Here is a 249,640-nt window from a genome sequence, read left to right as displayed (position 1 = left end):
TTTCCTAAGTAAATGCTAACTATTGTGCTCCATCATACATGTGCTGTGCTTTGTTCCACAGAGAGGCACCCGTTACCGCCACAGGTGAGATACCAGCACACTTTCTCTTGGTCCTCATTGAACTAGGATCTGAAGGCAGGTCTCGGCAGGTAAAGGGGTCAGACACCAAACTATCTCCAGCCCAAACGTTCCATTCGTGAGCAGCCAATTCCCTCAACCCTCGGATACATTAGATCTGGACCCATGGACTTGTGTATGGCCAGTTATTCTAAATAGTCCTTAACCCATTCTTCCACCACTGAGGGCTGCTCTCCTCCTCCGCATAACATGTTGCCCAGGACAGCAGTGGGGGAGCTGACCTTGTCTGCGAAGACTGAGGCAAAAAAAGCATTGATTACTTCAGCTTTTTCCACATCATCTATCACTAAGTTGCCTCCCCCATTCATTAAGGGTCCCACACTTTCCTTTGTCTTTTTCTTGTTGCTAACATACCTGTAGAAATCCTTCTTGTTACGCTTCAGATCCCTTGCTAGCTGAAACTCCAGTTGTGTTTTGGTCTTTCTGATTACGCCCCTGCATGCTCGAGCAATATTTTTATACTCTTTCCTAGTCATCTGTCCAAGTTTCCACTTCTTGTAAGCTTCCTTTTTGTGTTTAAGCTCACCGAAGATTTCACTGTTAAGCCAAGATGATTGCCTGCCATATCTGCTATTCTTTCTGCACATCGGGATGGTTTGTTCCTGCGCCCTCAATAAGGCTTCTTTAAAATACAGCCAGCTTTCTTGGACTCCTTTCCCCCTCATATTAGCCTCCCAGGGGATCCTGCCCATCAGTTCCCTAAGGGAGTCAAAAAGTCTGCTCTGCTGAAGTCCAGGGTCCATCTTTTGCTACTCTCCTTTGTTTTGTGAGGATCCTGAACTCAACCATCTCATTGTCACTGCTGCCCAGATTGCCACCCACTTCTACTTCCCCTACCAATTCTTCCGTTTATAAACAGCAGGTCAAGAGGAGAACCGCCCCTGGTTGGTTCCTCCAGTAGTTGCACCAGGAAGTTGTCCCCAACAGTCTCCAAAAACTTCCTAGATTGTCTGTGCACTGCTGTATTGCTCTCCCATCGGATGCTAATATCTACATTAGCACTTGTTTCACATACTGCCATTCCATCAACTGTAATGCATATATATCCGTATGAATCTGGACATTCAGCTAGGACTACTGTGTTTAAGTCACATGTGATAAGTGGTCAGACTAGGGCTAGACACTGGCAGCAGGGAATGGGGGAAAATGGGAAGACTTGGGGAATTGGAGCTTTTTTTTTTTGTACAAGCATTATATGGCTCCCTCAGGGAAAAGAAATGATACAAGACTGGATTTGAAGACAGTAAAGGGATTAACCTCCAAAACAAGATAAAGGAGGACTGTCATAGGTATGACCAGATTAGCAATGAGCCCCACTGAAAATACTTTGGGCAATGATGAGAAACTGGCTGTGACTAATACCTATATCACTGCATTGTATAAAACTGCAAAAGCACGGTGAAAATGTACAGTAAATATTGCCTGAAGACTATTTTACTTCTTCTCACAGCTATGTCAGTATATTCTTTTCTCGTGTGGTTTTATCAGTCACATGCAGTAAATATTAGAAAAAAGATTCCCATTCTATATGAATGGACTTTAGAAGTTTCAGTGTCCCACCTCTGAATGTCTGATATATAGACTGAGAATTAATTTTTTTTTTAAAAATAGGGGACCTGTGGTTAGATACAGTGGAATAAAATGGACTATGCCTTCCATTGTACTTGCTCTGGAAACTGCAGGCTATTCCTTGCACACTCATTTCAATAAAATTTTAAAGACAGATACTGGGTGAATATTGTTTAAAAAAATATTCCGCAAAACAATTCTCCATTTCTGTGTCTGCTTTAAAAACCACACAGCAGAACAACCAACCTAAAATTATTTCTGTGAATTGAACAGGAATGCTCACATAATCACTGGAAATGCCTTTAATTGTGAATCATTTGCCGCTCTGGAACTCCTTTCATATCCTGGCACTCGTGGTCCAGCCAGCCCTTTGTTTATCATATTCAGTATGAGTTTCCGGATCTCCAACAAAGTGGTATTTACTCCAAGGAGGGGAAAACTACAGTAATCCAATAAATTCCCATCAGCCTAACATGCAGAAACACCTGCTGGGCATTGAGCAGCTCACTGACCATTGATGAGCTGAGGATCAGCTCCACTTGCATATAGCATGCACAAAGACTTTCGGGGGGTTGGAGGGGAGAGGAAAAGAGAGAGACAGACAGGCAGGCCACAATTCTCTCTGTGGCTGCAGTCCTTTATGTTCCACCAGTGACATAAAGAGAATCTTTCCCACCCCATCACAGAGAGCCTGAGGAGGCAGAGCTGAAGTGTGCTGCACTCCAGCTACACCCAAAAGCCTCCCAGCACCTTTTGACTGTGCCTCATAAGAGAGCTATCCACAAGGAAGCAGACGGACGTACAAAGCAGGAGACCCTGGTGCAAATGACTGTTGGAACTAGTTAGCTTATGTTTTCCAAAAACAGAATGAAAAGCAACTGTAAGAGGTCTAAAGATAGTTCATCTGGTTAGCAGACTGCTCAAAAACTTATCATGATTGTACCTCTGGCCTGGCAGATGAACACCTAGACATTAGCAATTTAAGATAAACATGAACAAGAGGACTGTAATAGCTCAGATGGGACAAGCCTAAAGTATTGTGTGAATAAAGATTTAAGGGGAACATTCAAGGGAAAGATGAATTGCATCAATTTTCCAATTCCCTAAATAATAAACTGGAAAAAAACCTTTAATGCTACAGCTCTTGAGAATCTGTTCATAATACTAGCCAAGCTCAGCGCATTTGACCTGAGCAGATATTCTTGACAGTTCAAGAAAAGGTAAGAGTCATGAATTATGTCTATTGTTCTCTTTCCTAGTGGAGCTCAGCTACATTATTTATCTAATGGTTGGCAGAAGCCTATTCAGTCACCTGTACCACACTCAGTAGTCTGACTGCCTGACATGAGGCTGAGAATGACCAGTAGGCAGTGACTTCATTTGGACATACTGAGCAGACACTCCCATACGTGTTATGTTTTGTACACACCCTTTTGATCACTCCGCTGCAGCAAGCCTCCCACTATGCTCACAGTATAGATAACTGCTTCCTGCAGCGCTAGCAAGGAACTACTACCCCAAAAGATTTACAAATCCCTCATACTTAGAGAGACTGTACACATTCAGTTACTTTGGATGAGAGAAACAAGCATTAAATCCCTATGTATTAATAACCTGATTGCTTCACTGGGTAATTTATCCACGAAAGTTACACCTATACCTATTTATTTATAAACTATTGCTTCTGGCAACTTGGAACAGACTTATTTGGTTCATCTAACATTTACTCACATAAGACAGAGTATAAAGCCTAAGTGTAGTTCTTTCCCCCCTTTGTTAAGATTACATAGTCTGTTATGTGTAAAATAAATTACACAGGAAATATTATTCCAAGGAAGCAAATACCTTTGCTGGGGCATTAGAGATTACTGGGTCATGAATTGTGGCTAAACACCTTTTGTGGAGAAAACAGGACTTACAACTATGAGAACACAGTTCTACTAGGAAGTAGAGCTATTATTTGCTTTCCCCTTTTTGATGATCTCCTAGTTCTAAGATCATTGAAACATCTCCTTCCTAGCCCATTGGTAATTTATTCCCCTCGTTTATTACACTATGCTCCCTATAATCTCAAGTTTCAGACTCTGCTCTAGCTTCATTTCATGCAGCTATTACATACTGTGAATCTCACTTTCAAAAAAGATACGAGCTCTGCTGTGAATCACGTTGAACTATGAAACCACCCAATCTCATCTGAGAAGGAATAAATGCCTGGAGATAAATTAGACTTGCATGTTCTTGGAAGTGGACTACTGCCAAGTTCACTGCTCAGAATCCTCTCCATTATTTCCATGTTAAGGCTGCTCTATTCTTGATAAACTATTGTTTCATGGGTCCAAAGTGGCATCAGGATAGTAATATGATTTAGGAAGCAAAACAGAACACCACCACTGCTACCACATTTAATTATGGAACAAATATGAGCAAGTGCATTGAGGCAAGAGCATTTGTTTTCTGGATACTAGACTGGTTCTTCTAGGATGTCAAACAAAATCTGTCCCCAATTCATGCATTTTTTTTTATTTTGTGCCCTCCCCCCCCTTTTTTTAAAAAAACTTGTAGTTTTTTTAAAACTTTCAAAGAAAACACCATCTAAAAGATAAAGGACATTAAAATCTACTGGAACATCCCAATGCCAGGCTCCAACTCACTTCTTCCACAAGACCCACAAATATCAATATAGCTATCTTTTCTGCACTTAACAATACTAAGGGACAAAAGGTAGAATTCCCATCATGGGATTCAAACTATAGTATGGATTTTGTGCTAATGAAATTCTACTCCTCTACATTTGCTCTGTATAGCTGTATTTTAGCTTTCCTCCCAGTTCTATTTGACCCTGTGCTGGACTTGGAAGGGTTAATGGCACAAGATTCCCAGGACAAACTGTTTCCTTTATCTCACATGCCAGTTACAAAACTCCTTTTGAAGTACCCCGCTACTTTTAATCTGTCTCACTACTTCTGAGTATCAGGTTTGGACTCAGTGTTTTCATGCTGGGAATCAAACCGCAGCAAATTAGCTGACCTAGTTTAAATGTAACGGTCTAACTAGATGCATTTATGTGAGAAAATAATCACATTCTATTCTTTGCTGAAATGTGGCAGATCACATTTATTGGCGTAGACCTAAATAGCTATCCAGGATTAGCTTCCTCAGTCTGACTCCAGACAAACAGGTCCTTATCCTCCCTACACTGATTCCCCCCCCCCGCCCCAACATGGCTATCCCTCATTCTTTCTATGAATGCCTGTTGCATTTCCTGTTGATGAAACAAAGTAAAGAGATTTAATTTAGTCTAAAAGTGTCTACTGATGGAATTGCATGTTCTCTTCTCTTGTCCACTGAGCAGAATTTGGATGCTTCAGAAATTAAAAGATTTCTGTAAAGCTTGATTCAATGTCTTAAGATAGGACTCCATTACCTCTTAGCACAGAGATATGCTGGCCATATCTGGACTGTTTCACAGAAAAACAAGAATCAGTTACAAAGTGTCAACCTGTGATATCCCATAAGCAACTTTTCATATGAATGATAAGCTCGGGGCTGGAGAGGACTATCAAAGGAATGGTGCGTTTGAGAGGACTAGGCCAAGCATCATCTTAAAAGTCCATCAGTGGAGAGAAAGAAGAGCCATATAGGTTCCCTTATTTCCACTCTACACTGCCATTTGACAAAACTATATTTCTGGGGGGTGGGGAGGGGGAAGAGTTGTAGGGCAACAGCTTACTAACATGTTCTTCCAGTGAACTTGGTTTTACACAAACTACGAAAAAAATTAGGTTGTGGATAAAACTGACTAGAGCCAGCTGAAACTCTGCCCTTAACTACCTCTCCTAATCCCCCAAATTGCAAAGAGCAGGCAGAGCTTTTTTTTACATAACACGTACTGAAACCATTATATAAAATTGGGATGGCTAAGCAAGAGTTTCCATCTAACTGGTAAATAGTTTTAGTCATTGAAATCCATTGTGCAAATGTGAAATCTACATTTGTTTAGTTTAAGAAGGCAGTATACAGGAGTTGACTATGCAGGGAGATGGACTAGCATGTTAATACATATATTTCAAAATCCTTTGATTTTTTTAAAAAGTACCGGGACCTTTGTATCAAGGTTTATTGGATAAATAGTATTTTGGCACATACACTATACTGATAAAGATGCAAGATTGTTTTAAACTTGAACACAGCCTATTTCAAAGGAAATAGAGACTTTTGACTGGCCAAGTATAAGACTAATACCATAAACACCTTGAGACTCACCGAATAAAGGAATTATGAAGTTTTCATTTCTCCAGGGGTTTCTTACCAAAGCTATTAGATTATAGATGTGTCTTGTATAGGTTCACCGCACAAAAGAATTATAAAAGCACCATAAATTGGATTTTTGGTCTTTTTCACAAAGGTTAAAAGAAATACCATTAACTCTCTGAAGAAAAGTTAGTGCTTTAGAGACTCACTTAGGATGAGCAGGAGTTAAAGGCACAGGGACAGATGAATGGTGATCACCCTAACCTTGAAAAGCATATTAAACCAACACATTTATTATGTAGGAACTCATCTATTCAGATTTCCACCCATCAAAAAAGAGAAGCAGTTATTAGCTGATGATCTGCCAACTTGTGGCCACACATAGAATTAAGTAGTTAGCAAAGTCCTCCATCCAGTGGTCAGTTTCCGTAAGTGAATCCTTCACATTTCTACAGCAGGTTTCAGAGTAGCAGCTGTGTTACTCTGTATCCGCAAAAAGAAAAGGAGGACTTGTGGCACCTTAGAGACTAACAAATTTATTTGAGCCTAAGCTTTCATGAGCTAAAGCTCACTTCATCGGATGCATTCAGTCAGAGACTACAGCACAGACTCAAACAGAGACCCCTCTTTGAGTTGTAGGCATCTGTAGTAAATGATCCATACTGCCATCACCCAAGAACAGTGCCAGCTGGAGCAGTGAAAAGCATTGCTCAGGTGGGAACTGCTCAGCGTACATCCTACAGTTTTAGTGGAATAAGCAGTACCAAATGAATAGTTTGAAAGAATAACTTACCGGCCCCTCTGAAGTTTTACTGCAGTGGAAGCCCTTCAGAGGATATCAAAATGATGCATAAGAAGAGTCTTAGTGGCTTTTATATAGTGACTTCCCATCCAAGGCAGTGTTAGAGTTACAATAGATTTATGAAAAGTGATGCCAAAATAAGAAAAAACGCATGAAGTCTCCTTCCCAACAACTTTTTCAAAACAAACAAAACAAAAAACCTCACATCTTGTTGGCTATTTAGTCATGGCCTTCACGTTCAGTTTTCCTCACATCCACCCTCTTTTACATGTTACTACTCATACCCAGCAATGACCGCCACTCTGGACACTTCAAATCACACTTGCCAAATCAAAGACAGCAGCTGATAAAGACTTTCTGATATATTTTTTTTCTCTTGAGTGATGAACACACATTTTAACCCTAATCTAGAACACCTCAATCCAGTTTTGCTTCCCCATACAAGTATGCCAACACATGGCAACTGCTGACCTGATGCCACCCATTTCCCCCTTCCAGCCCTAACAAGAATGACTTCTGTCCATGGTTGTAGTTGCTGTGATATAAGCCCACAGAGCTAAAATTTGAATTTGGTTCTCAAGAGATGAAATGCTAGAGACCTAAACCCCCCTGTACTATGAAACTAGTTTAACTATTAGGGGTTAGGATGAGTCCTTAATGAGGGGCAGATTAGCCCACTTCTGCCAACTTTGGCATTTCTTGCACCTTCCTTTAATGCATTTGGTGCTGTCCACTGTTGGAGCCAGGATATTTGACAGAACAGACCATGGCATGATTCACAATGGCAATTCCTGTACATTAATTTTTGCATCAATTAAAAACAGAGCAAGACAACTATTGAAAATTTAGAAATCCAGGTTCAGAAATGGTCTATTCTTGCTCCTGCCTTGCTGAACTATCCTTCTTTATGCAGATTAATAGATAAAAACTTTAGAGCTAACACTGAAGAGCAGGACACGGTAAAGTTAGGGCACCAGAGTATAAATAAAACAAGTTCTACATGCCATGGATTATTTGATCCCTACATGCAACAAATCAACAAGAAATTAAAGCTGCTCAAATCTGTTTACAGTGTTGAAGACACGGCAGCATTCTTAAATTTTAAGAATTCCTTAGAGCTTTGGTGGACCAGAAAAAGGAACAAATTAATGTTAAAACAAGTAAACTTGTTTTCTTTAAAGAAACTAATTTAAAGGCCCAGACTAACAGGAAGGAACTACCTACAAGAATCAGAATGATCTGTGTGTCTGTTCTTTGCAAAACAAAAGAGAATTCAGGATGAAGTTTTATTACCATGAAGGACAAACTTGAAGGGCTTAAGAACAACACTGTGAGGAAGTGCAGAAACATGAGAGAGAGCCAGGGGTCGGGGGGGCGGGGGGAGAGAGAAGGGAAGAAGAGGAAGATGCTCTTCACCTAGAGAGCTCTGCTTGTTTTACAGCAGGAAAACAACAAATCGGACAGACACATCTTAACTCCAGATGAACAAACCTGCAACAATACAAAGCAAAGCGTGGGACCAATGTTGCAGTGTAACCTCCACAGACAGAATTCCAAGGGTGGTGGACAAAGGTCATGAAATAGTTGACTACAGATTTCTACCCACAAAAATAGACAAGACTCTAGTGTACAGAAAAATTCAAAAATTCTAAAAGGTATGTGCGCTAATTTGTGCTCATACCTGCTTTTACAAAGTAAAGTTTGTCTAATCCATTTCACCTATAGCAAGAGTTCTCAAACTGGGGGGGTTGGGACCTCCAGGGGGTCACAAGCTGTCAGCCTGCACCCCAAACCCTGCTTTGCATCCAGTATTTATAATGGTCTTAAATATATTAAAAAGTGTTTTTAATTTATAAATAGGGGGGTGGGTTTGCACTCAGAGGCTTGCTATGTAAAAGGGGTCACCAATACAAAAGTTTGAGAACCACTGATCTATAGCATTCTATATGTAACATTTTCATCAACAAGATGTAAACTGTCACCTTAAAACTACTAGAAAGTCCAGAGTAGTAAAATTGCCAATAGATGGACTTAGCTTTAGAGTTTAGAACAGAGAATATTGCACTAATTGGTCATTTGGCATAGTGTTGGACAAGCAGCACATAATAAACTCCTTTTCGATTAGTACATGGTCCTAAATTGAGTAGTATGCTTCCTAGTGACTTGATAACAGATTAGCCCATTGTAGCTGCTGTATGGCAGAGACATGTGAAGGCCTCCTGTTGACAGCCCTAGATTTAAACTTGAGAACAGCAGAGGAGGGATTTTAGAGAAGTCTAATGGCTTAGTGGCTAGAGCCTTTTTTTCCCCCCTCCATGGATCCTTTAAGCCCCCCTTGTACTAGGCCCTGACAGAAGGCACCCTCCTGAAGAGTTGGCTGCTCCTGGGTGAGTTTCAATACCCAGAATGGGCAGTAGAGATCTTAGGGGGGAGCATGAGACAGTGAAACAGAGCAGCTCTGAACGGTGCTATAAGGAGGACAGACCTTTCTGCAGCAGCTTTTATACATCGATTTCCCATACAGGACATGATGCTGTAGCTTGCTCCATTAGAAAAGGCTTGTAGAAAGTAATAATGTGGAGAAACAGGACAGTTCAGGAAATAAAGTTTATTTTTCATTCATGTATATTAAAACGGCTCCGGGAAATTGTACACAACCTTCTCCAAGACCTGGCATGAGTGAACCGTATAATAAGGCCATTAGTGACGAGAGTAAGTTTCAGAAAGTTAAATCTCCTTCCAAACAAAACTTAACCTAATACAAAAGAAAAATACTAAGATACAGAACAAGACTTTAAGCATGAGATTTTTAAGCTTTACCAAACACAATATTACAGAGAAGTCAGTGATCAGTTCCCCCATTCAACATCCTTTGATTTAACTACCACTTAGAGCGACAGCCATCTCTCTGGACTTTTCCTCTTGCTAAATTGCAAAGGAAAGGGGTGATCAGACTTCCTGCTGCACTTCCTCACAGAATGACCAGTGCACATGACATGAGCTCAGGCATCCCTCTTGCAGGCTAATGTCAATAATGCACAGTCCCACACACATTTGGTCCTGCATCTACATATTGACACAATGACCTTTGAGCCACATTTCCCTTGGGAAGAGATCTCTTGCCCTGCTGCATTGAAACGACACACAAGGAACACAAACAAATTGGATGGGTGTACTAAATTTGTCAACAGTAACATTTCTTAGAGCTCTTACTCCACATTTCAGCATTTAAAATGACCTAGCAATGACAAGGAGCTTCCACAAAGGATGTAGGGCTGGGGGTTTGAGTCTACAGTGGACTCATGCCACATTGGTTCAGTTATAAAAATGCTCCACATCATAGCTCATGAATGTTTTACAATTATATAACTGAGGAAATGTATGATAAAGTTACCAGGCAGATGTCCTTAACTTTAGTCTGCTTTTTTGTGCAAGCTCCTTGGCCTTGGTTGAGCATCTGCAGGCATTCAAGTCACTGAGGAACATTTCAAAGCTAATCGAAGTACCAGTGTTTCAGGGTCTCTATTCCATGAGTCTCTTCACAGACTTTTTGGTTATGCAAAGAAACTTCCTTACTGATTTCAAAGGACAGGTCCTGTACTTGCTTGAAGCTCCTGTAAACAAGTCAGACAGACTGAAGCAATTATTGTGGCTAACTGTAACTTAATTAGATGAGTAGTAAAGTGGTAGAAAATGTGGGTTTGCTTTCCAATATAGCAAGAACTTGGGAGTGTTGTAGAGGGAGAGGTCTCTGGGTTCAGTCATGAGCGGGCCTATGAGTTTTTCCATTTCATGTTATTTCTAGGGCTGTCAAGCGATTAAAAAAACTAATCATGCTGTTAAACAATAGAATACCATTTATTTTAAATATTTTTGGATGTTTACTACATTTTCAAATATATTGATTTCAATTACAACACAGAATACAAAGTATACAGTGCTCACTTTATTTTTGATTACAAATATTTTCATTGAAAAATACACTTTTTACAGTTCACCTCATACAAGTACTATAGGGCAATCTCTTTATTATGAAATTTGAACTTATAAATGTAGAATTATGTACAAAAAATAACTGCATTAAAAAACAAAGCAATGTCACATTTTACAGCCTACAAGTCCATTCAGTGCTACTTCTTGTTCAGCCCTTCACTCAGATAAACAAGGTTGGTTACAATTTGCAGGAGATAATGCTGCCTGCTTCTTGTTTATAATGTCACCTGAAAGTGAGAACAGGTATTCACATGGCACTGTTGTAGCTGGCGTTGCAAGATATTTACGTGCCAGATGCGCTAAAGATTCACATGTCCCTTCATGCTTCAACCACCATTCCAGAGGACATGCTTCCATGCTGATGATGGGTTCTGCTTGATAACGATCCAAAGCAGTGCGGACTTACACATGTTCATTTTCATCATCTGAGTCAGATGCCACCAGCAGAAGGTTGATTTTCTTTTTTGGTGGTTTGGGTTCTGTAGTTTCTGCATCAGGGTGTTGATCTTTTAAGACTTCAGAAAGCATGATCCATACCTTGTCCCCCTCAGATTTTGGACGGCACTTCATATTCTTAAACCTTGGATCAAGTTCTTCTGCTATTTTTAGAAATCTCACATTGGTACCTTCTTTGCGTTTTGTCAAATCTGCTGTGAAAGTGTTCTTAAAACTAAGATGTGCTAGGTCATCATCCGAGACTGCTACAACATGAAATATATGCAGAATACGGGTAAAACAGAGCCAGAGATTTACAACTCTCCCCACAAGAAGTACAGTCACAAATTTAATTGTTACATATTTTTTTAATGAGCATCATCAGCAAGTCCTCTGGAATGGTGGCCAAAGCATGAAGGGGCAAACTAATGTTCAGCAAATCTGGCATGTAAATACCTTGCAATGCCGGCTACTAAAATGCCATGAGAACGCCTGTTCTCACTTTCAGGTGACATTGTCAATAAGAAGGAGGCAGCAGTATCTCCCATCAATGTAAACAAACTTGTTTGTCTTAGCGATTGTCTGAACAAGAAGGAGGACTGAGTGGACTTGTAGGCTCTGAAGTTTTACATTGTTTTGTTTTTGAATGCAGCTCTGTAGCAAAAAAAAAATCTGCATTTGTAAGTTACACTTTTACGATAAAGAGATTGCACTTCAGTACTTGTATGAGGTGAACTGAAAAACACTTTTGTTCATTTTTACAGTGCATATATTTGTAATGAAAATATAAAGTGAGCACTTTGTATTTTGTGTTGTAATTGAAATCAATATTGAAAATGTAGAACATCCAAAAATATTTAATAAATTTCAATTGGTATTCTATTGTTAAATAAGCGTGATTCATTCTTTTAATCGCAATTAATATTTGAGTTAATTGCAATTAATTGACAGCCCTAGTTATTTCAACTCTAGTCTGCTTCTTGGGGGAATATTTACCCTATTGCATTATGTCCCTTTCTCACCTCTGGTGGATGTTCCAGCAGCAAGCCTTTACGGAAGTGGTGACTCATGGGGTATAGCAGGGGAAAGGAATTGGGTTCAGGATACTCCCAGGGATACACACTGATGCAGAGGGGAGGTATAATCCATTACTGGAGCCTCTTTGCAAAGCCATATAGAAGAATAGGAGAGCAGAGTCATGGTCTTCTTTGCATTATGTTCTTGAAGACAGAGTGCTGTAGCCCACACCTCCAATCCCTGGTACTTGCTGTTGTCCTGTCTTTCAGGACTTTAGGACTGCTAGCCTTGGTTGAAATTTGTTTATGGGAGTCAGAATGTGTCACATTAACCACCCCCTTGTGTGATCCTTTCCTCATTGCCTTCTGTGTAGGTAGACCTTTGGGGGTGGGAACAAGGAGAGTAAATGGGTGTGTGTGTTTCTTGCTCTGTAGGGGAGGGGTGAAATCTGGCCAGTCGTGGCCAGCTCTAAACTAGGGTACAGGAGGTAAGCTTAGTGGCACTAGCCATTTCATATACGGATTGTCTGAAGAGGTTGTAGGACCCGCAGTTTTTTTTTTTTTAAAACAGATTTTAAGATCCATTATAGAACTCGGGAGTCTTCAGCATGATTTTGTAAATACCTTTCAAGTTCTGCATCCATTTTGAGAGCAATTTCCTTAAGTTCTTTCAGTACTGGGAATGCCTTTGAATTTTCTTCCAAGTAACCAGGTGCAGCTTCCACCAAAAGACTTTGTGTGACAGCTAAATGCTTTTGTACGTCCTCTACAAAAGAGCAAATGTTACAGCTATTATCACTGAATGTACAGTGGCACCTGTTAATAATATACATTTTAAAGATGTCAGCAGCTTGAGTGGTCACCCAAGAGCTTGAAGAACATCTGAGCATACTGGTGAACACTCAGCCTTCAGGAAAAGACAACAGGAGCATATTACTATGAGAGCAAAATTGTCTTGCATTATATTAAGACTAATCACAGCAGGAGACTAGGTAACTTGCTCAATTCAGTTTGTGAGATTAGTAGGTTCCACAGAAAGTTTACAAGCCAAGACCATGTATTGCTACAACAGGAGCGGAAGCTTCATTTATTCAGACTTCCTTGGCTAGCTATATGTTGCTATTGACACACTATCCAAATGTCAATCCTTGCAGATACTTTCAATAATAATGAACCCATAAGAAATCTCTTATAAATGCTACACAAGTGTTCTTAGTTTAGAGTGCTCTGCTCTTCTTACAGAAAAAGAAACTGGATGGATGCAGCTTATTAACTAGAGATGAACAAATATGCAGACAATACAAAGCAAAGCTTGGGACTAATGTTTCAGTGTCTCCTCCATAGAAAAACCCAAGGGCAGCGAACAAGAGTCATGCCATGGATTTAACAAGGTTAGAGTTACATTTCAATTCAAAGAAGTACACAAGAGTCAAGTACACTGAAAAGTGCAAAATCCTGTTAATTTGGAGTTTTCATACCCAAATATTTGTGTCTATTTCCTTCCATGTGAATGTTCTTCATGGGAAGCTCGTGTCTAGTGGTGTCCAGGGCAGTTGCAAAGGTCTTATACTCCTCCTTAAACTGTTCACAGACAGTAAGAAGAGGAGCAAGGACTTCAATCTGAAAACAAAAAGGGACATAACCCAGCACCTCAATGCAGAGAAGCCACTCTGAAAGAACAGTCAGAATTTATCTGGTTTGTCTTAAAGAATAAAGTGAGATTGGAGTTCAGTATTACTCCAGTATTAAAAAGTATTAAAAAGGCCATCAATAGTATTTAAAAAAATCAACAAATTCTGTGGCTGTATCATCACATACTCCTATTTTCAAAAGTGCCCCCCCTCCATCTTTGAGGAGGCCTGCTCCAATATCTGTTTCTTTACTTCCTCTGTTTGGAAGCACTGCCAATGTACAAAATAAACTGGAAAAGATGAGAACGTTTTGTTCTAACCAGTTGGGGTAGTTTTAAAGGGATACTTAAATTACTATTAGTAAGGCTCTTGGTGTTTGGTTATTATAGTTCTACAATATGTTCCCATTAAGTGATTTTTTAAAAAAGTTCCCTCAGGTACCAATGCCAAGATGGAGCTGCTGCCACCTATCTCAATGCATCAAGGTCCATTGCAGTTTTCCTTATGCTGATCCCATGCCACAAAACAGAAAACACACAGCAAGGAGATGCCATTGTGTCACACCCCAGGAAGTGATCAGTGCCTCTGCTCTGGCCCGGATATCTGTAGTAGTCCAGGATGTTTGGGGCCAGATGCTGTGCTTTCGCAAGTGGTGTACCACAAAAGACTAAAGGATGTTACTATTGCTTTAAGCCTTACATGCCTTAGATTATGAGCTGCTCTGGTGACTGGTGCACTATCACCACCCCACAGCTCAGAATATGCTCTTGCTCTTCCTTCAGACCTCCATGTGTTTCCTCCAGTCCATACACGAGAGGCCACCAAAGCAGGTGCTGCAGATATTCTACCTCCTTTACGTTGGCTGAGAAGCATGAAGTGTCACAGCAGGGTTCAAATTTGATGCTTTTTTGTTTGAGGCACAGAATGTACCAAAAGGCCAAAGGTTGCTTCTTCAGAGCAATTGCAAACTGCAGGAGAAACATGAAGTGTGATAAACTAACCTGTTTATCCAGCACTTCTTCAAGATTCTGCTCTCTCTTCTTGAGCAATAGTTGGCGTTTCAGCTCATACAGCTTTTTCTGCTGTTTTTCCTTTTCTTCACACAAGATTGATAAATTTCTTTCACCTTTCTCCTCCAGCTGGGCAATATTTTTTTCTATCTGTGAAATCCAAGAATGTATTTGGAGCCAATATTAAACCACAGCTAAGTACTTTAGGGGTTAAGTTATTTCCAAAATATTTTGAGAGAGAAGAGAAATTCAAACTTGTTTGAATTCAGAAGTTAACTCACTGTATGCAGTGATTTTTCTGTACCTTATATAGTTACTAAAATGCTATTATATTCTGTAAAGGAAGATTCTCACCTCCATGATCATTTACTAGAGCTCCTTGAAGTCAAAATGGCATCTAGTCTATAAAAGGGAAAACTTAGGAAGTGTGCAAGGGTAGAGAAAAAAATTTATCTGAGTTTTCAGAGGGAGATGTGTCATATGCCTTACTCTGACCATGACCATCTCTTCTTCAAATGTTTTCAGCGATTTCCCCTCATCTTCTGTATCATATTTGACCAGGTCTTCAGGATCCTGTACCAGTCTAACTCCCCATCTTGTCCATTTCACTCCACCCAAGTCAAACATTTAACCACTCCCTATATCATCTGGTCCCTTATTTCCTCACCTTCCATGCAGCTTCTAATACCAAATCCTCCTCCCCTCCCCATTTGACTCTACTCTCGCCTCCAAATTTCCCCCCCAAACATACCTCTTCCATTATAGTATGATGGCTTGTAAACCTAACAACTGTGTAAATCTGTATCATTAACCTCAGTGAATACCTAAGCAGATTGCTGAATCGCTTGTCATCCCATCCCTGTATTCCCCTCCCACTATGTTGCTCTCCCTCCTTAAATAATCCTAATTTAGATTGTAATCTCTTGGGAGCAAGGGCTCAAAACTTTTATCTATAGTGTACCATGCACACTTATACCATTGCAAAAATATAAGAATGGTCAAAGTGTGCACTTCATCTGGAAATTGGAGGCTCCTCCCAACTATCTCAGAAGCTCTCTCAGCCCTGATCATTGTTTAATGAAGTGCATGAAATGCTATATATGAGGTGGGGGAGGAGAGAAAATCTTTTGTAGTGGTAAACACCCATTTTTTCCATGGTTTGTGTGTATAAAAAGATCTTCTGTACTTTCCACAGTATGCATCCGATGAAGTGAGCTGTAGCTCACGAAAGCTTATGCTCAAATAAATTGGTTAGTCTCTAAGGTGCCACAAGTACTCCTTTTCTTTTTATATATGAGGAAGTGTCTGAAGTCACAATTGCATAACCAAGGCTATCTGAAGCACAAATTTAACTTGTGTGGGGCAGAAAGGTTGTTTCAATTATATTTAGAAAGTTTTCCAATAGGCTATGTTTTTTGTAGCTCTGGAATACCAAACATTTGACTATTTGCATCTTACCTTCATTGATACATAGTTTAATAACAATGCCTGAGATTCCAACATCCCAATCACATCATCAGGATCAGAAGATTTCTTAAGGAAATTGATTTAAAAAAAAAATTTAATGGTAGCACATATACTTAGAAATTAAATACAAACAAGTATTTCTAAACTAAAGTTTGAGTCTGTTCAAAGCAGCATCTCTGATCATTACAAGTACGTTTGTAAACAAAGCCCACCCTGTTATCACCAAGTGTCAACTACACACAGACTATTGTTTTTTCAGATGGGTGTATTTCTTAATAATGGAGCATTTCTCACCTACCAGCATGGAGGCTGGTTAACTTTGGGTTATTGTTCTTTTATCCTGTCACTCTACTTAGTGTAGTGTATTCTCTGAAGGATTCACAATACCACTAGAGGATATGAAGTTTCTATGCTGTGTTGGATGAATCGTTGTCAATGTAAAAGGGACCTCAGTTTAATTTTCAAGTACTGTACTATACAAATCACGGGGTGCAAGTATCCTTCATGCATATTTGTGAACATTGGGACACCATTAGAAAGCATGGGTAAGAGCACAACAAGATGAAGAACTAACTTGAAGACTAGCCAAAGTCAGAGTAGGGTCTAAGAAGAAATGGAAGCTGGACTCACAATGGAGTGCTGGTGGTACACAAATCAAATCCCCACCAGCAGAGACCATGTGAGCCTTTAATAATTGTACTTGGTCACACTTTAGAGGACAGATATGCTTGGTGACACACTAAGGAGAGGCCTCCATCCCTGCAGTGACATGAAGAAAGCACCATACTGGATTATACATTCTCTCTTCCTCCATTCAAAATGATATCGGATACTCAAGGTAATACTTCACTATACAACATGGCAGCTGGCAGAACAAAGGATATTTTGATAGAAATTTTAGAATGCTTAGGATAGGGTGCATTTCACTAGCAAAATGCAGATTTTTTTCCTTAAAAAGGAATGTAAAATTTTACATATAGAGCTGAGGTTAGCCCAGTATAAGTAGGTCCAAATCTATTAAGCTTTACAGCCGTGGCTAAATTTGATCTACTACATTTCCTTTTGTGAGCATTTATCATGCTATTTTTAGCAAAGCTGCTTGTACCCAATGCTTTTAGTTTTATTGGCAGATTCTTTATTCTAGTCCTTTGGGAACTACTGCATGCAGCATTAGCCCACAAGCCCTACAGCAGCTCTTCAGCCCATAATAGTCCTTAGTGCTTTCAAGATGACGACACTCTCACCAACACCACACACTACAGAAACACTTGTTACCACATGGTTTCTGGGTAGAAGTCTTAACTCTGGCTGACAAAGTTAATGATGAACAAAAATCCTTATTCAGTACATTCCCAGTAAATATAGCTGTGTCAATTTCCAGCTAATTTAAAGTGTCACTTACTGAGTTCTGGTCTTTTTTTCGTGTTCTTGATTCTGCTCTGAAGAGAGACTTTGAACCAGAAATCTTTTTTAAGAGACTTTTGTCTAAACCACAAAAGAAAAAAATATATAAAAAAAATAAAAATCTCTATGCACAGCACTTCTCTGCCAAAATGCTTTGAGTGAGACAATCAGCAGCTTATTAAAAGCCAGTTTTAACATGATTTTATGCAGGGCGGATAAAATTGATTTAAATGTTTTTAATCAGATTTTTTTATTTTGTTATTTAAATTAAGTTCTTTTTTAAAATGACATCTGAATTTAATACAAAATATGTTAAGATCTAAAATTATAATCTCTTAAAACATTTAAATAAAAAAAAATGCTGAATCCATGAGCCTCTAGCAAAAACTGAGTTAAAGGCTATTTTTCCATGTAAAGAAAGAAGTTTTTCTCCTGATTCCAAGGTCAAGCTTTATAAATATGGCACAATGGATCATTATATTATATTAAGGGGTTGTTTTGTTTAACAGAAAGACATTTGACATACTGTCTTGTGTGTTTAATTAAATTCCAGTTACCATCCTAATGCAGCTCGACAAATCAAGAGCAAAAAGTTAATCACCATTTTCTAACATACTAAAAATGTACAATTAATAAGAATCTGAAAGTACTCAGCTACACATTTACTTAAACAAACATATATAGTTTAGTGTACCTTCCTAAGCAGCAACAATACATATCAAATCTAGTGTAAAGGCCCCATTTAGTTGTAAAACAACATATTTTAATGGTTATATCAAGGAGAATGTACCTTTCTTTAGAAAATAAAGTACAAAATGGAAGAATTGATTAAAATCCATTATTTAAATCAGGTCTTTCCACTTGGCAATTTAAATTGCTGATTTTAAATTGCCTTGGTTTAAATCAATCCACGCTGATTTTATAAAGGGAAGAAAGAGCCCAAGCAGAAACATTCTATTTTTGGCTCTGATACTGACTCGTATGAACATGGCCATGCCAACTTTTCAAAACTGGCCTCTAATTTTAGGTTCCTACCTTTGAATACATAGGGCATAATTTCCAGAAGCGGTGAGCGCTTACAACAAATTCAGCTTGTTACTACTAATCAGAGTGGTGGATGCTCTGAAAATCAAGTCCTAGGAATCTAGAAGTAGGGCACCCCAAAAATTGGGGATTTGAAAAATAGAGGTCATTTAAAAATTTAGGCCTCACCTCACTATGTCAGTTTCTTCAATTCTAGAATGAGAGTAATAGTTTACCCTCTTTTGTAGTATGCTTGAGATCTTCAGAAAATCGTTAAATACCATTAACATACATTCTAATTTTTGATTTAAACAATGATGTTAAAAGGAGAGAGTTAAAGGAGAAAACTTACCATTAATAGCTGAGAGATCGAGGTCAGGTCGAGCAATTTTATGGCCCTCTAATAAAGTGGACTGCAAGTCATCTTTTCCCAAGACAGTACGATTTAGCGTGCTAGGAGCAGTGCCTGTAGAAACGTGTTATTTTAGTGTGGTAAAACATAAGTGAGCAGCCCAGAACACCTAGCTCTGCAAGTTCACAAGTGTTTGCACAATAGCTCATTAAAAAAACCCAGAAAAGTCTCATCTGGATATTTCCACCTTTATCGTCTTCCAAAAGTCAACAAACATAGCAGGTGTAACTTGCTGCAAAGTTCCTTTTAGTTGGGGTTTAACTTGTTCAGAATGCTGCTATCTTAGCCATTTCATAGCTTGCCACCATGAGCAGAACCCAAATGAAGGAAAAGGTAAAGCATAGGTGATTAAAGTACAGAAGTAATGCTAAATTAAAATCATTTTAAAATATTCCTTTCCCACATTACCAGACTAAACTGGATAATCACCTGGACAAGTGCTCAGACACTGAGAGTCACATACAGGATCATTGTATAAACATGTAGATTTGCAACATTACTAGTGATTTATATATTGTGGGGGTTTTATTGTTCATTCCTCTAGATCTATTAAAAATTAGAGAAGTATTTTTGGGTATTAAAGTAGCAGCCCAATCCATCTACAGAATGACAGATATCTGCTTATTCTAGAGAATTAATGTGGTGTTTCATTTCCAGACAGAGAATGTAGAGCTAATCTACACATAGTACTATATATTTTAATGTAATAAGTATCAATGACAGGAGTCACAATGCTGCTATAACGTCAGATGGGGGGGGAGGGGGAAGCTTTTGTAGGCCTATAGACTACCTAGTCTACGATCTTTAGATCAGTGGTCTCCAACCATTTTATGCCCAAGATCACTTTTTAAATTTAAGGGTGACCAAGATCTATCCCACCTCTTCTGAGGCCCCACCCCTTCCCCAAAGCCCCACCCATTCCAACCCCACCCTAGCTCCCTCTCCCCAACCCTCATTCACTTTCACCCGACAGGATAGGTGGTTTGGGTTCATGAGACGGTGCAGGCTCTTGGCTGGGACCAAGGGGTTCACAGTGTGTGTGGGGGGGGTCAGGGCTGAGCCTGGGGCAGGGGTGCAAATTCTGGGAGGGGGTTTGGCTCCAGGAGAGGGGTCAGGACTAGGGCTGGGGCAGGGGCTCAGGAGGGGGCTTCTACCAGGCAGCACTTACCTCCAGCAGCTCCTGGTCTGACTACCGCTACATCAGGCTCTCTGCCTATCCCAGCCCCACACCACCCCTGGAAGGGCCCAACACACCCCCTGGGAGGGCACATGACTCCACACTGCCCCTCTCTGCAAGCCCCGCCCCTGCAGCTCCCACTGGCCAGGAGTGAGGAGCTGTGGCCAATGGAAGCTGCAGGGGCGGGGCTTGCAGGCAGGGGCAGCCACAGAGGGAGACCCCTGCCAGGCCACACTGGCCACTTCTGGGAGTGGCATGCTGCTGGGCAGTCAGGAAGCCTGCCTTAGCAGCAGCCTCGCTGCAGATCACGATCGACTAGAAGACCCTCTAGGATTGACCAGTTGATTGCGATCTACTGGCTGGTGACCACTGCTTTAGAGAATTTCACAATAGTCCCTGCTCCCTCAGTGATACTATGGCAGCACAGGTTGAGAGACGTCCATAAAGAATTGTTCTGATTGTTTTGCTAAACACACACAAAAAACCCACTTACCTGTGGTGGCTTTGCATTTCTGAAAAATGCCTGCTCTTCCAGTTGGGGTTTCCCCCTTTTCAGATCTTTTCACACCAGAAACTACAGATGAATTTGTTGAGGTACTCTGCCAACCAGAAAACAGAAAATATTCAAGATTAATAATGATTAAGAGGTGTAATGCCTTGTCTTGACTCCTACTTCATTACAGAATTTCACTGATAGACAGATAATTTAAAAAACAAAAAAACACTGCCTTGGAGCATCACAATGCTTTGCAACATCACATAAGAGGCCTGGGCTTGGCTTTAATTCTTTATCTTGATTTCTCTCTCTGGGACTTGGTAAGAGCTCATAAGAACGGTGGGGAGAGAAGAGAGAAAAACTCTTACTGACTGGGATTAGAGAAACCCATATTGTCTAACCAATAGTACTAGGCAGCTCCTACAGCATCAGAGGCTGCCAGGCATATTTCTAAGCCATGTTCTAGTCTCTTTAAAATATTTGTTTTTCAGTTGAAGCGGATATATATTTTCAATGTTTAAAACTGCGTTCTTCAATCAGCTTTCATTTTATTATGTTAGAGGCCAGCATTTCTTTTTAAAGCAGGTCATTTGAAACCATACTTCACCTTCCCCAGAGCTTTTCTATCATATTGAAGGTAGCGAGCCTTCACAACTCTTCCCCCTGACAGGAAGGAAAGAAAGAAATGAAAATTGACCAGCAAGAAGACTATTTATCTCCATCTAAATTACGCTAGTCTCAGCACTGTGGCGACGAAGCATTTCGCAAATGCAACACACAACGACATGCATTATAACAAATGAATATTTTACTAGTGATGTTTCCGGCTCATGGGGATGACTGACCCCTTATTTAACAGGGGGAGGAGGCAGGGAGGGGCTGTACACGGTGGGGGGAGGGGTGGATGAACTCGGGGGCGGCCAAATTTCCCTGGGTACAACGGCGGCGGGCAGAGCTCGTGAGGGGGGCGGGCGGCGGCGTGGATCCAACGCAGGAGTCTCTGGGGAAGGAGAAATCAGCGGATTTCTACCTACCTACGGGCCCACCCGGCCCCGGCCCCGCCCCAGCGCCCCGGCCCGCCCCCAGCCCCTACCTTTCGGCCTCGGCCCCGCAGCGCCCGCGCTCCCGTCCGGTCCAGCAGCTCCCTCCGCCCCCGGGGGCGCCCTGCACAAACACCGGCACCAGGTCAGCGCGCGCTGAGGCGAGCCGAAGGGGCCCGCTCGGGCCCTGCCCCGGGGAGAAGGGGCAATAACGGGGATAGCGCCCCCCACTCACCCCGCCGGGCTTCCCGCCGCCGCCGCCGCCGCCATCGCCGTCAAACTTCCCGCGCAAGCGCTGCGCGATGATCTACTTCTCCAGCCTCATCATCGAGTTTATCCGGGAGTAGCTAGAACGCCCACTTCCTGGTCGCTCCCCCTGCCGGCTTGGAGGGGAAAGGCGGACGCAGCTTTTTCCAGCCCCTGCCGCCCCACCCCAAATCCTTGCAGGGGCCTTGTACATTTGCCCCCACGGGACCAGGGCCAGTAGCTCGGGAGCCAATGTGGGCCGTAAGCACAGGACAATACATTCACTGGGACCCTTCTGCCAGCCCGCTCATGGCCTCGCTGGGGCACCAGAAACCACCCACTGGCTTATACCCTGCCAGTCAGGGTTGTCTTTCTGTAGCAGGCCAGATCTAGTGGTTCCTACCCTAAATGTTCAAAATTATGAGTCAGCAAACCACCATCACCCTGCCAAATCATGAGCTAGGCTTAAAAATCATGAGCTAAAATAATAATTGTTTCTTTCTTTCTTTCTTGTTTCTGAGTCTTTGGGAGTAGGGGTAATATTGTCAAGGGTTATCTGCCATCACAAGTACGAGGGGTTTACCTTTTTTTTAAATTAAAGCTCAGATTCTCATGTATTAACTTGACTCCAGGATCTGGGACTTTAAGGAAAAAACCCTAATTATCATGAGATTCGTGTTAAAATCCTGAGAGTTGACAACACTGCTGATCTTTTAAGGCTCCTGATTTTGGCCACCCTTTCCTGCAACCGGAACCTCTCCTATGTAGCAGAGACTTAAAAGGATGGAAATGAGGACGAGACACTCCACTCCACACATACCCACATACTGTGGTCTCAATGGGGTGATGCTAGTCTACAGGTGAGATCAGAGTGGCTGGGAATGTGCCTGAGGGAAGGAAAGGTATCAGTTCTACCTCCTTTTTCATGCTGCCTGTCCAAATGCAGAGGGAGCAGCACGGACCTGCTTCTTGGTGCTGAGCTGCCACCTGGCACACTAAGTGCAGCTGGGCACAGAGCAAACCCACTGCTTAATTTGCAATGAAAGAGGTGTTGGGGCTCAAGCAATTTTTTTACATTCATAACTGATGCAGCAAGCCCAGAGGTGCCAGACTATGAACTGCCAAGCCTAGAGGTGCTGGGGCTCTGCCCTGGCACAAATTGAGCACCATGAAAACGCAGAACCTGCTGCCCCCTGCCACCCACTACTCCCAGTCCAGTGCCTCTGGCTACCCCAGATATTGCCTTCCCTGTCTAGCGGGATGGGTGGGCTGTTTTTCACATAATTTTAGGGATCGGGTGACCAGATGTCTCGATTTTATAGGAACAGTCCCAATATGTGGGGCTTTGTCTTATATAGCCGCCTATTCCCGATTTTTCACACTTGCTGTCTGGTCACCCTAGGTGTGTAGGAAACTGATGATAACAGCAAGGATCAGACATTTGCAATGCAATAACAACAGTTTAGTGACATTGGCTTTGCTTTGTAGCTACCTAGTCGCATCACAATCTACTCCCCCTGCCTGTACAGCAGCAAAGAGGCTGCGTGGCTAACATGGAATTTTTCTTTGTTGGCCCATATGCCCTAAGCATGTCCCTGCAACTGAGCCCAGGCTTCCCAGGCACCTGGCTACTAACATCTGATACCGCCAGGGTTCTCAGACTTTTGTACTGGTGACCCCTTTCACACAGCAAGCCTCTGCGTGCGACCCCCCACCCCCGTTAGACATTAAACACACTTTTTAATCCAGTTAACACCATTGTAAATGCGGGCGGCAAAGCGGAGTTTGGGCTGGCGGCTGACAGCTCGCGACCCCCCAGGGCTACCGCCTTGAACCCACCGCTGCCGCAGAGAACCTGCTACCGGGATGAGAGCAGGAGCCGGAACCAGAGCATTTCATGGGGAAAGCAGGCAGCTCTGCAGACGGGATGACGCAGCCCGACCCAAACGGACACGCTCCTTGGCGCATCCCCCTGGATTTCTACCCGAGGCGCGCGCCCAGGCGCCGCCTCCCGCTGCCAGCTAGCAGCGCGCATGCTCAGCTCTCGCACGCAGGCGCACTAGCGGCTCGGAGCTCCTCAGGCTTTGCCCGGCGTTGCCCTGTCCCTTCCCCGCAAACGCGGAAGTGAGCGGTTCCTCGGCGGGGCCTGGTAGGAGGGGCCGCCGCCGGGCTGGGAGTGATCGACCAACCGAGCCGCCGGAGGAGCGCGATGGGGAACGGGCCTTTGCCCCCCTCGTTCCTCTCCCTCGGTGGGTGAGCGGGAAGGGGCTGGTGTGGGGAGAAGGGGGGCCGGATGGGGAGGCCGGGGGCGGTTTGCGAGGGCGTGGGGAGAAGGGGGGCTGGGGGGGAGGATGGGGAGGGCGTGGGGAGAAGGGGGGCCGGGGGGGGAGGGCGTGGGGAGAAGGGGGGCTGGGGGGGGCGGTTTGCGAGGGCGTGGGGAGAAGGGGGGCCGGGGGGGAGGGCGTGGGGAGAAGGGGGGCCGGATGGGGAGGCCGGGGCGGTTTGCGAGGGCGTGGGGAGAAGGGGGGCCGGATGGGGAGGCCGGGGGCGGTTTGCGAGGGCGTGGGGAGAAGGGGGGCCGGGGGGGAGGCCGGGGGCGGTTTGCGAGGGCGTGGGGAGAAGGGGGGCTGGGGGGGGAGGATGGGGAGGGCGTGGGGAGAAGGGGGGACGGGGGGGAGGGCGTGGGGAGAAGGGGGGACGGATGGGGAGGCCGGGGGCGGTTTGCGAGGGTGTGGGGAGAAGGGGGGCTGGGGGTGCTGCAGCACCCCCTGGATTGAAGTGGTTTCCATTATATACAGGTTTTACAATTTGGTTCAATGGTTCTAAGAACCCCCACCATACAAATTGTTCCAGCACCCCTGGTTGGGGGGAGAAGGGAGCTGGTTTGATGGGGGGGGAGACATGGTTGGGAGAAGGGGTGTAGGATGGTTTGTGGAAAGGGTGGGGAGAATGGAGGCTGGTTGGGGGGAGAAGGCGATAATGCTATACAGAGTTCTTCATATGGGAGTTGCTTTGTGACGGGTAATGGAGAACTGGAGGATAACATATGGAGTGTCATACAGGGGGCGATGGTGGGAGGAGGAAGGGCAGGAGGGCGGGTTGAATCAGATCTTCTATAAATACACAGGGGGATCTGTAGCTTCCAGCCCTCTCAGATGGTGCAGGGCTTGCCCATGGGATTTGGGAGGTTACAGGGAGGAAGACACATTCTGGTTGCCCCAACTTCCTAGATAAGGTCCTTCAAGGTTTGCTTGGGGAATCCGAACTACACTACTTGGAACCATTATTGGCAGTGGAGTTGGGTTTTTCCAGCTCACAGCTATTTCCTAAGACCTTCTGGTGCCTGGCCTTTGAAAATAAACCCAAGCATGCAGCTGTGATTGTGGGTGCTCTCTGTTCCATGCTCTACGACTAAGCCAGTGAGCAGGAGGCACTACAGACCCATCTACTGCACAGGCTGCCTCAGACTCCTATTCTGTGCTCAAGTTTTAAGAGAAAGTGCCTGTAGGTTGTATTATGCTATGCTGCATCTATCTGCATTGATGTGTTTAGCAGACAGGATTGCAATGTGGTTACTATTGGCACTCTGTCTTATGTCCAAAGAATGTTAAGGTCTTAAAGCTAGGAAGCATACTTTTTTTTTCTAGGTTCCTCTATTTTGACTAGAAAAATGGCTAGAGACTAATATCGATATCGTAACTGGTTCCATTTGTGAGCATCATGGGGAATTCACAACTCAGAATTTCTGAATTTGGTGAGAAATAAGCAGTGCCCACAACAGTTCTATAATTGCTCATTTCCATCTTCTGTAAGACAGTAGTAGAAGTCACGGAGGTGGTCTTAGACTTCTGACATGTGACCAGCTTTTCAAGGATGATGGCTTCAGCACCCTCCCCACACAACACTTCAGAGTGGATTAATATCAGTTTGCCTGCTTTCCTATCTGCAGATAAGGTATTTATTGCAAGCATTCAGAAGGGTCTAGGGATTTCAGACCTATTACTGGGCCAACAGGAGCAGTTGTCCTAAAATTGTCATGAGGCAATCCTACATTCCAATTAGCACATGAATATTCACACCTGTTGACTTCAGTAAACCTTTGGTTTCTTTATGTTGCATGTCATCAGGAACAGATTTATATAGAAAAAACTGAAGGAAAAACAAGATGGCTGTGTTTTATAATTCTCCACAAGCTTTGAATTTTGTGGAGAGGGTGTATATATACTTATTTGCCTAAAATTATTATTCTTCAGAAGTTTTGACTTTTTCCCTTTAAAGTTGCATGATGCTATTATCCAGAATTTATATAAAATAGCACATCTAAAAATGCAAAGTTTTAACATATCCTTGCTTTAAGAAAAGGAGTAAATTCAGTCACTGTAATTGGGTATGACATACACAACAGCGTATCACATCTGGTTGCAGCGTACCTGAATGATTAATAGACTTTAATAAAAGCAATTGTTGCTTCATTTCAATGTATCAGCTCTTCTCTTGTTATGCTCACACTGTAATCCATGTTAATCTCTGCCGTTCCATTGACTCTGGCAGTGTGCTCTAGAAGACAGAGCACTGAACTGGGATTCAAGATACCTGGTTTCTTTTCCCAGCTCTGTGTTTGGCCTGGTGGGTAACCTTGGGCAAGTCACTTTCTGCGTCAGTTCCACCATCTGTAAATGATTGGCCACCTTTCTGAGCTCTATTGATGAATAGTACTGTATAAGAATAGGTAGTGACGGTGGGGGTATTAATCAGCATCCTGTATTGAAATGCTTTTCTTTTTCACTAGTCATTCACTTCTGTACTTTACCCAGATGAACTTCAGTGTTGGAGTGGGTAATTCCCACTGGAGACAATGTGGGAGTGCCCCCTCCCCCCCCAGCAACTATTGTGCCATTGCTGCACCGGTGTGCTCCCTTCTTGTCCCATTCCCAAAACCCAGGGAAACACCTAAATGTTAAGTGTTGGTGCTTAGGCTTACTCCCAAGCACGGGAGAGCCCACAGTGCTATGTACTAGAATGGTTCTGCATAGCTTCCTTACTGTATCAAGTGGAACCATGCTTTCTTGCTATACTTGAGAATGACTGGCTTAATAAAGAGCTTTTTCCAGAAGTTGACTCAGTAATGCTATACTTCAGTGAAATGGGGCAGCCCAAAAACTCAGATGTTCTAACCAGCATAGGAATAGGGGGGTTCTTAGGTCTCTGTTCCAGTTTTGCTGTGGAACTTAAAATGCTTGTAGGGCTGAATAATTTGGAAACCGTAAATGCAGCTGATGAAAAATTTAAATGAGACCTATCCATAATTGAAACTTCGTAGAAACTGAGCTTTTTGACAAATAGTGATTCAAGCATTAGACCTGTTGAACAAGCTGATGTATGAATAAATTGTTTGTCTGACTCATATACTTATAACACAAGTCTGCCCACCTTAAAAATGACCTATTAGTTGTAAGGACAAATGTCTTGTTTCTCATATCCTTGGAATTCAGAAAGAAAAAACCCTTACTTATGTAATCTTGGTGGTCTCAACTCTTGATAACTTTTAACTGATTTTATTTAAAGATCCCAGGATTTGGTACTTGTTCTTACACATTTATAGTGTGGAAAGTGTGTAATTTTTAAATAACACGCCAAGAATTTCTACAGATACATTGCTTAAATCCCAAATACAAAATATTTCTCTTTAACATTGATTTGGTATTACATACTTCAATACTAACAGTGAAAATTGGCATTTATTTTGTCTGATTTAAGGTATAGTTGATGTTTATTTATAAACTGATCAAAGTATTCTCCTTGCTATTATACAAAATAGATACATATTGCATTTCTAGGGACTTAAAGATTGTAAAAAGTGCCTCTGAATAGATATTGTTTGATTTATTTTTAACTAGACATTTCATGTCTGTGTAGAATTCCTTTCTAGCATTTAGCCATGATCTTAAAAATAGTTTATTTTTACACTGTTAAAATGGAGGTAAAAGGGGAACCTCTGGCCATATATGGAAGCAACTTTAATTTCAAGAACAATGTCCAGTACTACTCCAATAGGTAATTTGTATATGTGATCCTCATGTGTGGAGGAGATACTTTTTACCCCTCCGCCTCCGGTAAAATGCAAGCATCTATTTAAAATAGACTTGGGCACCGTATTCCTCAGGTGCCATGGACTTTAGCTGCAAGAACTGTGCTTCAAGGCCTGATTCTACCAATCCTCAATTTGCAAGTACAAGCATAAAAGAAAAAGTAGATTGAAAACTTTCCAGAAGTCCCCTGCCTCAAGCAGAGAGAGCACCCTATGCACCGTATTTAAAATTCTTCCTTGTATAAAAAACTAATGAAATAATAGTGGGTTGCACATTTGTGAAAGGATTAGCAGAACCTCTTTGTTTTGGTCTTCTACTTTACTTGCCTCCTCACTGAGGTCAATTTCTCTTGTCTGCTTTGTTTTGTTTACTAATTACGTCAAGTACCTTTTTAATAATGAAGTGGAGCATGCAGAGTTGGATTTACCTGGGCTTTATTATGCTACCATATACAATATTGAACTTTGATTGGTAACATGATGCAGCTCTTTGCAGAGATAATATGCTCTACTACTTCAACGAGCAGTGGTCTTTATCCGCACGGTGTTTGTAAAGCTGTTTCAGATATGTCTAGATTATGGTATGGCTGCATAAATTATTTTTAAACCCACATAAAACTTAGAGAAAAAGTACCTTAATCATGGGTGTAATTATAGTACCGAGGACAATGGGGACCCAGCCTCCTTCAGGAAAGTAGGCCCTAATGGAGGAGTACTACTACTAATCGAATGAAGAACTGAGGGAGAGTCAACATGGCTTTTGTAAAGAGAAATCCTGCCTCACCAATCTATTAGAATTCTGTGAAAAGGGCCAACAATTATGTGGTCTAAGTGATCCAGTGGGTACTTGAACTTTCAGAAAGTCTTTGACAAGGTCCCTCACTGACTCTTAAGCAAAGTAGGCAGTCATAGGATAAGAGGGAAGGTCCTCTCATGGATCAATAACCAGTTAAATAAGAAAGGGTAGGAATAAATGGTCTGTTTTCACAGTGGAGAGAGGTAAATAGCAGGATCCCCCAGGGACCTGTACTGGGACCAGTGCTATTTGACATATTCATAAATGATCTGGAAAAAGAGGTAAAGGGTAAAATGGCAAAGTTTGCAGATGATTTAAAAAAAAATCATTCAGATCCAAAGCTGACTGCAAAAAGTTACAAAGGGCTCTCACAAAACCGGATGACTGGGCAACAAATTGGCAGATGAAATTAGATGTTAATAAATGCAAAGTAATGCACATTGGAAAGTATCCCAATTATACAAAACAGTGGTGGCTAAATTAGCTGTTACCACTCAAGAAACAGTGGATAGTTCTCTGAAAACATCTGATCAATGTTCAGCAGCAGCAGTCAAAAAAGCTAACAATATTAGTAACCATTAGGAAGGGAATAGATAAGACAGAAAATGTCATAATGTCACTATATAAATCCATGGTATGCCCACACCTTGAATACTGCATGTAGTTTTGGTCATCCCATCTCAAAAAAGATACATTAAAATTGGAAAAGGTACAGAGAAGGGCAACAAAAATGATTAAGGCTATGGAATAGCTTCCATATGAGGAGAGATTAAAAAGACTGGGACTGTTCAGCTTGGAAAAGAGATGACTGAAGGGAGATATGATAGAGATCTTTAAAATCATGAATGGTATAGGGAAGAGTTATTTACCCCTTCACATAACACAAGAACCAGGGGTCACCCAATAAAATTAATAGGCAGCAGGTTTAAAACAAACATAAAGAAGTATTTCTTCACACAATTCAGAGTCAACCTGTGGAACTAGTTGACGGGATGTTGTGAAGGTCAAAAGTATAACTGGGTTCAAAAAATAACTAGGTGAGTTCATTGAGGATAGGTCCACCAACGGCTGTTAGCCAAGATGATCAGGGACGCAACCCCATGCTGTCCTTAAGACTCTGACTGCCCGAAGCTGCGTCCAGAGGACAGGGGATGGATCACTCAACAATTGCCTTGCTCTGTTTGTTCTCTCTAAATCATCTGACACCTGCCACTGTCAGAAAACAGGATACTGGTCTAGATAGACCTTTGTTTCTGACACTATGGCCATTCTTATGTTCTTAAGAAAATCACCAGGTAAGGCAACATTAACATCCAGGCCACCCTGATACATGCACTTTGCCGCACAATGCTCACACTATCCAAACAAGCTCCGACTCTGCCTCCACAGCTAACTCCATTTCATTTCCACCATACAGCCACGCACATCTGATTCCTCTCAATCTCACTTAATAAGCACCATAGCCTTAACTCTGCCATCAGATTAATTTAGGTAATAATGCATTATCGGCTTTTGAAATAAACTTGTGTCCAGTAGAACATCTTAATTTTGCTGAGTTCAGAACTAAGCTGTGCATCTGAGTATGATTCAGAGGAATTGGATGTGTGGATTGTATGTGATTTGTAGGGACTTTGGGGCCTGGGCAGAGTGGGGCTGTGATGCAGGGGCTTGAGGGGCAGTAAGGAGCAGAGCAGGTAGTTGAGAGGGTGAGGAATACCTCCTCTGCCTTATGCACCACTGAGCAGCAAAGCTGAGGTTGGGGTGAGGATAGGGTGAGGTAAGGAGCATGCTTGCGCCCTTTTTATTCTGCAGCCTCCCCTACTAGAGTCCAGCTTGTTCTGTGTTAGGAAGCCCATGGCAAAGACACTTTGTCTCTTGGTTTCCTTGATGACAACAGCTAAGAAAAATATAATAACATTTAGCCATCATATACTTCTTTCAAAAAAAACTTTGATGGTGTTTGATTCAGAATTAACTAAAATTACAAGTGGAAAATTACAAGTCTCAGAGCATTAAAATAAAGTTATAGTGAATCCAATAAAATCTTACATTTGTATGTAAAATATCCAGTAAGAAGGATTTCAAGTTGCTTAGACTTCTCAATCTGCAGCTGATTGTAATATGAAAATTTGCAAGAGAATTCAAGTTTGTTTTTATTGAAAGTAGTAGTACACGTTTGGGAAGCTCAGTGTTAATTTAGGGGATTTAAACCTTGCTTTAAGTGGAAAAGCTCAGTGCAGCCTTGGAGTTGTTGGGGCACCTCTATAATATCCTCTCTTATGGGAGATGGAGAATTTCTCCTTTTCAGTTTAAGAAACAGCCCTACTGTCATAGTCAGTAATTGCATGTTTCTGAAGCAAAGACATAATTGAAAATTGGTGTTTCACATTACTCAGGGACACTAGTATCTTGCAAAGTCTGTGGTTTGAATTAAATATTACTGAACTGTATTTGACTTTGGAGATCAGTCATGTATTGTTGCTATTTTCATGTTGAAAAATACATGACCATGAACACTGCCAAAATAAAATCATAAACTTGTTATTAGGAAAATATAGTACATTGCATGAGATATATGTATTCAGATAACACATTAGTCTGTGTGGATATGCAAAGCTGCCAGTTGAAGTAAGGCTATTTAGTAGTCTAGAAGATACACACAATAAACAAACAGGCATGCATGCAAGCTCTGAAGTGCATGCACATCTTACTCCTGGGGAAATTCTGCACCAAAAATAAAAAATTATGCATACAATATTTTAAAATTCTGCATATTTTGTTTATCAAAATAACACAATATAATCACGCTGGTTTCAATTACAGTATTTTGGTAACTTATTTAAACTACAATGCAATGGATGGAGAATGGGAGTGGGGAGTATTGAAGAAAATCCCCAAACCCCCTTGCCTAATAAAATGTAGCTTGGTTTGACCCTTTATTTCTAGTTATTAGTCAACAAATATATGCAGCCATATGCTCAGTGTTACGTCATAGGCAACTGAAGAGCAAGTGATGGCTGGGGAATCAAACTCACAATTTATATTGGCTACTGAGCATCTGCAGAAAGGTCAGTAACAAACAGTTGATGGAGCACATTTTGATAGGAAATTTTTTCAGTCCAAAAATTTAGTTCAGTTCTAATCACTAAAGCACCGTAAACATTTATAAGGCTGTACTGTCCTTTACACCACTCTGGCAATGTAAAAGAGCCTTAAAACGTTTACACCTGTTTTATACTACTGGGGGAATTCACAAAGACAATGGGAACAATTCACTAAGCAGGCAGGCTGCTACATTTGCTCTGCCTGAGGAGGCAGAGCCTGCCCCATGCCGGCCTACCTCAGAAACACCCTGATACCCTGCCCCTCCATGCTGAGCGTGCTGCAATAGCAAGCAAGAGGGACAGTGTCTCTCACACACACGACTGCCCAGTCCCCCGTCCTCCCCCCACAGCAGTGATTTTCGTCTCCACCGGGTGCTCCAGTTGTCCAAACCGACCTGCCTGCACTGCCAGGGTGGGGGTGTGTGACCACTCTTTTGGCTTCCCTTTGTTTCCCCATCAGAATTCATTTTTCTGTAGGGAAACAAAGAAATCTGTGGGGGACATGCATTCTGCGCACATACAGTGACGCAGAGTTCCCTCAGGCGTAGCATCTGAACATACTGATGAATCTCACGCCCCCCACATACACTTTTCAAGCTATTAGCTGGTAACAGTTTAAATATTTGACACACTAAAATGGGAAGAAAACAAAAATCTGTATCAGAACACAAGGAAGTATTTGAAAGTTTTAAAAAAACAAAAACAGGAGGAAAGGATGAAGTTGAGTGTATGCGCTGCAAATGGTGTGGCCCAGTTATTAAATGTAAATATTTATAGGCTAATGGTTCTAAGTCTACAATAGTAAACTGTTTATTCAAATGAAAAGTTTCATTTGGAGATTAGAGACACATTGTTTTCTTAAACCCAGAGGAGGCATTATGTTTTGAGTTCTGTTTTAGTTCTTCAACAACCACACTGAATTCCACTCATCAAAGCATTAATCTACTGAATACTTTTTCCCCTGTCCTTCCATCCACTAAAATAAACCCCTATGTTTACCCAGAAAAATTAATAGTTTTTTGCACTGATTTTCACCTGTTTTTGTTGTTGTAGTAATAAACACAGATAAATTCCCAGGGAAAAAAATAAATAAAATAAAACCTGAAAACTAAGGGCCCTAAGGATGAGGCAGTCCAAGTGTACATGGAAATGAAAAGAATTGAAATATATGATCAGTTCTTCCTGCACATTTTTGTTGTAATGTTAGCTTTCCCTTTTAGCTTCAGTATGATTCACTGGATAAATATGCAGCTTCAAATTATGGCCTTATTTAAACTAAACAGCTACCCTGTGCTGGTTGAGGCACTGTCCTGTTTTCCAGTAGCTTACCAGATCGTAAAATAGTGTGTTCTTATGTACTTTACAAAACATAATTGATATTATTGAGGCTCAAGAACAGTTTGAAACTATCTACAGAATTACTCATTGAAATTTGCTTGTTATCCTACTTTCCCAACTCCAATGTCTTCCTCTTCACATTGTCTGTCTGTGCAAGAAGAGAATATTAAAAAGTTCATGCTAATTACTTGGTAAAATTAAAGCATGTTGCTTCCCCTCGCTTCCACCCAGAGAGAATGATTGGTGTTCTGGGACGTTGCTCTTCTCCAGTGATGTAAATGACAGCTACTCCCTTCTTCTGTGATGGAGTGAATGAGACACTCTCATGTTGAATAGGTTATTGTTTGAGAAATCTTTAGTATACTCAGTGCTGAGCAATTTGCATGTACTTAGCATAAAAATGAATATTGGGTTAAGCGGTGCTCCTTAACAAACTGATTATATTCGTGCTACTTGTAAGTATTCTGTTAATATTCTGTATATCATATCGGCAGAGGGGAAGGGTAATGAAAACTGAAACAGAAAAAAGAATAGATTTCTTGCACTCCCTGTCTGTCTGTATCCATCCGTTATCTCTTGTCATATACTTAGATTTTAAGCTCTTTGGGACAAGGAGTTTTTGTTCTGTTTGTACAGCACCTAGTACAATGCGGTCCTGGTTCATGACTAGGGCTCCTTGGATACTACTGTAATACAAATAATAAAAAATAACATTGCTTGGGTCATATGGTAAATGTCCTACTTTAAATCAATGAGGCAATCAAGAGAGGCGGAAGAAGATAAAATTATCTGAAAGTCTGGTTTGGTTTCTATTGTACCAGCCTAGAGATCTAGTAGTTCTCCAGTAGTACATCATGAATTCACTTCTGTAATGTACTCTACTAGCTCTAGCAGACTGCTTAGGCATACTATTTCCGTCTGAAATTCCAGTAATAGCCTGTGGCAACAGACATTCATCTTAAGAGTCTAATTTTCTTCTGTGTCCAATGTCTCTGCTACAGCTGACCTCAGGTTTATGTAGCATTTAGAGCCCTGTTTACACTGAAGCGATAAAGGTTCTGAACCAGCTTATAAAACTATTATAAGCAAATTCAGCACAATTTTTAAATATGGTTTACCTGACCAGTGTTGGCTAGTTTCTACCTAGTCTAGAACGTGTTCCAAAAGGTTATTTCCTCAGCCACACTGCTCAGGCCAGTATTTTAAAACCTCAGATAGGCCTTTTCTGCACAGTGGTGGGAGGAGACTATCTGCTTGGGCACTCCTTGGAGCTGTCATTGAGCAAAATATGAAAAAAAGCCCACCAAACCCCTTGCTGGGTCCAACAGGGCTGTAGGGTATATATCATCTTGGCTTCAGGCCTAGTTTTATTGAAATGTTTGATTTCTCCTGTTCAAGTGATTTTAAATGTTTATCCCAAGAGAAATGTATTTCAGCCTCGAGGTTATGATTTAGTATAGTTTTTGAACTTGTAGGCAGAGAAGTCCTCAGCTCATTAACCTGCCAAATCGTGGCCTTGAGCTGTTGGGGTGAATAGTGGAGGCATCTTCTGCTGGGATCTGTAAGCAGATTGATGGGTAGACCAGAAGATATTTACATCTTGTTTTGTTTAATGCCTATTGCTTCACAGAACATCCATGTTCATTTCTGCTTTGCTTTTGAAGATTTCGTGAGACTACTTTAGCTCTTTTTAAAGGGATACTGTCAAGGTAATTAGACCTAACAATTGATGTGCTTTAAAGTTTCTAATTTTATGACACTGCACTGAGGTTCTCCTCCTGTTTGTATCTGAAGTGGATTATTGCAACGTTGCATTTCAGACTACTCCGAAGTGAACTTTAACAATTAAGTTTTAATGGTTTTGGTCACCTTCACACAAATTATTGAATACTTTCATCTGGATTTTTCAAAGGCAAATCAATTCAAAAAGAATTCATTGAAAGCTGGGTATCCAATTTCCTTAGAGTCCTTTGAAAATCCCAGCCTTTAATATTAAAATAACCTTTAACATCAATATTAAATAACTCTCTAAATGTTTTACGTGAGGCAGCTGATCCACAAGGAGGAAGAGGGCCTCTGAAAATTCAGCAGTGTTAAAATAAAGCAAACCGCATCTGGATTTCGTATTTGGTTGAAGTGAAGCAACCATTATGGTGACTCTTCCTATTTTCTCCTTCAGTGAATGTATGTAGTAATCATGTTACAGCAAGTTCTTTTCACTGAAGGCTCTGTGCCCTAGACTATCCCAGTGAGGAAACAAAACTGCGTTGTCTGTTTGATGTCCCCTAAAGCAGATGCCTGTGATGACTGTATGTACTGCAAATCTGTGTCTAGCATAAATACTCTCAGGTTGATGTCTACCATCTGCATGTTGCTTTGTCGGTGATCAGCCTTCCCCAGGATGGGAAATATTTCTTTCCTGTTTCTCAGTCTTGGAAATCTCCTGAGCTCAGACCACCAGCTGTCCCCTAAACAAGCAGTATATTATGTTATAATGGGCCTCTGTCTTCCATGAACAGAGCTGAGACTACTAGTGTTCCATTTCCCCCAGCAGATATCCAAGACTTTAGTTTTGGAAAATGTGATGGATGAGTGAAAAATGTATCAGACAGCCTTTATATGAGCTAGTAGATGAGGTTGGGTAGGCTTTATCAACAAGGTCAATGCCTAGGTAAGAAAAGCAGCCTCCAGCCACCTTCAGCAACTGGGAAGTAGAAGGCTGCTGAGGTTTCTGTGGGAATGCTGCCTCTGGACTCTGCTTGGGTCCATCTTTCATACCAGTCTCTGGCTAGTAAGTGTCTGAAACTTCTCGCTGCTGGAAGAGAGCAGAAATTCTGTGATTGGGGAGGGTCTAAGCTACTCTACTTTTTTCCCAGAACTGCCTGGCTGAGGAGATAAGATGAAGTGGTCTTTGTCACTCTTTGTCGTCTGTAGCTTTAGTGGTTTTTTGAATCCTCTTTTCCATGAATAAGTCCAGGGTCCCTTCTGCTTTTAGCTTTCCCAAGCAGCAGTAAGGTGAAATTCTGTTTCTTGATAGTGTCACTGCTGACTGGGGTTCTGAGTAGCGGTGGTGAAAGTAGCAGAGTCTTGTAAATTTTACTTTGCTGTTGCCTGACAAAGCTTCTCCCGCTGACATAGCTACTGCCTCAGGGAGGGTGGATTAACTACACTGACAGGAGAGCTCTCTCCCGTTAGTTTAGAGCATCTTCATTAAAGTGCTACAGTGGCACAGCTGCACCAGTACAGCTGCACCAATGAAACATTTTAAGTGTAGACTTGCTCTTATGTAACCCCTTTAACCTTTAAAGAAAGAAAAGGAGTACTAGTGGCATCTTAGAGACTAACCAATTTATTTGAGCATAAACTTTCATGAGCTACAGCTCACTTCATTGGATGCATTCAGCTGTAGCTCACGAAAACTTATGTTCAAATAGATTCGTTAGTCTCTAAGGTGCCACTAGCACTCCTTTTCTTTTTGCGAATACAGACTAACATGGCTGCTACTCTGAAACCTTTAACCTTTGTGGTTGAGTATCTGCCATGAGTCAAAAATCAGTGATAATTATAGATTTAAGAAATGGATGGGACTTCCTGAGTCGTCCGATCCAACCGCCTGTGTGAGTGTTACAACAAGCCTCTTAGAAGTGATAGACTTAATTTTTATGTAGAATAAGGAACCATTCTGCAGGGGATCATATGGATTAACCAGAGAAGTGCCATTATTTGTCCCACTGTTTGTGGTTCATTCTGCCTCCCGTTTGATAAGGATGAACTGAAAATAATCTAAAAAACTTGCGTAACAGAAAATGTTTCAGAAACTCCTGCTTCTACACAGAATTGCTTAGAAATGAAGTTCTCCATTCTTAGACTATGTTCAGGAGTGGCAGAACTGTCGTGTGCATCTCGGGAGTAATTCATTGACCGCCTGTGGTGGAAATGCCAACAAAATAATGTTTCCAACTCACTGTAGATCTTATTTGTGGAACCCTTTGGCCTAAAATTGTCTGCCATTGAAAATGACTGCATGTTAATTTATAACTTGAATTGACTTTCTCATATTGTACTATGTTTTGATTTAACTTGTGACTTGTATTTGGGTCACTTGTTCAAGTATTCTGTACTTTCCACAGTATGCATCCGATGAAGTGAGCTGTAGCTCACGAAAGCTTATGCTCAGATAAATTGGTTAGTCTCTAAGGTGCCACAAGTACTCCTTTTCTTTTTGCGAATACAGACTAACACGGCTGTTACTCTGAAACTTGTTCAAGTAGCATCCTCTGCGTATACTGTTATAGAGCACCTTAAATTGAAGAGAGCAAAGATAGAGCTTTATTGTCCATCTGCCTAAACGGCAAGATTTCCCTTAGGAAACTGCTCTCCACTTAGAAGTTAATAATAGAGGTCACTGAACTCAGTGTACCACAGTCATAATGGTTTGGACTTGTTGTGTGACTACCCATAGAACATAACTAGGTGGAGGTTGAATGCCTGATGAAGCACCACACTGAACGAAGGACAGTGATTCAGAGTGGATTGCAAATCAGAGGAATACAGACCAGCATCTTTTAACTTGGCCACAAAAAGGTGTTGGTTGACTTCCATAAGATCTGCTCTCTCTACTCCCATGAAACTGAAGCTCAATTGCAGGGGTCCAGTAGGGATTGAGGAGGGGAAATCAAGGTAGTGGGAATCAATGACAGTACAGGAGCTTCATGTATGAGGAACTTGAATGCAAATGGGAGGAGAGAGATGAAGCAATAGTTAGAAAGACAAAGGTAAAGGAATGAATAGGGGGTTCTTTAGGTGTGGAATGAGAGTTGTGAATCCCAGATGAGCTAGTTACAAAATTTATCGCTGAAATGTGCTACAATTTAGACTAATTTTAGTTGATCACTTCCTGAAATAGGAGGCGAAAAGCAAAAATACACTTTGGAGCATTAAGGGTGTGGTTGTTGGTTGATTGATAGTAATGAAATTAACTCTAAATTGTGTTTCTTTTCAATAATTGTTGTGAATTTTATGAAAGAAATAGCCACTGTGCTTAAGTGAGGAGAGAACTATCTCAGGCTGGAAGGAACAGCTTGTGAAATCTAGATGCTCAAACTCTTTCCACCCCAACCTCTGCCATCTGAGTCTCACTCATAAAGAAAATCTTTCCATTGCGAGATCCTAAGTAAAAATGGGCAGTTTGTTTGAAATAACATCACTGATGTTCAGGAAAACACCTTACTTTCCATAAATTTGCCTGTGTAATAACTTCATCTTATATTTCAGATAACTTTTTATTTTTTGGTTCAGTTGCTTTTGTATTTCAGGGAAACCGGTTGAACAGGATACCTTTAAACATCTGACTCTCTTCACTCTCCTTTTGCAGATAATGGGCACTGAGCAACAAGCTGGGGCGGTATGCTGAAGTCAGGTTGGGGGCAGAATGAGTTTAAAAGATGCTGGAAGTGCAGTTTGCCAGGAGAAGGCGGCCTATAATCTTCATATTTACCCCCAGCTCTCGACAGAAAGCACCACCTGCTGCAGTGTGACTGCAACTAAGGACAGCACCACTTCAGATGTAATCAAGGATGTGATACATATTTTGAACTTGGATGTTTCAAAGCATTATGTGCTTGTGGAGGTGAAAGAATCGGGAGGTGAAGAATGGGTACTTGATTTGAATGACTCTCCTGTTCATAGGGTTTTGCTTTGGCCCCGCCGTGCTCAGGATGAGCATCCACAAAACGATGGGTACTACTTTCTTTTGCAAGAGAGGGACACTGATGGGACCATCAAATATGTCCATATGCAATTGGTGTCCAAGGAGAAGGATGCTCGACGATTGGTTGAAAGGGGTTTTCTTCCATGGCATCAGGAAGACTTTGATGACTTATGCAATCTCTCCAATTTAACAGAAACGACACTCCTAGAGAATCTCAAACGCCGCTTTCTAAAACACAAGATTTATACGTATGCAGGAAGCATTCTGATTGCCATCAACCCCTTCAAATTCTTGCCCATTTATAACCCCAAATATGTCAAGATGTACGAGAATCACCAACTTGGGAAGTTGGAGCCCCATATTTTTGCCATAGCTGATGTGGCTTATCATACAATGCTTAAAAAACACGTTAACCAGTGCATAGTCATTTCAGGTGAAAGTGGATCTGGAAAAACTCAAAGTACAAACTTTTTAATTCATTGTCTCACCGCACTGAGTCAGAAGGGGTACGCAAGTGGTGTGGAGAGAACTATTTTGGGAGCTGGACCAGTACTGGAGGTAAACTTAGGCTGAAATGTTTCTTTGCACAAATAACTTTTTAAAAACTTTCTGAATAATTGCTGGTATGTGTCATTTTTAGGGAGGATTTTGAAGGCCTTTCTCCTGCGGAGGCATTGAAAATCCAAGTCTGTGTTGATCTGCTACTTTGAAGACAGATTTTTAAATTATTTCTGTTTTTAATCTCTAATCTTTCTTTGCAACTAACTTTCTGCATAGATGAAATAGACCATTTAGTCCTCTTTTGAAATAGGCTATTTCTCTATGTTTCCTTTGCAAGTTATATTCTCGTCTTCAGAGATGTCAATTTTGATCAGTTATATTTTCACGGCCAGAGCTCAATGTGCTGGGGTGAAGGATTCATTGGGTGTCTCTCATTAGGACACTGTCAGTATTTGAGTCTAGGGTCAAATACAACCAGTCACTTGGTTCCACTGAATAAGGAATACAGTGAATGTTTTCATAAGTAAATAGCTCTCCATTGAAATAGTTACTGCTCTGAGTCTATTGGTGCTTTTTTGCATGGTGAGGATGTCTTTAGCCTTTCCATTGTGAACTCCCTTTCGCGGGGATTTACTTCTCTGGTGTAAATGTTTGCTTCAGGCAGAAGCATGTTCTCAGCTGGGGAGAAATTTTGATTAACCCGTAAGAGTTCTGAGCAAATTCTGTCTTAATTACTACATCATTTCCAGCAGAAGGAAAGACAACAACCACCAGTCTTATACAGGGGTGTTAGTGGATTACAGATTGTTGTAATAAGCATTAAATCCAGTGTCCTTATTAGGGTGGCCTCTCATATATACCTGGAATACTGGAGATTCTGGTATTTCTGGGAATGATGTGGGAGTGATCCCATCCCTGTCAGTGTGATGTGCATGTAGGGTCACGCCACATGGGGGCGCCATTTGGAAGATTGTGTCATCTTGCCCCCACTGGTGTGACCATGCGCATGGTGTGTACAAGGTCATGCTGGTGGTGGTGGAGTGGGGCACTCTCCATTATGGCATCCCTCATCAGATACTGCATAAAACCATATCTGGTTTTGTCTCAGTGCTGGATAGGGAACAAACATTACAAAAGCAGAACAATTCGTTTAAAAACCAGATGAGGGGCCTGCCTGGTCCTTATTGAGTTTATGATTTTTAGTTTCTAGAAAAGTTATGAATTTAAGCTCCCACACTCATCTTTTGAAGGTGTTGTGCAGGTTTCCTTTGAGGATGAAGGCTGAGAGGTCCGATATGGAGTGATCACTTTGTGAAAAGTGTTCAATCACCAGTGATAAGGGTTTTTTGCCATATCATTTTTCAATGTGAGTCACTTAGGTGCTTTTGAAAATTTTACCCATGATGCTTTACAGAACAGGGAGCACATGCAAGCATTTTGCCTTGCTTTCTGCTACTTGAAAGCAGAAGTAGAATTTGAGGTTTGCTAGTTGCTGGAGCTCAAGTTTGCAGTTTAGAATAGAAAACAGGAAGGGGTCACTGTGGAAAGCACTATTCAATCAGCTGATCTTGCTGTGTCTGATACCATTAACTCTTTTGGACTCTAATTTGCAAGATGTGATACAGCATAATCAAATCAGATAGAGGGGCTTGAAATCACATGTTATATTTTGCCAACTGAATGAGAAATGCAAATACTCCAAACTTCACCAGCTAGATTTGTAATTATCTGTTATGCAATAGAAAATGAATGCTGTTTTATTCAAGCATTCTTAGGGCATGACTACACTTGCAGATGTAGAGCGCTTTGAGTTAAACCAGCCTTCGGAGAGCGCAGTAGGGAAAGCGCTGCAATCTGTCCACACTGACCGCTTCAAGCGCACTGGCGTGGCCACATTTGCGGCACTTGCAGCGGCATTGGGAGCGGTGCATTATGGGCAACTATCCCAGCATGCAAGTGGCTGCAACGTGCTTTTCAAATGGGGGGATGGAGTGTGTTGTGTGTATCTGAGGGGAGAGAGAGTGGGGTTTTTGGGGGGCTGAGAGCATGTCAGCATTCTGTCTTGTAAGTTCAGACAGCCGCAGACCCCCCTCGCCTCCCTGACCCCCCCTCACAGCATTCCACATTAATGGTTGCTTTGTCTCGGAGCATATAAGCAGCGGGCTGTCAGAAACAGAGCTTTCAAAGGGCATTTCCGCATTCCTACAGCCAATTCCAAACAATGACAAGAGTGGCCACTTGACTTAAGGGGATTATGGGATGTTTCCGGAGGCTGATCAGAGCGCAGGAAAGCAACACTTCGTTCACACTGGCGCTGCGGCGCTCCAGAGAGGGCACAGCAAACGTTATTCCACTCGCCAAGGTGGAGTACCAGCAACGCTGTAGCCATGGAGTCAGAGCGCTCTACATGCCTTGCCAGTGTGGATGGGTAGCGAGCTAGTGGGCCCGGGGATCCTTTATTGCGCTGTAACTCGCAAGTGTAGCCAAGCCCTTAGAAATTGATACACCTAACATGGAAGTCTGAATCATAAAGAACCACTCCTAGCTAAAAATATGAGTAAAGATTGAAACCTAAACTTGGGAATTTTCTAAATAAACCTTCACATAAAGAAGACATTTCAACATATACCATCTAAAATTTAGGATTTGATAGTTTCTTTTTATGAGTATTTCAGTCAAGAACTTTTCTCATGCTTTAAGGGTCTTTGTCCATCACACATTAATTCAACCTAAACTCCTATCTGGGGCTGTACTTTCGAAAATCCCTTTGTTTGCTTCTTAATAAAAGTAACAAAATGCAGTACAGCTGTATCCCAAAATGTCTTGCGGAGCTGAGCACAAGTTTGTATGAAGGGCGCTACTTATCAGCTTGAAACTAAAAAGGAGGAAATAAAGCATTCATAGATGCATGAAAGTTAATAAGGCAGTACAATCCTGCATGTAGAGAAGTTATGGAGGCACCTGTGACTCTAACCAAGAAATATGAGTAGGGTTATGTCTGCATATGGGTTAGGACCTATAATTCTCCAAGAGTTCAGCTTGAGTATCAGTGGGAGCAGTGAAGGTTTGAAGTATAGACAACTCACATTTTTACAGTAGGGTTAGATAACACGGTAATAACTGTTCAACTCATGTCTGCGCTACTGCCTCCATTATTATCACAGCTGGAGCTGATGAAGTGGAGAATTATGGGTCCCAGTTTTCTTAGGGTAGATGTCCTCTTAGTGGAAATTCCGATTCTGTTAAGTGATGATGAATACTTAAGTCAGTTGTGAGTTTAATAGGAGAATGCAATGAAAACTTTGTAGCAAACGTTCTGTCTTACAGAAACTGAATTGTTCACAACCAAAATGTCCTGTTTCAGAGTTGGTGATTTGGCTACAGTGAGAGTCACTTGGGCTTTTCATTTAATAGAACCAAGCACAACAAGGAATCTTCCTTTGAAAATGAGTTTTCCTGAGGATTTTTGGGGCAGAAGAATACTTTGAAATGTGTTTTAGTCATTTGGCAATACTCTATTTCGTTTTTGCTTTATATTTTGAGTCCTCCTAAAATGTGAAAGACTTAACGTTATTGAAGTCTGCTTGATTGCAGTAAGACTATAAGAGCCTTTAGGTATTGGCTTAGAACTTCCCCCATTTTTGGTGGCCTCTTATTTTAGTGATACCTGGTTGCCAGGCATCTGCTAATGGGCTGACCTTTTCATAGAGTTCAAGTGAGTCATAACAACATTTCTCATATAACGTAAAAAAGGTGAATGGCGGCATAGTACTGGCAAGTTGTGTTTGTAATTAAAAAAAAAAAATCATATATTTTAAGAATAGCCTGTCAGGAAACCTGAAACTGCACGTTCTTTGCTACGTGAAGACTAGTTAGCCAAAGCTGGTAGCTCAGCTTTCCTCAAATTAGTGGAAAGTGTTGAATCATCTAATCATTTGCTCAGAATAACCAGACTCTGGAAAAAATTATAACCACAACTACACCTTGCCATGGGATTAATTTAAATGCTGCTTGAAATCACCTTCTCCAACTTCTGAGACATTAGATCTGCCAAAATGATTCATAGATGTCCTAGTTAACTATGAAAGATATTGTATATCAAATAAATCAAAAGAAGAATCAGTCCTGGATTAATATAGACTTAGCGCATAAAAGATCATGGATCTTGGAAAACTAAGGTGGTCAGAAAATAGACTGCTGTTGCTTATACTTCTGCAACACTTGACCAAAGGAAATACAGCTTGGGTCACTCTCTGGCATTCTGACTTCATGCATAATTTTAGCAAGGTCTTTTTTCTGCTACAGATGATAATAGTATAGCAATCACATGCAATATCATAATAGACATGAAAAGCATCTCTTGTTACGCTGTAGCTTCCACATGTGTCTGTTTATGTATGGGAAATTGTCAGGTGCCACAATGGAACATTCTAATAAAATCTCTAACAGTAACATCCCTGGGACGGGTATTTTGTTGAATTTCCAGCTTCCAAGATGTAATTTTTAAAAGCTGTTTAAAGACTGCAAGGGGACCAACTGAACATTCAGGATATAGTAGCTATCTTAGTAATAGCTGCTAGAGAGGAAAAGCTATTCAACTGGAGTGTTTAGTGCTAAAAAATGTAGCCAGCAAGCTGCTGAATAAACTAGGAAGTAGTTTGGGGGCTAATTGAAAGCTTTTTCTGCTTAACTCACTTTCTCCCTCTTCATAACTCCGTCTTGAGCTCTGAGAATAGTTTTCTGTTGGTGGTGTTTGCCCCTCTTTTCTGGGACAGAACTCACCTGACTCTGCAACTTGCAGGCAGCTTTGCCTAGGTAGCTTTTTTGGAGTTTTCCTGCCAGCTCCTGATCTAGAAAAATAGATTGTGAAGACTATTCATTTTCTGTGGAAGACAAAACTGTAAAAGTGACCTAATCTAACAGAATTCCTCAGGGAGAAAAAACAGACTGAAATATTTTCCTCCTAATTAAGTGATTTGCCACTGCACTGCCCTTGTTAATATATAAATGCTAATAAAACACTGTAGTTAAAATAAACTATTACTTTTTTGGACTGCAGTAACACACTGATTTCAGCATATTTGTATTAGGAGATTATGGACTATTTATCATCCAAAGTGCTTTTTCCTTCCCCTCCCCACTCTCAAATTGGTGAGTACATGTGTGAAGATCATTTTAAAACTGTTTTGTGCTAATCTGCAAGACACTGGTTTGAAGGCAAATTTAAGAATTCCCAACCTTTAGACTGGATATGACCCACTGTCTGTCTGATGAATCACCAGTGTCTGACGTGTTACGGGGATCCACCCAGCAGCGGTAGTTGATACCTTTGGGAGTCACTTTTTCTTTCTTTTTCTTTCTTTCTTTCTTTCTAACAAAGGAGGGAATGAAAGAGAGGTAAAAGATGGTACAGCAATCATGGTTCATCTTAAAAAAAATTTCTTTTTCAAGTTATGTAAATGCGAAAAGAGAGTTAAGAAATGAAACTGTTGCTGTTTTAACTATAGAGTGGTTGTTACAGGTGTCCTTATTGATACACTAGAACAGTATAGGGAATCTGCAACAAATGGCAGGGACATGTTTTGGGTGGGTGCCAGAGGATGGATAGGAGCGTAAAGTTAGGCTGGCTCTGTTTTCCTCTGCACAATTTAAACAATTTAATCTTTAAAGTGTAATCTCTTACTGAAGTGGAGGATTGCCTTCTGGTATGGGCAGTGCTTAGGAAAACTAAACTATGGCTGGGCATAGGGTTTAGAAATTTTTATATGGACTAAGTTATAAGAACATAAGAGCTGCCATACTAGGTCAGACCATGGTCCATCTTGCCCAGTATCCTGTCTCTGACTGTGTCCCATACCAGAGTTTCAGAGAGAGTGTACAGAAGAGGGCTATTATGGAGTGATCTATCCCTATCTCCCTCTGAAGGAATTAGCATCTCCTGGGAGCTTTTTAGAAGGACAAAGTTTGGGTTGGTTAAACTTTTGCACTAGTCCTGTAGAAACTTATGTTCCAGGCTTATTCCACATGATTGGGAAGGCTTTACTTCACTACATAGTTTTGGAACGCTCCAAGAATTCTGTATGGTCACTTTGTCAAGGAAAAATGCGAAGTATTGAATCTATTTAAAAGACACACAGAATATGTGTTAGAGATTTCGTAAGATTGGTAAAAAGATAAATACTGGCCTTCTAAAGTGCTGATAAACTTCACTGGCAGTAGTTTCCAAATAAGAGCCATTCTTGGCAAAGCCACTTGCATAATTTGGGAGTGGTAGAAATTCATTGTAAATGTCTACTTTTGAAAGACTCAGCTAAAAATCCAGCCAGCTTCTGAAACCAAATATTGGTACATGTGAATATCTTGGATTCAATACAGCAATGGCCTTCCTAATCCACTGAAATAATAAAGCATGGTGCCTCTGAAGTGGAAGATGGTAGCACAGACTGTGGAATAGATTGGGGTACCTCTTCAGTTGTGGAACAATTTTGATTCTTGTCTCAGTTTGATTTGGCAGGAGGATTCCAGGTTACTCAAGGATATTATAGAGATGATAGGTGAAATAAAAACAGCACTAAGTACTCTTCTGCCATTTGGATAATGTATTCCTGGAGGCGTCTTCATGAAACTTAATTCTCTTCAAAGGATGGTTCCAAATAAGAGTGGCCCAAGCTATTAATACTGCCTGTTAGTGTTTCTCTTGTAAGCTGCATTCCTTAATAAGAAATTGCTAAAAATGAATTAATATGACAGCAGAACCCCAAAGGTAGAAAAAGTGAGGCTTTCCCAGAGCCCAGCCAATTCATGCTAGGGAGAAGCTGCTAAACTTAGTTATGGAAAGTAAAGTTCTCAATTTGCTAACCCGCTAGAAATGGAAAACGGAGTAAAACAGTTTGAGCTTGCTGCCAGCCCTCAGTTTCCTGTATTACAGATCTGCTGAGCCTGTGATGTTGGTATGAGGTGGGCCAAGTCTAAGTGGTACTTCAGCTCTGGTTTTCATTCACATTTGCCACAAAAGCCTGCATAATATATTTAGTGGGTGTAGACTATGTTCTATTTAAAGTAAATGCTGTTCTGAGGACATACGCTTTATAAAATGATCATAGTCACAAAAGACATGGCAGTTCCCTTTTTTTATTCACTTAAACCTTAGTATCTTCTAGTTACATGATGTCAAATGTGGCCTGACATGTTGGGGTTTTTAGCCTACTGATAAAATACTTCTTTGCTCTTAAGTGTACTCACCACATGGCTTGTCCAGAGTTCCCCAGACATTCAGACACCATGCACTGGTTGTGTCATTAGCCTTTACAGACCAAGACTGCACTATTCTCTCTAGTTAAGAACATAAGAATGGCTGTGCTGGGTCCGACTGACAGTGGCTAGTGTCAGCTGCTTCAGAGGGAATGAACAGAACAGGGCAACTTATCAAGAGATCCATCCCTTGTCGTTCAGACCCAGATTCTGGCAGTCAGAGGCTTAGGGATACCCAGAGCACGGGGTTGCATCCCTGACCATTTTGGCTAATAGCCAGTGGTGGACCTATCCTCCATGAACTCATCTGATTTCTAATTTGAACCCAGTTATAGTTTTGGCCTTCAACATCCCGTTGCAACAAGTCCCACAGGTTGACTGTACATTGTGTGAAGTAGTACTTCTTTATGTTTAATACCTTGATTGTCCATTGGCCCCACTGATTGTTTGGCAGGCATCCTCCTTCTGATGTACTTAAAAAAAACCAAAACCCTGGTGTTAGTTTGTGTCTTTTGCTAGTTGCTCTTCATATTCTTTTTTGGGCTGCCTAATTATCCTTTTATACTCAACTTGCCTGAGTTTGTTCCTTTCTATTTTCCTCAGTAGGATTCAACTTCCAATTTTTAAATGATGTCTTTTTCTCTCTGCCTCTTTTACGCTGCTATTTAGCCATGGTGGCATATTTTTGGTCATCTTACTTTTTTTTCCTTCAATGGGGGGGGGGTATAAAATGGGTTAAGCCTCTAATTATGGTGGGTTTTTTTAGTTTCCATGCAACTTGTAGGCATTTCACTCCTGTGAATGTTCCTTCTACAGAATTTCACTTAACTAATCTACTGGGTGGGGTTTTTTTTTTTTTGGTTCCCCTTTTTGAGTTAAATGGTGCCATAGTGGGTTTCTTTGGAATTCTCCTCACCCCCACACAAGGATGTTAAATTTAATTACATTTAAGTCACTATTACTGAGCGGTTCAGTTATACTCACCTCTTGGACCACATGCTGTGTACTTTGTACTAAATCAGGAATTGCCTCTCCCCTTGAGGATTCCTGGACTAGCTGCTCCAAGAAGTGGTCATTAATGATATCTAGAAATTATATCTCTGCATCCTCCCTGAGGTGACATGTTCCCAATCAGTATGAGGCTAATGGAAATCCCCCATTATGATTTGGTTTTATGTTTTCTGTAGCCTCTCTAATCTCCCTGAGGATTTCAGAATTACTGTCATCATAGAAGTGTAGGACTGGAAGAGACCTTGAGAGGTCATCTACGCTAATCCCCTGCACTCAAGCCAGGACTAAGTAATAACTAGACCGTTCCTGATAAATGTTTGTCTAACCTCTTAAAAACCTCCAGTGACGGAGATTCCACAACCTCCCTAGGCAATTTATTCCGGTGCTTAACTACCCTGACAGGCAGTTTTTCCTAATGTCCAACCTAAACCTCCCTTGCTGCAATTTAAGCCCACTGCTTCTTGTACTGTCCTCAGAGGTTAACTAGAACAATTTTTCTCCCTTCTCCTTGTAACAACCTTTTATGTACTTGAAGACTGTAATCATGTTTCCTCCTTCCCCTCTCCCATCTTCTCTATTCCAGACTAAGCAAACCCAGTTTTTTCAATCTTTCCTCATGGGTCATGTTTTCTAGACCTTTAATCATTTTTTGTTGCTCTCTTCTGGACTTTCTCCAGTTTGTCCTCATCTTTCCTGAAATGTGGCATCCAGAACTGGACACAATACTCCAGTTGAGCCCTTATCAGCGCAGAGTAGAGCGGAAGAATTACTTCTTATGTCTTGCTTACAACATTCTTGATAATACATCCCAGAATGATGTTTGCTTGTTTTTGTTTTTTTGGTTTGGTTTTTTGTTTTTTGTTTTTTTGGTTTTTTTTTGCAACAGTGTTACACTGTTGACTCATATTTAGCTTGTCATCCACTATGATCCCTAGTTTGCTCTACCCCAGTATTCTTTCCTTGGCAGTCATTTCCCATTTTGCATGTGTGCAACCGATTGTTTCTTCCTCAGTGGAGTACTTTGCATTTGTCCCTATTGAATTTCATCCTGTTTACTTCAGATGATTTCTTCAGTTTGTCCAGATCATTTTGAATTTTAATCCTATCCTCCAAAGCATTTGCAACCCCTCCCAGCTTTTTATCATTCGCAAACTCTGTAAGTATACTCTCTATGCCATTATCTAAATCAGTGATGAAAATATTAGACAGAACTGGACCCAGGACCAAGACCTGCAGTACCCCACTCAATATGCGCTTCCAGCTTGACAGCGAACCACTGTTAACTACTCTCTGGAAAGGGTTTTACAACCACTGAACCCACCTTGTAGTAGCTCCACCTAGGTTGTGTTTCCCTAGTTTAAGAGAAGGTCATGACCATCCTGGTCAGGTTGTCAGTAGTGTATTATTATTGCTATACTCAGAAATTCCATGCTTGAATAGTGTATCTGTAAAGGGTTTATGATACAGTTTCATTCATTTAAGACTTTTTAATATATTTGACTCTATGCTTTTTTTTTTTTACATATAGTGCCACTACACTACTAGTGCAATCTGCTCTGTCGTTCCCATCTATTTTTCCCCCTGGTATTACTGTGTCCCAGTGATTCTCATTGTTACGCACGGTTTCTGTGATGTTTGTTAGATCAATATCTTCATTTAACGCCAGGCACTGCAGTTCACCCACCTTAATATTTAGACTTCTTGCTTTTGTATACAAGCACTTATAAAATTTGTCAATATTTAGTTGTCTGTGTGATGCAATTGGATAGGACTCTTTATTTTATTTGACTCTTTCTCTTCAGTTTCTAACTATGCTTTGTCAACTTCTGTCCCCTCCTCTTTACTAGGATATAGAGTATCCCCATTAATAAATCCTCCCCTGAGGGATGTCTCTGTCCAAACCGTGTGCTCCTATGCTCCTGCCAGCTTTCCCTCAGCCCTTAGCTTAAAAACTCTTCTACACTGTTTTTAATTTTACATGCCAGCGATCTTGTTCCATTTTGGTGTATGTGGAGCTCATCCTTCCTGTATAGGCTCCTCCTGTCCTAAAACATTCTTCAGTTCCTAATAAACCTAAATCCCTCCTCCAAATGTCGTTGTCTCATGTACTCGGTGAGACCCTGCAGTTCTGCCTTTCTAACTGGCCTCGTGTGTGGAACTGGCAGCATTTCAGAGAACGCTACCATCGAGGTCCCGGACTTTAATCTGTTCCTTGGCAGCGTAAATTTGGCCTCCAGGAGCTATCTCCTTCTTTACCTATGCCATTGGTACCTACAAGTACCACGACCACCAGCTCCTCCCTAGCACTGTACATACATCTGTCTAGATATCTCAAGAGGTCCACAACCTTTGCACCCAGCAGGCCATTCTCCATGCAGTTCTCCTGGTCATTACAAAACCAAATATAGATATTTCTAATAATCAAATTTCACAGTACTTTTACCTGTCTCTTCCTAATAACTGGAGTCCCCTTCCCTTCAACATCTGATGAAGTGAGCTGTAGCTCACGAAAGCTCATGCTCAAATAAATTGGTTAGTCTCTAAGGTGCCACAAGTACTCCTTTTCTTCTTCCCTGGAGAGGTATACTCAGTGTAAGATGATACCATGACATCATGTGGAAGGAGGGCCCCAACTACAGGATGGTTCCATCTTAATGTTATCCTGCCCTGAGACTTTCATCCTCCTCACCAGAGTGGTGGCTGTCAGATTGGGGGTGGGGCTGGTCTGTTGTCTCGGAAAGTCTCATGTATGTACCTCTCTGCATCCCTTAGCTCCTGCAGTTCACCCACCCTGGTCTCAAGAGCCCATACTTGGTCTCTGAGGGCCATAAACTGCTTGCACCAAATGCACACACATGCCTTCAGCCCACAAGGTAGGTAATCAGACATGCTGCATTCAGTGCAATAAAATGATACGCATTCTACCTCCCACCCTGCTGCTGGACTTCTGCCTGCACTGTTTTTACTCCTGCAGGGTCTTTTGTGTGTGTTTGGTCTTTGTGTGTGTGTGTGTGTTTTTGCCCTGTGTGTGAGGGAGTTATTAGCCTAAGTTTAGAGAATATTTTTAGGTATATCTAGCTCTCTTTCTCCCTCTCTTAAGTCCCCCACTTGCTTCTTCAGTTCACTCGCTTTTCTAGTTGCTTACTAGCTGGCATTTTAAATGCTCGTTCTCCCTGAGTTAGACCCACTCTCTTGTTAAGGGATTCTAAAGGGATTAGGATAAAAGGATAGAGCTTCTTAGGAAACTATGCTAGGCTCAGCATACAGGCCCCCACCACTTCCCAACAGACCACATTATACATTTCTTTCAAGCAGGCACACAGCGGACAGCAAACTCACCCTAAAGGTCACCTAGTCACTTCTCCTTCACCTGGAGAACTTCCTCGCAAAACTCCCGTTTGCCACTCCTGTTTGCTAGTTGGGTGTGGATGTCTGTCAAGCACTGAATCCAACTATGGTTAGCTTGATTCACTGGGTTGCTTTATCTCCCAGAGAAAAGAAACTAGTTCACTCTTGATAGTAATTAATAAATATGCATAATCCCATAAAACTGGACAGTTCTATAATTAGAAATGGACACCGTGGACCTAATTCTGGCTTTGGTCCTTACATACGCAGGGGCTCCGAATGGAATTGTAGAACTGTTGTGATTCTCTGACTGTGGAGGTGTTTCTGCATGTTCCTCACCCCACCCCAAAATCTCTGTTTATCCTCTAGTTGTCTTCTCATAATTCTACATTTTGAGCTCTAGGCTTGCACTGTCTTTGTTTTATCTGTATGTGCAGTGCCTCACACAATGGGACCCTGACCAGGTTAAGGCCTCTAGGAGTTACCATATTGTAAATGTTGGGTTCACGAACCAGTGCTTTATGCCTATACACAATCCTCTCCCAATGCAGTCTTCAGTTGTGTCATAATATTTCTCACTTTTGTAGTTGTGGCCAATGATATCTTATTTATAAGGCAATCTGGGGACTCGGTGTGTTCCTTTGTGGTTCTACAAGTCCTCATTAAATGTGCTTTAATAGCCAGCCACAGTGTCTACTTTATGACTATCTAGGTTTCCTTTCTTGTTACTTTCACTTCAGGAGGGTTTTGTGAGCAGGGATTGTTTTCCTTTATAGACCCTTATTTTCAGTTACCTGGGGTCTGCACACAAACTTGCACTGAAATAATTAAATTGGCATTAATTCACACACCTTATTTCAGTGCGAGTCTGTATGGATACTTTTATTCCGAAAGAAGTGTGTCCACACACAGACTTGCACAGAAATAACTAAACCTGTGAATTAAAACTTATTTAGGCCTTGTCCACACACAAAATTGCACTATTTTAACTAAAGGTGTGATTTTTAAAAAAATAGACTTTGATAAATTGATGAAACTTTGTGTGTGGACCCTCTTAAATTAATTTAGACCTGGCTTAATTTGGTGTAGCTTGCACCTGTAAATCCTGTTAAAACATTGTTCAGCCTAGCTGGTTTTAAGAGGAAAATGTAACTTTGTTTTTAGTAACCTCACCAAATTCTACAGTAAATAATGCTCAGTCCTGTTCTCTATGATATAGAGCACTATGACGTAAGGGGTAAAAAACATGCTGAAGTGGTATTTGCTTCTGATTTGAGTGCAAGGTCAAACATTACTCAGTATTTTGAAATTTTTAGCTATTTGGAATATGTAAAAGGGAGTAATGGGTGTAATTGACAATGAGACAAAACCAGTAAACACATTTCAAAGAGTATATAAAACAGATATATTTTACATCATCTTTTGAGAATTTGCTATGTACTTAGACTAAATACCAGAGGTGAGGTCATCTGAGCCATTGGATAGTTTTTTAAATCATATGCATTGCTTGCATGAGTAATAAGTAAAAAGTCTTTTAGCAAACAAGGCTTATGGGATTTCTTATTAATTAACTCCAGGATGTCTGCTTGCTTGTAAATAGATTATACTTGGGCAAGCCTAGTACACTGTGGATTTTTTAGTAGGTGGCAAACTGACAGCCTTAAGACCAATTTTTTGCATATAGTTGATTCTTTGCAGAGTAGGTCTGCGAATCCTTTACAGGGGGTCTTCCCTCGTTTGCAGTTTGGTGAGGTTTAATACTGCTGATTTTTTTTTTTTTTTTTTACTCTAAATGAGAGGTAATTGGTGACATTCTCTTGAAAGCCATAGCTAAGCCAGTACCTGGTGGAGAGGGGCAGATTTAACTTCTTGTGTCATGGATTGTTCATTGTTCTGATGTCACAGGAATTCCTATTTATGGATTGGCATCTGTCACGGAGTCCCTGGGCGATGCTCTGGAACTGCTCCCCATGAAGCCAGTCAGGACTCTGGGGTAGTCACCTTTCTGTGAGCAGCCTGTCTTCAGGACACACAGCTCACACAGCTTCCACCTTCCTGGGTCTGACCTCGGAGCATTCAGCATCCTCTGCCCCTCCGTGCGCTTCCCCCCAGCGAGTCCGCTCAGGCGGGGCTCCTGGGGAAGCCAGAGGGTCCTGCACCCCAATTTCGCAGTCAGACGTGACTCTCAGCCAGCCAGCCAGTAAAACAGAAGGTTTATTAGACGACAGGAACATGGTCTAAAACAGAGCTTGCAGGTGCAGAGAACGGGACCCCTCAGCTGGGTCCATTCTGGGGGGGAGTGAGCCAGACAACCACATCTGCCCTTCACTCCATGTCCCAGCCAGCCCCAAACTGAAAACCCCCTCCAGCCCTCCTCCTCTGGGCTTTGTTCCTTTCCCGGGCCAGGTGGTCACCTGATTCCTTTGTTCTCCAACCCTTTAGCTCTCACCTTGCAGGGGGGACAGGGCCCAGGCCATCAGTTGCCAGGAAACAGGGTGTTGGCCATTCTCTGTGTCCAGACTCCTGCACACACCTGCCCTCTAGGGCTCTGCAATGATCATACACCCTTACCCCACCCCCTAGATACTTAAGAACTGCCTAGGGGAAACTGAGGCACCCCCACACTATTCAGAGGAAACATTAAGAACAGTCCCACTTCGTCACAGCATCAGTTCCATTAACTATAAAATTGATTAATCAACCAGGGTTTTCTGAATATACCAGACATATCCAAAATGAGTTATCTGTGTGTTCCCTCAGAGATCCATGCCTGTGAGTGGAGTAAAATCAAAGAGATAACATTGAGAATTACTTGTTAGGTGGCAGTTACAAGAATACATTAAGGAATGCTGGTGATATAACAAAAGCAAAGCAGTAATCAAATCCATAGCTAATGCGCAGTATCCTAGTCACTGGTGTGTAATATGAAATGTACAAGGATGTAAACATTCATTGACTGCAATCCTGAAAATGTGTCCTTGAACATGTGTGTTCAAATGCCTTACAGTGTGTTCTCAGAAAGCTAGCAGAAAACCATAGAAATCTTCTCAGAAGAGACTGTTTCAGGGATCTGTGCTGAAGTGTGGGACAGTGCAACTGCAACAGTATAGTGTACTCTAGTACAAGTATGGATTCCAATGAGAACTGCAAACGAAACAGCGTGATTAGCGTTGATGCAATGTGCCACTATTGATGCTTACGCCATAACTGTCCCAATGGTTTGTTTATGGCTGTCATTTTCAGGGTGCTGTCATACATGGCCTTTCGGTGAAATCATTCCATGGATTTGTTGTATTAGGAAACAAATTTCATCTGGGAATTCATAACTGATGCTGCTTGAAGTTTGCATGAGAAATGCTTGTGGCAGAACTTTCTGCAGATAAAGTTCACACTTGGAGGTGTAATATTTTCTAAACTGCTGCCTTTCCACACTGACTGCATGAGGTCATTTCTGTGTGCATTTTAATCAAGTGACAAGATCCCCTTAAATATACCTCCGCTATAATACCTTTGGTTTGATTTTTGTCTTGACTTCTGGCTATTTTTAAGAAATGTATAAAGGATCTTTATTAAGATTTAATACAAAATGATAAACATTTTAAAAAGTCACAATTAAATGTTAGAGATATGGCAACATTAAACAGTTTTCAGTGCTGTCTATTAAGTTGCAGCAAGTGTTCCTGTTAAGAATTCCCAACTTACAACTTTAAGTATAGGATAACAGAGGTTTCAGTAATGATTTCTTCCTGTGCTGGGGCTGTTGGTATCTTCAGATTTGGTGCACTCCATTAAAACACAGAAACACATCCTTCTTCTTCAAGTGATGGTCCCTAGTTTATTCCACTTGTGTGGAATACAGATAGGGATCACACATCTTGAAGAACCTCCAGTTACAGTATGTAACCTCCTATTTTTTTGGCAGACTATGCATCCCAGAGCCATCATAACCTGAATAATCATGAAATCCATGGGCACTTCTAGGGTATAGATTCCACAGAGAGACTGCCTGGCATGGAATGCATCTTAAAGTCTTAACATTGTGTGGCAGTTACAACAAAAGGGAGTCAATACCTTCCAACTCTTGGAGACAAAACCTAGCAGATTCCTTTTTAAATAAATGTGTGGTCATTTACATTAATTTGCATAAAGTACATATATCTGTAAATACATATTGCCTATTTATCCTAATTACCCACTCCACACATATGACACACCCTCTTTCACTTTATACCAACTCATTACACAGACAAAATTCTTTCTGCATCTACTTCCTTTCAGTTGTGCAGCCTCTAATTCTGCACCCACTCATCCACTACTTTTCATAGATATAGCCACTCATTCAGCTCTGATTCACCCATTCCATGTGCACCATATCTATTCCACACACCTTTCATACACATCCTTTCCACCTGCTCATTCTATATACACATTGCTCATCCCAGGAACCCCCACTCCAGAAAGCTCATCTCCAAATGACCATCCCTAGCTTCCTGCTCTCAGCTACTCCTAAATTAACCCTTTGGCTCTTCCACCAGGCTACTGTAGGAGGGCTGCCAGTCAGGAGTTTTCCGTAGAGTCCAGTGAGAGGGGTGAAACCCCATGAAGTGTATGGCAGAAAATTAATTGAAGGCAGGCTGGTATTCTCACATTTTATATCTTAACTCCCCTGAGGCTAAAGGCAATAAAATTGCTGCTGAAATATTTCAAACTGAAAGTCTGGCTATCAAGGTCAAGTAAATGTGCTGCTGTCTGGTCCATAAACTGGCCCACAGAGGGAAGGTTGTTCAAATAGTTTTAGGCCAAAATTGATCTATAATCTGTAACCGCAATACAGGCAGAGCTTGAGTAGGTGGGATAATGACATTTAAATTAGAACCCTGCGGATGGGGCATGCCAAGCTGAACAGACATGTCATTGTGTCAAACTGTGGGTCAGGACCCCAGAGTGGGTTGTGACCCTGTTTTAATGGGGTCACCAGGGCTGGCTTAGACTTGCTCGGTCCCATGGCTGAAGCCTGAGCCCCAGGGCCGAAGCCCAAGAGCTTCAGCCCTGGGTGGCAGAGCTCAGGTTACAGGCCTCTTGTCTGGGGCTGAAGCCCTTGGGCTTCATCTTCCCCCGCCCAGGGCCGTGGGGCTTGAGCAGGTTTCCCCCCAGGGGGGAGGGATAGCTCAGTGGTTTGAGCATTGGCCTGCTAAACCCAGGGTTGTGAGTTCAATCCTTGAGAGGGCCATTTAGGGATCTGGTGCAAAAATTGGGGATTGATCCTGCTTTGAGCAGGGGGTTGGACTAGATGACCTCCTGAGGTCCCTTCCAACCATGAGATTCTATGATTCTATGTGGGGTCATGTAATAATTTTGGGTCTCAGAAGGGGGTTGTGGTGCAGTGAAGTTTGAGAACTCCTGTGTTAGAGGCATTGGAGGTAGAGATCTGCTGTCTTTAGTGTCATGGCTACAGTATTTGTTGTTCCTCTTCCATCCTTCTCTCTGACTCTGGGGAAAGTTATTCATTAAAGTGAGAAAAGAGGAAACAAATTCTAGCAGCTAATTATTGTTTCTCTGGAGAGAGATTTTAGACTGTCAGACTGAAATCTACTCCTGAAAGCTGCTAATGCAAGTCTCTTCATGACAAATACTAATGAACCTAAAATTCACTCATTAGTTGAAAAAATGTTGAAAGGACCAGTTCACTCTGAGAGCAATTCCAAGATGAATTTCTGCTAACAAAAGCCATATCTGTGAACTTCTGTTTTTTCATACAAGATTAGTTTGATTAACCCTCAGAATTCAAATAGGCTAACTTTGCAAAACAGACTTTTGCTTTGTCTTTAAAGAGAAAATATGAAATTACTTTTATATTACTTTGTAACATAGAGGGTGGGATTCATTTTTGGAAACAGGAAGCTTGCTCACTTTGTGGTTTTGACTACGGAGAGGTACTTCCTTGGTAGTTGCAGCTTTCTTCCCCTATACAAGATCCTTCTCTAAGGTCATACTTGCTTTCTAATGAATTCAGGCTGTTTTAACTGTGGTTTCCTTTGTTAAGCTTTTTTTAATCTTGGCTGTTCGTGTTAAATTTATTAGAAATTACTTTAATATAGAAGTGTCCCCTTCCTCAAATCCTGAAATATCATCTGAGCAAAATGTACTGATATATAACAAATAAGAAAGGAGTCTTAGCAACTGTTCATTCTTATAGCACATGCATCTTACTCTTTCATTAGGATTTTGGGTGTTTAGTGCCAACCAGTAGTTGGATAAACAATGAACAGTGGAAGCTATGTACCAGCTTACTCTGTTTCACTGATGAAAATATAGACTCACCCTGTTCTTTGTTACAGGCTTTCGGAAATGCAAAAACAGCACATAACAACAACTCCAGTCGTTTTGGAAAATTCATTCAAGTCAACTATTTGGAGAATGGTATTGTCCGAGGGTAAGTATGGCATGAAGTTCTTTCTGGAGATAAACTGTATGTTCTTAAAGTTTTGTGCAGACTTGATAGAGTCTGAAATAGCTTTTCATTTAAGCATTCCACATATGTGAATGATCTGTTTCTGTGGGTGGTGATTTCAAAGATACATAACTTCATTTTGTTTGGATTTTTCATAGCCCACGTAAAAACAATACCTAGTACTTTTCCTCAGTAGGTCAGAGGTCAGTATCCGTCTCATCCCCAGTTTGCTGAGGTGCACACAGAGGAAGTGGCTTGCCCAAGCTTACCCAGTATGCTACTGGCAGAGCTGGAAGTAGGGCCAGATGTGCTGAGTCAGTCCAGTGCTCTGTCTGCTAGGCCACATTGGTCAAGATAATTAATTTCATTTGAATATATCCCTACAGAGCCATCTTTTTAATAAGAGTTTAAATTAGTAATACAATTAACAATGTAATTAATACAAGTTAAGATTTTGTCCAAACAACAAAGGAAAAGAAGCAGAGGCAAAAAGGGATCCTTTTAAAAAAAAAAAAAAAAAAAAAAGGAAGTTAAATCCTATTGAGGAAAATAGAAAGGAGCATAAACTCTGGCAAGTGAACTGTAAAAATATAATTAGGAAGGCCAAAAAAGAATTTGAAGAATGGCTAGCCAAAGATTCAAAAAGTAACAGCAAAAATTTTTTTAAGTACATCAGAAATAGCCTGCTAGACAACCAGTGGGGACGATCAAGATGCTAAAGGAGCACATAAGGAAGATGAGGCTATTGCGGAGAAACTAAATGTATTATTTGCATCAGTCTTCATGGATGAGCATGTGAGGGAGATTCCCACACTTGAGCCATTTTTTTAAGGTGACAAATCTGAGGAACTATCCCAGATTGAGGTATTATTAGAGGAAGTTTTATAGCAAATTGGTCAATTTAACATCAGTAAGTCACCAGGACCAGATGGTATTCATCCAAGAATTCTGAAGGAACCCAAGTGTGAAATTGCAGAACTACTAACTGTGGTATGTAACCTATCACTTAAATCAGCTTCTGTACCAGATGACTGGTAGATAGTTAATGTGATGTCAATATTTTTAAAAGGCTCCAGAGGTGATCCCAGCAATTACAGGCCGGTAAGCTTAACTTCAGTACCAGGCAAACTGGTTAAAACGATGGTAAAGAACAGAACTGTCAGACACATAGATGAACATGATTTGTTGGGGAAGAGTCAACATGTTTTTGTAAAAGGAAATCGTGCCTCACCAATCTACTAGAATTCTTTGAGGGGGTCAACAAGCGTGTGAACAAGAGTGATACAGTGGAGAGAGTATACATAGATTTTCAGAAAGCATTTGACAAGGGTTGCTCACCAAAGGCTCTTAAGCAAAGTAAGCTGTCATGGGATAAGAGGGAAGGTTCTCTCATGGATCAGTAACTGGTTAAAATTGGAAAAGGTACAGAAAAGGGCAACAAAAATGATTAGGAGTATGGAACAGCTTTCATATGAGGAGAGATTAGTAAGAGTGGAACTCTTCAGCTTGGAAAAGAGACAACTAGGGGGGAATATGATAGAGGTCTATAAAATTATGACTGGTGTGGAGAAAGTAAATAAGGAAGTGTTGTTTACTCCTCATAACACAAGAACTAGGGGTCACCAAATTAAATTAATAGGCACAGTCAACCTGCAGAACTCATGGCTAGGGGATGTTGTGAAGGCCCAGACTACAACAGGGTTAAAAAAAGAACTAGATAGTCATTGATGGATCTGTCCTCCATGAAGTTATTAGCCAGGATAGCAGGAATGCAAAACCATGCTCTGCAGTGTCCCTGTCCTCCGTTTGCCAGAAGCTGGGAATGGGGAATGGGATGGATCACTTGATGATTACCTGTCCTGTTCATTCCCTGTGAAACACCTGCCATTGGCCACTGTCAGAAGACAGGATACTGGGCTAGATGGACCGTTGGTCTGACCCACTGTGGCAGTTCTTAAGATTGTCACTGTATATTTAATTTCCTGCTAAACGGTGGCTGTTCCATTGTCCTCTCCATGTTGTAATTTAAAATAGTTTCAAATCTACTATTTGAAGAGAGTTTGGGGAGAAGTGAAATAGAAGTGAGGAAGTTTTGTTTTTTTTAGAGAAGTCACACACCAGTTGAAAGACAGGTGCAGAAGAAAATGACACTAAACAAGGTAGTTAAAACTATGTACACATGCATTAGCTATTGCTTGGGCTTAATGTAGCTGAAGAGGAGTGGAGAATTCAATGTGTGTTGGTAAAAAAAAAAAAAAAAAATGTTCCCAAATGTAGATTCATTTTAGCTGGGGCATCGTAGTTACAAAACGCATTAAAAAAATCAATATGATGGTGTCTAAATAGAACTTGAACTCTGCAATAGACATTAAATGTTGCAGGTTCTTCTTTAGGAGTGCTCCGATCCAAAAGTGGAGTAACTTTATCAGTTGTACGAAGTGATTAAAGGTTATTTACTACAGCAACAATTAGATGTTATACTGGATCTTTCATTACAAGTAATAGGTTTTGTCCAATAATGGCCTCCTATATGATGTCTTTGCGCTTAATTATCCATCTAATGTCATACGCTGAAATCTGTTTCTGTCTTGGTGTGTAAACTTTGTAGTATGTATGCAGAATACATAGCAGCGTCACACCACACATTTCTGTAAACACATTAAGGTTCTGCTTTCATGAGGTGGAATGAGATAGCTTAGAACATTAAAAAGGAGTTCTGGTCTATGCCGCAAACCTGTCCGTGTTATTCCAGGTACTGAAATTGTAACAGTTAACTGTTGCTGGGGTTTCAATGCAATGTCCCATTGAAAAGTCTTATTTATATCATTGCTGTTTCTTAAACACTTCAGAGATGAACAACAAGCCTCCACTCTGTTTCAGTGCTTTGATTATTATTCTGGATAAATCTGGCATCTTTACAGATGAAGTCACCCCAACTCAGGAGATTGGTACCATGTGAATTCATTTGTTTTCTGTCTCCAGCATGAGAAAAGGCTACTTCAGCTCTGGCTTCATTCTTTGTCCATTTGTATCCCCTGTGGAAGAGTAGATTGTTCTGTTGCTTACTCGCCATACAGTTTCCAACATAGAGTTCCCTGCTTTCTGGCCTCCCTCTGTGGCTGGTGGGGTGGTCCAGTGTGGGCCAGCAAATTCAGGAAGTCTGGCAACAGTGTTTTTGTTATATTCTCTCTGCATGTTGTGGCCTTTGCTTGAGTCCCTAAAGTGATAAGCAGCTCTAGTGGTAAAATCAAGTTGTGTACAATATTTATGGTTTTACAGCAACAGTTAATCTTGGTTTAATGTTTTTCTATTCATATCTACCAAGATAAAGCACCAAAAAGATAAATGTTCCTCAGGGTAGTTGCCCATTTCAAGCATTCTCATTGTATCCTCTCAAAGCCAGCACAATATGACTGAGTTTTTTCGTCTCAAGCTAGCAGAGGTGACAACGAGGCCATTCTACCCTGAGCTCTAGGGCATATGAAATCTTCATAAACTCACTTGTAGCTAGTTGCTTTTTTGTGTCTAATATCCAGATGCTCTATTTGACTGTGTTGCCCCATTCATGTTTTATTTCTTTTGGGGGATTGCAGGGCTGTTGTTGAAAAATATCTGCTTGAAAAATCTCGCCTTGTCTCTCAGGAGAAGGATGAAAGGTAAGAGGAGATTCGTATTTTGTACTATCTGTTTGATTGTGTCTCCCACAATCAGTGATGTTCACCTTTCTAAGCACAGTTTTTTTGATATAAAAGAAATTCCACAATTGTCTAATTCTCCTGACAAGAGAGTAGATCACAATGAGAAGAGTTTGGGGTGAATTACTGGTTCATGTAGGCAGGTCATCGGCAGTTTGTGTAGCTGTCAAAAGGCTGGACTGCACCTGAATGAATACTGGCTAAATCTGTACTGATCAGTGCTCTCTAGAAATATACTCCTAGCATGATGGTTGCCAGTCCTGGTCAGATAACAAGGATTATTTAGAGTTATGAAAATAAATTTAGCTCAGTCATGTCATGGTGCCAGTATTTCTTAGAGCTAATAGACATTAAACGTTTTAAAGGTGACCCGCACAAAGTTGTTCACGAATTGGTTTGTTTGTTTTTTGTTTTTTGTTGTTTTTTTTTGCTGCTATGACTTATATAGAAGTCCTGAAGGTTTTCCAGAGAACTTCTCTGCTTGTTTGGGGTTTATTTTACCTTAAATATCTGTAGTATCAAGCCTGGTTTTGGTGGAAGAACTGTCTCGGATCACTTGTGAGCTGTATGATAATGGGAGTGGGAGTACAAAGACCTTCTTTATCCAACATGTTAACTAGTAGTTGAAGTTAAAATGCTGTTTCTTGACACTAGTTTTCCAGACATCATAAAAACAAAAAGGACGCCAGCCCAGTTCTTTTCCCTTTGCAAGTCACCTTTAAGCACCTTCCCTTTGTGCACTCGGACACTGCTACATACAAATGAATTTATGACAGTGGACCCAGAAGGAGGAAATACTTAAGCCATTTTGAGATTTCATATAAAGGTTTCTTCTTCTCGAACCAGTGCTGCTTATCTGGATGTACATTCTGGGAAAACAGATTATGCACTTTTACTTTTTCTAAGTAAATTCTCTACAATAGACGTACAATTCTTTATTTATTACTTTAATAATAAAGAACAAATGAGAGGATGAGTAATTTTCTTCCTTGGGATTTTTTTTCTAAACGCTGTGTGTGTCACTAATGATATGTAATGTAGTAATTATGGCAAAGGTGCCTTTTTATCCATTTGGAAGCATGTAAGGCTTAAAGAGAAACCAATATCATATCTTCATTAAGTAGAAATATGTTTCACTCTATAGGAACTACCATGTGTTTTATTATTTGTTACTTGGAGTCAGTGAGGAAGAACGTAAAGAATTTCACCTCAAGCAGCCTGAAGATTATTTCTACCTCAATCAGGTAAACGTTGGTACTCTGTGTGTAACTTCAGTGATGAAGATGCTGTGTCCCTCTTTGAGGTGTTGTAGTGATAAAGGACACCAGAGCAGAGAATATTTGTTTCCTCTTGTGTCCTGTGATGATTCTCTATGTAGAAACTAGTTCAAATGGCAAAGGTGGCTTTTTGACAAAACATTGCTTCTTAGCTATGCAGCAACATGAGCACCAACAGCACAAATCATGGTATGAACCACTCATTACTCTTCTCTCTGTGGATGAGATTTAACCCTCACCAAACTTGTCCATGCTTCAGTGGAATGCGTTGCCTAGGGAGGTGGTGGAATCTCCTTCCTTAGAAGTTTTTAAGGTCAGGCTTGACAAAGCCCTGGCTGGGATGATTTAATTGGGGATGGGTCCTGCTTTTGAGCAGGGGGTTGGACTAGATGACCTCCTGAGGTCCCTTCCAACCCTGATATTCTATGATTCTTTGTGGGCCCCATATTAGAGATCTCGGCAGGTCCTAAAGACGAACCTGTGAGCACCATATTGACATGTCATAAAATTCCCTTTGTAGAACGATTTTAGAGATGTTCTCAGCCTCAATATCAGTAATAAGACTGCACTTTCCATTTGAAGACTCAGGTGACTGTTGATTGTGCTTATAGCATCATTCAGCTGGAGAGTGGTTGGGGAAACAAGACGGAGTATGCATTTGAAGTAAGAGCTTAGTCTTGCAGTTGCTGTAAGAAAATTGAAATAAATGAAATTCTGGACTTTGCCAGAGCAAAACAAAAGTTGCTTCAGGCCTGCACTTTGGATGGTTCATCTTCCTTCATTAGAGTGCTTGCATAAGAGTTGTGCCAGCACCTCTGTTGTTCAGTGTGTTTATGTGAACTGAATTATTGTGGGGCTTTTCTGTAGCATAACTTGAAAATAGAAGACGGGGAAGATCTGCGCCATGATTTTGAAAGATTAAAACAAGCCATGGAGATGGTTGGCTTTCTTCCAGCAACTAAAAAACAGTAAGTAGAATTGTTTAGCCTCTTTCTGCAGACAGCAGGTTAGTGTTCATATATTGCAGGGAAATTGATGCGAAGTAGTCTGTATTGCTATCTGTGCTGTAAAAATGCATTATGAACAGAATGGTGTAGTGTGTGCTAATTTGTAAGACGTCAAAACTATATTTACTTTGCTAAGCCCATTACAAAACAGGGAAAGTAGAGGGCTACTTTTGTGGGCTGCTCTAGGCCAGTTGTGTTGTCCACATCTCTTCAAGTAGATGTGGCTGTGTTTCTGTTATGCATTCTGGCTGTATTAACCTGTTAACTTCAATTAGAACATTTAAAAAAAGTCACTATTGTTTTTATTCTTCAGGATCTTTTCAGTACTCTCAGCTATTCTTTACTTGGGCAACGTTACCTACAAGAAGAGAGCCACAGGTCGGGATGAAGGGTTGGAAGTGGGACCCCCAGAAGTATTGGACACCCTCTCTCAGCTTCTAAAGGTAGAGTTTTGCCATTAATGTGTTCCATAAACATTAAACCACTGTCACGGTCTGCCTCAATAACTTTTTGGGAGCATTTTGTTGCTCAAGTTCAGCATGCCCCAGAACTGGCATAGGAGTATTGTAGGGGTATCTTCTTGGGGAAGGGAGCCAGCTTGCTATACTGACTAGGAATGTGCACGCTGTGAGTGACTTTTTTGGGAATAGGGAGAGATAAAGGGGGTAAAATACAACCCAAAAGATGGGAATGGTAAAATCTGGTTACTCTGTTAGCTCTTCAGCTCGGTATCAGGAGCAGAGAAGTAGAGCTTAGCTTGTCAGCACTGGGGCCTTTCCACCACACAAATCAATCCTAACTGCATGTAAAACTTATTCAGCCACAGCTGTAGTTGTCCTAAGGGTTTGACTTGGGTATCTGAGGAATTAGTAACTACTGCTGTCACCATATTGCTGTTGGTCAGGTAGCTAACATTTAAGGTTGTCAGTAACTCTTGTTTTTCTTGCTTTTTGTGTGAAGGTCAAACGAGAAATTTTAGTGGAAGTACTGACAAAAAGAAAAACGGTGACTGCTAATGACAAACTTATCCTGCCATATAGTCTCAGTGAGGTGAGTGTCTAAAGGCATTAGAAGAAGGAACTTGGCCATTTACCTATAGCTGACCTGCATTGTGAATCTGTTGGTAAAAATGCTCGAACAGTTGTCTTGGGCTTTTCTTACTCTTTAAAATCACTAACGAGAAAATAGCCCCTGATTACATCTGAGCTGTGAATAACATGTGAATATCATGTTGTTGGATTGCTGTGGGATTTTTACTTCACTTAAATACATATTTTTAATAGACATGGCCAAAATCCCATTGTCAGCTGGTGGAAAAAGTTATGTATTATACATTTAGTGAGTCTATACAAATGAATGTTAAAATAAAAACAAATTAAACCAAAGCTAGGGCACTGAAAGCCCTTATACTGTGCCAGAGAAAGGTTCAACAGTGGAGTAATCTTATTTTTTCTGACACTGCACCACTGTAGGAAAGTCCTCATATTTCAGGCCAACTTAATGAACTGTTTTTTATCTGCAGGCTATAACAGCTCGTGATTCAATGGCAAAGTCACTGTACAGTGCCCTGTTTGACTGGATTGTTCTGCGAATTAATCATGCGCTTCTTAATAAGAAGGATATGGAAGAATCTGTTACAGTAAGTTCTTCACCAGAAATAATACCCTCTAAACTTAGCTCTTGCACTTGTGCACATAACGCTACCAAAGATCACCCAATAAGACATTAGGCTCAAATATCTGGAGTGAAATCCTGGCCCAGTTGAAGTTAGTGGTAATATTCTCAATGACTTCACTAGAGCTGGGATTTCAACATAGGTGTCATAAAGGCAACGATCTTCTATCATCTTGAAAAGTGTTTGTTAAAATTTTAAACATGTCAGTCATATTGGAATAGACACTATTACTCATGCTTAGTGCATGGTCAACAACCACGACTGTAATTGTATGATTAGCTCACTTTCACGATGGCCTATCTAACAGGGTTTCTGTATCATTTTCTTAGTGCTTGTCCATTGGTGTGCTCGATATATTTGGATTTGAAGATTTTGAAACCAACAGTTTTGAACAGTTCTGCATAAATTATGCAAATGAGCAGCTTCAGTATTACTTCAATCAACACATTTTCAAATTAGAACAGGTAAGAAAGCGCATGTTGAAGGAATGATCTCCCAGCAAAAGTTTAAGGATGGGATAATAAACCCTTTTATTCACATATTGATATGTCTTGCTTTATAAAGCACCTAACCATTGCAGAAAATTAAAAGTATCCCCTCTCCAAAAAGCTTACGCTGTAACATTATAGTTGTGAAACTATTTAGTTAAAAATCCTGTTTCAGGTCCTAGTTTATTTTGTGGAGTGTGTTTGTATTCTGGTAGAGGCCCCATTTGGGTACCAGGGTCCCATTGTACCAGGCACTGTACATGCACAACAGACAGCTGCGGCCTCCAAGAGCTCAGTCTAAATAGAAGATGGGCTACAACACCAGAATACAACCTAGATAAGGCGAGCACAAGATAACAATGAAACTAAGTTACAAATTTTGGGACTGAAAGTTCATCAACTTCCTGTAGCCAAAAAGGGAATTAGTTTGGAAAGGTTTGGCAAAGCAGTTGAGGTTCGTTTCAAATTATTTCATCCGTTCATAAATACTTTGATTTAGGTGCTTGTACCTGGGGTATCCTGTAGTGAATTAGTCTTAATCCAAGTTAAAATAGGTGGGTCATGCTTTTGGGTTTGTGCATATAGGGTGAAATTACCATTCTGGGGCATATGGCACTGGAGTCACACAATGTGCATTTATTTTATGGTACTGGATTCACATGTGTGCACTGGCATATTTTTATTAAATACGAGGTACCTGGTAAATGTAAAAAAAATCTGGCCGATATTCTGAGAGAATAAGAATGAGGAGATTCAAAGTGATGTTTCTCAGCATGTCCATAATTTGTTTACATTGCATGTAGATGTGAAGGCATTAAAAGCCATTATTATTACCATAGCAGGTAGGAGCCCTAGTCATGGACCAGGACCCTTCCCCCACCCGCCGTGCTAGGCTCTGAATAAACATAGAACAAAAGCCATATACAATAATAGTAAACCAGACTATGTATAAGCAAGAGGGTGTTTTATGGTTACCACAGAGAATGTAAACTTTTCTGTGTCTTTAACCTTTCTGTAACAACTTGGCTGGCAAGAAGTCTCTGTACAGGTGTTTCCTCAATTCCTGTGACTTCAGAAGCTAACTATATAAAACGGGGCTAGCCAGCTGTCTCCCTGTGGGTCCAGTTTCTTTATTAACTTGTATTTAACTGCAGTAAAGTGCTTGAGAGAAGTCTCATTTGTTTGCTCAATGGGATAATAGAGATTTATCTTTCTGTGCTCTGGCTTTAACTGGTTCTGGGTCTGGAACCAAAAATTATTAATCTTTCAGTTGTGAAATCTCTAGAGCACAGAAACAGAAATAGCATCCAATAATAAGGTACGCTGCATCTTCTGTTCTGCAATCTGGGAAAAACCTATCACTTTCCTCATTTTAAATGTCCTCATTAACACATTCAGTATTTAAAATATTCAGTATTTCTCATTGCTTCCCCCTCCAGAGAATGTACTTAATGCATGGATACATATCAATTACATGCTGTGTGTCCTGTAAAATCAGCTAGTGCACTTTGTGTGTGCATGGTATTTGATTTTACGTGTTTTGTGTGGTGCAGCATTCGAGATTACAATCTGGTCTTGTGTCCCTAGGCTTAGGCTTGTTGTTTCTTTGTTTTCTTGCTGCTGGCTTTAGAAAAAAACAAAAAACAAAAACTTTTCTAGATCATGACAAAATAATTTGTCCCATTGTCAATCTGCATGAGGGATAAATTGCTCTGTATTATGTATCTTATGAACAGTGTGTAAACAGCTCTAAGCAAAAAAGTAAAGGAAAAAGTTGCCCAAACGTAAGTAAACACAGCAGAGAGCCAGCAGCATAATAATTTAGGACAGGCATTGTTATCCAGACTAACCAGAGTAAATAGCTATATGCTGTTTTTGTTTTTCTAATTCTGTTTTCCCAAACAGCCTTAATCCTTAAGTAATTCATTTCTTGTATCTCTGTCTGCATGGGTTCCTTCGGGGATTCTTTGCATATCTTTTTTTGAGTAGGGACTTGTTCATAGAACTTAAATATCATTTTTTGTAGTGTATTGTGCATATAAATCAGAGTAGATAAATTGGACAGATTTAGTTCCACCCAATTGAAAGGATGCATTTTCTAACATCCATCATGTAGAAAGCACCTCCACTTCACATTCTGCTGCTTCTCTCTTTTTAAACATGTGGTTCTGTTTTTCACCAGGGTGTAAATACGTTACTCAGAATTGTAAGTGTATTATCTCCAAACCAGTTTGCCTCTGGCTTTCACAGCATAAAGAAAAGCTGGTTGTGGAGCTGGCACTGCAAGGTTGTTTGGCACAAACCTGTGTGGAGGTGTACTTTGCACAACTTTATCAATCAAAACTCCAAACCTTCTGAACCAAGGCAATGCTTACCGAAGGCAAGACATATCCACCATCGCCCTTAGAGAAATGGGTTCCATGTCTCACTCCCCAGTGTTTTGTAGGCCTGGTCTGCCTGGCTTACGGAGTTTACCATACAGAGATAGATTAATATTTTATTTAGAGAATCTATGCTTTAGTATCTATAAGTGAATTTTTTTTTTCTGGTTCTGACTGCCCCTGTATGAACTAACAAACTTGGAACCTGGCAGTATCTATCTAAGGAAGCCCTGATGTGGGATGCGTGTTTAGTTAGCAGGGCTTGACAGGCTGCTGTGGTGATATGGAAATTTTCTTGAGTTGCACAGGAGGAGTATCAAAGTGAAGGGATCGCTTGGCACAATATTGACTATACAGATAACGTGACCTGCATTCACTTAATCAGCAAGAAGCCCACTGGCCTCTTCTATCTGCTAGATGAAGAAAGCAAGTAAGTATCAAGTTTCTTCCTCAAGACTTGCTGTTTGTGTCATAAGGGAAAAGGTTATAAATAGATGAAGTTGATGGTTATGGTAGATAACAAATTAAGGGGAGGGAGGGATCTTTGTATGTACAGTGTACAGCTAAATCAGATTCCTTTCTGAGAAATTACGCCAGTATGTTGATGATCTTGAGTGCTGCTGTAAACGAAACTTGGAGTTTTCACTGTGTAATTATGGAGCTAGTATGAAGCACATACCTGTGGAATGTAATTATGAAAGTGCTGTAAGACATAGCTACTTAGTACCAGTTGTTACAAAGCTTGATAACGGAAGGGGTGTGTGAAATAACTATATGTACAATAGATGTTTCTAAATATTCTGCTTTGTTGTGGACTGCTTTCTGCTTAAAAGTTAACTCTGTAACTCAGCTCTCTAAGTGCCAAAGCGGGGATTATAAGCTGCTTACCCCTGTATAGGGCATAGTTATCCAGTTTGTCACTGCTAGTGATATCTCGGACTTGTACCAGCTCACACCTCTCTGTATGAGCAGGCTTACCTTCATTCATACTTGGAGTGCAAGAAGCTGATATTTCCCACTCTGTTTCCTACTTTGTCCTTAGCTTCCCACATGCCACCAGCCAGACACTACTTGCAAAGTTCAAGCAGCAGCATGAGGAGAATAAATTCTTTGTTGGGACACCAGTGAAGGAACCTGCTTTTATCATCCGGCACTTTGCCGGGAAAGTTAAATATCAGATAAAGGTATGTAGTAGATTTTGAATAGTCACCAAAGGCCCTTTCCTTTCCTTTTCCCTTTCCTATCCTACAATTCAGTATAAACAGAAAACTTGTTGGGTCTGGGTTAGACTTGGTGTGTCACTAGACTTAGATTAGTTTTTTTGTGAAAGTCTTGGAGTGAAGACCAAGACCATGTTAAGAATTATTCAGGCTGACATATCCCCTTAGTCAAACATAGTTCCATAGGAACCCTTTCTGATGTACTGTTTCGGGCCTGGTGATTCTGTTCTGCAGGATTTCCGAGAGAAGAACATGGATTACATGAGACCGGATATTGTTGCTTTGCTGCGAAGTAGTGACAGTGCCTACATTCGGGAGCTGATAGGAATGGACCCAGTGGCTGTGTTCCGCTGGGCTATTCTGCGGGCAGCAATTAGAGCGATGGCTGTCTTCGCAGAAGCAGGACGTCAAAGAGCCCAGAAAACTGCAGGTACTGAGCACACAGAAACCACTCTGGAAATATTTTTAAATACAAGCAGTTGCTGTTCTTTATATCAATAGATCTAACAGATTTACATCTGTAGGATAGAAAGTATTAAAGCTTAATGCTGAAGGGGCAACTGTGTCCTACAGTTTAAATAATTTGTCCAAGGCCAAGAAGGGCATAGATATTGTTATACCTGAGTTCAGAAGTCAGGAATTCCTGCCTTTAAGCCCTGTGTTATGGCTACACCCAGCATGAAAGCCTGTTGCCACCAGTGCATGCTTTAGAAACAGTGTGTGAAATATGATAAAATATTTTGTAAAGCTAGTTGTGATGCAGGCAATTCTAATGCATAGCAGGTATTGTCTGCCTGTCACTGATTATTTAATGGCATTTTGTCAGGCTTCCCAAGCCCCCACTGAGATCCCAGTTTTATAAACTAGATTATTTCATCTTTAATATTAATACTCAGTCTTAAGAGTTTTTTGAATAGATGAGTTTGCCAGCTGTAGTTGAAGCAAAACTTTAGACCCTCAGGTATATTTCTGCAGTTGTGATTGAAATGCTGTATGTTCCATTGTGTGAATAAATTTGTCAAAATTAACAAGCGCTGTCCTTTACTTTCCACAACAGGTGTGGTGCGTCACGGACCCCGGGTTCCTCTGGGAGAACTCCAGAGAGCAAACACACCAGTTGAAAAAGTTTATCGGTGAGAAACATATGCTTGGCCTCTAAATCAGAGCCATTTACACAGAACAATGGGCAGTATCCTAAGGATAGTAGGGAAGAGTTAATTTGCCCTGTGGGGAAGGGCCCTACACTGCCAGGCCATGTTGTCACTGCTATCCACACGCTTGGTTGACAATTCATTTATTTTTTCAGTATCTTGGCAATTGTGTTGAGTTCTTCCAGTTGTTGTTTTTATTAATAGGAAGTAGTACAAAAAATAGGAGATTCGCTAGATGAGGCATAATTGCTCTCTACTTAGTATGCTTAGGCTGTATAAATTGCGATGAGAGACTCAGAATAAGCTGTTCACTTGGAATATCTATCTTTAATTACCCTTCTTCTAAAATGTTCAGAGGCCAAGGATGCCTGAATAACGTTGAATGAATGTGCGTGGGCCTGTGGAAGAAGTGGGGTTTAGAAGGGATTTGGAAGAGGACAGTGGGGAGGATGCTGTGCTGTCATTGGGAATTACGGTAGAACCTCCGAGTTGTGAACACCAGAGTTACAAACCAACCGGTCAACCACACACTTCATTTGGTAGTGGATGTACACAGCAGCAAGAGACGGGAAAAACAAGCCAAAAAAAAGCGCCAGTACAGTACTGTGTTAAACGTAAACTAGAATGTTAAAAACAGAAAAAATAAAGGGAAGTTTAGAAAAAAAGATTTCATAAGATAAAGAAACTCTTTGCTTGTTTCATTTAAATGTCATTTAAATTGTTAAAATCAGAATTTTTCTTCTGCATAGTAAAGTTTCAAAGCTGTATTAAGTCAATGTTCAGATGTAAACTTTTGAAAGAACAACTATAACGTTGTGTTCAGAGTTACGAACATTTCAGAGTTACAAACAACCTCCATTTCCCCCATGTGTGCGTAATGCTGAGGTTCTACTATAGCTTCATGCATAGAGAGCAGCATGGAGAAAAGGAACAGAGGGAACGTTGCCTTGTTGTGAAGGATTCAGTAAACAAGATCCAAGGTGTTGGGCAGGGAACCTAGATGAGTTTTGTTACTTATACACAGTAGCACCCTCCATTTGCTAGCCACTTTCCAGACACTGTGGAAGATGCAGTCCCTGCACCTCTGAGCATGCAGTCTAATTATTTGTGTTACAGTAGTGCCTAGAGGCTTCAATTAAGGATTAGGGTCCTCTTGTACTAGGTACTATAGAAATATCTAAATAAGACAGTCCTTGACCCAGGGATTTGGCAGCATAGGATACCGATGTGATGCAAAAGTACACTGTGAAGAAAACTGGAGCTGTCTATATGCTCTCTCTTGTCTAGATATCACTTCTGTGTCAACTTTCTCTCATTCTGTTACTGCTATGGAATTTTAAGATTTTGCTTTCTGGAACATATCCACTTTTCCTACTTGTTCCCAATTTGAAGTATTAATCCAGATATTATCCAATTTCCCAGCCTCTGGCTGGGATACCAGAAAAGTCTTTTTTCAGATGGAAATAAGGAGCAGATAAACGCATATATTCTACTTTACTTGAAATGCTCTGAAGAAAGGAAGGAAAATAAAGATCTGTCTGCGTGTAAGAAAGAATTGTTTATAAAGTCTTTTTAAGGAGATGCTCCAGCTGGTTGTTAAATAAGAAACAGTGCTACCGAATATCACTGATGTAAACTCTGAACCTAGCCTTACCACTAAGTTTCTAAACTCTCCATCTGTAATTACTGTATGTTGCTTTCTATGTTGTACATTCTTTCCTGTGCTGTTGGACCCTGAAAACTGAAGAATCCATACAAGTCCCCATACTTTTGAAGCCTTTATTTCTAGGAGTATGGCAGTGATCACTGAAAATGCAGTGGTTGGGAGCAGGGAGATTCCTTACAGAGCTAGTTCTGATCATTCCTCTGTCTCTGCATATTTACCTTTCCATACAATATTTAGGTTCTATACATGGTTCTGTGGATGAAGGGAAAGCAGTGGATGTATTGTTTCTTGACTTTAGCAAAGCTTTTGACACTGTCTCCCACAGTATTCTTGACAGCAAGTTAAAGAAGTATGGGCTGGATGAATGCACTATAAGGTGGGTAGAAAGTTGGCTAGATTGTCGGGCTCAATGGATAGTGATTAATGGCTCCATTTCTAGTTGGCAGCCGGTGTCAAGTGGAGTGCCCCAGGAGTCGGTCCTGGGGCCGGTTTTGTTCAATAACTTCATAAATGATCTGGAGGATGGTGTGGATTGCACTCTCAGCAAATTTGCGGATGATACTAAACTGGGAGGAGTGGTAGATACGCTGGAGGGCAGGGATAGGATACAGAGGGACCTGGACAAATTGGAGGATTGGGTCAAAAGAAATCTGATGAGGTTCAATAAGGATAAGTGCAGGGTCCTGCACTTAGGACGGAAGAACCCAATGCACAGCTACAGACTAGGGACCGAATGGCTAGGCAGCAGTTCTGCGGAAAAGGACCTAGGGGTGACAGTGGACGAGAAGCTGGATATGAGTCAGCAGTGTGCCCTTGTTGCCAAGAAGGCCAATGGCATTTTGGGATGTATAAGTAGGGGCATAGCGAGCAGATCGAGGGACGTGATCGTCCCCCTCTATTCGACATTGGTGAGGCCTCATCTGGAGTACTGTGTCCAGTTTTGGGCCCCACACCACAAGAAGGATGTGGATAAATTGGAGAGAGTCCAGCGAAGGGCAACAAAAATGATTAGGGGTCTGGAACACACGACTTATGAGGAGAGGCTGAGGGAACTGGGATTGTTTAGTCTGCAGAAGAGAAGAATGAGGAGGGATTTGATAGCTGCTTTCAACTACCTGAGAGGTGGTTCCAGAGAGGATGGTTCTAGACTATTCTCAGTGGTAGAAGAGGACAGGACAAGGAGTAATGGTCTCAAATTGCAGTGGGGGAGGTTTAGATTGGATATTAGGAAAAACTTTTTCACTAGGAGGGTGGTGAAACACTGGAATGCGCTACCTAGGGAGGTGGTAGAATTTCCTTCCTTAGAAGTTTTTAAGGTCAGGCTTGACAAAGCCCTGGCTGGGATGATTTAATTGGGGATTGGTCCTGCTTTGAGCAGGGGGTTGGACTAGATGACCTCCTGAGGTCCCTTCCAACCCTGATATTCTATGATTGTATGTTCCTTTTGCAGCTGCTCAGTGCTTGATTTCTCATTTGATTGCTCTGAGGATTTCGATATAAATGCTTTTGAAGACATCATTGCTTTTTATGAAAGCAAGAAGTAAGTAGAAGTGAGAAGACTTTGTAGTTGGAGACCAGGGAGGCACATTCCTGGGCAGATGCACCTTCTGAGCATGGTCAGGGCAGAAATCAAGCCTCAGAGAGTGTTACACATCCTAAAATAACTGGTTCATAGCAAATTGGACACTTTCAGCCAAGCGCAAGTGAAGTCCACACTGAACTCTTAGTAGGCCAATAAAACTGATCAGCCATAGTGTCACTCATTTCCTTTAGATATTTTAATGAAAAAAAAATTAACAGCTTTCTTAAAAAGAACTGCCAAAGGAACTAGAGACAATGAATGAATACCTTTTTTAAAAATGGTTGGTGCTGCTTCACTGAGCAGCTTAGAATGGCGATGGCATTTTATGGTCAGAAGTGACTTCTTACACTTCTGTTATATTTTTGGTTTGTGCCTCTCTGGAAAGTAAAGAAGGTAAGTTTTTTGCCAAGATGTGACACTCCCAAGCATGGTGCATGGTTAAACTGATTGATTGAACCACTAATTAGAGACCATCCCAGGCTGACTTTTAAAAGCTAAACATGAGTTTAAAAAAATAACTTCAACTGGAAATGGGAGAAGTAAAACTTCACTTTGATGCAGTTTCAAGTAATCCTGCAACATCTAGCTTTCTGGTCTACTTCTTCATGAGATTGTGCTAAGCAGACATACTGTAACATTCAGACATATTGAAGCTATTCAAAGAAATATTTATATTTATTGCTAGATTAAGTGCAAAAAAGTCTCAAATATTGTCTCTAAAGACCATTCAAATAGCACACAGAATAGCTTCTTTGCACATGTTAAGCTATTTAAAATTGTATTTCTCTACAAGGGAGGAATTCCCACTTTTGGGTCATTTTGCTCCTAGCTAGTTGTTTGCAGAGTTTTCCTTGGACATCGCATTAAGGACTTGTTGACTGTGTTGACTTCTATTGGTGAAAAGCTGTGATCCTCAGTGCATTCAGAATTGATGACCCAAAAGCGTGCATCAAATGGACACTAGGCCTAGAAAATAACTTGACACTTGACCCTGATATTTAAAACATGGAGGCACTAATTGATATGTCAAGCCAGCACTTTCTCTTCCAGAAATGTTCATGTTTAGGGAAAAGTAGCCTTGGATGGACCTGCTGTTTAGAACATACTGGGTGATGGGACTTCCTTTTTATCTCCTTGTTTTCTCCCTCATGGCTGTCTTTGTCTGGCTGTGGATCGTTTAGTGACTTGCATGACCAAATCATCAAGAGCATAAAAGGACTTCCCTGGCAGGGTGAAGATCCCTGTAGGCTGCTTCGGTCACTCAGTCGACTTCAGCAACCTCACTTCCATTTTCTGTGAGTTTTGGTGCTCTGGGCATTGCTTTGCAAGTGTAACAATAATGAAGCAGTTATTACAGTCCAGAACAAAATGGTTATTTTTGTGACAGTAGAGCAAGCCGCTCTTAAGATTAATTTAAACAAAACAGAAATTTTGAGCAAAATATTTCCTCTGTAAAAGTGCACTACCTGTAGTGGCTGCAGAGAATGTTACATTGCTTCCTTTGCACGAGCTAATGCTAAATTCTGCTTTTGATACCAACTGGCCTCCAAACACCAAATTGTATAGAAAATCAAGTTTCACAACATATAAGTACAATTTTTATAGTGAGGGTGCTGAGTGCCATTGAACCAAACTATAAATCCTGTATATGATGGAAATCGCTTTAAGGCATGGGGTGCAGCAGCCCCCCTAGTTCCAGCATCTGTGAAGATAAGGAAGTGAATAGTTTCCCAAAGTGCAGGACATAGGCTAACCATACATACATTCCTAGATCCAGTGTCTTTAACTGTCAGGTGTAATTATGTATGAAAATGAATCTATAATAGGTTGCATAATAAGGGGATATTAATTGCCTGACACTGATCTGGGACACACCTTACACCAAAGGGTTAACACTGCAGGAATTAGCAGGGAGTGAAATGCAGCCCCATTCCCGAGGGATTCGTTTTCCAATTCACTACCTCATTCCATTTGGTATCTTTGTGCCCTAGCCTAGGAAGTCCTGGAGATGATCCCATTAGTGAGGCCTCAGAATTCCTAACTGGCATGTGCTGTTCAGCTGTGAACAGCTCCCTGCTCTCACAGAGTGATGCTGGGACCACCAGAGATAGCCTTTTGGCAGTACATAAGTGTAATAAGGAGACTTCCAAAGACTGTACAGTTGGTTGTATAGACTAATAGCATGTGTTTTGTTTTTGTTTTTTTAAAGCAAATACAGCATATGCACCAATTAAAATTTCTCTAACAGCTGTGAATTTTATTTGTAGACAAAACATTTCCTTTTTGCTAGTACTGCAGGTATTGGAAATTGGCAAAACAGTCTCCTTGCAAAGTCGCTTGCAGTCCCTGCATTAATCAGTTATAAGGAACTCCTATGTATGCATGAACACCTCCTGAAGCTGTTGCACTCATTCTCTTCTGCTCTGCATCTTAGCATGGTCTAATTTGCAAGGCATGGCTAACACGCTGAACTAACAAAAATCATATTATGTATTGTTTCTTAAACAATCTTTAATATTTTAACAGGAAGAGTAGAGGTACCAAACAAAAGCAGATCATTCCCAAGGTAAATTTATTCAGCACATTTTATGATGTCTTGGTTTTGCAAGTAATGAATATGCATCGTGCGTCAGGAAAACTGTTCGAGAAGACAAAAAAGTGTTCATCTCCCTTTCACATCCAAAAGATGATTTTGCTGTATAGGTACAGTTTCTTCTTTTATCTGAAGAGTTACGGAAATATTTCTTGAATCCTCTTTCTGTAAAGTGATGTGCATGTAACTGGAAGGCTTATGGAATAGCTAAATATGTGGAGAAAGCACATTTCAGTGTTCCTAGAAGCCAGGAACACTCTTTTCTAGATACTACATCTGAGGTAAACCTACTGAATTCTGGAGCTCAAGTAGAGTTCACAGATCATCTGTGACTCATCCAGGCAGTGGAGACTAGTTGTGGATGAACCTACCTGCATTAGGATATGGGAGGAGATGGCACATGTGCAGAGCCACTGACTAGCCCACAAGGGGCAGAAGTATTGGGGGGAGGCTGTGTGTTTTCCTGTCCTTGAGGAAGAAATGGTTTTGGTATTTGGAAGAGAATGATTTAGGTTTAAAATAAAAATCATGAGATTCACTGAGGGCTTCAACCATTTTCCGTATTACAAGTGTGATCACAGTTTATATAGATGTATATTGACTGAGTGAAAACGGCAAATCTCTTTGTTCTAGAACTTGCTGGACTCCAAGTCTTTGAAGCTTATAGTGAGCATGACTCTGCATGATCGGACTACAAAATCCCTCTTACACTTACACAAAAAGAAGAAACCACCTAGCATAAGTGCACAGTTTCAGGTAAATGAGTGAACTGGAGAGAGATTGATATTTCAGCCTTCATAGAGGATCAGAAACCACTGCTATGCCATGGAGCATGCAGTGAGTGCACACCACTGAGGACCTATCCCTGAACAGATCTGACTTCTGGTTTATTTCCTAAACCTGTTTGCACATTCTCTATATAGATCTGGGGGTAGTGACCCCTCAGGGGGTCACAAGGTTATTACATGGGGGGTCACGAGCTGTCAGCCTCCACCCCAAACCCTGCTTTGTCTCCAGCATTTATAATGGTGTTAAATATATTAAAAAGTGTTTTTAATGTATAAGTGTGGGGGGGGGGGTCGCACTCAGAGGCTTGCTGTGTGAAAGGGGTCACCAGTACAAAAGCTTGAGAACCCCTGATATAGATGATCAGCTCATTCTCCTAGCTCTTATGCAATCTTCTGACACTTGTGGTCTGCCCTGTGTCACCAAAAAAATAGGACCTTCTGGCAGTCAGCACCCATGGGGTAGGCTGCACTAGGTCAGTCATAAGCTACACAATTAGTTGTTGCCATTGTTTGGAGTATCTCCAAGGATTAGAGGTGAAGGTGTCTTGATGTTTCTGCCAGAGAAAGGAAAAAACTAACACAAAAGAGATGAAATGGTGGCACCTAAGGCCCCCTATCAGATCAATTGTTGTTTGATTAGCCATAAGACTAGAGAGGCCTTGTACTCAGAGGAGAAAGGTCTGCTATTGCCAAAATATCATCATCATCATCAAACACACACAGTGTACTAAGGACCGTTGTGTCAACCAGAGTGACCACATTTGACAGCATCGCACCAGGTGGTATGAAGTTCCTAGATCTGGCTTTATCCTATGAACACCAATCTCTGGGCAGCCCCGTGGTCAGTGCCAGGTATGATCAGGGTGTGCACCCCTTTGTGCGTTTGATGGAGAGTGAGAGCACAGTGTGTGTAGGGTGTTTTTGTCCATTTGAACAACATGACTGAAGAACATTCAAAGCTATTGCTAAAGGCAACTCAAAATAGTGATATTTGAAGAATGAGTGTATTGAATGTCTCATTCCAGAACTCCCTCAATAAATTACTGGAGACCCTGGGGAAAGCGGAGCCATTTTTCATCCGCTGCATCCGCTCCAATGCTGAGAAGGTAGGTCATTCTGCCTCCCAGAGCTAAGTTGGTCTGATTAGTGGATGTACAGAAAGGGCATCCCCATCAATGTACATTGTCAACATTTTAGATTTGACTTTGCTTTAAGGCAGCCTGCAACTAGCATGTGTAAAGGCAAATTGTGTTTTCTCTGATACTTGATAAAAATATAGTAGTGCATGAAATAATTCTTAGCCCTTTCTTCAGTTTTTGAAGAGAATGTAATGAAAGCAAGAGACTCCTGTGTGTTGTGGGGAGGGGTTCAATGACTGATGTCCTCCTCAAATGGCTTTTGTCAAAACAGCCACAGCAGCCCTCTTATAAAACTTGTGTCATCACAGCAAGCCTTGGGGATTATGGTTCTGGCAGGTTCAAGGGACTGGCAGCTAGTTCTAGCTCTACTCAGGTTTGGAGTTACAGGATGCAGTTACCATAAGAGAGCTGTTTGGTGGCATGTGTGGAATGAATTAGTGGGTCTCAGTACAGTTCTTTGTGGATAGATGTCTGCACCTCAGGAATGACCATTTTGGCGCTAGTTGCTCCGTTGTTCTACCAGAAGTACCAAGAAGAATGCAAAGATGAATAATAACAAACACAATTCTTTATATTATTTGGTTACTCTGGTTATTTTTTCTGCTATGCCACGTAAAGTGCTGTTGCTCTTCTGTCAAGTGGTAGCAGATGCTAGGGTCTTGCTGGTTGCTGATTTCTCCTCCTCCAAAGGGAAACCAATGTGGAGTCTGGGTACTTTCTTATTGCAGCTTGTTCATTTACACTGTAGACACCAGTCCTCAAAGAGAGGAGGTCATAAACTGCATGTAGGTAATATGCTTATTCTGAAATCTTAGTCCAAACACCAATGTCCAATTTCCAGGAAGCAGTTCTGTCCCAAGAACTCTAGTTAGAGAAATAAAGGCAGAGAGCAAACTTCTCCAAGCTTCCTCAAAGAACCTACATCACAAAATTAACAGTATACAATAGAACCTCTGAGTTATGAACACCAGAGTTACAAACTGACCAGTCAACCACTCACCTCATTTGGAACTGGAAGCACACAATGGGGCAGCAGCACAGGCCCAAAAAAAAGGAAATACAGTACAGTACTCTGTATTCAATGTAAACTACTAAAAAATAAAGGGAAAGTTTAAAAAAAAATGACAAAGTAAGGAAACTTTCTATGCTTAATGACAGGTTTCAGAGTAGCAGCTGTGTTAGTCTGTATTTGCAAAAAGAAAAGGAGGACTTGTGGCACCTTAGAGACTAACAAATTTATTTGAACATAAGCTTTCGTGAGCTACAGCTCACTTCATTGGATGCATTCAGTGGAAGTGAGCTGTAGCTGATGAAAGCTTATGCGCAAATAAATTTGTTAGTCTCTAAGGTGCCACAAGTCCTCCTTTTTTTTTCTATGCTTGTTTCATTTTAATTAAGATGGTTAAAAGCAGCATTTTTCATCTGCATAGTAAAGTTTCAAAGCAGTATTAAGTCAATGTTCAGTTGCAAACTTTTGAAAGAACAACCATAACGTTTTGTTCAGAGTTACCAACATTTCAGTTACCAGCAACATCTCTTCCTGAGGTGTTCATAACTCTGAGGTTCTACTGTAGCATTTCTTTAAGAATTCTACACTGCTCACATGCTAAAAAGAACTTTAAAGATTGTATGTAATAGTGCCATTTTTTGACTCCTGCCATAAAAATACTGTCTCCAGCTGTGTGGATCTGAAGGGAAGAAATGTAAATATTTTGGGGTAGCGGGCTTTAGGTGAGTAGGAGAAAGGTGTCACTGACAGAAAATCAGTGTAAATTCTCAGTAAGAGATCTTGTCTTAGAGGAGATGGTGTAAATTGTGTCCTGTGTTTAGGTCTCTGTTGCCCTGTGTCTCTTTCAGAGGGAGCTATTCTTTGATGAGGGATTAGTGTTGCAGCAGTTGAGATACACTGGCATGTTGGAGACTGTGCGAATCCGAAGATCTGGTTACAGTGCCAAATATACGTTCCAGGTACTTGGGGTGCAGTGGGATCAAACCAGTATGATTTGGGAAGCATCTGCTTCTATTAAAAAAAAACAAAAAAAAAACACACCACTTATGAGACGCACAGGTGTCTTCAGCTGTGTGTCTCTATAATATATGCTGCTATGACCACTTGGACTCAGTTTCAATTTCTGTGCTAGGAAGTATCTGCTTAATCTAGCTCTGAAACCTCAGTGAAATGCTATCTAAAAGCATGTGTCATTAACTTAGACAGGTCCTGTATATGCTGACAAGGCACAATCTGAACTGCTCTGAGGTTTATCTGTGCTGTTCTAGTTATTGCATGTAGAGAATCTTAATGTCTCAGCTATGTATATGTCAATAGGCCTATCCCATTATAAAGTAATATACTTATAGCCTCTGCATATGGCAAATATACACACACCTCCATATACTAAGCATTAACTTGGATGTGAAACTGGAAGGAGCCAGCATTTTACAGGTTAAAAAATATTAGTGCAACTTTGGAATATTGATATTAGTAATATTAGTACTTCCTGAAATTAAGCTAAGTTATTTGGGCTGCAATGATTTGGAAGCTAGAGCTAGTTAGAACTCCAGACTCCTGAATTGTCTGCTAACTCTGGTCTCTCAAAAGAAAAGGAGTACTTGTGTTATAGCTATAGCTCACGAAAGCTTATGCTCAAATAAATTGGTTAGTCTCTAAGGTGCCACAAGTCCTCTTTTTCTTTTGCGAATACAGACTAACACGGCTGCTACTCTGAAATCTGGTTTCTCACTGTCTCTGTTTGTTACCGACTCAGGATTTCAAAGACCAGTTTCAAGTGTTACTACCCCAAAATGCTAAAGCCTCGAAGGAAGAGATCTCAGCTCATCTGAATAAACTGAAACTGGACAAAAACAACTACCAAATAGGAAAGACCAAGGTCTGTAAAATGTGTCCTCCACTTCAGCCCCTGTAAGAAACACTAATGTGCTGAGTCTGCACGTTTTGCTGGGAAATCCCAACATATATTTGAATTTCTTTCTTCTCCTATCCACAGAAAAATGAACTGTTTTAAAAATTTGACTCTGTCTTCTCCAGGATATCTCAATTGCTTGTAGCTCCTCCAATCCCTTATTAAGACAGCTAACGGCAGCATCCTGGACTTGGTGCAGGGCTGTACCCTGCAGCGACAGCCTTTATACTTTAAGAACATTGGCTCTGTGGACCATGAGCACCACTGGCTTTTATCACAAAGATCAGTGTTTCCATTTAGAAAGAGATTTGTGCTGCCTTCAGAGTAGTGTGTGGTGGAATCTGAACATGAGGGTTTAGTTAGTAAAACAGAATTTAAAATAGATTTTTGGGAGGAAGAATTCATGATGTTGGGCTTTACAAGTGAACCATATTCCCAGCCCTGTGTGGGACAGAATTGTGGCTATCTATCCTCCATTTATGTTTAATACCCAGAAAACTAGGAAATGGGATGGAAAAACTTATTAATGTATCAGATATAATGAACAGATGTTATGTGGCAGGAGGCAGCCATAGCTGTTTGAAAAATGAAATGCAATACTCTTATAACTTGAAAGCAAAGTATATGCATACCCAAGTATAGTATCCCTGGAATATATCCTTCTAAGAGGTGGAACAGTCTGGTAGTGATTAATGCTCATGTGACCTTTTTTACTGACTAGGTGTTTATGAAGGAGGCTGAACGACAGATGCTACAGGACACACTACATAAAGAAGTGATCAGGAAGATAGTTCTCCTTCAGAGCTGGCTCCGGATGGTTTTGGAGAGGAGACACTTTCTCAGAATGCGGCAGGCAACCATTACTCTGCAGGTATGTGTAACTTGATTTTAGTGTGAGCTGCAAATCTCTGCCAAAAACATTTCTGTGGTTGCCTCTGACCAATGAAATCTTGCTTCTAGACTTGTTGGCGTTCATACCGTATTAGGAGGGCATTGGAGAGGACTAACGCTGCCATTTACATTCAGTCGGTATGGCGAGGATACAGGGAGAGAGAATCCTACCATCAGCAGAGGAAGAGAATCTCCCTTTTGCAGGCTCTTGTCAGGGGACACCTACAGCGCAAGAGGTAAAGGAAAAGGAGTGATCTGGTTCAGCCAGGCCTAAATTCAGATACCGCTCAGGCTGTTTCAGAGCTAGCTTGCTATGGTTGCAGGAATGAATTCTTCATTATGGTGCATTGTCACCAGGTATTGGTAGAGCTAATCTGATCATGTGACCTTATGATATCTTAAGGTATCGTCCCTTAAGAAAGAAGAGTAAAAGCTGCATGTGGCCAGATTTAAACTGGGAAGTGACAGCCCAGGCACTGAGTTTTTGGGTTAAGCCAGAGTGCCCAAGCAGGCTACAATGGCAGCTTGCCCAATGTGCAAGGGTTGCACCGGTGTGGAGCAGGTTGTAGATGTCCTAATCATACTATAGAGCTGAAGCTTGCAGAGACTACAAAGCTCCAAGCAGCCATGCTGAGACTTCAAAATTGAAGATACCCACTGGTTGTACTCTGTGAGCCATATTTAACCCACACCCATGCTTCTTGCCCACTTCTGGGTTAAGCCTTTACACATGCTGTCTTTAATGTGTTTTAACCTAGATTTCAACAAATGATTGTGGAAAAGCAACAGGAAATGCAACAAGCTCAAGAGGGAGAGGCTAGTGTAAGCCCAGAAGATGGTAATGAACTGGCATTGGAGCAGTTGGATGTAAAACCTGAAATGCAGCCGGATCAAGGTGTTGAACAGATGGCAGCAGGAGTAGATGGAGCTCAGAATGATCGAGATGAAAAACTGAGCCAAGCTACTGAAAAGACCATTCCTTCTCAGAAGAGCATAACAGATGTCCATGAGAAGCTCACAAGCAGTCGGGAGAAACGGGAATCTCGCCGGCAAAGGGGTCTGGAACATAATAAATTACAGAATAAGCACGTCCTGTTCCCCTTAGAGGAGCAGTCTTTAGTATGTCATGAAGAAAAAACCTCTGAAAAGGAGACTCCAGAAACTGTCCAAGAGCCAAACAAATTCACGGCAGAAGACACAGTCCTTCCAAAAGGTACAGAGGAAGAGAGAATCTCAGTGGAAGAAAACAAAACCCCTTCAGACACACAGGTCCTAGGTGAAATACTGGACAGTGAGGTCTCCTTTCCCAAGCAATCCAATGACTCAAAACAGGAAATACTAGATAAGGATATTGATAAAGTGAAAATTCAAGAGAACCAAAAGAATCAAGTAAAAGGCAGCCAAAGCTTCACCTGTCCTGAAAGGCCGTCGGATCTCTCACTGAACGTTAAAAAGAATCTTGCTCCCACCAGAAGCTTTCAAACTGCAGATGAGAATTATGGAAATAAAAATAAACACCGAATCTTGAAGGTGGACAAAGATCTGGACAGCCCCCCCTCTTTCCAAATTCAGAGGTATCTGCATGACCCGGGAGAACTGAGGGACAAGCGGGAGAAATGGAAAGGAAAGAGGCAGTCAGAGGCTGGTCAGAATGATGTACTCAGCCAGTCTTTGGATGAAAGAAACCGAACTGGCCAATCCCCTCAGACCCTACTAGCGTAAGAACAGCTTTCCCAATTGCTTTGACGATTCTGTGGTCAGTAGCAGCTGGCTTTAGAGAAATCCATTATCAAAAATATTTAAAATAAAGGCTGGGAGGGGAGGAAGTATTGTGGCAGCCTGTTCACCTGGCCCCAGTGTGGGGTAAAGAAATTCTGTCTGTGCTTTAAAATTCCTGGGTTCTGAGGCCCTAATCCTGCAGTTAGATCCATGTGGATAAAACCTTGTACTCTTGCTGAGCTTCCTTGAAGCTAATGGGGTTTTCTAAAGGATCCAGTGCTGCTGTGTGGATCCAGTTTGAGGACTGAGGCCTTAGCAAGTACATTAGTACTTGCTGATTGTCTGCATCTCTCAAAGAACTTTCTTTCCTACATCACTGGATAAAATGTTGCTCCAAAATGGCCAATCTCTTCAGATCCCCAGCATTGGCTCCATGCTTATGGTAGACAAAATTTAAAGTAAAGAATCTTTGACTTTTAAATGTAAATATATTGGAAGAGTGGTGGATTACAATAATATGTGTCAATTAAGATTCTCCTACACAGGTTAAAATCAACAGGTGGGATTTTTTTAAAATGCTTAAATCTGAAGGATACTTCTCAGTAGGTTATAACTCTTTTATGGGAAGTAAGATTTTGTCCTGAACTATCTGACAATATGAACTTTGATTCTTAAAATATAAAATCTGGTTTTTCAATGCAGAGTAATACTCTTCTAATCTTATAGAAAGAAGGGGACTATTTCTTCGCTGGATGATATCGCTAACCTTGCTCAGTCTGTCACCAGGATTCAGGTATTCACACTCTTCAGAAGTGTATTTTCTTTTTTCCTTACTTGCCTTATTAGGAGTGTGACGCATAGGACCTTGTGTATATTTGAAATGCAGTGTGTACTGTAAATGCAAGTTCCTGTTAAGTCAACCTTTGGCTTAATTTCCATGTAATATGAAAAGTTTAATGTGCCAGCTATTACACAGCAATTTGTCCATTGAATTTTATATGCTTTCACAAATGGAGTCCCAGATGAGGCATTATATATAATAGGGCATTATCTTGCCACATGAGGGAATCTACAAATTGAGTGAAGTGGATTCTTTCGATTGTTGTACAAAAACAAAACTTGGTAGATTTCTTAAAAGATAAAACTTAAATACGTGAACTAGCACTTCCTTCATGGACTGGATTTTAAAGATCGTTCTATTTCTTTAATATTCTGTAGCCATCTCTGGAAACAATGGCGGAGGAGAAGAGCAACAAGAAACAGACTGTGCAAAGGAAGTCCAGTGAACAGTTATCGCCCTTGGATTCAGCTGTCTCAGTTCAGCCACCTAACCAGCCGATGGATGCCAAGTACGTGTTCTGTGTGTGTCTATGGGATTGACTTCAACCAAGCGAACCAAAGAACATGCCCTTTCTATAGCATGCCCTGTTATGCCCAAGTATTGCACATGTCTCTGTGTATGATTATAGTGCTGTGGGACAAGGTAGGGAAAAACAAGAAATATTTTTCTCAGCCAATCAGCAAAAACGTGTTAGTACCAATGATAGACATGTATTGCATTTTTTGTGCATCCGTTATCCCTGGAGCTTTGGTTCTACCAATAGATTTTTGGGAAAATACTCTATTATATACATCTATAATTAATTTATTGACTGACTGACCATTTCAGATAATGTGTCATGCCCTCTCTCTCTGCATTCTGGAAAGTTGTGAATTAGTATATGTAGTAAATATAATCCAGGTAGACACTCCCTCCTTCCGTTCCCTTCCCTTCCCTTCCCCTTGTCTCAGGCTTTACCTTGCTAGTGCTTGGAACTTATGCTTTGAAGATTTACTTCTCTCTATCATGGCTGTTAATTGTACAGTTAAACACACCCTTTCTCTTAAAGCCTGTCTGTGTCTGTATAAAACAAGCTTCCATTACAAACATATAAAAGAAACATGCAACCTGCTTTTACTTTCAGATCCACATTTAAAAGTCCTCTGCGCAAGCTGCTGGGAAAGAAACCAGACAAGAAATACATTAAGGAGAGTCCTGATGTAATGGAGGAAGGAGAGAATCTCCCTCTTCTATCGTGTATTCTGATGTCAGAAGCAGTGGAGTCACAAAAATTATCAGAAGGTGAGTTTCCTCTGCTCCGTTTCAGCCAAGAATGTGCAAGGAGTAGAAATAAAAAAAATGGGTTGATTGCAGAACCTTCACAGCATTAGAGCCACAGTGAACATCTCAAAAATTGTCCTTTTCAAATTCCCAGTGGTGCCTATGGATGGCAGCTTACCCTCGTGTTCAGTGAAATTAAGTTTCTGCAAGCATTAGAAATGTTCTGTGATCAAAGTTACCTTCATTTTTCAGAATAATCAAATCATATGTGACTAAAGTAAAACTTTAGATTCTGTTCTGCTTCCCATTGAGGCAATGTTTCTCAATAAGCCTTCTAATTTTACTAAATAAGCTGTATGTTCCTATGGAAAAGGGAAGTAATCTACGCAGAGTTTCAGACTTAGTTTGTCCTCGCGGCTTCTTCTCTTGTGTAGTCTTAGGGCTTGTCTACACTTACCGGGGAATTGATGTGCGGCGATCGGTTTAGTGGGTCTAGTGAAGACCCGCTAAATCGACTGCAGATTGCTCTCCTGTTGACTCCTGTACTCCATGGGAACGAGAAGAGTAAGGGGAGTCGATGGGAGAGCATTTCCCACCGACACAGCACAGTGTGGACCCTGCGGTAAGTAGGCCTAAGCTACATCTACTTGAGTTATACTATTCACGTAACTCAAATTGCATAGCTTAGACAGACTTTCCCCTATAGTGTAGACAAGGCCTTAGTCTTAATGCTATATTTGGCCAGACTTTGTCACCAAAATTATAGATATGGAAACAGTAATTCTTAAATGTGGTTGGCATGTCTTAAGTGCAAGAGTTTTTGTTTAGAAAGGTGAACTAAATTTATACATTTTAAAATCTGAAGCTGTATGCATCTCAAACTCACTCTTGGTGGATATTGCATTAATATATTCCATGCAGACATATCCACTCCAGCTAGATGCAATTGGACATGTTCAGAATAGTGTTCTGAATTTCTGGCTTCCTTGTGTTTAACCGTGGTTTCTTTGTAGTTTTAACAGTATGAATGCCCAGACTTGATCGCAAAGGGAAAACTGCAAGGCTGGAGTCTTGTCCAAGTCTTGTCTTGGAATCCAAAAATCTCCAGAAACTGCATTATCCTAAAAGTTTGTGCAGAGAATAAGATAATTGTAGATTTCTTTTGTTTACTTTAAATATTTCTGGTGATATGTATTTGACTTGGCCTTGTGTTAACTGGACATCACTATGAAATGAATTGTTTAAAAGCAGCTGCGATGATTATAAAATACAATCGTGACCCTTCCCATATTGTTGGTGCCATGCTTTCCATTGTGCAGTGCAAGGGAGCTGAGCGAAGTAAAGCTGCAGAATACTATCTTCTCTAGAATATATACTGATTCTTTTCCCCAGCTCCTTCTGGACAGCCACGTCGCCCCCAGGCAGGAGAGCGACCTGTGAAAGAAACTAGCAAAGGGAAAAGGAACCGTAATATTAAAATCAGCAAGGTTTCAGCAGTGTCTGAGAAGTGGCCACCTTCTGTGTTCCGTGAGATCACAAATGCCAATGAGCTGAAATATCTTGATGAGTTCCTTCTAAACAAGGTGAGATGAATGGAATGCAGATCAGTGTTGTAGGACCAGTTATCTGATTATGGTTCTTCTCACTCCATTTTTACTTCTTGTGAACTAATATAAATTGGAGTGGAAGCTTTTCATGATTTATATTTTACGTTGTATATTTTCTCACCTTTTGAGATGTCTTTATGCCCAGACTTCCAAGGAAGGTCTGCTTAGAACTGTTATATGAACGGCCTTGGGACATTTCTTTCAGCCCTGTTCTGTAGCTGCTGTATGTGGGGATGTCCTTTGACCAGGAATTCCATGAGCAGGAGTTCCATGGCCATGGAACTGGGTCTTTAGCTATATCATTCAAAGTACTATTGCTCATCATGAATTGCCACTGAATAAAGTGCTGTGTCTTTCTGGTTTTCTCAAAATGTAAATATGAAATTGCTGCTAGTGTGATTTTTGTGCAAAAGTGCAAGTGCTGAGTAGAAATGTCAGATTGCTTTGAACGAATGTTGTTGCCACTCCTAACAACCTGGAGGTGCCCAGTTCACCAGCGTGGGATTCGAAAGATTATTCTCCCAGGCATCGGCTTCAGTGATGATTTAAGGGGAGGAGGGAAGTGATTTAATAACTTGACACAAACTAGATCCTGCTGGATTTTTTCTCAGTCCAGGTGTTTCTAATGCATATGGTGTTTACCTCCCTTGGCAAGTCGCCTTCATACTTGAATGCAGGCAGCAAGGTGATATTAACAAGAATGTATGGATAAGAAGAGCACAGTCATTGCAGAAGGAGGCATAGACAAGTATTATCTTTCCATGTGTGACAGAACCTCTTAGTATTATCAAGATGCATCAGGAAATCCCATTTTGGGTAATTAGAAGCTTCAGACATGTCTGATCCAAAACGGTTAGCTTAAACATAGTACAGACTGGATGTTCTCTCCTTAAATATGATTGTGACAAATACCCTTGCCTTTCAGATAAATGACTTGAACTCCCAGAAGTCTGCTACTGAATGTTTATTTTTTGAAGCCACAGAAAAGTTTAGAGGAAATATCAAAACAATGTACTCTGTTCCTGTAAGTAATATACCTTGTTAGCCCTAAAAGTGATGTGAATATCACACGGATTTTGCAAAGAGCTGAAGTTAAACATTTAAAATGAATGCTCTAGCTTTACTTGTTCGTATTATCCTGAGTCTTTCAGCATCCAAGTAGGAATTTCGAACACTGATTAAATATTTCAGTACTGTTTTATTTCAGTGATAAAATTAGGGTACAAATGTCAGATCCTGCAAACTTACTCATACAAATAGATGCATTTCTTTCTTTCCCTTTCTCATCACCTCTCTGACCACTTGTTACAGTGCTGCAGCAAAGATGGCAGGACGTTATTGTCATCAGCTCGTCCATGTTGCTGCATTAGTTACCCAGTGGGTGACCATTAAAAATTATCCATCAGTGTTTCAACATTAAATTAATGGCTAAAAAAAAGAATGATGCACTTTATTGCACTGATTGTTCAATTTGAATCATGCCTTTACTTCCACTAGAACGGGCAAATCCATGTCGGCTATAAAGATCTGATAGAAAACTATCAGCTTCTAGTTATAAATCTTGCAAAAGAGAGGGAACAGAAAGACGTCAATCTGGTTTTAAATCTCTTCCAATCCCTTCTCGATGAGTTTTCCCGAGGATACGCAAAAAAAGAAGTGTCAGAGCAGCACAAGGTATAGTACTTCCTTTCCACTAGTCGTGGTGGTTGAAAAAGTTGCTTTAAAAGTGTTTAAAGAATTAGAACCACATTTTTCCCAATGTCATTGACGTAGTCCATGTTACTTCAGAACATTTTCCCACCTTGGTGTTCTTTTCGGAAACTTTTTTTCTATTTATTAATCCTGAATCCAGCACCTGGTACTAGATTTTCACAGACTTTGGCCAATTTATTTGAAGGTATTTCTCATTATTATGCATTTTTCAAGATACTGAAAATACTAAGATCAAGTTGGGAAAAATATTTTAAAACCTCCAAAATTCTTGGTAGGGTTCATCAATTCCAACGCTTTATCCCCAGACAGCAACCCCCCTCCAGCAGATTCAGGAGATGGTTTGAACTCTGAGAGGAACCTTATCCAGCTATGTTATGCTAGCAGGTAGAGGCTGCAATGTAGAGCCTCAGATGAAGCTGGAGGTGGAATGGGGGCTGTAAAGTTGTGAGGGAGAGGAAATCTTTGGATTTCACAGATTAATATACCTTTGTGTATCTCACTGCAGCAAAGCAAAACCCAGAAGAAGAAACGAAAACAAGAGCGTGCAGTGAGTATTATTTTTTTTTAATTGTGGTCACGCACGAAGTCCCCCGCCATGGTTGAGGTCACACAGTACTAGGTGCCACAGGATCCTCCTCCTGCAAAAAACTGCTTATACCTATGTGGCTTCTTGGTTTTCAGACCAAACTAACATAATCTCTTCATCACAAAGCTTTATAGCTGTCATTTTCCACAATGCAGCAAAGTGTGCAGAACCATTCCCAGATATGTGCTGGGTACTTCCAGAGTCACTTAAAATGTTAGATAATCACCAGCCCTAGCACACTATCTAACAGATGTAATTCACCATAGACAAGTGCAGTAATGCATGCTGAAAGGAACCATTGAAACTCCAATAATTGCTGTTGGGGTCTGAATGTCAAGTAATCTCTCAGGGAAAAGATCAAGGCATTGTTGTGGATGGCTCCATGAAAATATTTGTAGTGTGCACATGAGCCACCAGAAAAGGGAATAAGATAGCAGCTGCATTAAAGGGTAGAGAAAAATATCACACCAAAAATAATGGCGATTCCTTGCCTCATAGATTTGGTCCCCTCCTCTCAGAAATTATGTAGAAGAAATATGAAAGGTCCAAGGAAGAGCATCAAGAATGATTAAGCATTTGGGAGTATTCTTGAAAGAGCAGGGCTATTTCTTCTGGAAAGTAAAGGTGTCCTAGGAGATAGCTCTCCCAGCATCACCAGTTGTTTTATATCCCTCTAGCCTATCAGGGTTCTGTTTGTTCCTGTCCCATTAAGCAAGCAGGGAGCACTTAATGAAACTGAAAGGCCACAATTTTAAAACCGCATGTAATTGCACTGTGGAACTTGCAGTGGTGGGGTGTTGCTGAGCCAAATCTCATTGTGCAATTCATAAAGGATTAAACACTTCATATAACTACCGTAATGAAGATATAAATTAAGGGCTGTAGATGCCTGTTTGTAAAACATAAGCTGATTGCTATCTGGGTTCAAGCAGAACCAGAAAAGTAGGCGTCAGTGTGGGTTTTCACCACTTGCATCAAAGTTCTAGCATTGGCTTCTGGATTAGAAGAATCACTGGTCTGTCGTCGTGTGCAGCCTGGTGTGTTCCTAAATGCATACATCTCACCTCACCTGGGGTGCTTTTTAGGACAGACTGTTTTTTTTTTTAAATGAGGAAATTGTTTAAAGGGGAGGAGTGACTGCTCAATGTTAGTAGCAGACTGCATCTAATGGGTGACTGGGTTAAAGTAACTCTGTCTAATAAATGCCTTAATTCTGAAATGGACCAACACCAATTATCTTGGGTTGAGAGCAGTGGTTCTCAACCAGGGGTACGCAGGGGTCTTTTAGGGGGTACATCAACTCATCTAGATAGTTGTCTAGTTTTACAACAGGCTACATAAAAAGCACTAGCATAGTCAGTACAAACTAAAATTTCATACAGACAATGAGTTGTTTATACTGCTCTATATATGATACACTGAAATGTATGTACAATATTTGCAAAAAGAAAAGGAGTACTTGTGGCACCTTAGAGACTAACCAATTTATTTGAGCATGAGCTTTCGTGAGCTACAGCTCACTTCATCAGATGTTTACCGTGGAAACTGCAGCAGACTTTATATACACACAGAAATCATGAAACAATACCTCCTCCCACCCCACTGTCCTGCTGGTAATAGCTTATCTAAAGTGATCAACAGGTGGGCCATTTCCAGCACAAATCCAGGTTTTCTCACCCTCCACCTGGATGAAACCTGGAAAACCTGGATTTGTGCTGGAAATGGCCCACCTGTTGATCACTTTAGATAAGCTATTACCAGCAGGACAGTGGGGTGGGAGGAGGTATTGTTTCATGATTTCTGTGTGTATATAAAGTCTGCTGCAGTTTCCACGGTAAACATCTGATGAAGTGAGCTGTAGCTCACGAAAGCTCATGCTCAAATAAATTGGTTAGTCTCTAAGGTGCCACAAGTACTCCTTTTCTTTTTGCGAATACAGACTAACACGGCTGTTCCTCTGAAACCTGTACAATATTTATATTCCAACTGATTTATTTTAATAATATATGGTAAAAATGAGAAAGTGAGCCATTTTTCAGTAATAGTGCACTGTGACACTTTTGTACTTTTATGTCTGATTTTGTAAGCAAGTTGTTAAGTGAGGTGAAACTTGGGGTACACATGACAAATCGGAATCCTGCAAGGGGTACAGTAGTCTGGAAAGATTGAGAGCCACTGGTTTAGCCTTACACCAGAAGCCAGATTTCCCTCTATCAGTTTTAATTGTGGAAGAGAGGAGAAAAAGTAAGGTGAAGATAGCTCAGATTGTTTCTAAAGAAAATAAGCAAAGGGAGCCATTAACTTCTCCCCTTCCCCCACCCAGATTGAGGAGCACAATGGCCATGTGTTCACGAGCTACCAAGTGAGCATTCGGCAGTCATGTGAGCAGTGCTCGTCCTACATCTGGCCAATGGAGAAGGCCTGTCTTTGCAGTAGTAAGTGGAAATGGCTCATTCTTGCCACTTAGTTTTTAAAAATTGCAGATCCTTACAAGTTTGGAGGGCACAGGCATAGCCTTGTTGGTGGGGGTCTGAGCTGGGAGCGCTTTGCAAGTGGTGGAGCCAGGGCAGGTAATACCTTGCATGTAGGGTGGCACCTGAACAAGTTGCCATGGGGGTGCATGTGCAAGTTGGCTGGCACAGGTGGCAGGTAGGATTCTGGCAATTCTTGCCAGGCACTTCATGAAGCAGCAGCAACACCACCACTCAAAGAAACTACATGTCCCTCTTCTGTGGCTGAAGAGTTCGGGATGAGGTGAAATGAGGGAGGAAAACCTCATGACCAGCTGGCTTTCCTAATGACTTGAAGTGATATTGTCATATCCCAACTGGAGCAGCCCTACAGCTAAGAATATTTTTCCATCTCCCATGCAGAGGGTAATTTGTGTTTTGGGGAAAACTCCAGTATGCAGCATATTCGGACTATATAGAGACTAATAGCAAATGGGAAACTGAGGAAACTTTGCATTTGAATCTGCTTTGATCTGTTAGTAACAGTCCCTCTCCTCTGTAGTCTGCAAGTTGATTTGCCACAAGAAATGCATGTCCAAAACTCAGAGCTGCTGCACATCGCCCTGTGGAAAAAAGGTAAGAGAAGTCCTGCCCTCAGAGTACACATGTGTAATGTGTTAAACCAGCTGTTAGGCAGTGATGGCCTGATTGTATCAACAACTGAAAATCTTGCCCAGTGCCACAGCCCAGACGCCATTCTCGCCAGTGGGCATCTTGTGACCAAAAGTTAGTAACAAGCATGGCATAAAACATTCAGCTTTCATTTAGGTGTAACAGGAGGTCCTAACTTAAATGAGTTTGGTAGCCTGGAAACAGGAATCCACATGACACTTGACCTGTATCAATTCCAGAACGACCAAGGTGTAGACTCCCGTCACTTCGGAGTGTGTGTGAGTTCCTTAATTAGCGATAAGAATTCAGTCCCAGTTGTTATGGAGAAACTACTAGAGTATGTGGAGATGCATGGCCTCTACACAGAAGGAATCTACAGGAAATCAGGGTCAGCAAATCGCATGAGGGAGCTGAAACAGTTGCTGCAGACAGGTATGTCTGAATAATGCTGTCAGCCTTTCCTGCTTCCCAGCACACAGTTCAGCTGCCCTGCTATTCTGAGAGCATCTGTAAGACTATTTCTTATCAGAAATACTGCTCTGCACTAACTTGTGTAGTATGGAGCCTGTATTACTGATTAGCTTGCTAATCTGTTCATGCTCATAAATACATATCTCGCAGGCACATTTTGAGTAGTCACGTGGGCTCCAGGGGAGTAGATACGCTAGTGCTTGAATTGTTTGTAGGCTCCCTTCTTTGGGAGCTGATTGTGTGTATCAAAGGAATCAGATGGGCTAAATCTAGTAACTCTTTTCAGATCCAAATTCAGTGAAACTAGAGAATTATCCCATTCACACCATCACTGGCATCCTGAAGCAATGGCTGCGAGAGTTACCTGACCCACTCATGACTTTTGCACAGTACAGTGACTTTCTCCGAGCAGTAGGTGGGTTTTGTCAACAATTTGTAGAGCAATAGGAATGTTTTCACTTGTTCTCTGTCTTAGAGAAGGATTTAGTGCCCCGGCACTAACTCTGTTATATGGCCTCTTCCTAGTAATCTTTACAGCAGTCACTCTAAAATTTGCCCTAGGAAACAGAAATTCCTGGGGTAAAATCCATTTTTGGGCTTTCTGATGTCAAGATTCCAGAATAGCAGCATCTATAATGACACTGCTCTTTCTCGTGGGGGGAAAAATGTTAGTATATTGAGTGCAAAAAATGTGAACAGACCTGGAGTCTGACATTCCTTGCATTTGTCACTCTGTCCTTACCATGCTGTTACAAGCATGTGAAAAGATGGGGAACTAATACCATCTGGTGTGTGCTGTTGTCTCTCACTATAGTAGGATGAGTAAATGAAGTGACAACCAAGGCTTCTAAAGTACTAAGCAACAGGAGAGGTTCAGAAATGGTTTTAGCTTAAGATCCCTAAACCCCTCCAAGAGCATTCAAATGTTCTGGCGTTAATTGACTGGTGCTTTAGAACTGCTGTGAGCTCCTGAGTGTCTTGAGATCTTGCTGTGCTCATCTCTTCTTATGCAGAGCTACCAGAAAAGCAGGAGCAACTCGTTGCCATTTACAGTGTCCTTGAACAGCTTCCACAATCCAATCACAACACCCTGGAGCGACTCATCTTTCACCTTGTCAAGTAATGATCTTTCCTTTCCTTTGGGTTTTATCTGCACTGAGTCCATTCTCCCTCTGGTGTCACTTTCCAATTACTGTTAAAAAAGCCATGTAAACCAGAGATCAGTATATTCATCTTGTGATTGAATTTTGAATTCAAATTTTGAATTCAAATTTTGAATTTGTCTTGGAAGCTTTCTGATGGCCTGACCCATTTTGGGATCTGAGTGGGGATTTTACTGCTTTGTGTGAAAGACTGATATGACAAGGGTGAGAATTTAGGGTTGGCAGTTTGTGTGCATGTGTGGCTCTCTCTTTCCTGCAAGCCAGTCTAATTGTGTCAGGTGAGCCAAGCAGCATTAGCTCTGAGAGCATTGTAAGTTCTGGTTGAGTGGTGGTGGGTTTGAACAGCCTAGAATGCAGGGATTAGTGTGGTTGGATGGCAGATACTATGAGGATGTTAGCACAGCTGAGTGGCAGAGGCAACATGAGCACTGTAAATGCTTGTAAGTGTTCTAGTGATAAGCTGGGTACTGCTGGCAAGGGGGCATGAAGTGGAAGGATCTGCTTTCAGCTGAGAGGACCTAAGTAGGAACCTGAAAACAGAGTGATAACTGACTCACGAGAGGGGACACAGAGTGGCTGGCCAAGGTTCATCTGGGCTACCTCAGTCTGTGTAGATTCATATTCTCTTTCGTGCAACAAGATGTAAAATTCACTTATTTAAAAACAAGTTTCCATAACGTCTTGCATATATTGAACCCTCTGGAGCTTCCTCCATAGCTGCCATGCCGAGACACTAGCAAAGTTTGATCAGATCATTTGTTTTCTAGCAAGATTTACTAAGAAACTTTCATTTTGTTCCAAACATTGAATTTCAGAGTGGCTCTAATAGAAGATGTCAACCGTATGTCACCCAATGCTCTGGCCATTGTCTTTGCTCCATGTCTCCTGCGCTGCCCTGATAATTCAGACCCACTAACCAGTATGAAGGACGTCTCAAAGACAACCATGTAAGTCTCGGTGCTTGGTTTGCTGCAGAAGTCTGTATGGGGTGAAACTGCCCTTTCAGTTGGTGCGTGTCTCTGGTGCTGTCATGTGCACCTCATCCACCTCTTGCAGTTTGATCCATGTTAGAACTATCCAATGTAAACTTTGTTCGAGCCCTGTTGGCAGGACAGGCTGGAGGACTGAGTGCAGAATTAGGAGCCAGTAAATTCTAAGTTCTGATCCTGGCTCTGGCACTGATTTCTGTGGCTTTGGCACAACAGGCCCCAATCTTGATGAGGACATCAGGGTAGTACTGTAACTATTAATAATTAAGGGTCCTTTATTTGTTTTGCAAGCAGCGCTTGGATGGATGGAGGGGGATATGTACAGCGTGGTGGTATTAATCTGTATGTGTAAAATAAAAATAATGGGCCAAAATGTAGCACCATTCCTGTATAAACAGCTGTCCTATAGCTGTATTGAGATAGGAGCCATTACTTACATGGTATGGCATAGAAATTAAACACTGTCACTTGCCTACTTGGGAGCCCTTCAGCCTTTACCTCTGAGCCTCTCTCAAGTTGACAGTTGTGCCCGTATCCTCTTTGTGCTAATCACTAGCATCGCTTGCTTTACTGCAGCCTCTCTAGCTCTCTGTGCTTATCCCCACCCTTCCTATGTTGCTGGCCTTGGACCTGCCTCAGTTATCTTAAATAAAGAGCCAGAGCAGAAATGAAAGAAGTGTTTGAAAAATAATAAAGCAGTGGCTTTTTCCAACTTCTGATTCAGTTTGCTCTTCCTGTGGGGCTGAAAAGGTGGAGAAGGGCAGAACCCTCTATACCCTCCAGTGTCTGTGCCGGAGCAGGCAGAGGACAGCAGGTAGAAGAAATAGAAATAGCTAGCAGCGTGGGTGATGCTTGTTCACTTACCATTGTTGCATGGAGACACAGTGTGCAAAGGTTCTGGTTATCCAAGCAAGAACATGTATCATCTGTAGCACTGCTTTTGGTTGCGCCCAGTCTTGCTTGTTTGTGTAGACTCTTCACCCTGCACTCGTACAGCACCACCCTCTAAAGAAAGTGCCTCTGGAGACTTTGGTTTGAGAGGGGGCCATCCACATGTGTGTCTAACATCCCTAAGCTGGGTGTATTCATGAGCAGTGTGTTGAATATCTGTCCATATGTTGGTGACTCATCCCATCCCCCATGGCTGTCCCCAAACCATGTGTAGGTATCCAGGGAGCAGGCTGCTGAATTAACTCTTGTACTTTCACTCACACAGGTGTGTGGAAATGCTAATAAAGGAGCAGATGAGAAAATACAAGATTAAAATGGGTGAAATTAACCAGCTGGAAGCAGCTGAGAGCATTGCTTTCCGCCGACTCTCATTGCTCCGGCAGAACACGGTAAGTGCTACAATGAGTAACAGGCCCCACATCCCAACAGGGGCTGTATCACAGTCTCCTTGGGGTGGGGGAAATGCACAATAGCCTTACCGTTCTCAGCCTGTCAAAGGCCAAATGCTGGTTACTGACCTTGGATTATAATGAAAAGGGAGTTGGCCCAGCCCTGTGTTGCACTGGGAACTAGGCCTCTGCCACGTGGAAGTCTGAGTTTGAATGAGCTCAGTGTGCTGGGGAGGGAGAACCTCTTGATGATGTAAGTACAGAGGGCATCTGGGCAGCAGCCCAGCAACTCCGTAAGTAGGATTGTGAGGTGGTTGTGTCTGTTCGGTGCCAGGCAACCTAAAGGGGTTCCTTCATTTCAGAGGCTATGGTGATTCACTTGTTCAAAGTGTGCTTTCACTTCAGTCTCTGGTACTTCCATGAAAAGCTCAGCTACGCTGACTGTGCCAAAGTCACACCTCTGGGCTGGCTCTGCAATGGCACGGACTGTGATCAAAAGCATAATGTTTGGGGTGGGAGCAATCATAAATTATGTATATATTTGTGCATAGTACAAAGAACTGGTATCTTTTCTCTAGGGCACGGTGGTTTAGTATAAAACATGAGACACCCACTCAGAGATCTAGATTCTGTGTCTAGTTCTGCAACAAACTCCGTGTGTGTCTTTAAGCATGTCATGTCACCTCTCTGGGACTCAGTTAACTCTTCTTTCAAGCAGGGGCAATTGTATTTGCCTCCCAAAAGGCATAGGTGCTGGAACTAAGGGTGCTGGGGGTGCTGTGGCTTCAAATGGTTTCCGTGATATACAGGGTTTACAATTTTGTTCAATGGCTCTCAGGACCCCCACTATACAAATTGTTCCAGCACCCCTGCCAAAAGGAGTGGTGTGAGGCTTTCCTAGGAAGTTGTGGAATGCAGAGAATTAAGGTCTGGGATGGAAGAAGTGGGCCTACAACTTCTGGCTCCTAGCCCCAGTGTTCAGTCTTCTCAGCTGAGGAGGCAGTTCAGAGAGATCAGAGGGACGAGCATCCCTTTATCAGATCCTGGTTGACTGGGACCAGGGGACTCGAGAGATGAGTGTATAGCTTCAAGTGTGCATACAGTACAGGCTGCCACACTGGGATTATTGTCAGAGTAGTAACTCCTACCCATGCTACTGCCCATGTAAGAAGAGCAATTTCCAAATGTGGCACAATCAAAACAGAGTGTCGCCAGGACACTTTCCTTTGTGAGGGCTATTTCCCTCCTTTTTTGGCACTAGAGTGGCTTTAAACAAAGAAATTTTTTTGTATAATTACATAAGAACATAACAGCCAGATTGGGTCAGACCAAAGGTCCATCTATCCCAGTATCCTGTCTTCCAACAGTGGCCAATGCCAGGTGCCCCAGAGGGAATGAACAGAACAGGGAATCATCAAGTGATCCATCCGCTGTCACCCATTCCCAGCTTCTGGCAAACAGAGGCTAGGGACACCATCCCTGTCCATCCAGGCTAATAGCCATTGATGGACCTATCCTCCATGAATTTATCTAGTTCTTTTTTGAACCCTGTTATAGTCTTGGCCTTCACAACAATTAGTAAAAGTGAATTAATTTCCAGCTGTCTGTCTTAAATGGCTGAATAATTTGGGGGCAGGGGAGAGGGAGTCAAAAACACAAAATCCGCTTTAAACAGGAACCAGGCCTGGAAAAATTTCAGCCCAGAAGGGGGGAGAGTTTTATAAAGCTGAGTGACTGAAAATGGTGGTTATCATGGAAATGCTGAAGTAACCCTAACTATAGTCGCTCTCATGCAAGTGGTACCATAAAACTTCCTAATTTAAAATGCAAAAAAAAAAGCTCTTTGGGAATGTATCTGCAGGCCAGAGGTAGAAGTGTAGAGAGTGAACAGGAGTTGTCCATGTGGAGCTAGGATTTGAGTCAGCCCAAGTGAGAAGCTGACACACACCACTGTGTGCAGTTCCAGTGCTTTACAAGAGATTCCATCAGTGTCAGACATGTGACCACCCCTACCCCAAAGGACTTGCACTCTAACTGCACAATCAAAGGCTCTCTGTATCAAACAGGACTTGCACTGAGTGAGATTTCTTCACAATTCTTTGGCCTCATCATGCCATTGATTAAAAAAAAAAAAAAAATTAAAGCAGAACTTCCCTGCAGACTTCATTGTGGAGTTTGGCTTTAAAATCAATGGGATGAAGAGAGCCTTTTGTTTGGCAGTTAAACAGTGTTAGACCCCTATGTGTTAAGCTTGCATGTCTGTTTTTAATCCTGGATGTAAGAATTGTGACAGCCAAGCAATGAGGTTCCACATATGGACCTCAGGATAGTGGCCTTGTGCTTGCTGATTCAAAACCTGATACAGCTGGTCTGTGTGCCCTAGAAATCTGACATAAGTGAAAAATCAGAGTTTTTAAAAAAAAAAAAAAAAAAAAAATGTACAATGGAGCAAGAAGGTCTTTGATAAAGAAAGATCCAATATCTTTGTGCTTGGGTAGATCAAAATGTTTTTAAAACCTTAAATATTGCTTTTATGGAACCTCCAAACACATACATTGCAAAATATCACAGTGATAGAACTATCGAGATTACCATTAAGTCTGACACATGAAGTTTTAATGTAACTGTTCTGATCAGAAAAAACTACTTTCTGAAGTTATCATGATGTAGTGAATTTGGTCTTCATCTTTCTCTAGCTCTGGCCTGTAAAACTTGGGTTTTCTTCTCCTTATGAGGGGGTGCTGGTATGTACAAGATCTGATGTGTTTATAGTGCATGGTTAATTCTCCTATGGCACCACAGCATGATGGGACATTTGCTGCTTATTATAACTTACGTGGTATGAAATAGATTTCAAAACATTCCAGACTGCATGCATCACTGCAGCCCTTTCCCCAAAATGCATGCACTGCTACTGTCCAATTCCTTCCTCACTTCACCATATCTTATTAATGAAGTTCTAACCTGTGCTCATACTGAATGGAACAAGAATTTGTAGTTAACTCTCACAGCTAAACAAGTGTTGGCAAACTTACTCTCTTCATTGAAAAATGTGAAAAAAGAAAAATGTTAAAACAAATTAGGTGAATTTAAACTTTCAAGGCAAATTAAAGCTACTGTGTGGCCTATTCAAAGATACCTGTATATATGGAATGGATATCTAACACCCCCCTTCACTACTTCTGTGGGAGCCCTTCACTTGCCCTACCTTCACCTGCCCACCTTTTATAACTAACTTTCTGTCCAGACGGTAGTGTGAGATATCCTACTCCTGATCATGAAGCATAACACATCCAACTTTCTTACAGAGTAAAAGCCCCCAAGACAGGGGAAATGACAACAGCTTCCCTGAGCTGGGATCACTGCAGGAGGAAGACGAGGTGTCTGATGTTGATAATCGGGAAAAGGAGATTCTGATAGAACGCATACAGTCAATAAAAGAGGAAAAGTGAGTCCCAGCTTCATATTTCTAATTAAATCCATTGAGCTTATGCCTCGTGTCCTGGGAGGCAACACAGCATGCTGCTTTACTTCTGTGTTGCATTTCAAACATAATTTGCAAAGTCAGAATGGAGAAGAGGCAGTAAAAGGTAACAGGCAAAGGAAATATTTTCAGGTGAAATTTGGTGACGTATAGGTGCAGGACTGCTTTGCTTCTAACGTCTGCTCTACTTAGAATAGTTCATGTCAGCAACATTGGTAAATATTGTAAGTCAATGACTTTCTGGAGTGCTATGATCTATATGTGTTTGATGCAGGGAAGACATAACTTACCGATTACCTGAGCTTGACCAGCAGGGCTCTGATGAGGAAAATCTAGACTCTGAGACCTCAGCGAGCACGGAGAGTCTGCCAGAGGACCGAACAGGGCGGCTGGATACTGAAGGTCAGTATTAAGGTAGTATGTGCTCTTTTTTTTACCCTCTACATTATTTCATATTTTACATATTTTGTGACATCTGGTCAGAACCAGTCATGTCAATTTACATTTTTTAAAATGCACTTTAACTTCCAAGTTGCTTTTACTTTCTTTAAAGGAACCATGCTGTCTGAAATCCACTGTCATGGTCGGAGCCGCAGTGTGCCTGCCAAAGACTCTTGCGGAGGGTCCAACGTTTCTCTTCCACTGGCCTCCACAGTCTCCTCAGTTACAAGGCGCAGACCATCATCAATGCTGGTCAAGATGAAAGTCCCCTGCCGAAATCCAGTGATGCCGACAGCAAATATAAAACTTCCGTATGGGATTACCAAAATGACAGAATCCCAGGGCAGAACACTGGCTGAAGAGTCTCAGCCAGTGGTGAGACGGAGGGACCGGCTAGCGAGGCGAACTGATAAAATTCACTCCATATACATTGCACAAGGGTCTGTGGTGGCCCAAACTCAGGAACCTTTGGACGAATATGAACCAACAGCAAAAGTGAAGCGGAGGTTTTCAGACCCTTACTCACACATTTCATGCATAGATGAATAAAATATTTAAAATGTTGGAATTTTTTAAAAATTGGGACCACAACTTTTAGCTCTGACCCTCCGTTAAGGACTGTAAACTTGTGCACTTGCGCTAAGCAGTCACTGGAGTCGCAGTCTGGAACTCTCAGCACTCTAAGGGTTAAGCATGGTTGCGTAAAACAAACAATATCCTGCTATTTGTAAACAAATTAAAAGAAACTGGTGGGGGAGGGGGAAAGTAGAATCTAAATCTGCTTGGGTCAGAGTAAAATACAGAGACTTGAGTCTGCAGGAAGTGACCTTAGTTTCTCCTGCTGTGCCTTTTTGTATTTGCTTACGATGGGCTCTAATAGGTCCGAAGGTGAGTTAGAGTCCCTAGGTTTTGCCTTACTCCATTTTTTTGTATGTTTTATGACAAGTTCCTTTGTCGTTTACAGAACTGTTAATGTAATAGCCTTAACTCAGACCAAAAATATATCAAAATGTTTATTAATACATTGCACTTTTTAAAAATACATGTGTTAGGTTATCAGTGTCCTATTGCTTAAGTGTCTGCCCTTTCCAGAGAGCCCTTTAAGTAGGAGAGAAGACACTTGATTCTGACCAAAAGTGGATCTGCTTCCCTGAGATTTGGATGCCATTTCCCACCACTTCCATAAAAGGATTTGGAGATGGTTCCGCAGGGTAAATACTGATCATCAAAGGCCATGTAACCATGGAATGTTTCTGAGAGTTCAGTGTTTTGTGTACAAGTACAACCGCATTGCTAAGCAAATGCAGATGTCGCAGTGGGCAACTCTGTGCAAGGCTTTGTTCAGCATATGTTGTGTATCACAATGCTGCAATAGTCACTGAGGGTCAGGCATGAGAACATGCAAGCACAAACAGTTTCTAAAACTTGGGCCACGTGAGTTGGGCTTAGTTTACCATTCAGTCTCTCCTCTACCAATGTGAACTGGGAGTGTAGATTGGGCAGCAGATTTTCTGGCTGATATATGAGGAAGTCTGCTTACTGGCTCTAGTCAGGAATCCCCTCCAGTCTCCTCATTGAAAATTTTGAAATTTTAGCCCCCCCATCCCCCAAAAAAACAACCACCTCACAACATTTTGATTTGGAAATGCTGTTATGGTGGTTCACGGGAATTATAGTTTGGGTGCCTCAGTGCCCTGCTCCTTAAAGACTGATGTGACTATATCTCCTATGATATACCAGGATGTCTTGGTGGGAAAGGTCATGCATTACAGCAGTCACATAGCTGTAGGGCATCACAGGAGAAGTAGTCTAACTGGAGAGCCTGCCCCAGATTGAAGAATGGAAGCACAGGGGACCTAGGGTGACCAGACAGCAAGTGTGAAAAATCGGGATGGGTGGGGGGTAAATAGGAGCCTATACATGAAAAAGACGCAAAAATCAGGACTATTCTTATAAAATCGGAACATCTGGTCACACTAAGGGGACCTAAACTACAACTCTCATGTACTTCTGAATAGAAATTCTTCAGTTTTCAGACTTGCACTAAAAAAAATCAAAATTTTCCACAGAATGCAGATACTTTTTACAAAAGAAATTAACTGAAAACCCAATTTTCCATGCAAAGAAGTCTTGATGGAGAACATTCAGCCAGTCCAGCTGCTTTATTGTAATTTAAACGTGCTGCTGTAACAATTAGTGATGAAGAAACATATGTTCCACCCTGTATTTAGAGCTGCTGTTGGGTCAGGGGGGAGTGCACACTGACATAAAAAGGCTCTCTGGTAGACCCTGGCATGAGGAGTTTGCGGCTCTAAAGTTTAGAGGTGAGCCGGAAAACTCAAATACCATATTTCACTAACTTTACAACAAGGTGCTGAATGCCCCCGTCAGCCAGGTAGGGAGGGTATCATGAACAAAAACTGGGCTGCTTTTTCTTGGCATATGACATGAAACTAGTGGGCCTAATTTAAAAAACAAAAACTCTATCTCCCATCTGAGATCAGAACAAAATTAGCCCCCATGGTGTTGAGTAACCATTTTCTTCTGCTGTGCACTATCAGGCAGCCCTAAGCACAAATTGAGGCAGGCTAGTAAGACTCTTTAAAGTATCTTCCATATGCCTTGAAAGGTTTGTTTTAATATATGGAAATGACCATGCCTTTTATAAACTGGACTAACCTCATCCTGTTCTTGCTTGCCATGTGTGGATTCTGTGTGGAGGAGCAGTGTCACATCACCATGCATATGATGGAGCAGAACCTAGATGGCCACAATGAAAGTGAATATCACAGGAATAGAACAAATCCAAAAAGAAAAGGAGTACTTGTGGCATCTTTGAGACTAACCAATTTATTTGAGCATGAGCTTTTGGGAGCTACAGCTCACTTCAGCGGATGCATACTGTGGAAACTGCAGAAGACATTATATACACAAAGACCATGAAACAATACCTCCTCCCACCCCACTCTCCTGCTGGTAATAGCCCATCCAAAGTGACCACTCTCTTTACAATGTGTATGATAATCAAGGTGGGCCATTTCCAGCACAAATCCAGGTTTTCTCACCCCCCCCCCTTTTTTCCAAAAACGACACACACAAACTCACTCTCCTGCTGGTAACAGCCGGAGAGTGGGGTGGGAGGAGGTATTGTTTCATGGTCTCTGTGTATATAATGTCTTCTGCAGTTTCCACGGTATGCATCCGCTGAAGTGAGCTGTAGCGCACGAAAGCTCATGCTCAAATAAATTGGTTAGTCGCTAAGGTGCCCCCAATCCTCCTTTTCTTCTTGCGAATACAGACTACCAGGCTGTTACTCTGAAACCAGAACAAATCCAGTCTGGCTTGGTGCCGTTAGGGGCTGACCCCTCTCCGTGTGTTCGGTACTGTACAGCTAGGCCTAAGGGCGAGTGGACAGACAACGCCACCCCGCTAGTCTACGAGATCAAGAGCGAGTGGGTGTTCTACCCTCCGGGAACCCCAGCTACTTCGCCGGGGAGGACTGTCTGAAGGTGGTAGTGAAGAAACATGTTTTAAGGAGGAATTTAGAAGAATTTTCTCCGAAGTGAGGAGAATTATGCAGCTGCTTCCTCGCCGCGACCAGCAGGCCTGGGAGCTGGGTAAATGAACCAGGCTGCAGCTCAGGTTTAAACCTGTTTCGGTGTTAAACGCCTGTGCGGTGCACTGCCTTACCTCCTGCGGGACGGGGGTTTTCATGGCCGGGGGCAGTAGCCGGGGGGCAATCGAGCCTGCGTCAGCCCCGGCCGGCTCCCGGCTGCCTGATGCTCCAGCTGCCGGCGGCGGGCCGTTAAGGGGAAGAGGAGAGCGGGCAGCTCCGCCGCAAGGGGGCGCCGCCGTGCCGCGCCTGCGCTGGGTACTGCCCCGGGCTGGGCCCGCGCCCTCCTGCCTCGCTCCCGGCTGCCGCGCTCCGGCCGTCCCGCGCCAGCCCCTGCCACGCGCCGCGCTGCGGGGGCCGGGCCGGGCCCTGCGCTCCGCTGACGTGTCCGGGGGCGGGGCCCCACCCCTGCCACGTGGAGGCCGCGGCCGCTGTTCGCGTTGACCCGGAAGTGGAGTGTTCGCGCGCCGGGTTCCGGTTCCGGGTCGGAGCGATGGCGGCCACTCGGCTGGAGCTGAACCTGCTGCGGCTGCTGAGCCGCTGCGAGGCGCTGGCGGCCGAGAGGCGGGAGCCGGACGAGTGGCGGCTGGAGAAGGTGCCGCGCGGGAGCGCGGGTTTCGGGGCCTGGCCGGGAGGCGGCGTCCCCGGCAGTCTCCAGCCCCGCCCGGTGCCGCTGGCCCCTGGCGCTCGCTGGGGAGCGGAGCCCCCGCCCCGGGCTGCCCCTCGCCTGCACGGGAGCCGGGGACAGGGGGCTCCGCGTCCCGCCCCGGGCTGTGCCTCCTGCTTTCCCGCGAGCGGGGCCCCGGCTCCTTCCGTTGCCTGCGCCCTCGAGCGAAGGCGAGAACCCGCCCCAGCCCCGCCGTGGTGCCCTGGCGGCTGCCCAACGCCCCCGGCCCGGGCGCCCTCCGGCCTGCAGCGCGGGAAGCTCTTTTAGCTCTTCCTCTCCCGAGGGTCCCCCTGGAACGTAACGCGGCCGTAGACGCCCTGTTGTGGCTGCCGCAGTAGCTGACCAAGTATGGAGGGTGGAATCTCCTTCCTTAGAGGTTTTTAAGGCCCAGCTTGACAAAGCCCCGGCTGGGATGATTTAGCTGGGGATTGGACTCGATGCCCTCCTGAGGTCCCTTCCGACCCTGATCTTCTGTGACTGGATTTTGCAAGTGGGACGGTAGCGGCACAGCTCTGCCTGGCTAGATTATCCCATTCTTTAGGCTGGGAGCAGGAGCTGGTCCTTTTCCTGGTGGTGTGCAGGCCCTCGTTTGATGAAGTGACCAAAACAGCTTGATGAGCCATTTTCCCTGCAGACTTCTCAGAGGGATGCGGATGCTGTTTCTTTGAACCGCTTTGCCTATGCGATAGCGGAACGTCATGGTCTTATTCGTAAACCTTAACATGGTCTTGTAAATGCAGTGGTTACCCTGGGAGCTGCAAACTATGTGGTGGCTGGGAGGAGATACTATTTGGCAGAGAGCTTCCTTTGAGTCAGGTTGGCTGTAAGAGAAATCTCATGTTTCTGGTCTTTGATGTTTCCTTGGAAGATGTTCTCTTTCCCTGCCAGAGTATCGGTCTTCTGTGACTGAAATGTCCAGGGTTGTGGGTAGGCTGGTGTATTTAGTTTCCTTGGCTAGAGCCCAGTCTTTCTGACTTAGAGATACTCTTCAGCTTTATTAAGATGAAATCTAATATAGGTGTCCTTGGACTTAGTATTGAAGCAGAATTTAAAACCACATCATGTTTTCTCTTGGAAATTTCTTCAGCTTTATTCAGTGAGATTGTTATGTTGTTAAATCTGAGGAATTTTTTTTATGTATGCTGTGTTCTACTTGTATTGGTGCCAAGATATTAGCGAGACAAGGTGGGTGTGGTAATATCTTTTATTGGACCAACTTCTGTTGGTGAGAGAGACAAGCTTTTGCTGTTACACAGAGCTCTTCTTCTGGTGTGGGAAGCTTCTAGCTTGTCTCTCTCACCAACAGAAATTGGTCCAATAAAAGATATTACCGCACCCACTTTGTGTGTCAGATTTTTTGTTAGATCGTTGGTTGTTTGACTTGCTTCACTGTAGTGTTTCCCTTGGGCCTTCGTAAATTTACTGAATGTCGGCCTTTCAGAATTGTCTAATTTACTCTGAACTATACTTTTGTGAAGAAAGGAGATGTTAATCTGCCAGGATTTAAAGGATCTTTGTTTAATCATCCTGGCTGTGGCCACTGGATGTCACCCTTACTCCACACACGTAGCGGACCCCTCTTCTTGTATAAGAACCCTATTGTGATAGCCAGACTACCTGCTTTCGTATGAGGAGATGGAGGTTCAAAGTTAGGGGAGTCCTGCTCTCCAAAAACCAAGTACTATCTTGTTTTCCCTGAGAGGGAAATTAGATACAACTTGCCCAACTTTTTCCTAGAAAAGTTGAATAAGAGCAGTAGGCAATTCTCTGCCCCAGTGTAAGCAAGAATATTCCAATATGTCGGTCAAAAAAGCAAACTGGATATTAGGAATCATAAGACTGAGAATATCTTATTGCCCTTCTATAAATCCATGGTACACCCACATCTTGAATACTGCATACTGATGTGGTCTCCTCATCTCAAAAAAGATACACTGGCATTAGAAAAGGTTTTAAAAAGGGCAACTAAAATGATTAGGGGTTTGGAACGGGTCCCATATGAGGAGAGATTAAAGAGGCTAGGACTTTTCAGCTTAGAAGAGCGGAGACTAAGGAGGGATATGATAGAGGTATATAAAATCATGAGTGGTGTGGAGAAAGTGAATAAGAAAAAGTTATTTACTTGTTCCCATAATATAAGAATTAGGGGTCACCAAATGAAATTAATGGGTAGCAGGTTTAAAACAAAGTAAAGGAAGTTCTTCTTCACACACGCACAGTCAACCTGTGGAAATCCTTACCTGAGGAGGTTGTGAAGGCTAGGACTATAACAGGGTTTAAAAGAGAACTGGATAAATTCATGGAGGTTAAGTCCATTAATGGCTATTAGCCAGGATGGGTAAAGAATGGTGTTCTAGCCTCTGTTTGTCAGAGGGTGGAGATGGATGGCAGGAGAGAGATCACTTGATCGTTACCTGTTAGGTTCACTCCTTCTGGGGCACCTGGCATTGGCCACTGTCAGTAGACAGGATACTGGGCTGGGTGGACCGTTGGTCTGATCCAGTCTGGCCGTTCTTATGTGTGTGGCCTGTATAATTAATGTGCACACACCCCTTGCACGTCAGTGCTTTGTTGGCCTGGGGGGAGAGATCTTGCTGCTCTAAGGAAGTTGAGGAACCCATATCAAAATAGCATCTGGGAACCTCTGGTTTATGCTGAATGTCACACCACTTTTATCCTGTAGCTTGTGGTATAGCAAGGCTTTGCAGTGTGCATTCATGTTTGAAGTAGATATGTGGTACTTCATAAGGCACAAAAGCCTTTGCCTAGAGGTACAATTTCGTGGCTTACAGATAGATGAGACACACCCGCAAATTAATCAGCATCACTCCATGGCTTCTGTCGTTGTGATAAATAAAGCAGACGGTTGTGGGAACATGTATGCTATTCAGACCATTGCTAGAATTCCCCTTTGAGAAGGAGTTTTAAGATTTGGGAATAAACTTCAAAGCAATGTGTTTACAGCTTGGATCATATTCCACACTCTGACCTTGGTCAGTGTAGTGAGGAGACTTCTGAGAGCCAGCAGTGCGGGTATTGCTTCTCTCATGTCAACTGTTCCTCTGTAGTCTCAACATTGCACCTGGGAGCCAGAGAGCTGTTTCCTGGAAGGGACTCCCTTCCACTTGATCTTGTCTTGGTAATTGGCCTTGTTGCCTTAGTTTTTTGTTTTGTTTGCTTTGCCAGTTTCCTTCCAGGCATATGAGTTCCTGTTCATTTGCTGCTGCAGGGGCGCTTTAATAGGATGTACTGGATGGAAACTGGACATGAACCTCTCTCAGCAGGAAATGTAAAGGGGATGGTGTCCCCATGGGACGGTGACTGCAGCCAGATGGGCATCACTTCACTAATCCATAGTCTAACTTGCCCAGTTATAATGGTTTCCTATTGGCAGCTTTCTTTCTCTGCCAGAAGGAACTGGTTGGTTGTGCCATGTGGGTGAGGCTGTTTATGGAAACAAAAAGTTCAGTGACTATGGACGGTAAACTATGGGCTGGCAGGGCAGACGTTTGCCTGTTCAGAGAGTTGCAGAGCTCAGTCCTGCTGCTTGGAAGAAGGACCTTTCTATTTAGCAAAAAGAAAAGGAGGACTTGTGGCACCTTAGAGACTAACCAATTTATTAGAGCATAAGCTTTCGTGAGCTACAGCTCACTTCCTCAGATGCATATCGTGGAAACTGCAGCAGGCTTTATATATACACAGAGAATATGAAACAATACCTATTCCCACCCCACTGTCCTGCTGGTAATAGCTTATCTAAAGTGATTTCCAGCACAAATCCAGGTTTTCTCACCCTCCACCCCCCCACACAAATTCACTCTCCTGCTGGTGATAGCCCATCCAAAGTGACAACTCTTTACACAATGTGCATGACAATCAAGCTGGGCTATTTCCTGCATAAATCCAGGTTCTCACATCCCTCCCACCCCCATACACACACATGGGGGTGGGGGGGATGTGAGAACCTGGATTTATGCAGGAAATAGCCCAGCTTGATTGTCATGCACATTGTGTAAAGAGTTGTCACTTTGGATGGGCTATCACCAGCAGGAGAGTGAATTTGTGTGGGGGGGTGGAGGGTGAGAAAACCTGGATTTGTGCTGGAAATCACTTTAGATAAGCTATTACCAGCAGGACAGTGGGGTGGGAATAGGTATTGTTTCATATTCTCTGTGTATATATAAAGCCTGCTGCAGTTTCCACGATATGCATCTGAGGAAGTGAGCTGTAGCTCACGAAAGCTTATGCTCTAATAAATTGGTTAGTCTCTAAGGTGCCACAAGTCCTCCTTTTCTTTTTGCGAATACAGACTAACACGGCTGTTACTCTGAAACCTTTCTATTTAGGTCTTTCTCCAACTCGCAGTACCTAAAATCTACTGAAAAGATGCCTTATTCCTGCTGAAGTGAAGATGATGTGACCATTGTCCCCTTAGACATCAGTGAACTGTTCAGTGGAGCATCTGGTGGTTGGGATGGGAACCTGAAGTGAAAACCCTTCAGTTTTGCCTACCACGCCATCAGGGTGCCAAAGTCTTCAGCTGCCTTCTACCCAGCTGCCAAAATCTCTAGTGTCCTTCCCTGACCGCGTTCACAGCACATGCAATACATGTGTGCACACTCAGTGCAAAAGTGTGGCAGTAAAACCTTGGACACCATAAAAAGTGAATAATAAGGAATTCTGTACTGACTTCATTATTCATTTTTATAGTTAATTCAGTAACTCCTCTCCCTCACTTCCAATTTACATGAAGTTGCAGAATTCAGATTCCAAGACCAGAAGGGACCATTGTGATCATTTATTCTGCACTACAGCTCTCAGAAACCAGAGAGCCTCACAGCAGGATTCCAGTCCAGTTTGCTTCAAATTCCATGAGTGGAATTCTAAAGGGTCATTTCCAATTTAAAAAATCACTGTCTGAAATATTTGTACCTGCTAATATTACTACTTATACATAGTCACTATATCTGAAAAATTAAGAGTATTTTCAGTGTGTGTTGGGAGTCTTTCATAAGAACATTACAGCCATACTGGGTCAGACCAAAGGTCCATCCAAGCCAGTATCCTGTCTTTGGTCAGTGGCCAATGCCAGGTGCACCAGAGAGAATGAATAGAACAAGCAATCATTAAATGATCCATTCCCTGCTGCCCACTCCCAGCCTCTGGCAAACAGAGGCAAGGGGCACCATTCCTGCCCATCTTGGCTAATAGTCATTGATGGACTTATCGTCCATGAATTTATCTAGTTCTTTTTTGAACCATTATAGCCTTCACCTTCACAACATCCTCTAACAAAGAGTTCCACAGGTTGACTGTGCATTGTGTAAAGAAATACTTCCTTGTGTTTGTTTTAAACCTGCTGCCTATTCATTTCATTTGATGACCCTTAGTTCTTGTGTTATGAGAAGGAGTAAATAACACTTCCCTTATTTACTTTCTCCAACACTGTATATGTTGGTGCAGTCAGTTTGTTGTCACCCCTCTGGTCAGTGTGTGTCTTCAGCACTGCAATAGTGGAGGAGAAACTCTTTTGTAAAAAATGTTGTGAAATCACAGAAGTTGGCAGGGAGCCTCAAGGGCAGGTATAGCATCTGAAACTTGCTAACTCGGTTTTTGCATCTTAGATTTCAAGCTGATGGTTGCTGTTCTTGGAGGCTTATTTCCATTTGTTGGAAGGAAATTTTGCTTTGAGAGTCCAGTTGTATGCCTTGTTAGCCTGCTATTAGATAGAGAGTGGGGGGAAGAGATGCTGAGAGTAGTCTACAGTACTTAGTTTTATTAATTCATAAGTGCCATTGATAAGATCAGGCTGCTAGACTCTGCATTTCCTTAACCTGTCTCCTGGTGATGATCCTCTCATTAAGACTGTAAGATGCAGACTCTAAAGAGTGTGTATGTGTGAGAGTCCGATATAACTTTGTACATCTGGCTTTTAAAAACAAGCCACATTAACCCAGGTAAAAACAATATTGGACGATGCTTTCTTTGAAAACAATGACAATCCTCATTATCATTAGTGCTTTATATCCGCACTGCCTTTAGCATTTGCCACACTGCTTCCTGTTAATCCTGACTCTTACAACTGTTTTTTTTTTAGTATGTAGGTGCTCTCGAAGAGATGCTCCTTGTATTAAAGAAACACTCAAGGTGAGATGCCGTCTCTGAGACGGAGGTTGGAAGGAAAACATGTGTGTTCTTTTTCAAGTAACCTCTTAGGTGGGAAATAGGCACAACCCAGGAACACTGAAGCTGTGGGACACTCGGGACTGTGAGGATAGCAGAATGGTTTGTGCTTAGGGGATGCCCTTTGTAGTTATAGCCCTAGAGCTCACTTAGCTCTGCTGGTTTTTTTGCTGTTAGGATGGTGTGTGAATATCGGTAAAGACAGCTCCGGGACTGTTGTTTCACTTACGTTGCAGGAGCACTGAAAGGCCCCATTTATGACCTGAGCCCCATTGTGCTGCACAAACCTACAGAAAGGCATGGTCCCAGCCCCAAAGCCCTTAACAGTCTATTCAGACAAGCCAGACAGGTGGCATAGAAGTGTCAAAATGCTGTATTGGGTAATTTAAATGAAGAAGCCTCCAACGTTTCCCAGGTGCTCCAGCAGTCTGCATTGCCGGCATTGCTCTCGCGCGCCTCCCTGCACTCTGCCATCCCCATGGGAAACCATGCAAGTGTCACCAGAAAAGGTGCAACTGCAGCAGCAGCATGGCAAGCTACAACCCCGTCCCTCACGCACCAACCTGAGCTGCTGCATGTCAGCCCTGTTCTAGAGGGATGATACGTGATCATTCTGCCCAGTTCAATCCAGTGTCCTTCAGACATTACGAGTGAGGGTGACCCTAGCTCTAAGCTGTTTCTGCTGGAAAATGCTGCTTAATCTCTTGACTGTTCCACGTGCATGTGACTTTCTGAAATACTTGCAATCGGACATACTGACTCTCCTGGCTTTCATGGTTTCTTTTGACTCTTGCAGCAAGCCTGCCCCTGAACTGCTGAATGAATACTCCCGCAAAGTGGACTTCTTAAAGGGAATGTTAGAAGCTGAAAAATTGGTAAGAACCTTCTGTCCAGCCTGAAGTGACTTACCAAGCGTTTGGTTTTTTGTCTGTCCGTCTGTCTGCACCACATCTCACAGCAATAAGCAGGTGTCTTAGTGCACCCACGCACAACCTTCGCTCAAAATCACGAGTGATGTGTCTTGGGAACTTGTCGTCTGTTAAGTGTAAGGGGTTGATATTTAGAGTTATAAACTTTCTCCCCACCCCTCAGAGAACCACCAAGAAGGCAAATGTTTCTTCTATGATTTATGGTGTCCCCTTCACCTTTGAGCTGAGAGCTTTTGGGGGAAGGCTGTCTTTGTACAGTGCTGCATATGTCTGCTGAGCTATGGACTGCTGAAGAGCTCTGCTGCAATTAGACTGGATTGAGACTGTGCTGTCATGCTCTCTCGCTCACCCTCCATTCTGTGGGAAGTAGCAGCAGAAGAGCTCCCTGGTTATTCTCTAGCCTCCTCTGCAGAGCACAAGATTAATTTGGCCCTCTCTTTATAGTCGTCATCTGCAGAAAAGGCCCTGGCAAATCAGTTCCTGGCTCCCGGCCGAACTCCCACTACAACCAAAGAGCGAACCCCAGCAACTAAAATGGTTCATCTGCAGACAAAGGCTCGCTACACGGGCAAGATGAGGAGTGAGCTGCTTGGTACGGTAAGTTACGTTCTGCTGCTGGCCTTTTGCTACTGCTAGTTCGAGAGGGATCTGCCGCCTCAGCCAGCTGCTGCCCTGGCACTGCCCTTCCAACCTGAAAGTGACCCTGCCTAGTAGCAGTGCTCAGCCATCTAGTTCCAGCATGGGGGTAGGAGCAGAGCCAAGGGGAATCGTGTAGCCTCTGGTGAAATGGAATCTCAAAAACATCTTAAAGTACCATGCTTTTAGGCCCCGTGTACAGAGGCTACAACCAGCCCTCTCCCTGGGAGAGCACGGATTCAGCTGGCAGCATGAGTGCAGAGGACTGGACTAGATGACCTCTTGAGGTCCCTTCCAGTTCTATGATTCTGTGCTGCCCTTCAGAGGGCTGAGCTACAATTATGAGCCTGGGCTCTCTCCACCTCTTGTGCTGGACTCTTGGAGAGCCGGCCCCTGCTTCATGGTGTTGGAGTTTCTGATTGGAAGTGTTGGGAACAGAGGATACTCTAGGGCACCGGGGTTGCTTGATGCAAGGCTGCAGGTCACTTCATCTGCCCATGTGTAATCTTACTGTGTTTCTCTCTCCTCTCCTCTCCTCTGTATCTCCAGGATCCCTTGTCTGTCAATGGTAAGTTTATATCAAAGTAGATGGCTGGAATGTGTGTGGGGAGGAGGAAGGGGAAGAACAAGGGGTGACAAATCTTGCCTGACGAGCCAGAGCATGCTCCGTTTTTTTTGCTAGCCTGGAACTCTTCTTGTGAACCACTACATAAAGCAACTAAGTGCCTGGTTGGTTACTGAGATTGCAGTAGCTCCCAGTTTGGATCAGGCACCCATTGGGCTAGGTTCTGTATAGTTGCAGTCTCTGCCCTGAACAGTTTACAATCCTAATTTAGGACTAGAGGCAACAAGTCAAGCTTTTGCCAGAAGCTGGGAATGGGTGACAGGGGATGTATCACTAATGATTACCTGTTCTGTTCATTCCCTCTGGGGCACCTGGCATTGGTCACTGTCAGAAGACAGGATACTGGGCTAGATGGGCCTTTGGTCTGATCCAGTATGGCCGTTCTTATGTTCTTAATGTTACCTATGACACTGCATGACACCAGAACATGTCTGTCTGTCTGTCTCCCATTGGGAGGCAAGGCTGTCTAAACCCTTGTTACCTGGTGCAGACACCCAGACAGATTTAAACCTCTTCTCTCCCCTGCCCCCCCGTACCTCTTACAGAGTCTTTAGTTTTGTTTCTACAGTTTTCAATTATACCTGCTTAGTTTCCTGGTGCAACAGCTTTCCACAAGAGAGCCAGGCCTGGAGGTTTATCTTCTGCTAAAATTCAAACTTTTTTTTTTTCCGCAGAGTCTGAAGAGCTAAATTTAAGGAAACGGAAGTAAGTCATAGTTTAATATTTTGACTCTTTGTGATGGGGAAGCAAGGGCCTTTGACTCCTGAATGTACTTTATTAACTCAGCTAGAAAGGTTTTAATGCCCATTTGAAGAAGCAAACGTAAGTGGTTTCTTATTAGATGTTTTAATAAACTGATGCTCTGAATTCTCTTGCCATCTAATCAGATTTGTGAGCTGTAGTGCAGCTCTGACATCACCTAGTGGTGATCTAAAAACCATTGAGAACAGTCCATAACAACACCCAATGAGTCCTACATTTCCTCCCTTGTGCTCTGCAGAGGCCTTGCATCTGAAGAGAAGCAGTCAGCAACCGATCTGGATGCTGTGTTACAGCATCATCGCAGCATGCAGGAGAAGCTGGCTGAAGAAATGTTGAGTTTGGCTCGCAGTCTCAAAAACAACACCCTGGCAGCACAGAATGTTATTAAACAAGATAACCAGGTAGCACAGATTGCAGTGCAAGAAACTATTCAGATTCTCAGTATTGCAATCCATAACACTAATGTGCCAAGATATGGGGTAAACTGGAATATCTGTAACTTAATTATAAATGTGACTGGAGCTGGAAGGACCTGTCAGCATCCTCCATAGTGCAACTATAGTCTCTTCAGTTTTGTAATCAATAGCCATATCTTTGAAACCTGGATGCCTGATGTAAAAGTAGTGGGACTCTCAGGTTCTGAGCACCCACAAATCCTGCTGAAGTCGGTTGGAGTTGCCGGTACTTGACACCTTTGACAATCGGATGCCTACAGATGGCTTCAGGGGCCCTATCTTTAACTACTCAGGTTTGAAAACTGCGGGGTTTAGTACTTATGGCTTGCTCAATCATCTCTTCTCCATGATTGAAATATGGCTCCTACTGTTTAGGCTACATCAACACAACTTGGCTTAATCAATGACAAGCACTAAAATGTCGTCTTTCTCGTCTTGCAATCAAATCTTACTTACAGCTTGCTCTTTTTTGTTCCCTAGACATTGTCTCACTCTCTCAGGATGGCAGACCATAACTTTGAGAAGCTGAAGGATGAATCTGAACGCCTTGAGCAGCATGCAAAGAAATCTGTCAACTGGCTGCTCTGGATAATGTTAATTGTAGTTTGTTTTATTTTTATTAGCATGATCCTCTTTATCAGAATTTTTCCTAAACTCCGATAATGTGTACAGCCTACAGGAGCAACAGGTAGAAAGCTAGACAGTATGTGACACTCTGCCCATTCCCAGCAAGTCTCTTTGACCAGTTTGGTAAGTACTCACTGTAAGCAGTGACCTACCTCTGATCATATCCTGAAGGGGGTCACCAGGGGCCTACTCCTCCATCCCTTCCTTGTGCTCTGACTGGAGTTGGTGAGACACCTTGTGAACAGGTTCCTAAGTTGGGTCCCTTGATATCCCTTTTGCTTGACTAATATGGTGGTTTCTTGAGAAAGAAACTGCAATAAAGATGGCACTTTCAGTGGAATATCCCTAGAAATAGATCCCTCCAGGTGCCTTGGTAGATATCTGCTGTCCACTTGTGATGTGGCTAAGGCAAATGCTATCGTTCCTTTATAAGGGAGTATACTTTCATTGGAACAGTACACAATTGAAGGATTAAAGACCATATTTGCTCTTTAGAAACCCACTGACTTTAACAGGACCCTTGCTGCAATTGTCTTTGTAACCAGCCTGTAGCAGGTATGGAGGGAGCATTGTTATTGAGTGGGCCCCCTTGAGTCAGAGTAGGCAAGAAGGAAAATTAACTTCACAACCTTGCCTTCCCGCCTATTGGACTCTGGTCACGGAAGTCTCCTGAAGCCTAGATTTATGGGAGAAGATGGAGGTTGGAAGCATCTAGTTTGGGAAGCCTGAATAAACCGGCTCATCTCCTCTTACAATCACAAACCCTAACATGCAACCAAAGTACAGAGCATGTCATTTACCTTTATTCCATTCCTTCAGGAAGCAGCTGATGGTGGCTGTTCAGCCCTGAACATGCAATGTACTCTTCAGACTGTGCAGACCCTGCCTGCCTATGCATCTTGTTGCTTCACTGTAAAATGAGAGTCGAGGAAGTTGGTCTCTCTTTAAATAAGGCATTTACTTAAGGAAAATATCAGCCAGTATCTTCTGGGCTGGGCTTATTTGCATGTTTGCCTTCCTTAACTCTTATTGTTTTTCTAGTGGAAGATACCCTGAAGTTTTCAGCCACATTCTGCTCTTGATGAAGTGCTGGCTTGCTGTACTGGATGAAAAAGAGAGCAGTGTAATCATCCCACCCAACCTGCTCATAAAGAGAGAGTGTGAGATTCTGTCTCTCTTGCCCTAACTTTTAAAGCATCAGTACTGCAAAGTGCCTGCTTTCACTTCAGTTTAAACCATGCTCCGTATTACAAACTGTTACTGTTGGTATTCTGTATATTGCTGTCTATTTTGTACAAGTTTATATTGGTTTCTCTTTGACTTATTTATTACTATATGATTTTCATAATAAGAAGCAACTGCCGTCTTCTCTCTATATATAGCAAGTGAATGTTGCACAGTACTATATTGCAGCTTCTGGGGTGATATTTATTCCTGCAGATCGTATAGATTTAAGAGCAAACCCATCCACAGTAGAATGTGTACCTTCTAATGTCACACACATCCTCCTTAATCGCTTCATGTTGTAAGAAAACTGTCACTGTTCCAAACTCCTGCCTTCATATGGTGCCTCTCAGAGGAAAGCTGAAAAGTGCATCTTCCTAATTCTTTATACGCTGCCTTTGTAATCATTGCCAGTATTCTTGCCAGCAAATTAAAGAAGTATGGGCTGGATGAATGGACTATAAGGCGGATAGAAAGCTGGCTAGATCGTCAGGCTCAACGGGTAGTCGTCAATGGCTCCATGCCTAGTTGGCAGCTGGTGTCAAGCGGTGTGCCCCAAGGGTCAGTCCTGGGGCTGGTTTTGTTCAGTATCTTCATTAATGATCTGGAGGATGGCGTGGATTGCACCCTCAGCAAGTTTGCAGATGACACTAAACTGGGAGGAGTGGTAGATACACTGGAGGGTAGGGATAGGATACAGAGGGACCTAGACAAATTAGAGGATTGGGCCAAAAGAAATGAGATGAGGATTAGCAAGAACAAGTGCAGAGTCCTGCACTTAGGACGGAAGAATCCCATGCACCGCTACAGACTAGGGACCGAATGGCTCGGCAGCAGTTCTGCAGAAAAGGACCTAGGGGTTACAGTGGACAAGAAGCTGGATATGAGTCAACAGTGTGCTCTTGTTGCCAAGAAGGCTAATGGCATTTTGGGATGTATAAGTAGGGGCATTGCCAGCAGATCGAGGGACGTGATCGTTCCCCTCTATTCGACATTGGTGACTGGAACACATGAGTTATGAGGAGAGGCTGAGGGAACTGGGATTGTTTAGTCTGCAGAAGAGAAGAATGAGGGGGGATTTGATAGCTGTGTTCAACTACCTGAAAGGGGGTTCCAAAGAGGATGGATCTAGACTGTTCAGTGGTAGCAGATGACAGAACAAGGAGTAATGGTCTCAAGTTGCAGTGGGGGATGTTTAGGTTGGATATTAGGAAAAAAATTTTCACTAGAAGGGTGGTGAAGCACTGGAATGCGTTACCTAGGGCGGTGATGGAATCTCCTTCCTTTAAGGTTTTTACGGTCAGGTTTGACAAAGCCCTGGCTGGGATGAGTTAGTTGGGGTTGGCCCTGCTTTGAGCAGGGGGTTGGACTAGTTGACCTCCTGAGGTCCCTTCCAACCCTGATAGTCTGTGATTGTATATCTAGGCTCTGATCCTTTAGTGATATGGGTACTGCACGGGAGCCCCATTAGGCCTGCGTGGGTGATGGGGCTCAGCCTGGGCTGTTCTCCTTGTAGGATCAGGGCTGAAGCGAGCCAACTTTAGCCTTGCCGTAAGCAGGTGAAACTCAATCAAGTGCAGTGAGACTTGCACCCACTTATGTCAAGGCCGACTTTGGTCCTGGCTGTATTTGCATCCACGTTCTGTAGGATGTAGGGTGGTGATGTACAGAGAAGGTAATCAATTACAACCTGATAGGGTTGATAAGAGTTTACGTGATGTCGTGAAGGGCTACTGTGTCCAGAATCAGATGAGTGGTATTGTTGAAGTTATACTTTGTTAGAGTGAGGGTGACTGTGGTGTAACGTGTGTGTGTGTGTAGGGGACAGAGGCTGTGCCTGTGGAATCTAGAGCCCGCTCAGAATGAGAGTACTTGAAAAGCATCCATTCCATCCAGGAAAAATCTAGTGTCCAGGTCCCAAGGCAAAGAGAAACTCATGTATGTGCAAAATAGACATAGAGAAACGTTTGGCTTCTAAGTTGTCCCTGAAACTTGGAAAATGGTTCTTCAAAATTAGGCAGGACTTGCATTGCTCTTCTAGGTGCAGTTGCTAGTGATAACTAGTTAGGTGTGTCTGGTGTTTAAGTATTTTTAAATCATTTGTGAGGAAGGGAAGGAAATAGAAGAGATCACTTTTATGAACCACTAGGTGGCCATGTTACCAGTGCTTCCTGCCTGCTGTGTTCTGTTTCTCTCAGCAGGAGGATTGCTGAGAATAGTTGCATAATGCTCTACAACAGAGGTGGGCAAACTACAGCCCACGGGCCACATCATCTGGCGGGACCGTCCTGCCCGGCCCCTGAGCTCCCAGCTGGGGAGGCTAGCCCCCAGGCCCTACCCTGCTGTCCCTCCTCCCCACCACACCTCCCAGGCCTTCCAATAAGCCTGTCCTGCTGCTCTGAGTGGCATGGTAAGGGGGTGGGGAGAGAGTGGTTGGATGGGGCAGAGGTTTGGGGCAGTGCAGTCAGGAGACAGGGAGTAGCGGGGGTTGGATAGGGGGTCGGGTGTCCTGGGAGGGCAGGGGACAGGGTGGGTTAGATAGGGGGTGGGGTCCGGGGGTGCAGTTAGGGACGGGGTTCTCGGGAGGGGGCAGTCAGGGGACAAGGAGTGGGGTGGGGGGTTGGATGGGTCCGGGGGCCTGTCAGGGGCAAGGGTGTGGATAGGGGTCAGGGAGCAGTGGGGGGGGGGTTGGTTGGATAGGAGGTGGCGTCCTGGAGGCGGTTGGGGGGGTTCTGTGAGAGGGCGGTCAGGGGACAAGGAGCAGTATGGGTCGGAGGTTCTGAGGGGGGCAGTCAGGGGGTGGGAAGTGGGAGGGGGCCAGGCTGTTTGGGGAGGCACAGCCTTCCCTGCCCGGCCCTCCGTACCATTTTGCAACCCTGATGTGGCCCTTGGGCCAAAAAGTTTGCCCACCCCGCTCTACAATCATCAAGGCTGGTAGGAAAATGTGACTGACTTTTTGGGGGCTGTCTGTTCAGAGAAGCAAGTGAGAGACTGCCTTCGTGGGAGAGGTGCTAACGATTATATTTAAAAAGCATTTTTTGATTGTACAATTTGATCTACACTGGCCTCCTGTATTAATTCATAAATAGGTTATGAATCTTACTGGTTGGACTGTAAAGAACACATTTTCTTGTAGATACTCACCTGCCTTCATTTCTCTCAAGGCTTATTGCAGGTAATAGGTTGCTCAAAAATTAAGTCAGCATTTATCATGAACAGTTGAAGCAGTTAATTTGTGAGAAACATTAACTGCACTTGGACAGATCCCCAAGTTGTCAAATCAAACCATAACTTATGCAGCTGAAGTATTTGTTGTTCACAAATTTGTTTTTTTCCCACCTAGTTGTTTACCATTTTGCCTAAAGCCATCCCCCCATTGCAATCATCCCATAAGAGCAGAATCTGTCGTGCAGTACTCAGTCACTTCTTGATGGCAGAATGATATGGTGCAGTTCTGGCTGCCTAACCATTATCTATAATTTCCTCCCCCTTAATACTTGAAATAAAACTATATTCTTGAAAAAAACCAAGAACACAAAAACTTTTCCACTTGGGAGTAGAAGAGGGGAGTGTCTTACTGCATTATCACAGCCAGTTGTGCAGATATGTGTAAAACCATACTTCTGTTATTTCTGCTGTCAGCAGGCTGTTGCTGCTATCTTCTGGCCCCTTTTTAAATTGGTAGCCAGAATGGCAAGACCTCAGAGTAGAATTATTAATTTCTAATATCTTAGATCTGAAGTTCAAGGTGTTTATAGCATGAAAATCACTACCTGTACATAGACTTATTGTTCAGTGTGTTTGAAGGGTGTGAACTGCTACACATTAAATCGGTCTTGTAACAATTTACCCCTTCACATTTATATACATGTTAGTATATAATTGTTTGCTCCTGCTAGCTTCATGTAGCTCCACAAGCCAGCAGCAGCTACTGGTCCTCATTAAACTATTCAACCAATTCAGGAACACAAGCTTCCTCACCTTCTACCTTAATTTACTCTGTCCTTTAGAAATTGCTGGGGGCTACATTTAGAATGTAACTCCCATAGCTGGAATGGGGCCCAAAAACTAGCTCTGATACACTTGCTCTTCATGGGCTCTAGAGTGAACACACATGATTAGGTTCTCTTATTTTATGTCTTTCCCCAAAATACTATGCCTCTAGAACTATGTTGGGATGCTGGTTATCTCTGCTGCAAGGGAAAGATCATTACCTGTTGAATTCCACTCGCAGGATCATTGTGTTGTGTTAATTGGCAGCTGTGACCTACATTTGTTTCAGATTAATTCAATAATCCCACTAGTTTGAGAACTCAGTAGAGTTTCCTGCCAGCAGTCTTCAGAAGAGGGGGATCCTGGAGTCAGAGATCCTATTTCAGCTGAGGATTCCTCCACACCATGGGCTCTCAGGGCCCATTTTCTTTGCTTGAGTGTGCTGCAAAGGGGCACAGCATTGGCCAGGATTGGGCCCTCTTCTTGATATTCAGCCTAAAGTCTCTATCTCCTCAATTCATCCCATGCTCCACCCTAAATAATTCCTTTCTCCTAAGTTTTTACACCTTTCAAATAGTGGTAGACTGTTACAGTATTCTCAGTTCAGTCATCTCTTAGCCAAGTCACAGTCTATAGCTCTTAAGACTGACCCATGACGAAAGATTTCTAGTCCAGAAGTTCCAGACTCCCAGCACCTGCTAAGTAAAGAATTCAGACTAGAGACAAGCCCTTGATACAGTTTATAGGCAGAATGATGATTTTACTCATGACTTATGCAAGGACTGTTGTTCATAAGCTATTGCTTTGACTCTCGGCCCCATTCTGTAGCAGGAGACTCTAAGGAGGCCTGGTCACAGACAGGGTAGCAAAAGGCAGTTAATGGAGAATTTCTTGATTTCTCCAAGGCAGTGGGAAGTCCTAATGAGATGCATTTGTCAGACACAGATCTGTCTCTCTCTTCAGGAGAGGCTGGGTGTTTTGGCAGGCTACCTGCTGTCAGGCAGTAAAGTGAAAACCTTTGTTAGAGACCTGGGTCATGTCAGGCCAATAAGCACAGCAGCCTCCAGGCCTGGCAGCAACAGTGGCTGTGAATCAGTCTGAGCTCTGTTGGCAGCACCCCTTGGTGGAGACTTTTTTAATGTCTGTTTCAGAGCTGTGTCCTCAGGCCACAGCTGGAACAGATGGTTTAGTGGATTTCTTAGGGTGAATGGTCTGTGGGTGTCAGCAGGTCCACAGACAGCAAGAGGTGAGCATTGTACACAATGGTTCCCAGGGCTGGGTGGTAAAGCAGTTTGCTAGTCCTGGGTGTTTTCCATTGGGTATGCCGTACAAAGATTCTGTGTACTAGACCTCATGGGCTGTGTCCACCCTGCCAAAACTGGGGCCAGCAGGAGCAGTTTGTCAAATGGTGAAAGCAACAGACAGGAGCCTAAAGTTCTATTTTTGGCTCTGCCATTCACTCACCATGTAGCTCTGGGCAACTCCCTTCCCTGCTCTGCCGCCATTGTAAATACAGGATAATACCTCACACAGGTGAGTCTTCATTCTTCATTGCTTCTCAACTGCTAGAGAAATGCCCGTTCTTTTGGAATCCCATCTCAACTGTGGTAGTATGACAGAGGAGTGGGATGCAAAGGGGATATTTCCTAGCGTAAGTTGGGACAGTGTGCTGCTGGAGCCCTCAGCATCGAATTGGAGAGAAAACATGACCCCCAGCACCAGATGCTTTTGTTGATTTTAGGATGCCACATCAAAGGGGTCATAACAAAAGGAGGGAAGTGAATGACACAGGTGGGAAGGCTATTTATGTGCATTGAACAGCAGCATCTCACAAAGTGTAGGCTCCCTTCCTTCCACGGGACTGGCCAAACCCTGCATAATACTTATCAGTTCGTCCCTTTATCTCCTACAAAAAAAATGTTTAGATTCTATCAGTCTATTACAATGTTACTCTAGCAGCTTGTAAAAGGGATGGGGTCAGAACATAGTTTACTGCCCAGAAGTCTTGAATGCGGTACTGTGGCATTGCATCCCTCCAATGTCTAATGATACACACACATTAGTTCCATTTCATTCTAGCAATAAGCCAACAACTTGCAGAAGCAGTAACATCATGTGCTGTTGGTTGCTGCAAAGTGCTGTAACTCATCTGATGGACTCTGTATTTCTACAGCATCCCACAATCCTGCACTCCCTAGCTGGTGATGAAATTTCACTTGTATGTGGAGCAGATCCTAAGCATCTCTGTGACACCTGAATTACGGTAGAAATAGACCAAAAAGGAAGGTGTGGGCGGGAACCCTGTAAAGATAAATTGCATCCGATGAAGTGAGCTGTAGCTCACGAAAGCTTATGCTCAAAAGTACTCTTTTTCTTTTTGCGAATACAGACTAACACGGCTGCTACTCTGAAACCTGTAAAGATAAATGTGACTGAATCAGGCTTCATACATTAGACAGTAAATCCCCAATGGAGGAGGGAAATTGAACCTCAGGTGGAGAAGAATCAGAACTCCAGATTCAACAGTGGGATCTTAATGCAAGGAGAGCAGCTAAAGAAAGCATTTTCAGAGGTTTAACAGGAATTGGTTCCCTTGTTAAACTGCCACATGTTTGCTGTTGAAGTTGGAGTGCAGGGGAAAGTGGTAGCTGCTACTTTGCCTCGGAGTTAGAGGGATTCCCTTTGCCAATCCAGAGCTGGTTTTCCCAAGGTCATTCTCTAGTGTTATAGAAAACCACAGTTCAGCCCTGCACACACACCCCCCCCCCCCATACTCTAGGGTTAAATACAACAATCTCTGCTTAGAGCCACACCTGGAAGAGCCAGAGAACTTGGCAAAACAAAGGACAATCTTTATGGAAGGGGCCCTGTGGTGTAGCATTCTCTGTTTGTTTAGCTGCTTCATGGTTTCTGCTGCTGTTTTGTTTTTCCCCTGGACATATTGTCTGGTGTTTATCCCATTGTTTTGTCTCTAACGCCATTTGGCTCTAGGACATGAACAGTAAATCTGGGACTGGAGAATGTTTAGGCTGAACAAACTTCACGTTCCTGAGAGGAGACTCCGGTGCCGAGGCATCTGTCTTACCTCTCTGGAAGCACAAACAGCCTAGATTAGCTAATGACTGACAGGTAGGTGGGCGGCTGGGGAGCCTCTGTGTAGTAAACAATTCGAAAAAACTGGCACACTAGCAGTTTTCCATCAGAGGTGGTCCCTCTGCCCATTCTGTTTGCACTGCATGGCCCTCCTCCCACCCTTTCTCTGACTGTGAGCTCTCTGGGTCCTCTTCTGGGTCTGGAAAACACCCAGCATTTTGTGACTAGTATTGCATTCCAGATAATAACACCAGTGCTTTTTTGGCACTGTAAGTGATGGCCAGGGGAGATGTGTTGCCTGGATTGATGGATTTGAGCCCCCTATGAAAAGGTATCTTGTGGTGATAATTCCGTAGGGGACAGCAACCCAGATGGGCAAAAGAAGGTGGAGGTGAGAACAGTAATGGAAACAGGAAGTAGAGGTGGATTAGTGTTTGCTAAGACTCTTGAGTGTCTGTGCATGCTTGTGTGCCTCCTTAGCTGTGGAACAAACCTCTGGATATTAAGGCATCCTAGCTAGAAACTCTCTGTGGCCTGGTAAGTCCTGTACTTTGGTGTTTGTGTTACATTGCAGTTTTCTGTGCCACCTATCTGCTCTCAGTGAGCAAAAATTTAAATCAGTATAAATAGAAACAATTACATTAGAACAAAGGAGGAATTCAATGGAACTTAGGCTGAATATTGCACCATCATTTGTGACATTTTAAAACCAGGCTGGAGAAAGCACTAGTAAAGATACAAGAAGGCCAGTCCTACAGTAGGGAATGGACTAGATGTGACCTCCTTGATCTCTTCCCTCTCTAGCTTCTTTGATTCCCATTCAATGGGTGGTGCCCTCTGTCATTTTCACCTTGAGCGAAGGCTATATTTGCTAATGGAACAATGGGATTGTCCAGAAAGATTTTGGCAGCATTTCCTGTGTTAACAGTAAAACACAGGGGCTTCTTTCCTTAGTACGTAAGGCGACAGGATCTTCATCCTCTTAGCTTTCTCCCACCAATAGCTGTATGTCTGAGTAGTCAGTTATCGGAACGGGTGCGGGCGGAAGGAAGGGTAAGAAAGGAACTCTGTCAGCCCATGATGTGAAATCTTTTGCATTAAGAGACTTGGCACTAGCTCTGTGGGTCTTGGGATGGGATGAATTTCCCATGGTCAGCTCTCATGCATGCTCAGCTACTGGCCTACTGACTGAGAAGTCTATTCTGCACCCTATGCAGAGATATCCTGTCAGCAACATCTGGACTCCAGTCAGCTACTACAGGCTCCAACTACGGTGTTCCTGATTCTCCAAAGGGAAAGCAGGGCGTATGTTGCACAGGGAGAATTTGTGAACTTGGCAGTGTGTGTCTCAGAGAAAATCCATCATAAAAAAAATAGAGATCGAGCAATCCATACTGGCTCCCAACAAGGCCACCCATCCCTGGGGCTGGTGCAGGAATGTTCTCAACAGCCTCTTCTCCACTGTTTTGCCTAGTGCAGAGGTTCTCAAACTGGGGGTCGTGACCCCTCAGGGGGTTGCAAGGTTATTACATGGGGGTCACGAGCTATCAGCCTCCACCCTCAAATCCTGCTTCACCCCCAGCATTTATAATGGTGTTAAATATTTTTAAAATGTGTTTTTAATTTACAAGGGGAGGTTGCATGCATTGGTTTGCTGTGTGAAAGGGGTCACCAATACAAAAGTTTGAAAACCACTGGCCTAGTGAGTTGGAGACCATTCCCAGCAGTAGGGCCTTGTGGGAAGAGTAACAAGTGGTAGTCAGGCACTCCCTGCTCTGTCCATTGACTTGCTGCATGGACTTGAGGAATCACTAAACTACTCTGCTCCAGTTTCCTCATTCTTCACGTAGGGTGAATGTATTGACTTTCCTCCCCAGTGAGTTGTGAGGGTGAGTTAATCTCTGTAAGGCTCTTTGGGGCTGTAAAGGTTTAAGTCTGACCTTGAATTTGACTGGATTCATGGCTCGACCAGTCACTTCACTCATGGGGTGGAGGGAGTGTTTTTTTGCTATGGCAAAGCTTGTCCAGCCTAACCTAATTACTCTTCAGCTTTCCCTGCATCTTGGGAACCACGTGGCACTTTTAAGTCCCCTCCATAAAGAACTGTCTGGGCTGTTATACTGCACTGATCGTGGAGGTGTCTAACTACTCCCTGTTGGAGATCTGGAATGTCCCATCTTTTTTCCAGTTGCAGAATGTGTTGCAGCTGCAGGCCTCACGTTCTTAAGCCAGTGCACTGTATTGGGTTGTGGTGGATTCTCCATCACTCTCACGTTTTAAATCAAGATTGGATGCTTTTGTAAAAGATCTGCTTTAGGGATTATTTTGGGGGAGCTCTATGCCCTGTGTCGTACAGGAGGTCAGACTAGACCATCAAAACTGGTCTCTTTCTAGCTCTGGAATCTAGTAATTGCATATAAAACATGACTATCAAATAGTGACAGATCTTCCCTTATTCACGATCGAGTCGGATTTCTAAAGCATCTGTCAGCTGGTTATCTAGGGACTGAACTGCAGCCTCTAGTGGAGCTCCCATCTTGTCCAACTGCTCAATCTCTTCCTTCGCCTCCAGCAGGGTTCATTACTCTTGCTGGTGCTGGGACAATGCTGTTTAGACAGAGGAATGTTTTGATCTTGGTCCTAGCCTCTCTGTTTTTGACCTAAGCTGGCTGGTTCCGTGGCAATGCAGCAGTTTGTGAGCACACCAGCACTGCAACAACCCTCCTACCTCCAAGGATCTGAAAGTCAAGCTGAGTCTTCGGCTTACACCACCAATCAGAGACATTCATCAAAGGGCCAAATGAAACTTTGGAGTCCGTGTTCAAAGCTTGCTGCATTCAGTGAGTCTGTAGTAGCATGAATGGCCAGCGTTGCGCATAGAACTTAGAGAACAATGTGCTGCGGATGCATAAGGAACAGAAGCCAGCTCAGTCTCTCTTAACTGCATTGGCTCTAACAGGTGTGATGTAAAAAATAAAATTAAAAATGTAGTGCCTCAAAGAAATCATCAGTTCTTCTAGTACCGAGTGCCCACAGGGAACAGGCCTGCTGAGTAAGAGAGAGCTAGTTGACATAGTTTCACTCTGCAGTGAGACTTTATGTTGAATCCTCCATTTGCTGCTGTCTAGGTGAATCCTTTTGGTAAGGATCTTGCTGCCAGGGAGCAAGCGTTTTGAAAAGAATTCCCGGTTCTGATGGGATTGATCTGATTTTTTTTTTTTTTGAGTCAAATCAGTGGCTTCAGATGGAGGCTTTTTGGAAGGAGGACCAGTGTAATTCTTAGTTTCCAGTGTCCCAGAGAAGAGGAAGTCTGGAACACAGCAGAGCTCTCCAGAAAGAGTCCTCAGCATTTTCAGGCTGCAGTAGAACAGTGTTCACAGGATGGAAAAACTAGATTGTTTTGTGACCTAATATACGTTGAAAACCTTCTTCTGGATGTGAAGCCATTCCAGATAGGTCATGTGTGAAGGCATATAATCTGAAATAGCTTGGGTTTATGATAACACCAACTCCTTGGCCAGCATATTCTTGCCTTTATGCTAATGTGTTTTCGGTGAAGCAAAGGGAAAGAGAACACATGTCACTATTGTAATAGTTAAGGGCCCAGTCTGGAGCTGTGTGCCCTTAAAGACATTGGTGCAGTTCTGTGAAAGGGCACAGGGGAAGCCGAAGCTAAATGCTATTTGACAGTCCTCTTTCTACCCTGTTAGCCCATTCTGTGACCCCCTGACACATGCACAGAGCAACTCTAGGGCTAGGTATGGCCTGTGCTCCCTTCCCAGATCTGCAGTGGGGACTGGAGAGTGGCAGATGGTAGCCTGCTGCATCTGCAGTGCCTCAAACAGAGAGCATCCAGTGCACAGCGAAAGCCCGTCTGTTTCCTCTCCTGGGCCTGCCAGCACCCACAGGTGAGGGGGCTGGGCCCACAATCTGCTTCTACCCTGAGAAATTGGAGGGCCTGAGTGAGCCAAGAGTGCAGTTGTCGAGATTTGTGTGTGGCATGGTCCAGCTCCTGCCAGACCCCGCAGCCCCTGCGTGGGCTTCTCCATGTGGGAACCAGATGGGACGGTGCTGCTATTGCTGTGGAGTATGCATTCCAGAACTGCAGCTAACGAATGTATAGGAACTGGGTTTGTGCAAGTCCCTGTGTGCATGACATGGCGCTCCGGGCCCCACAACTCAGCTCAGCTCCTGCCGTGGCCATGCTCTGAATTGTTTTCATGGGACTTTTACAGCTGAAGAGGAGCTGCCCCATATGAATCTGCAACAAGGGTCTGGAACTGCTCTGCCATGAGCTCAGTTTTATTCCACTTTCTTTTCTGACACTGTGCTCTCTTGTTGCCATGGGGTTTTTTTGGAGGGGGGTGAGGATGGGGGGCACTCTGCTACCTTGTTTTGTGTCGCTGCCATGTGTGTGTTGGTGTCTCTGCTGCCTCCTCTGAGGAGTGGGGCTTGTTGCTGGGTGTCCGGGATGGGAAGGAAACTAAAATCTTTGGCCAATCTCTTCAGGGAGGCCCCCTGTTGATATTCAGGCTTCTGCATCACTGAGGAGAGTCTCAGTGGTGCCCCAGCACCTGCAATTCCCACCAGAGTCAGTGGGAGCTGTGTGGGCTCCCTAGGGAAATGCCTGTTTGCAGCCAGATGTTACTCAGGGGCAGACATGATGGGGTCTGAGGCTGGTTCTGAGTTCCCCGGCTGGCAGCCCCTAGGGGCCAGCCACAAAGCACCCAGTCACCATGGCAGATGCCTGGCGTGGCACTGAGCCTTGGAGAGAGCCAGCCTTTCTCTGTGCCCCCAGGCTTGTGGGAAGGTCCCCATTGCGCATAGCCTGTCTTCAAAGAGTGCAGGGGAGGGTATGCATGAAAAAGATTGCTTTGCCTCTCCCTTAGAATCCTAGAATCTCAGGGTGGGAAGGGACCTCAGGAGGTCGTCTAGTCCAACCCCTGCTGGAAGCAGGACCAAGCTGGTTTCCCTTTGGCCTGGGGCAAATCAAAGCTGCCAGGGGAGATGAAAGTCACTGGCCTGCTGGGCTGTAGCACCTGCTAATGGCACTATAGCATCATGCGTCTCGTTGGCCTGGGAGTATGTCTCATTCATTCTTAGCAGTGATTCCAACAGGAATCTGAGCCTCCTCTCTGCTAAGTGCTCTGAGTAAAATTCACCTATTAATACACAAAAAAGCACAGTTTCTTACGCTCCAGTTTTTTCTCTGCTCCTGTGATCAGACAGGAGAGACACCCCTGCCAAACACCCATCCTCACCTTTGGTCTCTGCCACCTTTGGTCACTGTCTCTGGTGCCGTGAGCGAACCATTTGCTGAGGGGATCTTCAGATCCCATCTTCTCCAACAACCTGCATGGGAAGCCTCCTTACAAGAAGGGCTGAGAGAAGCGAGGCCTCGTATCTCTAGTAGGGTTCCAAGGACTCCTTGCATAAGACTCTGTCGCAACATATTCCCGCACCAGCAGAGCAAGGAGGCCTGTGTCTAGGCTCTTAAATGAAGCAGCATCCAGAAGAGCCAGGACTGTGGGGTCTCTGGACCATGAGCTCTCCAGACCCGTTCTAAACCCCATTAGAAAGAACCGCTAACACCTGTCCACACACACATCCCATTGGCGGTACCTGAGGCCTAAGTGCTCCTGAAGGGGTCCGGTGCTGCTGCATGAGGCGAGGGCAGGGTGGCATTGGGGATGAGGCAGCCGCTGTGTGACCCAGCCTGAGGAAAAGATGAAACGGAGGCCCCTGTATTCAGATTGACCCTGTGACTGCTACCTAGTGTATCAAGCGTTCCTCAGGTACAGAACGAACTGGTGTGCAGTGGGTTTTGACAGCGCGTGAATAGGCTGCAGGGGTACAGGAGATGGTGCCAAGGACCCATGCCGAAGTTGTTCAGGCCCAGATTATTAGCAGTGCTAGTAAAGAGAGGGATTGTTGTCATGTGTTTTTTCTTCTTAAATGTGTCACCAGGGAAACCTGTTTACAGAAGGTGAAATTCAGCCCTGTGCTAGACCCTAGCAACAGGTCTATGCAATAGCTAAGTCCTACTTGAATTTTGTTTTGGCTGGTCCTTTGCACAAGGATGAATTTCACCTCTATCATTTTACAGAGAGGAATTGTTGGAACGGGTCCCCATTGTCAGTGGTTTGCATCACACTGATCATTGTACATACATCATTTAATTTTGATAAAGAGAAGGTCAGCGGTACAGTAGCAAGGAATTGGGAACTGACTCTACAGTAGCTTTACAGTGAACTAGACTGAATCAGCCCTAATGCCAATATAATCATCCAGGACTAGTCCTCAAAATGTTCCAGGGACACTTGTTCACCCTAATTTTGAGGCCCCTATTTTCCCCTCTCAGTAATATTCCTAGAAATATAACTTCCCAAGAATAGTGTTGAGTTGCAGATGGTTCCCCAGATGACTGAGCTGTCTCTGTAGAGATGAGGTAGCCGGTAACTGAACACAGCAGTCACCATTAAAAGCTTTGGTGTTTACCAAAAATTACTAACAAGTTGTATGTGGTTCAGTGCTGTTTTCCCTTACCGGATCTACACGGGGAAATTTTTATCTCAGACTTTAATGATGACTGTTGTACTTGCCTATTTCTAAAGTTCTGGGGTTCAGAAATCCATTTTCTAGGTGATTTTCTTAGTGTGTAGAAATGTCACACAACAAACCTCTGTTATAGAAAATAATTGCCAAGACAATCTATCATATTGTATTAAGTCACAGGCCAGCCACGAGGTCAGGCTGTAAACTTTCTCTCTCTGTTGAGATAGGATTAGCCTTTGCATTGCTGTCATGTTAGCCATGGCTTCTCCGTTGTAATAAACCATCTGAGAAGTAAGGTCACAAAACATTAAAATATATATGAGAAATTGCAACCTACTGAGATCTCCACAGGGGAGAGGATGAAGCATATTAGGACTCAAGACAAGCGAGTGCTGAAAGGTTCCCTGTTCATTTTTAGGGGTTTGGGGGGCTGGTTTATTGGAGCTGTCAGCAAAGATTGACTCTATTGTGTTACATGCCCAAGCTTCTGGCAGTGCCATTGCAAATCTTCCATAACTGCGCGAATCTACGGTTTGTGGAATAACTAGCTATATACTCTATGGCTATAAACTAGGTCCTTAATCCCCCACCATCCCACCCTTTTAGAAAATGATTTCCCATTCTGGATTTCAGGGGTTAATTAATCTCTCTGAATTTCCCATTTGATATGTTATGGGGTGATGTGCTACCTCAAATGTAATGTGGAGCATGAAAGATGCTGCCCAAGAGGAAGTGCTACAGTCAAAAATCTGAAAACACTTTGCTTTCTGAAAAGCAGTTTCATGGAAAGTGTTCAGTGGGCTGCATCACTTATCTTGCAGTTCTGAGAGAGGTACAGCACCAGTTAATTTGTGTCCCCTTGACTTTCTAAAGAGATAAGGTAAGTGAGGAAACATCTTTTATTAGACCAACTTCTGTTAGTGGAAGGTACAAGCTTTCGAGCAACACAGGGCTCTCCTTTAAGCGTAGGGAAGGAACCAGAGTCTCTGCGGTCTGGTCTATGCTACAGAGTTAGGTTGATGCAGGGCAGCTTCCTTGGCTTGACTATGGAGGTATCTACGCTTACATGATGCTCCCACTGACGTAAATGCCCCACTGTGCCGATTTAGGCCATGTCTGTACATACAGTGCTGCACCATATCTGCACCAGAGAGCTCTCCCACTGGCATAAAAAAACACTCCTGGGAGCAGCATAAGTTATGTCGGCAGGAATAGTGCTATGCACATGAGCACTTACGTAGGTGTAACTTATGTCACTCAGGGAGATGGAATATTCACTCCCCTAAGTGCCATAGTTTTGTCAACATAGACTGTAGTGTAGACATAGCCTTAAAAACACCTTCATGAGCAGCATAGAGTCAAGGTCGATGTAGTTAGGTCAACACAGTGTCAGTGTAGACATGGCGTTACTTATGTTGACTGTTACTGGCTTTCAGGAGCCCTCCCACAATGCCCCACGCTAACAGGACAATCGATACAAGCACTGCTGACGCAAGAAGCAAAGTGTAGGCATGCACAAGTGATGTAACTACTGTGGCGGCTGTATGCCTACACAAGTTAGGTTGACTTAATTCTGTAATGTAGACATGGCTTGAACTAAATAGAAGTTGGGAAAGATTGTTAAGCAGACGTGGTGACACATGGTGGAGGTGGTTACTTGGAATGAATTGGGCAATTGCAGGTTAGACTGTTGTGCATAAAGGGTTTGAAGTGGGCAATTAAGGGTATCAGGCAGCGTGGTATGTTATAAACTGTTGTAATAAGCTATAAAAGCAGAGTCCCTGTTAAGTCCATGGTGTCTAGGTGAGTTATGAATATAAGTGCACAATGTTACCTCACCTATATTCTCGCTCATATCCTGGGACTAACATAGCTACAATAACACTGCAAATAACTTTTCAAAGACGTTATGAATGTAAGCTGTTCATTGTGACTCTTGTGGTGATTGAGAAATTCCAGTTTTCCAGTGCTTGGACAGTTCTCTTATCAGTGTCTTACAAATGACATGCACATTTATGCATGTCACAGCATTATACTTAGATAACATTATCTTACATCAAGAAGGAAAAATTTTAAATACATGAAAGGAGAATGTGATTATCTCCGAGTTCCCCATTAGAAGTTGTTAAAAGATAAATTAATCATCTAGGGAAGTAAGCAATGAACAAAGAAAAAGCTCATTGTTTTGGGGGTACAGTTGCTGGGTCAGATAAGAATATACCTTGTGTGCTCAAGGCTGTCTACATTTACCATCTTTCAGGGAGAAAAGGAGTGTGTGTGTGTGTGAGAGCCAGGTGGGGGCGGGGGTTGGGCGTGTATGTGGATTCAGTGGGGATATCACGAAGGCAACAGGATAGTATTTAATGTATCGGCCCAATGATTTTGACAGTGTCTTGAAGTCCATAGAAATTAAAACAGGAAAATATCTACAGATCATCTAGTCCGACTACTAACAGAGCTCTAGGGAAAAAATGCATAAACGGAAAGGTATTGGCTCTGCTCCTCAGAGCCCGCACAGCTGCTAGTTTATCTGATCGTGCAGACAGCAGACTGTAGCATTAACATGTAAAACTGGCTGTGTGGGAGAGATGCTGGGGAGATTGCACCCTGATGTTCTAATCTGAAATTAGAAATTGAAAGTAGTATCTTGGTGAAAGATAAACCTGTAACTTTAATCCTTCTGTGACAAGTTGCAAACCAATATCAGTCACTTGATTTGAGACAGAATGGCAGCTGGAATAGAAGGAAGTAAAGCAAATGGAGCCCTGCTGCTACAGGTTATAAATTCTACATGAGCCAGGGGTTCTAACTGACATTTGGTCTTACATCTTTCTCTAAGCAAATAGTCATCGGCAGACTAATTCACATTCGTAGTCTGAACAGTGCAGAGTTACTGTATGTGCAAATACACTTTAAGATAAAAATTTGGTATTTCAGCTGTTTACAAGACTTCAACAAGTTTGGAGTCTCAGCTGAGAGCTGGTCACTAGTAAGAGTCTTCCCATCCCTGCTTTGCAATGCTCTGGTTGTGCATGTGCATTTAGGTTGGATTTAGCCGTTGTTTGCAGTGTAAAGTAATTGAAGGCAGTTTTGGTGATCTCCAATGCTGTGTTTTCATTGTCCCAAGTAGAGGGGATTGCAAAATACAAATAAGTAGCAGAAATGGTGAAGGCTAAGTGAGACCGTAAACATTCTTTCAGTTTTAATCATCTTGGGTATTGGTTTTTAACTCAGACAAAGAAGCTTGTTAAAAAATATGAGCTAAGATTTTTAACAGCAACTTGTGATTTTTTGGGAGTCCAGCTTGAGACCCCTTACAGGATCTAGATTTTTTTTTCCCGATGGCAGGTGCTCAACACTCTCTAAAAATCAGGACCCTTTAGGGGAGCCTCAAGTGAGGTTCCCAAAAACAGAGAGGCCCCCACAAAATCATTGGTCACTTCTGAAAAATCTCAACTGTGATTTTTAGACTATCCAATGTGCCAAGTATTAGTAACATGGACTTGCTCCCAGTCTTGCGATTTTTCTCCTGTCTATATTTCTATATCCATTAAAGGGTTTGTTAACAAGTAAATAGCACTCAAGTTAGCAGACCCTGGGGTTGTTAACCTAGCACTTGAGCATCTATACTCATTTGTAACCCCAGGTTAGCAATTTCTGAACCCTGGGCCTGAACTTGAAGCTCCAGCATCTACATTGCCCGAGCCCAACTATACATATCCCAGACTTCCTAGCACCATCCCAAAATATGGCTGCCTTAGTCCTATGTTTGTGGTGCAGTGTGGGAAAACTTGACTGTCCACCAAATTTGACTGTCTAGAGGACAAAGTTGGCCTATGGGATTATGGGATATTTTTGGCAGACTCCCAGAGCACAACTTCAGTGGGGATGCATTTACATTGCAAAGCATTAGGGCTTGAACCCTGGGTGGCAGCTTGACATAGGCTTGGACCCTCCACCCCTGTGGGACTCTGGGTCTGAGCCCTGGGTTAGTGCTATTTGCGTGTAGATGGAAGCGGGGTTAGGCTTGAGCCTGAGTTCAAATCGTAGGCTACAATGCAGTGTAGAGGTATGACCTCTAATGGAAACACACAATATGACATTTACAATAGGCACTCTCTCAGGCTTTCACAACTGAGGCCCAATCTGGCAGGGCTCCTGGGACTTTATCCAGAGCAGAGATTACTACTTTCTTCAACTCCAAGGAAAATATATTTATCCTTAATCAACTTCTTCTAGATAAGCCCAAAGCAAGATCAGGTGTGTGGAGGAGAGAACATTCCTACCAGGCCAGTTCTGCCATGTGAGTAGGCTGGAAGAACAGCCCTATATCAGGCAGAAAGACATACATGCTGAAGGATTTGTCACACATGACACCAGAGAAAATGCAGCAGATTGTTGCTGTTTAAACAGCACTTTTTGGCTTTCTAACCATGTTGCAAAGGTGAAGCCAATTACTCCCGACTTACAGTGGAGTAAAAGAAGAGTGAAATTTGGGCTCAGCATCAGTAGCCCAAACTCCCAGCCTTGTGCTCTAATCTCCAAGCTAGGGAACCTCAAACCTTTTCACAGTGTGGACTACACCTGAATAGCCTCATGGACTAATTCCTCTGATTTGTGAGTGGGTGAGAAAGTGGTCCACGCATTCATGATTGTGTAATATCCCTGTGCCAACTGCAGCAACTGTTTACATAGAAAAGTAATAGTGGGAAACTATTTAATATAATTTTAGCTCTTTTAATACAAATTAGCAGATGGAAAAAAGGAGGAGAGCCAACACTAAGTAACCAGCCAGCTCTCTACAGATCACGGGCAAGTGCTCTTCAGTCCACCAGTGGTCCATGGACCATAGTTCGAGAGCCTCTGCACCAGGTTACCTATCAATAAATATAAAACTGAACTAAACTGTCTGGTATATAGTGGGGTACTGGAGAAGGAGAGGCAAAGATTTTGGGAAAGAATAATTGTTTACTTATAAGGCATGTTAGAATTATAAACTACCTGTATTCAAAGAATTTGTGTAACTCACAATCTTGCGGAAATGGGACTGTGCAAATATCAGACAAAATTATTGGAAGTAGTTCTCTTGGTTGCCAGGAAATGTGTTGTGATGCATTAGCTCAAGGGCAAACAACAAATATTTAAATAATGAAGGAAAAGCATCCAAGTCTGTATCCCACTGGAACAAGAAGATGACCCGACCTTTGGAACATAGATCTGGACTGTAATCTTAGGCATTGAAAAGGCCAATGGTTAACATAGCATACCCTCTCCTGCACATCGCATGGCTGACCTCTAGTAGAACTGAGCCCACAATGCATCCGATGAAGTGAGCTGTAGCTCATGAAAGCTTATGCTCAAATAAATTTGTTAGTCTCTAAGGTGCCACAAGTACTCCTTTTCTTTTTTGCCAGGAGTTCTGTTGGGAGTGAATGAAAGAAGTCAAAGCTAGTCTGAGTGTGAAACTATTTCTTCTTGTTATAACTTTTAAAAGTGACATATCAGCTTGAATATCATCCAAAATGTAAACGTCGTCAAAACAATAAAATAAATCAACACTACTCTGTATGAAAGCGAAACAATACAGTACAAAGGCCCTGAACTTGCAAAGACTATGCACTCAGTAGAACTATAGACTGTGCACAAAGTTAACCATGTACTAGAATTGGGCCCTAGACATTAAATCTAACTGCAGATGAATGTGAACTGACTTCTGATTTTTTCATTGTAAACAAGAATGTAAACATTGACCAATACACTGGATTTTAAAATATACATTTTAAAAAATATTGTTATAGCATCTTGGGTAAAGATATTTGTATACAACATTTTTTACTAAGGCCTTGAAATTAAGTGATTGATTGAGATATGTAGTAAAAATTCTGAGATTCAAATATTGTCACAGCTTAGCCATTATATGAAAAACATTTTCTTTTAAATCTGTAAAGGTTATAAAAACAAACTTGCAATTTCACCTTACCTAAATTAATTTCCACAGACTTACAGCAATGGCATGGCATACCTCTATTCAAAGGAAAATAAGTGTAGCTTTCCAAACTGCATGATTTTGCAAAGGTCCCAAATTCTGGCTCTCCAACAGACTTAGCCTATTCCTCAAAAAGGTCAGCCTGTTGCAGAAGCCCTTCATCCTACAAAAACAAGCACCTTCACAACTGCAACCTAATGAGGAAGTGGGGGACTCATAGCAAAAACTGCATGCCCTCCCAGGCCAGATTCTGGTCCTAGGTAGGGCTAACCACGGCTAGCTGACACCACGGTCCTTGTCTACATTGACTACAAAGTTGGGGTCAGCATTGTCTCAGATAACTAGATCCTTAACAAAAAGAAAAGGAGGACTTGTGGCACCTTAGAGACTAACTAATTTATTTGAGCATAAGCTTTCGTGAGCTACAGCTCACTTCATCGGATCCACTGAATGCATCGGATGCAGTGAGCTGTAGCTCACGAAAGCTTATGCTCAAATAAATTGGTTAGTCTCTAAGGTGCCACAAGTCCTCCTTTTCTTTTTGCGAATACAGACTAACATGGCTGCTACTCTGAAACCTGTCTAGATCCTTAACATTTGTGTTTCTATACAAGAATGTTTCCCAATGTAGAGAAGGCCTGTGTGTGCAATAGGGACAGTATTGCTGACTGGGGTGGCGCTGGGTGAGGAATTTGGGCTGCTCTACACATGGTTTTTGGACTGCTGTCAACTATATTGGTTTAGAAACCAACAATTAAACTGGTGCAACTTTGCAGGGCAGTAACATGAGTATAAAGGTGCTTATCCCAGTACTCAAGGCCCTGTACATCTCCAGCGCTCCAAAGTGTTACACAAATGTGATCTTAGTTATTTAATAATCTGCCATCCTTCAAATTCCCTTTTATTCTCCTATCTGCTGCTTCTGCTCAGCGTCTGCCTGCTTGTGACGTTGGTCTGGGCCTGGGATGGATCTGTGCATTTGCAGGGCTGGGTACTCTGCATGTGGGTAGAGAGGGAAGGGGAATCTTGTGCACGAAGAGTGGGGGCCAGGGGGAAGGACTGGCTGGTGGAGGGAAGGGGTGGTGCAGCGGTACTGGTCCTGGGTTATAGGGGCTAGGTGCAGGGCACGCTAGTAACCAGGGGTGTGGGCAGAGGCACTAGTACTGGGTGATAGGGGCTGGCCACTGGGTGCAGGGCGCTGGGTGAGGGGGTCTGGTCGCTGGGGGTAGGGCGTTGGGGGTTGGGTGAGGGGGTCTGGTCGCTGGGTGCAGGGCGCTGGGTGAGGGGGGTCTGGTCGCTGGGGGTAGGGCGTTGGGGGTTGGGTGAGGGGGTCTGGTCGCTGGGTGCAGGGCGCTAGTCAAGGAGGGCAGGGCGGTGGGGGCTGGTCGAGGAGGGCGGGGGGCTGGTCGAGGGGGGCTGGGTGAGGGGGGCTGGTCGGTGGGTGCGGGGCGCTAGTCAAGGAGGGTGGGGTGCTGGGGGAGGGTGGCTGGTCGAGGGGCGCTGGGGGCAGTGGTGGCCGGGGCCATGTGGGGAGGGACCCGGAGGGCTGGGTGAGGGTGCCTGGTCGCGGGGGCGGGGCGCTGAGTGAGGGGGGCGGGGGGTGTGGCCTGGGGGAGGGGGGCTGGGCGCTGGGTGCGGGGGGCTGGTCGCGGGGGGGGTGGGGCCCGGGGGCAGGGGGGCTGGTTGCTGGGGGCACTGGGTGAGGGGGACTGGTCGCGGGGGGTGGGGCCCGGAGGGAGGGGGTGCTGGGTGAGGGGGGCTGGTCGCTGGGGGTGCGGGGCGCTGGGGGCGACAGCCGGGGCTGTGTGGGGAGGGATCCGGGGGGAAGGGGGCTGGTCGCTGGTTGTGGGGGGCTGGGTGAGGGGGTCTGGTCACTGGGGGCGCTGGGTGAGGGGGACTGGTCGCGGGGGGCAGGGCCCGGAGGGAGGGGGGCTGGTCGCTGGGGGTGCGGCGGCCGGGGCCGTGTGGGGAGGGGCCGGGGAGAAAGGGGGCTGGTCGCGGGGGGCGGGGCCCAGGGGCAGGGGGGCTGGTCGCTGGCCGAGGGGGTCGGGGGGCTGGTCGCTGGGGGTGCGGGGGGCGGCGGCCGGGGCCGTGTGGGGAGGGGAAGGGGGCTGGTCGCCGGTTGCGGGGGGCTGGTCGCTGGCCGAGGGGGTCGGGGGGCTGGTCGCTGGGGGTGCGGGGGGCGGCGGCCGGGGCCGTGTGGGGAGGGGCCGGGGGGGAAGGGGGCTGGTCGGGGGGGGCGGGGCAGGGGGGCTGGTCATTGGCCGAGGGGGTCGGGGGGCTGGTCGCTGGGGGGGCGGGGGGCGGCGGCCGGGGCCGTGTGGGGAGGGGCCGGGGGGAAGGGGGGCTGGTCGCGGGGGGCGGGGCCCGGGGGGCTGGTCGCTGGCCGAGGGGGTCGGGGGGCTGGTCGCGGGGGGTGCGGGGGGCGGCGGAGGGGGGCTGGTTGCTGGTTGCGGGGGGCTGGTCGCGGGGGGCGGGGCCCGGGGGCAGGGGGGCTGGTCGCTGGCCGAGGGGGTCGGGGGGCTGGTCGCTGGGGGTGCGGGGTGCGGGGGGCGGCGGCCGGGGCCGTGTGGGGAGGGGAAGGGGGCTGGTCGCCGGTTGCGGGGGGCGGGGCCCGGGGGGCTGGTCGCTGGCCGAGGGGGTCGGGGGGCGGCGGAGGGGGGCTGGTCGCTGGTTGCGGGGGGCTGGTCGCGGGGGGCGGGGCCCGGGGGCAGGGGGGCTGGTCGCTGGGGGGGCGGGGGGCGGCGGAGGGGGGCTGGTCGCTGGTTGCGGGGGGCTGGTCGCGGGGGGCGGGGCAGGGGGGCTGGTCGCTGGCCGAGGGGGTCGGGGGGCTGGTCGCTGGCCGAGGGGGTCGGGGGGCGGCGGCCGGGGCCGTGTGAGGAGGGGCCGGGGGGGAAGGGGGGCTGGTCGCGGGGGGCGGGGCAGGGGGCTGGTCGCTGGCCGAGGGGGTTGGGGGGCTGGTCGCTGGGGGGGCGGCGGCCGGGGCCGTGTGGGGAGGGGCCGGGGGGGAAGGGGGCTGGTCGCGGGGGGCGGGGCAGGGGGGCTGGTCGCTGGCCGAGGGGGTCGGGGGGCTGGTCGCTGGGGGCGGCGGCCGGGGCCGGGGCGGAGGGGGGCTGGTCGCTGGTTGCGGGGGGCTGGTCGCTGGCCGAGAGGGTTGGGGGGGCTGGTCGCTGGGGGGGCGGGGGGCGGCGGCCGGGGCCGTGTGGGGAGGGGCCGGGGGGGAAGGGGGCTGGTCGCGGGGGGCGGGGCAGGGGGGCTGGTCGCTGGCCGAGGGGGTCGGGGGGCTGGTCGCGGGGGGCGGCGGCCGGGGCCGGGGCGGAGGGGGGCTGGTCGCTGGTTGCGGGGGGCTGGTCGCTGGGGGGGCGGGGGGCGGCGGCCGGGGCCGTGTGGGGAGGGGCCGGGGGGGAAGGGGGCTGGTCGCGGGGGGCGGGGCAGGGGGGCTGGTCGCTGGCCGAGGGGGTCGGGGGGCTGGTCGCGGGGGCGGCGGCCGGGGCCGGGGCGGAGGGGGGCTGGTCGCTGGGGGTGCGGGGGGCGGCGGCCGGGGCCGTGTGGGGAGGGGCCGGGGGGGAAGGGGGCTGGTCGGGGGGGGCGGGGCAGGGGGGCTGGTCGTTGGCCGAGGGGGTCGGGGGGCTGGTCGCTGGGGGGGCGGGGGGCGGCGGCCGGGGCCGTGTGGGGAGGGGCCGGGGGGAAGGGGGGCTGGTCGCGGGGGGCGGGGCCCGGGGGGCTGGTCGCTGGCCGAGGGGGTCGGGGGGCTGGTCGCGGGGGGTGCGGGGGGCGGCGGAGGGGGGCTGGTTGCTGGTTGCGGGGGGCTGGTCGCGGGGGGCGGGGCCCGGGGGCAGGGGGGCTGGTCGCTGGCCGAGGGGGTCGGGGGGCTGGTCGCTGGGGGTGCGGGGGGCGGCGGCCGGGGCCGTGTGGGGAGGGGAAGGGGGCTGGTCGCCGGTTGCGGGGGGCTGGTCGCTGGGGGGGCGGGGGGCGGCGGCCGGGGCCGTGTGAGGAGGGGCCCGGGGCTCGGGCAGCTCGGGGCCCGGCAGGTGGATGTCGCCTCCCTGGTCCCCTCCCCCGGCCGCGTCCCGTCCCCAGCCAGACTCCGCGCCGCCTCTTGCCGCCGCCCGCCGCTGACGGGGGCAGCCCCTTGTTTACCGGCCAGGCAGGCAGCGGCGAGCCCGGCCTGACGCAGCGGAGCGAGCCCGGCCGGGAGCCGCGGGCTGCGAGCGGCCGCCGAGAGGGCCGGAGCCGGAGCCGGAGCCGGGGCCGGGGCCGGGGCCGGCGGGAAGGGGCCGGGCTCCCGCTTCCTGGGCCGGCGGCCGGGCGCGACCAGCGGGCGGCGGCGGCGCCGGGCTCTCGGCGAAGATGCGGATCCGGGCTCGGCCCCGGCGCCAGCCCCGCGCTCTCTGAGCCCGCGGCCGGGAGGGGGCGGCGGCTCCGGGCCATGGCGCCGAGGGCGGCGGCGGCGGCGGCGCTGGCGCTGGCGGCGCTGCTGGGGGCCTGCTGCGGCCCGAGCCGGGGGGAGAGTAAGTGCGGCGGCGGGGGGGGCGCGGCCTAGTCGGCGCGCGGGGCCGCGCGGCTCCGTCCCGCTCCGCGCCCCTCGGGGGGAGCGGCGGGGCCGGGCCGGGCCGTGCGCGGCGGGGGGCTCGGGGGGCTCCCGCTCCGCTGCCCGGCGCTGGGGGAGCAGCAGCGGGGCCGAGCTCCGCTCTCGCCCGGCCGCCGCCCCCGGAGCGCCCCGTGTCAGGGCGGGGGGGCAGCGGCCGTGGCCGGCCCCGGTGTCACGGCGACTTCGCTCTGCCGAGCTGCGCTTCAGCGTGCGGCCTGCGGGGGGGGGGTCGACAAATACCCCCCCCCCGCCCCCGGGAAACGGACACCTTGAGACCTGCCCCCGAGGACCGCAGGATGAAACTAAAACCGCAATAAACTGCGGCAAAAGCCACATCACTCGAATGCAAAACCCCCGTGCCCCGGAGCACGCCTGCGTGTTCCGCGGAAACAGGGAACTGGGAGCCAGGGGCGCCCCCCACACCCTGAGCTTGGTACCCTGCTTCACAGCCGGGCTGCCAGCTTGCCTCCCAGCTCCCTTTGTACCCGAGCCGGCTGCCTCGGCAGTGGAGCGAAGGCTCCGGGACCCTTCACCCTTAGCTGTGGACTTCCTGGCTTTTAACCTTTTCTGTCACAACCAGTGTCTCTCTTAAATGTAGGTTTTGGGGTATGAAGTGTAATTATGTGTAGGAGTGGTCTTAAATGAACAGAAAATAGCCCTCGGGCATGTCTGAATTTTAAAAGGGAAGTGTTCTTTGAAAGCTCCCAGAAATTCAACTCCTGTGAGGAGCACCTGCATATAGCTGAGAGAGCCTCTTAAAAAGATACTGTGGGTGTTTATTTTGAACAAAAAAAATTCCTTTAAATAGACTGGGTCATGAGTAAAATACCTTGTTCCTACTTTGCTTGGCCTGCTCTGGTTCAGGGGTCCGCAAACGCGTGCCAAAGACAGCATGCAAGCTGATGGTCAGTGGCACTCACACTGCCCGGGTCCTGGCCACCGGTTTGGGGGCTCTTCATTTTAATTTAATTTTAAATGAAGCTTCTTAAACATTTTAAAAACCTTATTTACTTTACATACAGCAATAGTTTACAGAGGAGCAGCCGTGTTCGTCTGTATCCGCAAAAAGAACAGGAGGACTTGTGGCACCATAGAGACTAACACATTTATTAGAGCATGAGCATCCGTGAGCTACCGCTCACTTCATCGGATGCAAGTGTTGCTCACGAAACCTCATGCTCAAATAGATTTGTTAGTCTCTAAGGTGCCACAAGTCCGCCTTTTCTTTTAGCAATAGTTTAGTTATAGACTTAGACTTATAGAAAGAGACCTTCTAAAAACGTTAAAATGCATGACTGGCACGCGAAACCTTAAATTAAGAGTGAATAAATGAAGACTCGGCACCCGCTTCTGAAAGGTTGCCGACCCCTGCTCTAGTTGGAGTTATTTGTTTTTTAATTTTTGTTTTATTTTGATTTGGGGATAAATGAAAAATCTTCAGTTTTCTGAGTTGCTGGTAACTTTACCTTAGTGGCCATTAATATTTACTTCTCAAAAATATTTTGAAATGGGACCTCTAAGTTGACTTCTGAATCAGGTTCTAAAACGGTTTCTCTTAAATGTGGCATTTGGCATGTGAAGGGGGTATAATTGTATCATCTGTCTATGTATAAAATAGGGAGCTGAGAGACTTAGCCCATGCTTTTCTGTTGGAATTTACCCTACAAGTAACAGAGGGGCAGCCGTGTTAGTCTGTGTCCACAAAAACAACGAGGAGTCCAGTGGCACCTTAAAGACTAACAGATTTATTTGGGTATAAGCTTTTATGGGTAAAAGTATAACTACAAGTAATGCCTTTGTGGGTCTAATTTGTTTTAAATATGAACATGCATACCCCTCTAGCCTTTTCCATGCTAGGTTAGAGGATTCTAACTGTAGTTCCCCCTCACTTCTCTCTCTTTTTTTTCTTTTTTGGTTAATTTCAACACAGAATATTGTTTCAGAAGGCTCTTAGCTCAGTGTTGGCTTAGAGTTGCAAAGGTTTGAAATTAACCAGAAAAATATTCTTAGGCAGGGCTTGCAGTCTACAGGTATTAAAAGCAAGGGTGTGGGGAGAAATTAAATTAAAACAATAATAGAATCTGCAGTGGAGGGATTGGGGAGACTAATAAATGAAGCTCACAGCTATCTTAGTTAGCTAGTGTCAGACCATTGTGTTTTATGGCTGATTTTGTTGGATAAGCTTGCTTAAAGACGTTATTTTAGCTAGAGTTTTCTGTTTTAAGGTAGAATGTTTGTTTGTTTTTTATAGAAAATGAAAGGACCTGCTAGTTAATGTTTGCATAAAGAGAATTAAGTTCTGAAATTGTTCATTTAATAACTTTCATTGTACTTGGAACATTTCCTACAAAAGGAAGTAATATCAGTCGGTTGGTTCAGAGTCCAGATCCTGCAACGATGGACTTGTCACATACGTACAGTGGTAGAGGGTGGTTCCTGCTTTGTACCCTTTGACTGCTGGAAAATCAGGCTTTTGGCTGGTCATGTAGTCAAAAATACCTCCCCCTCTTCAGTCACAGGCTTTTAAAAAAAATAAAAAATGATTAAATATAAATCTTGAAAAGGAGTACGACTGTATTTTTCATCTAGAAGTTGAGATATAGTCAGCAAGCAGCCCAAACTGTGGCCTGTGGATATATGTGAAGATTTCTCTTTCCAGTGCAAAACACTCATATTAACACTGACACAACTTTAGTCCAGTGACCTCCAAGTTCTTTACAAATTGTTACTGTTACAAACAAATGGCTGCTACTGTGGCTTTCTGTAGCACCTTTTGTTCTTGGATGGCACCTGAGTTTATGAACATAATGAATTAATCCTCACAGCCTTGTGAAATAGGGATGTATTATTTCTGTTTTACAGGTAGAGAAATGGGGGCAATGCCCCTGGGGTCAGATTATAGCAGAGCCCAGAATGGAACTTAAGGATATTTCTACTTAATTTTATTATTTATATAGTGCCAATAGCGTCCTACGCAGTTACAGATGAGGTAGGAACATGAGGTCCCTAGTCCAAAGAATTTTCAATTTAGTCTTGACTCCCATTTGTCTTCTGTAACCACTAGACCACATGTAAAACACTGTGTTTGTAAAGTGCCTTAAAAGATGCCCCTCCTTCCTGCAGTTCTTTTAGTTCTGTCATATGCTGAGCATCACCCTAGAAGTCAATTTTGCTCCTGTGAGTTTATAATATGAAAAAGTCATTTGTCACCATAGTTATACAGGCCTTCTCTCTTGCAGTTGTAGAGTTCCATGAAATATTGTTTTATAAAGGGAAACTGTCCTCCGTGTGCTCTGCAGCCTGGAGAGGTCCTAAAATGAAAAGCACTTATCACCAAAAATAACCTGGTGAACCTTTCAGAGGGCAGTCCTGGGGTGGCCAACTTGCTGAAAAAAGTTATAGAGACAAGGTGGATGAGGAAATATCTTTTATGGGACTAACTTCTGTTGGTGAGAGAGAGAAGTTTTTGAACAACTCAGAGCTCTTCTTCAGGTCTGGAAAAGGTACGGAGGGTGTCACAGCTAAATACAAGATTGAACAGATAGTTTATCATAAGTAGCAAATATTCTAGGGCAGGGGTTCTCAAGCTTCATTGCTCCATGGCCCCCTTCTGACAACAAAAATTACTACATGACTCGAGGAAGGGGAACTGAAGCCAGAGCTCACCCAAGCCCTGCCAAAGCCCAAGTCCCACTGCTTCGGATTGGCAGACAAAGCCAATGCCCAAGAGCTTTGAGGGGGGAGCCTGTAACTTGAGCCCCATCACCTAGGGCTGAAGCACTTGGGCTTCAGCTTTGGCCCTGGGTGGTGGGGCTCAGGCTTCAGCTTCTTCCCCAGCAAGTCTAATGCCACCCCTGGTGACTCCATTTAAAATGAGGTTGTGACCCACAGTTTGAGAACCGCTGTTTTAGGGGATCATTCCAGACGAAGTGGCCTGTTAACAGCCCTGTGATCATAGGGCAAAAAGGGGGGTTAGTGGGTTACTAAGTGTTGTAATGAGCCATAAATCTACTGTCTTTATTAAGACCATGATTTTTAGCATCTAGCAAAGTTATGAATTTAAGCTGCCAGGCTTATCGTTTGAAAGTGTTGTAGAAGTAAAAAAAAAAAACTTGTCATTTGTGAGACTGGCAGCATATCTGCACCATGGCAGAGACTTGAGGCCTTACTGCTTCCTCTGAAGTCAATGAGAGCTTTCTACCTGAACTCAAACTCCTCTAATATCTACGTTTTCACCCTTTGGTTGACTAGTTCTGAACACCTTGGCCCAGTGGATTCATCATTGGTTGCTCCAGTCTGTCCTTTGCCTTTGTAGAGGACAGGCCCAGCAGTAAAGAAATAGGCTCCTGTGATAACTTTAATGTATAGAACATAAAAATGGTATCGAATCCCAGGTTTGGGGCAGAATGCAGAGTGCAGCAGGCCAAGCTATGGCATTTGTGTGCGATTGGCACAGGAGAAGCTGTCTCCAGGACACAGGGGGATTGCCCTTGCTTTAGCAGAGGTCTTCTCCTTTCTTGCCTACAAGAATGAATGCAGCAGCTGCCTCACAAGGTCATCTGAGGGAACTTAAGGGTAAATGAACAGACTCTCACCTTCATCACAGCCTCCTCTGAACCTGCTTCACCTCACAGACCTCACTATCAGGGGTGGCAAACTGAAGATTAAAATTAAACAGTTTAACCATTAGATCTTTTTCTGTTTGTTAAGCCATTATTAAAGTAGATTGGAAACTGGCTTTTGCAGTCCCTTGCATTGAGGTCTCACCTGGTTGGTAGTACTCATGACCTCTCATCTCAGCAAGGTGGACACCCCAGTCACTAGATTCAGAATTTGTCATACAAGTAAGAAAAAGAAATACTCAGAAGCCCTCTTTCCTCTTCCCATATCTTATTCCTCAAAACAAGAGTTTATGATGTGTGAAGTGTCATGCTTTTAGTTTGAGCAAAGTGAATGTTGTTTTCTTTTAATGATGCAGTTACTGAGGCAGGCTGTATACATTTTAAAAACTGTAGCGTTAATAAAATATGTTAAATGGTCTTTGATCTTATTTTCATGAACAGTTCTATGTTATCTCAGTCTTAATGGATAAAGAAACAAAGCTCTGGAGTAGCGAGTCATTGAGGTTTATTAGCCACACTGTTTATGATAAATAAGGATTAGGTTCCAGAATTTTTCCCAGTCACTGTATTTTGAAAACCAAAGCTGACATCAGACGTGGTTTCTCCATTCATTACCTTGGTGTTGCTGCCAAACTAGTTTGTACAAGAGGCTCTGCCTGTCTTTATGGCATGTATTTTAGAAAAATGGTTGTACCTTGCCATTTGATTCTTTCTTGGTGGCTTGATTAGAAATGGTTTGTTGTTTTTTTAAAATAAAGTTACTCTGAATAGCTTGATAACTGAGGATGCAGGATGTTTTTTTACTTGTCCCATGTGGCTGCTGTCCTATTTGGCTGCCCCTTCCCTTTTTCTTGTATGGTGGAGAGATAGAGCACGCAGCCTCAGCTTTGTGCCTGTTCCCATTGAGATCAGTGGTCCAAATTCATTATGTGATGTCATAGGTAGAATTTGGCTCACTGGGAATTTTGTCAGCAACTTTGGTGGGAGCTAGTATATACAGTATGGTGGCTATTTGAGGCTTGATCCCTTTTCTTAAAGTTTCCAACATCAGAGAAAAGGAGTACTTGTGGCACCTTAGAGCCACAAGTACTCCTGTTCTTTTTGCGAATACAGACTAACACGGCTGTTACTCTGAAACCAACATCAGAGAAGAACTCAGCTTATTTGTCTTTAAGAAAAACTCACTAATAACTGGCTTCTGAACTTTTGTCTTTCTTCTGGGAGCTAATTTGACCAGTTTTCATATTAATTTGTTGCTGAATTTTTCCCCAAGAAGAAATTGCTGAGAGAAGCTGGGGAAAAAAAACCACTTCTTCCTTTGATAATATGAAGTGATAGGGCTGACATGAGAGTGGTTGTAGCACAAATAGAAGGCTCAAATGGCTGGGTAGAATTCAACAAATATATTCAGAAAAAGCTTTTTTTTTTTTCTATTCTACAGTTCTGAAGATTTATAAAATATTCTTCACTGTATAACTTTATGATGTACCATGAAATGGTATTCACTTAGCATGGTGATGGCTATAGAATGAGAACCTGAATAGAATACGAAGTCATGATAAAAATCCCTTGTAAGTCAATAGATAAATTCTTTTAAAAAATATAATTTCCACAGAAATGTGAAATTCTACAAAAGTTTCAATAGAATTTCATTTAAAATTGCTATGACCTTAGCTAGGTTGTGCCTTTAAAGAAGTTGTTGGTTATTTTAGAAAAGAAGCTCTTGAACTGTGATTGTTTTTTCTAGGGATTCACCTAATGCTAACTCTTAAGCGATAAAAGACTTGGATAGTTAACTTACCATTGCATCCATGTTCTAAATAATTTGCAGTCTGTTACATGTGTGTCTAGTGGCCTTGAACTCTGAGCTTTTATTCTTGATAGTAATTTCTTTCCTATGGAAAAGACTTGAGTAATATTTATTGTCTTTTCCATTTCTTAGAAGTTAACTGTATATATTTAAATTATATCAGAGAGAGCTTTATACACGTCAAAGTAGCTGCTCCTGGGTAACAACTCTGTCTGCTGCAACTTGTTACCTGTGCGTTTGGTAAGCAGAAACCAAGGATTAAGCTGATTGTGTTACCAATCCTATCTTAGTTGCGCTTGTGGTTTATGCATTGAACAACAACCTATTGTAGTGGTTTTTCTTTCTGTTGTTTCTCCTTTTGCTAGAGGAACCCTATGTTTTAAGTGTCAGATTATCGTAAGTTTTATTGGGTAGTCGATTAATGTTCTTCATGAAGAATAGCTTGACTTTTACCTTTAATAATACTCCTGAACCCTTTCTAAAATTAAATTTTAATAGAAAATATTCTATTTTCTGGCAAGACATTTTGAATCTACCAGTGGGAAAATAATGAAAGAAGAACATGCCTCCCTAGCCATCAGTTTTGCCGTTTCTGTGTGGCTGCCGAGAAGTGCATGTTCCTTGCTTCAAAGTATCCTTAGAAGAGTTTGTTGAAGCTTTGATGCTTGGCACCGATTGACTAATAATCATGTTACTTCTCTTGTCGATTCCTCTTCATTGCTCCAAATAGCATGCTGTCCTGGCACTTAATTAAAAGTAGCAACAAGACCTCCAGCAAAGTTGTTGGCCTCTTGGGATAGCCAAAAATTTAAAAGTGTATTTGTTATTTTGAGATGTCTAGATTTTTAAATGGAAAAATGATGCTGAAAACATTTTCTTTGTTAGAATGAACTTTCCCCTAGTTCCCTCCAAGATTATTTCATATCTTGTTAGCTATTATCTAATTTAATATGAGGCTAGTTACTAGGTTGGCAGAAATAGTGGCTATAGATGAGACTGATGAGCTAAATGTAATAGTTTGTATGAAATTTTAAGGCTTCGGAGGAAAGCCCCCCTTTGTGGGTGTCACCCCCAACGTGCATTTGCTGTCCTGAAAGCGTTCTTCCCCTTCTAACTTGTTCTGAAGAAATACTAAAACCATCCGTGTAAGATGTGTTTAATTTTCTCCCAATATTTCTCATGGTTGGGGTGCCCAGAGAGAGAGTTTTTTGATTCCCTCCTACCTTACTCAGAAGCATCGGTGAGGTAAAAGGGGTTCTTGTTAGCTGCTCACAAGATTCCCTGTTCTGCTTTTAAAGGCACACATTTTGATGTGCTGTGCACGTTGTAAAATTCTTCTGCTAATGATTTTTGAAGCAACTTGGATATAATGCCAAAAAAATCCCATTGAGCAATATTATTGCTCAGTCCAAATATTGCCAGGTTTAATTTTTATTTGCAGTTAATCAGATTTATGAACAATTGCTATGAGGTTTTCCTAGAAACTAAGTACAGTTGTTTTTAAAAGAACACGTTAGGGATCTGTGGAAAACTAAGATCAGAATATTCATTGCCATTAAACTGCTAGGTGTGGTAGTTTTGCAAGAAACTCACACAAGTGAGTAACTTCTTAAAATGGCAACACGTGAGTGGGGCTTATGTATATTGTGGCATGTGGCCGAAGGCCTTGTGCTTCCAGCACCCAAGAAGTGTGTTGTGGGAAACAAGCCTTCCCTGTAGTGTGTTCCTGCATGCCCTTGCAAAGAGCTTTGCTTCTCTTATGCTTTCAAATGAATCAAACAAAATAGAACTAAGTGTTTTTAAAGTTGAATCTAATGCACCATGATCCCCTTTAATATGTAACTTTGAGCATGTTTTACTGCAAGATCCCAAACTCTAGTGTCTTTGAATGCATTGGACTCAGTAAGCCATTAAAGTTGGGCCATTTCCAGCACAAATCCAGGTTTTCTCCACCCCCCTCCCCCACACAGGCAAACCCTCTCTGGGGGGGGGGGGGAGAGGAGGAGGAAGGCCCAACTTGATTATCATACACATTGTAAGGAGAGTGATCACTTTAGAAAAGCTATTACCAGCAGGAGAGTGGGGTGGGGGGAGGTATTTTTTCATGCTTTGTGTGTATAAAAAGATCTTCTACACTTTCCACAGTATGCATCCGATGAAGTGAGCTGTAGCTCACGAAAGCTTATGCTCAAATAAATTGGTTAGTCTCTAAGGTGCCACAAGTACTCCTTTTCTTTTTTTAAACTAGACTGCCTTTGCATTCAGTGTAGTGTCCTTTGGTCTCAAACATTGAAAAGTACTCTTAGATTGGTGGCTAACTTGATGTTTTTGGGTTTATGAAAGAGGTAAAATCTGAATTCAGTTGCATAATGTTACTCCTATTGGCTTTATTAAAGTAAATGTAATAAAACCAAGTTAAGACAATCTGTTGGCCAGCTCGTGAAGTACTGTGCTTTTAGGCTGAAAGCAAATCTTAGTAGTATGTGTGCTAGGTACTTCCATGGCAGTGAATGCAGGAATAATGCAGTACTGTTTTAAGATTTATTCTATACTTACTTGCAAGCCACGTTTTGCAATTAATGTGCTAGAAAAATGGCTAAATTATTCCAATTATAATTAAAAGTCACTCGCTGCCTCTTGTTTTGATAAGAAGCTTGGAATGTGGATTCTAAAGCTTTCAGTCACCCAGTCTTCATGTAGATTCTGATTCAGGAACGGATTTCTGCATGTGCAGAGATAAGTGTTTACTGAGATATCAAAGCAACTAGACAAGGAGAATTCTCACAAGTATGAAAGTTATAAATGTATCCTGTTTATGAGCTAATAAAACAATTTTCCATAGAAATTTAATTGAAACACCTCAGCAGAAAGCAGGGATGACATCCATGGTAGAAATCACAGGTAAGTGCATCACACGCCTTACAGCAGGTAAAATGAAGAGGCACAAAATGATCTGTCTAGACTGAATGTGCCTCGGTTGTTGGTGTTTTGAAAAGCAGCCGACTTTCAGTCTTGAATTTCCATATAAAGAAAGGGAGGACTTGTGGCACCTTAGAGACTAACCAATTTATTTGAGCATGAGCTTTCGTGAGCTACAGCTCACTTCATCGGATGCTCACGAAAGCTCATGCTCAAATAAATTGGTTAGTCTCTAAGGTGCCACAAGTTCTCCTTTTCTTTTTGCGAATACAGACTAACACGGCTGTTACTCTAATTTCCATATAGTAACACTCAGCTGCACCACTAATAGTCAATACACCAATTTGTGCAGTGCCAGCAGTGTGCTAAGTGTTTTACAGATAAGTATGGAAACTATACGCTTGCCACAAACAGTTCTGTGAGCATGAACAGGGTCTGGAGTTTAGAAACACCTCTCTTCTAAAGCTGTTTTTATTATGTGGTGCCATAAATGTGCATGTTTATAATACAGCTGCATAAGTCTACTCCAGCTAAAAGCTTTGTGTATAAAATCATCTAAAGCTTTTGGTTTTTTAAAAAAAAAATCTGACTTCAATTCAGATTAATCGGAACAGATTTAAAGAATTCCATTTTGGAAGATTTGATCCTGATCTGTGATACTTATCTAAAGATCACAGGTAGAAGGAGTGACCATGAAAGATGGTTACTGACAGTGAGGTATTTGAGTAGTGGCTAAAGAGTTTTAAGAACAGAATTGGATGTAAAGAATTTTTGGAGGTTTATTCTCCTGTAACTGTGGCCTTTTAGAGGGGACTCAGTCAAGGGTGACAGTCTGCAAATTGTACTTAAAACTTTCATCTCACAGCAACAAAACAGTGCATACATGCAGTGCTCCGGTGGCATCTGATGCAATCAGAGCAGCAGAGATGTTTGTATGGATGTTAATTGAATTAGGTTACTGGCTCTGGACGGTATAATCAAGATAGAAGTTCATGATTTGCAATAGAATTAAAAAATAGAGGTGAAAAGTCTATATGATCTTACACTGTTTTGTTTTAAAAGGCATTTACTGGTAGTTGCACAGAAAGATTGCTCATTAAGTATACCAGTAGATCTACTGGTATACTTCAGGTATGGAGTTAGACATACAGGTAAATGTTATTAATGATAACTGTTTTAGTTTAGCATTGTTATTTACACACAGTTTGATAGGTAGGTGATTGGTCTGACATTTTAATGTCCAAATAGAAAATCCTGGATCTTCAAATGCAAGTTTTGAGAGGGGAGCTGTAGACTCTGAATCAGAATAGCTGTCACCAGGGATCATTTTGAAGAGTGCTTCCAAAGGAATTTTGGTAGGTTAAGGAGACTGCAGTGTCCAGTGCTGTTAGAGACACACACGTTTAAATACCTCAATACAAACTCCAAATACTAAGATTAGAACCAGTTACTAAAGGAGTTATAAGTTTAACTAACACTGGGATAGGCTTAGTATGTCTCATGTTACTCACATTTTGGTTAGTAGCTCCTGCTCTGCAGATTGCCTCTTGCAAATAAAAGGTAGGATTGATGTATAAAAGCAAACAAACCAAGAAAAAAAACCCACCCAGATTTAATACTGGTTTTCTGTTCTAGTAAGTTTTTAGCTCACTTTCCACTTGACTTTTATTTTGTGGTGGCAGAATGTTTACAAGCATCCAAGAATACACATATCTTTCTCCTATGACAGGAAAAGAAGGATGTATGCTAAGGGGATCTTAGTATCCTCAAAGTGATGTCAAGAACAGGTTAGATGCAACTGGTACAAATTGAGATTTGACTACTGCTACCATCTCACCTTTTCACTTTGGCCTTTTACCTCTCTTCCTCTCCATCCTTGTCCACCTGAATGAAGCAGTTATCCTCCATTTGGGAAGGCAAGCTGTTACCAGCAAGGGTATGATTCTGCTTCATTATCTGTCTCTGGGGATGCTGCAATGAAATGTATGCTATATCTGACCATCCAGAGGCTGTGTACACTTGTAGAACCCTCCTTGTATCCAGTGCTGATTAGTAAGCAAGTTTGCCCTGCCATTGGTGTTAACATCTTGCACACAGGATTTTGTTTAATATTTCCATGAACAGAATTTTTTTAAAAAGAGAACTTGTGGGATAAAAAGGCAAAATATTATCCTATCAAACCCCTTCTCCTACTACCGGAAATTCAAGAAGATGGACAAAGGGTTACCAGATTCCCCTTAGACAATGCATAGTGTCCTTACAAAGCTTTGTCCTGTCTCTTTTAAAAAAATGCCAAGAAATGGTACTTTTGTTAAAAATGCCAAAGAGCCCTATAATGTGGATATGTTACCAGTCCAAGTGCCATGTGCATTTTTATGGTGCATGCAAAATTTACTGCCTTGTAGATTAATTATTAGAACTGTATTTGTTTTTCTGGAATCAATTCATTTCCCTCATTTCCAAAAATCCTTTGATGATAACTAGTAGCCTTCCCCTTCAGAGGAGAGGCTAGCTATGGTTCCCTTTGGAATTCAGTATAATACCTAGTTTGTGTAGTGTTAATACAAACTGTATTCCAGATGATAGTAGGTGGAGGCAGGGCGTGGGGGGGGGGAATAACCTTTTTCAATGAGACTGGGAAGGCAATTGAGAGTTAACGAGGGGGAGAGATTCAGGGAGGATGTTCTAGAGAGGTCATGGTGTTGGGTGTAGAGAGAAGAATTTTGCATTAACAGTTGAAAGATTGTTTGAAAGGGAAGAGCAGGTTGGTGCTAATAGAATAGAGGGGATGAAGAGAGATCTAAAGAGAGAGAGAGAGACGAGATCTGTGACAACAGCTGGAGCAACTCCAGGGAGGGTAGGAAAACCAAGGAAGATAACTTTGACTTGATACTGAAACATGTGATCATAGAATATCAGGGTTGGAAGGGACCTCAGGAGGTCATCTAGTCCAACCCCCTGCTCAAAAGCAGGACCAATCCCCAATTAAATCATCCCAGCCAGGGCTTTGTCAAACCTGACCTTAAAAACTTCTAAGGAAGGAGATTCCATCACCTCCCTAGGCAACGCATTCCAGTGTTTCATCACCCTCCTAGTGAAAAAGTTTTTCCTAATATCCAACCTAAACCTTCCCCACTGCAACTTGAGACCATTACTCCTTGTCCTGTCCTCTTCTACCACTGAGAATAGTCTAGAACCATCCTCTCTGGAACCACCTCTCAGGTGATCAATCAGTGAACCTGATTTGAAGAACAAGATGATGCATTTGTGCATTCTGTGCAGGTGAGCAAGAGCTTGTGGGTCACAGGGAACAGAGTGGCAGTAGTCAATACAGCTTGTTCAGCCTGGGGTGGTTGAAAAGGGAAAGAAGAATCAGTAGACAGAGTCTGCCTCCCCTCCCCTGTTGCCTTAAGGAGAGATGGACTGAGCTGAAGATTCAAAATTAGAACCCAGATTTGGTTCCTTCACTTGGCGGTGTGGCTAGACAGAAGGCCTGAGATCTGTGATGCAATGGTTGAGCGGGTAACTTCAGCAATGGCTTGTTTTGGGCTTTGCTATACATCTTATTCCTGTAGTTAGGCTTTTTCAGTAGACTCTGTGTTTTGATACTGTGGTTCTCAGCCTGGTTTTGTGAAAAGACTCAGTCACTTGTGGATTTTGCGCTGTCACTCAGTCCTGCACCAGCTGTTGCAATTGATCTCCTTGGTGAATTTTTTTTCAGTGTCTAGAGCAGAGGTTCTCAGGACAAATTATTTGGTGGCTTCAGAGTGTGGCCACCAGCAAGAGCTGGTGGCCATTCTCACGCTTTTTTATTAGCTTTAGGAAAAACAAACAAATATGCACATATACATGTCCAAATCATTGTAATTTATTTATTGCTAGCTAGTAAGTCTGTTGTGAAAAGTGATATTAATCAAGTATTGGTTTTCACAGCAGACTTGCTTAGCCCTGGCAAGCCTGGGGACAAATTAAGCTCTGGTTGGGAGGTCAGGGGAGGTAGCGTGGGACTGAAGCCTGAAGTCCCACGGCCGAGTCCAAAGCCCCGTGTCTCCAGCAACCAACACCAAGGCGGTGCATCCAGGAGCAACGGGGAGCGGGAGGGGCCGCTACTTTGCCTCCCCCACATCACAGCCCAGGAGGCTGTGGTTGTAAGAAAAGCCCCAGATGGCCGCATTTGAGAAATGTTGGTCTAAAGTTGTAAATACACCAGGTTTCTTTGGTTCTTTGTTTCATTGGTGCCTGGTCTCATGTTTCTGTTTTTCTACCAGTTTGAGCCTTGTGTGATTGTTCACTTTCCCAGTTTTCTCTCTGGATTATTGGTTCTGTTGAATAAAATGCTTAACTAGATATTGCAGGGGAAAGGTTTCCAACCATGGAATGTAAAAACAATAAAATAAACTAATCTAGAAATGTTCTTATTACCCTCTCAATAAAGGCCAAGCTAGAATATAGGCTGTGTTCTTTCATTTTCACAAAACTTCCTTCACTCTCTCAGTCCCCTCCATACGATGCCATATTGCCCAATTACTCCCATTAAATTCTTTTGTATTAATTGCATAAGCTGACATGAGGTAGGTATGGTGTTCTCTTTAAATACTTGCCAAAAATCCTCTGCTGAATAGATGCTTATTCGACTCTTGTGAATGCCAGGTGGCTATCTAGACTACTGTTACCTATGAAGTCTTCTAGCCCACAGCGACAGGCTCATATATGCAGGATTGTTCCTTGCAATATTTCCTAGTGCTTAAGCCGTACTACTTTAAAATGCACCCAGTCATGTTTGACTGCAGTGTATTGTACAGCAGTTGAACATATATTTTTTTAGAAAATTGTCATTTAATTATTTCTGTTCTTTGCCTTCCAGTTTGCGGGAGCATGGACATTCGGAATAACCTGACCCGGTTGAATATGCTTGAGAACTGCACTGTGATAGAGGGCCACTTGCAAATCTTGCTGATGTTTAAAACCAAGCCTGAAGATTTCCGTGAGCTCAGCTTTCCCAAACTGACGATGATTACGGACTACTTACTGCTTTTTCGGGTATATGGCTTAGAGAGTTTAAAGGGGCTTTTTCCCAACCTCACTGTGATTCGAGGAACTCATCTCTTCTTTAACTATGCTCTGGTCATTTTTGAGATGGTTCACTTGAAAGAGATTGGCCTTTATAATCTGATGAACATTACTCGAGGTTCAGTGCGGATCGAGAAGAACAATGAACTGTGTTACTTGTCCACAATCGACTGGTCTAGGATTTTAGACTCTGTGGAAGACAATTACATTGTTGCCAACAAGGATGACACAGAAGAGTGTGGAGATGTGTGTCCAGGAACTGTGAAAGGAAAAAGCAACTGCCCACCTACTGTAATAAATGGCATTTTCATTGAACGCTGCTGGACCCACGATCACTGTCAAAGAGGTAGGAATACAGAGAAAAATATTATTTAGATTTTGAGAATGCCCTGCTGGCAGCTTTTGTGCCCTCCTTGCTGCCATTCAATATGTCTAAGTACTAATATATATATTCTTTCATAAGCTGCTACCTTTATTTCAAATGTGGATGTACATTTTTCTTCAAATGTAAAGAAGAGCATGGTTAAGAAAGTTTATGGCATTTTAATTTTTCAAAAATTTTCTTATTGCAGAGCTTCCTTTTTAAAAGGACCCCATTCTAAAATATATAACAATACCCTAAGCTGCTTTTTAAACTGTTCCTGTAACTTTTTTTTTATCTATCTCCCCCCGCCCCAGCTATTTGACTAATTAATGGCAATTTCTTCAAGATCCCCCTCCCCCAATACAACACCATCATCCACCTCTCATCTAGCTTCCTTTATAAAGAAAACTACTGAAATTTTAAATTTGGAAACAGCTTAATGATCTGTGTGTATGTACACGTGCTCTCTCTTCAAATGAAGAATGTGATTTTATATATATGTTTACATTTCAACTCTGTATTTGTATGGTAACTTTAAAAAGTGAATACACATTTAGTTTGCTTGCTTGCAAAGTCATTCTCTTACGCACACCAACTTACTTATATATTTTCTTTTCCTTTTACAAAACTTGGTCAAAATATTTAGAGTAGCAACACTTTTAATTGACATCCAACTTGAAAAACATACTTGATAAGTTGTATTTTGACTGACTTATCTTTGAATTCAAGAGCTCTCCAATTGGTGTTCTCAGTAGGAATGTATATGTTCTTACTCTCTGACACCTGCCTGAAGGTTTGTTTTTTTTTAAAAGTTAATTGTTTTTGATCAGTCATAAGTGGTGAAAGTGTTAACAAACATGCACACTCGTCTTCTGGTAACTATGGCAGAGATTAAATGACAGTTCTTCTCAAGCTGAATGCGTTTCTGGACCCTCGCTGCTTCTGTTCTTGTGCCTTCCACAATAATCTTCAACCAAGGTTGCCTTAAAGTCTGTGACTGTTTTGCTAAGCTTAAGGTAAGCTCGTGTGAATTGTACTTTGGTTTTCATTTGTCCCGAGAACCCCATGGCCACTTCTTAAGGGGCTTACCTGGTGACCTCAAGCAACTATTCACTACCCCCCAAGCCCCAGTCCCTTGGACTCCTGTCTTGTTGGACTTGATCATGTCTGACTGCTTGAATTTATCCCTTCTCTCTCTCTACCCCCCCCCTTTTTTTTTAAACTACTGAGGTTGAGACAAAATGCAGTCAGTCAATCTGTCAAAGTTCTCAGTAGGATCATTGTTTTGGAATAAAATAAAACTTGCTGAGCTTTATATTTGGAGTTTAATAAATTAAACTTAATGTAGGTTCTTCATTTTGATATTTGGTGCTTAGATGCCAAGGCAATGGGTTCTTAAACGCTTCAGGTTGATCCATAGTGATTAGAGAATATGGAGGGAGAATTTTGTCTAGTTTTCTGTGTGATTTAAATTTCTGAAATTTTGGTTTTCACGCTTCCTCCTCCTTTGTTCATTGTTCTCACTTTCTCCTTTTGGAGATGTTGCAGTGCAGGGAATGACCATGTTTCCTCTAGCTCAGGAATCTTTCTTTTAAAAATAGTTGTTTTGTCACTGCAGAGACAAGATACATAAAGTAACTGTTTGCGTTCCCCGGGCTGAAACATCCTGAATGACTGCTGTATTGATGAGTACTTTGCTGTTCAGTGTTTGAGCTGCAGTGAGTGACATGCTGTGTGGTAAAATTCTCCTCTCAGATATCACAGACTGATAGAAAATCCACATGCATAGGGACAGCAGTAACTAAAAGATGAGCCATGTGTCTCTAGGAAGAGAAATTTGTCCTTCGTCTACTGCTCTGCTTTCTCATAGTTAGGCTTCTTCCCCTTCGGAACTGAAGCGTTCACGTGTAGTGAAGAGTTCTGAATGGGCGCTGTGCTCTTCTGAGAATCTGGCACCAGTTGTGGGTGCTGAACATGCTTTAAAGCCTCTGGCCTTTTCACTTCAGGGAAGCTCTTGCAGCTCATCCTTTAACTTATCTGAAGCTTAACATTTACTGCTCAATTCCTGCCCATTCCCCAAAATAAAATAGAGACTGGCTTGATTCTGACTGTGACTGTTACACAGCTGTTTAGTTGTATAGCCGTTTAAAGATATATTGTCATTCCTTCTGGAGTCACTCTGCTGTCTCTGTGGTTCAAATTATGCTGTGATTGATGTTTGGAGCGTGGATTAAATACCTCTATTCAGCATGGAATTTCCCTTACCAAAGTTATATATTTGGAGAGAGCAAGCAGAGCTTTAATTTTCTAGGTAATGCTGCTAATATAGGGAACAGTATTTTTCCATTCAGGAACAAATAAAGTAACAGCTCATTTTAAAATTTTACCTATCACGCTCTTGTAACTTACTTACCATTATGCTCTTATACTTGGGATTTCTCACATGCTCTTTTCCTTCGTAGGACATGAGCATGGTCTGCTTTTCAACAACAACAGTGTTCAAAGTCACAGCAAATTCTATTAAATGTTGCCAGCCTTGCTCTGAGTCGAGCTTCCCAGATAGTTCTGCTTGAACACACAGCTCCCCACAGAGAAGACCTGGTCTGACAAACCTTACTAAGTCTCTCAGGCTGGGACTCCACTGGTGAGCCTCAGTCGGGGAGCAGGATGAGTAGAGACACAGAAAAGTCTGGCGTAACCGGTGCTAGAGTGTAGCTAGGGAGGCAGCAGACCTAGGGAGCAAGTCTTCTGTCTGTCCAATTTGCCTCTCCAGTAGCACTCCATACTCTTCCCAAGCCCAGCTCCCTTTTCTCCCGCCACCTCGTCTACTCCACATCCCTGCCCCATTTCATGTTTACTGTTTCTCTTTATTTATGTTTTTACTAGGGCTGTCAATGTCAATTGGCCAAGAAGGCCAATGGCATTTTGGGATGTATAAGTAGGGGCATAGCGAGCAGATCGAGGGACGTGATCATCCCCCTCTATTCGACATTGGTGAGGCCTCATCTGGAGTACTGTGTCCAGTTTTGGGCCCCACCCTACAAGAAGGATGTGGATAAATTGGAGAGAGTCCAGCGAAGGGCAACAAAAATTATTAGGAATCTGGAACACATGAGTTATGAGGAGAGGCTGAGGGAACTGGGATTGTTTAGTCTGCAGAAGAGAAGAATGAGGGGGGATTTGATAGCTGCTTTCAACTACCTGAGAGGTAGTTCCAGAGAGGATGGCTCTAGACTATTCTCAGTGGTAGAAGAGGACAGGACAAGGAGTAATGGTCTCAAGTTGCAGTGGGGGAGGTTCAGGTTGGATATTAGGGAAAACTTTTTCACTAGGAGGGTGATGAAACACTGGAATGCGTTGCCTAGGGAGGTGGTGGAATCTCCTTCCTTAGAAGTTTTTAAGGTCAGGCTTGACAAAGCCCTGGCTGGGATGATTTAATTGGGTATGGGTCCTGCTTTTGAGCAGGGGGTTGGACTAGATGACCTCCTGAGGTCCCTTCCAACCCTGATATTCTATGATTAATCGCAGTTAACTCACGCGATCAACTCAAAAAAATTAATTGCGATTAAAAAAAAGTAATCGTGATTAATCGCAGTTTTAATCACACTGTTAAACAATAGAATACCAATTTAAATTTATTAAATATTTCGTATGTTTTTGTACATTTTCATATATATTCTGTGTTGTAATTGAAATCAAAGTGTATATTATTTTTATTATAAATATTTGCACTGTAAAAATGATAAAATTTTTCAGTTCACCTCATACAAGTACTGTAATGCAATCTCTTTGTTGTGAGAGTGCAAATAACAAATGTAGATTGTTTGTTACATAACTGCATTGAAAAATAAAACCATGTAAAACTTTAGAGCCTGCAAGTCCACTGAGTCCTACTTCTTGTTCAGCCAATCGCTAAGGCAAACATGTTTGTTTACATTTACAGGAGATGCTGCTGCCTGCTGCTTATTTACCATGTCAGCTGAAAGTGAGAACAGGCATTCACATGGCACTTTTGTAGCAGGCATTGAAGTTATTTACGTGCCAGATATGCTAAACATTCATATGTCCCTTCGTGCTTCGGCCACCATTCCAGAGGACATGCTTCCATGCTGATGATGCTCGTTAAAAAATAATGCCTCAATTCAATTTGTGACTGAACTCTTTGGGGGAGAATTGTATGTCTCCTGCTCTGTTTTACCCACATTCTGCATATATTTCATGTTATAGCAGTCTCGGATGATGACCCAGCACATGTTTGTTTTAAGAACACTTTCACAGCAGATTTGACAAAATGCAAAGAAGATACCAATGTGAGATTTCAAAGGATAGATATAGCACTCAACCCAAAGTTTAAGAATCAGAAGGGCCTTTCAAAATCGGAGAGGGACTGGGTGTGGCGTATGCTTTCAGAAGTCTTAAAAGAGCAACACTCCGATGCGGAAACTACAGAACCCGAACCACCAAAAAAGAAAATCAACCTTCTGCTGGTGGCATCTGACTCATGATGATGAAAATGAACATGCATCAGTCTGCTCTGCTCTGTATCATTATCGAGCAGCACCCAGCATCCTCATGGACGCATGTCCTGTGGAATGGTGGTTGAAGATGAAGGGACATATGAATCTTTAGTGCATCTGGCATGTAAATACCTTGCAATCCCAGCTGCAAAAGTGCCATGTGAATGCCTGTTCTCATTTTCAGGTGACTTTGTAAATAAGCAGCAGGCAGCAGCATCCCCTGTACACGTAAACAAACTTGTTTGTCTTAGCAGTTGGCTGAACAAGAAGTAGGACTGAGTGGACTTGCAGGCTCTAAAGTTTTAGATTGTTTTATTTTTCAGTGCAGTTATTTTTTGTACATAATTCTATATTTGTAAGTTCAACTTTTATGATAAACAGTTCTTGAATGAGGTGAATTGAAAAATCACTATTTCTTTTGTTTTTTACAGTGCAAACATTTAATAAAAAATAAATATAAAGTATGCACTGTACACTTTGTATTCTGTGTTTTAATTTAAATCAATATATTTGAAAATGTAGAAAACATCCAAAAATATTTAAATAAATGGTATTCCGTTATTGTTGAACAACGAGATTAATTGCCCATCAGTACCCTGAGGGAGTCAAAGTCTGCTTTTCTGAAGTCCGCAGTCCATATTCTGCTGCTCTTCTTTCTTCCTTGTGTCAGGATCCTGAACTCGACCATCTCATGGTCACTGCCTCCCAGGTTCCCATCCACTTTTGTTTCCCTTACTAATTCTTCTCGGTTTGTGAGCAGCAGGTCAAGAAGAGCTCTGCCCTTACTTGGTTCCTCTAGCACTTCCACCAGAAAATTGTCCCCTACACTTTCCAAAAACTTCCTGGATTGTCTGTGCTCTGCTGTATTGTTCTCCCAGCAGATATCAGGGTGATTGACATCTCCTGTGAGAACCAGGGCCTGTGATCTAGTAACTGCTGTTAGTTGCCAGAAGAAAGCCTCGTCCACCTCATCCGCCTGGTCCGGTGGTCTATAGCAGACGCCCACCACAACATCACCCTTGTTGATCACACTTCTAAAACTTAATCCAGAGACACTCAGGTTTTTCTGCAGTTTCATACCAGAGCTCTGAGCAATCATACTGCTCCCTTACATACAGTGCAACTCCCCCACCTTTTCTGCCCTGCCTGTCCTTCCTAAACAGTTTATATCCATCCATGACAGTACTCCAGTCATGCGAGTTATCCCACCAAGTCTCTGATGTTCAAATCACATCATAATTCCTTGACTGTGCCAGGACTTCCAGTTCTCCCTGCTTGTTTTCCAGGCTTCTTGCATTTGTGTATAGGCACTTGAGATAACTTGCTGTTGTCCTGCTTTCTCAGTATGAGGCAGGAGTCCTCCCCTCTTGCGCTCTCCTGCTCGTGCTTCCTCCCGGTATCCCACTTCCCCACTTACCTCAGGGCTTTGGTCTCCTTCCCCCGGTGAACCTAGTTTAAAGCCCTCTTTGATTTTTTTTTTTTTAAAGTGATTTGTGCTGGTGGGAAAATGCAATTCAGTTAACTTACAATTAAGGCTGCTAAAATTTGTTGTTTTTTGGGGGGGGCGGGGAGGGATGTTGTATTCTGAACTTGAATCTAGGCCACTAATGTCTCTGGCAGCTAAATGCTGACAAGTGTTCCTGTTTTACTTTGTACTGAACATGCAGATCTGTATCCTGTTCAGGAGCTCTATTTTGTAAGGCTGTTGTGTATCTTCAGTAAAGTTTTACTGAAGCATTTTTTTAAAATCATATATTCACTTCCATTACCATGAAAGGTTTCAGAGTAACAGCCATGTTAGTCTGTATTCGCAAAAAGAAAAGGAGTACTTGTGGCACCTTAGAGACTAAGAAACCATTTATAATACTCAAATAAATTGGTTAGTCTCTAAGGTGCCACAAGTACTCCTTTTCTTATTACCATGAAAATATAATTCACAGTTCATTGTACTCTGTTCAGCCAGATCTTGTCTTCGCTGAAGAATTCAGTAGGCAAAATAGTTGGAAGTGCAGTACCCCTGTCCTCACATTTGTCAGACTGGGTTTGTCAAACATCATTTTCATATTTTGCTTTTCTTTCCATGTGGTTTCCATTTAACTGAAAGAAAGAAAAAGAGTGTGTGTGTGTGTGTGTGTGTGTGTCTTTTCCACTTGAGGAGGAATAGTTCTGCTCCAAAACAGAATTCCCTCCCAAGTCCCTTTGCTTTGCTCTCACATTCTCAAGCGAGATTTTGAGGCAGTCTGGTGTGCATAAGGTGTCTCTTGTAAGTGACTGAAAAGTCTTTATAGTTGTGAACCAAGGGTGGACTGATTTTATGGCACCAGTTTTAATTATGATTTAAATCTGCAGGTAGGAAACCATGACTTAGGTAATTTTAATCTTGTTTTGCATTTATATTTTTTTTAGTTATTTTCCTAAAGAAAAGTTTCAGAGTAACAGCCATGTTAGTCTGTATTCGCAAAAAGAAGAGGAGTACTTGTGGCACCTCAGAGACCAACCAAGTGGATTGGTTGGTCTCTGAGGTGCCACAAGTACTCCTTTTCTTTTCATGACAAAGCAGACCTAGATTCACGGCTTCTCCTAATCCTATAGATTTTAAGAGCAGGAAGATAGTTTGTCTAGAGGCTTAAAACTTTTGACAGGCTAATAAGGATTTGTTAACCTTAGACAACAGTATTACTTAATATGAATACACTAAGCTCAACAATATGGTATACGCAGTATTACTTAAAAAGAAAAGGAGGACTTGTGGCACCTTGGAGACTAGCAAATTTATTTGAGCGTGGGCTTTCGTGAGCTACAGCTCACTTCATCCGATGCATTCAGTTTTTTTCCACTGGGTGCATCCGACGAAGTGGGCTGTGGCTCGCGACAGCTTATGCTCAAATAAATTGGTTAGTCTCTAAGGTGCCACAAGTCCTCCTTTTCTTTTTTCCTAAAAAGAAGTTCATTCTCATTGGTTTTTAACCTTTGAAACGTTAATTTGCAACTAAATATAGCCTTTACACTTATTACATTTGGTGCTTCTTTTTGGTAACCAGGAAAATATACTACGTACACTTTTATTTAAGCAATTATATAGTTTAACGTGCATTTAATCTGATTCTTAACTTTTTACATTTTTTTAATGTTATTTGCCAGATGCTTGGGGATTTAATAAACAAAAAAAGTATTAACTGTAGTTTAATTAATTATTGTTTTTGGGCACCATGTCCTTTAAGATTTTAGAACTAGTAGATCTCACCCAACCACACCTAGTTCATATTCGTATATTGGAAGCAGAGAACAAGCTTTTCTGTCTTTTCAGCTCCCATTTGGTTTCTTAATAGGTCATTCAAAATTCACTGAATTTAACTAATTGAATAAAATCACATGAAGAAAATATTCTCTCTGGACCTGCAGAAGCTGTTACTACTGTCAAAAGCTGGTATAGCATTTCAACAAACTGGTTCCAGGTGCTTGGCCAGTGACTTCCACCACTTAAGTAGTTTCACTTGCTTGAAAACTTTGACAGCAGACTGCTTAATATTAATCTTTTTACATTCAGTGATTTTAATAGATTATAGTAAATTTAGGCCTTAACAATGGTTGTCCTAATTTCAGTTAATTTTGTTTTTTAAAAACAAAAATGTATTTAATTTATATAAAAGTATGATTAAAAATAATTTATTTTTATCCACCTTTTTCTGAATACATGATCCAAATTCTTTGGAGGAGGGGAGAAGAACCAGGAGAGTGGGGAGAGGAGAGATGGATCAGTGGTGTAGAGGGATTTTTGTTGTTGTTCTTTTTTTTTTAAAGTAAACTAACTTAATCTAAACTCCATATTTTCCAAATGAGAAGCGTTTACAGCATTTACCCTACAGTACGCTACTGAGATGTGTGAAAGAGGAAGAAAGATGAAATGAATGAATAAAAGTGGGCTGTAAAACAAGACGTGTAATCCCTGGACATCTATCTGAGAGCCGCATTTGCACTGAGAAGAGGTTCTCATGTCCCTTCCAAGTAAACTGTCTGTAGCATTCTCTGAACATCGTGATGTCCGGTATTTGCGGAATCAGAAGTCTGTGTGACTCGCTAGTACAGGTTACTTACCAAGTTGTAGATATACTCTTTCTCCTAGTCCCTGCACAGCAGAAGTGAAGGAGTACCCCACTAGTTCGTAAGTCTAGACCAGGGGTGGCCAACGTGTGGCTCCGGAGCCACATTCGGCTCTTCTGAATAAAAAGCAGTTCCTTGTACAGCCACTGACTCTTGGGCTGGAGCTACAGGCGCCAACTTTCCAAGGTGCCGGGGGCGGAGGGTGCTCACTGCTCGACCCCTGGCTCTGCCACACGCCCTGCCCCCACTCCACCCCTTCCTGCTCCCTCCCCTGAGCCTGCCATGCCCTCAATCCTCCCCCTCCCCTCCAGAGGCTCCTGCAGGCCACAAAACAGCTGATTGGGAGGTGGGGGGAGGTAGGGAGGGAGAGGTGCTGATTAGGGGAGCTGCCAGTGGGCGGAAGGTGCGGGGGCAGGCAGGGAAAGCTGATGGGGGGCTGCTGACATATTACTGTGGCTCTTTGGCAATGTCCATTGGTAAATTCTGGCTCCTTCTCAGGCTCAGGTTGGCCACCCTGGTCTAGACTGTATGGTAGAGCTAAACCTATTAAAAACAAAAAGTGGAAGGTATGTGTAAACACTTCAGGATGAATAAGATGATGTAAGTTATCAGTCAAAAAGTAGGTCTAAAGGTCTGTGATCTGGTATGATTTGCATGCTGAAAAGCTTCAAGAGAGGGACATAGCAGGAAAAGCAACTAGACAGAGGTTGTGGGACTTTGTCTTCAGGTTTCTGGAATGTTTCTGCAACAAATAGGCTTGGAAGGTGGAGAGAGTCCCTCCAATCTTCATCTGTCTCGCTGACTGGGAAAAAAGAGGAAGAGATTGTGGGGATGTGATAAGGCAGCTTTTTTCTGTTTCCTATCACAGGGGACAAAACCATAGCAAACCCGTTATATGATCAAGGCTCCTGTAAACTAATGTGAAATAGTCCTGATGGCTCTTAAAGATGCTATTTCTCACAGAAATTCTGAAACCGTGAATATCTTCAAGGCGGGTCTGAATAATAAAGTTCAGAGGTGTGTGTGGGAAATGTTTTGTGTTGTTTACTTAGGTAGAAATATTACTTAGCAACAGCTTCCTGTGATTTGTATGTGCTGGGAATTTCTGTAACCATAAACTTGGTTTTATCACCTTTGTGTGGGAAAAGGGCATTGAAAGCAGTACAGAACAGACTTAGCCAATCTCAAGGGCAAGATATTTTTAAAGTTTTAAACACAAAGAAATGTTTCCAGTTGCTAGCACGTGAAGGGGAAGTGCTCTTTTTATTTGAAGATCTGATAAGAATTGGCTCACTCCCCCCACCCCTGTGCTAACAAATGTCAGATGGAAGTTGACACCCGATAATTTCAGTGGGGCGTCTGTTCTGAACCTTGCCAAGCGACAGCTTTATTGAGCACATACAGTGCTTGTGCTTGAGGCTATTGTGATGCATGTAAAAGACTGGCCATCCTAAACTAATTCAGTTTAGCTTATTAGGAACAGTTAAGAGATTTATGGCACTCTGTGGCATGATGTAACTCCCAAATTCTGAGGAAAAACAGATAATGCAGAAAGGGATTAAATTTTAGAATGAATTATTCAAATCACTTTTTAAGAAAGTGCTGTCCACTTAAAAGCAACACAATAAAAAACAACTGGCACTGCAGATTTCTACTTTGACTTTTCTCTTTAGTTTAACTATTCACCTGTCAAGGGAGCCATAAGAGGAATCGATGAGATTCATAGTGTGACAGGTTTGGTCACAGAGACCCCCTTAGGACTGTCACCTGATGTGCTGAAATTACCTCTGAGCCCGTTTTCCCTGCCAGCTTGGGACTCCAGAACCCTGTCTTGTTGAGCCAGACATGCTAGCCTGCTGCAACGCAGACTCAGGGTCTGGGCCACGCCCGCCCCCAAAGTTGCAGACTTCAACCAAAAACAGCTCAGCAGATTACCTCTCCAGCACTCAGACACCCAGTTCCCAATGGAATCCAAACCCCAAATAAATCCGTTTTACTCTGTATAAAGCTTATACAGGGTAAACTCATAAATTGGCCGCCCCCTATAACACTGATAGAGAGAGAGAGATGCACAACTGTTTGCTCCCCCAGGTATTAATCACTTATTCTCGGTTTATTAATAAATAAAAGTGATTTTATTAAGTGTAAAAAGTAGGATTTAAGTGGTTTCAAGTAATAACAGACAGAACAAAGTAAGTCACCAAGCAAAATAAAGCAAAAACATGCAAGTCTAAGCCTAATACATTAAGAAACTAATTACAGGTAATATCTCACCCTTAGAGATGTTCCAATAAGCTTCTTTCACAGACTAGACTCCTTCCTAGTTTGGGTACAGTCCTTGTTAGTTCCAGCAGACATCTCAGGTGGTAAGCAGGGGCTTTATCGTGACTGGCCCATCCCCTTGCCCTGCTACACCCCCTTTTATAGCTTTGGCGCAAGGCAGGAATCTTTTGTCTCTCTGGGTCCCCACTCCTCCTTCTAAATGGAAAAGTTCCAGATTTAGGATGGATTCTAGTATCATGTGACATGGTCTCATGTCATGTAAGACCCCAGCTTCCGTTCTTCCTGGGCTGGCCCACACATGCACAGGAAGGTTTGCAAGTAAACAGAGCCATTGACAGTTCATTGATTCTTAAGCACCCTTAATGGCTTCCACTTAATATGTTTATATTGGTGATACAAGTTTGTCTTATTCTCAGGTTTCAGAGTAACAGCCGTGTTAGTCTGTATTCGCAAAAAGAAAAGGAGTACTTGTGGCACCTTAGAGACTAACCAATTTATTTGAGCATGAGCTTTCGTGAGCTACAGCTCACCGATGAAGTGAGCTGTAGCTCACGAAAGCTCATGCTCAAATAAATTGGTTAGTCTCTAAGGTGCCACAAGTACTCCTTTTCTTTTTGTCTTATTCTCCTAAGTCCAGACATAGAAATAACACATGCAAACAAATGGGATGAACACAGTAGATTATAAGCTTTGTAATGGTACCTTCCAAGAGACCTTTTGCATAAAGCATATCCCAGTTACATCATATTCACATTCATAAGCATATTTTCATAAAGCATATAGCGTGCAACGTCACATATAGGATTTAGTATACACAGCTCCATTTGGCCAAAAGCTCTCCCATACTGCTGCTTGCAGATCCTGATTTCTCATTCCACTTTGCTTTTCTGGCTTCCTCACATTACCGCTCTTTCTTGATTTGCTTCTCTTTCCTCTTTTTTCTGTTTAAATATATGAGGTTTTGTTTGTTCAGTTGCTCTGTCTGTGGCCTGCAAGTTCTACCTCCTGCAAGACCAGCATTTGAGATATTAGCCACCCTTTGATACATGCCATCTAATGCAGAGAAGAATTGCTGCTGTGATACACACAATGGGAACACAGGTTCCCAGACCAAGCAAAAGGCTTGCAAATAATGGGTATCGAGAATTCTCTGTGATGCCAAAATAGCTGCATCACTGCACATAAATCCTGTCACAACAGAAAACATGGCAGAGAGAGAGCAAGCATTTCCTTGCCTCTACTGCTACAATGGAAGCTGGAAAGGTCTGTGTTCCTCTTGGTTGTAATGTGCCATTTTAGTCTTTTTGGTTAGGTCCGGACTCGGAGCTGGATGAATGATTCCCAGCTTGAGAAGACATACTTGTGCTAGCTCTGACAGAGGTGGTGAACCGAAAACAGAGTGTAGCCACGATGCCACAGATACACTGAATGCATACCCATCGGACACCAGGGACAGGTCCTTGGGCGGCTAGCTCATCCGGCTGCCTGTGCTCCCATGGCTACCCTCAGGTTTCCAGCGCGCTAGCTTGGTCAGAGCTCCTGAGAGCATGTTTCCCTCACGCTGGCAATCGCACCCCTAGCACCACGCCTAGACACAGCATTTGTTTTGTCCATGGTGTATGTCACTGCCTCATTAGTCGGGGAGGTTAGAAAAGAGTTAATGTTCTGCTTTTTTCTCTCTCCTGACCTGTATTTACCACCTCTCCATCACTAATATAGAATCATAGAATCTCAGGGTTGGAAGGGATCTCAGGAGGTCATCTAGTCCAACCCCTGCTCAAAGCAGGACCAATCCCCAATTTTTGCCCCAGATCCCTAAATGGCCCCCTTAAGGATTGAACTCACAAACCCTGGGTTTAGCAGGCCAATGCTCAAACCTCTGAAATATGTGTAACTCATTTTAATTCCCATGTTTTGCATAGTTACGCTAACTTTCCTCCATAGCGTTATTAATAGTCCTTTACCTGTTAGGTCTTTCTTGAAAGGCTTGGTATAAACATTATGATCCCTCCTTCCTTCCCTATGTTCCATATAAATAAGTGGGTGTTTTTTGGTTTGGTTAAGATCTGGTGAGAATAAAACACTTTCGAGGACTATCAGATGCTGCCTGTTGTCTTATGGCATCAACTAGAGCTCCCACCGGCATGAAGATTTAGGTGCTTAGTTCCCTCTGGTTCACCTGTTTCTTCTCTACCTCTTCAAAGTCTCAGTTCTGAGTCAAAGAGAGCTAGGTGCCAAAAGCTACTTTCAGCGTAGAACTCTCCCTGATGCCAAAGGAGGAGGAAGATTAGCTCCTATGTCAATATCAGTGAAGCCCTATGTGATATGGAATCCTTTGACACTTTCAGTGCCACTCACTAACTGCCTCATGTTGAGCTAATACTGTGGTAAAAGACATGAATAACAAGAGCGTTCGGGTGAGCGGAGCAGTGGCATTTTAAATTTATCCCAGCAAATAGACTCTGGACTTTTAAATGCAAAGCAGCCCAAAAACTCAAATTTTTCAAACATTAAAATAATTATAGTTACAAGTATTGATGTAACTGTCTTTAGTTTGTAGTATGCCCAATCCAATAAACTGTAGATGTCGGTTCTACCAAAATGGATTTCTGCCCTCTACTCTCTGCAAACTGAGGGGATGGAACTAGTCTGGGTATTTTTTCATCTTATGAATAATTCACAGCCCTCTCAGCGTTGAAATGCAGCAGCTGATTGATGTAGCACAGCAATACTGAACAACAGTGAGGAGTAAGGAAGAATATATCAAACTGTGTTACACTAAAATCTCAGGGGCAGGTGTAATCCTCAAACGGGAATTTGGCCAGGATGCAAGGGTTGCCATTTGGACTTTTAGCAAAAGTGCTGAAGGATCTTCTATGATCAAATAATTAGGAGCTTAGTTGGTCTCCTCCTCTGAAAGACTGTGGATGCTGCAGCAAGTGCGTCCTAGCATTAACTTGGAGGGGAAAGGCAGCTTGCTTAATACACCTAATAGTAAATCATGCATAGTCCCTCCATAATCTCCTACAAGATGCACTTAACTTACTCATTTTCAAATATACCAGACACATTCAGTGAGGGAGAGAATTAAAAAAGAAAGACAAATTTCACTCATTCAGTTCAGAGTGAAACACCAATCCTGCCTTGCACGGTGATGCACAGGGACCACCCCTCTCCACATTGCACACTTACAAATGAACACAGTTGTTTGACATGAAAACAGCTACTGTAATTTTTCCAACACATGTTACAACTAGATAGACGTGACTAGGAATCGGTGCCCAAATTAAAGAGAGAGAGTGATAGTTTTAATGAAGAGCAACATCTAGCCAGCATCAAGCAGACCATGGGAGGGGGTAAAAAAGTCAAATGCAAAACAAGCAAGTGCTATTACATCAAGCTCAAGTCCTGCCACAACCCAAATTTCAAAGCTCTGGATTACAAAACTGTAAGCAAATGGAGGGAAGAGAATAAAGATTCTTTTTAAAAAAGTCAATCTGATCACAATCCAAGCTAGCCCCAGGCTAGCTGCAGGATTTAACTGAGGTTGTAATAAGGAACACAATCTTACCCAGCTAACGCTGGGCACCTGCTTCTCACCACCTCCTCTTAACTGGATGTAACTATATTCTTTAAGGACTGTCTACCTAAGAGGCACCACGGGGTACTTTTCAACCTTCCTGGTAAGACACCAATCAGAGAGGCCATGTAGCTACTCATAAAAAAAATCTCTCTTCCTCAAACCAAAACCATAACTGTGTTAATGGGGCTGTCTGGCACTTAATGTTGGGTTTCGTGGAGGCACAGAATATTGCATATCAGACTATTGCGTGGAGAAAATAGCTTTTAATTTTAGCATAGAGCCCCATAAGCAAAGAACGGGGATCTCAGTACAAGCTTTTTTCTGTAGCAGAAGAGTGAATTTTACTCCATTCACCTTGGCTAATGCATTGGCAGCACGGCTTAACCCTGTCTCTTTTGGCCAATGAAAATTCAGTGAAAGAAGTATCAATTATCCATCTCCATCCACCCTCCCACAAGGCAGTATCTTCTAGTAACCCTACCTGTCTTGCCAACCATCTATATTTTGTCTAACAAGGACTAATCCAGTTCCTTAGTTCTTGTAAACAAGAATACTTTGGCATTTTTGCCATTTCAGTTCCATCCTATCAGAAGTGTTCTTGGCATGCCATCCTCAGTAATTACAAGTTGTCATCAGCTTTGGCCTTTTTTCTGCTTAAAAAGATCCCAAACAAAAGACTTCTTTTTGGCTTCAGCGCTTCTCTGAGTAAAACCTGGAGGCCATCAGCACTCCACCTGGGGAAGCAGACTGTAGATTGAATACAGATCCTCACTCGTTCCATTTTGTGTAGAAAAAGCAGTGGATTTGTCCTCATAATAAACCCCTGGGAAAATAGCTCTTTTGAATATATAAGGCCAGAGTTTAATCTCAGTTATAAGGTGTGACTCAGTGCATATTTTTGAAAGTCTGTTACTGATGCTGCATGGGATTTTGAGCTAAATGGTGGATCTTCCTTGCTTTGAGGATAAGGTTCCCATGCAGTTCTTACCAGTAAAATGCAAAAGTCAGCTTTGCAAATTTCTTTATGCTTCATTTCCTTCTTCCACTTCTAATTGTACACTTAAGGCCAGATCACTTCTGAATGTACTCATTTAATTTCACAAATCCAGCAGGATTGTTCTGGTTGTCTAGGATGGAAGGTGAATGAACTTTTAGGGAGCAGTGCTTTTTCTGTGCTTTCTTACCAAAATGGTTTAGGACTTTATCCTGTGTGTTTGGGCTTTTTTTGTTTTTTGTTTTTTTTTAAAATAGCATTTGACAGAAATTTGACTTATCTTTGACATTAAGATTATTGCCTTGAAAGTAGGTACCTTTTAAAAGGAATAGTTTGACTTTTTTTATAAGAATCTTTCTCCAGCTGGAATGGAGTTTAACAAGTATTACTTGAGTAAATAAACTGTGTTGAAGCACTGTGATGTAAGTGTGACCAATGCAAAGGTGTTCCCAGCACAGGGCTTAAGGATTTGGGGACCTTTTGACTCCATTATGAGGTTAGTCAAGGAGTAATCTGTCCTGGAGGAAGTGACACCAAGCCATTCTCATGTTGTAACAATAGCTGTTGAAAAATTCAGCGATTGTGCTTCCCAAATTATATTCTCTAATTGTATGTGACTTCCTATTGGAAGGGAGTGAATGAACTTACTGGGGTTTTATGTTTTTTTATTAGGACACCTTGTAGCACTTTGTTGGCTAAAAGGAGTGTTGAGTGGTAGGAGGCTGGGGAGGTTCCGGTTGTGAATATTTGGGAAGATTTCAACTACTTAATCCATGCCCATAATTTATTCAGATACTGCTGTCAATCAGTGTTCATGCTTGTTGTCAATGGCATGTTGCATATGAAGCCAGTGCTCCATGGTTCACTTGTTAAGTACTTCACAAGTTAACTGTGCATGTTTCTCCAGATGTAAGATGGGAGGCTGGTGGCACTAGGCAAATGAGTTAAGGCCACTTAGCTAACCTTAAGTTTGCTTTCTCTATGGATTGTGTTTTTCCCCCATTGTGAAAAGGATAATTATAATCATTGAATGTACAAGCTTTTTCAACTCCTCTTCTTCAAGGCTTCTATTTAAATAATTAAATAGAATAGTTGTTGATATGTCTCCAACTTCTGTTCTGATTTAGAGGCTTTTTTACCTGGGAATTTACTGCCTGCCTTTTTTAAATATGTAAGAATTGCTCTGACAGGCGTGCCAGAGATGGTACCTAATGAAACCAGAAGAGAGCTGCTGGCAGGGTGTTCTTGGGGGGGTGAGTTCCTCGCCTCTGAAACATATTTCCTTTGCTGAATCTGTTAGCAGGCATGTTGCAAACTCCAGGGCTCCTTCTCGGGCATCAATGGAAGATTGGGGGTCCCTAGAGAGAGGAGCAAGAGAGGAAGGGGGGAGGGATAGCTCAGTGGTTTGAGCATTGGCCTGCTGAACCCAGGGTTGTGAGTTCAATCCTTGAGGGGGCCATTTGGGATCTGGTGTAAAAATTGGGGATTGGTCCTGCTTTGAGCAGGGGGTTGGACTAGATGACCTCCTGAGGTCCCTTCTAACCCTGATATTCTATGATTCTAAGGAAGATTTTGTTGTGCTCATGTGATATGCTTGGGTAGAGGTGAGGTCTCTGGGAGAGTCTGATTAATCTAAGTATTGTACTGAATATTTTGTGACTGAATGTTTTTTAGTTCTTGGGAGGTACCTAAAGTTCTGGACAGGTGCCAGAGAAACAAATAATAACCCAGCTAAGGAATTAAGTGTGACTTTAATCTTGTATAAAAGAGTTGCTCATTTTCAAGTACGTAAAATCTACTTTTAAGTATTGTTTTAAAAGTCATGGTTAGCACTTCAAAAGGCTGTGCAAACAGGAACTATTTATACCAGCTCCTGAATTGAACCTGCACTAGCTATGGCTGCTTGAAAGTGTTGTGTTGTATTCCTGGATTCTAGAAATTTTGTTTCTATCAGAGAGTAATGAGTGTGACAGATATCTAAAAATGTTAGTCTCCACCAGTGTGTGTGTGATAGAGGCTATAACGTTAAGAGCTGTTTCTTTGGAGAATGGGAGATTTCATTTCTCAAGCAGTTCATAAAATTTCACATCACTTGTTTTTCCACTTAACATATAAGGCTTCTGGAGACGTGCAAGTCTTGTTGCTGATCGTTTGGAATTGCTACTGCTGGTTGGTGTGTGGCCACGCTGGAATCTCTGGGCCCTGACGTGAGGAGCCCTGCCTGTCAGACTCTGCTCAAGTTACAGGGGAAGACTGCTGGTTTTTAAGTTATGCGTATTACACTATTGCATACTGCATGCTCCACAAGATTTTTTTTTAAAATATTTTGTTAGTAAAAATATTCATTAAAATTCAAATCCCAGAGATGTGGTGCTTGACTATACAAATAAACAACACAACAGATGTATGTGCTACAGGTTACAGTGACATATTTATTATAAGTAATATTAGCAAGAGTGGCTTGTTTTTCCTTGTCTTTAGTCTCCTCTGAATGTTGTCTTTCTGAAGCAAGGTGTATTGCACTGAGAGTGTTTACATAACTTCAGTTCAGGCTGAATGTGTCCAGGAGACTTCTCTCGTAAGTACCCCTCAGAAGCTCCCAAAAAGCCAGAGACAAAAGGAGTTCTTCACAGTGTGATGTCTGATTGTCTGAAAGCCTTGCCCAGCATGGTCTTAATACAAATTGAGGAATTAGGATTTGAGTTTTCAAAATAACTTTGAAATGAAACCTTTAAAAGTTGCAAAAAGAAAAGGAGGACTTGTGGCACCTTAGAGACTAACCAATTTATTTGAGCATGAGCTTTCGTGAGCTACAGCTCACTTCATCGGATTTAAAAGTTGACGTTTCTTCATCTTGCTTCTTCTGTAAATCTGTGCAGATTGATGTAGTTCTTGCCGAATTTAAAGGATAACCTGCAATAGCAGTTTTACTAGCTGACTTAGTGAAAGTGGCAATTATGTGGAGTTGTATATGCAGTGATTTGCCATGGCATGGAGACAGTGATTCTGGCACTTCATGGTCACTGACAAGGCTCTGCATTCATGGCAATACTAGAAGTCTAGGGGAGAAGTGGATCATGTAGTCCTCAGGGGTGTTGTAGTGTGGAAGCAGAGGCTATCTACAGTGCCATTCACGTGATTTGTGTGGAAAGGCTTGAGTAACGTCACTGTGGCTTCACATAAAATTATGAAAGGTCTGGTTACAAATGGACATCTTCAGCAAATATGGCATTACTCTGGAGAGTATAACATATAAATTTCAGCCTGCTTAGTACTTTAATTTTAGAGCATGATGTTTCCCAGTGCATGATAAATGTTGATCAGCATAGAAGATTAATATATCACTTTCAGCATGGTCAGATGTTTCTGATAACTAAAGGAACTCCAGATTTCATTTTGGAACAAAGTCTTTTCAGGCATAACAGTGGTTCGATAGATTACATCAGGCACCTGTATGACAGGAGCTAATTATGTGAAGAATAATTTAGTTTGAAGAAGTGGTATGGCTTCAAATCCTTGGTTCTTATTGAGACTTAAAGGGATTGATGAGCTCACTGCAGTAAATTGCAGAGTATTTTGTTGCGGTAGTGTGGCCTAGTGGTTAGAGCACTGGACTGATACTTTGGAGATCTGTGTTCAGTTCCCAGCTCTGCTGCCTGGTGACCTTGAGCAAGTCACTTCCCTGCTTCTCTGTGCCTCAGTTTTCCCATCACTAAAATAGGAATAATGATAGTGAGCTCTTTTTGTAAAGCATTTGGATATCTATTGCGGAAAAGTGCTGTATAAGAGGTAGGTAGGTAAATAAAATAATTATAAATAAATATAATTTAAAGCTGTAGCAGGATAGCACAGCACAGGATGAGCAGCTGTTTAACAAGAGCATTGTTTTCAGTAAGAGCCTGTCTATACTGATGTTTGAAACAGTCTTAGCATTTTCAAGCAAAAATCCTGCGCTGTGGAGGTGCTAATATGGCTTCAACTCTGTGTAGACAAGACCCTAGGCAAATCTCTCCTTTTTAGATGGATCTTGTCTGTATGGCCGCTCTTCCAAGGGGCTTTATCCACACTAGGTTTATTTTAATAAAATTTCCCTTAGTTGCTACCACTAGTTCAGCTCCACCAATGGGTAGCATCAGTGTGAGTGTTCGTGTACACAGGGGATCAGCAGCTGCTAGGTTTGAAACTGCTCTCATCTAGACTTGGAATAGCTTCCGTCAGAGTTGGCAATCTTGTGCTTAGCCCGTGGACTTCCACCAGATCAGTGGTTTGATTTGCTTTAAAACTTTGGTAGTTGACCGACTGCTTGAATATTTTTTATTTAATTTCAGTTATTTTAATAGAATATAGGGATTGAAACGTTTCAAACAGTGTATGTGGGATCTGTACATTGACTTCAGGCTTCTTTCCTTGATTATTTTTAGCACGTGATTGAACGTAAATGGAAGTAGCAGTGAGAACATTATTTAATCACACTGTGGTGAAGGTTAGGCAGATGTTTCCTTCCAGTGTCCATTGCTGGCCGAAAGCTCCTGTAAAGCTTCCATTGTTTGTTGGTATTTGCGTTGTTCTGATCTCCCTGTGTGTGTGGAGTGTTTTTAATGACTCTTCTGGTATAAGGAAGACCCTAGGTCAGGATGGTTGTGAAGCTGGGGAGAGAAGCCTTTATCCATGATCATTTCTGCAAATAGGCTAAGTTCTCCTATTTCCGAAATTAGTCTAACCTTTATCAATAGTCTTCATAAACTTGGCTAGGCAAGACATTTTCACAACCTCTTTTGTTTATTGCATTGGTGTGTTCTCTGGTCACTTGTGCAATCCCTTTTGGTGGGGGGGAATCTAAATTTAGAAATGCATTTAAGACTTAGGATAGGATTATTCTTGCATTAGTATGGCTTTTCTCAATGAATCTCTAGTGGATAGGTTTGCATGTCAGCTTGTGTAAGTATCTAGGCTACCATGAAAATTATAGGGTTGGTAACTGGGCATTTGTTCTGAGAGATGCCTGCTCCTTATGTGGAATGCCTTTTGTGGAAATCTCATAAGCAAGCTGACTTTCTCCACTACAAATATGTTCTCTCCTCCTTTTTGAGTTCTGCCATTTTCCTTGCTAATCTGCTCTAATTCTCCAACTTAATTTTGAATTCCATGCCCACAGTTCCAGCCATCTTTTCTCCACCTTGACTCGCTCCTCATACCTTTCTCTGCTCCTGCCTCCACTTCTCTCTCTGCACAGGATCTCCCAGACTTTGTCCAAGAGAAAATTATTAACTGTACATTTTTAGTATGTTAGCAAATGGTGAATGTATTTGCTTATTTACTAGATAATTAACTTTTTATCCACCATGCAGGGAAGAGACAGCAAGATGAGGGGAGGGGACGGTCACGTGGTGGATAAAAAGTTAATTATCTAGTAAATAAGCAAAGACATTCTATTAAGTGTACATTTTTAGTATGTTAGAAAATGGTGAATCTTAAAATATTAAGGTATATAGTTATAATGTGCCAGTCTAGGTAGCAAAAGGATGTACCAAATGTAGTTAAATGACTCTTTAGTTGTAAATCAACATGTTTTAATGCTTATATCAACCAGTGAGAATGCACCTTTCTTTAAAATTGATTATTTAAATTCAGGCTTTCCACGTAAGGATTTACATCATGACTTAAATTGTTGATTTAAATCACCTGGATTTTTAAATCAGTCCAGCCTGATGTGATTTTTGGACACCGACTACAAGGAGCAAGTCTGACCTGCTTGTCAAAAAGCAGCACAAGAGCTGAGTTGTAAGCACTAGTTAGTTTATTTACAGCTTCTTATCATTATCTCTATCTGTACTTTATGACACTCACTCTGCCTTTAGCAATGCTGCAATGTTTTGAAATCAAACTCCCATGTTTTGAGCTTTCTTGTTCGATTCCCTGGAATTTAGTCAGAACTCTGAAGTTGTTCTTTACCTGCTTGGATGGGGTTAGGACAAGGCTTTTAATTTTTTGTGAGGGTTTTTTTAATTTTTGTATGCAGGCACACGCGCACACACACACCCATAATGCCAGCCAAGGGGGTCCATTCCGCCTACGATAAACCATGGGAAATGGAAGAGAAGAACAGAAGTGAAAACAAGCAAGGAAAGGAGGAGAAAACAAGTCGAGAATAAGCTCTCTGAAATGACTGGGCCATTCGCTGTTCCTTAAGGCTTGCCAGTGAGGGATGGAAGGGAGTTCTGCAGCTGAAGACCTTGGTCCAAGGCGGTCTTGTCTCTAGACATAGGAGCTGACAGCTGAGGCACCCCATTGACTCCATCTTATGAGCAAGGTAACTGAGGCAGAGATTATGAATGGGTTTAGACACTAAATAAGATGAAGATCTTGAATTGTAGCCTTTGACCTGTTCAGTCAGTGCAGCTCACTTGCAGAGCTATATAAATTGATAGTAAAAGAAGTAGGACTTTAAGTGATTAAAAACATTAATCCTGATTAATGCTGATGATGGGTTCTGCTTAATAACGATTCAAAGCAGTGCGATGCATGTTCATTTTCATCATCTGAGTCAGATGCCACCAGCAGAAGGTTGATTTTCTTTTTTTGGTGGTTCGGGTTTTGTAGTTTCCGCATCGGAGTGTTGCTCTTTTAAGACATCTGAAAGCATGCTCCACACCCCATCCCTCTCAGATTTTGGAAGACCCTTCAGATTCTTAAACCTTGGGTCGAGTGCTGTATCTATCCTTAGAAATCTCACATTGGTACCTTCTTTGCATTTTGTCAAATTTGCAGTGGAAGTGTTCTTAAAATGAACGTGTGCTGAGTCATCATCCGAGACTGCTATAACATGAAATATATGCAGAATGTGGGTAAAACAGAGCAGGAGGCATACAATTCTCCCCCAAGGAGTTCAGTCACAAATTTAATTAACACTTTTTTTAACGAGCGTTATCAACATGAAAGCATGTCCTCTGGAATGGTGGCCGAAGCATGAAAGGGCATATGAATGTTTAGTGTATCTGGCATGTAAATACCTTGCAATGCCAGCTACAAAAGGGCTATGCGAACACCTGTTCTCACTTTCAGGTGATATTGTAAATAAGAAGCGTTATCTCCCGTAAATGCAAACAAACTTGGTTTTTTGTATTAGCGGTTGGCTGACCAAGAAGTAGGACTGAGTGGATTTGTAGGATCTAAAGCATTACACTCTTTTGTTCTTGAGTGCAGTTATGTAACAAAAAAATCTACATTTGTAAATTGCACTTTCATGGTAGAGTACTACAGTACCTTGTTTGAGGGAACTGAAAAATACTATTTCTTTTGTTTATCATTTTTACAGTGCAAATATTTATAATAAAAATAATATAAAGTGAGCAGTGCACACTTTTCTATTATAACACAGAATACAATCAATATATTTGAAAATGTAGAAAAAAATCCAAAAATATTTAATAAATTTCAGTTGGGATTCTGTTGTTTAACAGTGTGATTAAAACTGCGATTAATCACGATTAATTTTTTAAATCATGATTAATTTTTTTGAGTTAATCGTGTGAGTTAACTGCGGTTAATCGACAGCTCTAAAAAGAAGCATGTCAGTCAAATGTGCAAAGGTACCGTGCAGATCATGGCTTGGTGACTTGCTTCAGACTGCAGCATATGATCTCATTATACTTGTTCATTGGCTCCTGCACTCCTCTCGGTCTTGGCTGCAAGAAACTGGACTGGAGAGTTTGGAAACAATCCAGTGAGGGAGCAGCATCTTACTTTGCCATGGATAGGGCTGCTTCAGCTTGTAACAGACAAAGAGGTCCATTTGCTGTGTGATGCCCAGGAATTAGGCTGTCGCTACTCCCGTTAATGCTAATCAGTGTCACATGGCTAAACTACACATTGCACTGACCAGCCACATTGTTTTTTGCCGGCTTGTGCCCCACCTGTCCCCAGAGGCGGTGCAGGACGATGCGTGCAGGGTGAGGCATCCAGGAGCAACGGGGGGGAGGAGGAGGGCTGATGTTTTGTCTCCTCCCCCACATCACCACCCGGGAGGCTGCCGTGGCCGCACAAAAGCCTCTGGCGACTGAATGCAGCCACGGTGGCCGCATTTGAGAAACCCTGTGCTAATGTCTCCTTGCAGTGCAAGCGGCTCTGCTCGCTCTGCCAAAGCACATAATAGCAAGGCTCCGTTAATTTTCTGCTTTCCACTGCCAGCTAATAAAACACTTCATATGCATTTAAAATTCATTTTATTGGCATTTAATAGCATGACACAGACCAAACAGCAACTTAATTCTCCTGTTAATCTGGGGCTGTTAACTAGCTGCTGTACAGGGTCTTTGAATCCGCTTCAGATGGGAAGAAGAAATTGCCTGTAGCAGAGTGAAGATCAATGGGCATCTTAAGACACTGAGTTCAGTATGAAATGCATTGGACATGCATGATCGTATGTACCTAGGGTTGCCAACCCTCCAGGATTGTCCTGGAGTCTCCAGGAATTAAAGATTACTCTATAATTAAAGATTGTCATGTGCTGAAACCTCCAGGAATATGTCCAACCAAAATTGGCAACCCTATATATACCTCTTGTGTTAGCTGCAAAGTTCCCAAACTCCACTAACATGCTCTCTTCCTGGCACTGAAAGAGAGCTTCAGCTGGGAAGCTGTGATGGTATGATGAAAAGATCAAATGGTGCAAAGGCTTCTGATGAATGAATGCTTAGCAGTATCTGCAGGTGATTGGGTGGCTCTCTTTTTATGTCAAATAGGTGAATTATCTGAAAACTGTCCATATCCAATGTGTAGAACGGGCTGGAATTCCTCATGGTTCTGGTAGATAGTCTGTGGTTCTCTTAAAAATGACTGCTCAGTGGGTCATCCTGAAAAGGGTGAGGAAATCGGAGAATGGGCAGGAGGTGGGGAGAGATCCAATGGAATGAGAGAGGATGATGGAGTGGTGAGGGAAGAGCTGCTACTTTGGATTATTTCTAAAGAGGCAGAGAGAACTGAGTGGACAGGCAGCAAGAGAAGAAAGCAGAGAATGAAATACAGATTAGTGTTCCAGGACAAGGGATTGAGCATGCACGAGCTGCGTGAAATGTGTTTTGTACGTCTCTTCCAAATCCTTTTCCACATGGGCGGTGGGTGAACCCTCACTTTGGGGAGGCTAGCCCACCGGCCCCACCCCTTCTTCCCAAGGCCCTGCCCCCGCATGCCAGAGTCCCGAAACCCACCCGCCCCATAACAGAAGGAGCCCTGAGGGCCCCCCTTGCAACCAGAGGAGCCCCAGCTTGCCCACCCCAGGCCAACCCCCCAATCAATTAAGGTGGGCTTTTGATTGGTCTTGTTACAGTTGGTATGGCAACACCCATTTTTTCATGTTCTCTGTGTGTGTATATATATCTTCCTACTGTATTTTCCACTGCATGCATCTGATGAAGTGGATTTTAGCCCATGAAAGCTGATGCCCAAATAAATTTGTTAGTCTCTAAGGTGCCACAAGTACTCCTCGTTTTTTTTGTTTGTTTGTTTTTTGGGTTTTTTTGGGGGGGTTGTTGTTGTTTTTTATCTCCAACTCAGGGAAGAAAGATTTAGCTACCCCCACATCCTCATGTTAGATTTTCTCAGCACCAGCCTGTGCCTTTAGTCAGTCTTTAGGTGTTGAATCTTGCTGAGTCTGAAATGCTGCGATTGTGGCTGGTTTCTGTTCATTGTCTGTTACAATTAACAGTGAATTGATTGGGCTGTGGAGCACTGTAGTTTACAGGTACAGCAGAAGACTATTTGCATCGCTGGAAATAAATGGTCCTATTATATTTACTAATTACAAACGTGTGAGAGAGACTTAACCAACATAAACATTCACAATCTGCTTGGAAGGGAGAGAGACAAAAGTAAGTAAGTTGTATCATGAGCATTGACATAAGCTCTGCCTGCTTCAGCAATTCATGTCCTGTTTGCCTGTCCATCACAAATTGCTGTTATAGACTGGTTTACAATTAACTTAGTGGTGCAGTGGTTGGTGATTACACTAGCCTTTCTCCTCCTGGCAATTTGGGTTCAGAATCCTGCCTTAGGACACAGGTGAGAGAGAAATCTGACCATCCTAGCGCCTTTTGCAAGCCTGTATGTATTACAAAGTCACCGTACAACTTGACACAAGCTGCATACATACCAACGTGTGTCTATTTATGAGGAAAGGTCCTTCATGTAAAGAGGAAAAAACCCTGTATCTATCTTCCTGGTGTCTCATAAAAAAAATCTGTTTATTTCAGTGGAGACTAAAGATGCTGTTTTTCCCTTGAAATGTCCCCATCGGTTGGCTTCAGCTGGTCGTGTCCAGTAATGTATCATGATTAGCAGACCCTGTTCATTGGAGGCCCAGCACTGAGATAGAAAACGATGTAGCATTGGCAGAAGTGCGTTGCTGTTTCTGGCCACTTTGTGCCTGTCTCTGACGAGTTAAGTTTCATAAGCACCTAATAATTGCTCTGTCTCTTAGGACCGTAAGAATGGCCGTGCTGGGTCAGACCAGTGGTCCATCTAGATTTGTCAAATCTGCAGTGAAATTATTCTTAAAATGAACAACGTGCTGGGTCACCATTTGAGACTGCTCTAACATGAAATATATGGCAGAATGGAGGTAAAACAGAGCAGAGGACATACAATTCTGCCCCAAGGAGTTCAGTCACAAATTTAATTAATGCATTGTTTTTTTAACAAGTGTCATCCGCATGGAAGCATGTCCTCTGGAATGGTGGCTGAAGTATGAAGGGGCATACGAATGTTTAGCATATCTGGTATGTAAATTACTTGAGGTCCACAATGTCTGCTGAGATCTCGCCATGGATTTGGTGGGGGTCTCAGCATCTTTGTCAGTCCTCGCTAGGCTGGCCACAGAGGTGCCCCAGGTACATAGTGGGAAACCCCAGCATTGTACAAGGCTTGAAAATGGCACTGGTCTTCCTTTGAGAAATTTACCATAGCTCCAAACAGGTATGTAACTTGTAAGGAGTTTGGAAGTGAAATATGCTTTTCCTATCCTTGGTGATCCATGAGAAGATAATTGCGGTGGTCTCGTAAAACATGTCAACGGAAAGACTTCCCTTTATATTCTAGTAACAGTAATGTTGTTTTTGGAAGTTGCTGTCTATGGGAAGGGAGGCACCTGTGGTTAATTTTATCAGTTACTGTGTAAATAAGGCCCTCTTAGCATTCGCAACTCACAGTTCAGAGGGGTCATGGCATTGTGTACTGTTCTTTCTTATTTTATAAATAACATTTTAATTTAGTGCTGATAGTAAAACCTTGCATTTATCTGGCACTTTTTCATCATCAAGTTCATACAAAGAACTGAGATTCTCAGTACATTAATAAAGGCCCCCAGGCCAGCTGAGTGTCACTGCTACACTCTGAGAGAAACTGAGACTTGGTGTCCAGTGTACTAGGGAGTGAAGGGTGATGAAGGTAGCCAGAGGCAATTAACTTGAAGACCATGAATAAAAAACACTAGATTTTTCTAGTGCATTGTTGTGATGCTTCCTGGATTTCACGTGATGAGACCGTAGTAAGCAACCTCGTCTTGGACGTAGAACCATTTTTTCTGTGCTAGTTGACGAACAACCATCGCTTTGTAAAAGAAGTGTGTAAACTTGATGTTTCCTGTTCCTATTCTAGGTTTTTCTGGATTTTTTTTTATTACTCTGGTAGGCCCGACTAGCATACATGCTGTCCGAAAGCTCTGTTAGCAACTCTTACGTACATTGGATTTTATCAGTTAGATCACCAGCTTTTAGCGTTGCCTCTGGATTGCTAAGAATGCTACAGTCAGTGTAGCCTTGGCATTCACCATCCCCTGCCTTCAGCTGAGCAAGTTGATCTAAACTCCCTGTACTCAGTGTGATCTGCTCGGCATCTGGGTTTATGCTGTTACTCGGTATTTGGACTTCCTATTTTTTTATTTTTTATATATTTTTTGATAACACGGCACTGGGAAATGGTAGCCCTTAGCCTGAAGAGGGAAACCATTGGTAGGGTTTAGGCTTGAGCTCCTCTGGCCTTGGTGACAGTAAGAAATGGCTCAAGGAAGCAGAACACAGTGCCGAGAGAGAGTTACAGAATACTGCTTTCCTTACAGCAGCCATTTTAGAATCTCTTATGAACTCTCTCCCCCTTATGGAGTGTCTGACTCCGTACTCTTGTTTCACATTTGTATGTAGTTGGGATTTTTTAAATAGGCTATGATCGCCCACCTTTGAATTATATTAACTTGTTCTTTCCTGAGTCTAACAATCCCCGGTATTTCCTTTTTTTTTTTTTTTTTTTTTTTTAAGTATTTCAAAGTCAGTCTTATTATTTTCCATTTTCAAACTTTTATTCCCTTCCCTCCTCTGTCCCCATAGCCCCCTCAAAAGCAGCTTGTGTGTGCACTCAGTCTGGATGCCATCTCAATATGTTGCTACTAAATAAATGGGCATGGGGAAAATGGGTTGCCATGACCGTTTGTAGCAGGTGCTGTGTCATTTTTTTAACAGCACTCTGCAAATGTTAATTAACAAATGGCCAGTGTGATGCCAACCTATTCAAAGAGCAAGAGAAGCACTTTAAAAAAAAGTTTCTCCTATTTCGCTTGGCTTAGCGGGTAGAAAGTTCAGAAGATGAGTGTTTCTGCAAAGTGTTTAAAGCACAGCACAGCCTATGCTGTGCAGATCTTAAGTCCCATGAAGTCACAGTTCTGAGCCACAAAAGCATCTCATCGACCCACGGATGAGGTGGAAGAATCTGTGTGAGCTGCAGGTAGCATAGGCGCAGAGTTTCTCATCTGCACGGGGGGTGCTCCGCCCAGGCCTTGCCCCCACGCCACCCTTTCCCCAAAGCCCCATCCCTGCCCTGCTTCTGCCCACCCTGCTCCGCCCCCACCCTGCCTCTTCTTGCCCCTCCCCTCCCCCACCCAGTTCCATCCCCTACTCAGAGCAGGCTGCATCCTCCCCCTCCCTCCAGCGCCTCCTTATGCCACAAAACAGCTGATCTGCGGAAGGCGCTGAAGGGAGGGGGAGGTGCTGATCTGTGGGGCCTGCCGGCGGGCAGAAGACACTGGGGTGGAGGTTCTGGTAGGGGGGGCTGACAGCCCCGGAGCACCCCTGGAGTCAGCATCTATGGGTAAGTCTACACTGCACAGTTGTTGCCAAAGTACTTAAAAAAGCCCTCCCGCAAAAGACAGACATTTTGCTGCCGCAAGCAGCAGTCTGAACGCGGCTTTGTCGGCAGGCGCTCTCTCTTGCCAACAAAGCTTATGCGGCTCGCAGAGCTGAAAGTATTTTGTTGGCAAAAGTGCTGACAAAATACCGCAAAAGAGCGTTCACACACGCTTACTTTGAGTGACAGGGCTGTGTCGACACAGCCTTGTCGCTAAAAGCTGCATGGTGTAGAGAAGCCCTAAGGCAGGTAGCATTCTTATGTCCCTGTGGAATGAGGTGCCCCTCTCTGATTCCCCTTCTGTCTCCTCAAAAATATTTTTGGCATTTTGGAGCTTCTTTCCATGGGCTGCCTGCCTCTGTGAGCTTCCCACAAATTACAAGCCAAGGGAAAAATAACAATCCGATCAAGAAGCAGGAAGTGTGGTCCAATTCTGTACACAGCTGTGTCCCTGTACTGACTTAAGGACCCAGGTGAGGCTTGCCATTCTCACTACCCATGCTGTGGGGAAAATGCTGTCTGCCCTATAGTTGAAACCATGCTAGTAATAATGATGTCTCAACAATTTGCATATTTCCAGCAGGGATTACATGGCTAATTTTGACCGGGATTTTTTTTCTGAGAGGTGGTGGCTGTGTTGTGCTGTCAGTGGATTGTCCCCATCCCAGGGGCCAGTGACTGTCTGTCAGTAAAGCAGGGTTTTGTAACATGGTTTTCCAGAACAAATTGCTGTCCACAGTAGTCATGGTGAAACTGCCATGGGCCCTACAGATATCTGTTCTTTGTTACCATGGAGATAAGTAGCTTAGAAATACATAAAATTGAAATTCTCTGCCCTTGAACTTCCACAGACATTGAGGGCTCTGTATGGATTGTAAGTTCAAATAGGAATATTTGGCTTGGCTGCAGGATGTTCAGTTAGTCTTGTAACACAGGAAAAGTGCTAACAATGAAACCTGGTGATAGGCAGCCGTGCTACAGGGGTTGCTGCAGAATTTGGGGGAGACCTGCTGTTCTGCCTAGGGCAGCAGCATCTGCGCTGTTTCTTTCTGTATAGCCGTGCCTAGTCTACAGTACTCTCCTGCCCTTCTTACAGTTGATGTGGTGTGTTAACATGCATGTGCTGGCCTATGGCTTGATCCTCTTGTTAGAATTTGTTTCAGATGAACTAGAAGCCATGTAACTACATAGTTTAGTACCTGATGCTTCTGTATCTTAGGCACTCTAGGGTGCTGGGGCAGTATCAGAACCTAAATAGAAAAGTGCCTTCATCAGAAGAACAGCTACAGTATCTGGAGATTATCCTCAGAAGTGGGTAAATTAGCTTTCTGTGCTGGGAGGGTAAAGTTTGGAGGTTTTGAGAAGGGCTGTGTTAAGGCTATAATTTCATTGTGTTGCCGTGAATCTAATTGTAGGCATTTGTGTATATTTGGCACAGCTACCTGTGTATGACACTTGAAATAAAAATAGTTCAGTTTAATAGGATACTTCTCTTCTTTACATGCTATTGCCAAAGCTTTAGGCTTCAGATAAAAACTCCTATGGGGTTGTGTAGCATACATTCAGACCCCAAATGTCAATTTCCCATTGTTTGTAAATCACGGGAGTGTTTTTTCCTAAGGAAGGTAATGTTTTTATATTTATTAGAGTACACATTCCTAATAGCTGTAGCCTAATGAAATGTTGGCTTGGCTTCCAATATTTTACTAGTCTATTTTCATGCCTGTCCTCAACGCTTTATTAAAGCAGCCAAGCCACCCGTAGGAGTGAGAGAAAAGGCAACTTCATAAGTCTTATAGAAACAAATCTTTAATCAGGTCTGGCTTTATCCAGGTTTATTATATTTGTACTTCCTCACCATGTTGTGTATGGTAAGCTCACTGCATTTGAACCCCATTATTGTTAGTTTAAGAAGTATTGAAACCAAACCATTCATTTGTTAAACTGTTGTGAAAACATAACCAGTTTTATTTGTTACCATTAGCAGAACTACTTGGTCCTGTTTGTATATCTGAATACATAAGGCTGGATGAGTAAAGTATTTTTTAGAAGGGAGGTAAACCTTCAAACTTCAGGGCATGAGTCAATCATTAACTGCTGGGGCTGCTGGGTTAGGAGGAAGTGTCTGTCTGTCCTGGATAGGTATTCCATAATTGCAAATTATGGGTGGGGGCTGGGGTGAGTTGCACTTTCCTCTGAAGCACTTGGTAGTGACCACTCTTGGAGGCAAAATATTGCACTGGATAAACCAAGGGTCTGATTTGGTGTATCTTTTCCTATGAGTATTAAAGCCTCAAACCTTGGGAGGTAATGCTGCACCCGCGTTTCTGTTCTGCACCCCATATTTGAAGAGTTTACAGCTCTTCCATAAAACATTTGCTTCAACTTGAAACATGTTACGCATGGTCTTAGCCCAGATGTATGAGTAGTTTTATGTTTTAAAATAATTCTTTCTCCCACCTTTCTTGGCACCAACTCCAACCCAGCAGAACTTCTTTTTGTATTCCTTTTAAAAAGCAAGTTTCTAAATTAACAAGTATTTTAAGCATTTTCTTGTCATCAAATGAGATATACTGAACCTGTGCAAAGCTAATGTCTCATGCAAAATGTGTAAAACATCCAGTTTTCTATAAATAAATGTCAGGGTCCTTGCAGAAGGATTAGTGTAATAGTCTTTATATTGCAACTTGAACAGTTTTTTTGTCAATTTCTTTACTAGAATAAAATACTTTTTAAAAATCCAACAATATTTAATATTAAATGCTGCCACTTCACAATATCTTTTGGTGTTTAGTCTTTGAATGTGCAGAATAACATACCACTCATTAGGGTTGTGGTAGTAGTAACTTCATTGTGTGTGACCCTTTTCAGTCACTTCTAACCCTTTTGGATGAATAATCTCGGGTCAAAGATGGCCATGGGTGCGTGGAAAGTTCAGTCAAATTCTGGTTAGCCATTTCTGGGTTAACAAAGAATATGAGGGGAGAAAAAAGGTGCTCTGGGCAATGCAGAGTTGTGCTCTAAAAATTCAAATAGACCATGTCCTCAGCAAGGAGAGAAATGGGCTAATTTTGAAGAAAAAATCAGTTGAGAAATCAAGAAGTGAAAATTATGCACTATGCACATAAATTTCCACGAGTAATTTCAAATTCCTAATGACCTAAGTGGAAATTATGGCTACTCAACCTGTATGAAAATTTGCCCATGAGTGCAAACTACAGAGCTCTAAAACAATGTAATAAACACATTTGTATTTAGTTATTATACATACAAACCCACAGCATTTATTTAATGCAGTGTGTGATTACTCAGAGTTTTTCTTCTTTCTCTTTTTGTTTAGAACAAACATTTTTTTCTCATTTAATACGTTATTGTTGACATGATATGCAAGTCAGGAAATTCAAAGTTGTTGTTTTCACAGCAACTGTAACTCAACCATTTTCCACTTGCATGCATGTGTAAATATACATAAAGGCAGAGAAGTTATCACCTTATACAGTAAGAGGGAAAATTATACATATGAGTGGGAAGGGAGCACACTGTAGTGTTTCTGTAGGACGCTGGCTTTGAATTGTCTTACTCTTGTGTGTGTAACATTGCACAGTAAAAGCACACTAACCTGGGCTTTGGCATTGAACTGCATAGATCGCAGCCAAAACAAGCCATTTTGAGCTGTGTCAACATTGGATTCAATTTTTTTCCTCCCGTGTTTTTTTTTTTCTAGTTATAAATATTCTTCATAAATTAAAGTCCAAGATGAGACTCTTGCCTTAAATCCATACATTTTATTAGTATAATGTGTCTTATTGAATTGCACCCAGATAATTATATAGAATAATCCACATGGAGAGAGGATCTAGTTTTTTCTTCTTTTCTTTGTCTGCAAAGGGTTAAGTGTATGTTTGCTTTGTGCAGAGATAGAAAAAGTCGTTGAATGGCTCCCTAGCCTAGGCAGCAAACACATTGGCTGAGGGTGAGGGCGGTTCTCCTGTCAGAGTTGTTTCCTGACCTGGATTTCTGAGGAACCGGAGCCTTTAATTTTTCTTAATTGTCTTGTTTGTAGTCAAAATAAATGTGTGTAATTCTTGAAAACCTCTCTAATTGTGAAGAGACTCCTTTCCTTTCTGCTTCACTTGTCAAGCCACTGTGTAGAGAAGATGTTTGCACAGGCAGCCTTCCGACAGCCTAGTATGGATCGACAAGAAGGGTCCATGTTGTTTGTGTTCCAGCTGTGTTGACATAGTATTGCACGAGGAAGGGGTTTTTATTACGAATAGACAGGATCATATCAATCCCTGAACTAAACCGCCATAAAACAGGGCTTCCCTCTCACTCTCTAGAATATACAGTATCTTGAATAAGTCGGTGTGCACATGGTCTATGATTTCCTTTAAATCTGTTTGTATAAATTATAAATACTTTGAAATCTTTTAATTTCACCTAAACTTCTACCAATAGTTGAATGTTCTACTGTTTTATCAACTCACTTGACACAGAACATATCTGTCCAAATCATATCAATGTTAGGGAACTCAGAAGAAATATAGTTTGGGAAGGTTCTGTCTTTTACCTTTTTTTCTGACTCAGTGTGACACTGTGCTGCTAACACAGTTATTTCATAAGGAAGCAGGAAATAAGGTCTAATGAATGCAAATATTTTTATGCTTAAACATTCAGATTAGTCTACTGTTTAGTAGCTGGATTGTCTAGTGGTTAGCCCTTTTCTCTGCTTGCTTGTGTCTAGCGAATATTTAACATTAGTTTGTCTGCAGGTGAAGCACAGGAAAGTAATTTAAATAATGCAAAGGGTCCATAGGCTTGAAATTCCACTGTGTAGACTCTGTCCCATCTGTCCCCTCTGTGGGGTCTCCACAGCATGAAGAATTGTCAACTTGAATCCATAATTAAAAAGTTTTGTAAAATGCAGTGTTTCCTGAGCCTTAGAAACGCTCTGACCTAGTAGTCAAATGTTTGTTCACCACTGGAACAACAGGTTTGAATCCCATCACCATCAACTCCACCTTCCCGTCCTCTGAGGGAAATAAATTAGGTACTATGCAATTTACTGGTTTTTAGATGTGGCTTTCAAGAAGGAGCTGGGCACTTTTTGTAAGACTAGGTTTTATCCTGGTGTCCTTGCCAAAATGTCTCCTTTGAGCACCAGTGTTCAGGGTGCAGTGTGCTTGCTTCTGATCTCTACCCCAGAAGTGGCTGCATTTCAGTGTCTCTGTATTTCTAAACCTCTTGGGATCTTTTTTCTCCCATCCCTTGCTGTGTTGTGGCTCACACAAAGGGGCTGGCAAACTCTTGCCTCCTGGCTCCATGCCGCCGTGTCAGTGCTGGACACTGTCCCCAGAATACCCCACTCCCAGTTAGTGTTCCCACTGGGGACAGGGCAGTCGACCTCCATTGACTGCTAGATCCTGCAATGCTGGGCATGTTTGGAGAGCTGCACAACCTGAAATCATTTGGGGATGTGAGGTTAAATGGTGGATGTGAGACCACATAGCTCCTTAACAGAGGCTTATGCACACTTTGGTTGAGGGTTTTTATTGTAAAAATAACAGTTATTTTGCATTTGTAGGGTTGCCAACTTCCTATTGGCAGAAAACTGAACAAGCTTGCCCCACCCCCTGCCTTGCCCCTTTCTGAGGCCATGCTCACACTCACTCCATCCCCCTCTCCCACCCTCGCTCACTTGCTCATTTTCACAAGGCTAGGGCAGGGGGTTGGGGGGCAGGGGGGTGGCGGTGGGTATGGGCTGCGGGTACGGGCTCTGTGGTGGGGCCAGAGATGAAGGGTTTGGGGTGCAGGAGACGGCTGAAGCCTGGGGCAAGGGTTTGGGGTGCAGAAGAGAGCACCAGGCTGAGGCAGGGGGTTGGGGTCTGGGAGGGGGTATGGGCTCTGAACTGAGGGGTGCAGGCTCCGGGGTGGGGCCAGAAATGAGGCATTCAGGGTACAGGATCCGGGATAGGGTAGCGGGTTGAGGTGCGGGGATGGGGGTGAGGGCTCCGGCTGTGGGTATGGGATCTGCGGTGGGGCCAGGGTTTGAAGTGCAGGAGGGGGCTCCATGCTGGAGAAGGGGGTTGGGGTGCTGGGGGGGGTGTAGGGCTCTGGCTGAGGGTGTGGGCTCTGGGGTGGGGTCAGTGTTTGGGATGCGGGGGGTGTGCGGGCTTTGGGTGGTGCTCACCTCGGGCAGCTCCTGTGAAGCTGCTGGCATATCTCTTGGCCTCTTAAGCAGAGGCCCGACCATGTGGCTCTTTGCGCTGCCCGTGCCTGCAGGCACCGCCCCCTCAGCTTCCATTGGCCATGGTTCCTGGCCAATGGGAGCAGGTGAGCTGGGGCGGGGGCAGCGTGAAGAGCCCCAGTGGCTGTCCCTCCACCTAGGAGCCAGAGGGAGACGCTGGCAACTTCCTGGGAGCCATGCGGAGCCGAGTCGGGAGCCTGCCTGTGCCGCTGACCCTTACTTTTAATGGCCAGTCAGGGGTGCTGACCGGGAGCTGTCAGGGTCCCTTTTTGACCGGGTGTTCTGGTCGAAAACTGGACACCTGGCAACGCAAAGCATTCGTACTGTGGCTAACCTGGTCAGGGACCACTGTGCTAGGTGCTGGTACAAGCACGTAGTAAACGGTCCCTTTCCCCAAATAAATGCCTAATAAAATAAGAGGTGTCCTGGCTGCCTTCCTTTCTTCAGTGCTGTTTATAGAAGCATGAAGATCATTTCTTACCAGTTTTTATTAATGCTCCTTCTTCCCTTCTGCTTCAAAACAGCTAAACTTATATTTAGAGAAATCTCCAGAGCTGAGAACTTAAACCAGTTTCTGCTCTGTGAATATTTGCAGCCAAGTTCATAAACCATAAAAAATAAGCATAGGAATTTGGAGTCCTGGTTTCTATTACAAATATAAAAAGCTTGTGTGGCATAGTCTAAAATACATGCCAGGTGCATTGTCATTAACAGCCCCTGTGTGTTCTGCTGTTGGGCTTGTTCTCTCAAAATTACCTGCCTGATGCACGAAGTCCTTGCTTCAGTGAACATTAGTTTTTTACAATCTCTTGGGAACTTCGAAGTTCAAACCCTGATGTTTCATAATAGTGTCAGAGTTTAAGACAGGGGGGACCACTAGTTGGATCCCCTGTATATCACCAGCCTCCAGCAGCAGCGTGCACACGCTAGGGAAACAGCCTCGTCTCCTCTTGACAGGACCTGTCCAATATCTCCTGACTTTTGCTTTTTTTGTTTTCTATGGCTCTCTCTGGCTTTTTAGGAGTATATTGGATAAGGGCAGGAATTGAAGATGTGGTAAGCGTCCTCCAGGGTCACTAGCTGTCCTTTAGGGTACTCCCATGCTGCAGTCGGAGGGGGGATTGCAGCCTGGGCTGTCATACTCGCACTGGCTCTAATCTAGCGAGGCTTAAAAATAGCGATGAAGAGACAGCAGCAGGCGCGTCAGTGAGGCCTGCAGAAGCACAGCGAAGACTCCAGGTCGGTATCCATGTTGCTAGGCTGTGCTGAAGCCAGTGCCGCGGCACCTCATGGCTATTGATAGCTGTGCTTAGAGTTACCGTCTTTTGACATGCAAAAAAAGACCCAGCACTCCCCCCACCCCAGACAAGCCCGCCACAACCCCAGCCGCTAACCACAAGGCAACTTTGTAATCCTCCATCTTCAACAGCCACTTACAGTATCTAGAGTGATAACACATATAGATAAGATTGATAACATCATTGATAACAAACGGGCGTTTGTTTTAGCAACACGTTTTGCCAGCCAGTCTTTGTAGACTCTCATTTAGCCAGTTGTCACTGAGTGTGTAGTTTCTCATGTGAGCTTTTTTCCCTGAGGGTGTAGGATCAATCGCACCTTTGTCCTGATCTTCCATTATTTAATATGCCTCGCGCTTCTCCTCACTCTTGCTTGACTCAAACTCTCTTTCACGCACATGCGTACGCAGTTGCCTGTTGGTGGGCAGACTGTTGTTGTGTTTTCAACAGTTTTGAGCTGTTATTTAAATTGTGGAAGTGGGAACACTGTAGCATCTTTAGCTGGACACAAACTTTTAACATTAGATATCCCAGTGTATTGTGATGATAATACTAATCTTTAGACCCACATAATAAAACCCTGGCAGATCAAATTATTTTTTCTGGCAACTGGCAAATCCATAAATGGCTACGCCTGTGAAATATCAGCCAGGTGGTAATCCTAGCTGTGCTAGCTAGGTTAGACCTAGTGTAAGTATGCCAACCCATAAGATTGCAGTGTAGATATAGGCAGGGATCGGCAACCCTTGGCACGCGGCCCATCAGGGAAAACCGCTGGTGGGCTGGGACGGTTTGTTTACCTGCAGGGTCCTCCGGTTTGGGCGATTCGTGGTTCGCCATCCCCGGCCAATGGGAACTGCCAGCACTTCTCTCAGCCCGCCCTGCTTCCCGCAGCCCCCGTTGGCCTGGAATGGTGAACCGCGGCCAGTGGGAGCTGCGATTGGCCAAACCTGCGGACGCTGCAGGTAAAGAAACCATCCCAGCCTGTCAGCTGCTTTCCCTGATGGGCCATGTGCCAAAGGTTGCAGATCCCTGATACAGGGAATTATTGAAGCCTCTTTGTGTAGTTGGTGGGGGGCACATATGGAAAGAGCCAAACCTGCAGAAATGCAGTACAGGGCACTTGATAATTGTGGCTTACTCCACAATGCCCCATCATTCATGTACAAAACATTCACATTATACGCTCGCCTTGGTTGAAAAACCCAAGGATATGCTTTCTAGCTCTGCACAGAAAGCCCACCAGAACTCGTATGCTTGCTGCTGTTGGCGGCTGGGGTGGGTGTAAGTGAATATGCAACACACCCATGCAGGTGAGAGCACAGTGTGATTAGTGTGAGGACACCTTCATACCTTGTGTGTTTCTAGGACTTTTCTGATCCCTTGGTGGATCAACAGCTTGTGTTGCTGGCTGGCTGTTCAGATAGCCTTAGCTCAAGTCATTTTCCTCCATTCTTGAGCATTTTCACACTTGTGATGGAACTCTTGCTCTGGCCTCCTTCCACTGTAGGATCGACCACACCTCCATCAGGTAGACTAGCCTAACGTTGCACAGAATCTGCATAATGGCATTTTACTGTATGTTCCTTGGAATGTTTACTACCCTAGAAAGGAGATCTGGGTTCATTTCCCACTCTGCCACAGACTTCCTGTGTGGCCTAGGAAATCACTTCTCTGTGCTTCCATTCCTCTGGAGGAACACCCCCCGATCTCACAGGGTGTTCAGATTGAATCCATTGTTTTGTGAGGTGCTGAGGTACTACAGTGAAGAACACTTACAGAAGTGCCTACACGTTAAACAGACTTCTGTTAATGTTACCTCATATTGCCTCTTTAACTTCTTCCTTATGTGCTTCTTATCATTCATACCCACGTGACCCTTGTTGTGAAATTCCAGTGGCTATTTAAAAAGCATTAAAATTCACAGGTTCCAAGGCCAGAAGGGACCACTGTGATCATGTAGTCTGCTCTCTTGTATAACACAGACCATAGAACTTCCCCACGATGGTTCCTGGAACCAATCTTTTAGAAAAAAATCCCATCTTGATTTAAATTGTGTCAGCGATGGAGAATCCACCATGATGTGTGGTGTAAGCAGTTCCAATGGTTAATTATTCACTGTGTAAAAATTTACTCCTTGTTTTCAGTCTTAATTTGTCTAGCTTCAATTTCCAGCCATTCTGTGTTAGATTGAAGAGCCCATTATTAAAAGTTTGTTCCCCATGTGAAATATTTATAGACTATAATCTAGTCACCCTTTAACCTTCTCTTTGTTAAACTAAATAGATTGAGGTCCTTGAGTCTATCACTATAAGGCATATTTCCTAATACTTGTGACTCTTCTCTGAACACACTTTCTGATTTATCAACATCCTTCTTGAATTGTGGACATCAGAAGTGGACACAGTATTCCAGCAGTGGCTGCACCAGTGCCAAATACAGAGGTAAAATACCTTTCTACTCCTTCTCAAGATACCCCTTTTTATGCATCCAAGGATTGCATTAGCCTCTTTGGCCATAGTGTTGCACTGGGAACTCATGTTCTTCTGATTATCCGCCATGACTCCCAATTCTTTTTGAGAATCACTGCTTGCCAGGTTACAGTCCCCCATCCTGTAAGTATGGCCTACATTCTTTGTTCCTAAATCTATATTAAAACCCATATTGTCAGCTTTAGCCTGCCCCTTTCATTATTTATCACTCCCCCAATTTTTGTGTCATCTGCAGACTTTATCAATGATGAACAAAATGATCTTCCAGGTCATAGATTAAAAATATTAAATAGCATAGGGCCAAAAACCAGACCCTGGGGACCCCACTAGAAACACACCTGTTTGACAATTCTCCATTTACGCTTACATTTTGACTTGAGACCTATCATTTAGCCAGCTTTGAATCCATTTAATGTGCGCCATGTTAATTTTATCTCTAGTTTTTAATCAGTGTCATACAGAACAGAGTCAAATGTCTTAGAGAAGGCTAAATATATTATATCAACATTATTACATTTATCAATCAAATTTATAATCTCAGCAAAAAAACCGATAGCAAGTTAGTTTGGCAGGCTCTATTTTCCATAAACCCATGTTGACTGACATTAATTATATTACCCTCCTTTTTAATTCTTTATTAATAGAGTCCCATATGAGCTGCTCCATTATCTTGCCCAGGATCGATGTCAGACTGACAAGCCTATAATTACCTAGGTCATCCTGTTCGCCCTTTTAAGATAATGGCACAACATTAGCTTTCTTTGAGTCATCTGGAACTTCTCCAGTGTTCCAAGAACTATTGAAAATCAACATGAACAGTCAGCAAGCTTCCCAGCCAGCTTATTTAAAACTTTTGGATGCAAGTTGTCCAGACCTGCTGATTTGAAAATGTACAACTTTACTAGCTGTTTTTTAATATGCTCCTGAGATACTTGTGCAATGGAAGGAGTGTTATCCTATGGTGTAACTACACCTGTTTTTCCCAGATGCAGAACAGAAATATTTATTGAACATTTCTGCCTTTTCTGCATTAGTAATGATAATCTTACCTTTTCCAGGACCAATATCATTGTTAGGAATCTCTTTATTTCTAATATTCTTAAACTCCTTATTTTCCTTATCTCTGCTGGCTATAAATCTTTCCTTGTGTCCCTTTGCTTTCTTTGTCAGTTTTCTACACTTCTTAGCTTCTGATTTATATTCATTACTATCAACTTCCCTTTTCTTCCATTTGTTATACATTTTATAGCTGACTTAACTTCCTCTCTAAACTAGGTCATTTTTTAAACCAATATGCCTTTGTTCCTTGATTGTGGGATTATGATTTTTTGTGGCATCTAGTAAAATGTTCTTAAACAAGTCCCAATTATCATTCACATTTTTCTGATTAAATTCTTCCTCTCAGCTGATTTGGCTCCTAACTGTTTTCAGCTTTATGAAATTTGGTCTTTTTAAAGCTCTAAGTATGTAATATCACTTGTCTGGACTTTATTCTGTTTGCACATCATAAATGTGATCAAGTCATGATCATGTGCCCTTAGACAACAATAAAACACCTGCAGCTGGCTTGTGTCAGCTGATTCGGGCTTGTGGGACCAGGGCTTACAGGGCTATAAAATTGTAGTGTAGAAGTTTGGGTTCATGCTGGAGTCTGTGCTCTAGAACCTCAATGCGGGTGTTTTATTGCGGTGTAGACATAATTTAAGTTACCATCAGTTTTTACTTCTGTGATCATTTCCTCTTTATCTGTGAAGACCAGGTCTAATATAGAACTCCCCTGTGTTGGATGCAACACCTTTTGAGTTAAGAAATTGTCAGCTATAATATTTAGAATTCCAAGGATGTTTTACTACGGACTGCATGAGACATCCACTGTATGTCACACAAATGGAAGTCCTTCATGACCATGCAGCTTTTCCCCCTTACAATTAATGCACAGGTGTGTAAGGAGCCGGTCATCCTGTTCACTAGTGTGATTTTGTGGTCTATAGCAGACACCAACAGATACCCCATCTTGTGCTCTTATCTGGTAGGACATTGATCCATAAGCATTCAAGATCATTTTCTTCTGAGTTATCCATGACTTGAAAACAAGTATGCCATTTTTTTTGACAGAGTGCCACCCCCCCTCCCCTTATGCCCACGCGATCCTTCCGAAATAAACATTAGTTTCAACATTCCAGTCATGGGAATCGTCGCACAAAGGTTCAGTAATACTGGCTAGATCAAATTTATGCTCATAAATTAGCTATTCCACTTCCTCTTGGAGTTATTTAATAAAACAAAGTCTGAAAATGTCTGAAAGAGTTGATGACTGCATAAAATATCATGGAGAACCACCTTAATTACCCAAAGCTTTAGTCTGCAAACACTTTATTTTTACTTTTATTTATTTTTATTTAAATAATAATAATAAAGATGTTCTATACAAGGCTTTAGTACCCTAAAGCATAATGAACACAACAAAATCCTATTAGTATTAAATCAGCCATTCAGATAGGAACTCTGCCAGCCTACCACCTACAAAAAAAGCTCCGTTCCACCCAAGTTGATAAGTCAATGATTTATTTAAAAAAAAAATCATTGTTTTTTAAATTTTAAATGAAATACAGCTTTATTTAAAAAAACACATTTAAAATTAAATTTGATATTCACCGGTTATGTTAAGGCCTAAACTACTTATAATTTATTAAATAATTTAAATTAAATGAAAAAAATAATATTTAGCAGTATATGAGCAACAAAGTGATTAAAGGTCTAGAAAACATGATCTATGAGGGAAGATTGAAAAAATTGTCTTTGCTTTGTCTGGAAAAGAGAAGGCTGACAAGGGACATAACAGTTTTCAAGCACATAAAAGGTTGTTACAAGGAGGAGGGAAAAGAATTGTTGTTCTTAACCTCTGAGGATAGGACAAGAAGCAATGGGCTTAAATTGCAGCAAGGGAGGTTAAGGTTGGACATTAGGAAAAACTTCCTACCTGTCAGGGTGATTAAGCACTGGAATAAATTGCCTACGGTGGTTGTGGAATCTCCATCATCGGAGATTTTTAAGAGCAGGTTAGACAAACTCCTATCAGGGATGTTCTGGATAATACTTGGACTTGCCATGAGTGCAGGGGACTGGACTAGAAGACCTCTCAAGGTCCCTTCCAGTCCTATGATTCTGTTTGCTGCCAAATGTTAAAGTCAGACCAATGAACTGGTGGAAGTCACGGACTTAGCATCTGGAAACAAGAGTTCATTGAAATTCTAAACCAGCTTTTGACAGCCAAATCCTTTCTGTAGGTGCAGAGAGCATATTTTCTTCATTTCAGTTTATTCAACTAGTTCATCTCAATAATGAGTTCGCTCAAAGTTAAGAAATCAGGTGGGAGTTGGAAAAAGCGGGAAAGCTTGTTTTCCTCTTCTGGTCTCTGAATAAAAACTAGGTGTGAGAGAATGAGATCTGCTAAAGCCTTGAAGGACATGGTGACCAGAAACAATCAGTTAAGTTTACTAACTATAGATAATACATTTTAAACAAATCAGTTAGCTTTTAATGCAAAACATGTTTTGATTAGCTTTATTCTTATGTATCTAGCACATCAAAGGTGGTTTTGTTTAATTAAAAAATAAAATCCAGTTTTTGTGCATTTTAAATTGAATTTCCATGGAGCTTGACACAATTATAAGTAAAAAATCAACTAGTGAACAGGCAACGTGTCATTCACTGATTTCTAATATAATATAAAATGGAAAAATTAAGAATCTGAATAAATGTAAGTTAAGCTATATAATTGCTCAAGTAAATGTTTATAGATGTAGTGTGTCCTTGTTAACAAAAACGAAGCACCAAATTTAGCATAAAGGCTGTATTGAGTTGCAAGTCAACATGTTTTAATGATTACCAATAATGAGAATCACCTTTTCGTTAGGAAAATAAGTAAAACATACAAATGCATAGTGTAATTAAAATAGATTTTTAAATTAAGGATTCCTGTTTGCTGATTTAAATCATGATTAAAATCTGAGCGTTAAATTGGATTAGTTCATATCGGAACTCCTTGTTTCCACCTCTTTTCCATTCTGGGGATTTTAATGTTGTAAAGTCTGGTTTAGATTTTCATTTGCTAGTAATTCTGTGTGATGTATCTTACTCTGAACCAGTATGTGTGGAGCTTAAACATGGAATGGGGAGCTATCTCCTTGTCTTCTAGTTTCTGCACCAAGAGCACTTCGCTGCCAAGCATGGTGAGATATGAATGAAACAGACTTTCCTCTTTTATGCAGTTTCCACATTTGATGGCTATAGAATTGGTAGGTTTTGTTGTGAGATTTTGGGACTGAGCTCTGGACTTTTCTGTTGATTTACTTCTGTTGGCACTATTTTCAGTAAACTGCTGGTTTGGTTTTTGTAGTGGTTGCCAGAGTTGTTCATTTAGTTGCCAGTTCCAGGTTGTTTGCTCACTTTTTAAGCATAGGTCTCCTTTTGATCTACTATATTGCTCTATTTAATCATAAGCTCTGAATTAACCCTCTGCCATATCATCTGTTGCTGGACCATGTTCTGTGTTTGTGGGCTGATGAGGAATTATATGAGCATGTCTTTTTGCAAGCTTCCCAGTTTATTTTTATGCTTAGCCCAATATAAGGGATCAACTGCAAGTTGTTTTTGTTTGTTTGCTACTCAATTTAATTATCACTTAATTATCAGGTTCATAAAATAACCATTATTGCTCTAGGAGTGCAAAAACTTTTCTAATGTAAAAGGAAGTGAACCCACATTCTGTATTTTAAGTTGGAGTATCAATTTACTGTACTTAACTGCTACTTAAAAGTATGTGGGTGAACTGTTCCATTTAAAAGATATTTGGTCCCGCCTTCTTTCCCTCTGTCTTGCAACCACTGCATTAAAAGCCTCATTGACTTTGATGGGAAGTAGGGCTGCAGAACTGAGCAACCTGTGTGTTTCTCTTTCCATACTTTGAGCATTAACTAGAAGTTTTTTGTTTATTGCTTTTCCCCCCTTAAGTGCTGGAAGGAAGATGATTCACTGAGGGCAAAAAAACTCCGTGTAGTTCTTCAACTAGAAAAAATAAAGCAATTATGCAAAGTATTCTGGTGGTTTATAGGCCTGGTGCATTACCTACAAATCATTGCCTTCATACTGAATCATTCTGAATTCTGTGACATTGAAACCAGAATAATGAACTGGTGAATGTTCTACAGTTCTTTAGGAAACAAAACTATTAAATTAGATGTGAAATTTCTTTTCTATTTTTTCTTGTGTGTGTGCAAAGTTTCCAGTCACACAACAGTGGAAGCAGTCACCTGTTACTCCTTTGTAAGTTTCTTATGTGAGTCTTTGTAGCAGTAGCCACACACCTGTGAAAGCAATAACTCTCTAGGGCTGTTTTAGTGAAACCAACGAACACTGGATTTGGTAAGGTTTGAATGATCTACTAGATGGAAAGTTCAGTTTAAATATAATCAATAGCATTCTTCTATGGTTATCCGGTTAGTTTTAGTTGGTAAATTTTATATATTATCTACAAAATTAAGCAAAGTAAGCTGTCTTAAGCAAAGTAAGCTGTCATGGGATAAGAGGGCTGTAGACTGTGCAACTTGCGGTTTTCATACATGTTCTTTCTTTAATACACCTGTGAAGTTCAAGTATCTGTGTCTGAAACCTTTGTTCTATAAATAGTGTGCTCGATTTTCTTGATATTTGCAGTTTGTGCAGAAGCTTCAGTACGTGCAGTAGTTACTCTTCAGTCTTTACACATTCACAAATTACTCTGGATCCAGAGTACACAGGGTGCAGGTGTTGGCTTCATTCTTGCCATGCTTTGTCCTGATAGTTCCTTCTAAGCTGGGAACAAAACATCTCCATTAAAATATTTTTAAACATGAGTTTCTTCCTGGGGTTAGGGTGGAATTAAAATGCATTTTGGAGTAAACTAGATAATCTTGGTCCAAAATGTTAGAACTTTTATAGTGAAAGTCAGGAGGCCAACATCAGAGGAATCCAGGTAAGTGGCCTGTCTCCTGTCGCCCCTGAGTAAGGTGACCGGATGTCCCGATTTTATAGGGACAGAGCTGATATTTGGGGCTTTGTCTTATATCGGCACCTATTACCCCTCATCCCTGTCCCAATTTTTCACGCTTGCCCTCTGGTCAGCCTCTCCCTGGGACTTGCTTATACTTAGAACTCTTCAAAGACATGGATATCCACAAATATCTGGATCCGCAGATGCAGTTGTATTGTTTAACAATTTTGTGGCTTGGATGTGGATCCAAATTTTTATATCTGCACAGGGCTCTCTACTCTTACCTTTCCTGGAAGAAAACAAAGGACCCTAAACCACCAAGTACTAGGTCTGAGTGTTTAGCTCACTAGTTTGTGTCAGTGTGAAAACGGCATGCAATACCATGCAAGTCCTGCTCTTGCAACTGTACATTCGTTGCACTCTGCCCGGAAGTGTGATGTATGGGAGGGACACTGCATTTCCATTATAAGGATAATTTGCAGTTTCAACTGTATCAGCATAATGATGAGAGAAGTAAAGGTCTGAATAGTGAACTAGCCTGGTGTGAGGAGGGTGAAATCTTGCCTAGAGAAAACGTGAGGGCGGACTGGCTGTCTGGAAATTGTTTCCTCGGCTGGTTCATGTTGTGAAGGCAATAAAGTGCCTGGGCGGCAGGGAAGGTTTGTACTGAGGGTTTCATAGAATCAGAGAAGTGTAGGACTGGAAGGGACCTCCAGAGGTCATCTAGTCCAGTCCCTTGCTCTCAACACAGGACATTAATGTTGGTCATTAAACAGTGTATAGGAATTGTATCAGAAATAGAGGGGGTTCTCATGGGTCACAAGAACGATTAGGAGCCTCTCATAATGGGGAGAGACTGAAGTGATTTCTTAGAGAGGATATGTGATATGTGTACAAAATAATGAGTAGCATAGCGCAGGTGGGTAACACAAGAACAAGGGAACATTGGAAAGGCAGCAAATTCAGAATGGATAGAAGGAAATAATATTCTTCCACACAACACCCACCTAGCCTGTTGGATTTACAGATCTAAGACCTCGTCGAGGCCAACGGGATTCAAAAAGGGCTTTTATTTGTATATGAATAGCAAGAAAACCTAGAGTAGTTATAGTAAATATTAAAAATAAGGGTGTTTTGTTTTTTTGAAGGGATAGAAGCCTTCCTACTAGGGGCATAAGCTACCCCCTAGCTAATTGGGGTTATGAGGAAACTTTTTTCTGGTGTGACGCCATCCTGTAACTGGCTAGTGCAGGATTTCTTGCATCTTTCTCTGAAGCGGCTGGTACTGGGGTATATGTGTACCCTATCCTGATTCAGCCTGGCAGTTCCCGTGTTCCTATGGATCTTTGCTATATTTCCCAAACGATTTAAAAGATGAATAGTGGGGGGACTTTCAGTTGCATGAGCTCAGTTTTGTGCATGCTCAAGCTGAGTCTAGGAGATGCAGGAAGAAATGTTCTCTTGAGCAGGCTGCGTGGAACAGTCGTATACGTAAGAGATTAAAATGAGCTTTGTGATCATTAGAATTCAAATTTTAGACTTCTAATGGCTGAACAGAAGACTTGCCAGACTGGAACAGACCAGTGGTCCATCTTCTGGGGAAAGATAGAGTGGAAAAATTGGATTTGTTTAGTCTGGAGAAGAGAAGTCTGAGGTGGGAAATAAGTCTTCAAGTTTGTAAAAGGTTGTTATATAGAGGAGGGTGATTAAATGTCTTTATCCACTGAAGACAGGACTAGAAGTAATGGGCTTAAATTGCAGCCAGGGAGCTTTAGGTTAGACCTTAGGAAGAATTTTGTAATTGTAAGAATAGTTTAAGCACTGGAACAAATTACCTAGGGAGATTGTGGAATCCCCATTATTAGATTAGGTGTTTGTCTAACCTGTTCTTTAAACCTCTATCAGGGACAGATAATATAGTGCAGAGGACTGGACTGGATGACCTATCAAGGTCCCTTCCTGTCCTACATTTCTGTGAGTCTCTGGCCAGGTGGATAATGCTAGACACTTCCAAGAAAGGCATTACATTCCTGTAGTGCCCTTAATTCTGCAGTACCGTACCTTCTTCTTAACAACTGGTGATCCCATTAGAAAAGCACCAATGGCATATTGTACTGTTGAACCTAGATGCTGCTAGTTTAACTGAGCAAAACTAAGCCATGCTTCTGCTACACATTCACTTTTTGAACCCACACTTACCTATAGCATGACTCTCTTGCACTATTTGGTTCACCATGTGGATGGGGTTTTTTTTTCTTCCCAGTCAACAACATACAAAACTCTGCCCTCTGGCAGGGCTCAAGCCACTGCTTGTAACTGGCAGTGTGGAGGCAAAGCATGCTACCGTAACAGGGTTTAGAAAATTCTTTCCAGCAAGGTTTCAAGCTCTGTTGTGGGCAGGGTCTTGTGTTGCTGCCTGTTGCTAACAGTGGTCATATTGGGATCCAGGAAGTGGGAGGGCGAAGCCCACCCAGTGCTAAAGGATCCCCCCCAGCCTAAAGGGGGGGTCCACAGGACCTGGAAAACCAAATAATTACGGGGGACAACTAATGAACAGCAGGGACAGGAGTGTGGTCAAAGGGTCAAATGAAGGAAACCGGACGGGGACACCGAGCAGAGAACCCCGGACAGCACCCACTGCTTCCTCAAAGGCGTCAAGGGAGTCGGTGGACGCCGCCCAGTGGAACTCTGCCCGGAGGTGTGAACGGACGGAGGATCGGAAATAGGCCCCACAGTCACAGGAGACTCCATCGGCCAACCTCCTCACCCTGGTTTTATAGATGGCCACTTTAGCCAGGGCCAGGAGGAGGTTGACCAGGAGGTCCTGTGACTTAGTGGGGCCACGGACAGGTAGTGCATAGATAAGGAGGTGATGGGAAAAGTGCAACCAAAATGTTAACAAAATATTCGTGAGGAGCCGGAATAGGGGCTGCAGCCTGGCGTACTCCAGGTAGACGTGCACCAGGGTTTCCCTCACGCCACAAAAGGGCAGGTGTCCGGGATTGGGGTGAACCGTGCCAAGTACACGCCCAGGCTCGCGGCCCCGTGAAGGAGCCGCCAGCTGATATCCCCGATGGGCCTTGGGACCAAGGTGGAATAGAGGCCGGCCCGCCGGGGCTCCTCACCCTCTAGAGGTGGTCGGAGGCCCCGCCACTTTGTGTCTGGGCGGGACGCGAGGGTGAGGACATGCTAACAGTGGTGCTGGGTTGCAAGAACTGCCAAGTGAACTGTGTGCCGTTTTACACCTGCAGATATTCTTATCCCTTGCATGTTTAATATTGAAAGTCGTGTTTTCAGATGAAGTGTTTTTTCTGTTCAGGGAAGGTTTATGCAAATTGTAAGTGTAAATATAGCTTGACTCTTTCTGTATCTGTAGGTGGGTCCAGCACAAATATTTTGTCTTTACCACATAGTGGCTATAAAAAAAAAAAAATCTGAATGCGAAAATGCTCTAGAGTCTAAGAATTTTACACAAGGGTGATTGTTGGTTTTCAGCCACTTGGCCCAGGGCCCTTTGTCGGATGATCAATGTGTGTGTTGCCTAGTTTTAAAATAAGGTCTAGTGAGGGGGTCCTACGCTTCCATGAAGAAGCTGTGGGCTAGCTATGTGATGGGCGTCTGTCCTGGGGGGACATGGTGAGGACAGCAGCTGCTCCTCTGGCTCTGTTAGGGAGCTGGACAAGAGAGGAATAGGAAAAAGTGACTGTGTGGCCATTTTTGGCAGAAAGTGTGGCCAGCTGTATGAGGCAGCAGCTAGTGAAGTACAGAGTTACCTGGTCTGGTCTCCACAGACCACAGAGTTCAACTAAAGATTTCTTAGAGAGTGGCAGTGAGAACCTGTTCTACAGATGCCACCAAATGCACCCTCAGACCAAAGGCCCAGAGCCAGTGCCTGTGGGCAAAATGTTCATTGACTCCAGGGAGAGTAGGCTCATATCCTGATTGGATGCTTGGCAATACAGTTATAGTCCAAATGGCATTTGTTATCCTACAATTAACTCTACTCTCCACCCATGCTGCGTCCCTGTCCTTAAATCTTGCTTCCTGTTATTTTATTCGCCACACTGGATCAAAGCTGTTTATATTTGGCTTCTTATGCTCACTCTGTTAGAGTTGTTTTCAGACTTTCATGATAACATTCTGAACTGAAGTTCATTGGCTGTGTTTTGAATGAAGTAATTGCATTTGATTTACTCCTCATTCTAACATTAATAGTAGGACTAAGCCTGAAAGTCCTATGCAAACAATGAGTGAAGTGGCAGAAAAGTACTTTCCTTTAGCACTTTTCAGTTTTCTCAATGGTCCCGCAGTTTGTCACTCAGTTCTAGTTATGGTATTTGCTCCGGGCTATACTGCTGTGTGGTTTCTGGTTCAAAACCCAAACCACTTGTTAAAGAGTATTGTGAAGCACTGAGTAGTGGATAATTAAAAAAACAAACCATGAAAACCACAAGCAGTAACACTTGTGGGTTCCCTTCTTCTTGGTCTCTTTGGGGAGGAATGTTGAAGTATTTATATTGGGTGCCCTTCTTCTAGGACCTCAGGCCTGTCAGTTTCCCCTCTTCTTCTCCCCTAACAAAGATTATGACAGGTTAGTATAAAGTTAAGAGATCATTGAGAATATCCAGCTAATGCCGAGGACTAAACTAAAGGATCATTGCAAATAAATTCTTTGCTGCATCATCATTAGGAGCTTCCTTTTGAGTGAGTTGTGAGGAGCTCCATTTAGTTTAGTGGACTGAGGAACTGGAATCTACTCAATGTAATTGGTTGTACTGTCTGAGGCTTATCATTCATTATCCATTAGCACCTGAGATTTGATATTGCAAAGTCATAAAAGCACTTCTTGTGAGCCCCAACATGCTGTACATAGAACATATCCTAGAAAAATAAAACTGAGATTAAGAACTAGAAAAATCTGGTTTAAACCTACATTTAAATAGGACCAATGAGTTGTCGAGGTGGAAGATGTCACCTCCATGTAGCAGCATGGGTGAAAGCCTGGTATTTGGAACTGGCAAGTGGAGGTATCCAGACCTCCAATTCAGCTTCTGAGCAGGTGTCGCTACAGGAGCTAATGGCTTGTCTTCACTGAGGAGCAGGGTGCCCTACAGGCATGTGATTTCTAAAGCAAACAAGTTGTGCACAAACTGGTATGTGCAGACCCTGCAGTGTGCACGAGAACTTCCCTACTGCGCTTCACATAGTACGGTTTGAAACTCCAGGGAGCTACGAGTGCACACAGAAGAGTCTACACATTCCAATCAATGCGCTTTAGAAATCACACACCTGTAGTGTGCATTACCCCATCATGTAGACAAGCCTGAAGTTGCAAAGCTGGGGGGATGATGCTGTGCAGCAAAGGGACTTAGGGGTCTTATATCAGCAGGCTCACAACAAGTGCTCAGGTGTTTTTCATTTTTGTCTTTGCAGTTTGTCCACCTGCTTGTAAGTCACAAGGCTGCACCCCTGATGGTCAGTGCTGTCACAGCGAATGCCTGGGCAACTGCTCGGAGCCCAACAATCCTGAGAAGTGTGTGGCTTGCCGTAACTTTTACCTTAATGGCAAGTGTGTGGAGACCTGCCCAGCCAAGTACTATCGCTTCGAGGGATGGCGTTGCGTGACCTTCAGCTTCTGCCAGGAGCTGCACAACAAGTGCAAAAATGCCAGGGAATCAGGGTGCCATGTTATTCACAACAATGAGTGTGTTCATGAGTGCCCATCGGGATACATCATGAACTCCAGCAAGTAAGTGATGTCCATGTTGTTGCCCATTGTTGTTGCTTGTGTTGTCAGTTGTGTGTCACACTTATTTAGAAACACACTTGCTGTAGCATAGGGTTCGTATTCTATACCTTGAATGAGAAACAACTCCAGTGTTGCATCTTATTGACTCAGATTTTTAAGGCCAGAAGGGACCATCATGAACAGCTAGTCTGACCTCCTGCAACACAACGCAGGTCACAGAACCCCACCTACCCACTCCTGGAATAGGCCCATAACCTCTGGCTGAGTTACTGACATCCTCAAATCTTGATTTAAGACTTCAAATTACAGAGAATCCACCATTTACTGTACTTCAGATCTGCAGCTTACCTGTGCCCCATGCTTCAGAGGAAGGCAAAAAATCCCAGGGTCTCTGCCAATTTGATCCGGGGGGGAAATGCTTTCCCAACCCCAAATATAGCAGTCAGTTAGACCCTGAGACCAACCCACCAGACACCTGGGAAAGAATTATTGTAGTAACTTAAAGCCTCTTCATCTAATGGCCCATCTCCAGCTGTTTGGGAATATATGCTAATAGCCGTTGTGGATGGGCCACGTGGCATTGTGGGCAATCTCATCTTACTGTGACAAAGGGACGGTGTAACAAACAAGTAGTACCCGTGCAGAGGAGAGGATAGTCTGTCTCACCGTTCTCAGGATTTTAAGGGCAAAAGAATAAAATAGTGTATATAGTTATGCTGTTGATCGCAGAAAACCTTTTTTCTCCCACAATAAAATTATATATTGTGATGAGTCAGATATCTGTAGTTTTGTGTTCATGTACATTTGCTCTTTGATTAACAAATCAGGGAATTCGTGCTATGGCTGGATTTTTGAGTCTATTTCCTGTTTTATATTTCAAACATGTGAACCAGCAGCCCCGAAAGTGGGCTCTGCATTGCTTGTGTAACAGCAAGGTCTTCCTCTTGCCTGTTCCTGCTCACACCAGTCCTTCTGCCACTGGGACTTGCTCACAATGTCCTGATGCTTTTCCAGCTGCTGAAAGAGAAATCCTAGGAAATGTGCTGCGCCCTGTTCATGAATTATTTGTTTGGTTACTTACTTTAAGACGGAGGATGGGCCTGGCTTTCTTGCTGTTGGGTGAAATGCATCCCTAAGTTACAAATAGCATGAATGAACCCTAAGAGCAGGAGCTACAATCTTGTCTTCACAAAGAATAATTTCCCCCTTCATGTGAATGACTTGAAAAGCCATGGGCTTGAAAAGTTCAGGATATGCATATTAGCAAGAGGGAACAGAGAGCTGTTGGTTCTGGAAGATCTTTACAGTACTTTGTCTCCAATAAATACCATTTGAGTTAGAGCACAGCATGCAGACGTGCCTAGGTGAGACGGAAAGTAGCTGTCTTCTTTCCTTTGTCACCACAGGAATTTCATCTTAGTAGAGGAACAGTTCAGTGCTATGAGTTCTCTCATTCAGATTTCTCTGGGAGGTTGGCTGGTTAATTGTGGTCTTAAATTGCATAGGACAAGAAGCAATGGTCTTAAATTGCAACAAGGGCAGTTTAGGTTGGGCGTTAGGCATTAGGAAAATCTTCCTAACTGTCAGGGTGGTTAAGCACTGGAATAAATTGCCTAGGGAAGTTATGGAATCTCCATCATTGGAGATTTTTAAGAGCAGGTTAGAGAAACACCTGTCAGGGATGCTCTAGATCAGTGGTTCCCAAACTTGTTCCGCTATTTGTACAGGGAAAGCCCCCGGCAGGCCGGGCTGGTTTGTTTACCTTCCGCGTCCACAGGTTTGGCCGATCGCGGCTCCTAGTGGCTGCGGTTCGCTGCTCCAGGCCAATGGGAGCTGCTGGAAGCAGCAGCCAGTACATCCTTCAGCCCTCGCTCCAGCAGCTCCCATTGGCCTGGAGTAGTGAACTGTGGCCACTAGGAGCTGCAATTGGGCTGGATTAGATGACCTCTCAAGGTCCCTTCCAGTCCTATGATTCATTGTTGAATTAAAGAATCAAAGCTACTTAAACCATCAGGTTTCAGAGTAACAGCTGTGTTAGTCTGTATACGCAAAAAGAAAAGGAGTACTTGTGGCACCTTAGAAACTAACCAATTTATTTGAGCATAAGCTTTCGTGAGCTACAGCTCACTTCATCGGATGCGTACTGTGGAAAATACAGAAGATGTTCTTATACATACAAACCATGAAAAAATGGGTGTTTACCACTACAAAAGGTTTTCTCTCCCCCCACCCCACTCTCCTGCTGGTAATAGCTTATCTAAAGTGATCACTCTCCTTACAATTGGCCCCACAGTATGCCAACATTTTTATGGCTGACTTAGAACAACGCTTCCTCAGCTCTCGTCCCCTAATGCCCCTACTCTACTTGCGCTATATTGATGACATCTTCATCATCTGGACCCATGGAAAAGAAGCCCTTGAGGAATTCCACCGTGATTTCAACAATTTCCATCCCAACATCAACCTCAGCCTGGTCCAGTCCACACAAGAGATCCACTTCCTGGACACTACAGTGCTAATAAACGATGGTCACATAAACACTACCCTATACCGGAATCCTACTCACCGCTATTCCTACCTACATGCCTCCAGCTTTCACCCTGACCACACCACACGATCCATCGTCTACAGCCAAGCTCTGCGATACAACCGCATTTGCTCCAACCCCTCAGACAGAGACAAACTCCTACAAGATCTCTATCAAGCATTCTTATAACTACAATACCCACCTGCAGAAGTGAAGAAACAGATTGATAGAGCCAGAAGAGTTCCCAGAAGTCACCTACTACAGGACAGGCCTAACAAAGAAAATAACAGAACGCCACTAGCCATCACCTTCAGCCCCCAACTAAAACCCCTCCAAAGCATTATTAAGGCTCTACAACCTATCCTGAAGGATGACCCAACACCAGCAGAAGAGTGGGGTGGGGGGAGAGAAAACCTTTTGTAGTGGTAAACACCCATTTTTTCATGGTTTGTATGTATAAGAACATCTTCTATATTTTCCACAGTATGCATCCAATGAAGTGAGCTGTAGCTCACGAAAGCTTATGCTCAAATAAATTGGTTAGTCTCTAAGGTGCCACAAGTACTCCTTTTCTTTTAAACCATCAGATGATTGTTTCTTTATCAGATCTCTCATTCTGGTTTTGATTCACAGACTGGTGAGGAGAAATTGTCCTCTGTCACAATATCTTGTATTCCAGTGCTTGTACTTCAACAAAGAAAAAAGTGATTTTTAGGAATATTCAAGTGTTATGTGAGGTTGTTTAGAGCCAGGTATTATTTGTGATGCATGTAAACCACTCAGCATATTGTCAAAATACTGTTGCGTTTTCAAGTAATTACCCTGCATGTGTGAATTCTGATGGAGAAGCCCCAGTTTATGCCCTGCAAAAACATCTCTCATGTGTCTTCTGCACTCTCTTGTTTTTCAGCCTGCACTGTTCTCCGTGTGCGGGGCCCTGTCCGAAGGTTTGTGACTACGGCAAAGAGAAGATAATTGATTCAGTGACATCTGCACAGGAGCTTCGTGGCTGCACCATCATTAATGGAAGTTTAGTCATAAACATCCGTGGAGGAAGTAAGCTCTGCATCTTACGAGCTGCATCAGGGAGAACTTGCAGAATATGGAAAAGCATGACCACAGGGAGAGAGAACTGAATGTCAAAAAAGACAATGAGGCAGTGTCTATTGAGCCTGAGATCTCTGCAGGGCTTTTAAAGCTTGAATGCGGAGAATTTATTTGCAGAAAGCATGCTTCAGCCCCACAGTGATTCAAGAATGAATCCCCCTATGTAGTTAGTTTATCAAAACATAAGTTAAGTTTCATAGTTTGAAGTTTAGAAAGGATCATTGTGATCATCTAGACTGACCCGCCTGTATAACACAGGCCAAAGAACTGCTCCAGAATAATTCCCAGAGCAGATCTTTTAAAACAATATCCATTTATACAGAGAACTATGGGATCTGGTACAGTGCTCATCACCATGGTATCAGAGAGACTAAACCTATTGTTTCTCTCTCCCCAGATAACATAGCAGCTGAGCTTGAAGCGAATCTTGGCTTGATTGAAGAAATCTCAGGTTATCTAAAAATTCGCCGCTCCTATGCCTTGGTTTCTCTTTCTTTTTTTCGTAAGCTACATCTGATTAAAGGGGAGACGTTAGAAGCTGGGTGAGTTCTTATATAAGATGCTTCAGTCTGTTATTACATATTGGGGGCCAATGTAAGTAAACAGGAGAATGTTAGCAAATTTATTTTTAAACGTGTGTTTAATTGCTCTCTGCCCATAGTTGCAGCCTATCCTTATGGGTACTCTGTGTGGGGAACTTTCATGTGATGTGTGGATTAGTGCAAGAGAAAAGCTAGTTTATGAATGAACCCATCCTCGTCCATTCTCTCTCTTCTCGCAGGAATTACTCCTTCTATGCCCTTGACAATCAGAACCTGCGCCAGCTCTGGGACTGGAGCAAACACAACCTCAGCATAGCACGGGGGAAGCTCTTCTTTCATTATAACCCCAAACTGTGCTTGTCAGAAATCCACAAAATGGAGGAGATCTCTGGGACTAAGGGACGACAGGAGAGGAATGACATAGCCCTGAAGACAAATGGCGACCAAGCCTCTTGTAAGGAAGCTTCATAATGTGATGAGATCTGTGCCGTATGCACCCCCTTGCTAACCTCCTTGTCTGGCTTGTGAACTTCTCAGGGCAGGGACTGTCCTGATGCTCTCTGTGTAAAGCCCCAGGCACATCAGTTACTCTGTAAGCTAGCTGAAGGGACACACTCAACTTAACATGAGTTAAAAGTAGTTTCAGGTCTGATCTCTGCCCTGGAGGCCCCCGTCCAGCTTTTGTGGTTATACAGTTTTCCCCCAAAACATTCTGTGGTGCTCTTCCCCCTCCCACTCTTTGACTGGGAGCTCTTCAGGCAGGATCTGGTCAGCCTTGTGCATTGCGCAGCCTGTCACATGCCAGAGCCTCGATCCTGAGTGGAGTGTCTGGGCCCTGCTGCTGGGCACATGTTTAATGATCTCCTTTCTCTGTGCGATGGGAAGTGGTGACACTGAACTGTATGCTGCAAAATAAACTGAAAAGGAGAGAGAGTATTTCTGCTCAGTTCGTCTGGAATGGTTGCTGTGACAACAGTTGGAGAAACTTTTCAGGCAGAAATGTGACTTATTTTTAAAGGCTGGCGGTTTCCTTTAAAGTAATAATAAGGACGGTTCCATGTCAACAGAGCTAAGGAATATAGAGGGGGCAGCTTTGCCTCCAGCAGCATTCCCAGGCCTTAGCCTGAGTGCCAGCATCTCACCCTGTTCCCAGGGAAAGGTGCCATTCAATCAAGCTTTCCCAGGGCACAAAGGGTGCCAGTCGAGCCTCTCAGACCCACTCCAGTGTCAGGTGAGGCAGAGCGAGCTGGATCTGAGGGTTCTGCCTCTGCAGGATTCCTATCCCCTCTCCAGTCAAAGAGCAGCAATGGGCTTTTCCCAGAGCCAGAGGGCGATGCCTCTGCTGGCCCAGGCAGTGAGAGGCTGGATCTGGGGCCCAAACTGTGCTCTTGTGTGGTTGTATGTGACTCTTGGTTTAAAGCTGCCAGGCAGGCTGTCCGGTTTGTCTCTAAAGGAGCCCTCCTCCCTCCCAGTGCTACCTCTGGTGGGCTCAGCTATGGCTTGCTCCTCTTCACGCCTGCCCCAAACTGCCCATTGTTGATGTGTTTGCTTTTTGTTTGTTTCAAGTCTAGTTTTCAAATTGGCAGCATCCTGTTTATAAAAAAAATAAAAATCCATTGTTTTTTCTGGACTAAGCACCAGCCAACTTAACAGCCTTCCTCCCTCGTGCAGCTACTGCAGGGATGGCAAATCTAATCAATGCTCCACCGTTTGTCCTTCCTGGGTCCCTTGGAAATAAAAGACTGTAAGCCTTCTTCCCTTGCAGTGGCTTCTGTCGTTCATGTTCCTTTCTGCAATGGGACCCTGCTCTTTCCTGGCAGGACTGGGCATTTCATCACAGTGGAGGCAGAAGCTACAGCAGCTTCACAAACCATTTCATTGGTCTTGTCTCTGCAGACTAGCATGAATTTTAACCCATTTAGGCTTTAGATTTCTGTCTGTCTAGGGTTGAGGCAGCTTTTATTTCTTTATCGCTTTAAATAATTTACTACCGGTTCTACTGGGTCGCCATCCTGTAGACAGTGCAGTTGTAAACGTCAGATTCTTCACTTGATTTGGCTTGTTAAAATCTGTTCAGCTTTGCTTTTTTCTCTATTTTTCTGCTGCTTAGCCTGGCTCATTTTTGTCTCCACAGTAGTAGCTAGGTGTGTCACCGTGGCAAGTATGTGCTGTATCACTAATACAACGTTAAGCAAAAAGTCCTGTCTCCAGGTCTTGCTTTAGTGCTCTTTATTCTCAACACCAGCTCACATAGGTACAATCTCTTTTATAAGAATTTTTACAAGTGTCAGTTGTTTCTGACCCAAGTTATCTGCATTGTTTAAGCAAGTACTAGTAGGTAGATCTGACAACCAGACATCTCACTGAACAGAGTACCTGTGAACTGGATATGTTGAGCAAACTAATCAATAAGTCCATTGGATTGTTCACAGTCCTACCATTTTACAACTGTAATTTAAAATGTACAGTTCTTCCCAGTTCTAAGCATTTCCCAGAGCTTTGGTTCTAAAATGTGTTTATGCAAAAAAGGAACTTAAAAGAAACCACTTCAGTTTTAAAATAAAGTAAAAAGCAATATCCTTTGTCTTTTGCTTTAGGTGAAAATGAATTGCTGAAGTTTTCGTTTATCAGAACATCTCATGATAAGATCCTACTAAAGTGGGAGCCATACTGGCCACCTGACTTCCGTGATCTCCTAGGATTTATGCTATTTTACAAGGAAGCGTAAGTAGGGAAGTCTGTACAATAACTCTGGGGAGATGCCAGCTCATATGATCCCAAGCCACGCAGTCCACTAGTAGCTCTGTGTACTTCCACAAACTGTTTCTGACCTCAAAGAGCAGATTTCAGACCAATCACTGTTACCACTGTTTAATTCTTGTAAATGTGTAATCATTTCACGTAACTTCCCAATGTCACTTTACTGCTGCACAGGTGCTAATTACGATCCCTACGTTAGCTGTGTTGGGTACAGTCAAAATACTCCTCTAAAGAGTAACTAAAAAATCAGAAAAAAGAAAAGGAGTACTTGTGGCACCTTAGAGACTAACAAATTTATTTGAGCATAAGCTTTCATGAGCTACAGCTCACTTCATCAGATGCATTCAGTGGAAAATACAGTGGGGAGATTTATATACATAGAGAACATGAAACAATGGGTATTACCATACACACTGTAAGGAGAGTGATCATTTAATGTGAGCTATTAACCAGCAGGAGAGCGGGGGTGGGGGGAACCTTTTGTAGTGATAATCAAGGTGGGTCATTTCCAGCAGTTGACAAAAACATCTGAGGAACAATGGGGGGTAGGGAAATAAACATGGGGAAATAGTTTTACTTTGTGTAATGACTCATCCACTTCCAGCCTCTATTCAAGCCTAAGTTAATTGTATCCAGTTTGCAAATTAATTCCAATTCAGCAGTCTCTTGTTGGAGTCTGTTTTTGAAGCTTTTTGTTGAAGAATTGCAACTTTTAGGTCTGTAATGGAGTGACCAAAGAGATTGAAGTGTTCTCTTACTGGTTTTTGAATGTTATAATTCTTGACATCTGATTTGTGTCCATTTATTCTTTTACTTAGAGACTGTCCAGTTTGACCAATGCACATGGCAGAGGGGCATTGCTGGCATATGATGGCATATATCACATTGGTAGATGTGCAAGTGAACGAGCCTCTGATAGTGTGGCTGATGTGATTAGGCCCTATGATGGTGTCCCCTGAATAGATATGTGGACACAGTTGGCAATGGGCTTTGTTGCAAGGATAGGTTCCTGGGTTAATGGTTCTGTTGTGTGGTGTGTGGTTGCTGGTGAGTATTTGCTTCAGGTTTGGGGGCTGTCTGTAAGCAAGGACTGGCCTGTCTCCCAAGATCTGTGAGAGTGATGGGTCGTCCTTCAGGATAGATTGTAGATCCTTGATGATGCGTTGGAGAGGTTTTAGTTGGGGGCTGAAGGTGATGGCTAGTGGCATTCTGTTGTTTTCTTTGTTGGGCCAGTCCTGTAGTAGGTGACTTCTGGGTACTCTTCTGTCTCTGTCAATCTGTTTCTTCACTTCAGCAGGTGGATATTGTAGTTGTAAGAATGCTTGATAGAGATCTTGTAAGTGTTTGTCTCTGTCTGAGGGGTTGGAGCAAATGCGGTTGTATCGTAGAGCTTGGCTGTAGACAATGGATCGTGTGGTGTGGTCTGGATGAAAGCTGGAGGCATGTAGGTAGGCATAGCGGTCAGTAGGTTTCCAGTATAGGGTGGTGTTTATGTGACCATTGCTTATTAGCACCATAGTGTCCAGGAAGTGGATCTCTTGTGTGGACTGGTCCAGGCTGAGGTTGATGGTGGGATGGAAATTGTTGAAATCATGGTGGAATTCCTCAAGGGCTTCTTTTCCATGGGTCCAGATGATGAAGATGTCATCAATGTAGCGCAAGTAGAGTAGGGGTGTTAGGGGACGAGAGCTGAGGAAGCGTTGTTCTAAGTCAGCCATAAAAATGTTGGCATACTGTGGGGCCATGCGGGTACCCATAGCAGTGCCGTTGATTTGAAGATATACATTGTTCCCAAATGTGAAATAGTTATGAGTGAGGACAAAGTCACAAAGTTCAGCCACCAGGTTTGCCGTGACATTATCGGGGATACTGTTCCTGACGGCTTGTAGTCCATCTTTGTGTGGAATGTTGGTGTAGAGGGCTTCTACATCCACAGTGGCCAGGATGGTGTTTTCAGGGAGATCACCGATGGATTGTAGTTTCCTCAGGAAGTCAGTGGTGTCTCGAAGGTAGCTGGGAGTGCTCGTAGCGTAGGGCCTGAGGAGGGAGTCTACGTAGCCAGAGAATCCTACTGTCAGGGTGCCAATGCCTGAGATGATGGGGCATCCAGGATTTCCAGGTTTATGGATCTTGTGTAGCAGATAGAATACCCCAGGTCGGGGTTCCAGGGGTGTGTCTGTGCGGATTTGTTCTTGTGCTTTTTCCCAACAAATGGTGTAGTTTCTTTTGGTAACCCTCAGTGGGATCAGAGGGTAATGGCTTGTAGAAAGTGGTGTTGGAGAGCTGCCTAGCAGCCTCTTGTTCATATTCCGACCTATTCATGACGACAACAGCACCTCCTTTGTCAGCCTTTTTGATTATGATGTCAGAGTTGTTTCTGAGGCTGTGGATGGCATTGTGTTCTGCCCGGCTGAGGTTATGGGGTAAGTGATGCTGCTTTTCCACAATTTCAGCCCGTGCATGTCGGCGGAAGCACTCTATGTAGAAGTCCAGTCTGTTGTTTTGACCTTCAGGACGAGTCCACCCAGAATCCTTTTTTTCTGTAGTGTTGGTAGGAAGGTTTCTGTGGGTTAGTATGTTGTTCAGAGGTGTGTTGGAAATATTCCTTGAGTCGGAGACGTCGAAAATAGGATTCTAGGTCACCACATGTTCGTGGGGGTGGAGGGGCAGAAGGAGAGGCCTCGAGATAGGACAAGATTCTTTTGCTGGGCTAAGCTCATTCAATTCAGCACTTGTTATAGAAGCCGTAGATTTTGTCACCTCTCCATTTGCACTGAGAAGTGGGGTATTTCTGTTCCCTTTCAGACTAGAGCCATTTTAAAAAAATCAGGGATTTCAAACTGGCTCTGCTGAGGCTGACCGCAGTTGTCCTGAACTAGAGCTCAACCCCCACACCAGAATTTCTGTGAGATGTGGTAGGCATTCACTGGTCTGTGGGCTCAAATCAAAGCCCTTGTCAACAGGCAGAAAGCTAAATGAATTGATGACACCAGAGGTAAAATAAAGATTTCACAAAATCCCTTCCCAGGCAACTGCACTCCCTTTCATGAACTCAGAGCTCTGAGCTGTCCCATGGTAGGGAGCCCTTGCACAGCTCATGAGCTGGAGCTTACTTGGGGAGCTAAAACGCATTTTAAGAAATGGTACTTCTGGACCCTCTGACTGGAGACGACTGCACTTCTGGAAAGGAACATTTCCCTGTGTCCTGTCGAGCAGGAGAGAGCTCTATAATACTTAATTTAAAAAAAATTGTTTAAACAGTAAAATTTGACTGCCTCAGTTTAGCTGGTAAGAAAGTAGGACTGGCCAATATGACTCAGTGCTTCCCAAGGAAGGTGACTTCCTGCTGAACTCCCAGATGATGAATATTTCCTTCCCTATGTGCCAGATGTTCTGTAGGGACTACCTCTGCCATGGCCCATCTCCTGCTCGCTCCTTGGGGTTAGATTCTACTGAGGCTGGAGGAATATCAGTCTTTCTTGTCTGGAATGGTTGTAGAGCCCATGCCCCTGAATTCCGTTTTTAAAAAACAAACCAGCCCAGATGTGAGAAGGCTCTGGGATTCCTGAGCATCTTTGGGCTTCTTGAGTGCTGCTGTGTTGTTGTTTCAGGTGTAGTTAGTGACAAGAACTAGTTTGGATCCTGGTAAGAACTGTTCTTTCCCCACTGGGTTCCTCAAGCAGCTGTTCTGAGCTTCCCTATAACAGATCAAGTTACAGGCACCTTTGTCTGATTGCCATTTCATTCCATTCTCCTAAACCAGCTGTAAATCATTGGCTGTCCTTTAGCAGAGCGGCAGATTGAGTAGGGCATCGTTTGGGACAGGCTGTATGAACACAAGGACAAAGGTCTGTCTCCTTATGTTGAGAAGCAAGAGTAGAACTCCTCATTTTTGTTTGTGGAGAAGCTTTGGGTTCTGGCTGTCTCCTGCTTCAAGGCGTCAGGAAATAATGCCCATTCCCCCTATCCAGCCCCACTCACTGCTAGGTCATTGCACCATGGGCTCAGCGGGTTTGTTTGAGGTTGTTGCATTTTCCTTTACCTGCAACTTCCTTGGTGGCTGCTGCAGTGAGAATAGTGTTCTGCAGACCAGTGATTTGCTCTGGCTTGGTAAATCCTGTGTCTGTGGAGCAGTGACTGATGATGATTTGTGGTCCCACTAGACAGCTGGATGTCAAGATTCCAGGGTTCCCGACAGACTTCCTGGACAGACTCTCTTCACCTCTCTGTGCCTCAGTTCCTCCAACTGTAGGGTGGGGCTAATACCTGTGATGCTCTGTTTGTAAAGCTCTTGGCAATCCTGGGATAAAGGATTATCATGGTCTTTGGTGTTTCATATCTGTTGTGATTATTTCCTAAAAATCTGCAGTTTGGATTCTATTAATGTGAGGCTTTTGTCCTTCTCTTTCCCTTGAAAAAGTCCATACCAGAATGTGACGGAGTTTGATGGACAAGATGCCTGTGGATCAAATAGTTGGACAGTGGTTGATGTTGACCCTCCCCCCCGGTCAAATGAGCCTAAAGCGCAGGCCCAGCCAGGGTGGCTCCTGCGGGGGTTGAAGCCATGGACTCAATATGCTGTGTTCGTTAAGACACTGGTCACCTTCTCGGACGAACGAAGGACATATGGCGCAAAGAGCGAAATTATCTACGTCCAGACCAATGCTACTGGTGAGTGCTTTCCGATTAATGTCCCCTTGCATATGGCAAGGAAAAACATACCCACCAAACTCCTTGCCTGAATGGTTCTCTCCACTGGCGCTGTGTGCCAGAATATAATTCACCCAGGCTCCTCGTTCATTCTTTGTGCATGAGCATGTTCACATGCTGGTATAACCCTGCTGCAGTGTGATCGTGTGCCACTGAATCTCGGGTGGGGGAGGCCTGAATTTTTTTCCGTGCAGGACATTTCTCCCTTCATTTCTGTTTATTTGCCTGGTAAAGCAAACTGTTGAATCAGGACAAACCAAGTAATGTTGGAAAAAGGCAAGTCCTAATGTTCTGAGGCCTGGTTGGAAGACTATAAGGAAATAATATATGAGGGAATAACCCTTCACAGGGGAGAGAGCTGAATTAAATCCCTATAATTACTTACTTAAGTGCTGGCAGTGTGTGTTTTCATTGTGCAAAACACACAAAATATAAAGATAGTCCCTGTCCAGAGAAGAGACAGGTGACATCAGGTGCGTTGGGAGATCCAGAGTAAGATTTTTTTCCTTCCCTTATTGTGATGATGATTATCAATAGTGAGATCAGGACCTGGGTCGGTTTGTGTATGCTTCCTTCAGGGGGCAGTGGGAGGGCTCCAGTTCTGTGAAAAACATCAATCGCCTGTACCAGATAATAGGTGAGACTGGTACTAGCACTGCCAGGAGTTCTGTGGGGAGGGCAGGGGGGTTCTGATCCTCCTGTCTCTAAGGTGGGGCTGGCTGAGCGGGGTAACACAGTAACTCTCAATTCTGGGAACCCCTGCAGATGGTCACAGGACAGACGGTTTGGGGGAAATTCCAGACTGGCAGGGTGTTGAGATCACTCTGCAAAAAGTAACTGGGTGGTGGAAGCCAGGGCGTGATCTGCTTGGTTGTAGGCTGGCTGTTGGTGTCAGGGCTGTGAGCCATAGCGGCGCAGCACAGAAGGCACCCAGAGTTGCAGGGCAGGCAGTGACACAATCCGTCCCTGGTCTGGGTTGGATCCCAAAGTGTCACAACAATTCTTGCCTTGTGTTCCAGGTCTCTTTTGGTACAGTGATGTGAGTGACTTCTGTGTCTTTCTCCCTTCAGTTCCCTCAGTCCCATTAGATCCAATATCGGTTTCCAACTCTTCATCCCAGATCATTCTGAAGTGGAAGCCGCCCTCTGAGCCAAATGGGAACATCACACACTACCTGGTGTTCTGGCAGCAGCAGCTGGAGGACAGTGAGCTTTTTGAACTCGACTACTGCCTGAAGGGTAGGTGCCCATTTTGCCCATCCTGCATCCTGGGTTTAACATTCAAGCTTCTGGGCTCTGCTAGTCTCATACTAGCTGTGGGGTTTCTTTCTCTGCCACGTGGGAGGTGGGTGGGACACAGGATCGTGATGTGTTAGTGGATGATGCTCTTGGAGCACACAGTGATGTAGCCAGAGCTTTTAAGGCTGTATTCTCCCACTGTCTTTTGCATTGACCAGGTCGTTATTGCCAGGCCCGCCATCAGAGATCATGAGGAATGGCTGGTTGGTTTGTTGGTTGGTTGGTTTGAACACAGTAAAATCAGATGTTTTAACCCTTCGGGGATCTGCCTTCTGCTCTTGCTTCTCTTAATCTGGGTAACCAGTTTTATCAAAGCTAATAAGAGTGAGATGAAATATTGTTGGCCTTCTGGAGACTTGGGGTCAGATTATTCTGATATGTAACCCCCTCCGTGGCTTCTAGATCTGTCTTGGGGCTAAAGAGGTTTATTGGTGTCTTTCTAAGAGTCATGACACTGCAAGCACAGATTGGGGCCAAAGGCTATTTCACATCTGCAGACCAGAGACTTCCAGACACAAGATGTGAGAGGACTGGCTGCCTGAATGTTTCATGAATCCAGCAGTAACCCCTAGTTACAGGTTATAGTCTTCTCCCCAGCTGGCAGTCATGTTAGAAGCCCCTTTTGGCTACAGCTAACAGAAGTATGCTGGGCTTAATCCTAGTTTGAAAGCCAGCGTAGGCAAGCCCTTAAACGTGTCACCAGTGAACAATGCCCTGCTGTCTTGCTGCATGTGTCGTAAACATCCACTGAAGTGGTGAACTCTACCTCACCTAGGACCCTACTTCTAACCTCTGGTCTGCCAATCTGTACACCCCTTTCAGGGCTGAGGAGGGCATCCGCTATGTTGTATGCTGGCCCAGCGTGGCTAAGCGGAGCTGACTTAGTGTTCGGAAATTCATTGGACTGGCGCATCCATGGCAGGATGGTTCACTGCTGCTGGTATAAATGTGACAAGCTGCCAGCCAGGATGCTGCATCTGGATTTCAAGGCTCCATGGGAGAAAGAGACATGCCAAAATGAATGTCAGCTCAGTGGCCTTCAAGGAATAACCTGAAAATAGTTCTGACTTTTTTGATCTATGTGACTTAAACTGCTGTGCCAACCAGCTAGTGACTTTTGCAAGATGCTGTGTGTGATCTAAGAATCCTTTTCTCCATAGGACTAAAATTGCCGTCGAGGACTTGGTCTCCTCCTTTTGAATCTGAAGACCCTCATAAATATAATCAAAGTGAAAACGAGGACATCAGTGGGGAATGTTGTTCCTGTCCAAAAACTGACTCTCAAATACAGAAGGAGCAGGAAGAGTCTGCCTTCCGCAAAATGTTTGAGAACTATCTCCACAATGAGGTGTTTGTCCCCAGGTAACAAACCCTGCCGCTGCTGCTGTGTTTAGTTGGCTTTGGGGTGGGGTAATGTAAATTGACAAAGTGAAACCAAAGACTGAAGGCAGGGTTTGGTCATGTTGCCAGTCTCTCCAGGGCACTATGTCAGACAAGGATACCTACAGGGCTGTCCAGAGAAATATCTGGATGGATACGTGGCTGAGACTGGTGAAACTAGAACTCGAACAACTGATGTTACCTCAGATTTGGGAAACCCCCGTGTGCTGCCTGATCTCGGCATTCTCCTCAACCAGACCTCATAAGCTGAGAAATCTCAGTGAACTATTAAAAACCTGGAAGCTTATTTAAACTCATGTGATGCCAGAAATGGCTGTTTCTTCTGCCTGAAACTTTTTTGCAGCTTTTGCGCAATAGCCACTTAAAAATAAAAGAAGAAAAAGGGAAGTTTACCATGCCACAACCTTGTCTTTTACTGCGGTATTTGCGGTCTTCCCTGTACTTAGCATGGGAAATACCTCCAATACCATGAGGAATGTAACTGCTGTGGGTGGTAAATGGCCTGTTTTGAATGGCACACACTGTCACATTAAGTGACGTTGAATGTGTTCGCACTTCATGTGAGTTCCAGAGAATGCACTATGGGAATCAAGTTGGGGTTGGTAGTAATTTGCTCTCTAAACTATCATAATGAGTTTCAGGCATCAAATCTGTTCTTTGCTAGTTGCACTTAACCAGAAAATATTTATTTGCAGCTGCCTGACAAAGGCCTAGCTATGACAATGAACACGTTTATTAAAAGTGCAGTACTAAACAGCATTCCTCTCTGTGAGCCTGAGTAAGTAATGCCTGCCATTGGCACATGGAAGCATCTGCAGAGTCCCTTATTTTTCTATTTCCTTGCTGCTTGTGCCGTGCAAATGAGCAGGTTTCAGTGCGAAATGTAGAGCTATAGTGGGATTGCCCAGGACTCTGGGTACTCAGCAGCCAGAGAAGATACAAGCTATTATAACATAGGCAATATCCTCTTGATCTAGGCAAACAGTTCTTATAATGTGATTTTTAATTTTATTGTGCAGCCAGCCCAGGATGCTTCTCAGGCCAATTTCTGGGGTATGTATTCTAAGAAGAAACCAATAATCACGATACCACCTTGTCAGCCTGCTAAGGGAGAAACCTCCAGCCCTGTTACATTAATTAATTTACTAACACAGGGCCCCTTCATTATCATAAGCCAGCAGCAGACACAATCCTCCTGACACGCAGTCTGCCTGCTAGGTTGCCTTTTATGATGGGTTTCAGCTTGTGGCAAAGTGAATTAGAGGTTGTTTTGCTGCTATTTCTTGTATGCCAATCTGCTCCGGGGCAACTTATCCAAGGTCTGGCAGCAGAATAGGATAGGTATTTAATTCCATATCTCATTTCTGCCGCCGCTGACTGCCAATGGCCTCCTCCCTAACAGCATTGCTGAGACCCTACTTGAAAGCAGAGCCTGCTTGGTCATGAGAAGGCCCTTGTAGGAGACTAGCAGGAGGCTTGTGAAATTGTGCAGGGATGTAAGCAGAAGGTGGAAGGGGTAGTAAAGAGGGGCCCATCTCCCCACTGATTGCCTCCCTGTCTCATCTCCTCACTTCCTGTTGGCTCTCCTTGCTTCCTTTCAGCTTTTTTACTCCTCCTTTCCCCTTCCCTGTTTGTTACAGGAAACCTGTTCCCCAGGCAATGTCTGTGCCCAAAGCCATGCCCTGCCACAGACACACCCAGCCAGCCTGAATCCCACTGCTTCGCTCTTCTTTTTCTGACCCAGTCTCAGAATTCGGGCTGGGAAAAAGTGTCACAAGGACTGCTCCCTGGCCAAGTGCAAGGCAGACTGAGTGGGGGTGGGGTGGGACTTGCGTAGAACTTGTAGCTAACTTCCTTTTACATTGATAAAACAGGCTTGGGATTTCTTAAGGCACTGCCTTCCCATAGCCCCCTTCCTAGTCATCAGTAGGGAACTTTTCACCCCAGCTGCGAGCTTCGTGACTTCCTCTTGCAGCTGAACAAAGTGGTGGTCACAATCTGATGTTTTGTTTCTTCTTTATTACGTTGTTTGCTCTTGTACTGGAAAGAGTTTCACACAGGGATGAGCAACAATAAGGAAGAGGCTTCAAAAGCAATTGGGAAATGAGAGCTCGAATGTGGGTGGGGGGTGGGGAGTATGGCATCGGAAAAAAATAGAGCAAGGCTCAAATGCCCCCTCCTCATGAAGGCTCGCCTCTGAGAGAGGGCTCTATGGCTGCTACTGAGCCAATAAATTCTTCTGATTCAGCCAGGGCCATCCCTGGTGGGTGTTCCCGGGTGTCCCCCTCCTCTGGGACTGAGCACTCTCCCACAGCGCTGCTAGACCCAGCCTCTCTGGGGGACAGGGAAATCTGGGAATGGAGACCAGATCTGGGTATTTCACATAGCAAACCACTGAAGCCACCAGAATAGCCTTGGGTTGTATTGAAAAGAGAGGCTGGAATGACAGCAAGGAGAGCAAAGAGGATTTAGCAAGGGAGTTGCCTTAAATCTAGGAAGGGATAGTTAATTATTTTTGTCAAGATCCAAATGTATTCGTCAAGGTCCAGACTCCAGAGGAAAAAAACCAAACAAACCAACAACAACAAGAAGAAGTAGTAAATAAAAAGGCTTTGGGGTCTGTCTTGCGGTCCATATTTGGCCCGTGGTCTGCCTATTGACTACCCCGATCTAGGACAATAAAAGACTTGGAGTTCTTGACTTTGCAGCCTCAGAAGCTTTTCGTATTCTCTAGCATTTTAAGAGTTCTTTCTGTATTTTTCCATTCACAGCTCTAGGCGAGAGGAGAGTGCCGAGTAGCACAGCTCTCATCAGGGATATTATTGTTGTACTTGTGAAAAACAAAAACAATCTCGGACTTGGGAAACTGCTGAGTCAGCACTTTGTAAACAGTGGGGACGAGTTAAATTGTGAAGTGTAAAGAAGATTCTAGTTAACCATAAAGATTCCTTGGGGTGGGTGGGAGATGATCTGTTTTTTATTGTGACCTAGAATTGCATCTTTGAACTCTGCCTTATTGTTAGAGGGCACAGTTCAGAGCAATGCCTAGACTGGGAGAACAACAACTTAAAAAATGGTTTGTCTGGAGTTAATTAGTAATTACAGGAAGAGAAATCTAAAGCCGAGAATGTGCTGTGCTGAGCCTGCCGTTTGGTGTCACGTTCTCTCTTGCCAGTGAATTTGTCCGTATTACTGTGCAAAATATAATGTTTAATATTTGACGACATTTTAGATCTGCTTTCAAAGTGGTTGCATTTGTTTTTTCAGAAAAATAACATCAGGGAATGGAACTGAGGACTCTAGGTAAAGACCTGACCCCTGCAATCACCTGCTGCAATTTTAGTTAGCCAATCATGTGCTTGATAGTCTGAGGGTGGCAGTGGAAAGTTCAATTCAGCAGCAAAGATTTGCTTCAACAGCTTGTTGCATTTGTAAACTCTGGAGATGTCCATAGTGCTGGTTCCTTTCAGATGACTCAATAGCAAACATCACAATTGTTCCCTTTAATGTGTGATTTGGATTTTAACTGCCTGGTAACAGAGTGATCAAAAGCTCTGACTGCGGGAAACGGGGAACATGGATTCCCCTCGAGCAACTGACATTGGTTGTTTCTGACATGGCTTGGATCCCCCAATTCGTTCAGAGTTCCCAGCCTGAAATTCCTAGTTGCAAATGCGATCACAGGATTCAAACACTGCGTGTAACTGTCTTGATTTAACATAATTAAAAAAAAAAAGGGAGGGGGGGGGGAAATCGGGCTGGTGCTTGGTGCTGAATTCTAGTGAAACAAAAATGTCCCCTTTTCTGGTTTGGAAGTTAACTAGCAGCTCTCTCTTACAGTATGGAGGACTGCCAAAGTCTTGTCTGACAACTTGAAAGTCACAACAGCAAGAAGTTGAAGTAAATCTGCTAACTAATATACAGTAATTTGAAAGAAAAACTTCAGTTAACCACTACTGAATGTTACTAATGTGTGCGATGTGAGTCTGGCAGTACTGGGATCTTTGTTTAACTTTATTCTTTAAAATGTTGAAAAGAACATTCAAGACCTGCTTGGTGTGAAAGGGTGAAAATTCTCTTCATGTACAAAACAGAGACTACAGGTCTCAGAGTAGTGGACATACTCGAGTGAGCCATGAAATCAGTTTTATGAGTTTTAAATGGAATATGTACAGCACCCAATATGCTCAAACTCAGGGCTTAGGACATGATCCCATATGGTCAAAGCTACATTAAATGCAAGGTAAAGTCTTGAGTATTGCAGTCTTGTTAAGGCAGCATCCTATCTCTGTGGAACCCAGAGATTAGTAACATTGTTATGTTCAGCTGTGCTGAATTGGGAGAACTTGAGACGTTGCATACTTTGGCCTTAGCTTTTATTATTTCCGTGTACAGTTATGAAACAAAGGTAGATCAAGACCACAGGCACCACTAAAAGGTAGCGTTTCTGCAGAGACATTGAGACGGGGGTTAGAACAAAAAGTTCTGAATTTTGTAGTTTGTGCTGCATTATAAATGCACTCTACTTGCATTTGAGTTTTCAGATGAACTCTGAACTCCCAGATAAATATGTTTGAGCTAAATATGGTGAATAATTTCTTAAATGTATTGTTCTGCAGGCCATCACGAAAACGAAGAGATCTTGGCAGTGTGGCTAATGCCACTGTGGTGGTACCCACCATCCCATCTTCGCTGAATACCTCCTCTGCAATAGCACCTGAAAATGCAGAGGAACAGAAACCTTTTGAGAGAGTTAAGTCTAAGGAGTCCTTGGTTATCTCAGGTCTGCGGCATTTTACAGGATATCGCATTGAGCTCCATGCTTGTAATCATGATGCCCAAGAATCCCGGTGCAGTGTCGCAGCATATGTTAGTGCCAGAACCATGCCAGAAGGTGAGTTGCCTTTACTGAGCTTTGATTCAGGGAACTCTAATATTTTTAAATGGCAGTTTTCTCGGTGTGTTAGCTGCATTTCAGAAAATGCCTTGGGAATCTCATGCTGATGAACTGGGCTGTACCTATTGCTAATAAATATCCCTGTTCGGTGGTTAGACGAAAAATCTGACATATTGGGTTGGGTCAGGTTTGCATTTTGTAAAATATTTTAGAACTTAAAAAAAGCTTTTTCTAAACATAACTTTGTAAAATCCGTTGGTCTCAGCAAAGGCGGATGACATCGCTGGTCCAGTTACCCATGAGCTGGTGGAAAAAAATGCTGTTCATTTGAAGTGGCAGGAGCCGAAGGAGCCGAATGGGCTAATTGTGCTGTACGAAGTGAATTATGGGCGTCTTGGGGAGCCAGAGGTGAGAGCTTCTTTCATTCAGCCTCTCCATAGGTGGTACTTGAATAGGTGTGCACTTCACAACATGGGGAGATAGCTGGTAGCAGCAGCTGGGAAGTTAAATTTGCATATTCCTACATTCCCTGGACTCAGCTCCTCCATATCAAGTGTTGGGATAAGATCAGAATTGAGGCTGTTGGAAGCAGAGCCCACCAACTGCCTCCATCACTACTGGTTCGGCAGCTTTCTTGGTATGGACACATTAGAATGGAAGACCAGTGAATTCCAAAGCGTGTGTACCAACAAATGCTGTGACGCAGCTGGCAATCGTGTGGGTGCCAGAAACTTTGGTGGCACAAGCAGATTGCCAGTGATGGACGTAAACTGAATGTAGCAGCACCCCCTTTAAAGAGCTAGCCAGAATGCGATCTGGATGTTGCTCAATCTTCAAGGAGACCACATCCCTGTGGGATTTACCATGATGATGAAAGTGCCCTGGAGTGTCTCTCTCCCTGCTAGTGACTGGCTGCAGCTATGCACTCCCCTCCTGTAGGAGTAACATGGAGCACAGCTCTGCCCATAAGGTGGATCACTATAACTGCAAGGGAGGACTGGCTGCAGGAGTTCATGGAAACCCAGCTGTGGAGTTCTGTTTTGCATGATGGTGCTCCAGAAATGCAAGGCAGCCCACCCTGCCCTATTGTTCTAGTTTGTCTGGTTTCTTTTTTGCATGAACTTATCAGCCACTCCGGCAGAGAAATGTGCCCAGCCTTACCCTCTGGGAGTGTGTTCCATGATGATGGAAAGCACTACAAATTGGTGTCCTCAGCATGAATCTCTCATTTGTTAGCCTGGTGCGGGAATTTCTGTAGGGATTTTAGTGCACAGAAAGCTATGGAAACGATATAGATGTAAATCTCAGCTGCTTATTGCGAAACAATTAAAATAATAGCTCAAGGATGTAATAAATGGCAACCCTGACCCTGCAGCCTGAACTGCATGGGCAGACCCCAATGCCTGGGCAGGGTTCCAGTGGGGCTCTGCATGGGTGGAAGGGTTTGCCTACCGCGATCAAACGGCAGAATTGAGGCCCAGTACAGCCAATGGCATGCGTCCCACATGATCTAATACTACTTAACAATGAGAGGCAAACCCAGGATATACCGTTATAATGGGGAAGATCGGAGCATTCCAACACACAATTATTTGTCTCTTTGCTGTTCGGGGAACTGTGAGGGGAGAGTCCTCATGCTAATAACCTTTAAAAGGTCTCCGTGGGAGGACTTCATTTGAAATAGCTTGTGATTTAGCTTTTGTTTTCCTTTGGTTGCTTGTTGTAGCCCTGTGCTTAGTATGAGCTTCCTTCTTGGGTGATCAGCAGAATATTCCACTTGCAGAGTTAACCTTTGGACTAACAAAGCTGTTGTTCTCATTTGTTTTCTTGATCTTTGGGCAACATGTTTTTATGGCTTTTCTTTCTTTGCCTTTCAAATCCAACTCTCAGGGTGATATGCAGCCCTTCCCTCCCTGTAGTGGGCTGGGTATGTGCTGAGATTGGTGAATGATTTCATGAATAAATGGTGTTAGGAATAAACTACTGCTAGTCACTGAATTTCTTTGGGTGTTAAATATCTGCCTAAGTTATGAGCTGGTAGGAAGGCTGAAGTCTTGGCCTCTCTAACTCTCCCGCCCTTTTGTTTGTTTAAGAACTCTTCTTTTGGTGTTTTGAATGTTGATTTGATGCCAAATGAAAATCACCATTAACCAGGGTATTAGAATTCTCATCGGCTTTCATAGGAAACTGCTCACTGGCTGTAATACATCATTATGGTGTTAACTGAAATACATTTAAAAGCACCCAGGTGTTAGTGGTCTAAATAAAACCCCTTCCCAGACATCCTCCTGGACAAAGGCAGAAGGACCCTGGGGACTCATGGCGCTCTCCTGTTCTGACTTGCAGTAAATATATTTGATTGTGTATAAACAATGCAGGTGATAAGCTGCCATCCTGTGCTCTGGCTGCCTGCCCACTAGCGTGTTCAGATACATAGCAATGTCTGCTCTAGTAGACTCTGAAATCCACCCCAAATGCCAGAATTGCTCTCAGTTGTTACGTGGCCCAGACTCTCCACCCAAGTACAGGTGCTGGAAAGCTTAACTAATCTGGGCTCTGTCAGTGAGCTGTAGGTGAGGGGAGACTCCAGAATGTGGGGATAACCCTCGCTAGCAGCACCCACTTATTTACATCCCATTGGCAGAGCCAGCCCCCATGAAATCAGGTCCGGAGCAGCTTAGTGCTTTAGAATTTATAGTGTAAGCCCACCACCTGGAATCCCACTTGGAAACGTGCAGGGAGCCAGCACTGATTATGGTGCTGCACTTCCTCTTCCCCGGCGCCGGTGTCTGGGGGAGCGCTGCGGAACAGCCATGGCTCCAGGTGAGGAGGGCCTGGATGACTGCAACAGGGGCTGCACGTCAAGGAAGTGCCCGTGCGTGTTTCACTGGGCACAGGGGGAGAGAGCAGCGCTCTCGGAGTAACAGCCTTAGGGCAGGCCAGAGCTGGGAGCTCATAATTGGGGGAGGGATAGCTCAGTGGTTTGAGCGTTGGCCTGCTAAACCCTGGGTTGTGAGTTCAATCCTTGACGGGGCCATTTAGGGATCTGGGGCAAAAATTGGGGATTGGCCCTGCTTTGAGCAGGGGGTTGGACTAGATGACTTCCAGAGGTCCTTTCCAACCCTGATATTTTATGATTCTATAATCCTTGGTCACAAGTTGCTATTTCCAGCATCATCTCAGTCTCTCTAGACACCGGGCTGTTGTGCTGTTCCCCCTTTCTATTGGGGTTCAGCAGGGGCTGGACGGGGAAGATTTGCAGATTAATCTGTGGAAGGGAGGTTGGTTGTTACAGGCCTCCTGACTGTGCTGCATTCTTCAAGAGGCAGTGAAGTAAAGCTGTCATTTTCCATCCTCCTGCAGGAGGCACACTACTGCGTTTCTCGTAAGCAGTTTGCTAATGAACAGGGCTGTAAGTTACGTGGACTGCAGCCTGGAAACTACAGCGTCCGAATCCGAGCCACCTCGTTGGCAGGAAATGGGTCGTGGACAGAGCCCACATATTTCTATGTGGCTGATTATTGTGAGTTCACTTGCTCAAAGTTTTAATGTTTTAATAGAAATCCAGGCTATTCTCTGGAGCGGGGAGCACAGCACAGAGCAGGGGCCCTGGAATAGAAGTGCATGGGGAAAAATATGGTGATCTGGGGATTACAAGTGGCAAGCGCATTAGAGAAACTTGACAATCAGTCTCTTAAAAGCTGATCTATTTGCTTCACTTATTTGTTAACGCTGAGGCCACAGTTCTGGGTGGCTGTGCATTGCTTGCCTACGGCTTCGGGGCAAAGCAAACGGCCTTCCTGTGTGTGAGCTTAGAAACCTCTGGAAATGGGCTGTTTGAAACTGAAGAGCCACCTTCTGCATTGAGTTGAATAGCGAGAAAAGGACCCCCATCCACTTTGTGTCAGAAATGGCTTTGCTCTGCACTTGAGTTTGGGAGCGCAAGAAGGCAGTGGAAATGGGAGATTGTTTGGGAGCCACCTCTGGTTGTATTCAAAGTTCCCATCATCAGGGATGTTGATAAGCACTTCGATTTGCCCGCCTGTGACATGAATTAGCCAGCTAGCTGGATTGTCTGCAGCCGTCAAAGTGCTGAGGCGCTTGCCAATCTTGTTCTGGGTGGAGCAAAGCAGGTTTGGATAGGAAGAGATTCCTGCTTTGTGCAGTGTTGGGCCAACTCTGGAGAGCACCTCTGAGTCCTGTCACTTTGGCAGGATCTCATCCTGGACTCATGGGTGTGCAGGTGTTTCAGGGGGGATTTCAGTCAAGAAAAGACTAAACTGCTTGGAAGCCCATGTAACACCTCTCTCTCTCTCTCTCTCTCTCAGTGAACCCTCAGTCTAATATTGCTGTTGTTGTTGTCCCAATCATTTTTTCCATAATAATTGCTGGAATTATTGGAGCTGCCTACGTATTTGTGAAAAAGAGGTGGGTGATGTATATAGCTCTCAGCAGAACAACAAAATGTTTTTCCAAAGAGGGACACTAGTAGTTTTCTGTGGCTTTATAAAAGAGGTAACAGATTTTAGCAGAACAGCTAAATGACTTATCTAGGAAACATCTTCCTTTTGGAGATCTGAAGTTCAGGGGCTGTTATCTGTCCTGTGCTTTGGGAGTTGTTTTAATTACATGGCTGCATGTAGGCTCTAAGGGCATGTCTACATGGCAACTAGACACCTGCAGCTGGCCCACGCCAGCCGACTCTGACTTGCAGGACTCAGGCTGCAGGACTGGTGGAGCCCGGGCTCTTGGACCCCGCGAGGTGGGGGTCCCAGAGCTCAGGCTCCAGTCTGAGCCCAGAAGTCTACATAGCAATGAAACAACCCCATGAGCCCAAGTCAGCCCCACAAGCCCTAAGGCAGGGGTGGCCAACCTGAGCCTGAAAAGGAGCCAGAATTTACCAGTGTACATTGCCAAAGAGCCACAGTAATACGTCAGCAGCCCCCCATCAGCTCCTGATCCCAGCGCCTCCCACCGACTGGCAGCCCCGCCAGTCAGCACCTCCCCCTCCCTCCCTGCATCTCCCGATCAGCTGTTTCGTGGCCTGCAGGAGGCTGGGGAGGAGGTGGGAGGAGCGAGGGCATGGCAGGCTCAGGGGAGGGGGCGGGAAGGGGTGGAGTGGGGGCAGGGCCTGTGGCAGAGCCAGGGGCTGAGCAGTAGCACCCCCTGGCACATTGGGAAGTTGGCGCCTGTAGCTCCAGCCCCGGACAAGGAGCCAAATATTAACTTCTGAAGAGCCGCATGTGGCTCTGGAGCCCCAGGTTGGCCACCCCTGGCCTCAGGTGACAGAAACACGAGGCACAAAACTGTAGAAATACTGAAACTTTATATGTATCTGTCTTGCTTCCAGACAAACTGAAGGACCAACGGGGCCACTGTATGCATCCTCTAACCCGGAGTACCTGAGTGCCAGTGATGGTGAGAGCATGCTGCGGTTCTGACCATTCCAGTGCTTCACTTGGTTTTGAATTATGACTTGGGAAACATGGATCAACTTATAAAAGCTTAAAAGATGTTCTTGTCCATTCCTGGGTGGGAAAATACTACTACTAGAGCAATTCTAGGGTAGAGAGGAGGAGCTCAGTTAGTTTAAAAAAAACAACCACCCGCCTTTGGGTTGGTAATAACTATTGGGAAGTGGTGTGCTGTTAACATGCTCGCTACTTGGCAGAATAGGAACATAAATAAGGTGATGCTGGGATTTTTACTGCCTCTCTTGGCTGTTGTATTTCTCCAGGTTTTTTTGCTCAAGAATCTCTGGTACACTGATGCTTTTCAAAGAATATCTAATGGGATCACAGTCAACACCTGCATCTTTTGCATGCCTCACATTTCTCAGGGCTACTCTGTATAATCCACTGAAAAGGGTTTGGAAAGGAGTTTCCTCCCTTTCCTGCTGTAGGAATGCCTGTCAGCTTAGACAGTACACTGTATTTAAGCAAAGTACTGTGCATCCAATTTCATTGTGTTAAGGGGAGTAAGAAGGGGGCTGTTCACTGAAGCAGTCATGTTTGTCCTCTCGCCCAGGCTTCTGCAGCACAAGGCTGACAGTCTGAACACAGCAAGATTGTTTTAAGATGTTGAGTTTTAGAACAGTATCTTTGTATCCATTCTTTGTTTATATTTGTTATATCTTCGTGGAAAGTGAGCTCAGTACAGAATATTACATCCAGTACAGGAGCGGGACATGGGTGTTTGAACTTGTGAATGCTGGATGTCTGCTTGTGGATCATAATCCCCCTTTTACCTGCATTGTGCGCTTGCAGCTGCATTCTGTCACTCACCCTGCAGATTTTCCCTGGCACACGCTTTGCAAGACTCAGTCCTACTGTGTGTGGGACAGACGCTCCTCGCCTCGCCCCTGGTGCAGACATTTGTACCGGGATAAAGTGGGTATGAAATACTGCTGTCTGATTAGGCAGTGTTTCACACCCACCTTGCTCAGGTGTAAATGGCTGCACAAGGCAGGGGGTGACTTTGGCCCCCAGTCTCCAGACCAGCCCCTGTCTCGCTGAGGTGGGAACAGTGTCAAGGCCTGGGTGCTCCTGTCTCCTGTGCCTGATTGCAGAAACCTCTCTCCAGTAACTGCTCTGCTCATTGAGAAATGTCTTTCTCCACATGACAGTTTATGTGCCCGATGAATGGGAAGTCCCACGAGACAAGATTAACCTTCTCAGAGAGCTCGGGCAAGGCTCCTTTGGGATGGTGTATGATGGGATAGCCAAAGACATAGTGAAAGGGGAGCCAGAGACTCGGGTAGCTGTGAAAACCGTTAACGAATCTGCCAGCCTCCGGGAGCGCATTGAGTTTCTGAATGAAGCTTCTGTAATGAAAGGGTTCAGCTGCCATCACGTGGTAAGTGAAGTTTCTCTACAGTAAATGACTTGCTGGTGAAAATCCCACCTTCGAACTAATGTTTCTTTAGTGCTTTATAATGCTAGAGGATTCGGCTGAAAAAATGATTGAAAGGGAAGCAAAATCCATCAGTGAGAGAGACAGGCAGTGTCTGGAAAATTTGTCTTCGTGTATAATTTTCCTTGTGCTCTTTCAAACCCCCACTTCATGACAGGGCCCCATGTCCCGTGACAGCACTCTGGAATCTTGCTACAGAAGTGTTGGTGTGACCAGAGTGGGGCCAGCTATGGTCACTCAATTAGGGTGAACTGCAAAGAATGGGGAAGACAAACCCCAAAGAGCTGGTGGATATTCCAATACTTAGATTTACCAAGCCAGCATAAAACTGCTTCTTTATTACCTTCCTGGTTACTCAGAAGTCCAGACAATACAGTTCCCTTAAAAGTGATCCAGCCTCAGGCCCCCATCCAGGTACCTAAGTCAAATATGATGATTTCTGTAAATCTTATTTCATCATATAAATGAAAGGGTTCTACTAATCCCTAAGGATCAGACACATCACCTCCCAGGTTAATGAATGCTTCAGATCTTACCCAAATACACGCTACAGCCAATTCTTAATAACTAAACTAAAATTTATTAAAAAACTCTCTCTCTTGTGTATGATTAAAAGATCAATATATGTACAGACATGAGTTTAATCCATTGGGGTTCAGATTCCTAACAGAGATGGTGAGCTTTGTAGTTGCAAAGAGTTCCTTTAGAATTCAGTTCATAGGTCATAGTCCAATGTCCAGATCTCTCATTCAGGGCATACAAGCATAACTGGGATCTCAGTCTTGCAGCTCAAACTTCCCCTGATGAAACCTAAGCAGATCTGAGATGACAGAATCAGGACCCAAGGATCTTTTTATACAGTGTTCTAGCATCCACTTGACCACACATTCCTGGCTAAACAACAGGCTTTTGATGTAACCTTTTGCTTTCTAAACACCACCAGTAATTAGTTACACAAATTAACATAGGGCAGTTTATCCATTAGGCAGTCTATTGCCTTCAAAGAGACATATAGAAAATGACATTATTTTACCCAAGATTCATCCAAATGTTAATATTCCCTTTTGATCTCTGAATCAATATTTATAGTGACAGACAGGAACTGTCTGTTTACGGGTAGCATCTAAGATACACACAATTACTATTACTTCTAACAATATAGGTTTGCATTTCAAAGTTCTAGCCTATTTACCATGAATATCCCTAATTATCATTTGCATACCTTTCTAACATGACTTTAAAAGTGGGCTTTGAGTCATTCAGCCTGCAAGCTGTTTAACCCTTTCTAGCCATGTGTCACCGTTGGTTTCATTGTAAACTCCATTTTCACAAATGTGCCATGCCCAGACACAACGCTAAGGGAGAAATACCATTTCTGTTTTTCAGGTTCGCCTCCTAGGGGTGGTCTCAAAAGGACAACCCACACTGGTTGTCATGGAACTGATGGCACATGGAGATCTGAAAAGTTACCTTCGCTCCCTGAGACCTGATGCTGAGGTAAAGGTGGGAGAGAAGCGATATTGGGGGGGGGGGGGGGCGTGGGGCGTGGGCGTGTCATACAACAGACTGACTTGCTTTGGTCTTTAATACTTTCTGACTTAACTTCAGAATAACCCTGGCCGTCCCCCACCCACTCTCAGAGAGATGATCCAGATGGCTGCAGAGATTGCAGATGGTATGGCTTACCTGAATGCCAAAAAGTTTGTCCACAGAGACCTTGCAGCCCGTAACTGTATGGTTGCAGAAGATTTTACTGTAAAAATTGGAGGTATGTAATGTGTGCTTCAGATCTAATACTAAGCTTTAACTGTTGAGGAGGTTCTGTGAAATCCTAGACTAGTGCTACAAAGAGCCAGCTGATCTCCATTGATTTTTAACTGGCTTTAAAGTTCTTCACTAAGGTGAACTTCCTTTGCCCAATATCTTTTCCTGTTTCACCTGTTTTGCAGAAGGACCTGCAGGCACTTTGGTAAGTGGATTGTCGAGGTGAGCCTCACTGCAGCATCTACAGCTTCTACTGAAATGCAGTTAATAACTTCTTCTAATGAAAGCTCCTTAGGGAATGTCATATTATTTCTTGCTTCCATGAGAACTGTGACGGAGAAAGTATCCTATTCATGGAGCATAAACTAAAAGTTAAGGACTGCTAAAGATGTAATTAGGCCCAAGGACTAGTTTTTATGGAGTACAAACATCTAAAACAAGTTCTTAACACCAGTTAAGTTGACAAAATTTAAAAATAATCCAAACCCCCCTCAAAGCCTATCTGTGGCCTGAGGCCAGCCATCTGGAATTTCAGGCCAAAAGGAATTCTGTTTTCATCAAGAGTGGGAAGAGATCAGTCAAAATAGGGGTTAGTTACAACTGTGACAGTTTCCATTCCAGTGGAATGGTACCATGGCTGCATAATAGTTTAGGAAGAAGACTTGGGGGGAGCGGGGAGAAGGTGGAAGGTGCTCAGTCTCTAAATACTCTCAAGATAGCAGCATGACTGAAAGTTGGGGTGTCATAGGTGGAGTAATTGGGCAGCAAGACAGACTCCAAGGCAAGTGACTGTGGCTCCCACACTGCAGAGATCCAGGAGAGGATTGTGGAAGACACCAGTGGAATGAAGTAGGAGGAGTCCAGCGCTGTGGGTGCCTGACCCCGCCTTCTGTGCTGGTGCACACGGTGTTAATGTGCACGTGTTACAGAAACCGGAGTCTTTTTGGCAAGCGGCAGGGCTGGACTGGGCATTGGTAATACATCCTAACTTCTTTTGTCAGATTTTGGCATGACCAGAGATATCTATGAGACCGACTATTACCGTAAAGGAGGCAAAGGGCTGCTGCCTGTGAGGTGGATGGCACCCGAATCTCTAAAAGATGGTGTCTTTACTGCTTACTCAGACGTGTGGTAAGTTGTATTCTGCATTCCATGATGAATTGTAGCAGGATTCCTAATAGTGACATGGGTGACTTGATCGGGGTAGGGGTGGGGGTGGGGGGCGGTAAGTTCCTCAGAGAACAGGAAATTATATTTTAAAGCCGCTTCTTAAGTATATAGTGCATCTTCTAAAATCTTCCTGCCCCAAAAGTAAGCTGAACATTGTTTTTTCTAGATCATCAGTATTAGTCTGATCAGTGGTTCTGGTCTTTTCTCAGGTCATTTGGAGTTGTCCTTTGGGAGATAAGTAGTTTGGCGGAGCAGCCATACCAGGGACTCTCTAACGAACAGGTGCTAAAATTTGTAATGGATGGCGGATACCTGGATCAGCCAGACAACTGTCCAGAGAGACTGTAAGTATTAGAGGCGGGTGGGAACTGTTATGCTTCTTTGGTTAAGGTATGGCCACTTAAGGTGGCTGTAATTCTGCCCCCTTCCCACCCTGATGAATGGGGGGAGCAAAGATTAATTTTGAGAGCCACCTGACAAAGAAATGTTGTCACCCCATCCTGAGTGACCCAGAGATGAAGAGGAGAGTCAAGGGCAGCCCAGGAGACTAGAAAGAAAAGCCAAACTAAACTGGGCTGTATGATCATAAGAAGAGAAAGTGCACACCAGAGGGCGTGAAGGCCAGAACATGGGGAAAGTCTAAAATATAAATAGGCCAAAACGAAAGGCGTCTCCCATCGCTGCGTTTTAATGCACAGTGATTCACCTCTGCAGAGTGATGTGCTATGTAGGGCTGTGCTTGCTTCTCTGCAGTTCCTTCCAAGTGGCTGTAAATGCTGGGGAGAGGCTCATGAATCAAAAGGGGGTGGGTGCTCCAGCACTGTAGAAGCTGTCTGTAAATCAACACCTGCCTGGCTGACCCCTGGTCATACGTCTGTGTTAGACAATTCTACCTGGTTTGCTTCTAGGCAAGAGTGGTGGCCACTTTCCATGGATTAACTTTCAGGAATCCCTCATCTGGTGAATGGGAAGGGAGGGTGGAAAGTGTCTTGTCTTGTGCTTTTTCCTGTCTCTCAGGCATAGCAAGGGCCCTAGTTAGTCTGTCCTCTCCTGTGGTTTTGTCATCCCATCAGCATTTTATCCTTGCCCAGCATGTGCTCAGTATTTGCTTCTGTAGCCAACCTCAAGGGAGCACTGAAACTCTCCTCCCAAATGATGGGAATAACAATGGGCTTAACCCCCTATGGCCACTCAGGTGGGGGTTACGAAGAGAGTGATGGTGCTTAAGATCTGGAGTGCTGAATGTCATGCTGCCAATAACGAGTCCTTCTAGAATGAAACTTGCAGGGTCTCAGATAAGTTGCTAGCCCCAGTGTTTAGTGTTAAAAATCGCAGTGGAGCTGTTTGTGTCCTGCTACCCAAGTCTAGCCAGCTCTAGGCTGCATGTTGTCTGACGTGTTAGCCATCATCTTCCAGAGCCTGCATTTGAACGTGAACAGGACCTGGGCTGCCCACGGGAACAGCTGGGAGGAGGAGTGGCAGGGCAGGTAGAGATGCGAGGGATGGGGAAAGGGCAAACACTGGAGGTCAGAAATACAGGGAGGCTCAAAAAGAAAACCTCTTGTAGAGAGAGAGAGAAAACATTAAACAGACTTAGAAAAAGAATAAAAAATGGTTTAAATTGGCCATGAGTAAATTGAGACTGGAAATTAGAAAAAGGTTTCTGATCATTAGAGGAAGGAGGTTCTGGAACAGCCTCTCAGTAGAAATAGTGGGGTATAAAAATACAACTGAACTAGTTTTAAAATGGAGCTCAGTAAGTTTTATGAACAGGGTTATATGATGGGTGTCCTGCAGTAGCAGTGGAATGGGCTCCATGACCAGGAGGTTCTTTCCATTCCTGTGTTTCTATAATTGAATGAATCTGAGGGAGTCATGGGCCCTGACAGACATGGAAGGAGAGGAGCATGAGGCTATAATAGGAAAAGTGGAGACCAGGAAGAGAAACTGGAGAGGAAGAGAAGAAAACATAAGAGACTGTAAGTTGAAATGTTCGACCCAGGAATCAGAGAGTTGACAGCCATCACAGCGTGTTTGTCCCAACATTGGTTCGGATATTAAATTACACCAGCCCCTACTCAGGTCTGTGCTCGTAAAAGTGATTCCCAGATACCGACTCTCTTCTTTGTCCCCTTTCAGGCATAGCCTGATGCAGATGTGCTGGCAGTACAACCCAAAAATGCGCCCTACCTTTATCGAGATCATCGAGATGCTGAAGGAGGACTTGCACCCCAGCTTCCAGGAGGTCTCATTCTTTTACAGTGAAGAAAACAAACCTCCCGAGACAGAGGAGTTCGAGATGGACTTTGAGAACATGGAGAGCATACCCCTTGACCCTTCCTCCTATTCGCAGAGGGACAAAGTCCTGGGGCGGGACAATGGGCCCTCCATGGGCCTCAAGGGGAACTATGAAGAGCATATACCTTACACTCACATGAATGGTGGCAAGAAAAACGGGCGGATTCTGTCCATGCCTAGGTCGAGCCCTTCCTAACACCACCTCTTTGGCCCAAGAGTTGTGTCTTTGCTTTTCCCCTCTGTGAATCTCAGGACTCTCGTTGTTGCTGCCACAGCGTATGACATACAACTACAAACTCTCTGTTCAGATTTTTAATCATCTTATGATTAACAGACTTTTTTTGACAAGTTAAGTGGTTGTCAATGGACTTATCTGTGAACATAAATGGAAAAGGTTTCCATGGTGGCTGTCCCTTCTGTAACCATGGTTCAAAACAGGAACTAACCTTGTAAATTAGGTTGAAAGAAGAGAATCCACATTTGCCAACAAAGGAAATGAAAATCGATGATGTCTGAGCTACATTATAAAAGTGCAGAGCAAAACTTCTGCAGGACATAAATGTTCTCAGTAGAATTCCAAGCTTTATGGCATCCTCTTCAGAAATGTTTTTCACTACAGCCGAAGGATTTTAACACCCTTTAATTGGACACGCCATTTCCTCAGATTGACCAATAGCTGCTGCTTTCATACTTTTTTAATGAGTTAAATCCGAGTGTGTGTGTGTGTGTGTGTGTGAGCGCAGTATATATACATGGGGTGTGTATATATATACAGATATACACTTCTTTTGTACATACGTTTTGTATGTTCTCACAGAAGCTTTCCTCTTCTTGGAAGTGTGTACTTCTCTCTTTCCCAGTTTCCTGGAGTGATTGAACCCTAAACAGATTATTTTTGTACTAAGGACTCTTGGGAGTAGTTTTCTCTCATTAGCATATGAGGAAAAATATGCTAGGAGCCAAAGGAGTAGAAATCTGAGATTTGTGGCTACTTTCAAGACCAAACAAAACAGAAACCCCTGACTGGATATCAAGCTTTCTGTCCTTATAGCATTGACTATATATATTGTTTGTTGTAACATATTTAAAGTGTTTTTAGTTTTAAATGTTAACTACCATATAAATTATTGAGTGTTTATGATTCTTTTTTGGGGGAGGGGATTGGGGAGTTTGTTTGGTCTTAAAGTGGTCCATGGATTTCAGAATGAACTTTATTTTAGCTGATTACCCTCTTAGGAACTATGAAGCACATGTTAAGTTTGTACTTGACAAGGCTTCAAAATATGGTTTCATGATTTATATCACACAGTCAGCCAGCTCCAGCTAAAGCCCCAAGATAAAATAGTTTGGACTTGAGTTGGTTGGCGGGGGCTGACAGACAAAGCATTGCCTCAGCCTTCCGTCGCTCTGCTACTTCACTTTCTTTCCCTTCCATGTGCACTTTTCCACAGACATTGGAGAAAACGGCGCCAGGTGAAAGAGCAAAATCTCTAACAGAACAACAGACACTAACCCAACCCAGAGCAGGGAGTGCCTGGCTCCAAGAGTGGAGCCAAAGCTGAACGTGCCTGTGGTGAGCTAGTCTGTGCCTGTCTGCAGCCTGCGCGGGCATTTGGCCTGGCAGAAGAAGTGGGATTTTGGTGTTTTGCTGAGATACCTGCATCATGCCCCATGGATAGTTACAGGGCCATTTTGTTCTTAGCCAGCGCCTCCAGCTCTTCAGGATGCTAACTTCTGTGTTTTGGGATGGGCTTTGTTTGGCTGCTGTTTTGCATAAAAGGCAAAGCTGTTTAGCTTAGGGTGTTAGAAAAGCATCATGAAACTACATGTCTCCTACAGTGATGAAAGGATGTACTGTCAGGGAAAGGGGCTGAAGCAGAGGGGAGTGAATGTACTAATAGGCTTGAAAGAAGCAAACCCCTGGATGTTGCAGGCCATTGTAATGCAGGTGATGGTTTCAAAGGGAGACAGAAGGTGAAAATCAGCAGCTTTTCTTTGTGGACAGCTCAGGGAGCCATGACTAACACAGTGACTCCGTGAGTTCCCTGTGCTGGGAGTAAATGGTTCAGTCCTGGCTCATCTGGGTGTGGCACTAAGCATGTCGGTGTGTGGCTTGTTGCTCCAGACCACGTGCGGCTGCTTCGTCCTTCCCGCATTTGAAAGACCAATCACTGAAAATAAAATAAGGGTTGGTGCTAATAGGGAGCACATCACTGATCCCTCCCTGCTAACCCAAAACTACAGACACCTGGTAGTATGGCACCTAGATAAAGGATTATGGACTTTCTGCACCTTCTGAAAGGAACAGCACCCCCTTATGTTTGTGAGGCCTGACTCAGTTGGGACAAAGGGAGAAGGTACAAAAAGATTGTTCGCAAAATTAGATCCAAAATGTATTGTGTAAATATGAGGCCAGAACTTTACAGTTCGAAAGGCCTAGCTTGCATTCTTGCTTTACAAAATAGTAACTATTTAGCAGCTCTCCGCTACACTGCAGGGAAGAAGTATTCACACACTTTTCTAATTGAGAGAGGTTTTCTTATTAGGAAAATTTTTATTTATTTTAATATAAAATCGCTGTAAAAACCATTTTCTTTCTTAAAACATACAAAACGTGTACATTTTTATCTTTGAAAACTAGGCAGGAGGGTGTGGTGGGGTGTTGTTGTTTTTTTTGTTCTGTTCTGGCACAGTCTACCTCAGTGTCCCATAAGGCTATTGTTAATATTGTGCATCTCTAGACTGGATGAAATATTCTGGTCTGGACCTATTATGAATTGGGGAAAATCAATATCAGCTGATTCCAATACGAGGGACCATTCACCGGTGGGATGGGAGAACAGCTAATCATTATTTATCACTTAACTTAAGCAGTAACGACCAAAACCCTATTTGTGGCTCCAAGTACAGTACACAATGGCCAAATTTGACTGATGCAATCCTCTTAGTTCTGCTATGATCAGGAAAATATCCTGATATGGACAAAATAGTAATTTCCAAGGCTAAATATTTTAAGTATTTGGACGTTCTTCCTGATGCAATGCCCTGAAGTAGAATAAATGGCCTTTGTTTGGAATAGCATGTGACCAGTGTGGACCAGATAATCAACAGTGCGTAATAGATCTAGTTTGAGTTGGACAGCTTGGATCACGTCCATGTTCTTAATTTATACCAGTGTGAATCTGGAGTAAACGATAATGAGATGTGACCCCTAAAGTACAACTTTCTCACCATACTGTTGCTTTAGGAACATTGCAGAATTGAAGTGATTGACTCTGGCTATTATTGGCACTGTAGAAGACCTTATATGTACAAAATATTGGAACCCCGTATTGGGTTTGGCTAGCTTTAGTTGATATTGGTTGGCCCTGTGTAGTGCACATGACTTGCAGTGTCCAGCTCTTTGAAGAAGGCAGGGAATATATACTGTGTTTTGTGGTCCAGGCAGTCATTCACGTGGCATAAATACATGTTCCTCACATGGGTTACTTCAGACTTCTTTTCTCTCTCTCTCTCTTTCTCTCTCTGCATGCGTGGGTGCGGGGGTGGGTGTTGAAATCTAGTTCCTTTTTTTAAAAATCAGCTGTTACAGCACTTAGCGTTTAAAGCTGATGCTTGCTTTCCTGTAGAGGTGAGAAGCACAATTGAAAATGCTCTGCTAAAGCCCAGCCTTTGCTTTGGAGAATCTTCATTTTTAGCCCACAGTTGACATTGTGGTCCATACTGTTGAAATTATCATTATCCTGAAGCGTGTTGGGGCTCAGAAGGACCCTGGCACTGTGCCTTGCTGGGAACTACTCCTATAACACCAGCCAAGAGGCAGCAGGGCCCATGCATGAATATAGTTGATGTGATCTGTGTGTGGTGGACAAAAGGTTCTAGTTTTGAGCTGTTCCTACTAACTCATTTGCAGAAAGGGCGTTAGCAGTAATTGGCTTGTTCCTGGTCCCTGCGGAGCTGTTGCTTTCATGAACTTAACAGATTCATATGGGAGCTGAAAATACTGTTACTGTAACAGAAGCACAGGCAGACACTGAGGGAGAAATCCTGCCCTTTGCGAGAGGCGAGGAGGAGAACAATTGTCCAGGACCCAAGGTGGAATGGCTCAAACTGAGCAGTTGCAGCACGCTACTGAGAAGCCCTCTTTCTCCTTGTCCAGAGCATGTCTCTCTGGCTATCATTGGTACCGGTGACCACAGTAGATGTCAGGATGGGCCCCCTTCCTAACATTCACCTGAGAACCCGTCCTGCTGCCTTGTGATGCAGGTAGGAAGTTCTCCACATCCCCCACTGCAAAAGGCGTCCAGCCCCACAGTGTAACACTATTTCTAAAGCTAGCAAAGCAGAAGAGATGAGCAGTGAGTCCTTGTGCACTGCTGTCTTTCTGTAATGCAAACGTTAAAGCGTGAGAACAGGCCGGTTTCTCAGAAACATTTGCACGTTAAATTCAGTTGCCATTTCCTGAATGCCTCTTGCGAGGCTGGTGGTACTTCACTTGCAATACAGCACACCTTGCACTGCAAAACCTATCTGCTAGGTTCAAAAACGTCTGTTGTGGCTGCTTGTAAATATTCTATCGTTGTAAAATAGAAGAGCTGATTATCGTAAACTAACTGTGCCAGCAGTTATTAGGTTAGACATGTGACATGAAATAGACCAAGCTGCAACTTCACGATCTTTCTTACATTGAGTAGGAAAGCAGCTACATCAGATGGAAAAAGGCTGCTGTCAGGTTGCTAAAGGGTACTTTGGATTATGGGTCGTATATCTGTTTCCTGTCAAATTTGTATTGTAATAATGGGACACTTTTGCTTAATTTTTAGTATGTTGCATATGATGATGGTTTCTCTTTGGAAAATCTCAAAGTTGCTTCCCGTGCTATTTACCTAGAATATGATGGAGGAGGAGGACAGGAGTGAGGTAGATACTGTGCCAATTAGCCTTGAGCCTCATTTTCTTGGGGGAAGGGGAGAGGAGAGCAAATTCCCTCTTGAATGTCACTGTGCTATGAAGAAGGGGCCTTGAGGAGCACTAAGCCTTCACTACAGAGCTGGTGCCTCCAGATATTACTGAGACTATATGCTTGTTTTACAAGTTAGAAATCAAACCAAAATTTTTTGTGCCATAAATGTTTGCTAAAGAGGCTCATGCTGGGGCCCCATCAATCCAGGTGAGATGGGTTCCGAGGCTCTGCTCTGGCATCTTGAATAATACCAGAGGAAGCAAGAAAACTGCAGGAGAAACTTTGATCCTCTTTATTTCCTAGCCTGCCTCAAAAGCCACCTGACTAAACTTCTCTTGGAACTTCTTTTTTACTTGGAGACTAGGTGGGCATGTTTTATGTCACGAGCTAATTGCCTTTGAAAGCACAGCTGGTGCCTATCAGTGTCCTAGGAGTAGTGTCCAGGGAAAGGAGCTGTTGAATGAATTGGAATCGAGGAATAGTAACGTCAGAAATACATAAAGTCTCTGAGATAAGATTAGTTGTTGTTTCTATGAACTTAATAAAAAGGCCAATTTTAATTTATCTTCTGCTTGGCTCGATGTTAACTCTGCTTGCATACTGTACACAAATGTTGATGTAAGAGCATTAACATGCCTCAGCCTGTTCTGTTTTGGCTTGCCTTGTTACGAATATCATAAGAATGAGGCCAACAGTCATTTTTCCCTTTGGAAGAATTTGAATATTTGAAGGCAATTTTAAAACTTCTGTTTTTATAAAAACAGCTGCTGCCATGAAATATGTCCTTTAAACACAAAAAAAACAACTGTTCGTGTCCTTCCAGAAGATAAGCACTTATTCTTGCAGTTTAACAAAGGTACTGCACCACAAAGCAAGCTATAAGAGTACAGGTGAAGAAGTGGTGAGTTTTATATTGTATAATAAAGTTAGTATTAATTTTTACAGTGTTACTCTTTCTTTTGTCAAAGTAGTTGCAGTCAGCAAGAAAGAACGTTCCTGAAAGTCTTTTTTGTTCTTAACTCCCTAAATTGTCCAAAAGCCTAGTAAGTGATTCATTTCACTCATTCTAGAAAATCATGATTGATGGACGCTTTGGCCCAGACTGAACTACATGCCTAACTTCTCAAAGTACTTGAGTAAATCTCAGTGACTTAAATTAAGGCATGTGCTTGAGCAACTAGCTGAATTAGGGCCAATATTAACACCCTGCAAAGTATATTCTCTGTTTAGCTCTGGCTTTGTGTTACAATGAATAGAAAAATCTAGGTTGAATGGGGAAATACTGACTCAAGTAGAAAGTCCTTGCATTTCTCTGATGTACTATCCCCCTCGTTACCAAAGCACTCTTATTTAATTTAAATTCTCCCAGCAGCACCCAATAACCGTTCAGCACACATTACTGAATATTTACCCTACCCGACCCCGAAAGATGGATTTTTAGGGAGGCCACTTTTGACTTTGGAAGGTTGAATTAAAATTTTAAAATCCTACTTAAAATTTAAAGCTTTTACCTTTAGCTTTATGTGGGGTGCAGAATACACTTGTTCAAGTATCAAAACAGTAGTTTGTGTTTGAGGAACTATGCAGATGTGGGTACTGGTCATCAGCTTTATCAAACTCAGCCAGAAGTGGGTATTGTTCTGCTTGTACCTTTAAATAAACTGAAGGCAAATTCAGTTAAATGTCAGGTGAAGTTCTGTGAAGTCTTTATATTTTCTGTGTTTAATCTTGCTGCTCCTGCCTTCCTTTCTGCACACAGAAGGTCCCAGAATGCTGATAGTCTTGCAGATACCTCTTTTTTGAAATAAAGTAAAGGATCAAAATGTGCCATGGTTTAAAAATAAATAAATAATAAATAAAAAAAGCTTGATTTATTTTTTCAATGTTTTCATATAAGAGCCAAGCAGTGACAAGTATAAAAAATACCGTTGAATATTAAAAATCTTGCTGTGTGTAAAATATTGAACAATTAACTGTTTATATTAAAATTCTGAATAAATTATCCCAGAATAACTCTGGTAATTTGTGTCTCTTGCTCTCTGTGCAGCACTGAATGCTGCTTCACCACATTAAAGCATTAGATTCACCTCTTGGAATAAGCGATACTTTCACTGGCAAAATGAATGGTGTTAAGAAAAAAAAGGTCATACTTGCCAATTTATAGGCTTGTGGTTTGAGGTGTGTTTAACTCCTCTGCATAATTGCTTGTGTGATCTGTCCTGGGTTCTGTCCTTAGGGCAGAGGAGTGTGTAGCGTGAAGCCATTAGATAAACATTGGCAAGAAGGAACGCCTTCTGCCCGGAGACGTCTAGAGCCGCCGTTCTGTTACACCAAGGGGAAAATTAGTGTTTGGTTTAGTTTGTTTTTTCCCCCACTGTTGCCTTTTAGAGAGAACTTGTCCCACACAGGCAGGTTAAATAAGACTGTTCCAGGCACCTCCTTCACGCCTAACCGCAGAGTTGATCGAACACGCTGATGACCCATCAAGTCTGGTGTCCCATGACAGGCAGCAGGCAGCGCTGGATGCTTTAGAGGCTGATGTAAAACCATTTTATTTATTCATTTATTTATTTTTCCCACTTGCACCTTGTTTTATTTTTTACCAGAGGGAGAAATTTCCGTCCTGACCCCAACTGGAGATCAGCTCCAGCCATGAAGCAGGAGGATTTATAGTTGCTGTTGTAATTGCAGATATTGTTTCCTACTCAGGTAAGTAATGGATCCTGCTTTGCATCTTCCTGAGTAGTAAGCCTCAGTTGTCTCCTGTGCTGGGCAGTTATACACTGTGTAAAAAACATCTGCTTCCATTTGTTAAGAAGTCTTGTCGCTCTGTGTTACGGGATGGAGTGAACGGGAGCCCCCGATTGGCTCCTCGTACTGCTTCATAGACTAGAGCCCTAATGCTGCAATGAGCCCAAACTCTTCGAAGAATCAGGGCCAAAATAGCCCTCATCTTTTTAACCTCTCCCTGTGTGAACATCCGCTGAATCATCGGATTTTCAGCGCCTGTCTCTAGACCTTCCTTATTCCTGCAAGAAGGACCCCAAACCGAATGCAGGATTCTAGGGAATGGGCATGCCACCAATTTATAGAATAGCCTGTTTGTATTTATAGTACAACATAACCCTGTTTTCCTTAACTGCTGCTGAGTGATGAGTGAATGTCAGCCTAATGCCTAGGAGCTTACTTTCCTGGGAGGCCAGCTAATTCAGAACCCATCAGTGCGTGAGAGGAGTTTAAATTGTCCCTTCCCTTGGACATTACCTTACACTTAGAATAGATAAATTTAATCTGCTGTTTTGTTACCCAGTTTCCTAGTGCCTTCTGAATCTCCTTGCAGTTCACCCTGCTCTTCACTAACATAGCCTGGACTGCAACCAGAAAATGCAGCCACCCGTATCCCACCCTTAGGCGAGTAAAGGGGATAGCCTCAACTTTTGAAAACTATGCCCCTTGAAAATGTTTTACCTGCTGTTATTACAAGTAACCCCTGAAATGGCTAGAACCAGAAACTGGAGGGAAACTCTTTCCAGTTAGTTTGCTGTGTAGATTCGCCGGCCTTTTGTATAGTCTTTCCCCTCTACGATCAGCTTTCTCAGCTGTTCATCTGGGCCTATCACAAAGCAGCAAGAGTGAGAAGAATGTTTTTAAAAGAAACTATGTTTGTAAAACCCATAAAAATTGGTTTGGAATAAGTCTAGGACCTGAACTGCTTTTCACTCAGTTTCCCCCTCCCAAAAGGACTAGATTTCAAGCACTGATGGCATCTCTTTTAACTGTGTTGTCCCACCCACTTGGTGCTAGTAGTGATCCACACATTTGAATATCTTCAACCTCATTTATAGCCTGGCTTATACTGGCCTCGGTCTGCAGGTTCATACAGTGGACTGTCATGTGGTATGCTAGCATGTAATGTGTTTTATGTGCCATAAGGTGAGGATGGTACAACTTGTGGCGTAGACAGTGACCTGTGATATCACAGAATTGTTCGGGCTGGGAAAGCAGATGTCCGACTAGGCCCTTGGGTGGAGGTGCAGAGCTTTTCTTCTGACTCACCCTTGAACCCAAACCAAGCAAGTCTCATGAGCCCCACGAAGGAGCTCACCAGGCTGAATGTGTGTCTGACACAAGTGGGGGCAGAGGCAGAGAAATCCTGCTCAGGAGGAAGCTTGTGGGCTAAGGATTATGGGCTTGAGTCCCAGAGGTGCTGAGCACCTGCGGTGCCCATTGACTCCAGCTGGAGCTGTAAATGCTCTGCTCTGTACATACTGCCTTGTGGTAGGGCTTTCCTGGGGCAAGCCGCAGGGAGTGGGGCAGGGTCTGGGTGACATCCGTGGTGTGCGTACTGTCAGATGCCACCAGTTAATGCAGACCATTGAAAAGGTAAATCCCTTCTTCTGGCGCAGGAACCATCCATATGCTCTCTCCAAGCAATTCAGCATGGTGGTTCTGCTCCTTGTCCAGCCACTTGGCTACGGCTATGGCTAAGCCTCCACAAGAGTTCACTCTGCCCAGGCGGATGTATCGGACTTCTAGACAATGGGCTTTTCCTGGAGATCAGAGCTGTTTACACCACTGCATAACAGCAAAAGGAAAACGTGCTTCGTACCAGCAGCACGACTCCAAGACGAATGGAGTGGGGAAGAGGAGCTGCCGCTCTGGTAAGGGTTCATCCCGCACTGTCTGATCTCCGTGGAAGCCTCGCTCGTGGCTGGGGCTGGGGGGCTTCTTCTATAGATCGTAGCAAACGGTTGGGGAAGAATCTTCCCATGGCAGCAGTAGTCCTGGTGCAGGCGCCCGGTGCGACCCAGGGAGTCTGGCCTTCAGACAGAGGCAGGGGAGACCGGCTTGTGCGCTGTCTGGCCTGTAGCTTTAATAGCAGCAGCAGCAGCCAAGAGTTTGGCCTGGAAAGACACAAACTGGCCCAAAGTCTTTGGCTTGGGAATAACAAAGAGAAGCTGCTTGTGCAGCTGCTGGTGACGGGGCAGCTGAGCATCGGCACAAACCAGGTTTGCACCGTTCAGTCGGGCCAAAGAGGCACCTCCACTCCCACCAGCCCACAGGACCTGGCCGGACAGAGCCTTCCTGATTCTTAGCAGTCTGAGGACAAAGCCACCAGGGGTACCTGGCTTCTGAATGCCGGCAATTGCCCCCGGGGTCTGGAGAGAAGAGCCAGCTGGAGTGGGACAAAGTGCTCTCATCCCTCCAGGCAGTGGGTATGTGGCAGCTCATGTGGCCATGCTGTCTGGGTGTCCTGCCGCGCGGCTCAGCGGCTCTGCAGGGCCGTCTGCATGATCCCTCCCGCATGCTCTGTACAATGCTATAATGTACTGGGGGGCGCCTCCATCTCTGCATCTCCCCACCCCATAGCCAGTCACGCACATGCCACAGGAAACCAGGAGTTGGGCAACCCCTCATGGCGGCTGCTCTTCAGGGGCTGGAGGTCTCACTCTGCTGTTCTGTGAGAGCCCAGCGGCCTGTCCCAGCCCAGGAGATGGCTATTCACCTTCCGACCTGACGCCACCTCTGTCTCCCCTTGTGAAAGCAGAGTCTTGGGGCCAGGATCCTGCCTTTGAGGGGAGGCAGGGAAGAAAGAGGGCTGGTCCAGGTCACTGTTTCCTTGACACATGGCAGATTCTCTTTCCATCTCCCTAGTCAGGGGTTTCTTGTTCCTTCCCCTCCGAGGCTGGGGGACAAGTCAAACCCCCGCCCATACACACCTTTCGGCTGAGAAGCTTCTAGTGCATTGAGCATCCCAGGCTCATTCCCCTAATTCTGGGAGCACTGGGGATGAGAAGATGCCGGACTGGGTCAGACCCAAACTCCATCTGATCAGTTTCTTGTCTCCCACAGTGGCTGGCACCAGTTGCTTCTGAGGAAGATGCAGAAACTCCATAGTGGGCACTCCCGGAAGGGCTTGTCCTAACCCCTAACATGCATTGGCTTGAGGCCTGATGCTTGTGGCTTTAGCTGTAAAAGGCTTTGGGTACCTGTGGCACTGAGCCTCAAAGCCTGGGTCAATTGACTCTGACTGCGAGGGCTAAAAATTGCAGTGTAGATGTTTGGGCTTGGCCTGGACTCTGATACTGTCCAGGCTCCAGCCTGAGCCCAAATGTCTACACTGCAATTTTAGCCGCACAGCCAGAGTCCCACAAGCCCTACTCAGCTGACCTGAGTCAGAAGTGGCCCTGCCATGAGTCTTTTATTGCAGTGTTGATGTAATCTTTGTTAACACTGTGTGCAATCATGCTTGCAATCTTGCTCAATTCTTGGCCATAATGACATCTTGTGACAGTGAGTTCCACAGATTAACTTCAGAGTGTGTGGAAACGTATTTTCTTTTGTCAATTTTTAATTTGCCACCTTGCCTCTGGTACTTTGCATCCCTCCTGCCTGTCACCCTGAGCATTGTTGGCTGTGGGAAATGGTTATTTATAGGTTAAGCAAGTAAACAAAAAATCTGAGGAAATTCCAATCCTGGAAAATGAAGGAATCCAGTGACTGTGGGGAGCAAAGGGAACAAGGCAGAACACCAAACCGAGGTCACAGGAATGGCCAGGGGCTGGGTCAGACTAAGGGCCCATTCTGCCCTGTGCCAGACTTTTCTGAAGAAGGTATCAGAATTCAGCAATGAAAAATTATAGAGCAGCCTGCTGTGGAAAGGGTCTCCTGAAATCCTGTTAGAAGCTTGCTTATGCTCCAAGGCCAGGACTGTTTGTCCTTACAAGATTCTGTCCAGTTATGTATCTGTGGATAGTCTCATTATCCCCAAAAGAAGGCTCATTTTCTTCTGAATCCTGCTAAGCTCTTGAACTCAGCAAGATCCCGTGGCAATGAGTTCCAGGGCTAATTGTGCATGATGTAAAGAAACAAAGTGAGACCTTTTATGAGTTATTTACACTTAATTGACTGTCCTCTTGCCCTTGTACCATGAGCCAAAGTAGCAACTGAAGAGCAGACAGGACCCACCCTGCCTTGTCTGAGACGGGACCTTACCATGCAGGCAGGAAGCCTGGCTAACTGTGAACTCCTTTCAGAACAGGTGTGAGTGTCAGGCAGCAGTTGACCTGCCCCTTCCCCCTGCTGCTCTAGTTCCGTCCCCAGCTCATGCTTGTACAATGAACTGCAAGGTCCAGTCTGGAACATGATCAGCTCCCAGCTAAAACTGCTGGCTCGCCCAGAGGGAC

The 249,640-nt window shown here is 43.4% G+C and overlaps 4 protein-coding genes across 19 annotated transcripts; 3 read left to right on the top strand and 1 right to left on the bottom strand.

The window, feature by feature from the left end:
• Nucleotides 1-9,353: 9,353 nt before the first annotated feature.
• On the bottom strand, nucleotides 9,354-24,116 carry HAUS8 (HAUS augmin like complex subunit 8). 3 transcript variants are annotated; one of them, XM_073324648.2, is made up of 12 exons: nucleotides 23,950-24,116; nucleotides 22,100-22,247; nucleotides 21,918-21,988; nucleotides 21,432-21,487; nucleotides 20,822-20,927; nucleotides 19,092-19,205; nucleotides 17,715-17,797; nucleotides 16,304-16,378; nucleotides 14,837-14,995; nucleotides 13,683-13,824; nucleotides 12,829-12,970; nucleotides 9,354-10,374 (listed from the first exon to the last, which is right to left on the bottom strand). In XM_073324648.2, the coding sequence occupies exons 2-12, from the start codon at nucleotides 22,132-22,134 to the stop codon at nucleotides 10,254-10,256; spliced, it is 1,104 nt and encodes a 367-aa protein (XP_073180749.2). In that variant the 5' UTR covers nucleotides 22,135-22,247; nucleotides 23,950-24,116; the 3' UTR covers nucleotides 9,354-10,253. The 3 variants fall into 3 exon arrangements, with proteins under 3 accessions (XP_073180749.2, XP_073180748.2, XP_073180750.2); XM_073324647.2 differs by lacking the exon at nucleotides 23,950-24,116 and having other exon boundaries at nucleotides 22,100-23,937; XM_073324649.2 differs by lacking the exons at nucleotides 16,304-16,378; nucleotides 23,950-24,116 and having other exon boundaries at nucleotides 22,100-23,937.
• A 57-nt stretch (nucleotides 24,117-24,173) lies between these two features.
• On the top strand, nucleotides 24,174-101,960 carry MYO9B (myosin IXB). 10 transcript variants are annotated; one of them, XM_073324209.2, is made up of 43 exons: nucleotides 24,175-24,359; nucleotides 25,928-26,064; nucleotides 38,811-39,704; nucleotides 57,596-57,690; nucleotides 61,302-61,364; nucleotides 62,548-62,647; nucleotides 63,548-63,648; nucleotides 64,001-64,130; nucleotides 64,648-64,737; nucleotides 65,210-65,326; nucleotides 65,692-65,826; nucleotides 68,540-68,661; nucleotides 69,274-69,415; nucleotides 69,686-69,881; nucleotides 70,509-70,584; nucleotides 72,594-72,644; nucleotides 73,719-73,808; nucleotides 76,377-76,416; nucleotides 77,077-77,199; nucleotides 78,257-78,337; nucleotides 80,228-80,338; nucleotides 81,136-81,258; nucleotides 82,013-82,162; nucleotides 82,252-82,418; nucleotides 82,941-83,900; nucleotides 84,628-84,694; nucleotides 85,120-85,250; nucleotides 85,866-86,023; nucleotides 87,395-87,585; nucleotides 88,535-88,633; nucleotides 89,107-89,283; nucleotides 89,828-89,869; nucleotides 92,232-92,343; nucleotides 92,921-92,994; nucleotides 93,270-93,462; nucleotides 93,788-93,916; nucleotides 94,515-94,620; nucleotides 95,480-95,611; nucleotides 96,870-96,993; nucleotides 99,690-99,737; nucleotides 100,302-100,441; nucleotides 100,752-100,879; nucleotides 101,031-101,960. In XM_073324209.2, exons 3-43 carry the CDS (start codon nucleotides 38,868-38,870, stop codon nucleotides 101,465-101,467), a joined length of 6,588 nt encoding a protein of 2,195 aa, XP_073180310.1. In that variant the 5' UTR covers nucleotides 24,175-24,359; nucleotides 25,928-26,064; nucleotides 38,811-38,867; the 3' UTR covers nucleotides 101,468-101,960. The 10 variants fall into 10 exon arrangements, with proteins under 10 accessions (XP_073180317.1, XP_073180310.1, XP_073180309.1 ...); XM_073324208.2 differs by having other exon boundaries at nucleotides 25,924-26,064; XM_073324216.1 differs by lacking the exon at nucleotides 25,928-26,064 and having other exon boundaries at nucleotides 24,174-24,359; nucleotides 100,752-100,891; nucleotides 101,031-101,118.
• Nucleotides 101,961-105,003: 3,043 nt separating this feature from the next.
• USE1 (unconventional SNARE in the ER 1) lies at nucleotides 105,004-116,769 on the top strand. Its single transcript, XM_073323745.2, has 8 exons — nucleotides 105,004-105,126; nucleotides 111,296-111,345; nucleotides 112,178-112,256; nucleotides 112,755-112,907; nucleotides 113,496-113,514; nucleotides 114,246-114,276; nucleotides 114,572-114,734; nucleotides 115,269-116,769. Exons 1-8 carry the CDS (start codon nucleotides 105,025-105,027, stop codon nucleotides 115,449-115,451), a joined length of 780 nt encoding a protein of 259 aa, XP_073179846.1. The 5' UTR covers nucleotides 105,004-105,024; the 3' UTR covers nucleotides 115,452-116,769.
• Nucleotides 116,770-140,239: 23,470 nt separating this feature from the next.
• Nucleotides 140,240-243,395, top strand: INSR (insulin receptor). Of its 5 annotated transcripts, XM_073323801.2 has the most exons (23): nucleotides 140,714-140,777; nucleotides 151,938-152,144; nucleotides 155,073-155,624; nucleotides 205,789-206,104; nucleotides 209,542-209,687; nucleotides 210,136-210,280; nucleotides 210,520-210,734; nucleotides 212,878-213,004; nucleotides 217,461-217,711; nucleotides 218,821-218,988; nucleotides 220,209-220,410; nucleotides 223,717-223,752; nucleotides 225,069-225,343; nucleotides 225,612-225,754; nucleotides 228,710-228,869; nucleotides 229,675-229,774; nucleotides 230,697-230,764; nucleotides 231,972-232,201; nucleotides 233,645-233,755; nucleotides 233,867-234,026; nucleotides 235,024-235,153; nucleotides 235,402-235,536; nucleotides 237,332-243,395. In XM_073323801.2, the coding sequence occupies exons 3-23, from the start codon at nucleotides 155,084-155,086 to the stop codon at nucleotides 237,684-237,686; spliced, it is 4,014 nt and encodes a 1,337-aa protein (XP_073179902.1). In that variant the 5' UTR covers nucleotides 140,714-140,777; nucleotides 151,938-152,144; nucleotides 155,073-155,083; the 3' UTR covers nucleotides 237,687-243,395. The 5 variants fall into 5 exon arrangements, with proteins under 5 accessions (XP_073179898.2, XP_073179899.2, XP_073179902.1 ...); XM_073323797.2 differs by lacking the exon at nucleotides 151,938-152,144 and having other exon boundaries at nucleotides 140,240-140,777; XM_073323799.2 differs by lacking the exons at nucleotides 140,714-140,777; nucleotides 151,938-152,144 and adding an exon at nucleotides 140,996-150,190.
• Nucleotides 243,396-249,640: the final 6,245 nt, after the last annotated feature.

The sequence above is a fragment of the Lepidochelys kempii genome, chromosome 25, assembly GCF_965140285.1.
Source record: "Lepidochelys kempii isolate rLepKem1 chromosome 25, rLepKem1.hap1, whole genome shotgun sequence".
Taxonomy (NCBI): domain Eukaryota; kingdom Metazoa; phylum Chordata; order Testudines; family Cheloniidae; genus Lepidochelys; species Lepidochelys kempii.
Note: the sequence above shows the minus strand (reverse complement) of the source record. Positions and strands in the feature narration are given on the sequence as shown.

Bases quoted from the DNA above. Each gene is read 5' to 3' on its own strand.
- MYO9B (XM_073324207.2), top strand. From the start codon at position 38,868: ATGAGTTTAAAAGATGCTGGAAGTGCAGTTTGCCAGGAGAAGGCGGCC. The intron at 93,917-94,514 runs GTGGGTTTTGTC...CTTCTTATGCAG, and splicing joins TGACTTTCTCCGAGCAGTAG to AGCTACCAGAAAAGCAGGAG. The intron at 95,612-96,869 runs GTAAGTCTCGGT...TCACTCACACAG, and splicing joins GACGTCTCAAAGACAACCAT to GTGTGTGGAAATGCTAATAA.
- USE1 (XM_073323745.2), top strand. From the start codon at position 105,025: ATGGCGGCCACTCGGCTGGAGCTGAACCTGCTGCGGCTGCTGAGCCGC. The intron at 114,277-114,571 runs GTAAGTCATAGT...TGTGCTCTGCAG, and splicing joins CTAAATTTAAGGAAACGGAA to AGGCCTTGCATCTGAAGAGA. The intron at 114,735-115,268 runs GTAGCACAGATT...TTTGTTCCCTAG, and splicing joins TTATTAAACAAGATAACCAG to ACATTGTCTCACTCTCTCAG.
- INSR (XM_073323797.2), top strand. From the start codon at position 140,696: ATGGCGCCGAGGGCGGCGGCGGCGGCGGCGCTGGCGCTGGCGGCGCTG. The intron at 140,778-155,072 runs GTAAGTGCGGCG...TTTGCCTTCCAG, and splicing joins CGGCCCGAGCCGGGGGGAGA to TTTGCGGGAGCATGGACATT. The intron at 230,765-231,971 runs GTGAGAGCATGC...TCCACATGACAG, and splicing joins GTACCTGAGTGCCAGTGATG to TTTATGTGCCCGATGAATGG.
- HAUS8 (XM_073324648.2), bottom strand. From the start codon at position 22,134: ATGGCGGCGGCGGCGGCGGCGGGAAGCCCGGCGGG. The intron at 13,825-14,836 runs GTTAGTTTATCA...TTTTGTTTTCAG, and splicing joins AAGAAGTGCTGGATAAACAG to ATTGAAGTCCTTGCTCCTCT. The intron at 10,375-12,828 runs GTATTTACAAAA...ACTTGTTTACAG, and splicing joins ATGGATGCAGAACTTGAAAG to GAGCTTCAAGCAAGTACAGG.